This window comes from Thamnophis sirtalis, unplaced genomic scaffold, assembly GCF_051295495.1.
Source record: "Thamnophis sirtalis isolate CommonGarterSnake01/CBP01778 unplaced genomic scaffold, rThaSir2_p1.2 scaffold_11, whole genome shotgun sequence".
In the NCBI taxonomy this organism is placed as follows: Eukaryota; Metazoa; Chordata; class Lepidosauria; order Squamata; family Natricidae; genus Thamnophis; species Thamnophis sirtalis.
The window spans coordinates 59,968,346-60,217,276 of NW_028261391.1; the positions used below are offsets into that span (position 1 = coordinate 59,968,346).

The 248,931-nt window shown below is 39.7% G+C and overlaps 2 protein-coding genes across 3 annotated transcripts in view; one reads left to right on the forward strand and one right to left on the reverse strand.

The window, feature by feature from the left end:
* Nucleotides 1–22,291: 22,291 nt before the first annotated feature.
* GRK5 (G protein-coupled receptor kinase 5) lies at nucleotides 22,292–208,366 on the forward strand. 2 transcript variants are annotated; one of them, XM_087725895.1, is made up of 16 exons: nucleotides 22,292–22,618; nucleotides 88,836–88,931; nucleotides 132,966–133,078; nucleotides 144,635–144,712; nucleotides 175,600–175,700; nucleotides 177,498–177,590; nucleotides 179,915–179,978; nucleotides 181,633–181,773; nucleotides 183,267–183,457; nucleotides 189,474–189,511; nucleotides 192,748–192,837; nucleotides 194,939–195,147; nucleotides 201,355–201,489; nucleotides 203,006–203,143; nucleotides 204,671–204,802; nucleotides 206,265–208,366. In XM_087725895.1, the coding sequence occupies exons 1-16, from the start codon at nucleotides 22,567–22,569 to the stop codon at nucleotides 206,361–206,363; spliced, it is 1,770 nt and encodes a 589-aa protein (XP_087582021.1). In that variant the 5' UTR covers nucleotides 22,292–22,566; the 3' UTR covers nucleotides 206,364–208,366. The 2 variants fall into 2 exon arrangements, with proteins under 2 accessions (XP_087582021.1, XP_087582023.1); XM_087725897.1 differs by lacking the exons at nucleotides 22,292–22,618; nucleotides 88,836–88,931 and having other exon boundaries at nucleotides 133,000–133,078; nucleotides 144,639–144,712.
* A 30,245-nt stretch (nucleotides 208,367–238,611) lies between these two features.
* The window catches only part of RGS10 (regulator of G protein signaling 10), a 20,344-nt gene continuing 10,024 nt past the window's right edge, over nucleotides 238,612–248,931 (reverse strand). The window contains exons 4-5 of the mRNA XM_087725074.1: nucleotides 248,075–248,218; nucleotides 238,612–240,780 (exon numbers count right to left, since the gene is read on the reverse strand). Coding sequence (XP_087581200.1) covers nucleotides 240,634–240,780; nucleotides 248,075–248,218 — 291 coding nt within the window. The 3' untranslated portion in view covers nucleotides 238,612–240,633. The remainder of the gene's footprint in view (nucleotides 240,781–248,074; nucleotides 248,219–248,931) is intronic.

Consider the following 248,931-nt stretch of genomic DNA (forward strand, 5'->3'; position numbering starts at 1 on the left):
ATATAAAAAGTGACAATAAAGGCTAACTTTTCAATCAGAATAGAGCTGGAAGGGACCTTAGAGCACCTTAGAGGTCTTCTAGTCGAACCCCCTGCTCAAGTGGGAGATCCTATACCATTTCAGACAAGTGGCTGTCCACTCTTTTCTTAAAAACCTCCAGTGATGCAGCACTCACAATGTCTGAACACAAGTTACACTTACTTAAATCTTATCTAATCATAATTTAACGTGTAAGTCTTAGTTAAGGATTTTACTTTTTAAAAAGGCATGAATAGCCTTGGGAGGGCTTGCAGAGTGCTCTTCAGGGGTGGCCCCCCCAAAAAACAAGCAAAAACGGCCCATTTTTCACAAAAAATGGGTCTGTTTTTTGTCAAAAAAATTGCATGCATGGCCTTATGGAGGCTTGTAGAGTGCTTCTGGGGGCTGGGGGGGGGGGGAAATGGCCCGTTTTTTTTTCATTTCTGCCCTCCCCAGCCCCCAGCAGCTCTCTGAAAGCCTCCATAAGGGTATGCACAGCTAATTTTGTGAATGGGCGGGGCTTCAGGAGGCAAAAAAATGCTGCATTCGATGTATAAGACGCACCCAGATTTTCAACCTCTTTTTTGAGAAAAAAAGGTGCGTCTTATACTCCAAAAATATGGTAATTGGTCTGCAAGTGAACAACAGCAAACACCCAGACAGCAGCAAGCACAATTCATCCCTGAGATACATGTATTTTCTTCTATTGCAGAAATAAGCTATCTTAGATGTTGATATACACATTGTACAGAATTTCGCTATCTTCCGTGTATCTCTGTTTTATCTTTGAATCAATTACTGTATGTCCATTGGCATTCTTTAGTTTAGAATACCATTGCATAACTGAAAATTCCTTCTGAATTTTAAAATATTTTAAAATATCCATATCTGTTACCATTTTCACCTCTTTATAGATGTACTGATTCAGTTCCTTATACCTTTTAACAGTTGAAAGTCTTTGAGTTTTGTCCTGAGATTTTTGTTTATGCAAAAATTCTTGACTTTGCTTCTCTTTATTTCTTAGCAACTATCACCATCTATTCTGGCATCCAGTTTGCTTTTTTCTGTTTCTTGATCTTTAGTATCCGTGTTTTCCTGAAAATAAGACTCGGACTTATATTATTTTTTTCTGCTACAAAAGACATATTAGGGATTGGTCCCCTGTTTATTTCTTATTTCTAATCCATATAGTTCAACAATATTTTTCTCATTATTTCCAACACCTGCATTCCAGTGCTTCTTGCTTGCATGTTCTGTTGATTTCAGCTTGAACTTAACCATTTAACCATACAAGTAGTCAATATCATCTTTTTCTGCATCAGTAGTTAGGCAAAAACTTGAATAACTGTCATATTAGAGATGTGGGCAAAATGTATATTATTACTATTGTTACATACACAACAATGTGAAATCACAGCTGTCAGTTCTTTAGCTAGTGGTGGCATTTACATGTGAGTTCTCCCCAAGAACCTAAAATATTGTAATGTATCAGCATAGTATATGTGCAGATCCAAGCAGTATGGTCTTTTGTAATTGACAAATGGAAGTTTTGTCAATGCATAGATTTTCTCACTGCTGTCCATGATGTTTTGATATGGCCCCAATTTGCCAATAACTACTGCTACTAGTTTATGCCATAATCTTTTAACTTCAATTTTCAGGTCTTGATACTTTATGATTTCTTCCAGTTCTGCTATTCTATTATCCCCTGATATTGCCACATCAGTTATCCACACTTTTGTCTTTTCAACCATAGTTAAATCTGGCTGTAATGTGCCCAGACTTTATCAGTTTTCTATTTGGAAATCGCACAACATTTTAACCTGCTTATTTTTACTACTTTTTCACCTATATCATCATCTTTTAATGATCCAATAATCTCCTGCGAGGTGCTCCTTCTGGGCAACTGAATGGAACTGACCGGATGCCCTTTCTGTTGCCAATGCGGAGTTATATTCAGCAGAGAAATTATCGTGCTCAGAGAGCAAAATATCTGTGTCTACCTAGGATCAAACTCACAGCCTCCTGATTGTGAGGCAAGAGCTCCACCTCTAGGCCACTGCACCACTCACTTTTTCACCTGTATGTTCCTATCCATTTTCTGTAATTGGCTTTTGATAATTTTACAGATGTTCCAGTGAATAGCTTTAGCATATCTGTGTTAGGAGGCTGTTTATAATATGTTGTGTGATTTTCTGGCACAAGCTGAGTATATGATTTACAGTTTCTTCTGCTTCTTTGGACAATCTGCATGGTTTTTCAATTATGGCCTAGCTTACATTAGTTCAAATAGCTTCCTCTTCAGCAGCCAAATTCAAGTCTTTAGTTTATTTTGTAATGTTTCAATTGTAAACCTTTGCCAGGTTTTATCTTTATCCACTTTCCGCTCAATCTTTTGTAGAAATTGACTATGTAATGCTTTCCTGTGCCAATATTCTATTCATGTTTTATTACATTATTTCAATATTCATGTTTTGTTTCTTGTGCATTCGGTAAATTTCAATTTTTAACTTGCATCAATGATAGTTCTTGGCTGTTTTTTACATAATCAGCCAATGCATGATTTTCTTCTTTAACAATATTTTTATTTGAAGTATACCTCTGCCTCCATTTTTGCAGGACAAATATAATCTATTATAATCTATAATATCATTCTGAGGATGTAATGCAAAGCAAATAGTCATGGTATTGGACCTGGGTACTTGAGAGACCGCCTGCTGCCAATTACCTCCACTAGACCGATTAGATCCCACAGATTAGGCCTCCTCCGAATTCCATCCGCCGGCCAGTGTCGACTGGCAACTACCCGGAGGAGAGCCTTCTCTGTGGCTGCTCCGACCCTCTGGAACGAACTCCCCGTGGAGATTCGAACCCTCACCCCCCTCCAGGCCTTCCGCAAAGCCCTCAAAACCTGGCTGTTCTGACAGGCCTGGGGCTAAAGAGCTGTTGCCCCCGTCTCGAATGGTATGACTGTTGTGTGTTTTAAATTATGTATTGTTTTGTGTCGTTTTAATTTTTTGTTTGTATCCCCCTTCCCTGGTTTGAATTGTGAGCCGCCCTGAGTCCCCTTCGGGGGAAAAGGGCAGCATATAAATAAATTAAACATTCAAACATTCAAATAGTCATCAGTTTTCTTGTTTTTCAATCCAAACAGTTCACCCATCGTCCAGTTAATAATTCCAGCACCATATCATAACACAGGTATGGCCAGGTATTGAAGGCTTTGATATTGTTTCTACCTTTCAATTTTGTTTTTAGCAATTTTCTCACTGTTTCCGTTTATTCTTTACTAATTCCACTTTCAACTTGCCCATGCTTGATGATACTTAACTGTAAAATGCCCTGATCCTTGTAGGTTTTAATCCTGATGAGTACTGATCGTTTAACCATTCAGCATTTCCATTCCATTACTATTCACAATTTTACTTTGATTTATTGCTACTGTGGCTGTAGCAATAAATACATTGCTACTGTAGTAGTAGCTACTCTGGGCCAAATTTAATTGCTATATATGTGCTAAAAATTATTAAACCATTTGTTAATGATTCTCCATAAGACTTCAGATTATCTGTATAAAGCAAATATAAGATTTTATTAGCACTTTTTTCTGTTTGATAGCAAAATTTATTATGGTGTGTTGCACATTTGGCCAGATGTTTAGACTGGATTTGGCACTTTTTTTTTCAACCTATTGAGTCCTTCCAAAAGGACCTGGGATAGACAGATGTTTCTTTAATAATATTAAAGATATTTTCACAGGATGTAAGCTGTACCAAGTAAAGCTATCTTTTGCAATTGACAGTGGTGATTTTTGTCAGGGCCTATTGTGTTCAAGTGGTATTGCAGGTATTTTTTGGGATTGCGCCCAAGGCACCTATTTCTATTGGTACTATCTTTGCTTTCTTTTGCCAAGTTCTCACACCTCTATTTGTGAGTATTTGTATTGTGTGATTTTATTCAGTTCCTTTTCCTTACATTCTGCTATCTCCAAATATTGCAATGTCTTTATTATCAACAGTGGTTAAGTCTAAGGTGCTACGTGTCAGGTACTTCTCTGTTGAATTTTAAAGTGCTAGAATATTTTAGCTTTTTCATTTTTCATTATTTTATTTACTTTATGGTTCCCACCAGTTTTTGTCTGCAGGCAAGTGGTATTCCTTGCAGATATTCCAATACACCATTGCTGTTATTTGTAATCTGTTTGCGTGGCACGACAAAACCGCGCTCGACTAAAGCGCACCCGATTAAACCGCGTCGCTGACGTCATCAACAGGGCGACAACAGCGAGCGCGGAGAAAGAAGGGCGCTTTAAATAGCGCTTTGAAAGCAAGCCGATTCAAGTTAAGGTAAGGTTTAGGGTTAGGGTTAGGTTTAGGGTTAGGTTAAGGGTTAGAGTTAGGTTTAGGGTTAGGTTAAGGGTTAGGATTAGGTTTAGGTTAAGGGTTAGGTTTAGGGTTAGGTTTAGGGTTAGGTTAAGGGTTAGATTTAGGTTTAGGGGGGTTAGGTTTAGGTTTAGGGGTTAATTTTAGGTTTAGCGTTTACAGCGTGCTTCTGTCTCCGTGCTGTTGTCGCGCTGTGATAACGTCAGCTACGCGGTTTCGTCGAGCGCCCTTTAGTCGAACGCAGTTTTGTGGTGGAACCATCTGTTTGTAGTTTGTGTGACCTTGCAGGAGCTAACTGGATGGTCCACTGCTTCTTCCCTTTCTTTGCAGAGATGGCATTTGTTGTCTGTTGCTGTCTTCTCAATTCTGACTTTACATGTAATTTGTTCATAAGACTTGGTCCCGTGCAACCAGAATTAGCCCCTCTGTCTTTCTCAAATTTTCCAGCTGTAAGCCATTGCCAGGTCCTGTTATCTGCTTTGTCTACTATTTTTTTTGTGTGTGCTGGCCATGTAATGTTTCATGACCCGTCAAAACTGCACTCAGCTAAGCCGCGCCCGATTAAACCGTGTCGCTGATGTCATCAACAGGGCGACAACAGCCAGCGTGGAGAAAGAAGGGCGCTTTAAATAGCGCTTTGAAAGCAAGCCGATTCAACTTAAGGTAAGGGTTAGGTTTAGGGTTAGGTTAAGGGTTACGGTTAGGTTTAGGGTTAGGTTAAGGGTTAGGATTAGGTTTAGGGTTAGGTTAAGGGTTAGGTTTAGGGTTAAGTTTAGGGTTAGGTTAAGGGTTAGATTTAGGGGGGTTAGGTTTAGGTTTAGGCGTTAATTTTAGGTTTAGCGTTTACAGCGTGCTTCTGTCTCCGCGCTGTTGTCGCCCTGTTGATGACGTCGACACGGTTTTGTCGAGCGCGGTTTAGTCGAGCGCGGTTTTGTGGTGGAACCGTAATGTTTTGCTTTGCTCAATCTCTGTTGTATTCTTCATCTTCTCTTTCTTATAGATCATTTTAGCCTTCATGGTATACTAGTTTCGATGCACCTTCTTCACTGCTCTTCAAATATTTTTCCAATGCCCCTTTTTCTTCTTTAACTATCTGGTGTATACTTGCAAATTTCCATGACCATTTATGCTCCTTGGTAAATAGAATCTGCCAGTGTCATTGCGTGGAGAGCATGATTCATCGTTATTATTCCGATCTTACCTGTACAGGGCTTCTAAATCAGTTTGAGTCCAGTGCACTATTCTAACTGTATATCTAATGATAGTGTGCTGTTAAACTACTTGGCAATAAGTAAATCAAGACCAGTCAAATGTTTCAACCAAGAACCATGCAGTTCATCTTCACTTTCTACTGCAATCTTTCTTGCCCTTTTTCCACCACCATTTCTGCTGTTCTCAGCTTCTTTCTCTCCTTCTCCACCTCCTTTAGCCAAGCAGCATTATTGAAGTATTTATTTGGGTTGTCTCATATCTGTGCCCAGAACTGCACTGTTTCTTTGTTATCAGGTGTTGGATGGTTCATTGCAGTCTCTCCATTAATGGATTGATAGAAACGTTTCTGCTTCAATTGAAATTGGAGATCCTGCCTATGGAGTGCAATTTGATCTTCCTATCTTGCTGACCTTGGATGTTATTTGCTGCTTTATTATTTCCAGTTTCCTTTATCTTCCCTGTTTCCATGTAATATTTCTTGATCAGGGATTCTTTTATCTTCTTGGTCTTTTCTTTATTCTGTTTTCTTGCTGTTTTCTTTGTTCTGTTCTAGCCTGCTTGTATCTTGATCTTAGCCTGCTGTTCTTATTTTCCAGCCCAATCTTCCATTTTAATTCCATTTCCTTTTAATACTTGTGCTAGCTGCTTCTTTGAATCAAGCCTCAATGCAGTTTGTTTGATCCATGTGGTTTTCTTGATAAAATATAGGAGTTTTATTATACCCTCATCCCTTGAAGTATGAAACGATACCCTTGTCATTCAGAGCCGAGGTGGCGCAGTGGTTAGGGTGCAGTACTGCAGGCCACTTCAGCTGACTGTGATCTGCAGTTTAGCGGTTCTAATCTCACCGGCTCAAGGTCGACTCAGCCTTCCATCCTTCTGAGGTGGGTGAAATGAGGACCCAGACTGTGGGGGCAAGTTGCTGACTCAATTTGCTAAAAAAAATCTCTAAACCGCTTAGAGAGGGCTGAAAGCCCTATGAAGCGGTATATAAGTCTAATAAATAAATAAATTAATAAAGTGATCATCCGTTTCCAACAATTTCTTATATCACAATTGCTTGATACAGTTGCCAGCAGACATTGGACCGCTGGGATGACATTCATACACTTGGTGACTCTGGGTGTATATTCCCAAATTACTTCACTGATACCTTCCAGGCGCATGTGTACAAATACACATATGAACACAAGGAATCACAAGGGAGCAACTTACTAGGACTTGGGAGAGATTCCCAAATATAAAATGTTAAATTTTGAAAGCCTATCAAGCTTTTTAAAACAAGATGCACTGCCCTCTTAATGTGGCTAGGTGGCAGCACACCCTTTCAATAAAAAACAGTGGTTTACAGGCTGTTTGCCAGATGTTGTGCAGGAGGCCAGTACACTCCCAACCCACTGTTACAACACATCATGGAATGCTGAGACAATATGTCAGTTTGTACAACTGTAACCTCAACGTAGCCTTCACAAATAATTGAAGACAGGCAGGTTGTTAAGTTATTCTAAGGGAGGAGGGGCATTAAAAAGGTATAATGAGATACAATTGTGAACTGTATGTTTTTGGGGAGAGGGAGGGGGGGAAAAAAACTTCTCCGTAAAAAACTTTCCTGAATATAATTTGGATCAATTTTGTAGGAACCACAACTGCCAGGCATAATTGCATTTCACTGATGTCATTTGTTTGCAATTTTGGGTACGTTACTAGCAGTAATAAATCCTGGGAGGCAATTATTTGGCTTTGAATGGCATTTATTAAGATTCATTTTGGAAAATAGTTCCTTGCGTCTCTGTAAATGTTGTCCAATCGGTCAGCTAAAAGGGCTTTTGTGTCTTTTTTTTTTTTACATTTTTCCAACCACCTCAAGCTCATGGAAGTTGGGACCCTTAAGGGTGTTTTAATACCCACCGAATTGCTCAAATCCAACAAGCATCTTTTACTGCAGAAACCACCTTCTCGGTAGCCTGAGCCTTATATCAACAATGGAGCCATTGACTCCCATAAAGGATAGGGTGGTATGTAAGAATGCCTCCTGCGTACAACATTTTAAAATTGTATTTCTCGTCTTGAGAAAAACGCAGTTTGAAAATTGGGGTGTTTTTTTTTTACAACCCCCCCCCTTCTCTTGTAGAGACAGGAGACAGTCTGTTGCTGCAATGCTCACAGCTGCAGACCTGCAAGAGCCCACTCAGCCGATGACTCATCGACTGCAACAGCTTATAACGTAGACCTTCGTTTTATCCGTCCTCATTTCTCATTACAGGGAGGCCAAATTTCAGGTTTATATACTGAAAAATGTACTAACGCTTTCCTTGGTAGCCTTCTGAAAAACGACCACTATCATCACCACTGTTATAGCTCTGCGGTAACCAAAAGGCATTTTTTTTAAGTTCTCCCCCAAAAGGAGAAATATAACACCCCTTCTTTCTTGAACGATCCTGCAGCAAAGGTTTACTGGAGATTTCCCCCACCACTACCCGTTCTGTCTTTATGCCTTCAGAATCCGAATGTTCCATTTTTCCTCAAGACCTGCTCCAATGAAATTTACCTTACAATCACTTGGTTTTTCTTTAAATAAATAAATAAATAAATAAATAAATGTATGTATGTATGTATGTATGTATGTATGTATGTATGTATGTATGTATATATTTCTAATTAAACATGCAGAGAGAGGATTTTAACTGCCCTTGCATAGAGTAAATAAAGGTTGATAAACTAAAGCTAAGGTTTAAAAGTTCTACTCTTATTCAAACAGGTTGAACACACGTCATAACAGAAATGATTTGTTTGTGCTTGGAGTATAACTGTACCAGGGTGCATAAGTAATTGTTATAACATTTATTAGTTGACCGGAACCTCTAGTCATTCCCATCTGCTGAGCAACATTTGCCAATAACCTCAGGCCACATGGCTGGCAGCCTTCTTAGATACAGTCCAAACATGAAACATGACCAGATAAGCTAATTCTACTTTATTGTAAGGCTACATTAACATAATCTTACAAAGTACAAAACTCCTGCTCTTTCTCCATCTGATAAATTCGGGAGTTTCTTTCTCTGTCTATTATGCAGCTGTGGGCTGTCCCGCCTCTTATCTGATCCTTTCCTAGGCGGCATCTCTTCCCCCTCCCTTGTCTCCCAAGGTCATTCTCACCTACCATTACAATGGCAAATAATGGAAGATACAATGTTGAGCTTGTACCTCACTGACACCTTTAACGCCACAGATTCCCCTTCCGGCTTAATCCATTTATTATCATTCCCTGCACTTTGCCTCCGTTGTTTTTCCATATATCTGTTAATTCCTTCAGGCAACGAAGGGTATGAATGTTCATATAATATGATAACATTTTTTCCAAAGGAGAGCCTATTTGTATTTTCTCTGCTACAGTTCTTATATTTCCTGACATGGTCCCTAATATACATGTAAGAGTTGTCCAACACATTTGGCCGTGCATCGGGTTTTTTTAAAAATCTGCTTAAGGATAATAATGCTAAGCATGTAATTCAGAAGCCATTCTATAGCTATGCTGAGAATCCAGCTGTTTTAAACCTCCTTTTTAAGAATGCGGTCAGGCTCATGACATAACGTTAGATACTCAATACTCAATAGCTGCAGGACAAGCAAAACAACCATCAGATATGATAGCAGTAGCAATAGCAGTTAGACTTATATACCGCTTTATAGGGCTTTCAGCCCTCTCTAAGCGGTTTACAGAGTCAGCATATCGCCCCCACAGTCTGGGTCCTCATTTCACCCACCTCGGAAGGATGGAAGGCTGAGTCAATCTTGAGCCGGTGAGATTTGAACCTCTGAACTGCAGATAACAGTCAGCTGAAGTGGCCTGCAGTACTGCACCCTAACCACTGCGCCACCTCGGCTCTATTTTACAGATATAATGATTGGGAGAGCTGCACATAATGCTGATTATCTACAAACAAGTCATAGTGTCAGTCATGAAAAGCAGATTGTTTCTGAGTTTAAAAATGAAAATGGCCATTTGATGAATGTTGTAAAAGTATTCTAAAATATCCCATTGATATTTAAAAAAAAACCACACACACAAAGCTTAATGACGTTCTTCCATTTATGGTTTCTTCCTAAATCAGATAAGCCAGTTCCATTTTGTTTTTATGTTTTTTAATGGTTCCAACTTTCTTCCAGAAGATTAAGGCACAATACATAGAACTTTGAAGCCAGCAACAAAAACACTATGAGGTAGTGTTATGTGAGGGACAGTGCATGGCCTCCTGGGTCTCCTGGTGTGTTTCCGTGGCTGGGTCATCATTCCTTGAGCCACTGTGCTACAGAGAGCATGTTATGTGGTATGAGGTACGTAGCTTTTTCCATTCTGTTACCAACTGTAGATTTTGAACTATAGTTTTCAAACATCAGATCTAATCTATGTAGTGATTTGAGGTGCTGCTGAACAGCCCAAAGCATCTTGAAGGCACTGCAGAAGATAAGATTGGAAGGCTAATTCATATGTTGTGTTACACAAATCTTCCCTACCTTGGCATCTCAGAATTTCCTACTAGCATGGAGAATGCTATGGTAAGCCATAAAGTGCGAATGGGATATTATTGATTCAGACAATGTATGAGGCAAAAACGTCAATGCTGACTAATGAATACTGAAACAAGAATACTGACGTTTCATCAAGAAAAAATCCTGATGTGTATGTGTGTGTGTGTGTGTACATACACACCAGTGGTGGGTTGCTTATCCCGTTCCAACCGGTTTGGTTGGAACGGGGCCGGCGGCATCCTCATGCATGCGCGCAGTTCACGCATGCCTCTTAGCGCCTGCGCGATGCTCCAGCTGCTCGCGGAGAATCACGCAGGCGCTGTATGTGCCATCCAGTGCTCATGGAGAATCGCGCAGGCACTGTATGTGCCATGCGCCTGCATGGAATCACAGAAGCCTTCAAAGACCGGTGAGGGCGGGTGGACCCTTCGCCGTTCCCGGAAGTTACTTACTTCCGGGTTCACCGACCAACCGGTTCGCGGGGACTGCTGCGAACCGGTTGAAACCCACCCCTGGTACACACACATACACATACGTCAGGCTGTGTGTGTTTGTGTTTTCCAAATGCCTACTTAATGAACAATATGGCTCCCTACATTGGCACAAGCATATTGAAAATATATATATAAAGATGCAATCATAAAACAAAACTTTAAAAAATGCCTAGATATTATCTGGAGTGTATCTTTATTTCTGTTTTTCTTTTTCCTGAAAGACTTGGATGCATCAAAATAAATGACCGCAACTCTTTAAACAATTCTTTTGTTGGAATTATTTACTCCATTATTTCCAAAGCTGGTCATACAAGCAGCCTAGTAACAAGAATACTCTGGAGAAGTCAGTACTGGCCTGCATCATATCTTATGCCAAGCCCATATAGAGTTTGTTTTCTAAATGCAGTACCATGCCAACCCAGCCATCTTGGTCTGTAAGCCATGTTTAATATTTTATGAAAATTCAATTGTAACAAACATTGGTAACATGAACTCCATATTTGCAATGCTTCCATATTTCCATATAAAATACTGTTAGCAAGGTAGCTTTATCCTACTATAATATATTTTGGTGTATCTTGCTGGATAGTATCTTAAACCTGTTAAATATGTGCTACAAAAATCTGGATGGCCATTAGATGATAGGAAAGAGATTGAGAGATCTCTAAGCCTCTATATATTATGGCCATCTGGATTTTTGCACTCCAGATCTGGTAGTATAGAGTAGCTGAAAAAACTTTACTTTTCATCCCAAATAAGTTGCTTTGGAATTCTAAATTAGGTACCCAAAGGTATTAGTGTGGAGAGAAGTCAACAAGTTGGAATTTCATGTAGTTAAACTGAAATGCAATAAAGTTAGAAATCAACCAATCTCATTAGAGACAAAATATTGACGTTCAGTATGTTCTTTAATGAACTAAACTTGCATCTTGTCTATTCCTGGAGGTGCAACTTTCTGGAAAGGCACCGATACTATTGGTGGCTAAGAATCCATTTTTTTTTTCAACTAAAGCGGGTACACCAGCCAAGATCCTATTAAGGTTATGCTGAATATTTAACTTTTTTCATCAAGTCTCATTAAATTTAATGAAAAATGAAATGCTTTTGATTCTTTTTCTTCAGAACAAAAAAATAATTTTGGTGAATTCTCATGGAGCATGCGGGATTCTCACACTGTTTTATTTTCAAAGTGACCATGAAGAACCTGTCATTTATTATATAATTATCTATCAATAGCTTGAAGCTTCTTATACTTCTATTGAATTCAGTTAAAAATCTAATAAAACTGCTTTTGTGGGTCTTTTTCAAAATATGAATTGCCAGGTGGATTCCAGAGAAAGAAAAGAAAAGAACAAACACAAAATACTTTCAACAGGCTTTCAGCAAAATCAAGTTAAAAATGAACATTAAAAGATATCTTGAAATTCTCTGAGAATGAGACAAAAAAACAGAACCCTATTCTTTAATGAATAATACATTATCTTCTAGCTCTAGTAGCAAAGAAGTCACAGAACACAGTGGGAAACAATAGATCTAAGATTAAATATCAAGAAAACCAAACTAATACAAAAGGTTCAGCAACCAGCCTTCACAATGGCAAGCAGCTACAAATAATGAAGGAGACAGAGGTAAAGAAATATGCCACAGGCTAGCACTTGGTAGATAAGCAGTGAAGATCCTGGAAAATATGCTGAAGCATATTTATGCCCACAAAGATCAGAATCGTGCAGTCATTGGTTTTCCTTATGATATTGTTTCTGTTATGCTTTTTGAAAGACTTTAACCCTTTCTTTAACAGCCTGAAGGAGTTTATATCTAATTCTTGGTTTCTTGATTAGCCAAACAAATTTAGATTTCTTTTTGACATTGCTTAAATAGTATGCCAGTAAAGTAATGTCTGAAATTAACATAAGATTCTAGGTAAGACATTCATCTTGGCCAGGGAAGTTCTTCCCTTCATTAACAGTTGTAATTTTGTCCAGCTCAACATATCTTTTTAAATTTCATTCCATACCTCAACATAGTTATTCTGATATAGTATACAGCTTGTATTAGTTGAAATACTCCAATATTTATTTATTTTTTTCCAATTTAGAATCCAGGGTTATTCAGATCCAGACATCTTGATCGTATGCAGTTATATTTTAATCAACATCTTTATTGTCTGTATATTAATCTCAAAGCTGCTAACGCACTTTCAGATTTCTCATTAGAAATTCAATCCCTTTTAGAGGGTCCTGTAAGATCAAAATCAAATTGTCAGCAAAAACTCTCAATTTTTTTAATTTTTAACTCCATTATCTTCTTGTCTAATATTTCTAATGAAAATTTCAAGAATTAAGGTGAACAACAAAGAAGGCGTGGGACAGTCCTCTCTTGTTCCTTTCTGCATATCATATGGTTTAATCAAATCACCATTAACCTAAATTAGTATTTCCCATCCATTTCATAAAAAGGGTCATCCTATAGACATAAATGCCCATTTGATGCATTTTACCAAACATATGAAAGAAGTTTATTTCTGCTTCCATCAAGGACTTGTATGCTGACCAACTTATATGTTCAAAAATGAGGACCCGGCTACTTTTCTCTTTAAATTCCTAAGCAATCCTTGAAGATGTGCAACTTGAAACCTTCTCTTTTATAGTCCAATTTGCATGTCTGCTGTCTCTTGCCACATTCCACTAGACTGTAACTAAATGCAGCCTCATGACTTGGACAAAAGCCAGTCCTTTTCTTTCTCTCCCACCCCTCTTCTGTTTTATTTACAATTTTGCCAAATGAAGCAAAATTATTTCCTGATTTAGAATGTTTTCTTTTGTTTACACTTCTTCGGGGTAGAACACTCTGGAATGTCAGCCCATACATATAAATCTATAAAATACTTCCTGGAAGTATATATACTAGAAATTCCAATAGATAAATGTGGAAGTCTAAGAAGATTATTGCTTCGCCCACATAACACCTATCCTCCGCGAGCTGCGCTGGCTACCTGTTGATCTCCGGGTGCGCTTCAAGGTGCTACTTACCACCCATAAAGCCCTTCATGGTAGTGGGTCTGCGTACTTGAGAGACCGCCTCCTGCCAATTACCTCCTTGCGGCCTATTAGATCGCATAGATTAGGCCTCCTCCGAGTTCCATCCGCCAGTCAGTGTCGACTGGCAACCACACGGAGGAGAGCCTTTTCAGTAGTAGCTCCGATCCTTTGGAACGATCTCCCCGTGGAGATTCGTACCCTCACCACCGTCCAGACCTTCCGCACAGCCCTCAAGACCTGGCTATCCCGTCAGGCCTGGGGATAAAGATCGTAATCTGTCCCCACCCGAATGATGAATGAATGTTGTGTACTATTTTTACTTATGTATCATTTTATGTTTACTGTTTTGTACCCCCCTCCCTATATTTTGTAAGCCGCCCTGAGTCCCCTCAGGGAAAAGGGCGGCCTATAAATAATAATAAAACGAAACTAAACGTCGGTAGTATACATTCTTCACTAGGATAGTACAGTACTACCTAATGCTTTTTGGCATGTGTGTAAATTGTTTTGGATTATAGCTCTCATAATCCCATAACATTGGTCATGTCGACCAAGTCTAATGAGAATTCCAGCTCAATAAATATGAATGGCATAGGTTTGCCACCTGCATTTCACTTTTTTTTTAGCTCAAATGATTGTGCAGATCACATTGCTGTTTTTTTAAAATTCAATTAGTGACATGATTGCCACAAAGATTAGCCACAGACTTGCTTCAGCATTTGATGTAGGGATGCCACTAGATGGCACTTTGGTACAACTCAAGTTCTAGCATGGCTCTTGTCTTGGTCAATTAAATGGACTTCAAGCACCGCTGTGGTTGAACTGAGACTGTTAATCTTTCCAAGAATTATAAGAGGTTCTTGATATGCTTGCTTCCAAACTGTAAGCATTGGAGTCATGTTTTTCATGAGATTTCATAACTGTAAACAGATTTAACTTCAAGAAAAGAAGGCACCGATTAGCAAGAGGACACAACTAGGGTTGGTTCATATATTGCAGCATCTTCCACTTACATGAAAGGCCACTGAAAATTGCTTCCATGTGATCTTTGCAATAATTTAAAACGGCTTTCCATGTGATTCACCCTAATTGGTTGGCAGACTTCATGTTTGTGCCAGAATTATTAAAAATGTGGAACTAGGCCCTCAGGAAATTCTATTCCAAATGACCACTGATGAACAGTAGGCAATCCAATAGATCTAGAACAACTTGCCACAGCAAAATTGGCCAACTTGCCATAGCCAACTCACTGCATGGCAAGAGTTACTCTACTTGCTGTGGAACAAGAGTTACACTACATGGCACTGGACCTGGATATTTGAGAGACCGTCTCCTGCTACACACCTCCCAGCGTCCGATAAGAACTCACAAGTTAGGCCTCCTCTGGGTGCCGTCTCCCCAGTGTTGGGTTTCAAAAATTATTCGAACCTACTCTGTGGGTGTGGCCTCTTTTGTGGGAGTGGCTTGCTGCCCATGTGACTGGATGGGAGTGGCTTGCTGCCCATGTGGCTGGATATGAAGATGCCGACGACACTTGTCAGAACCACCTTAAATTACCTCACACACAGCACTGGCATGCATAAGAATATGATGTAAACTTGTTTTTTAAAAGGCATCTTTGGTTTGCGTTAAAACAACTTCAACACACGAATGTTCTGATAGCACCACAAACGCAGTAGTCATCCTTACCTTTCACAGAGGCACTGAGTTTTATAAATATGAGCATGATCGTGTAGAATAATCATATCCAACGACCAGTGGTGGGTTTCAAAATTTTTTGGAACCTCTTCTGTAGGTGTGGCCTGCTTTCCGGGTCCACTGGTGGAACCTCTTCTAACCGGTTCGGTAGATTTGACGAACCGGTCCTACCGAATAGGTGCAAACTGGTAGGAACCCACCTCTGTGTCACAGGCTGTAAGCTGTTCCAAGTAAAGCTGCCATTTGCAATTGACTGTTGGTTATTTTGTCATTGCTGATGGTGTTCAAGTGGTATTCCAGTTGTTTTGGGATTTCACCCAAGTACACTATTACTATCTTTGCTATCTTATGTCACAGTTATTCTGTTTCTATTTGCAGGTCTTTGGGTTTTGTTATCTTCTCCAATTCTTGTTCTTCTGTCCTGCTGTCTCCAGGTATGCCAGGTCTACTATCCCCAGACCGTTTTGCCTTTCTTACCAATAGTTATTAAGTCTGGGATGTTATGTGGCAGGTGCTTCTCTGTTCTAATTCTAAATCCCCAGAAAAGTTTAGGTTCCTCGTTTTCTGTTACTTTCTCTATTTAATGGTCCCACCACAACTTGCTTGCAGGCAAATGTTTTTTGGAACCTCTTCTGTAGGTGTGGCCTGCTTTCCGGGTCCACTGGTGGAACCTCTTATAACCGGTTCGGTAGATTTGACGAACCGGTTCTACCAAATAGGTGCGAACTGGTAGGAACCCACCTCTGCGTCTGCCGGACAATGCCGGCTGGCGACCACTCGGGGGAGATCCTTTTCTGTTGCTGCTCCGGCTCTGTGGAACGAGTTACCAACAGAGATCCGGACCCTCCCCACCCTTGCAGCCTTCCAAAAAGCCACCAAAACCTGGCTGTTCCGGCAGGCCTGGGTTTGCTGACTCAAACTAGGTCAATTAATCTGGATGTATGTTGTGTTTTTAATATGTTTGTATTGTTTTTATGTTCTTCCCCTGTATGTTATTTTATTTTATTCATACTTGTAAGCCGCCCTGAGTCCCCCCCCCCGGGATTGGGCGGCATATAAACCCATTAAATTGACAAATTGAATTGACACTAATATAAAGAAATGATGGAATAGAATCATTAAAGAAAGGATGTCAAAGTAAGGACAAATGAAATGTGAATGACAAAAAGTAAAATATTTTAAAACTATTTTAAATAATTAAATTGAATGGTTGAACTGTCCCACAGCGAGTCGGCCATGACGAATTGGCTAAGGTGAATTGGCCACGGGGAGTTGACCATGGTCAGTTGTTCCATTCCAGATCCAATAGTAGGAATAATTGCATAGACCACTGTTCAGTTTCAGTTCATGCTTAAAACACAATATAATCACTTCTATAAACTAGAAAGTGATTTCTAAGTTATTAATGATATTTTTTTTCCTGAAACAACTCAGATGGCAGAACCACTTTATGTCACTGAAATCCGAAGTTGTCTTAAAAATAAGCCATCAGAACCTCTCCATCCTCTAACAATAGAGGTAGCTTCAGATGGTTTAGCAAAAGGCAGGCATGTCTTTTCTTCACCATGGCATTCTATGGCAAGCTTGTTTGCACTCCATATGGGCAGGTAATCTTCAGATATTATAAAAATGTTGTGAAAAAAAACAAAAAAAGAGTTACATATTTAAAAATAGGCCCTGGTCCCAAACTGGCACCAGGCGCATAGTTTGGCCTCATGCCCTATCCAAATTTAGTTATTTTTCCAAAACCCTACATAAGGAATGGTAGAATGTCACAAAACATACTGGTAGCAAACACTCCTAGGTCTAATCTTGATTTTCTAGACTGCCTTGATTCCAACTTATTCCTCCAACATTAAAAAAAATAATAGAAGTGTCTGTGTCTGGTATGCGCTGGTTTTATTCCTCTATCCAGGAAAACAAAACAACAAAAAGAAAAGATGCAATGATAGTATTTGGGATGGGATAGAGAAATCTTACCTTTTAGTAAATAGATATTTACTAAATATCTGTCAGGCATAAATCTTATGTTAAGATTTATTGCTCAAGTTTATACGAATCTTATAAGAATCTTGTCAATTGATGGTCAGCACTAAATTGACACTAGATAAGTCAACTGATTTCAAAGAATGGTTGGACTTGGAACATTTGTCAAACACAAGGATACTAGGCTGAGTCCTCTCTTGACGCTGTTCTCAGGCTCTGCCCCTTCTTCCAGAAATACCTTCTTGAAGCAATATTCCATGCATCTGGTTGTCCTAAATGTTTATGCCATAGATCCAGTGGTGGGTTTCAAAATTTTCTACAACCTCTTCTGTAGGTGTGGCCTGCTTTGTGGGAGTGGCTTGACAGCCATGTGACTGGGTGGGAATGGCTTGACAGCCATGTGACTGGGTAGGAGTGGCCAATTTGTAAAATGTGGTGAAACTCACTTAACAAAGCTCTTGCTTAGCAAACCAAAATGTTGGCTCAGAAACTCTGGCATTTGAAGCACACAAGTCTTAAAGCTGTCAAGTTACAAGATCCTTGCACCCCTAATCCTTTAGGGAAAAAAAACCCAGGGTGTTCAAACTTGACAGCTTTAAGACTTGTGGACTTCAACTCCCAAAATTCCTCCTCCAGTCATGTTGGCTCAGGAACTCTGGCATTGAAGCACACAAATCTTAAAGCTGTCAAGTTACAAGACCCTTGCACCCCTATCCCTTTAGGGAGAAAAAAACCCAGGGGTGTTCAAACTTAACAGCTTCAAGACTTGTGGACTTCAACTCTCAGAATTCTTCCTCTCGCTATTCATCTTGATGATGTGCGGGCGGGCGGGGGGAGGGAGCTGGAACCGATTCTAAACGGCACTGTAGATTTGTGGAACCTCTTCTATAGAAAAGGTTAGAACTGGCAGGAACCCATCCCTGAATAGGTCCCTTAATTTTTTTTAGGTAGTGGGCACATTCCAATTTTTGAAAAACTGTCATTGTTAACTGACTGTTAACAGTTTATTCTGTTAGTCCAATTCTCTGGGATTGCCAGATAACATGAACCATGAGTCAGTTGACTAAAATATTGGTTGAGTAGCTGGTGGCTCATTGTTTTGTGCAAACTCACCCATTAGCTAATTAGGTTACTTAAGGTCAACTATTATTTTTCAACCCAAACTCTCATACCTATCTTTGTTTTATGGAAGCAGGATTACCTTAAATTCCTAGAGATCTGTGACATACATCCAATACATATAATTAAAGATTTTGATGTGTATGATCAGTTGGAAATTATATTAGGCCTCATAATGGTTGTGACGTGAAACCATATATTTTTGTTTCATGCTACATAGTAGAATATTCCTAATAACAGCTCCATGTCTTGCTGTTCTATAATTCGATCCATTATCCAAATACTATTTGCAAGTAATATTTCTAAATATGCATAACTGCTGAACAGTAAGTCATATTTACTTTAAAGCTTTAGTTATTATATTAATTAGGGAAGACTGATTCCTAGCTATCAAACTGAATACGTATCATTAAGAATATCATTTTACCACCAGATAAATCCTTTTGACTCAACAAGTAGCAGTGTCTGGTTAATGTCATCCGGGGGCAGAAAGGAATCAAGGTCAAACCTGGATAATACTTGAATGGGAGACCTCTGAGGACAGTTAGGATGTTAAGTTAAACTGAAGAAAAGAAATGACAAGCCTTCCTCTCACGTTTCAAAGAAACCTGCATGAACTTGTCCATGAAGTTAGAAGGATTTATTTTATATTTATTATTTTATTATATGCTTTTTTTTTTTACATTACAGCTATTCACACAACACACAAGGCAAAACTGATTTTGGTTTAGCATATTTGAGTGAGCCCATCCTACATAGCTAGTTTGCTTCAGTGTATCATAAAAACCTAGGATAAACAAAGCACCCATTTGGAAGATCACCCAAGGCAGGACAGGAGTGAAAGTATAGGTAGTCCTCAAGTTATAACTAATTGTGACCAAAATTTCCGTTCCCTAAACAATGCAGTAATAAAGCATGATGCCATGTGACTGCATTGCTTAACAACAGTAATGCCAGCTGTCATTAACTGAATCTACCCTAATCCAAGCCACTTCTAGCTTGGTTCCTTCCAGCTCTGAGCTCAGTAAAATAAAGGACTGTCTCCTCTTTAATTGCCCCCACAAGCACATCTGTTTTGGATTTCTTGTTTCCGAATTTCTTGTTTTTGCTAGTCTTGCCATCTGCACTGCCAACTTTGCTGCCTGCAATTTGCTCATCCTACCACCTTGTCACCCTGCACACACTGACCTTCATCCATTTTTGAAGAGACCATTACAGGATCTAAGAGTTCTGGATAACTATCATTTGGCCTCCAACCATTTTGGAGAAGGTTGTTAAGACAATTATGCCAGACAAACTTCACAGAACAAGGTGGTTATTTGGATCTTTTTCAGGCAGGCTTCAGACCCAGATGTGGGACAGTGGAACTATAAGTGAGTCCCTTGGTGGCTTGGGTTGGGACCTGGATCAGAGCTTCTTCATCCTTTTGGATCTCTTGGTGACTTTTGATACCATCAACAATGATAATTTACTGAACCACATATGGGAATGAAGACCCTGTTTGTAGTGGTTCTGCTTCTTTCTCCATCCGTGGTTTTAGGCATTTTTTAGGTATTTTATGAATGGCTATGAGAGGTTAGCCCAATAGATATGTGGGGGTGCCACAGGTCCTGATCCTCCTTCCCAGTGCTTTAACATCTATGTGAAACCTCTGGGCAAGATCATCCAGCTGTTTGAGATGCTCATATTAGCTAACTTAACCATAAGGGAGATTTTTCTGATGCCCTGTGAGTGCTTGAAGGCTGTAAAGATCTAGATGGGAGAGGACACATTGAAACTGGATCCAACTAGGACAGAATTCATGTTCCATTACTGTAGGTGTTGTCTGTCAATGCCAGTGTTACTGTTGCATAGGCAAGCATTGTCATAAAGGAAGACCTTTGGAATCGGGGTCCTTCAAGGCTTCTGTGTGATGGATTTTATCTATAAAGGGAGGTGATGTGATGGACTGCAGTGAAGAGCAGTTTCCAGGAAGGAGGAAACACATTCCAAGGAATCAGGCAAGACCAGAGATAACACAGGCTGGAGCTGAATCAGAGAAAGAGATTCAGGGAGATAGCCACTCCTGGAATCTTCCAAAGTATATCTGTTACGGTTGGAGTACTGTAGTATAGCATTCGTAGTAGGCTGCATGGTATAAGTAAATAAAATAGTTTTTTTTAAAATTCTGCATGGTATAAGTAAATAGAAGAAATAAACTTTGGCTGGGTTGTTCGGTGTTATTCTTGGGCTGGGCCTGACAAAAGAGTAGAATATGTGGCTAAAGGATTTTGCCATCTTTCGCTGAAGTGCCAATTGTCATCCTATCTCAGTGATTCCCAAACTTGGCAACTTTAAGACTTGTGGACTTCAACTCTCAGAATTCTCCAGCCAGCTCTGCGGTTCTGGGAGTTGAAGTCCACAAGTCTTAAAGTTGCCAAGTTTGGGAACCACTGTCCTATCTGGTTCAAAAAGACCTAGCTATAGGTACAGTAACTCATGCTCTCATTGCCTCCTAATTGGACTACTGCAATGTGTTTTTATATGGAGCTTACAGAATTCAGGAACTGCAAATAGTCCAGGTTTTTATTGCTTGTCTACTCATTGGCTCCGGAAGTTGGAAGCACGCAAAACTGACCTGTGGGTCCTTCATTGGTGGCCAGGGTGCCTGGATATAAATTAAGGTTCTAGTCTTGACCTATAAACTCTCCATGACTTGGCAACTGGATACTTGCAGGAGTGCCCGCTCCAGCCAGAATCGGCCGAGTCACTGGAAAGAGCAACTTCTTGTAGCTTCCATCTCTCCGGAAGCCAGAGAGGTTGGGCTAAAATGTAGCTCTGGGATGGTCTTATGGAGATCAGGCTGTGGGCTTTAGGGAAATGACTGGAAAATGGAATTTTCCAGAGGACATTATGCCACCTTGTTTTTTTCCTTGTTCGTTGGGGTTTTCTGATGCCATTATTTGTTTAAACCATAACCGGTTATATTTTATGCACCCAATTTTGTCTGAATGCAGCAAAATATAAGTCTAATCAATAAGAAAATTGGGTCCATTAGGGTTCAGTCAACATGGTTAAAGCAAGCCATTACAGACTAAATTTATAGATCAACAAGTCCTATTTTTTTGCTAAAACCATAACGCAGCTCAAGGTGCTAAAACATCCACAGGCGTTGTGCCTAATTTATTTGGCTTCCATGTAATTTATTTTCGTTGTTCACTTAACAGGAGCTTGTGCGCATAGAAACATAACAGCATTTGAGGAGCTGTCAAAATATTTCCCCCAGCATTTATTTCATTAAACCAAAGCAGCAGATTGATGGTCCTGGAACGGATTATGATTCATTATGATCTTTCCTCCGTTCAACCGTGAGAATTATAAATTTAAAAAAAACAGACTATTTCCGCTTCCCTTTATACTCTGGAGTTGCTCCATCATCCTGGAAAGCATCTGCAAAACCTGATCGGGCATCTAAGGGCTCACACCACCACCCCGGACTGCCTGCATGTGCTTTGCAAGGAACGGATGCTGGCGGCAAACCCCATCGTCTCCACCCGCCTCCCACCCACCCTTTGAAAAAAAAAAAAAAAACTACGTCTCCCGACACGCTCAGAGGAACGAGCCAGCTGTTGAGGATGGCGCCTGCGCAATGCTGCGGAACCCGCTTCGTAGTACCACACCCCCGCGGAGGGAGGGAGAGAAGCCCGCCCATCTGAAACCTCCCCAGCAGAGGAGGAGGAGGAGGGGGGGGGCGGTGAGAGGGTGGGCTTTTCCTTTCTTTTTTTTTTTCCTCCTTTCTGCTTTTACATGCAGGCGCCCAGAATGGAGTAAGCGAGATCCGCGGAGCGAAGGGGAGAAAGAGTTTCGGGCTGGAGGAGGAGGGAGAGGGAGGGAAGCAGGCAGGCAAGCCAGCCAGCCGAGCAAGCGGTGGTTCTTTCTCAAAGGCAGGACCTCGTCGGAGGAAGCCAGAGAAAGCGGCGCAAGAATGCCCTAAGGGCAGAGGGGTTGGTGCCGCGCTGCCGCCGCCGCCGCCGTCGGTGAAGACGAAGCGCCAAGTGGCTCTGGAAGCTGCCCGTCGCCCGCTGCCCCGCGTCCCGACCGAGCTTGTCAATGGAGCTGGAGAATATAGTGGCCAACACGGTTTTGCTCAAAGCCAGAGAAGGTAAGCTCGCTCGGCGCCAAGCATCTCTCTCTCTCCCTGCACACACACCCTCCCTTTGCCCTGTCGCATTTCGACCTGTGCGGAGCGATGCCAAGCGGCGGAGGCGGGAAGGGGATGGGTGCATCCTCCGGGCTTCAGCGTGTGCGGTTGATCCCTTCGTTCTGGAGCCCAGCTTTTTTTGAGTGTGTGTTTGTGTGTGTGTGTGTGTGTGTGTGTGAACGCGGTGCTTCCAGACCGGGCTCTTTGCTTGCTGGTTCTGCATAAGCCGGGTTGGGGGAGAAGCGGTTCCCTTCTCCAAGATTCGCCCTGCCTTCCCCCCACAGCCCAACTCCCCATCTCTTTCACTCTCGCCCCGCAAACGTTTTGCGCCCTGGATTCATTGTGTTTGGCGGCTCGCTTTCCACGGGTGGAAGCACGTTCTGGCAATCCGAATAGTTCGGAAGCTCGATCGGGCTCGGCTCAATTGGCACGAGGGGTGTGTGTGTGTGTGTGTGTGTGTGTGTGTGTGTGTGTGTGTGGCCAAAAAAAGAGGGGGGGGACCACGAGCTCTCAGGAACTCGGAGGGGTCTTCTCGTATTTTAAACCAATGTCATTAAACACGTCACTGAAACCGGCGGAGGAGAAAGGGGGCGAGAGCGGTTCAAACGTAGCGAGGGCGGAAGGCAATTACTGGACCTTGCAAACTGCACATGAAAAACCTAACCGCCTCGCCCCCCCCCCCGCGCTCTCCGTGCACGATGAAGCACCGGTTAAAGAAGGGGGGACATATTATGAATATTTTTCTTTGCATCAGATCCTGGAGTTTGGTGCTGTGCACGCGCATTTGCAAAATAGAACATATTTGGAGGGGTGGGGGGGGGTGGGGGTAAGAGGGAGCCACGACCTGGCTGCCAGCCCTGAGCTATTAGCAGAATTACGGCCATTCCGAACTTCATCCGTGTTCACGAGCGATCCGGAATCCGTTTTTACAACACTTGGTCGCCTGGGTGAGGAACAAGGGTGTCTCTGCTTCGGTGACTTGAATGCCTTCTGCATTTCCATTCTTCCTTTCCTTCCTTCCTGCCTCTATCCTGAACCCTCTCCGAGGAGAACGGGGGGGGGGGGGGGCTTTTTCAGAAAGGTGATCAAGCTCTTAGCTCTTGAGCGCGCAGCTTGCAGTCTTTGGAGGGGAGGTTTCATTCACCGCATTTGATGAATGAAAAAAGAACAATCTCCTAGCTGGCCTCGCAGAGGTTCCTATAATCTCTTGGAGCTCTGCTTGGATGTCTTGGATTTAGCAAATGCTAAGGGAGGGTTTCTTATCTGGGAAATTGGGGGGGGGGGGCTGGGGTGAGCAATTGCTTCTGCTTCCAGGAAAAGCCGTCCTTTTGAGGCATTTGTTTCCCCCTTGTGCCATATCCACACGATGTCTTTTAATCAAGGGGTGGGTGGGGTACTTAAAGTCAGCATCTCTCTCTCTTTACCTTTCCTTAGCAAAGTGTTTAAGAAAAACAACACACCAACCTACCTGTTTAAAAATACAGGTGATGGTCACCTAATGATTGAAGATTCTGGTCTAAATTGTGCAAGGTGAATAGGAAAGATTGAATGAAGGGAGCCTTTTAAGAGTTACTGAAGTAGTAGTAGAATTAATACAACTTATATACATTCGAGAAAACCTCTTTTGGTGTTTATGCGGCTGTGTCTCCTAGAGACCCTATCTAATAATCAAAAAATAATTGATCAACCAGTGGACACAGTCCTTATGTATACCCAGAAGATACCTATGAAATTAATTCTTGGGTATAAAAACAAGAAAAGGTTAGGTCATATGCCAAGGGAGAAAGGTAGGAGAATAATTTGCTTTACTTGAGAAGAGAATCTGATAGCTGTTTCCTACCAGATCTTCACCTCTTATGCATGTTGATTAAAGCTTTCGGTCCAATGTTTCTATATACTTGAATTGAGGATTAAAAATAAAGGGGTCTCATCTCAGCCCCAGTGGATCGCTAGAATCAGGCCATAGTATTTCTAAGCGAGGAAGGAAATCTAGTTGCTGACTGAATGCTAAGAGAGAAAAGTGATCACGGAACATCTGTGAGGAGCCACCTTGTGGCAGGAGATAAATTAGGCATTTTATGGCTTGACAAAAACTTCCAAACCTTATTACCAGTATGTAAGATGTGTTTCTCTGTGGAATAAATATATGCCTTTTAGATGGTTGAGGATATAAATATTTCTTTCTTTACATTCATATAAAGGAATATAAAGAAATCAATGAATGCCTTTAATTTGTAAGGGTGCTTTAAGTAACTCATACAGACTTTTTATCTGTTTCTTCATTTGCTGAGTACTAGATCAGGATTTTTCATTATTTTTTTTCAGATTGCAAAATCTGCTATTTTAAAAAAAAATCCCAGATCCACCTCCGCAGATCAGATAGCAGTGTTTTAATGAAATTGGTCCATTCAAGTCATTTCCTTCCTCCTTCCTTCCTTCCTTCCTTCCTTCCTTCCTTCCTTCCTTCCTTCCTTCCTTTCTTCCTTCCGTCCGTCCATCCGTCCCTTAGTCTAGGATTCCCTAGAACACAGTTCGAAAAACCTGTGCTAGACAATGTGTGAAGTGAAGCTTACAAACTATGGGTTGTTAGGTTATCTGTTCTAATAGAACTTCAAGAATGATTCACCCAGTATATTATGGTTTCTTAAAACATGCTGTTTGGACAAACCTTATGCTTGAGACATTATTCACGCGTTCTGTCATGCTTTTCTTCTATGGGGCTGTGTAGTGAAAAAGCAATGTCTGAATTGGGTCTTGTTGCCTGTACTGATGATGTATTTTGACTGTCTCATGACTTGTCAAACCGTCTTCAGAGATTACACATTTCTTTGATTCTCTTTTATATTACTTCATTTACACAAGGTTTCTGGGCTCTGCGGATGCAGTCTTGGATATTACCTTTTTATGGATATAAGTATTAGTGCATTCATTGCAAAGGAAGATTGCCATGAGTGCGTGGAACAGAACTTGATATATGTAGTGATGAGTGGGTACACTTGATCTTGTTCTATTATTTCATTTATACAAAACTATACCTATGACAAACGTTCATAGGGTTTCTGTGCCAAACTGTCTAGAATATAATGAACGGCCATTTTTCCACTTTCAGGAAAGGAGTCATGATTTACTCCTCGCTTGATCTTTTTAAATCTGAATTATCTATTTTTTTTTACCATATTTAATTTCATATTATTATTTTTTTTGGTTTGATTGGTAGTTGTTCCGAGAGCCCTATGTATAGAAATGTAGGATGGAAACATATAAATAAACTTTTCATTCCATAAGGAATAGTTGAAGATAATTGGAAATTCAATCTGAGATGAGCTTCACTGACAGAGACTCTCTTAGTCTTATGGGATTAGAACATTGTAGTGGATTATAATTTAACATATCTGAAAGGTAACGAGAAGAATGCTGGATTTAATGGTTGTAGTACACTTCTATTTTTAAAGGATAGATCTTTCATTTTATAGCTGATTTCCCAATGAATTTCATATCAATTCAAGACATAGGAGATACATGTGTGTGTGTGTGTGTCTCACTCGCCATCTTCAGGCTGGGTTTGAAGTTGAAGATGGCGAGTGAGATCTCGCCGAAATGTTACCAAGACAATATCAATCTTACAAGGGAAAAGACCCCGAATACAACAAGACCAGCGTACCTACACCCGTGAAACTCTACGAATATATATATGTGTTTGTATGTATGTACGTACGGTACATACATACATACATACATACATACACACATATATATACACACAAACACTATACACACATCTGTGCCATCATGTTAGATTGTATGTCAAAATCTGTTGGTGGAGTTTTAAAATGTTTGTTTAATGTAGATCTTCCTTGGATATTTTCTAAAATGTCCAAACTTTTCAAAGGGTGTTTAGGAAATAAATCAGTCGTCCTAGCACTTATTGTGCAATGGTAGTTTAGTACTTTGGTTCTGTTTTTAGAGTTTATGTTTTTGATATAAGCTACTGGGAATGTATTTTTTTTTAGTATGACGGTATCTAAATATAATAAAATAACCACTGGATCTAATAATAAAATAATAACGCAACCTGTGGATCTCCAGATGTCTCTCAGTTGACAGTCACAATATATTTGGAGAGCAACAGATTCAGAAAGGAAATATAGGGAAGTGCATTTTAGTTAGCACTTAAAAAAAATATCAGTTAATGGAATGGTACCATGCAGAACGAACTGCATTCTTATGCAGATTTTTATGGACACAAGAACAGCATTTCCATTTTCAGCTGTTTTAATCGTACTATATTGTTGAATTTTAGCTATAATTTGAAAGTAATTATTTCATAATTATTTATATACACAGTACATATAGGACAGGAAAATATAACAATAGCATTTATATGTTTTTATTTTTTGCATGTATGTATGTACATTTGTGTATACATACACACACACACAGTATAAAAAAGTAAGACAAAAACTAAAATTACTGTAACAAGAACTAACATAAAGAGAAGGGAACAAAAAAAAAAGAAAAAGACGAAGCCAAAAATGCAGAAAAAAGAGAAAGGAAATCTAAATAAGTTATTTCCAATTTTCTTTTACAACAGTTATAAGTACAGATGTAAATTAATCATGGTTATAACGTTACTTACATTTTTCTATATTTATTTCTTTTAGTCATCAGAACCATATATCATACTTTTTTTCCCCTGTTTCATGTAAAAAATCAATAAGGTTTAAACTCAGTTTTAAGCTTAGGCAATATATTTTCTTTAACAAAGCTGTCAATTTGGCTATCTTCATAATCCATTCCTATATTGTATCTAAAATTAAATCGTTCCACCTTTGTGCATATAATAATCTCATTGCAGTTATCACGCATAAAAAGAAAATTCCATGATTTTATTCCAAAAATTATTGGAATAATGTTTATTAGTCTTTAAAATCATCTATATTTTATCTTTTTTTTGTCCCTCCAGACACCATAATAAAATGTACGCTCTTGTTGATTAAATTTTCAGCATAAATTTGTGTCTTATATATCCTACACAATTTTTTCAGTGATAAATACCCAGCAATACATCATTTTATAAAAAATTATCTTTAAAAAATATAACCATGTATATATTTCAGTTATTTTAACCACGTATTTTCCCACTATTACATTTGTACATTCTGAGAAAAATATTAGCCTATTTTCATACTTGTTCTTCTGTTTCAAATTTCAATAAAAATTGATACATTTTATCAACACATTTCATCATCTATACACAATACTGTTTCAAATTCAATTTTATATAGTTCAATATCAACAATTATTTTACCTACTTCAAACGTCTAATAACAGTACATAAGAAAACCATTGACATGTGTCTCCTTCTGTGCCAACTATTCTCTTGATTTTATTTTACATTCTTCTGGCAATATTCTGGTATATGAGAGTTAGTTAATCATTTATGTTTATTTATCATTTGTCTTCTATAAAATGGTTCTTATGCTGAGAGCCACAAAGGTATTTTTGGGCACAACCTAGACTTTTATCTATTCCATATTGTCAATATGGCACTCTAACTCAAGATCCATGGTGGCGCAGTGATTAGATTGCAGTATTGCAATTCGAATCTCACCAGGCTCAAGTTTGACTCAGCCCTCCATCCAAGGTGGCGCAGTGGTTAGGGTGCAGTACTGCAGGCCACTTCAGCTGACTGTTATCTGCAGTTCGGCGGTTCTAATCTCACCGGCTCAAGGTTGACTCAGCCTTCCATGCTTCCGAGGTGGATGAAATGAGGACCCAAACTGTGGGGGCGATATGCTGACTCTGTAAACCTCTTAGAGAGGGCTGAAAGCCCTATAAAGCGGTATATAAGTCTAACTGCTATTGCTATTGCTATTGCTTCCAAGGTCAATAAAATGAGGACCCAGAATGTTGGGGGCAATAAGCTGACTCGTAGAGAGGGCTGTAAAGTGAAGTGAGATGTAAGTCCAAATGCTAAATGCTATTTTTAAAGTTGCATTAACCCTAGTTTTTCATAACATAAATATCTACGTCACCCTTAAGTCAAGTTGTTCTAACTCCAGAAGCTTCCTATTTCTCATCAGTATCTATTCTTCCATCCAAACTAAACCACAGACTCCAAAGTATAGTTTCAAATCAAGCAAATTCAATCCTCTTTCTTTTACACCTTGTAAAACATGTAACTTGTTCCTTTCCCTGCTATACAAATTTAGATATATATATTTCAGCCATTGTTTAGTTGGTACATTACACGTCCAAATAGATATAATAGCATGTTTTATATATATGTATAAGCATATCTATTGTGTGTAGAAAGCCCTAGATTCACTTTGTGATGCTTCTAAGGAGAACTGTGACACGTTCTTGCCTGACATTTTTGAGATTGGCTGCTGGTCAGTGTAGATAATAGCAACATCAACTAATTACATAGACAAATCTGCTGCCCATGTTTTCTATTGTTAACTTTTGAAAAACATGCATGAGTAAGCAAACTAATTTTTCAAATACACTTTAACTCCAAGCTGCATTGCGAACACTACTATAAAGACAAAGTTTGCCTCCTGTCTTAATCGTCTTATTTTTCAGCAACTTGGTCTCATCTAATCAGAATTTAAAGCAAAATGTGTTTATAACAAGCTCCAGCATTTGCAGCTAAATATTATCTGAATTGCTATGTAGCCATATCATACCTAGCCATCAAAAATCTGGATCATCACTGAAAATCAGCAAAGAGACGCAGAAGAAACTTAACTTTTTGCTCCCATCTAGTGGTTGTCTGGGTTTTTGCAGGGCAATTAGGAACTGCCTAATTCTATGAAGATTAGCTTTAAGAAAAGCTATTCAGTATTTGGGATATCAAAGAAAAAAATAATTGATAGAAGAGATCAATTCAGAATTATAATTTGAGGAATATGTTCCCAGGCTCAAATTATTGTAAAGACATTATATCAATAACTCCCAGTCAAGGAAAGTCTATAATGCTGGGAAAGGTGGGGAAAAAGAGGTGAAGAAGACAACTAGGGGCAAGATGGATCCACTTGATTGCAGTAGTGAGTGGGGCACTATTGAAGGACGTAAAGGGCCAAATCATCCTGGATCTACCGGTGTGTCCCAAAGATTCTTTCTTTCAACCATACCTGGATGACAGAAAATCTCCATAGACTTCTACCTGTGCGGTCTCTAAGATTCAAAACTAACTCATAATTCGGGGGGGGGGGGATCACTCAACATATCTATAAAACAATGTACTGCACGCACATATAAAAGTTCAGTTGTAGGTGTTAAGAATAAACCAAGTTATGTAAAAAGATTTTAGAAGTCCCAGTGTTCGAAAATGCACTTGTGTAAGATACTCAAGATAGCTGCTTGTTTCGAGGCCATTGGATCTGAAAAATGAGTGCTGTAGTGCTGACACAGCTTTTAGACTATTTCTGAGAAATAGATTAGAAGATTAATGTAATAGAGGGAAAGATTCATCTTTTCAATTATTGCTTCTGCTTTCCAGCTTAAATTCAGTAGCTTAATGCAGAGTAGAGTAGCTTAAATGCAGCGCTAAATAATTGGATAAAAATAGTTCATAAACTTGAAATAAATAAACCCATTTAACTTAATCCCATTGTGAACAAGATGTTTTATATAACTAATCTTTATTGAACTATCAGAAAATGCATAGTTTATAAAATATTGTTCAAACACAGTTACAGTAAAGAAATAGCAATGTCCTTACTGTCCAAACTTTATTTTGGACATCCTTCTATAACTGTTCTCAGTTTTAGGTTGGACAGGCAATCCATGAACTGCAGAAGACTTATCTGCATGCCATTGGTAAATCCCAAGACATCTCATAATAGATGAGGGTCATCTTTTTGGAGTTGTCGTTTTGGATGAATTATGGGACAAAATTGAGGCATTTTGATCATATTGTGTCTATTTCAGTGACATACCATCGTCCACATCCCTTATTTTTCAGAAGCAGGAAGAAACAAGGAACAAAAATATGGTCTGCAGGTTGAAAAGTGTTGCCTACCCCCTTGCCAGAGGTGGGTTTCTCGCCCCGTTCCAACCGGTTCGGTTGGAACGGGGCCGGCGGCGTCCTCGTGCACGCGCGCAGTGCACGCATGCGTACTAGCGTCTGTGCGATGCTCCAGCTGCTCCTGGAGGATCGCGCAGGTGCTGTATGCGTCCTGCGCATGCGTGGAAGCGCAGAACTCATCAAAACCGGGTAAGGAGCGCGGGCGGGTGGGCCCTTCGCCGTTCCCGGAAGTTATTTACTTCCGGGTTCGCCGACCAACCGGTTCGCGGGGACCGCCGCGAACCGGTTGAAACCCACCCCTGCCCCTTGCTCAACCAAAATGTAAATTTTAGCTTAGCATGACCTATGAATTCGGCCATTGTGATTTGTCCGCCAGAGTTTATGGTTTGATGCATATGAATCTCTAGTCCTTATGCTTTCTTCTCAAGCCATAATTAAATAAAAACATGACCCAATGCAATTTGTAAAGCCTGGTCATTACGTTTAACAATAAACTTTACAAGTGTTTTCTGGAATGTAAGCTGTGAGTAGTCATTATTGGCAGTGTTTACTCTCAATAACTGAAGAAACTGAAAGCAGTTTCCATTACAGCTTTTGAAACTGAATACAGCTTTAGCAGAATGGTTTTAAACTTCATCTAATGGGAAATATATGAGATCATATAATTGTACTTAAACTGTCAAGTTTATTTGTCTTTATTTGTCAAAAGCTGATATCTGTTCACATATTAAGTTCTATTAGCTCAAATATCAAGTGATTGTACAGTATGTACACATATCCTATCCATGATGTAATTTAAGGGGTGAAATGCATGTAATGTATTCAGGTCTATGCAACTATCCAACTGCTAATTTCCCAATAACTGGATCCAAAATCCCAAGGAAATATTGATGTAGAGTCAATAACATAAGGAATAAAAATAAAATAATGGTATGAATGATTTGACACAGACTCGGCAAGCTTGTTTATAATAAACTTTTCTGGTAAAATGTTTTTAAAACTTTGTATTTTGACTATAGTTTTCAGAAGGATAACCTCACAAGTCTTTTGCTATCATCTGAGGAAGAGGACTGTAAGTCCTGGAAGCATATGCTGTACTTAATCATCAGAGGCTCTCAACTGACTTTATTTATCTTCTCCAAAAGAAGTGAAAATGAATTAGAGTGTTGGGTATAATGTTTATCATGTGGCACAAGGCTTGTAGCCATAGGGCCATTTAACACAAAAATCCATCAAGACTGGACTACTGCAATGCGCTCTACATGGGGCAGCCCTTGAAAAGTGTTCGGAGACTTCAGCTTGTCCAGAATGCAGCCGCGCGAGCGATTGTGGGTGTGCCTTGGTACACCCATGTACATCTATCCTCTGTGAGCTGCACTGGCTGCCTATTGGTCTTCGGATACGCTTCAAGGTGCTAGTCGTCACTTATAAAGCCCTACATGGTATTGGACCTGGGTACTTGAGAGACCGCCTTCTGCCAATTACCTCCCATAGACCCATCAGATCCCACAGATTAGGCCTCCTCCGAGTTCCATCTGCAGGCCAATGCCGGTTGTCGACCACCCGGAGGAGGGCCTTTTCTGTGGCTGCTGTGGCCCTCTGGAACGATCTCCCCATGGAGATTCGGACCCTCACCACCCTTCAGGCTTTCCGAAACGCCGTTAAGACCTGGCTGTTCCAGCAGGCCTGAGGCTCCTGAGTTCCACCCCTACTCGAATTGTTGTGCGTGTTGTGACTTTTTAAATCGTTTTGTATTGTTGTTTGTTTTTGTCTTTTTACTTTTTTGTATTGTGACCCTTCCCTTCTGGTTTGTCAGCCGCCCTGAGTCCCTCCGGGAATAGGGCGGCATACAAGTCGAATAAACCAACCAACCAACCATGGATATGGATTCCTCACCTTTCCAGCCAAGAACTTTTAACAAAATATTTGATGTAGCTGAAGAGAAAATAATAGAATACATGATGAAAGAATAACCACAGTAGGGTTTATTATAATTAAATAGAATTGAAATGCATTTAGTTCTTGTCTGGGTTTTATCTGCAACTTTCCTTGCCTGTGGTCTTAAGCTAGAAGGGGAAAAAAAAACATTTGCGATCTACTGCTTCTGTTTTCTGAAGAAAGGTTTCATCACTCCTTCCTGGCCAAGATATTACATCACAGCAGGATGCAGAATTTCTGCAATCTTTTTTTTTTTTTAAAGTCAGTGCCTTTAGCACAGTGTTTCTCAACCTTAGCAACTTGAAGATGTCTGGACTTCAACTCCCAGAATTACCCAGCCAGCGAATGCTGGCTGGGGAATTCTGAGAGTTGAAGTCCGGACATCTTCAAGTTGCCGAGGTTGAGAAACACTGCTTTAGCGTGTTTTTTACAAGATTTAAGTAGAAGAGCTTCAGCCTCCCAAGCTGTGTATCCATTGGACGGTGGTTCTGCAAGACTTTGTGTGGCTAAAAGGGAAAAGCCCTTTTCCTACGCAGGAAAGCAGAATTTGAAATACTCCATTTCAACCTTATATATCTCTGTAGAGCTGCATTCTTGGGCTTGAAGAGGTTATAAAGCAAGTAAAATCCGATGAAAACCTTGAGATTACCACATCCCGACATGGTAGCCTTTATAGATCATCTGTGTTGATTTCAATCCTGTCTAGCATCTATTTGGGCAGACTTCCTGAGTGCTCTGTGTTAATAGCAAGGCTTGGTTTTTAACATAAATAATCATATTATATAGAAACAGATAAACTTATTCTTGGTCCAGATACACTGCTCTCTATATATGGAAACTGGTGGATCCAAGAAATTTACCTGATTGCCTTTTGTGCTCCTTTAGCCAAACACTAAATTTGAGTTCCTGCCATTTGGAGCTGAGGAATAATTTTTTAAAATGCTTATCCATTCGGGGGGGGGGGGGGAAATCAGCTGCATGAAATATTCTATTTTCCCCAATGTGCTTCTCAATTTGTTATGATATAATACTCACCATTTTGCAATATATAATGGGGATTAAGTGATTGAAACCGTTTAGAACAGTGGTTCCCAAAGTGGGCAGTACCGCCTCCTGGGATGGTGGTGGCATGATTTAGGGGGGCGCTAAAGGGCAAGGAGGGCAGCAGGGGGGTGCTAAGAGGCAAGTGAAGTGGCAGGGGGGCGGTAAGGAGACAACCCAAAGGGGACATTCTCCCAGCAGCGTCTTAGGCAACTTTCTCTCTTGCTGCCAAGGAAGCTGGGTTTTGCCTTGAAACTTGCTGTTCCAGCAACCCGAAGGGGACATTCTCCCAGGAGCGTCTCAGGCACCTTTCTCTCTTGCCGCGCGCAAGTTTAAGTTTTATTTTATTTATATGCCGCCCTATTCCCTGAAAGGGACTCAGGGCGGCGAACAACTTAAACAGGAAGGGGAAACATACAAGTACAAAACAAACATATTAAAATGACCAACAACCACACCTGTCGAGAGGGGAGGGGAGCTCATCAACCCCAGGCCTGCCGACACAGCCAGGTTTTAACGGCTTTTCGGAAAGCAGGGAGAGAGGTGAGGGTCCGAATCTCTGCGGGGAGTTCGTTCCAAAGGGCCGGAGCTGCAACGGCCCGGCCCTCCCCCGGGTCGTAGCCAGATGGCATTGGCTGGTGGATGGAACCCGGAGGAGGCCGACTCTGTGCGATCTAATGGGTCTTTGGGAGGTAATGGGCAGCAGGCGGTCTCTCAAGGAAGCGAAGCCAAATTTGTTTATTTAACCTCCCGCTCCAGCCTCCCCCGCTCTACTACATTAAGATCCCTGCGCTTCCCATTTCTGCTGGAAGCACGCAGGCCATGTAAGTGAGCAGGCGCGTGAGGCCCCTCAATGATCTGAGGGGAGTCGGGAGGTGCCAAGAAATTGTCCCCTTCAGGTTGCTGAGACAGCAAATTTCAAGGGAAAACGTAGCTGCTGGAATTGGTGCACCAGCAACTTAATGCTCTCCAAGAAGCCTGCATTACCGGGAGCAACAGAAGAGCAGCAGCGGGCATCACTGCCATCCCTGGTGTCCAGCATCTTCCTCAGGAGCCTCGAGTTGCGGCCATTTGCCTGTCCCTCCCAAGCTTCTTTCGGGAGATGAAATGACAGGCACCCCACTGGGAGATCCTCTGGGTGAAAGGCGAGTGAAGGGTGCAGTGACGGAGAGGCTGGCCGTCCCCGAAGCCAGCTCTCGAGGAAGGAGGCAGAGATGAGGCCTGGGGCTCGCTTCCCTTCCTCCTTCCTCCAAGAGCTGCAGGTGGCAGGGAAAACGAGGCTTCTTTGCCAGCTTCCCAGCTGGCAAAACAGAAATTTCCGCCAACTAGAAGGTATGTGTGTGTGTGTGAGAGAGAGTGGGTGTGAGAGATAGAGAGAAAGAGAGAAAAAAAGAAAGAGTAAGAGAGAATAAAAGCAAGGAAGAGAGAGAGAGAAAAAAGAGAGACAGAGACAAGAAAGAGAGAGAAACAAAGAAAAAAGAGAAAGAAGGAAAGAGAAAGTAAGTGGGGAAGACAGAGACAAGAAAGAAAGAAGGAACGAAGGAAGGAAGAGAAAGGAAGAAAAGAAAGAAAGGGAGACACACACAAGAAAGAAAGAATGGACAGAAGGAAGAAAAAGAAAGGAAAGAAAGAGGGAAAGAGAGGTATAAGAAAGAAGGAAGGAAGGAAGGAAGGAAGGAAGGAAAGAAAGAAAGAGATCACAATTGAGCCCAAAATTTTGGTTGCTAAGCAAGAGCATTGTTAAATGAGTTTCACCAAATTTTACAAATTGGCCGCTCCCACCCGGTCACATGACTGCCAAGCCATGCCCACAAAATAGGCCACACGTACAGAATAGGTTCTAAAAATTTTTGAAACCCACCACTGGTATATGTGTATGTTTGTGAGGGAGAGAAAAAGTAATTAAGGTCATTGATCTAAAGATGAAAAACTTTAGATAAAAGACAAAAGTGTTTATTATCCATTTTGGGTTTCTTACAAGAAGATATTTTTGTGTAAGTTTGTGATATCTTAATGATACCTGTTGCAGTTTTGTGCTTTGTGATAATACCTTACTGAGATTACTTCTTTCAATATCTACACAGGAATTATCATCTACTAACAACAGTGAAGTAGTTACTAAATTTTACTGAGTTTACTAAGTTACTAGTTACTAAGGTTCTTGATAAATGACTATCAGAGACCTGGTATCACTGGATCATGTCCAACAATTTTGTTGAATTAACATTAACTAAAAAGGTTTTTAAATTGGATTTTGAATAAATGTGCAATTAATTGTTACAGTTTTGAATTTTACTGTTACTATCTTCCTTCCGTTGTGCAAATTGCCCAGTCACATGACCCCCAGCCATGCCCACCAGGCCATGCCCACAGAACCGGTAGTAAAAAAAATTGAATTCCACCACTGGGTGGGGGGCACTGAGGATCAGTTTGTGGACTGAGAAAGGAACCACTGATTTAGAAGATGCTATACTTTAATTTCATTTCCAATACATTTATATTTAATGTGTGCAGCAAAACCCTTGCTTTGCCAGTCAGTGTCTTTGAGCTCAACCCACGTCACAGCTCTTTTGTTAAATAGGAGGAGGAAGGAGTATTAGCTCTGCTCACCATCCTGAGCTATTTATAAAACTTAAAAGGTAGGAAGCAAATAAATAAAATATGCATGTCACTTTAATGGTGTTCTTCAATATTGGAAAGTCTGTACAAGAAGAAGTTGTCACGTGCCAATGGCAGGAATGAAAACTTCAAGAATTGAACATTGCCAGCAGTTGTTGTCCTGCTATGAGATTAAAGATACGGTAATTTCTTCACACCACCATTGTGTGACAGCTTGCCATTGTGACAGCTGATGAAACAGGGATTCATGATTTTAATCCAGAAACAAACCACCAGTGCATGGAATGTCATTACAAAGTTTTACCTGCAAGGGGAAAAAAAGACGTTCCATAGATTTTCTGTAGCAGGAATTATGGGGTTTAAAAAATAATAATTCAAATGTTGTTATTCATATAAATTTGCTTGAACTTGGCTCCACTATCGACGCAGAGCACTACACTGTATCATTAAAAACTTTGATTAAACAATATTTGGAAGCACAAGGAGGAGAGTGTGTTTCAGCATGACAACATCAGCATAACAACACTAAACCTTGGACTTCCTGAGCCACCCAAGAGGCAATTGCGAAGTGAGACCAAAACATTTTATTTCAGCTGCATAAAGTCTTTGGTGCCACGTGAGTTCCGGCTTTTCCTAAAATTGGAGAAATACCTTCATGAACATCTGCTTGACTGAAAGGCTTTTGAGGACCTGGTCGAAGAGACAAAATGTGGAGTGAGTTTGTGATGGCTTGAAGAAGCTAGTTCATTGTTGGCAGAAGTGTAGCTAGTGTGGTGATTATGTGAAAAAATAAATACAGTTAACAAAAGAACTCATTGCAAAGCTTTTTTTGTGTGTGTCTGTGTGTTTCATTAATTAAAATATCCCTGTGTAACCTAAATTATGGGGGTGGAGACGTTACTTGTCATGCAACCCTTGTACAATCCATGAATTCTGTGGCTTTACCACTTCATTCCGAAAAGGCTGAGCAGGAACAGCAGCTGATTGAAAATATGTCTGTTCTTATCTGATGTGGTGGCAACTCTTTCTAGATTTGGTTTTATCTGTTTTGCACACAAACAGAACACGAGCAATTAGCCAACAAGCTTTGCAGCTGCAAAACACCCTCTGTCCATGTGGAAAAGTCTACTGATGCATGAACAACTGGAACTAATTAAAGTCATTCTTTTCATTACGGAGTGATCTAAAGAATGTGGTAAAAATGACAACTGCTCGGACCAACAAATATTTTTAAGTCTCGTGGAATTTCTAGAGTTTGTTTTTTCCGAAATAGACAGAAGAATCTTTTTTTTCCTGTGCATGCATGACTTATGAGGCTATATCTCTACGATTCACTGCTCTAGCTTTTTCAGAAGTGTAAAGGAAAGCATTACAGCTTTTTGATCAAAAGCAGCGTGGTGTGATTACTCAGAGCTGGCATCACCACTGCTTGCTGCAGGGGTTATTCAGGTGTCAAACCAGATTTGCAACCTTTGGCCTGCTTCCTCCTTTTTAGAAGGCAAATAATTTCTGCTCATGTCCTGGCTTTACAGGACAGTTGATTCTTGCTATGCAACTGGCAACCTTCCAGAGTCTGGCTGGGAACACTGGAAACTGCCTCAGACTATTTATCTAGTAGCCCAAAATAAATGTTTCTCTCTGATTAGCAGGAGCTCTCTGAGGAAAGTTGCATGATTTTCTCCCTATGTATAGTATGTGGGGCATTAGGTGGTGGTTACACTTAAGAGCTTCTTCATATACAATGGGGGCTTCTTCATAATCTCACAGAATCTCACTTCTAAACATACTTTTTAAATGAGGGGGAAAGGTTATGTTAGATAGTTCTGTGATAAAATATGACTTGTATTGAGACTACCAAGATATTCTTTAGACCATGGTAGTTTTTATAGGTCACCGGTGTTGAATTCCAGTCCTTCTAGCATCTATTGGGGTAGACTCCCTAAGTGTTCTGTGTTAATGCCAAGATTTGGACTTTAACATAAAGAATCATATTATATAGAAATAAACGACCTTATTTTTGATCCAGATGCACTGCTCTATATATGGAAACTGGTGGATCCAAGATATTTACTTAACTCCCTTTCGTGTTACCTCCTTCAGCCAAAGACTTAAGTTTTTGTTTCCTGCGATTTGGAGCTGAGAAATAATTTTTAAAATGCTTATCCATTCTGGAAGAAATTTTCAGCTGGATAAAAGTATTATCCCTCCCTTCCAATGTTGTGCTTCCGAATTTGTTATGGTATAATATCCATCACTTTTGTGTGGATCGATGGATCAATGTAGTGATTGATTGATTAATTGATTGATTGATTGTATGTCATAAATAATGAAAACTTTTGCAATATAGAATAGGGATGACGTGATCAAAATTATTTAGAAGAAGCTATCCTTTAATTTCAGTTTCAGGACATTTATATTTAATGTATGTAGCAAAATTCTGGCTGCTCCAATCTTGCTATTTGCCGTATATAGTATTCACAGTATTGTGAAAAATACTATTTTCCAAGCCAGTATTTTTAGAATTGTACCTCTTAATTTAGCAGCAGGATTTTGTAGTTCAAGGAAATTAAGGAGAAGATACATGATCTCACTTACTTTGGAAAGTAAAACTTTGGAAAAAGTACAAAGAAGAGCAACTAAGACGATTAAGGACCTGGAGACAAAAACATTTGAAGAATGACTGCAGGAATTGAGTATGACTTGAGAAAAGAAGGACTAGGGGTGACATGTAGCAATGTTCCAGTATTTGAGGGGCTGCCACAAAGAAGAGGGGATCAACTTATTTTCCAAAACACCAGAGAAGGTAAGACAAGAAACAAGGAATGGGAACTAATCAACGAGGAAACCAGCCCGGAATTAACTTCCTAACAAGTGAGAACAATTAACCAGTGGAACAGCTTGCCTTCAGAAGTTGTGGGTGCTTCATCACTGTAAGTTTTTAAGAAGAGACAGAACAGCCACTTGTCTGAAATGGTCTCCTGCATGAGCAGGGGGTTGGACTAGAAGACCTCCAAGGTCCCTTCCAGTTCTGTTCTGATTGACTGACTTTGATGTTGGCACCTATTTGAAATAAAAATTCTGTTACTGAGCTTCAAGGGCTGCTTGTTCTTCAAAGTGTACTGGGGATAAAAAATCAACTGGAAAGAAAGGAGTTGGGATCACACATTGCTATAACCACAATTGTTGAGGCAAGGTTGTTAAATAAACTGTAATAGAGTTTTCTCATCACTCTAATCCATAAATTATGGTTTATAGACAAGAAGGACTGAGTTCCCACATCACATAAAGTCAATAGCAACAAGCCCCATTATAATTAATATATGAACTCAACATATTTCTTGGTCCTTCTTTGTCTGGCTCTTTGTTTTTCAAAACAAAAATCATAGCCAGAATGTTTTTGCTTTGGTTCTTCATCAGTCTCATAATTCAGTCTCCAGGTAGCATTAACTGTCTTAAGGGATGTCTATAAGAGGTTGATATATCTTCCATATGAAAATACTGCTTGTAAGACTGACACAATATTAACTCAGAATATAACAATGATTTATTATTGTTATCCAAGCCTCTCACCCCCAAAGGTACAATACTCTATCCTGTGATCACTGAAGCTAATCTCACCTTACCTTTTGTTTGTTTTGAAACCTGCTTATTATATAATTCAGAGGTGTTTTTTGATCTGTCTATTGTGATTTTCATGTATTCTATTTATAGCTTTTATGAGGCGTTGAACAGAGCAACTATCTAAATTAAAGAAAAACAACAAATGGTGTATTTCACAGTTGGTGTTCGGAAGGATACAGGCAATGCCAGTCTCTTAAACAAGAAAATATGCCTTGCCAGTGTTATGTCTCATTTAGTGAAGAGGGCAGATCTGTGGAGCCTTCAGCATTTCTCCTATCTGATGTACTTTGAATGTTGGCTTGGCAAAAAAGTCTCCCATTTGTAACCCTCAAGGCTTTGGAGGAAGTATTATGGAGAAGGTGTCCTTGCTGGAGAAAGCCTGTTCATGATGACTTTCACCAAAAAGAAATTACAGTGAAGGTCTGAGATAAGGGACTCGCTGAGGGCAGCCTTTTTTCCCTCCTATCCAAATGTGTTGGACATTGTCTGATATATTGAAAAAAGCTGTTTTATAGGCCAAAATTCATCAGAGGCCAAATAAAACAAACAACAATAGTGCTGTTCCAGCCTCACATACTTGGTGTTACGCAGTACTATAGAAAATTTCCAAAATGAACTTTTGGAAAGTGTTTTTATTTCAGGTTACTGATCACTCCTCTAAGGCTAACTTGTAAAGGGTGATTTGCACTGGAAAATGTTCTGATGTAAATTTAAAAATTATCCCGTGTAATTAGCCTATGTAGGGTGTTTTTTTTCTTTTCTCTTGAATAAAAATTTTTCTCTGGAGAATTTTCCACTTCAAAAATTTCTGAAAACCCACATCATTGTGCAGTAAAGTGACAGGCTTGGCAGATCATTTCAGCTCTATTTAACTAAAATCCCAACACCAACTGTAGATATTTACTTCAGCAGAATGTCTTAAGTAGTTTGTTTAAAATGCAACCTGTTCTTCTACTTGGCTACTTTCCTTTGGTGGTGCCCAAATATAGTTTAATTGGATCCAAGGTTAAATAATACTTTGAGGGCTAAGAGTCTGTCCCAGAAACAGAATGCTTTTGGACATGTGTAAAATGTCTTTTTATTACCAATTCATGCATCTTTGTTTAAGAGATAGGGATTCAGAATAGCAATAGCAATAGCAGTTAGACTTATATACCGCTTCATAGGGCTTTCAGCCCTATGTTCTAAGCGGTTTACAGAGTCAGCATATTGCCCCCAACAACAATCCGGGTCCTCATTTTACCCACCTCGGAAGGATGGAAGGCTGAGTCAACCCTGAGCCGATGAGATTTGAACAGCCGAACTGCAGAACAGCAGTCAGCTGAAGTAGCCTGCAGTGCTGCATTGAATCACTGCGCCACCTGGGCTCATACAGCTTGGCACAAAGTGGTATATAATGCAAGAGTGGTATAATACTGTGCACAGTAGAAGCAGTGGGGATATTTCAGTTATTATGCTTTAAGCATGTTACCTCAGTTGTTCTCAACCTGTGGTCTGCAGAACCCAGGAGGCTGCTCTGTCATCACATGGGTCCACGAATGCTTAAAGAAATGTTATGATTTAAACCTTGAGTTAAGCCTTGGTGATCCGTAGCTATGGTCTGTGGTCACAGAAGGTATTTAAAAGGAGTCCGTGGTGAAGGAAAAGTTGAGAACCACTGTGTTACCTCTTAGCTATTTTATCACTGCTACCACTTTGATCACTATGTTTGTTTAATAAATGTCAATGTTTAATAAATTTATATGCCGCCCAATCCCAAAGGACTCCGGGCAGCTTACATAAAAAACAATTTAAAAGAACACTAAAAAGTTTAAAAAGTAGAAAACAAGGCAAGTTAAAAACACAACATGCATTCAACCTTAGTAGGGCTGGACCTCATTCAAGAAGTCAACAGCCCCAGGCCTGCCGGAAAAGCCAGGTCTTAATAGACTTTCGGAAGGCTGTGAGAGTGGGGAGGGTCCGGCTCTCTGGGGTTAGATTGTTCCATAGGCTGGAGCAGCTACAGAGAAGGCCCTCCCCCGAGGAGCCGCCAAACGACATTGTCTAGTTGACGGCACCCGGAGAAGGCCCATCCTGTGAGATCTTATCGGACGCTGGGAGGTATGTGGCAGAAGACGGTCCCGAAGATATCCAGGTCCTAAGCCATGTAGGGCTTTAAAGGTGATAACCAGCACCTTGAAGCCCCCACCTATAGTGGAGGAAGATGAATAAGACTTCAGAAATAAATGCCATTGTCTAATCATTGAAGCAGTTTAGTACAAAGAAGGTTTTTAATCCATAAAAAGACATCATATATGCTCAGAGAAAATATCCAGGCAACTAGCAAGCAAAACCAGCAAGTCTCATGAAACCTACAAAGATAAGCAGATATAATCTAATGTAAATTAGGGATACACTTAGAGGATGAATTAGATGGCAGCAATATCTTTCAGAATCCTTCTATGTTTAGGCTCTATAGAAATCCCACGGAAATATTAAATTCAAGTCTTCAGATAATAAGTTGCTCCTGTTAGGAATGTGCAGTTTCCATTCGGTTACGTGGGGTATTTGAGCAACGTATTGAGAGCCTTGTTTGAAGTGGGTGGCCCTAGGAATGCCCGGGGAATTCAGGAGTTTCAAGGAAGGGAATGGGTGCCTTGTGCCATTGCAAGAAGCCTCCTGTCATGCCACAGTTCTTAAGGGTGCAGAACAGATTGCGGAATTTAAGAGCTCCAGAAGATCGGATTAGGAGCTTCTTTCCAAGGAGCATGGCTGAAGTTGATTTCCTTTAAGATAATGTCACCTATGGACTAGAAGCTCATTTGGTATCTTTCAGACATTATACAAAGTCTCGTAACTGTGACTGTAGACACTAATCCACTCCAAGTGATTCTACAAATGAATGCAGCAACTAAATGAACAGCTAATAACTCTTGAGTTGCATAGAGCAGTTCACAGATCTTGCCAAAGACCTCCACTCGATCACCACACACCAGAGGTGGGTTTCAACCGGTTCGCGGCGGTCCCTGCGAACCGGTTGGTCGGCGAACCCGGAAGTAAGTAACTTCCGGGAATGGCGAAGGGCCCGCCTGCCCGCCCGCGGTCCTTACCCGGTTTTGACGATTTTTGCGCTTCCACGCATGCGCAGGACGCATACAGCGCCTGCGTGATCCTCCAGGAGCAGCTGGAGCGTCGCGCAGACGCTAGTACGCATGCGTGCACGAGGATGCCGTTCCGGTTGGAATGGGGCGAGAAACCCACCCCTGCCACACACACACACACACAAATATATAGAACCTTCCCTAAGTATACCTTTCTCAAACATTATAACTAGTTAGTAAAGAACTATGATTCCTGAACTATGATTCCTGAAATCATTGCTGATTACTCTGAAGACCAAGCTGCACAGGTGGCTTCCATACTGCAGTTGGGGTTATAATTTCCTCAAACACTACATCCAGGGCAATCTCCTAATAAAATAGACAGAATATAGATTTGTTACTGAAACATAGATTTGTTACCGAAACAGAAATGGACCAGAATCTTTTTAAAAAAATTATTGATTTTGTTAAGAGCATTGATTTTCATCTGGAACAGATTAGATTTTCACTAAGGTACACCTAAACGTGACTCATGAAGAACCAAAGACCTTTCAGAAAAACACCACACAATCATGTCCCAAGCTATGGGACATGTTCACTGAGGAATTAATGGGTCTCACCAGCCAGCCTTGAATATTCCAGCATGCGAGGTCTCCTCTTTGTAACAGGAGCAGATATGAACTGTAAGAAGAACCATAGGAAATATATCTACCTGCTATATTTTCATTCAGTTTATTAAAAAAAAAAGTCTAAGAGAAGAAATTTCCCCCACCTGGACTTCCTCAAGCCAGGTTTACTGTTTTTACTGCCTCCTCATTTGAAGCATCACACAGACTAAATAGTTTTTTTGGGGGAAAACTGTTGTAACTGGCACTTGGTCTTTAGCAACTACTTAGGGTGCTAGTCGTTACTCAAGGTGCTAGTCGTTACTTATAAAGCCCTGCATGGCATCGGACCTGGGTACCTGAGAGACCGCCTCCTGCCAATTACCTCCCAAAGACCGATTCGATCTCACAGGCTTGGCCTTCTCCGGGTTCCATCGGCCAGCCAATGTTGGCTGGCAACCCCCCGGGGGAGAGCCTTCTCTGTTGCTACTCCAGCCCTCTGGAATGAGCTCCCCGTGGAGATCCGGACCCTTACTACCCTCCCGGCCTTCCGTAAAGCTACCAAGTCCTGGCTGTTCCGATAGGCTTGGGGCTGTTGAAATATCCAGCCTCGCCTCAATTGTGAATGTTGTGCATTTTTAAATTCTTTGTATTGTCTTATTTATTTCCCTTTCCCTGTTTATTGTGAGTCGCCCGGAGTCCTTCGGGAGTGGGCGGCATACGAAACTAATAATAAACAACAATACTGCTAGTCCCCTCCCCCCATATTTCCAGTATAACTTGAGGGGGGGGAGCAGGAAGAAATTTGAATTGGTACTTGGAATGTACCAATTTTGACATGATAATGCTGTCTTGATTATTAAACAGCAAGTCACATTATATATTGCCATTGAACATATTGGCTAATGTTGATTGAAGTTGACATCTAGGATTTTGAAGGGCAAAATGTCACCAGCACAGTTAATCCTATTGTTTCCCATTAGCCACAAACACCAATAAGCAGAAGATGTGCTTATTGTTCTTCCCAACCATCTTTTACTTGCTTGTTTGTTCTGATTGTTCAGCTAGCCAAGGTGGCGCAGTGGTTAAATGCAGCACTGCAGGCTACTTCAGCTGACTGCAGTTCAGCAGTTCGGCTGTTCAAATCTCACCGGCTCAGGGTTGACTCAGCCTTCCATCCTTCCGAGGTGGGTAAAATGAGGACCCGGATTGTTGTTGGGGGCAATATGCTGACTCTGTAAACCGCTTAGAGAGAGCTGAAAGCCCTATGAAGCGGTATATAAGTCTAACTGCTATTGCTATTGCTATCCACAATATGAACATTCTCCAATTATGTGAACTTCAGATTCAGAAATTCTTCAACCAGCAGGGTCATTACGGACCATTCTGGGAGCTGAGACCACTGATTAGAAAAATCTATGATTATTAACACAGATTAGTAATGAGGTGCGTGATGTGGAAGTGATGTGGCTGCCTAGACTAACTGGCATGGTTGAAAGAGGCCAGTTTACTCACATTAAACTCTGCCACAGTGGTGCAGACTACTTCTGCTGACTGCCAGCTGACTGGCAGTCAGCCGAGGTGGCGCAGTGGGTAGAGTGCAGTACTGCAGGCCACTTCAGCTGACTGCTAGTTCAGCAGTTCAGTGGTTCAAATCTCACCGGCTCAAGGTTGACTCAGCCTTCCATTCTTCCAAGGTGGGTAAAATGAGGACCCAGATTGTAGGGGCGATATGCTGACTCTGTAAACCGCTTAGAGAGGGCTGAAAGCCCTATGAAGCGGTAAATAAGTCTAACTGCTATTGCTATTGCTATTTTGCAGTTTGAATCTCACTAGGCTCAAGGTTGACTCATCCTTCCGAGGTCGGTAAAATGAGAACCCAGATTGTTGGGGGCAATATGCTCACTCTGTAAATCGCTTAGAGGGGGCTGTAAAGCACTGTGAAGCAGTATATAAGTCTAAATGCTATTGCTATTGCTACTTTGGGAGGAGCAGGCTGTAGCACAAGTGACCATCATGGAAGGCACCTGTTCTGACCCCCCTCGTTCCACACCAAAGCACACTCCGAGTCAAAGATAAGTTATGGCATTTAATTAACAGACAGACAGGTCCTTGGCAGCAAAACCAGCACAGACAAGCTTGAGCAGCAATAAACACAGATAAGGCTTGGCAGCAATCCAGCCTGCCAAGCTTCTAACAATGTTCTCTGACATTCGATCCTGTGTTGACTTCTGCAAAGAGGGGCGTGTGCACAAGTATTCTTTTTATAGTCTGGAGAGGAGCCTAATGACCACCAGCTGAGTGCAATTACCTCCTGTAATTGTGTAATTGTTCCTGACGCCTATTAGCTCTTCGATGGCGTGCATCCAGGAACAACTCTCTACTGGCGTCCGGCTCACTCTCCCTTGTCTCCTCCCCACTGGTCCAAGGCTCGGGTGCCTCCTGGTGGCCAACCAGCCTCTCTGTGCCCTGCTCAGAGTCGGAACCCTGTCCAGGGTCCTCCACATCCTCCAGAGCCGACTCATAGGGCCCCTCACTGTCGGAGTCTGGTGGCAGCTCCAACGGCTCCTGCGGGGCCACAACAGCACCCAACACGGCATTGAAGTGCAGAAGAGCAGCCGCAGATTATCCTTGTAGTAAGTGCAGCTGTAGCACTGAAAGCATGTTTTGGTCCATAGATTAAAGTCCTATTGTTGCTATGATTGTACCACCCTGGTTCCTGCAGAATCCAAACAATGAGGCCAATCTGTTGCATATATGAAAACGAGATCATATAGCAATAGCAATAGCAGTTAGACTTATATACCGCTTCATAGGGCTTTCAGCCCTCTCTAAGCGGTTTACAGAGTCAGCATATTGCCCCCGACAATCCGGGTCCTCATTTTACCCACCTCGGAAGGATGGAAGGCTGAGTCAACCCTGAGCCGGTGAGATTTGAACAGCCGAACTGCAGAACTAGCAGTCAGCTGAAGTAGCCTGCAGTGCTGCACTCTAACCACTGCGCCACCTCAGCACCTACTACAATCATTTTGAAGGTTAAAAAAAGGAGAAAGCATGACAAGAACTAATTAGCAAACAGTGCTAATCCTAACCCTCCCCCCTAATTACCAAGGGGCTCGTGTGAGTTGCCCCCAAGTCTCTTACCAGCAGGATCAGCAAGCAATAGGAGTTCATTGAGATTCTTCAGTCAATTCACAAAAATTATAGGCAACGTAAACCTACTTCACTGTTGCAAAGCTATGATGAAAAAAAACCAGACTATTTTGGCGGAATCAGTAGCATTTCTGCCTTCACAGACAACCTTCTAAAGCATTTTTAAAAGGTGGAGAGCATAAGACCATTTCAGGATCAAAAGGTCATGCTTCCAAATCTATGGCAGTTGCAACTTGCTTAGAAATGTGAGGTGAGCTAGAGGTAGCAAACTTTCTGTGTAAATGTATTACATCACTCATCATACTCTTCCCCACACTAACATACATTCATTTTCTTCATTGTGGCTTTACTAAGTGCTATGCAGTGTTGTGGAGAGAATAAAAACATCTCTTCATTGTGTTATCAGAGTTTCTGTATGTGTCGCCTACGCTCATCAAAAATCCTGTCTCTAATTTCAAGCTATCTGAAAAATGTATTTCATACAAGGATTATTTTCAAGGAGGAAGAAGAAAACTTATGTCCCAGATTCAGTCTGTTTTTAATGCCATATGTTAGATGAAAAATTAATATTGTGGATGTTTAGCAGGGGCCAAAAATGATGGTATTGTTGTGAGAGGTGATTTCCTTGCAGAATCTACTTAGCATCTGAAGATTTGAGGCTTAAATGTAGGAACAATAACAATTAATATAATATGGCACTTCCAGTCCCCTATTTGATTCTTCTTTTAGATATTCCCATCAGCTTCCTTGCTTACTTCCTGCTTTTATTCTCTGGGCAAAAACTCTACTGTGTCCTGAATGAAAGAAAAATGTGTGGTTTCAAGCTATATTGCAGCTGTTGAATCTATAGATGGTACTTTCTTAGGGTGAGAGAGAAGAGGTTCTACGCTTGGTATAGAAAAGAAATCCATCATGTAACACTGCCAGAAATCTTGGATTTGGCTCCTAAAATCCTTCCAAAAGTGCCACAGAATTGTCCTTGTTTTATAAAACATTTTGCATTCCACGTTTCTAATTTAATATAATGTTATATGATTTAAATATGTTACTTCCATTCACCCCAATTCTAACCCAAATTAAGGGATTACAAGGTTTAAAAAGGGAGTTACTTAATTTATGTTAATATTATTCAGATGGTTGGGCTTTTTAAAAAAACAAACAAACAAACATTACTTCTTTATTGATGATGGCCCTGCTACCTCTTGGTCCATCAATTAAAGCCAAGAGTGATTTTGAGCCCAAATGTTGCCTCCAAACTATAAACAAAAATTACCACATCAAGGTAGTGGAATATGGATTCTAACTATCCAAGCAACACAAAGAGAGCAAATTCCATGGTGTGCTAAAGATATAAGCTGCAGCTGCCATTTGGGGAATTAATTCTTCTGCTATATCTAGGATTCCAGAATATTTTAACACATTGGTGGTCAACCTTTTTTTCACCATAGAAACCCCCCCCCTCCCTGCTAAGTAACTTTTGTGGCCGCAAACCAAATGATTAGTGCTAGGGCATGTCAAATTTTTCAACTTTCAATTTCCAAACATTAGCGGTGCTCAAAAGCTGTGACATGCCTTAGGGATCGCAAAGATACTTTGCTTACTTTAATATAATTTAGGTGTGCTCGGTAAGTAACTACATAAATATCGTAACTTTTTAACATTTTGTTTGTTTCATGGTCCCAAGAGTTAACTAAGGACCCGGATTGTTGGGGGCAATATGCTGACTCTATAAACCGCTTAGAGAGGGCTGAAAGCCCTATGAAGTGGTATATAAGTCTAACTGCTATTGCTATTTAAATAATAACTTTTCTTCAAGCATCCCCCTTTGCAGACCTGTGACAACATCAGGCCCCCTCAGGGATCTGTAGACCACAGGTTGAGGACTAGTATCTTAACACATGCAGCAAAGATAAGAGCTCACCTCTTTTCCTGACTGTTGATTCCACAGCTGAATGGCAATTCCGACTTGATAATATTTACCAATATTCAATGAGAAGTTGCCTGTTGAGAATTGATATCCATTATTCTGTTCATTGCATTGTTGAGAAGAGCTTGCTATTCTTCTGTGTAACATACTATCAGTTGTTTGAAAGCAACTTATTCTATCACCAACCGGCCGTCTCTCTCCTTGGACTAAACATTACTAGCTTCCGCCATTTCGTCTTGCAAAACATCTCCAAGCAGCATCGTCACTGCTTTTCTTTACATTTTACACATGTTTCTGGTTCACTGACTAGCACAGGCCTAAGAAAAAATAAAACTTTATCTTCCTATGCCTCATTTCACTATCACCATTTTTTTGAAAGCAAAGGAAAGCTCATGGAAGTTTCTTGAATCATTCTATTTTCTTTAATTTTTATTTATTTATTTATTTATTTTAAAAAATACTTTTTTATTTTCCGTTTTCATAACATATAATCACATGTATACTATTACATAGCCAATATCCTATTGTATTAAGTAGTAATTACATCAGTTCCTCTTGTCATCAACGCCCAGAAAGATAAAAACCCATTATTAGCTCCTCTGCTCTCCATACACCTCTTTCTTCTACCTCTCTCCTACCTCCTTTCTTCCCTCCATCATCCTTTTCTACCCTATTTCCCCTTCCTTTCTCCTTCTCCTCTCTCTTCATTCCACTCCTCCTTATCCTCCTCATCTTCCCCTCTTACCCTCTCTCCTATCCCTCTCTTCCTATCTTTCTTATCTCCTCTGTTTCCCACTCTTCCTCTTGAATGTTTCTTGAATCATTCTGTATACGGTGGCAATTTCAAAAACAAATCCAACAGATGTCTCTGGAGTCCTCCAGGTCATAGCTGTCTCAAAGGTGCTTTTTCAAAGGCAACTGGTATGTTTTTTTCCCCCTGAAGAAGAAGATAAGGTGATAAGATATCACCTTCTCTTGTCTACAATATAGTTCTTTTGGCCGTTCCAAGAAGATATCACTCCTATTTGCACTCTGATACAGGAGACCCTGAGAATACAGGCAAACCCCAAGGTGGCATCAAGAGCTCTCAGGGAGAGTACTAACAACCAGATGACTGCAAAGAATTATGATTCTTCCAGCCCCCTCCTTGTCAAGACTAATCCTTCCATCGTCCCCACCATCCTGCCAGAACTGATGAAGCTTCTTGGATGAGAAGCAAAACATCTTCCTCAGGGGAAAAAACAAAACACACATGCATCCCAATTGCTTTTTGGAAAAAACAACAACACCTTTGAGACAAAAACAGAAGATCTTTGTTTTAAAAATTCTGGATCTAGTTATTGTGGATTTACAAGGGAGTAAACACAAAAGCATGAGATCTATTGTATATATTATGTATTCTTCGGTTTCTTCGTGAGATGAACCATTTGTAACAATTGCGCCTGTTCTGATTGCTTCCCCACTGTGTATGTCATAATACGTATAAGCCTGGCGTGTGGTGCGTATCTGTAGATGTATTGATAGAATCTCTGTCCCATTTCTTGACCTAGTAAACACTTTTGGTACATATTGGGAATCTGGAGGCCATTCTTAAGCGACATGACGTCTGTTTTGTGGCCAAAATAAAAAGGGTTGTCTAAAACACTTTGAGAAGAACTGGTAAAGGCTGTACATTAGCATTTCATTTATCTGTGGAAGAGGCTTCTGCCAAAACTACCGAGTGACAAATCAGTCAAAGCAAAATGAGCATCTGCAGCAGTTGTTTTAAAAACAGCAACTTGTGAATCAAATGTGTGAAAATACAGCCTTGGCTGTGAAAGAAATAAGTAACATCCAGTGAGTCTTAAATCTTCGTAAATGTGTATATCGAATTATCAGGAGTAAAATGGTGAAAAATCATATGTCAGCCAAAGTTAATTCATTTTTACCTTTTCTGCCACTAGCATTTGGATGTAGTTAAATGTTCTTTTATTGCTTATTTTTTCTGAAATATAAAAGCTATATAAGAAAAATGCTCTGGCATTTATCCTTGACTTTTAAAGGATAACAATGATGTCAGGTGGGGCCGATAGTGCCTGCTTAATAAAATTTACTCTATTATTATTTTGGGAGGGAAAAAAAGGCAGAATTGGAGGTAGGGATAAAAGAATGGAAACAATAAAGCAAAAGAGCAAATTATAACCCAGCATTTGCCTTGCTGCTAATAACTTAAAATAATAATTAGGAGTATACATCTTTAAATTTTATTTTTCATTTAAGGATCCCCCTTCAATGAACAAGTAAAATGAAACTGTTATAAAAGCAATTTCTTCCCCACTTTGCCTGAGTGAGAATTTTTAGTGTTTATGTTGTCCTGGCAGGAAGATACACCCTGAGAAATAAATGCAGCTAGTCCTCGACTTACGACCACAACTGAGCCCAAAATTGTTAAATGAGTTTTGCACATTTCAGGCATTTCTTGCCACACAGTTGTTAAACGAAGCACTGCAGTTCTGCTGGGAAGTGAATCTGGTTTTCCCATTGACTTTGCTTGTCAGAAGGCCACAAAAGATGGTCACATGATCTTGGGACACTGCAACCGTAATAAATATGAGTCAGTAGCCAAGCTTCTGAATTTTGATCAGTGACTATGGGGATGTTGCAAATCGTAAGTCTGAAAAATGATTGTTGTTGTAAGTTGAGGACTATCTGTATGCTGAAGAAGGCAAATGAATATATGGAGTATTTTTTTAGAGTGGATATGCTGGCATATATAAAACAAAAATAATTTGTTACCATTACTAAGAATCCTGTCTATAATTTTACTCTTCTACTTTGGGGTTTGTTTAATTCTGGGTACACAAATTGCCTCCCAAATTTTCCAATTAAACTCTAGTATTTGTGGGCTGGATGGGTAACCACACCTTCATCCCATATCCCACAGTTATAATTAATACTTTCTGGGGATGTACCACTCAAGTTAACATTTTCCTTTTGTGTAAGGCTGTGATGTTTTGCGCTTTATATATAACAATCTGTAATGAAAGTGTTCTGTGCAATTATGTAATGAAATAGAGCAATGGATATAGTCAAACATTTCTGAATATCATAATGTGTATATTAAAGTTGATTTTAGATGTTTTGGAATCCAAGAGCTTTTTTTGATTGTAATATTTGTTTTTTTATAATATTGTTTTCTGAAGAGCTAGGAATTATTTCACTGTCTGCCTCTACGACTGTATGACTGGTTTTACTGCCATTTCAGTCCTCATTTCACCTTTAATTTTGTGCCAGATGAGTAACACCATTAAATAAACTGACCAGTTCATAATGTTCTTGTCCTACTTCAAAATTCAATTCCACTGCCAGGCTCTGCAACTTCTGGTCATATATCTCATTTTTTTAATGTTTCAGTTTCTTACATTTGCAGCTCCATCAAATGTGTATTTACTTAGAACCAAGTTGCACTAACTCCATTTGGATCGTCTTCTAGTAAACATATTCAGGAAGATAGACGTAAGCTGAACTCAAACTTCAGATTTATGTTTATATGGGGGAAACAGTTTTCCTTGATCATTACATCTTTGGCATCCAAAAGAAGAAGAAAACTGGTAAAACAAGAATTATCTTCCACTCTAGGAGTATTGTGATAAAATGAAAGTGGTGGACTTCAGTAGAAATACATTCCAACTATTGCTTTGATTTTTGGGTTTGAAAAGAACTAACTATCAAAAAAACATTCCCTGTGCCAAGTTCCTTGAGTAGTATATAAAGGAATGTTCAGTCAAATTACTTAATCTGTAAAGTATTTCACAACTTTTTCCTTCTAACTTGGAAGTCAAAAAAGAACAAGAAAAGAGTCCATGCACATGGAACTAAATTTTGGCTTCATTAGAATATGGTGATTTATGTAGACAATCACATATTAACACTGGCATTCAGCTGAAGGCTGGTAAGTAGGGCTGAAATATTCTGATTTGTTATATGTTTATAAAGCAGCCTGTTTTCAATTTCCTTCATGGATTGCCTGAAGAAATAGAACAACATGTAACATAAGCCAGGAGCATTCAAGACTTTTCTTGCATGTATCATTCAGAATAATAAAGTCAGGGATTAATCTTAGAACATTAGGCATTGATATTGTTGGAATTCCATGTTGTCCTGATAGGTTCAGCTGAACGTCATTCATATCGAGCTCTTAGATATATATGCTTTGGAAATAGTCATAGGATTGTGCATTCATCTGAAAGGGAGATGGCCTGAAAGTGAGAAAGTCCCACTGCCAGGAAGAATGTTTGTCCAGGAAATAAAATAATCTCTGTCTCTTTTATGGGATTTTTAATAATCTGGGGCTGACTTCCCATTTTAAGAATAAATTGCTTAGGAAAAAAATAGTATTTCCTTTAGGGATAGACTTAGGTTGAAATGGGAATGAACTAAAATGCTATTTTGACTTTATTTATCTCCCCCTCCCCTCAAGTCAACTTGCATGGTGGAAATCTTGTGTTTAGAGGACCAGAAAAGATAGCAATAGCAATAGCAGTTAGACTTATATACTGCTTCATAGGGCTTTCAGCCCTCTCTAAGCGGTTTACAGAGTCAGCATATCTCCCCCAACAATCTGGGTCCTCATTTCACCCACCTTGGAAGGATGGAAGGCTGAGTCAACCTTGAGCCGGTGAGATTAGAACCGCTGAACTGCAGATAACAGTCAGCTGAAGTGGTCTGCAGTACTGCACCCTAACCACTGCGCCACCTCGGTGCAAATCACCCAAGGTAGATTAAATTCCACCTTCAGCAAATGCTCCCCCGTTTCCTGATGTCAAATCTGATATAGTGGCCAATCTGAAGAGCAGTGAACTTGATTTGCTTCAGCTTCCTGATTTTCATTATGTGAATGAAGTAAAAAGTTCCATCTTTTTTCTTAGTTTAGCTGCCTCAGTGACATGGTTTACTAAATGCCTTCAAACTAGGCAATGGATGTTTTGCCAGCAGCGGATGTATTATCTTCTATGCGTGGAGTATATACATATGGTGCCCTATAGATAGCCCCTTACTAGCTCAATTCCCACTTATCCTTGTTTGATGTGTTTATAAATTTGTTCTAACAACAGTAGTAGTTTTCTTGCTACTATCACAATATTTACTCAGAAACAAACCATAGATATTTCTTATAATGGAATCGTTCCCAGAAAACATTAATAGAAGACTTCTTTCATCCACTAACTGCAGATTCTGATGGTGTGTGAGATGAAGTACCAAGTATCTTTGTGGAGAATAATGATAGATGTAGTTTCCCGATGATTTGCTATAGCTTAGCAATAGCAGTTAGACTTATATACTTATATACTGCTTTGCGGTTTTGTGGTGGAACCACTGCCGTGGCACGACAAAACTGCGTTCATCAAAATAGCGGTGATAAAACCGCGTCGCTAAAGCCACGATGTCATCACCGCGCGTCATCACCGCCGCGACAACAGCGCGGCGACAACAGCGCGGCGACAGAAGGGCGCTTTAAAACAGCGCGGCGGCAGAAAACCGATTTAAATTAAGGTAAGGGTTAGGATTAGGTTTAGGGGTTTGCTTTAGGGTTAGGTTTAGGTTTAGGGTTAGGTTAGGGTTAGGTTTAGGGTTAGGTTTAGGGTGCTGAGTGCTTCGGAAGGTGCGGATTTGCCCTCCGCGGTTATGTCATCGCGGTCGGGTTGCGTATTTCCTTAGTGCTTCGGACGGCGTGGATTTGCCCTCCGCACTTATGTCGGCGCGGATAAGGGCTTCGCGGTTTTGTGGTGGAACCATATACTGCTTCATAGGGCTTTCAGCCCTCTCTAAGCGGTTTATCATGAAGCTTCTATGTTTCATGATACTAAGAAGGTCGCAATAGAGCAGGGGTGGGGAATTATGGCCCTTTTATGACTCGTGGACTTCAATTCCCAGAATTCCTGAGCCAGCCAGGTGGGGCTACTCTTAACTAGTGATGAACCCTTCAGAGAATAAGGTGGCAAGGTAGATTTACTCCTTAAAATACCTTACCAAGAACTTCCATTTCATAGCAGGAGGTGCATTAGCAGTTCCTCCAATTGCTTAGAGCCGAGGTGGCGCAGTGCTTAAATGCAGCACTGCAGGCTACTTCAGCTGACTGCAGTTCTGCAGTTCGGCTGTTCAAATCTCACTGGCTCAAGGTTGACTCAGCCTTCCATCCTTCCAAGGTGGGTAAAATGAGGACCCAGATTGTTGTTGGGGGTAATATGCTGACTCTGTAAACCGCTTAGAGAGGGCTGAAAGCCCTATGAAGCGGCATATATTCTATTGCTATTGCTATTATGAATCCTAGCCTTGCCCTTCTTACTCTTAACCTTCCCCTGGTGAACAGAAAGGTTGGAATATGGTTTCTATATCTTTTCTACCTAGCAGGCAGAAGAGTTTAGAAACAGAGCTGGCAGAATGATGGCAGACAGCTGCAGATGTACTGACCTCATCCACAATCTAGGAGGAAAAAAAATACAATCTGTTCCTCTTTTCACAATAGCCTGCAGCTTGTTTTCCTTCACACTTTTGTTCTAGCAGCTATTTACAAAACCAGCCTTCCTCACCTTTTGTTCTCTTCCTCTTTCTTGTCATAGGCAAGCTCGGTATCCTTAACAGCCATCTCTAGCTTAATTCCTGCCAACGTTTGACAAAGCTGAATCTGGGACTCTATTCTAAAAGTTTAAGAAAGAACATGTTGCCTTATTATAAGCTTTATATGGATCCCAAACCATTACTTGAGTCCAGATTAATAGCAGTTAGACTTATATACCGCTTCATAGGGCTTTCAGCCCTCTCTAAGCGGTTTACAGAGTCAGCATATCACCCCCAACAATCCGGGTCCTCATTTTACCCACCTCGGAAGGATGGAAGGCTGAGTCAACCCTGAGCCGGTGAGATTTGAACCGCCGAACTGCAGAACTGCAGTCAGCTGAAGTAGCCTTCAGTGCTGCACTCTAACCACTGCGCCACCTCGGCTCTCACTTCAGAAAATATTTGTGTCTGTTTTAGTCTAATTTATAAAATTGTCTTGTTGCAATAAATATTCATATACTTCCTGAGTTTCTTTAAAGAAGTACAAATAATCCCCCAGTTACGACAGTTCACTTAACGAACATTTGAAGTTATGACAAATACTTATGACACTTACAAATGATGGCAGAGGCGCTGCAACGTTCACCTTGCCTATTACTCTCCCCATCTCCTGCCAGGTCTCCACAGCCATTGGACCTGTGGAGACTCATTTACTTTGCAACGATCTAGCAAGCTGTCAGTTATTATGCCTACTTTGGTGCATTTGCAGAAAACAGAGGCCTAAAGTAGTGCAAGATCACGTGAGTGTAGCGTAATAGTGCACTTGCACTATATGATCTTGCATTATAGTTCTCCTCTGATCTCTGCACACCAGGCGTGTTCCAGATCTGGCAGAAGAATGCTTGCAAGCCTATAAGACTTTTGGACAACGAAATGATGTTGCTTGAAGCTGGCACCATTTTGCACCATCCCAGTCTTGGAACAAAGAGCTCTTGCAAGCCAATGGGAAACCTGAAGCAACACAATTTCACTGCCCCAAAGTCTCATCAGCTTGCAACCACTTTTTGTGCCATTCCAGTCTCAACGTGAAGAGCACTTGCAAGTCAATGGGAGATTGAAGCAACACAACTTCATTGTCCCAAAGTCTTGTCGGTTTGCAAACACTTTTTTGTGCCAAGATTACAGGCAGTCAAAGAAACTATGGCACAAAGGCTGGAGATGAAACATGTGGCAGGATGGGAGCTAGGAGCAATTGTGGGAACCCAAAGGGAGGGCGCATGAGCTGTCTCAATGGGTCAAGGGAGCCTTGGGTGGTCTGAAGCAGGTGCCTTGTTCCATTGCTAAACCACCATGGCCTTCCCTACCCTGAGATTCTTTATGTGCACTTAATGACCTGCACATTCAATTAGCGAATGTATGAGCAAAATAAAGGTGTGATTGTGGTCAAGTGAATAAACCAGAACACAGGCTTGGCTGTTTGCCACTGTTTAATTACTGAGATAACGAATCCTTTGGCTGAGGGCCCAGGCAACTCACGTTCAATAGAGTAGTTCTGCAGCAACCCAGCTAGTTCAAACGAAGCAACGCAGATAGTCCAAACGAACAGACACGGCTAGAATACACAGATAGATTTTCTTAACTACTAATTCGAACGGTTGTTTCCTGCAAATGTCCCCTCCCAACGCCTCACCTATAATCTCTCTTGGAAGGGGCCAATCAACAACCACCTGTGCTTAATCATCTTCTGTGAGTCTGCCTATGGAGTTGCTGCTTCCGTTTCTCAGCTCTTCTCAATCTAGCATCAGGGACAAACTGCCTTTGATACTCCCCACTGCTCCATACCTCAGGCACCTTCTGGTGGCCAACCAGCCTCTCTGGTCCCTGCTTTGAGTCTGAACCCTACCCAGGGTTCTCCGCATCACCCAGGGCAGACTAGCAATAGCAATAGCAGTTAGACTTATATACCGCTTCATAGGGCTTTCAGCCCTCTCTAAGCGGTTTTACAGAGTCAGCATATTGCCCCCAACAACAATCCGGGTCCTCATTTTACCCACCTCGGAAGAATGGAAGGCTGAGTCAACCTTGAGCCGGTGAGATTTGAACTGCAGAACTGCAGTCAGCTGAAGTAGCCTGCAGTGCTGCATTTAACCACTGCGCCACCTCGGCTCTTCAAGACTCATATGGTTCCTCGTTATCCGAGGCCATCAGCAGCTCAACCGGATCCTGCTGGGCCACAACAGTGGCCATATAAATAGATTTTTATCATTTCTCCAGCATTTAAAGGAGACCTTGGATATCATGGAATTTCATCTGCCTTTTCTCTGTAGTAGTAGATAAAACTAGATTCGAACCACAAATAGCAGTTTTCTTCGTCATCTGATGACATTTTTCTTCATTACAGCTTGGGCATAAGGGAGAAAGACTCTTGACTCCAGTTGTAGGAAAAGGTATACTTTTACTGAAGCCAAGTGGTTACAGCGTAAGCAGAGCCAGATCTGAATATTCCACTGTAAACTCAGCGCTTTTCCGTTTTCCTGGACCCTTCTCCTTTGTAAATGTCCAATGATATTCAAACTAGGTGTTTTGGTAAAAGTGCTAAAATTTGGGCAAGATTATAAGGCTGGCTCTCTATTGGATTTTGTTTGTGTATATAAATTTTAAATTCAGGATAATCTTTCAGGTAAATTTGGTATATAATAATTATTTGCATAATTATTCAGATTTTAATTCTTTATTGTTTTCTGCCCTGAGTGCACTCTCAGGAGAAAGATATGATATCAATCAAATAAATCAATATATTCATCAATTCTGCATATAATTAGCATTACACATTAAAGAAAAATAGGGCCACATTTTGTGGTTCTTCATATCAATTTTTATTATTATGGTTCCTTGCATAGCCAGCCAGATGTTCAGACTAGATTTGGCACTTTTATATCAACCTACAGAATCCTTCCAAAGGACCTGGGATAGACAGATGAGATGTTTTATGATGTTGAAAGATATTGTCACAGCAGTGGTGGGTTTCAAAAATTGTTCGAACCTACTCTGTGGGTGTGGCCTCCTTTGTGGGAGTGGCTTGCTGCCCATGTGACTGGATGGGAGTGGCTTGCCGCCCATGTGACCGGATATGAAGATGCCGACGACACTTGTCAGAACCACCTTAAATTACCTCACACACAGCACTGGCATGCATAAGAATGTGATGTATGCTTGTTTTTTAAAAGGCATCTTTGGTTTGCGTTAAAACAACTTCAACACACGCAATGTTCTGATTGCACCACAAACGCAGTAGTCATCCTTACCTTTCACAGAGGCACTGAGTTTTATAAATATGAGCATGATAATGTAGAATAACCATATCCAAGGACCAGTGGTGGGTTTCAAAAATTTTTGGAACCTCTTGTGTAGGTGTGGCCTGCTTTCCAGGTCCACTGGTGGAACCTCTTCTAACCGGTTTGGTAGATTTGATGCACCGGTTCTACCGAATAGGTGCAAACTGGTAGGAACCCACCTCTGTGTCACAGGCTGTAAGCTGTTCCAAGTAAAGCTGCCATTTGCAATTGACTGTTGGTTATTTTGTCATTGCTGATGGTGTTCAAGTGGTATTCCAGTTGTCTTGGGATTTCACCCAAGTACACTATTACTATCTTTGCTATCTTATGTCACAGTTATTCTGTTTCTATTTGGAGGTCTTTGGGTTTTGTTATCTTCTCCAATTCTTGTTCTTCTGTCCTGCTGTCTCCAGGTATGCCAGGTCTACTATCCCCAGACCGTTTTGCCTTTCTTACCAATAGTTATTAAGTCTGGGATGTTATGTGGCAGGTGCTTCTCTGTTCTAATTCTAAATCCCCAGAAAAGTTTAGGTTCCTCGTTTTCTGTTACTTTCTCTATTTAATGGTCCCACCACAACTTGCTTGCAGGCAAATGTTATTGCAGATTTTCCAATACACATTTGTTGGTAGTCAGTCTGTGTAATCTTCTTACAGTAGCTAACCAGATGATTCACCGTTTCTTCGGTTTCTTTGCAGAGGTGGCATTTGCTGTCTGTTGCTGTCTTCTCAATTCTAGCTTTGTATGCATTTATTCTTAAAGCTTGGTCTCGTGCAGCCACAGTTAAGCTCAGTTTCGTTCTTCAACTTTCCTGCTCTTAGTCATTGCCAGGTCTTGTTGTTATCTGCTTTTTAACCTGATTTTTTTTTAAATGTAGTACTGTGTTCCCTTATGTCTTATGTGTCTTTTGAACAGAAGCTATTCTGTTCTTTATTTGGTCTTTCTTGTTAGGCTAGTTTGGTCTTAAGGTTCTTTTATGCTTTGGTATTATTCAAGGTTTGTGCTGCCATTTCCCTTAAAACAGGAATCCCCAACTTCCAATCCATGAACCGTCCCTAGTCCATGACATGCCAGAAACCGGCCCCTGCAAACAATTGAAGTCCCATCCACGGGATGCAGGCAGCAGGTGAAACCACACACCCCGGAATAACATCTAGCCACGGAATCGGTCCAAAAAGTTGGGGGACGCTGCCTTATAAGGCAACTCTGGGCACCTTACAGATTATGAAAAGATAAATAGAAAGTAATTAATATATCAGAACTGTTGTGACTCAGCAGCAGCCTGCTGTGAGTTGCGTCGGGATGCATGAATAATGAGCAGCTGTTGCTCATTAGGGTCGTCTTCTGCAGATAAAAGACGGATGGTGCCACGCCTTAGTTGCAGAAGTCAACGTTCGTTCGTGGTTCATCGTTCGTCGTGTGTGGTTCATCGTTTTGAGATTCAAAGAGGCACTTGGATAAGTGATTTTCTTTATGTAAACCTGGTTTGCTGTAAGAGCTTTTTGTTTTTGCGTTATAACTTTTTGCCAGAGACTTTATCTATGTTTAATTTTGGGCTCGCAGCCAGCTTGAGCCAGGACTGATAAATATATTTCCTTTGAAGTTCTGTCTGACTGTCATTTGTGAACGAGCGAAGAAGGGGGATCAGAACACAAAACTATGCAAATTAAACAATTTTAAAGTATAGAAAAAGACATGAGTAAGAGACAGCTCAGCTAGCATAGGGATGCAGGCAGTGGTGGGATTCAGCCAGTTCGCACCACTTTGGGAGAACTGGTTGTTAACTTTCGGAGCAGTTTGGTGAACTGGTTGTTGGAAGAAATCATTAGGGAAGAGAACCGGTTGTTAAATTATTTGAATCCCATTACTGGATGAAAGCTTCTTACTCCATCAACCACTTCCACTTGCAGTTAGAATTTCAAATGAAAATGCCCCTGATATCCCCTTGCTGTAAAGATTTATAAGGTTTGATTCTAGATTTGATTCAGAAGTCCTGTAAATTAATAATAATATTAAATGATAACTTGTTTATTAAAGATCACTAATTGAATTGATTCTTTCAGTGAGTTTTTGCTGTTGAATGAAAGCTCTGCCAGATGTGGTGCTCATTAAATTATGAACAGGCACTCAATTTTTCAAAGCCTTTTAGCAAAGCCTTCTTTCAAAGCCTTTACGTTATACATGTAGAATCAGTTACTAGCATTTATCATGAGATGCTGTGAGAGTTTGTTTCAAGCTGGGATTGAGTCCAATTGAAGAATAGATTTCGAAATTAGATCTAAATCTATGGAGGGTTATAAATGAATTTTATAGTTTTTCATTGCAAAACTGACTGATTGCAGACAGGAAAATTGCTCTACTTTTAGGGAAGAAGGGCTTCCTTTATTTGAAGTCTTAGAGCAGGGATCCCCAACCCCGGCCCATGGATAGGCACTCGTCTCTGACAGCAACCGGGCCCTGTAAAAAAAAAACCAACCCCATCCACGGCATATAGACAGCAGACAAAACCACGCCCCCTCCAGTACCCCCCCAAAACCCCTTTCTCAACAGAATCAGTCCCTGGTACCTAAAAGGTTGGGGGCTAATTCGTTAGAGGACCTATACCAGAAATAGGAACAATATATAGAATAGAATAGAATTCTTCATTGGTCACGTGTGATTGGACACACGAGGAGTTTATCTTCGGTGCATAAGCTCTCAGTGTACATAAAAGCTATAGATGATGAATCATGATCATAGTCATCATAAAAATACATTCAGCATAAATCGTAAGATACAACACTTAGTGATAGTCGTAGGATACTAAACAAGCAATCAACATAAATCATATTAAGAAACTAAATAAAACAATACAGATTGTAAAGATACAAGCAACAAAGTTATAGTCATAAGTAGAAAAGGAGATAGGTAATAGCAATAGCAGTTAGACTTATATACCGCTTCATAGGGCTTTCAACCCTCTCTAAGCGGTTTACAGAGTCAGCATATTGCCCCCAACAACAATCCGGGTCCTCATTTTACCCACCTCGGAAGGATGGAAGGCTGAGTCAACCCTGAGCCGGTGAGATTTGAACAGCCGAACTGCAGAATTGCAGTCAGCTGAAGTAGCCTGCAGTGCTGCATTTAACCACTGTGCCACCTCGGCTCGGTAATAGGAAGGATGAGAAGAATAATAGTAATACAGCCTTACTAAATACTTTGACAGTGTTGTGAGAATTAGCAGAGTGATGGCATGGGGCGGGAACTGCCCTTGTGTCTAGTTGTTCTGGTGTGCAATGCTGTATAACTTCTTTTTCAGGGTAGAAGTTGAAACAATTTATGAGGGCTCTGTAGATATTTTCACAGCCCCTTTTGACTCGTGCAGTATATAGATCCCCAACGGAAGGCAGGTTGGTAGCAATTTCTGCAGTTCTAATTATTCTGATCCAAATAAGGCAGCTTCCTATTTTCTGTGAAAATAGAGCTTCATCCTTCTCGTTTGTTTGTCTTGTAACTCCAGCTCTCCATATCCCCCCCCCTTCCCCATCAGATTTTTTTCCTCTGACACTCGTCTAGTCCTGCCAGAATTCTTTCACTTTAGGAACGGATTTTGTTTCACTGGTATGGTTGATTCTCTCTTTCATCAGTATAAATAATCTTTGTCTAAATAGATAAGCGTGGTCTTAACAAAGGTCAGATCAGTTTTCTGATTTATTGCAACAATAAATGTAAGGGATAGTCTAAGAGAGTAACAAAGCTTAATCTTACATGCCTAAAAGAACCAGTACCACTGCTAAAGAAAACTTTGTTGTTATTCCATTTTGAGAAAGGTTTCTAGTAACATTGGACACTGTGGCTACACCTAATGGATTTTAGACACCCAAAGACTTTTCTCTCCCTGTCTACAAAACAAAACGGTGACTTTTTCATAGGCAGAATTTCTGCTTTCTCAATGAGCCCAGTGAAAACTCTCAGTGAGAATTTACTAATATGGTGTTCGGAAGAATATCAGGGTTGAGTGAGGAAGGGAGCTCACTCATAACAGTTTAAAGTATCATGGCCAAAATTCTTGTGGTTTTGAGGAACAAGAAGCTGCCAAACAAAAATCTTAAAGCAAAACATCTGTTGTGATTGATAAAGGAAGATGTACAAGCAAACAGAAATGGAACGTCGTTGATGATGATGATGTTGGTTTTTGTTGCCGTTGATGATATGCCACCTTTCCTCTAAGGAGCATATTGTGGTTTAGAAGGTTCTATTTTTCCCCTCTTTTGTGCCCTCAGAACAATTCTGCAATGTAGCTGTAATTGGTAGAACTTCACGTGGTAAACTTTATGCCTGAGTGAGATCTGAACTTGAGTCTCTGCTCCTAGTCTAACTTCTAAGTGAGGACTAGACAGCAAACTGCCTTTCTGAGCATATGGATTTTAACTCTCATGAGGAACAACCAGCAAGGGATTATCAGACGTGCAATCTAAAGCAATACACCGATTCATTACGACGGCACAAAATTACAGATATTCCTTGACATACAATAGCTCATTTAGTGACTGTTCAAAGTTAGAATGGCACTGAAAAAAGTGACGTGGCCATTTTACATACTTATGATTGTTGCACTATCCCCATGATCACATGATTAAAATTAAGACATTTGGCAACTGACTCATATTTAATAATTTAGTAATTAGTAATTTAATAGATTTGTATGCCGCCAAATCCCGTAGGACTCTGGGAGGCTTACAAAACAAGATAAAAAAAATTAAAAGTTAAAAATAGAAAGATACCATTAAAAAATACAATTTTAAAACAACACACCATACAATCCGTCTAGGTGGGCTGCACCTTGTTCAACAGCCCCAGGCCTGCTGGAACAGCCAGGTTTTGGTGGCTTTTCAGAAGGCCGGGAGAGTGGAAAGGGTCTGGATCTCTACGGGTAGATCGTTCCACAGGGCTGGCGCAGCTACAGAGAAGGCCCTCCCCCGAGGGGCCGCCAGCCGGCATTGTCCGGCCGACGGCACCCGGAGGATGCCCAGCCTGTGAGATCTTATTGGTCGTTGGGAGGTATGTGGCAGGAGGCAGTCTCTCAGATAGCCAGGTCCTAAGCCATGTAGGGCTATAAAAGTAATGACTAGCACCTTGAAGTATTTGCAGTATTCCTGGGTCATGTGATCATTTTGCGACCTTCTACAAACAAAGTCAATGAGGAAGCCAGATTCACTTAATGTGTGACTAACTTAACAACTACAGTGCTTCACTTAACAACTGCGGCATCAAAAGTCGTAACATGGTGCAAAACTCACTTAACAACTATCTCACTTAGCAAAAGACATTTTGGGTTCAATTGTGGTTGTAATTTAAGGACTTACCTGTATATGCTAACCTGACAGTAGGCGATTATAAAAATTTCCATTAACAATGGTGTGAAATAATATGCACCAATGTGTATGCAACTGTCCAATTGCAGGTCGGGTGTGTTATTTCTGTTCACTGTTATAGAACTCTATGCAATCATAAACTTGCAGAAAAAAATTGAAGAAATGCACTTATGAAAACTACCCCCCATTGAACTGTAATACTTTCCTTGATTAAACAGTGTTTCAGTTACACCACATTATGGGTGGATTTCTCACACTGTGATAACTTTCATTTACAAACCACAGGCGCACAACATGCTAACCACATGGTATCTTCACATTTTGATTGCTATAATGCTCTTCTGTTATGGAGCTGCCTTGCATTTAGTCTGGAGGCCAAAGCTGGTGAGAATGGCGCACTGACAGTGCTCATATGATACTATTGCTGAAGCATCACCCCCAACAGATAATTAGCTTTGAACTAAATACAAGGTTTCCTTTGGAAATTCATGGCTTAAACTGGACTTCCCAGTGTACATTATTATCTTTCTTGTTATAGGCTGGGAAAGAACCCTTTCCCTGGACCAAGAACCACATTGTACATTTTTGTGGCTTGTCATAGAATTTCTCAATGGTGCGCTCTTTCCTGAAATTCATGATTTTTAGGATTTTTAGGAAATTCATGCAGGTTATTATACCTGCATCTTTAAAGGCAGCTTTCTTCTCAGACTTTCCTTGTGGAAATGCTGTTTTGAATTGTTCAAAGATTTTTTTTTTTTGTTTTATGTTTAATTCCCCCTTTTTAAAATTGAAATTGACAATTATTTTAATCTGTTGATTACACTATTTGCATTTTGCATTTCTTTTTATGTTACATTGTTCTAATTTAGATCCATTATATTGTTTCAATACAATCATGTTTATATAGTGTTAATTAAAGCTATGAACAGTCTATTACTTAGATCATTTGGAAATCAGTTATAGAGAAAAAAGGAAATATATCAATTACAATTTACATTATAACAAGCGTACATTTTATTTTTTAGATATAACTAAAACATATTTTTCAGACATAATATTAGAGGGGGAAACTGCCATATTGTAAACATTAAACATTAGAAGCCATGCTGTAAGTGATTTTATTGTCTTTTTTTCAAAATATCCCTACTTTTCTTCTTGAGATATGAATTTATCCTTCTAGCAGTTTGTAAGTGTTCCAAGCAAGTTATCTTTCAGCCTTCACTGAGTTGTTCTTGTATCTTTAATATGTTTTGTAGTCTGAATGAACCATTACATTTTTCGTGCTGTAATTGCTTCCAACATAAAAAGGATTTGTGGGTAAAGCTAAAGGTGAAATTGTTGGACTTATTATTCCCTTTGGGGAGTTGCATGCTTTTATCAAATGCTGTCTATGGTTGTGTCCTTTTAAATTTGTATCTTTTGTGTCTCCATACCATAAAAATCTATGAAGTCATTAGCTAATCTGGATCCTTCCAAACTTGCTATTTTACTATTTGGGGATTTCATCCATTATCCATGCCAAGGAGCTTGCTTTATGACACAGCTTGCTTTATGATAGTTTTTTTTTTCTTCAAATTTTTGTTTTGATCTTAATTTTTCTCTGAAATTCTGATTGGCGCAATTTGGGATAGTTCATTTTGGTTAGGAAGTCCATTAAATTGATGACTGCAATTTATTCTAAGATTACTTTAAATCCCCCCCCCTCTCAAATTCTCTTATTATTTCATTGTTGATTGTAAGCAATTTGAGAATATAAGTTTATAATTATAATTACTTAAATATGTTAAATCATATGTGTATATTTAAATAACTTAGCATGATGTGTGAAGGGAACCTGCCGTGAGAAACCCCCTTCTGTTTAAATTCCATATGATATGAAAGGTTAGGATGTTTTGCTGTGTTCTTACCATGGCAGATTTAGAAGCTGAATTTCCTGATAAAATGTTCAGTGATGGCAGCTGGCCCATATTCTTACCCTCACGCCTGATATACTTCTATGTGCAAAGCACTCTGGCTACAGCCTATATGAGAAGCCACTGTTTTCTGGAAGGAGTTTTGTAGAAAATAAAGTCAGAAAGGATTCACTGGAACTGTGCAAAAATCAGCCTAGCAATAGTGACTTGGAAAGACTAAAATTTGCTGCCTAACTCCATTCCTCATATATCACACTTTGAGTGCTGTCCAGTGAAATGCAAACTTTTTTTTACACATCAGCTTTGTGTATGTGTGTGCGCATGTCTGTGTTTGTGTATGCAATTATGCTCATAATATTCCAGCAGATTGCATCTGTCCTTGGACTGTTTAAATATGGTAGCTGTCTACCTTTATTTGTTTCAGTGTTCAATATATGGCAAAAGATATTATCACTGTTAATCCCTGTGGGTTCTGGAGGAATTTCTGGTTGGTGAGGATTAGTGGTTCATTTTAACTGGCTGTACACTCGTCTGACTACAGGAGCATTTGAAGGGCAACTCAACCATATAAAAGGCCCCATCATTGACAAAAACCACAGACTCAAACAACAGCCTTAAGGGCGGTTTGGGCAGCTCTCCTGCGCTCTACATGGGGCTGCCCTTGAAAAGTGTTCGGAGACTACAATTGGTTCAGAATGCAACCGCGCGAGTGATACTGGGTGTACCTAGATACACCCATGTTACACCTATCCTCCGTGAGCTGCACTGGCTCCCTTTTGGTCTCCAAACACGCTTCAAGGTGCTGGTTATCGCCTTTAAAGCCCTACATGGCCTAGGACCTGGATATCTCCATGACCGCCTCCTGCTACATACCTCCCAGCGCCCAATAAGATCTCACAGGGTGGGACTTCTCCGGGTGCTGTCGACTACACAATGTCGTCTGGCGGCTCCTGGGGGGAGAGCCTTCTCTGTAGCTGCCCCGGCCCTATGGAACGATCTACCCCCTGAGATCCGGACCCTCCCCACTCTCTCGGCCTTCCGAAAGTTTATTAAGACCTGGCTGTTCCGGCAGGCCTGAGGCTGCTGATCTTTGACTGAGCTTCAGCCCCACTAAGATTGAGTGCATGTTGTGTCTTTTTTAATTCGCTTTGTCTTGTATTTTAAATTCTTTTAATTTTTTAAATTGTTTTTCATGTAAGCCGCCCGGAGTCCTTCGGGATTGGGCGGCATACAAATCCATTAAAACCTTAAACCTTAAACCTCCTTGTGATACACTTTCTTAAGCTCACCTAGCTCAGATGTAATTGCACACAGTTACAAAAACTATACATTATTCCCTTTGTTTAATCTTTATATATTTTATTTTACTCCCAATACTGGGGGTATCCAACCTTGGCAACTTTAAGACTTGCAGACTTCAACTCCCAGAAATCATCAGACCACAGGTTTTAAAGCTGCCAGGGTTGAACATCCCTATTCCAATATTTCTCTCCCACTAATATGCAAATATTCATTTTTTATTTTCCTCTGTGATTTCAGAGCAGAATAGTAAAAACCTTACCAGTTAATAAACAGTCTTTTGGTTTGCCCTGAGAGTTTCTGAATGTGGCTTACAATGATATTGCTTGATTCTTGTCAATTAATGGTTGTTGGACTAGTTCTTGTTTCTTTCTTATAACTCTAATTGGCAACAGCAAAGAACATTTCAACATTATGGAAAAAAGCCATTTTTGTTTTTTTAGTGATACATAGTTGTTACTAGACTCTAAACCCAAAATATTTCGTGAATTATTTGATATATGATATAAAATTGGACTCCAGTTAGACAAGGCAGGAGTCTTAACCGATATTATCTGAAAAACATAAGTTCTCCCCTCCTTAATTAAAGCAAGTTGTTTACGAATTCTAGTAGTGTTATGAGATCTATTGTAATGGGGTATTTTTGAAGTGTGTTTAGTATGAATCTCATGGATAGATTTCACTATGCAGTATATCTTCTTAAAAAGCCAGCATTGGCCATTTTCCATTTTAAAGGAAAAAATAGTCCATAATGTCCATTTGTCATTTTCAGGTGTTCAATCTTTATATTATGGCTTGTCTGAACACAGTTTATTAATACAATACAATACAATAGCAGAGTTGGAAGGAACCTTTGAGGTCTTCTAGTCCAACCCCCTGCCTAGGCAGGAAACCCTATACCATTTTAGACAAATGGCTATCCAATATCTTCTTAAAGACTTGCAGTGTTGGGGCATTCACAACTTCTGGAGGCAAGCTGTTCCACTTATTAATTGTTCTAACTGTCAGGAAATTTCTCCTCAGTTCTAAGTTGCTTCTCTCCTTGATTAGTTTCCACCCATTGCTTCTTGTTCTACCTTCAGGTCCCTTGGAGAACAGTTTGACTCCCTCTTCTTTGTGGCAACCTCTGAGATATTGGAACACTGCTATCATGTCTCCCCTAGTCCTTCTTTTCATTAACCTAGACATACCCAGTTCCTGCAACCGTTCTTCATATGTTTTAGACTCCAGTCCCCTAATCATCTTTGTTCCTCTTCTCTGCATTCTTTCAAGAGTCTCCACATCTTTTCTACATCGGGGTGATGAAAACTGAATGCAGTATTCCAAGTGTGACCTTACCAAGGCATTATAAAGTAGTATTAACACTTCACGTGATTTTGATTCTATCCCTCTGTTTATGTAGCCTAGAACTGTGGTGGCTTTTTTGCAGCTGCTGCACACTGCTGGCTCATATTTAAATGGTTGTTCACTAGGATTCCAAGATCCCTCTTACTACTATTGAGCAAGGTACCACCTATACTGTACCTGTGCATTTCGGGTTTTTTGCCTAAATGTAGAACCTTACTCTTTTCACCATTGAATTTCATTTTATTAGATAGTGCCCAATGTTCAAGTTTGTCAAGATCCTTCTGTATCTTAAGCCTATCTTCTGGAGTGTTGGCTATTCCTGCCAGCTTGGTGTCATCTGCAAATTTGATGAGTTCCCCATTTATTCCCTCATCCAAAAAATTGATAAAGATGTTGAAGAGTACTGGGCCTAAAACAGGCTTTTGTAATCTCATTTTTCAAAATTTTCCAAGCTTGAGTTTTTCCCTCTTGAGGATTGTCATCCATGGAATTCTTCCCAAGCTCTAAGTTTATTGAAATTAGCTCTCTTAAAGTCCAACACTCTAGTTTGACTTTGTTCTATTAGCTGTATTTACATAATATTGAATTCCAATATTGCATGGTCACTTGCCCCAGGATTCCTGTGGCTTTAACACCTGCTATCATTTCCTCTCTGTTAGTGAGAATTAAGTCCAATATGGCTGATCCCCTTGTTCCCTTCTCTACTTTTTGGGAAACAAAGTTGTCTGCTAGATTTATTAGGAACCTGTTGGATCTTTCACTTGGTGCAGAATTTGTTTCCCAGTTGATGTCAGGGTAGTTAAAATCCCCCATTACTATTGTCGTGTGCTTCTTACATACCTTAGTTAGCTGACTAGCAAAAAGTTTATCTACATCCTTTGCTTGATTGGGTGGCCTTTAGTATAGACCTATTAAACCATTCCAAATTATAAGCTGTGAACTATGTAATGCTGAATGTAGCCATAAACATCTCTAATATTATGGAAAAGACTCTCTGTTGACCTCCCTGTTTTGTAAATAATGTTCCAAAGTCTTCCAAGTGAGATCGAATTCAGCATGACAAAGTTCTTCAGATTGTATGTAAAAACTTCACTTTTGACAGTAAATCAAAATAAACTTCCTTAGTAACAATATTTCTTATCATACTACCTTTGGTTCTGTCAGGGGGGAAAAAACCACTTCTGTTCTGTCTCCAGCATGGAAATATAAACCAGATTGATGACACTCAGTAACATTATTCTGATGATCAACCATTGGTGCCATGGTTTATCAGGTACATTAGCAAAGACATCATATGTTTAAAAAGTTGTGGCTTGTCTTACTAAGCAGACTGGAATAAGTGCAGCATTACAATGGTAAGACACAGCGTAGTGATGGAGAGGAGGAGTTGACCCTCATGTTTGCGTATTTTTTTTTCCATCAGTGATTCAGAGATGGCTAATTCATCTAACCTTCCAGAGGCTTGTCAATTCCTAGAGCAAATTCCCTACTTGGATCCACATGGCAGATCTTGTCTTTGATATGCCAACCTCCCTACGTGTGCAGGGCCTCTATTGACGTCAGCAAGATATACTGTCTCTCAAGGATAAGAGAAGTTTGGAGTCTAAATTGATCTTGTCAGCAGAGTTTTATCCAATGTTTTCAAAATGGTAAAGGATTTTTTTTTCTCCCCTTAAAAGTAATTACGTGTTTGATTTTCTTGGTAGAACTCAGAACAATCATATTGGAACGTGCATTGTCTATATTTGGATGCTTTTTTGGAAAGTCAAACATTCACTAAATACTCTGATTAAAATATCCTCCAAGTTTCCCCCCCCCCACTTTTTTTTCCTGTAGATGCAGTTAATTAGTTCTGGTGATCTTGCCACATATTCTAGGGAAGAAAATATTTTGTTTTGTGATTGAAGACTGTGCCGAAACATTCTATTCATTCCAGCCTCCTGTGCGCTTTTGTTTTTTTAAGAATAGCACATCTGTCAGCATTGCAGCTCAATATTTGCTTTAATGTCTTTGTTGACCTTTGGCATTTAAATTGAAGCCCTATGATCGAACTATATTCAGATCAACCATCAGAGCTCTGAAAGCTATTTTTAGACTATGTTACATTCGAAACCCTTAAATGAATAACAGTATCGTCAGTCAATTGTAAAAATTTTGTTGTATTTAGTATGGTTGTGTGATATAGATGTACAACTGCATTGCACATGCCTTAATTGTGATTTTCTTCTTGGAAATGTAATTGAGAGACCGCCTCCTGCCAATTACCTCCTCACGACCCATTAGATCGCATAGATTGGGCCTCCTCCGAGTTCCATCTGCCAGTCAGTGTCGACTGGCAACCACGCGGAGGAGAGCCTTTTCAGTTGCAGCTCCGACCCTTTGGAACGATCTCCCCGTGGAGATTCGTACCCTCACCACCCTCCAGACCTTCCGCACAGCCCTTAAGACCTGGCTATCCCGTCAGGCCTGGGGTTAAAGATTATATTCCATCCCCGCCCGAATGTTGAATGAATGTTGCTTTACTCTTTTAATTATGTATTGTCCTATATGTCTTTGTATGTTTCCCCTTCCTATATAAGTTGTAAGCCGCCCTGAGTCCCCTCAGGGAAAAGGGCGGCCTATAAATAAACTTAACTATAACTACAACTACAACTACTACAGTTGAGCATCATGAAAGTTAACAAATTCTCCACTGGGTTTTTAGCATTCAGAATTTTTTATGATCCAAGTCTTTTTTTTTCTTCTAAAACTCCTTGATTTTTCCCTTTATTGGCAGGGAGTATAGGGGAAAATTGGAACTTCTTTTCATGCTTTGTGGTATGAAGAATGAATTACATATACATTCACCTCTAAATTTCAATCAGAGCCAAGACCTGTCAGGCTTATATGAAGTTTGATGAATGTTCATATTCTAATTTGAACCAAACATACTGCATGCTTAGTGCCTCTAAAGATAAGATGCGTGGTTTAATGCGTGACCCGTCAAAACCGCGTTCCACAAAAGCGTGGTCGACAAAAGCGCGTATGTGACGTCATCACAGCGCGACGAAAAAGATCGAAAAATTGAAATAAAAATTAAATTACAGCAAGCCGATTCACATAAAGGTAAGGGTTAGGGTTAGGGTTAGGTTAAGGGTTAGGGTTAGGTTTAGAGCGTTAGCGTTACGTTTAGCGTTAGGTTAAGGGTTAGCGTTAGGTTTTTCGTTAGGTTAAGGGTTAGGTTTAGGGTTAGGTTTAGGGTTAGGTTAAGGGTTAGGTTTGGGGGGGTTAGGGTAAGGTTTTCGCTTTATTTTTACATTTTTCGATCTTTTTCGTCGCGCTGTGATGACGTCACATACGCGCTTTCGTCGACCGCGCTTTTGTCTACCGCGGTTTTGTGGTGGAACCGTTTAATGCAGGGGTGGGAAATCTTTGAGGGCTTGAGGCTCCAACTCAAGGTCCCAATCTTCTGGATAGTTGTAAGAGAATGTCTAAGGAAGCATGATCAACATTTTTGGAAATGAGAATGAGAGAGCCATTGGAGACAAATTATTATTATTCCTGTAATTAGATATGTTTGAATTCAGTTTGGGCATTTTGCTGCTGAATTTCAGTAGTGTGAACTGGGGGTGCTGGAAGTGAAGGCTTCAAGCTAGGAGTGACCACTCTGAGCCCAGTGTTTTCCAAGTCATTGCTGTTTCAATTCTAAATTCAGCCAAGGCAATCACAAAAAAAGTAAGAATGTTTTCTCAGGCCTAATGAAATAAGGGAAAAAGTGATGTATGAGTCTGTCATCTTCATTTCAGTTTTTTTTTTAATCTCTAGTATTCTTTAAAATTAGTGGTAGATACAAACAAACTGCCTGTCAAACCTGTTTACACTGTCCCCCCTTTTGTTGAATATATCTTTGATAATTGGCAGGGCTTTGGAACTAAAATCCTCCCACTGTTAGGCTGTTGTGACATCAGGGATTTCTATGTCATAAAGACTCATACGTGGTAAGCAAATAGATATGCGGAGAGATAAACTTCTCCCTTCAGATTTAAATGCAAAAATCTATTGTCCTTGAAACTTTATTTTTGTATTATTCAGTCATAAAATAATGAAAACCCAGGATGGTCTTCTAAATAATGAAAACAGATTTTTCATCATGGTACCTACATTTTTTGTGTGATACCTACATCTGAAATATAAGCCCGTATAGACCCTATTTAGAATCTTATAGAGCTATTTCAGTCACAGATATCATTTCCCACCAAATAATTGTGTACACTGAGAAGGCTCTAAACTGGCTCTGCAAAAGCCCATAACCCACATGTTGATGCCATCTCAAACATATTTTTAGTTTCTTTCATTTTCCCTTATTTTTATGAATCTTAAACATTGTTTTTTAAAAAAATGTTGAATGTTGAATGTTTATTTTATTTATATGCTGCCCTTTTCCCCTGAAGGGGACTCAGGGCGGCTCACAACTCAACCAAGGGAGGGGGATACAAACAAAAATTAAAGTGACACGCAACAATACATAATTTAAAACACACAACAGTCATACCATTCGAGACAGGGGCAACTGTTCTTTAGCCCCAGGCCTGTTGGAACAGCCAGGTTTTAAGGGCTTTGCGGAAGGCCTGGAGGGTGGTAAGGGTTCGAATCTCCACGGGGAGTTCGTTCCAGAGGGTCGGAGCAGCCACAGAGAAGGCTCTCCTCCGGGTAGTCGCCAGTCGACACTGGCCGGTGGATGGAATTCGGAGGAGGCCTAATCTGTGGGATCTAATAGGTCTAGAGGAGGTAATTGGCAGCAGGCGGTCTCTCAAAAACCTCTCTTCATGGGTACCTTGCCTTTCCATTGCAGGTGCCAGTATTGCAAAGAGGTCAGATAAGCATCTTTATTGCTTTGGTCAAGGTTAGGCAATAGACTTTGTTTTTCCAGGTATTTCCTAAACATTTTCATCACAATCACTCTTCTTCTTTTCAAGTTGTCCTCTTAGAGCAAGCTTTAAATGTGACAGACTGAATTATTATAACTCCCTGCTTGTCCTTCAGGTTTCCTACTATTCCCAAAAAGTAGCTGGCAGCACATTAATTTTCAGGTCTTTATTACACCATTATCAGCTTGACAAATATCATCTATTAAGGATTCAAAGCTTTCCAAGAAGCCTGCCATGCCTTGCTCAGCTCAAACCAGGTTGAAAAAAGGGCAATTGCCTTGTTAGTTCTGACTGTCGAAGGCTTGAGTTCTTCTTCACAACATTCTCCTACAATTCCACCACATGTAGTTCTACTATTGATAAACTTAGCAATTTGTTCCATCCAATCCTCACTGATTGTTCTTCAAGTACAGATTTTAATATTAGGACAGGTTTTAGACCAATGTCCTTTGAGATCTATTTGTCCAAGCTGTCCTTTATCCATTTCAAGAATCAAAAGAGAGATCCTCTTCTTTAACCATATCAGGATCATTGAGTTCTCACTCAAATTCTGATCTTATTCACTGGCCATTCTTCTAGGATCATGTTCCTTTCAATACCTCAGCCACAAAGGAATGTGATTCCTGTCTCTGGAATGGACATGTTCACATCTATACAATATATTATACTGTACTTCTTTTGTTTTGTGGTCGATGAATCCATTTCCCATTTTCATCTTTTACTACTTGTCTTCTCCATAGCTCAGGATTGATGATATTCCTAAATTGAGGTGTCTCATCATAAGGCCAAGACTTTGATTGCTTGCAGTGTTTTAGGCTGTGGATCAATCATGAGCATCTTTCCCTTTTCTTCTAACACAAATTATACAGTTTATAAGAGTTTATACTACTTTTGCCGTAACATTGTACACTTCAGCTGCCTGAACATAAAATATGCCTAACAGGAATCAAATCCCATGTTGTTATTCTAAGTCTTTAACTTCAGTCATTTGCTTTGTACATCTTAGACATCATTGGCAATTGCCCTTCATACCCACTAATCAGTTCTACTCTCTACTCTCTTCCTCTGTGTGCCAGACTACACTACACCTGCAGTTGTTTCAATCTCATCTTACTGGAGGTGTGCGTTTTCTTACAATTGATACATCTATATCCAGCTAGAGAGTTTACATCTCTCTCTCTCTCTCTCTCTCTCTCTCTCTCTCTCTCTCTCTCTCTCCCTCCCTCCCTCCCTCCCTCCCTCCCTCCCTCCCTCCCTCCCTCTCTCTCTCTCTCTCTCTCTCTCTCTCTCTCTCCATCCAAAGTGCTTGATCCAAACTGGAAGTGCAACAACACATCAACAAATTTCACTATGTCAGTTATTTGAAGGCGAAGCTATTTAATGAGGGTTTGGTACATTAACAAAAAGGATGACACAAAGCCTGTTCCCCTTTTCACCCTAAAGTATAGATTTGCATTGGTCTTTTCATCATTCCATCCTGGCAATCCATATGCCTAGAAGTGACAAATTCTCATTGATCAATTCAACTATACCAGAATGACTTCTCACTAATGTAAACAGAACCCTCACCAAATTCTATTAAGGTTAACCCAGGGACAATTTGTTTGCATCATGGAAAAACAAACAATGTGTTATCTTTTTGCAGAATGATAGGGTAGATTCTTAGTGTCTTACTTACATTTTCTTTTCGTTGGACTGGACCTATGTTTATGCCCTTTTTTCCTGACCAGAATCTTGGCAAAGATCAAAGATTAGAAGGATGTGACTAAATGCTTATGTATTAAAAGTTGATGGCCTTATCAGCCATCTAATTGCTGATCTGACCTCTACTACAGGGACAAATCTTTCATCCAGATTGCTGCTGTTTCCAGATTGGAGGGATTCAATTTCTAGTCCTCGTGGGATGGCTGTAAAGCAGATTATGTTGGTTGCTAAATTAAAATTCTTTGAGGAGTTTACCCACAAAGAGCAATTTAACTCTGCAATATCCGGTCCGCATGTTTTATCCTTACTCCATACTTGAAACATTGAGGGTTGATTCCCTTATCAATGAAGGGTTCAAACTTTCTATGGGAATTGAACCCACATCCAATGAATCCTAACAGGAGGAATCTGGTGACATGGTGCCTCCCAGTGGTCAGTTTAAATGAAAATATCCATTAGAAGCCTTCCTCCAGAGAATTACAGTGGTGGTTAAGAGTTTGGGAACCCTTTTCAAATGTTCAGTATTTCTGCCTAAATATAACCTATCACATGATCTGTTTTCCATACAAGTCCTTGGTAGCTTTGGACCATTTTTTAAAAATGAATAATGAATGTATTTATTTTACTCAGTGAATAAATAAACAAGTCTGTTTTTGATTCATTTGTTTAATTGGATTCTCTTTAGGTAATGTTGGGATTTGCATGATGAACAGATAATATGCTAAGTCATATTTATGTAGAAATTTTAAAAGTTCAAAAAGGTTCACAAGCTTTTAAGCCCCATTATACCTACTAAAATTATGCCAGTTGATTACATGGGTTCAACCCTCTATTTTTATTCAGAACTATGAACTAGATCTATAACTATGAACTATCTATGAACTATGAACTCCAGAGAGATGCAATCACTGAAAGAGTTGTTGTGCCTTCAGTATCTTTTTATGACCAGATCTTCCTCCAAGAAGTTTGCTATTTGGCAATGTAAAAGCAATTGCTTAACTATAACTACAGTCGTTGTTGGAGAGAGACTGGCCAAGCCAGGGAAGGAGTCAAACAGGGAATTAGTCTAAAATCATTACGTAGGCACAAGAAAGCAAGGTCTGATCCTCCATTAATACTGTTGAACCTTATCTAGTCTGGACTAGGTGCAAACTGCCAGTCTCAGAAGATTGTTATGAAATAGCTAATTTGAATTCTTAGGCGTGGGTTTGGGTATGCCCTGCATTCCCGAATAATCATCTATGCATTCATCCAATCACTTGATTTAGACAACTGTTCTTTTGAATCTGGTGTCTCTCAGACTTAAGAACTGAAAGCTGGAGACATAACCAATTGTGTGATACAGTGGGGAAAGACAGGCATGGCTCTAGACCAGGGCTGTCAAACTCACAGCCCACAGGCGAGATGTGTCACGTGCTGGCCAGACCCACGCCTGGTTTAGCGAAGGGGAAAAAGTTGTGATACGTCATGTGACAACACTGTGAAAATGCGGGTTTGCCACCCAGCCTAGACTAACAGGTTTTTTAAGAAGAACAGCACATGACAAGCCATAATATACAATTCCCAAAGATCTGAAGAACAGCAAATACAGAGAAGTATTTAGTAGGGGGGTGGGTGTTTAAATTTATTTTTAATTTTTAAACTAAAATTTGCAATTTAAATGCAAATTTTAAATGTCTGCAGTATGTAAGTTTTCCCAGAGTTGTCTGAGAGGGCCTATTGTTTTGTAATTTGATGGACATAAAACTGTGAAATGGAAACTATCTTTTGAAATATAGTAACGGTAGAATAATAGTGTAATAGTAAATCTCTACAACTTCTACAAAGAGGAGCTATTTATTCCAAAAAACCTCTTATAACACTACTTATAAATAGAAACTGGAGATTGATGCTGTTATACAAACTATTTAAACCTTCACCATATTAAATACTGCATAGTTGTGCCAAAAGCAAAATATTTTTGAATCTTTCACTGGATTAATATCTTTTTAAATGCATGAGAATGTAATGGTCTTGGTGATGAGCTAATGATGCAGCTGTTATTCTTGCTAGCCATGTTTACATTATCTTCTTTCTTCATGAAAAATGTTGAGAGAAGAAAATACTTTTGTCTTTCTGAAAGATTCCGATTTATTCTACCTAAATGAAATTATTTTGAGATCATGGGAAAGCCGTTCCTCAACTCTTAAGAATCACATTAGTGCAGTGTTTCTCAACCTTGGCGACTTTAAGTCCTGTGGACTTCAACTCCCAGAATCCCCCAGCCAACTGGCTGGGGGATTCTGGGAGTTGAAGTCCACAGGACTTAAAGTCGCCAAGGTTGAGAAACACTGCATTAGTGCCTTGTTTCTCATCCTTGACAGCTTTAATCTGTGTGGACTTCAATTCCCAGAATTCCCCAACCAGCATGCTGGCTGGAGAATCCTGGGAATTGAAGTCCATACAGATTAAAACTGCAATAATGGATGTTATTTTTTTTCTTTTCTTCTTCTTTTTATATTGTTTTTTTTAAATAAACATTTTTTTTATTTTTTACTAAACAAACAACACACAAAAATGATCATCTTACATTACATCTTGTAGAAAGTGTGTCAATTGGTTACAATTAGCTTTTGTGCATCTCTTCCAGAATCATTACTTACATTCACATCGAATATCAAAGTTCTTAATGAGTCTCACTTTCAACATATCATAGTTCTCATTTAGCTGAAATTGTTTTAATGTCCTAATGGATGTTATTGATGTTCTGGAATTTGTTGTTTAAATCAAATTGCTGTTTGTAAGTACCTTGCTATTGCAAGTTAGGTAGAATTTAATTATTGCATTAAAAGAAGGTTGAGACAGAATCTAGAAAAAAATATTAATAGATTAAAATTCTTTAGTAATATATTATTTATAGTAGCTGAAAGACAGTTTTGTCTAGTGGTTAAAGTACCATACTAGAAAGCGGGAGACAGAGAGTTCAAGTTCAGCCTTGGCCATGAAACAATCTTTGACTGACTGACTGATAGACTGACTTTGCAACTTTGCAACTTTAATAAGACTTGTATGCCGCCCACTCCCTAGGGACTCTGGGTGGTTCATAACAAAAGCAAAAACATAAAAATATTAAAAATACAATTACTTAAAATAAGATATCATCCACTCAATCAAGTGGGGCTGGATTTTAATCAACAGCCCCAGGCCTGCTGGAACAGCCAGATCTTGGTCGCTTTACGGAAGGCCGGGAGAGTGGTAAGGGTCCGGATCTCTGCGGGAAGCTCGTTCCATAAGGCCGGTGCAGCTACAGAGAAGGCCCTCCCTCGGGGAGCCGCCAGCTGGCATTGTCCAGTCGACGGCACCTGGAGGAGGCCCAACCTGTGTGATCTTATTGGTCGTTGGGAGGTGAATGGCAGGAGGCGGTCTCTCAGGTAGCCAAGTCCAATACCATTTAGGGCTTTAAAAGTAACGACTAGCACCTTGAAGCGGGTCCGGAGACCAATGGGGAGCCAGTGCAGCTCGCGGAGGATAGGTGTAACATGGGTGTATCTAGGTACACCCATTATCGCTCGCGCGGCTGCATTCTGGACCAACTGCAGTCTTCGAACACTCTTCAGGGGCAGCCCCATGTAGAGTGCATTACAATAATCCAGTCTTGAGGTGATGAGGGCATGAGTTAGTTTAGTTTTTTTAGTTTCACTTTATTTGTATGCCGCCCTTTTCCCTGGGGGGACTCAGGGCGGCTCACAGTTCAAAAAAAGGGGGGGGAGGACAAACAATTTACAACATAAAAGCACTACATCATTTAAGAACTCAACAGTCATACAATTCGAGTAGGGGTTAAAGTCTTTAGCCCCAGGCCAGCCGGGATAGCCAGATTTTTAAGTGCGGCGCGGAGTGCCGGAGTGACTATTCGAAGTGCCTCCCGGTTCAGATAGGGCTGCAACTGCCTGACTGACTTAGAAACAGTCATACTCTCTCCCAGTCCAACCCACCTCACAGGGTTGCTGCTGCAGGGAAAATAGGAGGAGGAAGGTATGTTGGATATGTCTGTTACCAAATAATTCAATTGTTGCCTTGAGTTTTTTGTAAAAATAATAAAAATGAGATTGTAAAAAAAAATAAAAGTGAGATATATAAACAAACAAATTGCCTTAAATGAGATTGTAAAAAAAATAAAAAATGAGCTATATAAACAAACAAATTGCCTTAACGGCAGTTCTTCAACTAGATATATTTGAATTCACAGAACCAAACATTCAACTCCATTTGAATCGAAGTGACATTATTAACTTGATTATTTTGGGTCGTTCTTTATTCAGAATTTATTTAAAGCCCTACATGGTATTGGACCTGGGTACTTGAGAGACCGCCTCCTGCCAATCACCTCCGTACGACCAATTAGATCCCACAGATTAGGCCTCCTCCGAATACCATCTGCTAGCCAATGTCGACTGTCGACCCCTCGGGGGAGGGCCTTCTCTGTGGCTGCTCCGGCCCTCTGGAACGATCTCCCCGTGGAGATCCTGACCCTCACCACCCTTCCGGCTTTCCGCAAAGCCACTAAGACCTGGCTGTTCCGGCAGGCCTGGGGCTGATGAGTTTCCGGCCCCACTTAAACTGTTGTGACTGTTGCTCTGTTTTGTCTTTTGTTTGTATTTCCCTTCCCCCCTTGCTTGTTAGCCGCCCTGAGTCTCTCGGGATAGGGCGGCATACAAATGCAATAAACAACAACAACAACAAACATAGTGAATTGTACTGGACCGTGTGGTCTTATTTTTCTTTTTGGACTCTGAAAAGATTCTGCGGGAGGCCTGTTTTCAGAGTCTTGTGAAGACAAGACCCTTAGGTATATATCTCTAACAATACTTCTGTTTACATAGAATTTATATCAGTAGTCTCAAATCTTACCAAGGCAGTACAAATAGTAAATAAATTAGTTCAAATTCACTTTTGATTAGCAGGTTAACTACTGTACATGGTTGTAGATCAAGTTGTCATTTTCTTCACAACTTTGGTACACGGACAGTATAATGTTTTGTGCAGCATCTGTCTTGAGCTTATTAGATCAGTGGTTCCCAAACTTGGCAACTTTAAGACTTGTGGACTTCAACTCTGGTCCACAAGTTTGGGAACCACTGTCCTATCTGGTTCAAAAAGACCTAGCTATAGGTACAGTAACTCTGGCTGGAGAATTCTGGGAGTTGAAGTCCACAAGTCTTAAAGTTGCCAAGTTTGGGAACCACTGCATTAGATAAATCTTAATCTAATAGATTGACAAGATTTCAGGCTTGCACAAAAAAAAGATTGTTGTTCAAAATATTGGCTCCAAAGCCAATATTTTGAAATAGTTTAAGTAAATGAAATTTATGCTAACCTCACCCTCTGTTCCTTTATTGTCTGGTTCAGATTGTAAGTCCTGAATTATTCAGAACTAAAACTCCTGGCTTGGCTTTTCTGGCAAAGTGGCTAAACAAACCATGGAAATGCCTTTCATGATTTCCTTAGCATTATGTCCGAAAATTGGCTCTTTCAAGCCAAGTCCTAAAGCCACATTTGTTCATGACCAGTGCATGCAAACACAGCAGGCCTTACCCTCTAAGAAGGCAGTTCACAAATCGTAATAAGTCGGAGCATAATTTGTTTAGCTTGGCTTAATTATCGTAGGAGCCGAACTATTTCCTTTTATTCCAAGATTTATGGCTTAATCCAATGCATGAAACAAATGAATAGTTGAACACTTGACATATAACACAGTGGTAATATATAACTCATAATGCAATGGTAAACACAGGTTTGGCATGCAGATAGCATTACTGGTTTGAGAAAAAATATTTTTTTCAGGAAAAAAAATGACCTACTGATGGAGTTGGAGAGGCCTCTTCCCTCATGGAGATCCTAGAAAGCTCCTGCCAATCAGAGTCTGCACTCTTGAGCTCAATGCTCTAAAGGTGTAACTTGGCATAAGGTAGTCAAATAAACCCATATGCAGTATATTTCCTTTGGCTTACATTCAGAGCTCTCAGAATTCACTGGTACAATTTGGAGGCACACTTGGGAAATTGCTGCACTAAATCTTTGCATTCCTCCAACTTCTTACAATTAGACCTTGGCCAAGAATAAAGGAGCCACACAATTTCTCTTTATTTAAAATATTTCTTCATCCCCAAAGGTGTGTCTGTGCCAGCTTGCATAATCCATATAGTAGAGTGCAAACATTAAACAAATGTATAAAAGCAGTAATTCAAAGTAAGTCAGGAACTATATAGGGCCAAATATATTTACCGTATTTTTTGGAGTGTAAGACGCACCTTTTTCCCTCAAAAAAGAGGCTGAAAATCTGGGTGCATTTTATACACTGGATACAGCATTTTTTGCCTGATGAAATCCTGTCCCCCTCACCAAAATGGCCATGCAGAGCCTTTAGGAGGCTTTAAGAGTGCTCCTGGAGGCTGGGGAGGGCAGAAATGAGCGAAAAACAGGCTTTTTTTGCTCAATTCCACCCCCCAGGGGTACTCTATAAGCTTCCTAAAGGCTACGCATGCCCTTTAAAAAAAACTGGCCATTTTGAGAGGTGTGCAGAGTGCAAAAACTTTTTTTAAAATTTGCCTCTTCAAAATCTTGGTGCGTTTTATACTCCGAAAAATATGGTAATTCTATTTAAAACTTTTTCAGAAAATCTAGGCAGAGGAAGAAGAGGATAGAAAATCATCCAGGCTCTTCTCCAGGAAGGAGATCTGGAGTCTGAGTGTTCTGCAAAAATAATGTATTTGTTGCGGGTGTAGAATACTGCATTCTGCTCTGAACAACTATATTCCAAAAGCTCTTCCTTTTTAGAAAGCAAAACAGGATTTTAATAGTTACAATAAAATGGCCCAATTTTCTTGATAGGAAAACTTTACTATGTTTAAATGTCTAATGACATTTAAAAATGATGTGTTACCCAAGAGATTAATGACAGGATTAATGTTTAAATTCCAAGGCAATCCTCCAAATATTGTTCAGGTCAACTAGGAAGCAGAACTGTTATTTCAAGAGATTGGGTATGAATTGTATGTTATGGCTATCCAAAGGTGTGTGGTGGTAGTGGGGGAACTACACATCTAAAGGCAGGAGGAAGTTGCTTTAAAGATTTGTTCCAAGCTCTTATAAACGCTTTTGGGAAACTTTGAAGAGCCTCATCTTTTTCGATCGGCATCAACATGACACAGCTACGACAGGGGTGGGATTGAAATTTTTTAGCAACCAGTTCTGGTTGGGTGTGGCATGGGAGAATGGCCTACTCAGCCTCCCCCGGGATCTGGAGGCCCTCTGGAAGCCGGAAATGGGTCCTTGTGCACTTCCAGAACTTACAATAAGCCAGTTCTTTGCCCTCCCAGAGCTTCCGTGCGGGCCCTGTACTTACCTGGCACAATGAATGGGCCACAGGGAGACTCCTGGGAGGGGTGCGCAGAGCCAGCCTGTCCTTTCAACAACTGGTTCAGCAAACCAGATGCAAAATTAGCATCTGGTTTGCCTGAACTGGTCTGAACTGGCTGAATCCCACCCCTGGGCTGCGATCTCCCCATTGCTGCTATGCCCAAGAAGGACTCAATGGGTTAGGAATTAAGATAAATTAAGGGAAATCTGAGCTATTGTCTTTCCAGAGTGGACTGCTCTGGCACCCAAACTTTTATTTGCGATGTGTGCTTAATCACACATCCTTCGCCTTTACATTCCTCATTTACATTAAGTGTTTTCTGTTCATCTCTTTATAAAAGTATATAAGTAGACGTGTAAACTATCTCTGAAAGTCTTTGACAACAGCCAATGACCATTGTGAGGTTGATACAGATAGTCCTCAACTTACAGCTCGAAATTTATGTTGCTAAGTGAGAAATTTGTTAAGTGAGTTTAACAGTGGAAAACTAAATTTGGAGCTTATTTTACAATAGTGCTCAGAACGTCTGGTACTTAAGAATCATTTCTATGTTTATGGGACCCTTGTAATTGGAATTAAAAAACTGACTTAAAAAAATTAATAATCCTTATTTCCAGGATGCAAACCAGAGTAGAAGAGGAAAGTATAATTAATAGTACCAAGGTTTCAAAAGGAATTAGGACAATTAACACTTTCCCAATTCTAAATAAACTTAAGTCCTTGCCCAGAATAATTAAGGCAGCAATTTGCTAAATTCAAAAAAAGAAGAAATCTAGATAACTAGATAACAGCTTGGTCTATGAAAGTTGGAATTACTATTATTTAAAGTAGCTTGTCTAGAAATTCCACTTGGATTATTAACTGGGGGTGAGTGGCGTGAGGATTTCAAATAGTGTTTTAGATGCCACTAAAGAGTTAATCCAGTCTCGACATAGCGTTCAGTTTTGACTAGCATTAGTGGAATGTTTTTGGCCTTTATGGAATCAAGATATCATCCCTCATTTGCCTTAAGGGGTTAGGAATCTATCCACTTTATTTTCCAACATACAGGCATTATTTTGTAAGTACATGGCATCATGGCTTGTGTGAACATTAGAAGAGAGGAAACAGCCATTAATCAATGTTATTCATTGTATAATTAAATCCATGACCTCTGACTTCACATCATTAACTGCTGGGCTCAGGGAAAGATTGCACCAGAACATCTGTTCATTGTCAATCTTCAAGCAGTTTTTATTTACAGAAGATCTTAGCCTTTATCTAGTGCCAGTCATACACTTACCCTTGTAATGAGAACTACTTTATACTACCGAGCTAATGATGTTTTAACCTGAGGATGAGAGTCTACAAACAATGGACATCTCTCTCTCTCTGTCTGTAATGTTGGTGTGGTCAAAATCAAAGTTTATTTACTCTCAGAAGTATCAGTACAGATTGAATGCCTGCTTCCAATTTTTAAAAACTTAGTGCTTTGAGCTCATGTATGTGAAACAGGTACTCAAAAATAAGTTCTTTTGCTATTTGAATACAAGGGAATCAGTGGTGGGTTCCGGACCCAGCGGTGTCCACATGGATGTGCATAGCGCATGGGCACACATGCGCATGCATCTTATCACCTCCACGACGCTCCAACTGCTCAGCGGAGCATCATGCACGTGCTGTATGCGCCGTGTGTGTGTGTGGAAGCACTGAAGCCTTAGAAGACAGGTAAGGAGCTCGGGCTGACGGGTGGGCCCTCCAGAGCACCGTACCGTAACGGTATCCGGTGCTCCGGGAAGGCTCCAGTTCGCTCGTACCGGGGCGTACTGCCTGCAACCCACCACTGAAGGGAATGTGAGTTCTTAACTGAACACAGTTCCTCATCTGTATCACATTGAACAGTATATTCCCATTTTAAACTCTTCCTTGTAAATATAAGGAAGCCTGGGGGGTGGGGGCATGGGTATAATATACATTTCTACTTTTTGTCTGCATTTGGTGCTGATTTTTTTTTCTTGAATGCCCTAAAAATAGGACATGTGACATATAGCATTGCCTAAAAATGGATTTAGCTTTTACCTTAATCTCCAAAAACACCATGCATATGCTGTATATTCTTGTTCTTCAACAATATCTTATCTAAAATATAGTCTCCATAGCTCCTGAATCTACTCCATGTTGATACCTAACACTTTCTATTAATAGCAGTGGCATGTGAAAGGAGTAATTTTAACCCAACATTTATAGAGACACCATAAGAATGAAAAAAAATACAGCATAATGATAATATCTGATGTGTATATGGTTGCTACGAGTCAACAATTAATTGATGACACATAATCAATGCGATATCTTAAAACAGAAGTGGACTTTAGACAGTAGCATATAACAAATGCACTGATGCTGGAAACATTTCTTAATTATTCTTATTTTGTAAGAATGATCTGTGGTTTGATAATTTACATGCAAGTAGATTTTTTAATGATATGAGCTTTGCTGCAGCAATCTTCTGAATGTGTGGCAATTTAAAAGTGGGTCAAGAAATGTCAGAATACATTGAAAATCAGTTTGATCTATTGCCTGCTCCATTCTTCATAATTCACATAAAGCTCTTCAGGAGGACATGTGAGCATGTTCAGATGAACATAGATGCACGCCTACAACAGTTGGAATTCTGTTTAATGAAGATTGTTTTGATTGCTTGAAGGTTTATGAATCTCCTTCAGACTTTCATAGGAAATGAAGTGCCACAGTTGAGGATAGGGCTAATGTGTACCTCCATGTATATTTCTTTATTGCCACTTATATTTTGGCTTTTTGCTCCCATTTCTATGCTTAACTATGATTTGTTCAGCCTAACATTTGAAAATGGGCAAAATCAGGTTCCTTACTGTTGCTGTAAAGCCACAAATCCCACAAACCTTTACACTTAATTAGCTAAGCAACAGTCAGATTTGTTCTGCTATTCAGAGGATTCCCGCATAACCTCAAATATCCATCTCTACTTCCTAGGGTTCAAAATGAAGCAGTAGAAATTGCTTTAATGCTCTAAACTATTGAGTATCGATGACTAAAAACAGGACACAAGAAGCTCTGTCCAAATGCTGAGCCTTTTGTTTAGAAGCTTAGGAATTGAACCTTGTAAGAGCACATACGTTCAAGCAGAGAATTCCCAGACAACTAAATAGCAAACATGGTGCATGTTGGGTGATGATTTTTTCAGTTTTTGTGAACAAGACCACTAGTGGAAATCCAGTGAGCGTCCTAGCATAAAAAAACTCTGAGACCCAGTGAGGTTCAAGGAGAATTCTTCATCTGAACCCTTCCGCAATCAGGAAAATCTAATTTTAGTTTTTGGTTTGGCCATTTTACCTGGCCTTACCTGTTTTGGTGCATAATGTCCTTCATAGCCTCGTGTTCCTACACGCACACACACGTACGTATATACACATATATTCCTGTCATCATGCCTAATTGCGTTTGAAGCCAGTGAGGGTAGCTTCAAGACAGAGGCTGAAAACTGGAAAGGTCAGCCAGATTAAAGCAGTTGATTGGAAACCTCAACATAAAGACGTCACAGGGAAGAGAGTGCTGCTATATTGCACTTGGATACAAGCAAATGAGTCATCAAGAGATGCTCTCCTTCTTGTAGGACATGGAACTGGAAGGGAGAAGCCATTGGCTGAATTGTACACCAATCATCGCTGTAACCAGGGAACACTTTAGCCTTTTTTCTTCCTTAGAGCTTGGCAGAAATGAATTTCTAAAAAAACACCATAGTTTGGGTTTGCTTTTGTGCATCTTTTCTGCGCAGTGTATTTGTGTCTCACGGTAACAATTCTTTGCTTCCGCTTCATTCATTTGCGCAATAATTACTTCAAACTGTTTTTATTTCTCTTCATTTAATGTCTGTTATTGCTATTTCATATTCTCCTTGATGCTGTAAGTAAAGGAATTTACAGATTGCAGGTTTACAAACTTGATAAGTCTTGTTGCTTATTGCTCTAGTGATTATCCAGCTCAGTAAATTCCCTAGGAGTATTACCGTAGGAATTGCAACTACAATCCCAACTATCTCCTGCTAATAAGAGCTAATATATTTTACAAGATCCCAGGTTAGAAAAGAAAGGATACTGAAGCGGAATTTTTAGACTTCTAACTAAGGCATTTCCTAAAATATTTTTTAATGTAATAAATTTGAATAAAATCAAGAATCAAAAGAAAAAGATAGAAGTCAAAATAATGTGATTTATTAAGGAAAACTGAGATTTGTATATATGTGTTTTCTATTAGTTTTGTTCTTTATCATGTTGGAAAAAAATCTGCTATTGTTTGTTAAAATGTTCATGTTTTATTTGTACATTTTAAAGTGTTGCATTATGTTTTAGAATGTTTATGGCATTTTATAACTTAATGTCATCTTTTATAAACCAGCTTGTGAGATTTGGCTACTGGGCTGTAGCAAAATTTAATGAAATAATAAAAGGCACCTGTGTGATGATGTTTAATGGGTCGTGCCATGGTAAACAAATTGGGAAATGTAGGACAAGCCAGAATTATATCCTCTTTTCATTAAAAGGCTACAGACAATGGGCAGAGATTGAGCTGAGAAAGACCAAATGATGTGACATTGAAAAGAAAAATAAGATTAAAGATGTGAACACTCAATAGGCCAAAATTTAAAGAAGAGATTTAGAACAAATCTGTGTATGCCTTTATACATTAAAGTAGAATACAGTGCTAGCACCTTGCTTCATCCTAGATTAGGGTGGGGAAGTATGGCCCTTTTATGATGTATGGAGTTCAACTTCCAGAATTCTTGAGCTGGCATGGCTGGCTCAGGAATTCTGGGAATTGAAGTCCAAAGTTGTAAAGCGCCTCTCTTTCTTTCAGCAGTCTCTCAAGGTTGGCTGGGTTGGACCCTTGACTGCTGTCGCACGCCCCGCTTCTCCTCCTCCACGACTGATACCAAGTTTTGTGAGAATAAAAGTGGGCATGCAGAGAGAAGCAGGTCCCGAGTGGGTGGGCGGGCGCCCTACATACCTGCATTTTCCCCTTCCCTCAAAGCAGTCATCCCCTCTGCTCGCTCATGCATGGCTTCCTATGTTCTAGCCTGCACGCTCCCCCTACAGGAGTGAGAAAGTGGTGTGGGAGGTTTGGCTTGATGGCCTGTTTTGTCTCGGAAGGGGGAGAAAGGAGGTGGAATCACCCAGCAGGAATATGTCTTCCTTGGCTGTCTTCAGCCACCCCTCCCCTTTAGGCTTGCCAGGTCTAGCCACTCGCTTTCCCTACTGGAGAAATCCGGAACCCCAAAAAGAGATGGCTGTGGCGCTTTGAAAGCTACTTGCAGATGCCACTCAAATGTATGTAGCTTTGAGTTCAGCAGTCTACATTCCTAGTAGGAGGTGAGTGGCAACCTGCAAGGTTGTGAAATTCCACCCTGGGGGGAATTTTCTGACATTTTGCAAGGCGGCTCTCAAAGAGAATGAAGCGGGTGCAGTGCACCCTGCGGGATGGAGAGTTGGAGAAGAGGCCAGTGCCTCCTGCCTGCTCACTCGCCGCTTTCTGTGCAAGCCACCCAGTTGACCAGGCAGGGCCCGGGTTGCAGCCGGCGGGGAGGGAGGGCTAGGCTAGCGTGAATGCTGCTTACCTGTGTGTAGGCAGGAGGAGGCAATTCTGTGGATCCACATGGCAAAGGCGAGGCAGGATGAGTGTCAGAGTGGGTGGGGGCGTGGCCAGCCAGTGCAATAAAAATTGCTCTGCGTATGCGCAGAAGCAAAACTCAAGATGGGAGAACCGGTTTGGGGGCATGGCAAGCCTGGGGCGCTGCCAGTTCCAGCAACCCAGGCCTCCAAACCACTAGCGGTTTGGCTAAACCAGTCCGAACTGATGGGAACCCACCTGTGATGCAGCCCAGTCTGCCTTTGGTATCAATGTTGTATAAGGGAATTTATCAGGTAGAAGAGATTACTTGTTGTTCAATAGATGAGGCACAAGACTTTGGATGATACTCCCAGTTTGACTGGCAAATAGGTGTACACACACACACACACACACACACAGCACAGCACAGTTTTTCTGCATATGGCTGCTTCCTGTTATACAGATGGCTGTCTGTGCGGCAATTGGCCATTCTGCTTATTTTTGGAACAAGAGGAGGAAGTGTTTACAGTTGCCCAGTAACTGTTGCACATCTTTATAATCAGAGTTCTAGAAATCCCCATCAGTCAGTTTATGACACTGAAAACAATGGGTATTGTAAAACATGTACATGCATGAATGTCCCAAACAACAGCTGGAGCGTGCGGTTTGGAGAGCGGCAGGGTGTAAGGAAAATGAGAATTGGCTATAATAACAAACTTAATAACAGAATCCTTTCTTCTCCTGCAGGAGGTGGAGGAAAGCGCAAAGGTAAAAGCAAAAAATGGAAGGAAATCCTGAAGTTTCCTCATATTAGCCAGTGTGAAGATCTTCGAAGAACAATAGGTACAAACTTGCTTTTGTTTTTCAAACATTTGGGTTGAGAGCCTTTCTTATAACCAAGTAAAACAGCTTTGCTCTTTAACATGGGAAACTTTACTAAATCGGGTGACATGTGTAGCCTTCAAATATTAAACTTTTGAATATAATTACTGTAAATAATAATCCAAAAATACTAGGTGATGCGTTGTTAGGCATATGCAAATCTCCTGCTTCTCGCTTGGAGGATTAACTTCCAGAAAACTACTGCATTATTCCCAGGTTGAATGGATTATCATGTTCTGGGAGAGTTCCTGAAATACTAATCGATTTTGTACAAACCTACTATTTGTATTGTCGTATTTTTATTTATATGCTACTCTTTCAAAGAAATCTGTGCATTAAAGACAATAGTGCACGGCCTGGACTAATATGGTTTGCCATTTACATAGAAATTGTTGAGTGAGCACATATGTTGGGGTGTGTAAATTGCTACAAGAGAGAGGTGTACACTGCAGAACAGCTTTTTCTGGAATTTTAGATGAAACAGAACAGTCTGTAGCTGAACTGGATGTTTTCTCAGCAGTTGGGTTTCTACTTCCATTTACACATATATCACTGAAATTCTGGGCTGTGGAATAATCTATCCCTCTACATGGCTCTTTGGGAATAGATGTCACAGTGTTTGAGGCGTTTGAACAGCAGGATCTCTGGCAACATCAAACTGCTTTTATCGACTTTTAAAAAGTGGGCTTGTGCTTTTTGGCATATCTTGGAGAAACTCCCTTCCCCAATGAACGGAGGGAAATGGTACTCCGGGTGTCCACTGTTAACCTCTACACCCATTGTGGGAGTCAGATGCCCTGCAATTTTTGTAACCCAGGCTGAAATAGAATTCTGTTGAATATGGAAGAAGAAAAATGTTTCTCAAATATGGCAGACAAGAACCAGATGGACATTCCAGCCTTATCTCCTAAGTGAGTCATTATTCCAACCTTTAGGAATTTTTGAAAAAGAGGATCAAATCATTCCAAGAGACTCTGCTTTAATGTTGTCTTTGATACATGGGAAATAGAGTCCAGTATTCTGTAACTCCTTTTTCCTTACATTAAATCTTTTTACTGAGACTTATGTATGAATCTCATGCATAATAATAGCAATAGCTATAGCACTAAGACTTACATACCGCTTCACAGTGATTTACAGCCCTCTAAGCAGTTTACAGAGTCAGCATATCGCCTCCAACAATCTGGGTTCTCATTTTACCAATCTCGGAAGGATGGAAGGCTGAGTCAATCTTGAGCCAGTGAGAATCGAACCCCTGGCAGCAGGGCCGGATTTTCCTATAGGCTAATTAGAGAAAAACTTAGTGAGAAGAGAAAATATAACATTTGTATAAACCTTTCTTAACATTTTTACTATTAACCTAAAATCAGTGCCAGATTTTCCTATAGGCTAACTAGGCTTCAGCCCAGGGCCTCAAGATCAAGAGGGGCCTACATTCAAATTGTTAGCAAAATTAAAATTACACTATTCTAAAAACAGTGAACACTAAAACACTGAACCGAAAATAGGGAGAAATTCTACGCATATGACTAATAAACAAACATAAAAATGTATTGGTTAAGACCGTTCCAGTGCCGCGGCAGTTGGGGAGCCCGCCCACGTTCCCAGCACCGGCGGTCGGGCGAGAGGCGCGGCCGCTCCCAGTAGCCGCCCCGTCGACGCGGAGCCTACCAGCGGCCAGGCAGGTGAGGGCGAGGGGGCCGAGCCGGGCAGCTGAGCGCAGCAGGGGAGGCAGCTGGCCTCGCTGCCTTTGCCGCAGAGCAGAGCCGCCCTCCGTCGGGAGGCCAGCTATATACATTGATATATATTGATATATCACAGTAATGATGTATTTTATTGTCTCTCATGCAATTTACAAACTTAAAAATGGGAGGTGAAAGGGCCTCATAAGTGGAATAGCCTAGGGCCTCTTTTCATCTAAATCCGGCCCTGCCTGGCAGTCATCAGAATTAGCCTGCAGTACTGCATTATAATCACTGCATTACCATGTATCTCATTTCTTGTCATTTACTGCTGTTTGGGCCTTGACCAGGAAAAAGCTAAGAAGAGCAGAAATGTTCGTCACTTTCATTGGGTTGGCACTCGGCAAGCCTATGGTATCCCAGGTGGAGCCACTGCTTTCTGCTCCAGCTGAAGCCATGTAAAAGTTCTGTTTTGAAATGTAGAGAAGTCATTGCAGATCTGTTCTGACCATAATTCTCTATTTCTTCTGCTATGATTGATTGATTATGGAGAACAATTGGGAACAATATTTTCATCCTTTTTAGGAACCCACCATCAGCATGAGAATACAAGAAAGTCCACCCTCAATCTATGAGCCCTAATTGCGAGGGGACCCATAAGAGTATGAGAAATGCTGGACTGTGGCTATGATGAGAAGAGGTACCAGAAATCCCTGATGGGATGCTCCAAAATGAGAACTTAAAAGATCATCAGGAGAGATCAAGAGAATAAGGAATTAATATCCAGTATTATAGCAGTGAGAGATATAGCAAAATTATATTTCAGTAACAATTCCAGGAAAATGCCGATCAGCAAATGCTCCCTTTTTCCAGCCCAGCAATCTTGTTTGCGGGTCAATGGATCACATATTTCAAAATAAGCAGCATAAACAACATAAGCATTTTTTCTTTGGGGGCATTTTCACATTTGAAACTTTCACCTCGTGGCACGACAAAACCGCGCTCGACTAAAGCGGGCCCGATTAAACCGCGTCGCTGACATCATCAACAGGGCGACAACAGTGAGCACGGAGAAAGAAGGGCGCTTTAAATAGCGCTTTGAAAGGAAGCCGATTCAAGTTAAGGTAAGGGTTAGGTTTAGGGTTAGGTTTAGGGTTAGGGTTAGGGTTAGGGGGGTTAGGTTTAGGGGTTAATTTTAGGTTTAGAGTTTACAGTGTGCTTTTTTCTCCGCACTGTTGTTGCGCTGTGATGACGTCAGCTACGCGGTTTCGTTGAGCGCCCTTTAGTCGAACGCGGTTTTGTGGTGGAACCCTTTCACCCAACCCCTTCCTCATAGCATTTTGAAAAGCAGTCAACATTGCCCTTTTACTTAAGCAATCCAAGTAATTGTTTAGGTGTCCATCTTGGGGGATAAATTTTAACTTTGTATATTGTTTTGCATTGTTTCGGGTTTTTTTTATTCTGCTCTATTTCACCCATATATTTATTTATATTAAATAGGTCTACAGATTGCCACACAACAGCAGTCCTCCCGTGCTTTATTTCTGATCATGAATGAAAGGGTGGAGTTTATAGAAATTTAAATATTGGAACAGTTATCGTGCATGAATGGCTGGCATTACTCCAAATAGTTTATCAAGAAATATAATCATTTATATAATGATACACATAATGAGTTGGACTAAGATTTAGATATGCCACTGAACACTTGAGTTATGAGTTCCACTCAATATATCAAGAGATGTAAAATAAGGTCATAAAGATGACTGAAGCTTTTTACATCTAATTCCTCTTCTGGATGGAATAAATTAGAATTGATTTTAGATTTGATGGGATATAAATCTAACGTGTGCGTGCGTGCGCGCACACACTCACACTCACTCACACACACACACACCCAGAGTTAAGCAGCCAGAAAGTAATAGGCAAAAAATGTTAAAGACATGACACGTGCAGAAACTGTAGCCATATCTAGATTATAGCAATACCATTCAGTCCACGTTTCTGTCCTTGCAAACTGTTTCTACCCTTTCCATAAACCATTTCATACACTGTGGTGTATGTTTAAAATTTCTTGCTGTCATTTTTTCTTTGACGATCTCATCAGTTCCATCAAATCACAATGTTCTTGGTCTTCCCAAAAAGGGAATGTTATCCATTCATTATTCATTTTGCAGTTTGCTTTCCATTAATTGTCTCCACCTGATATATATTACCTCAGAGTTGTTCTTGGTCAGGTCACTACTTGTATGACTGAGAAAATTAAAGAAATTCAATTAGCACTGTCGTGATTAGTGATCACACATAGATATCCTCACTTTTATTAATTGAAGTAAAACAGTAAACAAACCCATGCTTTGAAGTTTATAGTTATTTCCTGTGAAATGTTGAGAAAGACATATGGCCTGTGTATTAAAAGATGTCTTGAATTAGTGGAAATTAAGTTCTTATGGTTGGTTTCCGAGTACGTTAACACCATGAACAGAGAAGGAAATGCAAATTTTATGTCAATGAGATGATCAAAGATCATTCTAATCTCATCTCTAAATATGTCTGATTGTGTTGTTGCCACCGTGGGATGGGAGTGGGGTTATGGGTACATTAAACTGTGGATTTTCAACGGTGGAATTTTTTTATGTTGTACATCACCCAGCTGTATAAATCTGTTTAATAAATAAATAAATCCCATGGCATTAAAAAGAAAAGGAAGCCCTCTCTGGCTTTCATTAAAAAATATATTTTGTTTGGAGTCAGTCACTAGTTATTACCATTGACTAATACTGTAGTGCAGTGTTTCTCAACCATGGCAACTTGAAGATGTTCGGACTTCAACTTCCAGAATTCCCCAGCCAGCATTCGCTGGCTGGGGAATTCTGGGAGTTGAAGTCCAGACATCTTCAAGTTGCCAAGGTTGAGAAACACTGCTGTAGTATAAGGTTGAAGAACGATGGCCCTTTTATGACTTGTGGACTTCAACTCCCAGAATGCTACCTCAGGAAGTTGATGTCCACAAGTCATAAAGGGGACATAATTCCCCAGTTCTGCAGAGGAAGAAACAAGTTTATGTACTTAAGTCTATAGTCTGTTTCCTTCATTGCACCCCCCCCCCTCCAGCCCCATGCAATAAAAGCAGTTGTCTCATCTGGAAGCAGTTTTGATGTATGCAAAGTCTTCTAATCCTTGATGTTTGTGGGAAGCTCTGATTGATACAACCAATTTTGTTGTATTTAAGTACAATGACAATAAAGATTATACTTATACTTATTGCCTTCTAGTTATGGACCTACGTTTTATTCTCCAGACTGGGAGCAGACTTTCTAAACTGTCTTGAGAAAGCTTTGGAAAAGAAGGAATCATTTCAGCCACATTCCAGAATTTTGTATTGTTTTGACTTGGTGATCTCACTCCAAAAGCACCATTGCTGGCTTTGCTCAAATCTTAAGCATTTTAAACTGGGAAATAATGGACAGATTTATAATTCACAACTTTCACCGAGAAAAGTCTGTATGTCACAAGAATTGGCACCTGATTAATAAACTCTAGTCTAGTCAGGGGTGTAAGGCAGCGGAGGGGAATGATGGCAACTTTGACTTGTGGGCTTCAACTCCCAGAATTCCTGAGCCAATTCTAGGAGTTGAAGTCCCCAAGGCATAAAAGGGCCAATGTTCCTCACCCCTTGTGTAAGACGTTTACCTTGAAAGATGTTTCTGGGTGGAAGTGGGCTGAAAGAAATTAAATACACCTTGATTTTATCACAGACAAAAACAAAGCATAAATAATAATATAATCCCTCTCAAGTTATAGCTTTCCATCCAGTCAAAAACAATCATCTTTTTTCTTAGACATCATACTTGGAACAAAAAATAGTTCACCAATTCTCCAGTGTTTGCAATTCAAGCAAAAGTTCAGAGTACCTTCTTAATATTTTGAAATACCTATGTTACTGAATAGCAGTTTCCATTTTAGTTGAAGAAGGGTTTAGTATAACTGAATGTTATTATTATTTAGCTATTCTTGGATCTCTTCCCTTACAATCTTGGAATCTGGAATATATTTTCCTTGAATGCTGTCCTAGAGTTGGATGATATGCGATGTATTTTCTGCCATTGAAGATTTGGATGGACTGCAAGAGAAGCAATCAAGAAGATGGAAATGTACTTTCCCCCCCCACTTCATACCACTACAGAAAATATGCAGAAAACTTAGTTAAGGGAACCTGAAACTGAAAAGAGGAGGATGCCTGAACTCGGCAGCTTCCAGGACTTTACGGGGTCACAGGGGAAATGAGTCCAAATGATTTCAGTTCACATTCTTTTAATATAATTTATTTCACAAAAGCTTAATCCATGGATGACTTCCTTGGCGGCAGCAAAATACAGGCAAAACAAACAAGTTGTTGCTCTTTCAAAAGGATAGGCAAATGTCCCACACCACTAGAATTAGATCATCCGTGTTTGACATATTTGTGCAATCAAAAGCCAGCACTACCACTATTGAGTTACATACTTGGTTTCATTTGTGTTTGAAAGTCATAAACTTTCCGCAGTGAATTCCCAGGCACGTGTTATTTAAATATAATTATGCCTGCTAAATTTGTTCCAAAATATATTACACTCACAACGTAGGAAACTTCCTTTTAAGACAGTTTTACGCATTTGCTTCTTTGCTTCTTTTAAGTCTGGTTACAGACCAGTGCAAAGCAAATAACATAACTGTAGCAACAGCAATAACACTTAGACTTATATACCACTTCACAGTGCCTATAAAACATGTTACAAAGTCTGAATGCCACAAATAGCTAAGCTAAATAATTATAGATAAATATGTAAGAACTATTGAAAACTACAACTCTTTATGACAGTTTATCCTGATTTGTGAACTTCATACTTTTTCTAGTCCTACTAGGATTTGATGTGAGATAAGTGCAATCATAATCCAACCAACTCAAAGAAATATAATAACAAGGTAAAGTATAATGACACCCAAGTGATCTGTGTTTAATTAAGGGGAGCAAAAAGAAAAGAAAGGATTATGAGATATATTGGCTAATCGTAATCTAGACAAAGTTCTGCATACCTCACTGTGCTGAGTTGTAGCCCAGATACAGAACCAGCCTACACAATATTTATTATTGAAAAGGATAGGAAATTGGCAGTTGGGTGCTTCAGGGTTTATCACAATCTTACTGGGTAAGCCGAGGTGGCGCAGTGGGTAGAGTGCAGTACTGCAGGCCACTTCAGCTGACTGCTATCTGCAGTTCAGCGGTTCAAATCTCACCGGCTCAAGGTTGACTCAGCCTTCCATCCTTCCGAGGTGGGTGAAATGAGGACCCAGACTGTGGGGGCGATATGCTGACTCTGTAAACCGCTTAGAGAGGGCTGAAAGCCCTATGAAGCGGTATATAAGTCTAACTGCTATTGCTAATACCATCAGTAACATTAATTCATATTATCTTTCAGCTGAGAAGACTCTGAACTGTATTCAGACAGAGGGCTTTTAGCAAATAATTAATTGAACTGTCATTCAATTAAGTTCGAAAGATACATTTGTATTTCTTATTTTGTTCAGAAAATTATGGAAGGACCTGCTTGTTTTTTCCAGGCCTTGGGGACAGGGTGATTGTTCCAGTTTCTTTTTGTCCTGCTTCCTTTTGTTTTACTTTGATGTGATTTGTATTTCTATTTTGCTGTTCTCGCCTGTTGTATTCTTTTTATACGTTGATGTTAATTGTAAGCCACCCAGAGTCATTTGGGAGTCAGGTGGCCTAATAAATAATTGATTAAATAAATTAATAAAGGTGAACTTAACGAAATAAACAATCACCAACTTACAAATAGCAGAGGCCAAAAAAAGAAAGGTGCAGTGTGGTCTCCATACGTGTCTATCTGCTATTGATAGTAGCTTCTTCAGAAAAGATTTGCAAAGGGAGACTAGGTAAATCAGATGAGAAAAACAACTCCACAGTAAGACTAGAATCATAGTAAGAAAGGTTATACTAACAGAATCTTAATTGTGCTTGACTACCCTCATTCTTATACCTGTGACTTAGGGAGAAATCTACCTAAGCCGCTTTTGAATATTAGCTTACTTCCGAGGATTTCCCAAATTTCAACCGTCTTGGCTAAGCAATGGTTCTTGCATATTTGCTCCATTTATCTCTACCTCTCTACAGCAGCAGGGGTATCAAACTCATGTCATCACAGTGGCATCATGTGACTTTTTTCATCTTCACTAAACCGGGTGTGGGCGTGGCCAGTGCGTGATGCATTTGGCCCGTGGACCGGGAGTTTGATAGCCCTGCTCTACAGAATCTATTTTGCTGTCTCTCCAGACAGCGTATCCCGTATCTCGTTTTCTCTGAGAGGTCCCATGAACTATGTTCGATGGTCCTAATATTTATTTGGGGGATATAAAAATAGTAGCGATTCGAAAAATATGTGTGGAGATTCTCAGTCATCCACGTCATGATTTTTCCAAAAGTTTTCCTAAAACAAAGTCCAGGTGCCTTTTGGGAAAAAAAACAACATTTAGGACAGTGATTAGAAAGTTCCTTTTTGCATTTGGGGCAATTTAGATTTCTTGATGAAAAGATTATCCAATCCTAGAGGGTTTGCTCACTTTAGCCAGTGAAGAGGGAAGGGATACATTCCAGAGAAGTAAGAGGCAACTCAGCCTGGATATTATGTGTGAGAGGGAACAAAGACACTTCCCTAATAAGTTCACAGAGTATATTATATAGATGGGGACAGTAGAGTCCTTAGTCTGGCAAGATTTTGTTAACAGGTATGAAACAATTATAAAAAGTCACCTTGGAAAAATTGCCACTTTTCATTCTTGGATTTGGGTTGTCATTGGCTTAGAGATTATTTTGTGTAATTATACCTCTGCTCAGTTATGTGTTGAATCTTGGCCCCTGGCTTTCATTTCTGGTAGTACCACAAGATCTTGAATCACTTAATAGTCACTGGGCTGCAAAGACTTTCTTCTTTGTGGCCTGTTTATTTCTGTCCACCTCCGGTTCTGCAGATGTTGAATCATAACCTGGTAAGTAATAATGTGTTTTTTTTCTTCCGTTCAATTGTGTCCAATTTTCACAAACTGTCTGAATAAGTCCTTGCAATTTTCTTGGCAAAGTTTTTAGAAGTGGGTAACTATTGCTTCCTTCCTAGGACTGAAAGAAAAGTGGCTTTGTGCCTAAAAGTAAAATTAGAACTCAGGGTCTTGTGTTTTCTAGCTTGATACTATACCAAACTGGCTCTCAATAATGTAATAAAGTGACATAAATACATCATTATACATCTCAAGTGTTCTCTCCGGCGCAGTACATTTTGTGACATGTACCCAAGTGCTTCTGTTAGTTGAAATTGGGGCAGAAACATGTTTTTTATAAATGTGGTTATTTAGTTTTATTTGCTAGGGCTTATCGAGCAAGACTGAGCAATTAATCCTTCCTTCTTATGGTCAACTACAATTTCAACAATTATTTCTTTCCCCACCCGAGCCCCAGTGCAAAAATGTAACAACAAATCATGGATAATCATCAGAAAGAAGCCAAAAATAATATGCACACACATGTCATAAAAATAGTAAACAAAATAAAAGTATCACACTGCTTATGGGGGTTCACCCTGCTGGAAAAAACAGATTTTTCAAGCTTTCCCAAAATACAGAAGAGCCAGGGCTGAGCCAACCTTGGTGGAGACACTATATTCTTGCCACTTAGAGATGCAGGTACAAATCCTTTTACTTTCTATGCTTGTCATTGGAAGCCACAGCTGTATACAGCACACAAACCTTTCCCTTCACACAAATAATAATATAAGCAAAAAAAAACAACCCTCTAGGGATTGGTAAGGTGAGCTGCCTGTTGGCCCTAGGTCAAATGATCTCTTTGACATTTGGCCAAACTAAGAAAACCTCATCTCCTCCACGACTAATGAAACCTCTCTGTACTTTTCCACCACCCACCATCCTACCCCCAGCAGATTTTGATCTAGGTTCCAGTCAACCTTGAACAAGATACAGCTGGATATAAGAAGCTTCACAAATTCCTTGATGGAGCTCTTCCTGTAACAAAATCAGCTTAATAAGTCAATGAAATGTTTAATTGTACATCAGAATTAGAGACCAAAACATACAATGACTTTTATTCCTTTTTTATTTTATATATTTTAGTTCCTGGTATTACAATTTTTCTCTTTCTCTCTCTCGATTATCTCATTTCTGGGGTTTTTTTGCTCTTATGTGTCATTATACCTTGGCTTAGAAAGGACCACACCTAGAGGAGAGTTCCTAATCCCATTCCCATTAAAGCCAACGTGGTATTGAGGTTTTTTCTATTTCATATAATTAAGGGGTTGGTTGCCAATTTAATTTGCCAAATGACTTCACAAATTTCTCTTCAAGGGACCAAACATCCTGTAAGTTAAATTTTAAAAATCTAAAATAATTTATGTTATATGATTCAATAATTACTAGTGAGGATTTTTTTAAAAACTGTGAGAAGAATCTCACATCTTTTAAATATAAATAGTATATTGCAAGAGGCATTACTGAAATCTAAACAATTTCTGGATGCCTACAATAGCTGGAAGTTGTACATTCAAACATTGATTGCAAATACAGTTGGGATTTTGGTAAGTTTCTATTGTGGAACATTGAAAAGAAAGCTTCAAGTCAAGGGCTTTGGGGTAGAGCTTTAATTAAAAAATACATTCCTGAAAGCAACATATTTAGATAGAGATTATCAGCAAGTTTACTGGAAGCAAGGTCTTGAGGTTATTCTTTGTTTTCGCATTTGAACTACTGGATGATTCCAGATGGAGACGTGCATAGTCAAAAAAACATTGCACAACTATTTTATTTCTTTTCATAGTAAGTTAAAAGGAGGGGGGGGAGAAGCCATAGAAAAACATGAGAGAATGGGGCCTACAATATGAATCCTTGTTATTATTATCAGACTGGGACTCCACATTTCCCTCAGGACATAAAGCAGTGTACAAAGCAGTTTACAAAACATTCCTTCCTCTCTCACCACAACAGCTACACGATCCACTTTACGTAGACTAAGAGAAACAATTGGCTAAAATCAGCTTTCCTGGCCAAGGGCAGAAAACTTTCTCCAATGCAAACCCAACATATTAACCACTGTGTCCCAAAGGAAAAAAAGGCCAGGCCATCTATGTTAAAATTGAACATCCTTCTCTCAACAGAGGGAGAGGGATACAATACCATCTATATCCTGTCTACAACACGGTCCTTTCAGCAGTCCCAAGAAGACTCCACACACCCATTTCCACTCTGATTTAGATGGTCCTGAGGCAGAGGGGGGTTCCTACCAGTTCGGTAGAACCGGTTCGTCAAATCTACCGAATCGTTAGAAGAGGTTCCACCAGTGGACCCAGAAAGCAGGCCACACCTGGTGTGGAATTTTTGAAACCCACCACCCACTCACTCACACATACACACACACAGACACAGAGACTCACACAGAGAGAGAAAGAGGAAGAAAGGAAGAAAGAAAAAAAGAAAGAAAAAGTGAGAGAGAGATAAAAGGAAAAAGGGACAGAGAGGCAACAGGAAGGAAAAAGAGAGAGAGAGAGAAAGAAAGAAAGAAAGAAAGAAAGAAAGAAAGAAAGAGAAAGAAAACACATGACCGGCAAGCCACTCCCACCAGGTCACATGGCTGGCAAGCCACTCCCACAAAGGAGGCCACACCCACAGTGTAGGTTCAAAAAAAAATTGAAACCCACCACTGTCCTGAGGATACAGATAAATCCCCAAGTGGGTCTCAATAACTCTCAGAGAGCTAATGACTGACCTTCAGATGACAACCAGATGACTGCAAAGAGAATAGACTCCTCCCCCACCATTCGGTCAGGACAGAAGATGCTTCTTGTATGAAAAGTGAAATATTTTCACAAGGAAAAAAAGAAAGTCCAATTGCCTTTTGAAAAGCACCACTGAGTAAACTGTGATCTGGATGATTGAGAATTTCCATAGACGTTTAACCACTCTGCCAAACTGGGCTCTCGGAGGACTCTGGGAATGAGATGTGTTTGCTCAAGAAACACCTTGGCTGAAAGTATCTCTGGTCGCACATAATGAATTTTGCATCAGTGTATACATCATAAATGCCAAAGGAATTTTTTTCCTCTTGGAAATGGTTCGGGAGTATTTCAACATATTGTGTGCTAAACCTTTACACCTTTTATAAATATATTTTGGTGCATAACTCACTTCCCGGCAATGGTCTCAAACTAGTTTTACAAAACCTGCAAACTGGATATAATGCAACTGAGCCATTATGGAATCTTAGTTGGAAAACAGACTGAAAATTAATTCTAGTGGGAAAACCAAATCTTCCTAGACTTACAGGAAAAAAATCTATACAATTTCATAAACCTTTTAGTGTTACAGGATCATCACTTAGGACTGACAGTGCAGCATATTCAAATAGAGAAATGCAGATATAGCCTTGAAAAAGAATGATAAAGATAACTCACTCGTGAGATAGGAGAGAACACGAGGAACAGACTTCACCACCACCATCCCCTGTCCTGTCCTGTTCTGTTTGGTATAAAAGAGTACAGAGAGAAATGCCAGCAGACTTTTTGGATCCTTTTTATTATATCCTAGAACAATAAAGAATTCCTATAATCCTTGCATTGTTTGTTTCCTGATCGGGCCCAACTCAAAGATCTGACAACATGTAGACTTTCTGTTTCTTCTTAAGATTCTTTTACCAGGATTTTTCTCTCCAGCCTAACTCTAGGAATATAGGAAAAAAGGTGCTTTGTGTCCTCCTAATTAAAGCTCAAAACTTCAAAACTAAGGACTTAACAAATCCTCGGCCAAGTCTAAAAGACAAGATGTAATTGTGTAACTGTTACACCCAGTTTAAAGGGTTTGAATGAATCTTATTCTTGGGAAAAGGGAAGCAATCACACATAAATGTCCTAATAAAATTAAGCCAATTCACCATTAATTGATCTTGTCTATCATCTTCACTGCTTAAAAGGTTACCTCGGCTTCAACTTGTGTTGGTATGCCCTTTTGAGTATCTTTTATACTTGATTGTTTGTATTGTTTCCCTGCTGTTTATCCAACTCTATAAAGGTCATGGGGAGCACAGAGCCTTCTAGCTGGCTAACAAGAATCCTAGTTTTGAATGTTCAGGTTGCACATACATCCTTTAAAATTCCCAACAGCAGTAATCTATGTGCAGATGTTACGATTGAAGCTGTCCTTAATTTTGAAAACAAAAGCACTTTTCAATGTAGACACTCTAAAAAGGCAGACCTGACTGTTTTGGAAACATTAAAGGAACCACTTACTTATGTCTTACTTATCTATTTGCCTCTGGCCATGACTGTAATCCACAAAAGTTTAATTTGTAGGGTGCCACAAATCTCTTCACTGGATTATCAAACAATTTTGTTTGCTATAATTTTTTGAGCATAATTTGAAATAATTTCTCTTAGAATGTTGAGGTTATACTTTATTTGCACTGGTTTTATGAAGGCAATGATAATATATTCAGTTTCATATAAACATTTGAAATTACATTTTGTTGTATTCACAACACGGTGTTTCCCCCATTACGGTTTTACATTAGTAGCAGGTATGTCCTATGCATAGGTTTACGTTTAGGTTTAGGTTTTATTCAACTTGTATGTCGCCCTATTCCCGAGGGACTCAGGGCGGCTAACAAAACCGAAGGGAAGGGGAACAATACAAAAGGAAAGGAAACAAAAACAAACAACAATACAAAACCAATTTAAAAGGTCTCAACAAGCACACCAGTTCGAGTGGGGATGGAACTCAGCAGCCCCAGGCCGGCTTTATGGAAAGCCTGAAGGGTAGTGAGGGTCCGAATCTCCACGGGGAGATCGTTCCAGAGGGCCGGAGCAGCCACAGAAAAGGCCCTCCTCTGGGTAGTTGACAGCCGACATTGGCCGGCAGATGGAATTTGGAGGAGGCCTAGTCTGTGGGATCTAATGGGTCTCTGGGAGGTAATCGGCAGGAGGCGGTCTCTCAAGAATAAAGCATTGCGCTTTTATTGAACTCCATGCTGAGTGCTTGCTGCCTGTTGCTATTTCCCTGAAATATTGGTCTGGAAAAGTGTGAAATCACAAAAATCTCATAAGGTAAAGTACAAAGGGCAGCAGTAGAGGACTGAAAACACCAAAATCTTTCCATAGGCAGAAATGTTTTCACTAAGTGAAAGGCCAAGTTGAATACAACCTAGCGAAATAGTTACTATCTGTTTCAATACCTTTGTTTCCCCACATTCAGAGTATAAATTAAATGGATGTTCTTGTTTATTTGTTTAAAAGATTTAACTGGCCACTCATATTAAGCAACTCTGGTTATCTCATAACAACAGTAAAAGCAGTAGCTATAAAACAACCATGAAATGAGAGATATAAACGAGACTGGAAAAAATGGATTGACTATATACAAAACAAATACGGGACTAAGAAATTCCAGATAGCCTACGCTTAAGATCAGGAATGATTTAAATTGTTTAAAGTTAGCTTAGCAAGAAGAAGCTAAGATCAATGTAGAGATGTTATTAACCCCCCTTTTTTTTCTCAATATATTTTAGACTGTGTTTGTTAAAAATCTATATCATTCACGGGCTCTGGGAAGTCGGGGGGGACGGAGGTTGGGGGGGAGGGGGGAGGGAGGGAGGGATATATACTAGGTTAGATTTCAATGTAATATGACTTCACATGTATACTGTTTTTCTATAACTTCCCTGTAAAAATAGAATAAGTTAAGTACACTGACATATAGTGGAAATACACCAAGGGGAGGAGGAGTGGGATAGAAGAAAGATGGGTAGAGAGGGACGGGAGAGAGGATGGGAGGGAGGGTGAGAAGGGTGAGAAGGAAGGGAGGGGATCGGGAAAGAGGAGTGGTAGAGGGGGAGGGGAAGTAGGGTAGAGGATGATGATGAAGGGAAGATAGAAAGTTGGAGGGGGGTGGAAGAAAGAGGTGTATAGAGAGGGGAAGAGGTATATTGGGTTTGTATTTTGGGGGGTATTGTTGACAAGAGGAATTGTTATGATTATTGTTTAATGTTGTATGGTGCCGGCTATGCACAGTATATATGTGAGTGTATGAAAATGATAAAATGGAAAATAAAAACCTTTAAAAGAAAAAGAAAAAAACAACAACCATGAAACAATAAAACAGGAAAATGATCCAACAGAAACAAAACTCCTGTGTATTACTCATCCTCCCAGGATGCCCGCAGCATCATGATTCTGGATTCATATGTATCCTTTTTCTAAAAGTGTTCTTATTTGGAGACTCTTTTAACTTAAAATAGATATGGTCAGGACAGCTACCCATCCATGCCACAACAGAATAAACTGATTTTTCAGAAATTGTGTTTACCTTTCTGTCAATGTGTCACATCTAAGAGGCTGCTGAAATCACAATCAGCAGTTCACAGTGATAAAAATGCACAAGAAAACATACAATGAAAACGCCCCACAATCTAATTAGATAAAGCATTGAATGAAAACAAAATAAAAACAAGCTATAAACCCAGACGAGATCATAGGCCAAATGTCTTCCAGAAGAACTCCATTTTTTTTAAAGAAAGGTTTTATTTCTTTTAAAAAACACAAATATTTCATCATTCGTCAATCATTAAAACAATAGCAATAGCAATAGCAGTTAGACTTATATACCGCTTCATAGGGCTTTCAGCCCTCTCTAAGCGGTTTACAGAGTCAGCATATCGCCCCCATAGTCTGGGTCCTCATTTTACCCACCTCGGAAGGATGGAAGGCTGAGTCAACCTTTAGCCGGTGAGATTTGAACCGCTGAACTGCAGCTAACAGTCAGCTGAAGTGGCCTGAAGTACTGCACCCTAACCACTGCACCACCTCGGCTCTTCAAAACATTGAAGTACAATTTTTTTTGTATGCCCCTCCCTCCCTCCACCCCCCAACCCCCCTCCTCTTCCCCCCCGACTTCCCAGAACCCATACACGGTATGGATTTTTAACTAACACAGTCTAAAATCTATTGAGAAAAAAGAAATAAAGAAATTAATGACATTCTACATTGACCTTAGCTTCTTCTTACTGAACTAACTTTAAACAGTTTAAATCATTTCTGATCTTAAGCATAGGCTAACTGGAATTTCTTGGTCCCGTATTTATTTTGTATATAGTCAATCCATTTTTTCCAGTCTCGTTTATATCTCTCATTTGAGTGATCTAGAAGAACTCCATTTTGATTGTTTCAGGAAGTAGCCCCAGTGGAAATCAGCGTGAAAGTTCACTTAGAGGCTACTCCAAAGAAGCAGCATTGCCTATGGAAAAAAACATCTCTGAGTTTTAGACCCTCTCTGCTTCCTAAGGAGGGAACCATTAGCATCTTCTCCCAGGTAGATCGATTTGGCTGGACTGATTCCAATGTGAGAATGTGGTCCAAGCCTTGGAGAGCTTTATAGATCAGCAGTAGTCCTTTAAGTTGCCCTCCCCCACCTCAAGAAAAATGGGGCTGGAAAGTATAGTGCAGCATCTTCTTTTTAAAAAGTCTGTGAAGTCTGTGAAGAAGAACAAAAAAGACATATGGGCCAATACGATCCCTTGAAAAGTAGAACAGACTGCAAAACTCAAAATATCTGAAATTGGTACAATGAATATCATTTTGCAGGGTGTTGTTGGGTTTTTTTTGCATTTGACATTTTGAACATGTGATTTAATCGTGGTTTGGCTGATGGTGGAAAATGGAGAAGAAAATGTTCCTGGCTTTTGGCAGAAAAAAAGAGACAACCTTCCCAACACCCTCATTTCCTTTAGTTTAAGAGCTGACTTCCAGAGTCGTCATCAGTGAGTTTAGATGAGAACATAATCGCACCAAGGAGTTGAAAATTCAGGGAGAAGGAAAGGTGAAAACCAACTACTTTGTTTCTTACAGGGCATGTCCCAACTATGTCCAAGGAGAAAATTGTGACATAACTAATTTCACCCCACAAGAAATCTCACTCAATGGTCTGTACCACATCTGTGGATGAATGGGATCAGTTACCCTCTTACAATTGCAAAACAAATCAATTGTGGTCTGTTCAGTTTATACCCTGTGGACCTTCTGGAAAAAGCCAAGACATTGGGGATTTGTCTGGGTGCTTTTCTTTATGTGGTAAAACAACCATTTTGGACAAATTATTTCTTGAGTGTTTGGATGAGACCTGCTTTCATATTTTCTCTTAAAGGATGCTAAATGCAATTATTCTTAGAATAGATGCCTAGTAGATATGAATCTCTGTTACCACTGGTGGCGTAAGTACTTATGTCAGCCTGCCCTAGCCTTGGGCTGTCTAGTTGTTGGAACTACAATTCTCAGAATTCTCCTCAGCTGATGTGGGCATTGACCCTGATGGCTGACAATTATTTAGCTGTAGTTTAAGCTCAGCTGGAGGGCACCAAATTGGAAGAGTTGATGAATATTTGAATTCTGAGGCTGTGTCTTTTTCTGCAGCAAATACCCTGGAAGGCAGGAAGATTTTTTTTTAAAATGAAGCTGAATTGATGGTCTGCCTTGATCTAGTTTTCCAAGAGCTCTTTTACCCAGACCCAGGTGTTATAAAAAATTGATATTCTCATTGACCTACTTCATGTGGTACATTATTAATTGTTCATTTTCCCTCACCAGGCAGTTATCTTTCATTTCAGGACTTGCTGGAGATTTAAAATCTGGATTTTTCATTTCTAAAATTTCTGCCACATAAACCTAGTAAAAATTGTACATGCATTTTTAAAAAAAATCCCTTATGCAACTGAGGAGGAGATAATATACCTAATTTAAGGTATTAAATTAGTGAAATCATTCCCATTTCATTACTCAATACAGATTTGGACTTCAAATGTCAGCATTTTGCAAAAGCGGCCCCTGAAACCTGACACAAGGTTGAAACTAATACTTGAGGAACCCAAAATAGGTACAGGATATTGTTTTATATTTTTAGTTTATTTTTTTTTAGCAAAGACATACTGGTAGTTGACTTGAATTGATTGTACTTGTATTTTAGGCTTATTGAAATAAAGTATTACTCACTTATCTCTGATAAATGGGCTTTTAGTTTGATTTTAAAGGCCTTCTGGAAGACAGTTGAGACTTGACTGCTAAGATCTGCCTTTTATCCAGGCATAGGAGTTAGGATGTTCAGGGAACCTTTTTCCCCACCCTGTTTTTTGAGTGTATTATATGATTCCTCATTTGCTTAGCAATAGCAGTTAGACTTATATACCACTTCATAGGGCTTTCAGCCCTCTCTAAGCGGTTTACAGAGTCAGCATATCGCCCCCACAGTCTGGGTCCTCATTTTACCCACCTCGGAAGGATGGAAGGCTGAGTCAACCCTGAGCCGGTGAGATTTGAACCGCTGAACTGCAGATAGCAGTCAGCTGAAGTGGCCTGCAGTACTGCACTCTACCCACAGCGCCACCTTGGCTGCTTGGGTTCCTCTGATATGTTTTAACTTTATCTTGTTAGCACATTGTTTTTATGTTGCTTTTTTCAAGTGGTCTGTTTGTTACCAAGATGTTAGCCATATACATTTTGTAAATAAAATAATTCCTGATGAAATAACAATAGCTTGTTAGTATGGAGAACCAAGTGGAAAGAAATATTTTGCATACGTTGTTATAAGCAGTTTGAAGATAATTATACGCTTTCATGTATTTAATAATCACATATTGATTTTGGCCAAACAGATAAAAATGAGTCCACTTGTGATGGTTTTTCATAGTAGCATAGTATGAAAGTTTAATGAAACACATTTTAAATCAGACACATTCAAGAGAAATAAGTCCGTGGAAGAAAAATATGAAAGTACATTTCAGTGTTTGAATGCGTGAGTTGTTTTAGCTGCTGGGAACATTGAAAACATCATAAGCCAATCTATGTTCTTCCTTTAGATCAGCCTAATCCCTGGGCTGCAGCTCACTACTGCAATCTGCAATTTTATTTGCAAATTGGGCCATATGATTGGCACATGCACACATGCGCAGCTTAACGTGTGTGAGCAACAGGCCAGTAGAAACTCTTGCACATGCACACCAACATGCTGCTCATGTGTGTTGAGATGTACACACTTGGGTGGCCCAATTCCCTTCTTCTCCCCAGCTGGGTTATGAAACCAGAAAGATTTGGAGAAAGTAGTAAATGAAGTAGTCTCTCTTCCTCCAATTCTTTTTTTCCTCATTTTTAAAAAACACAAATAATACAAACAGTACATATACAACTGAATACAAAAAAAGAAAGACAAAAGGAAAAAGAAAAAAATACATATTACAGTGCACACACACCCCCTGGAGATCTTTCTGGAGTCTCTTTCTCCAATTCATATTTTGACTGCATGGTGAATCTGCTTATCTTTGAAATTATCCAGACATTCAGTCGGTCTTTATTAAAATCATCTTTGATAGCTACATAGATGATACAATTGATGCTTTTAAAGCTCCACGGTGATTATAGGTTCTTTAGGAATTATCTGTGGTTCCTAAAATATAATATATTTTTTAAAATAGAGAGTTGAGGATCCTTTGGAAAGTGTTGAATAAAGTTTGGTTACAATCACTTTGCTGTTGGTGATAAACTGAGGAATTGGAATATTAACCCATATGGTTTTGTCTTGACCAATTTTTGGATTTGCAATAGTTAGCATGTTTCTGGATCACTAATGTTAAGGATGCTTATATCCTTATATTCCCAATATCTGGAATCTATCAAGACATCAAGAATTGTGGCTTTTTGATGGAGGGTTGGCTATTATAATAACTATTCAACATTAAAAAGGAAAACCTCTACCTGGTATGCATTTTATTATTTTTCATTGGTTTCATTACTTTTTATTTCATAAAATGAGAAAAGAAGGTTTTCGAGCAATATGAACATTTTTTATTTATTTTGTATTAACATGATTTCCAAACTTCTTTCCCCATTTTTTTCACCTTTGGTTGCTTTGTTTATTAATTTTTCAATTCAGTTGATCCTCTAATGCCGATGTGTGCATTTGCCCTTTTTTATTAGTTTACATAATAAAAGTAATTTTAAAAATAATTATAGGCTGTGAAGGAAGTGTTATATGTAATCAAGTTTTAAAGTGTTTCCTTCGATTCTCCTAACCCTTGTCATAGGTTGTTGTGGTGACTAACACACAACTGCAGGAGACAATAGGTTTTAACAAAATGCATACCACTAGTTTCTGGAGCATGAACTGGCACTACCTTTTCCATTGCTTTACTGTCCTGTCTACTACAAAATCTCTTCCCTCAAGCAGTTTTTGAGTGCCCATTCAATTTCTGCTGAGGCAGAAAACTCTCTTTAATTTAAGATCTGACAAATGTAGTCAACATGGACCTATTAGACCGGGGGTGGGTTCCTGCCAGTTCTAACCTCTTCTATAGAAGAGGTTCCACAAATCTACAGTGCCGTTTAGAACCGGTTCCAGCTCCCTCCCTCCCCCCGCCCGCCCACCCGCACATGATCAAGATGAAGAGCGAGAGGAGGAATTCTGGGAGTTGAAGTCCACAGGTCTTAAAGCTGAACACCCCTGGGGTTTTTTTTCCCAAAGGGTTAGGGGTGCAAGAGTCTTGTAACTTGACAGCTTTAAGACTTATGTGCTTCAAATGCCAAAGTTTCTGAGCCAACATTTTGGTTGCTAAGCAAGAGCGTTGTTAAGTGAGTTTCACCACATTTTACAAGTTGGCCATGCCAATCCAATCACGTGGCCAGCAAGCCACTCCCACCCGGTCACATGGCCAGCAAGCCACTCCCACCCGGTCACATGGCTGGCAGGACACTCCCACAAAGCAGGCCACGCCTACAGAAGAGGTTCTAAAAAAATTTGAAACCCACCACTGTATTAGACCACATGAGACCAGAAGAAGGGGTGAAGGGAAAGTTTTCCAATGGGGGATAATATCTATGATTTTGGTTATTGAAGAAAGATAGATAACTGTTTTATAATGTGGATTCTACTGCAGCGGAACCAGAAAATGTATTGTTTTAAATTCTAGGAATTTGCTGGGTCATAATGATTGGAGTTGCTCTGAGCTCTGTTGCTCTGAGCCTCATAAAGGTTCTCACAGTATTCTTTATTTTTGTAAACTATAACTTAAAGGAAAAGTTAGACTCCAAGCTAGTTTTCAGCCAGCATGTCCAGTGTGCAGATATGAAAGTTACAGTGAATACAATTTGTTGAAAATTTTGAAAAAAAACTTTTACAAATGTTTACCTCCCTCCCCCTCCCCACCCAAACCCCAGCCTGCCCCCCCCCCCCTCGGCTTCCCAGAACCAATACAGAGTATAAATCTTTAACAAAGATATTCTAAGATAAACTTTAAAAAAAAAGTTAGTATCATCTTTCATTTGAGCTTTAACTCCTCTTTGCGAGGCTAGCTCTAAACAGATTATATCATTCCTTGTTTCTTCAGTCATAAACTATCTGGAATTTCTTAGTCCCATATTTATTTTGAGTATAGTCAATCCATCTTCTCCACTCCAGTTTATATCTCTCTTCTCCAGTTTATATCTCTCATTGGAATGGTCCTTGAGATATGCTGATATTTTAGCCATCTCTGCTAGGTTTGTTACTTTTAATGTCCATTCTTGAATAGTAGGCAAATCTTCCTTTTTCCAGTATTGCGCCACCAGCAGTCTTGCTGCGGTTATTAAATGCAAATTCAGGTTAATCTCTACAACTGTACAATCAGTAATTATACCTAACAAAAATAACTGAGGGGTAAACTTTATCCTTTTTTAAAGAACATTTTGCATAATCCACCATATCTTTATCCAAAATCTTTAACCTTTTTACAAGTCCACCGTATATGATAGTCGCATGAGCACAATCACATCTCCAGCATTTAGGTTGTAAATTGGGATACATAAAGGCCAGTTTTTTTAGGCTCTAAATGCCATCTATAAAACATCTTATAAAAGTTTTCTCTCAAATTTTGGGCTTGTGTAAATTTCTTACCCAAATCTTTTCCTATGTATCCAGCATTATTGGTTCTTCAAAATTTTGTGCCCACTTTATCATACAGTCTTTAACTAATTCTGTTTCCGAATCCATTTCTATTAATACATTATATAGTCTCTTTATATGCATTGGACTTTGATCCCTAATTTGTTTTAGTAAATTATCCTCGTTTTGCGTAAAACCGATTTTTTGATCTTTTCTCCATCTGGCCTGTAACTGCCCATACTGAAGCCATGTTTGAATTGCCTTTTCTTCTTTTAGTACATTTTAGAAAGTTACAGTGATTACAATTTGGAGAACTACAGATTCCTACCATGTTGGGAATGGATTTCATTTAACAAGAAATATTTCAATTGCAAAATATGTAGCTTATATTGAAATGGGTTCTAGTTCTTTCAGTTAAAATGGGGAAAACAAAGCTAAGACAATATTACAGACTATTATTCTGTCAGATTACACTATACTAGATTAGAAAGACCAAATCATATTCTCTATAATTAAGCAACTTCTTATATTTATATATTCAATGCAAGAAAGTTATAGCTTTTGTACATAATTCTCATTTTGCTTACCATTTATCTTTATGGTAAATTTGAGATATTATCTGCTGCCAATTACCTCCCAAAGACCCATTAGATCACACAGGGTTGGCCTCCTCCGGGTTCCGTCTACCAGCCAATGCCACCTGGCTACTACCCGGGGGAGGGCCTTCTCTGTGGCAGCTCCGGCCCTCTGGAACGAACTCCCTGCAGGGATTCGGACCCTCACCTCTCTCCAGGCCTTCCGAAAAGCCGTTAAAACCTGGCTGTGTCGGCAGGCCTGGGGTTGATGAATTCCCTTCCCCTCTCGACTTGTGTGGTTGTGTGATTCTTGGCTATTTTAATTACTTGTATTCTGTTCTATGTTCCCCTTTTCCCCTTTTGAGTTGTTCGCCGCCCTGAGTCCCTCCCGGAGAAGGGCGGCATACAAATAATAAAAGTTCAATTAAATTCAATTCAATTATATTCATTTCATTACATTACATTACATTGCATTGCTAGGCTAATATAATTCCCAACTTGGACAGGTTACAATTAAAAACCAATTCACAAAAAGAAAAATACAGTGGATCAGAACAAAATGCAAAATAAAAATTTATACAAAAGAAAAGAAAAGCAGCCTTAACAATCTACAACAATTTCCATTGACAAGAATAGATACCCTACCTCCTCAGGCCTTCTGTGCCAAGACTATGCCAAGAGTTTCTACTCTTTATTAGGGTCCAATAAAACTGGAGTTGTTTTTGTAATTGGGAAGGATATGGCAAGGACAGTACTTGGTTACAATGCAATCAATGCTCAATAATATTGATTAGCTTTGTGTGCAACCCTTTAATATGACTATCATTCAAGTTAATGTCCCAATCACTGATGCAGAAGAAGAGGAGGTTAATGACTTCTATAATCAGGTTCAATTCAAAATCAGCAGAATATGCAAGCAAGAGATACTATGTGTGATTGATACTGGAATACCAAATTTGGAAAGGAGAAAATATAGTTGGATTTTATGGTTTAGGAGAATGAAATGGCAGAGATAAGCAGGAGACCAGCTTATCCAATTCTGCCATTCTGATGATTTCTTCATAGCTAACACTTGTCTTCAAACAACAAAAATTATGCATTATAATGGACATCACCAGATGGATATACAGTAATCAAATTGACTATATTACTGTTTAAAGGAGGCGAAGGAGCTCCATTATAGCATGAAAGACATGGCTAGGTGCTGACTGTGGAAGAAATCACAAACTGCTCATGTGCAAACTCTAAATTAAGCTAAAGAAGAAGAAGAAGAAATCTAGTCGGTTTCCACACTATGACATTGAACATCTTACTCACCATTTTCAGGAAGAACACCAGGATACACTTTCAAGTGCTAAACTTCATTGGCAGAGAACCAGAGATATTAGGGAATGAACCTTAAAAAGGCCTTAAGGATGAATGTGAAAATAAATTAAGAAAGAGAAGAAAGCAAACTGGATGTCAGAACAAACTGTGAAAATTGCCAAGAAGAGAATTCAATACCTTAGAACTTGATAATGAACATATCAACGTGGTGGGTTGCTTTTGTCTTTTAGGATCAACCATTAACAGCAAAGGAACAAGCAGTTGAGAAATACCCTGCAGATTAGCACTCGGTACAGGAGTCGTGAGACTCTTGGAGAAGATATACAAATATCATAATATGTCTTGACCAATAAAGATAAGAATTTTGCAAGTCATGGTGCTCCCTGTGACACTTTATAGAAGTGAAAGTTGAACTTTGAAGAAGCAGAATAGGAAGAGCGTTGGTGCTTTCAAATTTTTGGGTTGTAGAAGATTCCTGATAATCCGTTTTGAAATTAGGAATAGGTAATGTATAATAAAACCTTTGCTTGTGATTTTAGATTTTAAAACCTTTGTTTTAGAAAATTCTGAGTCGTGTCAAAACCCAATATTCACATTTTCATTTGGGTGTTTCTCATTAATGCAAAAAATTGGCCCATTATTATTTTTCTGAAACTGATTTTTCAGTCTTATTCCCTGATGGATGATGTGTGTGTGTGTGTGTATTGGCTGGAGATATACAATGAACTGTTAGGAAATCGATAGCCTCACAAAATTGTTTACCATTATCTACTTCACAGGTGTCAAACTCGCCACGTCACACACTGCTGTCACGTGACATTCATGACATTTTCCCTTTGCGGGCCTCCATTTGACACCTGTGATTATTTCTACTTTCACTTACCCCACTAGCACTATTTATTTAATTACTTCTTTAAAGAGGTGTTTTTCATAGCTGTTTCAAAACCAGATATGTATTTGTGATGGAAAAAGGACTCCTTTTCCTATCTTGTACCCTTCTATCTAGTCCATCTCTAATGTACATTATCCTCTAAATGTACTCAAATGCTCAGTTCAACCTGACAATTTTGAGAAAGATCAAAGTGGGAATTTTAATAAACAATGTTTTCAATGGTGTTGAAAAGATTGTTGATTAAAATCATGTTGGTTGCTTCTGGCAGCAGCTGTGCAATATAATGAGTGAATAGTTAGACTATTTTACATTATTTTGCATTATTAGTAATGTTCATATCCTTGAATGAGTCCGTGAAACAGGACACAATGAATCATTGTTTGTCTTGAGAAGATTCAGCCATTTCAGCACACTTAATCTTTTTCTTCCTCGAATTTTAGATAAGCAAAGAGAATTAAAAGGCAGATGTCCAAGGTGAAATGACTTAGTCAAACAGAATAGCTTTCACTAAGGTACACATAAAAATGATGGGCAGGCATTGCTTAGCCTACTTCCTCTCCCCTCCCCTGAAATTTCACAAATGGCATTAGACAAAAGCAAAAGAGGAAGGCCATATTAGATGGCAATATTGAAAGAAATGTACTATTTCCATGCACACTTGCTGTTCTGATTGCATATTTCTTTCTTCTGATGACAAACAATATTAGATTTTATTTATTTGTATCCCATCTTTATTATTTCTACAAATAACTCACAGCAGTCAACATATTCAATACAATACCCTCCTCTTATTTTCTCCACAACATCAACCCTATGAGGTGAGTTAGACTGAGAGAGAGTGACTGATCACCCAGCTGATTTTTAAGGCTAAGGTGGCAACTCATGCTCTTCTACTTTCTAGTCTAACGGCTTAACCACTAAACCAAACTGATTTTCATTTTCCAAACTGGGACAGGAATTAGGCAATCCAAAACAAGAGTTTCCATATGCCAGTGAAACTTTCCATTGATTAGGGTTGAAACAATTCTCATTATGTGTTGTATCTGTGCTGATAAATAAATAAAGGGAGACTAGTATAGATCTATTTCAAGCTATTTAGCTCTCATCAGCTAGCCATACCCTTACTGGGATTTGAACCTGTGCTGTATTACATCTTAGGCAAACGTCTTAACCATTAAGTCACAGGTCCTCCTCCTTATCAGCTGAGTCCAGGGAGGTAAGTATATATTTAGTGTCACACCCCTGGTATGCCCCAATTATGGAAGGAAGCTAACTGCTTCCATTCTCTGTCCATCGGCTCGTCACAAGAGACCATCCAGACAGAAAGCCCAATATTTTACTGTTGCCTTTGTTACATTTTTGTGTTATATTTGTGCTGATAAATAAATAAAGGGAGACTAGTATAGATCTATTTCAAGCTATTTAGCTCTCATCAGCTAGCCATACCCTTAATGGGTAATTCTCATTATGTATCCACTTTTTTTATCATGTCATTATGCTTGCTAGAATAGATTTGCAATAAGGTAAATGTTCCCCTGCACATGCTTGCTAGTCGTTTTCTGGCTCTAGAGGCGGTGCTCCATTTCTAAGCTGAAGAGCCAGCACTATCCAAAGACGCCTCCGTGGTCATGTGGCCAGCATGATTCAACACCGAAGGCGCACAGAACGCTGTTACCTTCCCACCAAAGTGGTCCCTATTTTTCTACTTGCATTTTTACATGCTTTCGAACTGCTAGGTTGGTAGAAGCTGGGACAAGTAATGGGAGCTCACCCCTTTAGGGCTAGGGATTTGAACCGCTGAACTGCCAACCTTCTGATCCACAAGCTCAGCGTCTTAGCCACTGAGCCACAATGTAATACAAGCTCCGACTTTCCACCATTCCTGCATCAGTAATTCATGATTAGGAAAAATACATTGAAGTATTTCTTACTTTGATATTGCTGGCATTTTAAGGGCATGGTTCAATTAGTCAGTCCTCAGTCGTTTGAAAAAGACTGCTCTAGAAGTTTTAATCTAAGAGGGTCTTGCCTTTTCAGAAAAATGAACGAATGTAAGAAGATCAAACTATACAAGTGGCTAAAATAGACTCTGCTCATTGACATTTAAGACTCAGTATACCTATGCATCTCTTCTACCAAGAATCTCCAATTTCTCTAACTTTAATTTTTAAATTAAAATATTTAGATATTGCATACGATCGTAAGCATTCTCAGGCCAGAATGCAGTACACTTTACAAAAAATAAAACTAAGAAGGAAAATATAGTAAGCAGCACTTGAAAACAATAGAGCAGCAATAAATGAGGTATAAGAGCATGTTTTTCAAGGCTGTTATAACTTTTAAGTTCTAAATGCAAGGGTAAAATAACCTTCAGTTTGTACTGAAAAGGCTATTATGTTGATGCCAGCCTGGGTTTCCAGGAGAAGAGGATTCTAGAGCCAGAGTGTTGAGACAGAAAAGGCTCCCCCCCCCCAACCATACTCAAAATCTCTAATACAATCTAGAGATTACGAGGCCAACCCTGAAGCTCCATCTCCAACAAGAAGCTATTGTTGACATAATAACCAAAATCTGCTGAGAGATGGACCAAAGGTTTTGAAGGACACTCCCCCCCCCCGCAAGAATTGCACAGGCCTCCCAAATTATATAACGTATTGCTTCCTGACGTTCAATAGATGGAGACTATTGGCCATTTTAAGCCAGTTTTAAACAATGTTTTATGATGAATGCACTTAGTTGGTTTATTGGGTTCTGTATTTTTAATAATTTGTAATTTGTAATTTAATAAATTTATATGCCGCCCAATCCCGTAGGACTCCGGGCGGCTTACAAAAACAGATAAAAGATAAGAGTTAAAAATAGAAAAAAATAAAAAAGGGAAACAAATTTAAAAGCAACGCACCATGCACTCCATCTAGGTGGGGCTGGACCTCGTTCATGCAGTCAACAGCCCCAGGCCTGCCAGAATAGCCAGGTTTTAATGGCTTTTCGGAAGGCCGAGAGAGTGGGAAGGGTCCGGATCTCTATGGGTAGATCGTTCCACAGGGCCAGAACAGCTACAGAGAAGGCCCTCCCCCGAGGGGTCGCCAGCCAGCATTGTTCGGTCGACGGCACCCGGAGAAGGCCCAACCTGTGAGATCTTATCGGCCGTTGGGAGGTATGTGGCAGGAGGCGGTCTCTCAGATATCCAGGTCCTAGGCCATGTAGGGCTTTAAAGGTGATGACCAGCACCTTGAAGTGCGTTCGGAGACCGATAGTGATTTTTTTTAGTGATTTTATTGAGATTTGTAGGCCGCCCTTTTCCCTGAGGGGACTCAGGGCGGCTCACATAAAATCGGGGAAGGGGAGATACAGACAATAACAAAGACACATATAATAAAAACAGTAACCAACATGCATTCATCATTCGGGGGGGGCAACTATCTTCATCCCCAGGCCTGACGGGCTAGCCAGTTCTTCAAGGCTGCGCGGAAGGCCTGGACGGTGGTGAGGGTACGAATCTCCACGGGGAGTTCGTTCCAAAGGGTCGGGGCGACTACTGAGAAGGCCCTCCTCCTTGTAGTTGCCAGCCGACACTGGCTGGCCGATGGAATACGGAGGAGGCCCAATCTGTGTGATCTTATTGGTCGCAGGGAGGTAATTGGCAGAAGGCGGTCTCTCAAGAGGAAGCCAGTGCAGCTCACGGAGGATAGGTGTAACATGGGTGTATCTAGGTACACCCGATATCGCTCGCCCAGCTGCATTCTGGACCAACTGTAGTCTCCAAACACTTTTCAGGGGCAGCCCCATGTAGAGTGCATTTGTTTTTAACTTAATCAGATATCACAGATACTGTACATTTTAGGTATGTGTGTGTTTCCCTTCCACCCAACAAAACATATGGAAAGTTAATAATTGTAGAAATGTTAAATAATGATAAGGTTTTCTTCATAATAATTTTATTAAATGTTATTAAAAGTACACATAAAAAATTAACAAGAGGAAAGATAAAGAGGAAACAAATGGATGTGTAGAAAGGTTTAAAGAAAAAGAAAACAAATATATATCCAAAGAATGATTTACAACTTCCTACAACAATGTAACACATGGAATTTTGGTTTAATACTATGATATAGTTTTCATTTTCCTTCAAAAAGATTTTTGTCAAATTTTAATGATCAGCAAAACAATGTGACCACCCCCATCTTCTGCAAAATGTCTACAAAGAGGACTTCCGGTTGTAGATAAATTTATTCTTTTCTCTGACAAGAGCCATTAATTTAGCCATCATTGCCAGTTATGTCATCTTTACTAACCATTCCTCTATTGTAGGTTTCTCAAAGTCTTTTTTAAATAACTTAAGGCAGCTAACATATCCAGCATGCCTTTCCTCCTTCTATTTTCTCCACAACAACAACTTTGTGAAGTGAGTTGGGTTGAGACAGAGCTACTGGCCCAAAGTCACCCAGTTGGCTTTCATTGGCTAAGGTGAGACTTGAACTCACAGTCTCCCTCTTTCCAGTCTGGTATCTTAACCACTAGACCAAACGTCTTTCCATAGCTGAGCATACTAAAGTTATGATGCTGCTGTCATATCTAAAAATAAAACACCATCTGATATTATTATTATTATTATTATTATTATTATTATTATTATTATTATTATACAATTGTATCACAGCGGCCAGTTGTTTCGCCGGATTTGGCATAGGTTACTAGTCGGGCCCCACCCAGGGGCCTAGGACGTCGTAACGTATTTGCGTAATATGCGTGCAGATCCAAGCAGTGCGGCTTTTTGTATTTGACTGATGGTGATTTTGTCAATTTTTAACTGTTTTAAATGTAATTCCAGTGCTTTTGGAATAGCACCCAATGTGCCAATTACCACTGGAATTACCACTGCTGGTTTGTGCCATAGTCGTTGAATTTCAATTTTTAAGTCCTGGTATTTTGTGATTTTTTCATGTTCCTTCTCGGCGACCCTGCTATCCTCTGGTATTGCGATGTCTATGATTGTGACCTTATTTTTCTCAACCAGTGTGATGTCTGGTGTATTATGCGCCAGTATTTTGTCTGTTTGTATACGGAAATCCCACAAGATCTTGACCATCTGATTTTCGGTGACTTTTTCAGGCTGATGTTCCCACCAGTTTGTTGCTGTTTTAATATTATAATTTTTGCACAGATTCCAGTGGATCATTTGTGCTACTGAATTGTGCCGCAATTTATAATCAGTCTGCGCAATTTTTTTACAGCAGCTGAGTATGTGATCAACAGTTTCATCAGCTTCTTTGCAAAGTCTGCATTTGGCATCATCAGAGGATTTTTCGATTTTGGCCTTAATGGCATTTGTGCGGATAGCTTGTTCTTGCGCAGACAGGATTAGTGACTCTGTTTCTTTCTTTAATGTACCTGTTGTTAACCATAACCAAGTTTGTTCACTGTCCACTTTATCTTTTATTTTTTCCAGAAATTGGCCATGCAGTGCTTTGTTCTGCCAACTCTCCATTCTTGATTTTATCACTTCTTTTCTATATTCTTGTTTCGTCTGTTGGGCCTTCAGGAGATTTTTGTTCTTTACTTCGATTAATAGATGTTCTTGACTTTCTTTTAAATAATCAGCCAGTGCATGTTTTTCTTCTTCAACTGTTTGCTTCACTTGTAATAATCCTCTGCCACCTGATTTTCGGGGCAGGTACAGTCTATCAGTATCACCACGTGGATGTAAACTGTAGTGCATTGTCATTAGTTTCCTGGTTTTTCGGTCCAAAAGATCCAAATCAGCTTGTGTCCAGTTAACTATACCAGCTGTGTATCTTATAACTGGTATTGCCCAGGTATTTATGGCCTTGATTGTATTTCCGCCATTCAATTTAGATTTCAAAATTTTCCTAACTCTGTTGGTGTACTCTCGCCTGACAGTAGTTTTTACTTCTCCATGTTTGATGTTATCCAACTGCAGAATGCCTAAGTATTTGTAGGCTTCATTTTCTTTGCATTTAATTAATTGGCCATTGGGCATTTCAATTCCCTCACATGCAGTGATTTTGCCCTTTTTTATGGATACAGTGGCGCATTTTTCCATGCCAAACTGCATTGAAATATCGGTGCTGAATACTCGGACTGTGTTTGTCAATGATTGGATTTCTATTTCTGACTTTCCATAGAGTTTCAAATCATCCATATATAGTAAATGCGAAATTTTTTCAGCTTCTTTGGCTGTTTGGTAGCCTAATTTCATTTTTTTTAAAATTACTGATAGTGGGATCATTGCGATGATGAAGAGAAGAGGTGAAAGTGAATCACCCTGGAAAATTCCTCGCTTGATATTAACCATTCCGTAGATCTCATTCCCTACTGCCAACTCAGTTCTCCATTGTTTCATCGCCTTTTCAGTAAAGAATGTAATATTTTTGCTAATGCCAGTTGTTTCTAAGCATTTTATGATCCAACTATGTGGCAGTGAGTCAAATGCCTTTTTGTAATCAATCCATACCATATTCAAGTTCGTTTTTCTGTTCTTACAATTTTCTAATATCATTTTATCAATTAGAAGCTGGTCTTTTGTGCCCCTGCTCCTTCTTTTGTTGCCTTTTTGCTCTACTGGCAAGATGTTGTTTGTTTCCAAATAATCCATCATGTTATCTGCAATAATGCCTCTGAGTAATTTGAAGGTTGTTGGCAGGCATGTTATTGGTCTGTAGTTTTCAGGTGTTGTTCCTTTAGTTGCATCTTTCTGAATCAAGTATGTTTTTCCAGTTGTCAACCATTCATCAATTTCGCCCTTTTGTAAAATTTCATTCAGTTGCTTGGCCAATATTGCATGTAAACTGGTCAGATATTTGAGCCAGAAACCATGTAATTGGTCCTTTCCAGGTGATGTCCAATTCTTTACCTTTTTAACTTGATTTTTGACCATCTCAGTTGTTATTTCTAATACTTGCATTTGTTTGTTGCCAATGCTTTTCTCAAAGTCATGGATCCACTTTGCTTCCTTGTTGTAGTCTTTTGCATTTTCCCACAATTCTTTCCAGAATTCAACTGTGGCCTGTTTTTCTGGTTTTTCACTTTTGGTGTCACCATTCACATTAAGACTTTGATAAAAACGCTGTTGGTCTGATCGAAATTGCTGATTTTGTTTATATTGGATGATTCGTGTCTCATATCTTTCAATTTTTCTAGATGTTGCTGTTATCTGCTGTTTTACAATCTCTACAGCTTCATTGATGTTTCTTGTATCCAATCTATATCTTCTGATTAGCCGATCTATGATTTTGTTGTTTTTAAGCCGTTGCTCATGCATGTTCTTTAAGTTACTAGCATCTGCTCTTAATTTTTTGATTTTTTGTTCTAAACGGATTTTCCACTTTGGCTTTGATGCTTTTTCTGTTGTGTGACTAGGTACTTTAATTTTAATGCCTAGTTCATTAGTGACTATTACAGCTGCGCTGTACATTAACTGGTTTGTTTCCAAGATGGATCCCGGTTCAATTGTTGAAAACACTGCATTAACCATTTTCATGATAGGGGCCAAAATTTTCTTAGGCACGGTTTTTAGTGATGGCAAACGTTGCCTTTCCTCATTAAGCAGAAAATGTTCCATGATCTTATCCTTCAATTCTTTTTGTTTTTGAGTTAGTTCATCAGTTGGTTCAGTGATAACTGGTTCTAGTGGTGGTGATGTTATTTCCTCCCCAAGAGCTTCTTCTGGGAGTTCTACTATACTGTCTTTAGTTGTGTCTTGAATATCAGTTATTTCCGCTTGTGATATTGTTTTTTGGGTTTTGCAATTTACCTGAATTTCCTCATGTTCAACTTCACTAAACACTTTATTCCGTATAATAAATCACCTTTGATCTGCTAGTCGTTGTTCACTAACATTTGAATCTGGATATTGTTGTTTCCATAATTCATACATTCGCTTTAAATAGCCTCTTTTTTCTGGCTCTGAGTTGTAGTAACAGGCCATTATGGCACGGTTTTCATCTGCACTATATTTTTGTCGTTTTGATGGCTGGTCCACTTGTATCCCACTTGTCGACGGATGTCCAGGGACCCCAACATCCACCGCGGCCCTTGTTAACCCGCGCGACGACCGATGCGGTATGAAATTCTTATTTGTTTTTTTCACCATATTGTATGGGTTGGCGGGTTTTTTTTACGGGACCAGATGCCAACCTGACCCCAACCTTCCTCCTTTCTCATCCGGGCTTGGGACCGGCAACGGCGGAGTTATTAATTAATAATAATAATAATAATAATAATAATAATAATTATTATTATTTATTTGTCTTGTATGTCGCCCACTCCCGAAGGACTCCGGGCGGCTCACAATAGACAAGGGAAGGGGGAAGACTAGACAAAGACAACACTTTAAAAACAAAACCGCAACATTCACAATTTCCACGGGGCTGGATGTTTCACAGGCCCCCTGGCCTGCTGGAGCAGCCAGGACTTGGTGGCTTTGCGGAAAGCCGGGAGGGTCGTAAGGGTCCGGATCTCGACAGGGAGATCATTTCAGAGGGCTGGAGCTGCAACAGAGAAGGCTTTCCCCCGGGGGGTCGCCAGCCGACATTGGCTGGCGGATGGAATCCGGAGGAGACCTAACCTGTAAGATCTGATCGGTCTATGGGAGGTAATCGGCAGGAGGCGGTCTCTCAGGTACCCAGTACTTTATTCATTAACCCTAACCGGAAGGTTTCTGCTCTGAGTTGTGTATTAATTTCCAATTTTGTTTCAATTTAATTATTAATTTCAATCTGATATTGCTTAGCTACTTGTTTCCCTGAAAATAAGACTCTTGAGTTATTTTTTTGCCCCCCAAAAGGCACCAGGTCTTATTTTTGGGGTGGATTACATCCACTGGCTCACCTCACTTGCGTCACCCAAGGCCTCCTTTTCGCTATCAAAGAGGCCTTCGGAAACATCTTTGGCTGTCAAGACTTTCCTGCAGCCGATAACAGAGCTCCGGGGCATACAATACTTTCTTAGAATGGTTGCATCCTGAGTAAAATTCTGAATTGAATGGGATGATAACAGAAAGGAAAAAAATGTTGGATATGCAAAACAAAGTTTGTCTAAAACTAAACAATGAGGAGAGGTGAGTGGGAGGGAGAAAAAGAAAAGGAGAGGAGGGAGGAAGAGAGAAAAGGAGAAGGTGAGAGGGTAGGAAGAAGAAGACAGAGGGTAAGGGTAGGGGAGAAGTAAGGGAAGGAAGAAGGGGAAGGAGAGGAGGAAGGAAGGAAGTAGAGAAGGAAGGGAGGGAGAAAAGAAAAGAAAGAGAAAATAAGGTGGTGTCATAGCAAGTGCGAAGGATGGTAAATGATTCATTCCAAATTATATCTTATACCCTTTTAAATGGAATAATAATAATATAAAAATGGCAAAGAAAAAGAATAACTATGTGAATGTATACCTATAATTGCATGTTATAGAACAGATGACAGTAAAAATATAAAGCACAATATAGGCAAATAATACCTGATCATAAGTAGCTAAGTATAAATAAATTAAGAAATGTATATAAAAATGGATAATGAGTAACGAGATTACAAATGCAACCAGAACTATATACGATGGAACTTATTGTTCCTATGTTGTTTTTAAGTTATGTGGTTATTTTTGTTAATGTGTTTATGTGTTCTGTTGATGTGCTTATGTGTATAAAAACAAAAAACTAAACAATGATATTTTATACGTAAAGATGGGAAATGATTTTCACTTGCTTCTAAGAGATATAATTGACAAGCAAGAGAAATTAAACTGGCATGACTTAAATAGCAATTGAAAAGAATCTTGTCGTCAGATCTTGATTGCATCTATATTTTAATTAATTAGACCAGAGCGCTATGCATCAAAGCTGGAGTCACTCCAGGGACTTTTTTTGAAGATTTGTCAAAGTTTCCATTCTAAAATCCTGTATTATAAAAGCAAACTAGACAGTTTTGAATCGTGAAAGTGAATGAATGAAATAAAAACCCTTTCTTTTTCTGTGGAACGAACTGGAAGTGTTTGCCATTTAATATACACCTCAGGGAAATGATTAACACTACAAATGGGTAATGGACTTCAGTGTTGTGTTAGAAAATTGAACATTGATGAAATGCATTTAAATGCAAATGTTCATAGAAACTTCTTTTGGAATTTGCTTTCTGCACCAGTATAGTAGTGGTGGTATGTCCCACAATGGCATAATTACTATCTTTTTTGACCCAAACTTATTATATAAGCCTATGTAAAATAATAGACTACTCTTGGTGTGAAAAGCGTGCCTTTGTCTTCATTATGACCACATATTTTATGCACATATACACTTCCATCCCAAAGGCAGTGCTTTGTCCCACATACCTATAGCATAAATTTGCATAGCAATGGGGAAAAAATGGACCCTACAGATCCCTTGCCTGTGTTGTGCAGTCAAGATCTTTCTTTATTTCACAGAGTTCTTTTTTCAATACCCAATTCAGTGAGCTCCCACACCCCAGAGGGCCTATACAGCCTGCCTGGTCTGTTTAAGCCACCCAGACACCTGCAGACTTTTGGGTAATAGTTCCAGTTTGCTCTGTTTTACTATCGGGAGTAAACTTCTCCAATTCTCCTTTTCCCTTGGGTTGCTTCCAGTTTCCTATTTGGATTAGAAAACCTATAACTCTGTTCACTTCCAGAACCTTTCTGCATCCATTCTTCTCCAAACTGGCATACCCACAATAGCAATAGCAATAGCAGTTAGACTTATATACTGCTTCATAGAGCTTTTAGCCCTCTCTAAGAGATTTACAGCGTCAGCATATCGCCCCCACAGTCTGGGTCCTCATTTCACCCACTTCAGAAGGATGGAAGGCTGAGTCAACCTTGAGCCAGTGAGATTAGAACCGCTGAACTGCAGATAACAGTCAGCTGAAGTGGCCTGCAATACTGCACCTTAACCACTGCGCCACCACCACCACCACAACACCACTCAGCTGCTGCTGCTCCTCCTCCTCCTCTTCCTCATTTCCCTTCACTTTAGTGGTGCTGGATCTGAGTTATTTCCAGATACCATTAAACAGGATGTCAGTCTTGTTGCTCCTCAAAAATTCCATAAAATATTCAGTGATTTTTCTCATGACTGGCCACTGACCAAGTTGAAGGAAAAGTACTGAAGGCCCTTTTCTCCTTTGCTACTTGAATCACATTTCTTATTGTATTTTATAAAAGGTATCAAACTGTGTAAGCCTGTTTTCTGGGATTTAGTACCAAAATCAACTATCTGCTTCACTGAATATCTAGGCAGAGTTATTCTCCATGTTTGCTTGGGAGATTGGGAACACATACTTTCCTTATGTAATTGACTGATACAATTGACAGACCAATAAGTTAGTGACAACTTTTAGCTGTCGCATAGATCATTTTGAGGTCTGTGGGCCACATCGGCTGTCCTTGTCTGGCCCATGATGGTGACAGCAGGGGAGTAGCAGCAGCAAGAAGTTGGACAGTGGTGGGGTACAACGATGTTGGGGGAAGTGGTTGTGGGGGCTGAGCCAATGGCAGTGGACCTTCACAACAGTCCCAATTTTTCATGACCCTTCCTTAATCAGCCTTCCTGGTCTGGTTGTCCCCTTTCATTCCACTTCTCCCAACATTACAGACTTTTCAATAAAGCCATGACTTCATATAAAGTGTTCTGTATATGATAATTCGAGGTGTATCATTTCTGCCCTGAGGACTATCTCTCCTGGATCTACCACATTAGATAGATTTCGTCTGAGGACTATTTGGGGTTTTTAAGTTATCCACAGTATTCTCCTCTCATCCAAAGTTCAAAGGCATCAATACTTCTTCAACCTTTTGATTTTCTTAAAAATCCAACTTTTTGTTTCTATAAAGTACACAGGGAAACCCAGGTGCCTCACTACGCAATAATATTATTATCATCATTCTCACTGTATGTAGTAGATATTAAGACATTTTTGTGAAGAATAGAAAGGGAGAAGACAACCATCAGCAAGGTGATAGTCTGTTAGAGTGGCTATAAATGCACTTCTGGAGGAATTGAAAGACCAAGTGAGTGACAGATTGTCATGGAGAAATATGATTATTTATTATTTACTATGATTATTACATAGTTACACCTATCCTCCACGAGCTGCACTGGTTACCGATCAGTCTCCGGATACGCTTCAAGGTGCTAGTCGTAACTTATAAAGCCCTTCATGGTATTGAATCTGGGTACTTGAGAGACCGCCTGCTGCCAGTTACCTCCCACTGACCCATTAGATCTCACAGGGTTGGCCTCCTCCGGGTGCCATCTACCAGCCATCTGGCTATTACCCGGGGGAGGGCCTTCTCTGTGGCAGCTCCAGCCCGCTGCAATGAACTCCCCGCAGGGATTCGGACCCTCACCTCTCTCCAGGCCTTCCGAAAAGCCGTCAAAACCTGGCTTTGCCAGCAGGCCTGGGGGTGATGAGTTCCCTCCCCTCTCGACATGTAGGGTTGTGCGACTGTTACCTATTTTTATTATTTGTATTTCGTTTTTATGTTCCACTTTTCCTACGTTTGAATTGTTCGCCGCTCTGAGTCCTCCCGGAGAAGGACTCAGAGAAAATTATTCCTATTCTATTCTATTAAGAGTCAATATTGATTTTATGTCACATAATTTACCAATTGTGGGGAAATTATTTGTCCCTTTCTTTTTGTAAGTTTTTCTTTAATGAAAGTATATTATGAATAGATTGTCACCCAAAAGATTGTACGACAAGATTTAGTTCATAGGCTGCATTGGCTTCTGGGAGCAAGAGAAACTGGCATTTGTTTGTTAGGTTGAAACCAGATACTAAGACTGGATTATTCTCCTTTGCAAATAAAGATAAATTAACATCAACACTAATCCTTCACTCCATATTGGCGTTGAGACATCTTTCAAAACCATTTTGCATCATGACATAAAGATGTGTATTTCAAAGAAAATCAAAAGTCAAAATCTTGCCAGGTGTGCTTGAGCCTTGAGATTGCTAAAGTAGCTTTTTGGATCCTGGCCATGTTTATAATAAGGTGGGTGTTCTGCAAGGGATAATGAGCATTGAGCTTAAATTTCTTTGAGAAGTGAATACCAAGATGAGCCTTTGCACTTAAACTTTTATCAGTATGAAAAATTAACTCTTTCTATCCTCTCATTAGTGCAGTGTTTCCCAACCTTGGCAACTTGAAGATGTCTGGACTTCAACTCCCAGAATTCCCCAGCCAGCGAATGCTGGCTGGGGAATTCTGGGAGTTGAAGTCCAGACATCTTCAAGTTGCCAAGGTTGGGAAACACTGCATTAGTGACTCCACATGCAATGGTTGAAGTTCTAGCTATAGCAATAGCAATAGCAGTTAGACTTATATACCGCTTCATAGGGCTTTCAGCCCTCTCTAAGCGGTTTACAGAGTCAGCATATCGCCCCCAACAACAATCCGGGTCCTCATTTTACCCACCTCGGAAGGATGGAAGGCCTTGAGCCGGTGAGATTTGAACAGCCGAACTGCAGAACTGCAGTCAGCTGAAGTAGCCGGCAGTGCTGCATTTAACCACTGTGCCACCTTGGCTATGCCTCTTAGTCTAACATTTAATGGCAGCAGATGCACTGTTTATTGATTCAAACCAAACAGTGGATAAGTCCTTTTTAAAGAATCTCCACAATAGTAATTGAAGGGAAACAGCTTTCATCCTTTTAAAAGCTAGGTGGATTAGCTAGTGCATGTCCTTATTGTATTTAAATGGAGGCAGCTACATTTAAATGGAGGTGAGCTACTCACCTCCATAAAAAAGAGCTGTACATTTGCTAGTGAACACGACAAATCAAAGTGTATTGCTGTGGATTGCTGTGGGTGACAAGCCCTTCTTTCTGAGGCAGAACGGCTACTCAGGAGTGGGTGAATTTTGAACAAATGGATCACATGGTGGGTTTCAAAAATTGTTTCAACCTACTCTGTGGGTGTGGCCTCCTTTGTGGGAGTGTCTTGCTGCCCATGTGACTGGATGGGAGTGGCTTGCTGCCCATGTGACCGGATGGGGGTGGCTTGCCACCCATGTGACCAGATATGAAGATTACCTCACACACAGCACTGGCATGCATAAGAATATGATGTAAACTTGTTTTTTAAAAGGCATCTTTGGTTTGCGTTAAAACAACTTCAACACACCCAATGTCCTGATTGCACCACAAACGCAGTAGTCATCCTTACCTTTCACAGAGGCACTGAGTTTTATAAATATGAGCATGATAGTGTAGAATAATCATATCCAAGGACCAGTGGTGGGTTTCAAAAAAATTTGGAAACTCTTCTGTAGGTGTGGCCTGCTTTCTGGGTCCACTGGTGGAACCTCTTCTAACCGATTCGGAAGATTTGACGAACCGGTTCTACCGAATAGGTGCGAACTGGTAGGAACCCACCTCTGAAATGGATACAGCCAGTTGATGGCCTATTGATACCTCAAAGCCTCTCAGTCAGGATACCACCTAGGTTTAAATTGTCATTTTATCATACAGACATTTACCATTTCTTCTTTAGTCTCATATTTCAACACAAGTTTGTACCTTTTAACAATAACATGTTCATTAGCACATAATTCTGTTTATAACACAGTGTTACTTTGTTCGTAACCATAAAGTCTTTATTTATATATCAGATTTCTACATTGCCCGACTGACCTAGGTGACTTTGGATGGTTTACAATAAAAATCCACTTTAAATCTTTCTAAAAACCATGAAAACTTCTTTTCATTTGATTTTAGAATCCTTTAAGAAAATTCTAGTACATCATGGTAAGTTAACAATTTATATTTACTTGTCATTTCTCATCTATAAAATGCTTTCTGGGCTGAAAGCTACAAAGTAGTTTTTAGGCAAAAACCTAAATTTGTATTTATTCCACATTCTTAAATATAGCCTGTCCAATAATGATTTTTAAACTACATTCATCTTAGCTTTATCATTCCATAGGTATCAATGCCATCCAAATCTATGGCCTCCTAGAATCAATAATCTTCTATTCCAGTGGTTCCCAAACTTGGCAACTTTAAGACTTGTGGACTTCAACTCCCAGAATTCTCCAGCCAGCTCTGCTCTGGGAGTTGAAGTCCACAAGTCTTAAAGTTGCCTAGTTTGGGAACCACTATTCTATTCCTTAACATCTTCCTTCCTTCATATTCCTTTGCATCTCGTTGCACCTTATATTTACCGTATTTTTATCTATAAGATGCACTCCCCCCCCCCCCAAATTGGGTGGAAATGTTTGTGTGTCTTATAGCGGGAATATTGCTGAAGCCCCACTCACTTGTCATCCCCACCTTCCAGGATCTGCCTTCCAGCAATTTGTCTTCTTGCAGCAAGCAGTCTGGTCAGATTTAGCACAGTCTATTTAGCACGAGCAGCTGATTGGCGGTTGGATCGGCCTCCCAGAACACTGCTGATCAGCTGTTCCAGACTGCGTGGATTGTCGCCGTCCATTGCTGCCAATGCCTGTCGCCGCCTCTATGTGCCTCATTTTCAGCCTCCGTGCATACTTTTTGGCTTCCATTTTGGGACTCCATGTGACCCATTTTTGGCCTTCGTGCATCCCATTTTTGGCCCCTGTGGGTCACTTTTTCAGCCTCTGTGTGTCCCATTTTTGGCCCCTTTTAGGCAGCAGCAATCAGCTGCGGCGGCGAACTAAATGAGACTGTGCTGAAGCTGACCAGGCTGTTTACTGCAAGGAGGCAAACTGCTGGGAGGCAGAGGCATATTTTTTCTTCTTGTTTCCCTCCCCAAGAGCTAGGCGAGTCTTATGGTTCGGAGCGTCTTATAGTGCGAAAAATATGGTAACTCAAATTCTTCCGCCCTCCATACAAATTTAGATATATATTCTGACATTGTTTAAATGGTACATCAATTTTCAAAACAAATATTGTCTGGAACAAAAATAATGATGTACCGCATTTTTCAGAGTATAAGACACACCTTTTTCCCTCAAAAAAGAGGCTGGAAATCTGGGTATATACTGAATACAGTATTTTTTGCCTCTCCAAACCCCGCCCCTTCACCAAAATGGCCATGCACAGCCTTTAGGAGGCTTATAGAGTGCTCTTGGGAGCTGGGGAGGGCAGAAATGAGCAAAAAACGGCCCATTTTTTGCTCAATTTTGCCCTCCCCAACCTCCAGGAGCACTCTATAAGCTTCCTAAAGGCTATACATGCCCTCTTTTTTTGACAAAAAACGTGAAAAATAGGCTATTTTTGCTCATTTTTTCCCACCCACTCTCCAGGAGCACTCTACAAGGCTATGCCATCCTTTTTTTAAAACAAAAAACGGGCCCATTTTTGAGAAAATAGGCCATTTTTTGCTCATTTTGCCCCCCCCCAGCACTCTAAAGACTATTAATGGTCTTTGGGGGGGGGGAATGGGCACATTTTCATAAAAAATGGGCCATTTTGGGGAGGTCCGCAGGTGCAAAAACTTTTTTTAAAATTTCCCTCTTCAAAATCTTGCTGTGTCTTATACTCCGGTGCATCTTACACTCTGAAAAATACGGTACTTAAAACATTGACTTTAATCAGAGAAATTCTGCCAACATGGTAATTTGTCCCATTTTGGCATATCTTTTTTAAAAAATTTCATTCTACGTCTTCATGTAATTATTTTGAAATAACATGCTATTCTTATTTGTTACAATGATACCAAAGTATTTTCAAGATTAATATTGAAACTTGCTAATGCATCAAATTCAAACCTCATCTCCTGTCTCAAGTACTTCGTACGTGAAGTCCTTTTCAGTTTTTCAAATGGCCCTTCAAAAAAGATGAGGAATAAAAATATACATCTTAGCATCAGGAATATCTCTCATTCCACACTTAAAATGTGAAGTGCCTTTGGAACAATTCTCTGCATGCTTACTTCTTAAGCATGTATTTTTCAGCAGATTAATCATGGGCCTGATATACATCATCCCAGAACTATAGACTTCATTTTACCTTCCTTTTAAAGCACAAGAACTTAGAAATCATTTTATGCTTCTTAAAAGAGAGCAGGAATTATAGATTCGTAAAAAAAAAATTGCCACCAAGTTCATTCTGTTCTAATAAATTAATGTTGCCAAGGATTTGATTATTCAGCATGCCTGTTTTTGCATTTATCTCAAATTATTTTTAATATGCCTAATTTCAGGCTTGCTGTCATTACAGTTAGCAGGAGCTAACCTTAGAGCCGAGGTGGCGCAGTGGTTAGAGTGCAGCACTGCAGGCTACTTCAGCTGACTGCAGTTCTGCAGTTCGGCTGTTCAAATCTCACCGGCTCAAGGTTGACTCAGCCTTCCATCCTTCCGAGGTGGGTAAAATGAGGACCCGGATTGTTGGGGGCAATATGCTGACTCTGTAAACTGCTTAGAGAGGGCTGAAAGCCCTATGAAGCGGTATATAAGTCTAACTGCTACTGCTATTGCTAATATGAAGAAATTCAGGATACTTTTTAAAAAGGCTACAGCACTTCTTTTTTTTAAAAAAAAAAGCCATGGTATAGTATCTGTATGGCATAAATGCCACAGGTGGCACACGCAGCCCTCTCTGTGGGCACATGAGCTATCATCCCAGCTCAGCTCCACTGCGCATGTGCGCACCTCCCGCCAGCCAGCTGATTTTTGGGTCTCTGCTGCACATGCGCAGGACACATATAGGAGATAACGTGTGTATGTGGGGGGGAAATGTGCAGGGGCAGGGGGAGTGTGGAGGAGGTGCAGCGCACGCATTGCATTATGGGTGTTGGCATGCATGCATACGCTTTTGGCACATGGCAACAAAAAGGTTAGTGATCACTGGTATAGTAAAAGTGAAGGGTTGTTGCTATCAAAATAGAACAATGCTGACTGGAGTATTCTGTTATTGCAGTCCAGATGCTTCAGTAGCAAATGTCAAGTTGTACAAGTCTTTCATCGGTGTTTTGATGATACACCGTTTCTTCCCTCCTGCATCCAGTTTTCCCAGGACATCTGGAACTGTGTTCTAAATCCCATAGACCAGTGGTTCTCAACCCTTTCTTCACCACAGATCCTCCTTCCTTTAAATATCTTTTGTGGCCCACAGAAACACACACCAAAGATTTAAATTAAGATTTAAATCATTTCTTCAAACCTTTGTAGATTCCCTGAGATGACATCATGACCCCCATGAGTCCGCAGACCACAGGTTGAGAACCATTGCTATAGACCAGTTTTCAGCAAACTGTAGCTCTGGAGCCGCATGTGGCTCTTTCCTCCCTCTGCTGTGGCTCCGTCACCGGTCGGCACCACAATTTTGAGAGGAGCCTCCAGTGGTGGTGGGGAGAAGCGCAGTGCGCCAGGCGAAGACTCTATGGCAAGGGGAGGGTTTTCCAGTTGTTTCCACAATTGATAGGGCTTTCATTTATGTCAGGTAGAGGAAAAAGTACGCTACGCTAGGAGGAGACTCTATGGTGGGGGAACTGAACTTCTGGTCAGGTCCAGAATTGAACAGGGGGCTTCTGGTTAGGATCTTTGTGGCTCCCAATGTTTTCTGTGGGAAACGGGTCCAAATGGCTCTTTGAGTGTTTAAGTTTGCCGACCCCTGCTATATACCATTGTTGCTGCACTTTCTATACTCCAGTTTCAGCCCACAAAGTACTTAAAGCATGTGTGTGTGTCTGTGTGTGTGTGTGTGTGTCTCTGTGTGTTACATATATATAATATCACAGCAGTTACAATATTGCTTATTTAGTTCTATTCTGTTGCAGCATCTCAGTAGCAATAAAGCACAGTTGGTGGGATATCAGGTACAGGGCGTCCTCGAATTATGATCACAATTGAGCTCCAAATTTTGGTTGTTAAGTGAGACATTTTTAAAGTGAGTTTTGCCCCATTTTATGACATTTCTTGGCACGGTTGTTAAGCGAATCACTGAAGTTGTTAAGTTAGTAATCCCATCTGGTTTCCCCATTGACTTTGCTTGTCAGAAGTTCGCAAATAATGATCACATGATGCCAGGTTCACAGCTACCGTCATAAATATGAGCCAGTTGCCAAGCATCTGAATTTAGATCACGTGACCATGGAGATGCTGCAAAGGGTCGTTGTAACTTTGAATGGTCAGTAAATGAACTGTTATAAGTCAAGGACTACGTACTACGCACATTTGCAGATGGTGGGAAAGCATTTAAAAGGCATAATGCATTGTACTGTTGCAAGTAGCTATAAAGGTCTAAAGTTTTCTAACTATTGGAAACCCTTCTGAGATAGATTTCAACAGTTTTCATCCGCGCACTTTTAACAATGCATTTCTCCTTTTCCTTTAATGGCATCAAATAAAGTAAAATCAAAATTCTTGGAAGGTGTTCCATTAAATCCCATACTCTGGAAAAACTGACTGACTTCTGTACCATAACTTTATGAGTTTTTTTAAATTTGCAGCATTCATAACTGGTTTAATTTTTTTTAAGGTTAAAAAAAAATTAAATCATACACCCAGCCTCCCCAAACTGAACCAGATGTAAAAAAAAGCACACCAATGTTTCACTTTCCTTCCTTCTCTTCTTATTTCCTCCAGAGAGAGATTACTACAGTTTATGTGACAAGCAACCAATAGGAAGATTTCTCTTTCGGCAGTTCTGCGAGACTCGCCTGGAGCTGGAATGCTGTATTAAGTTTCTTGATTCAGTGGTAAGTTAGTTTTTCTTAATGCTTCAAGAGTTTACTGTATCTCCTGGGCCTCTCTGGACAGGTACAAAGATTTCTTTCATTTATTTATTTTTTGTTCTTTCACAGAATGTACCTCCAAAACTTTTGTAGTTTCACTGTTAAACTTTCTTCTTTATCTCTTGGCTTGTGTATATGTGTATTTCTGTTTTCACGTTTACTTGCGTCTGAATATATATGAACAATGTACAGGTAGTCCTCAATTTACAATCATAATTGAGCCCAAAACAGTGACATGCGGTGAGGTTTATGGCTGGTGAGGCAAAAAGAAAGAAAGCGGCTTTTGGCGGCTTTCAAGAAAGAGGCTTTTGGCCGCTCTGGCGCTATGTCCACCATAGGGGCGGGACGCATCCCGCCTCTAATGGCTGACACAGCGCTGGGGCTTTTGGATGTTCAAAAGCTCCGGCGCTGTGTCTGCCATAGAGGAAAAACTTCCTTAGACCAACGGAAAACTTTAAAAGCAGAAAAAGCTTCAAAGAATGGAAAGCTTCAAAGAATCAATGCTGGATGGAACCAAAGCCGCCCCAGCGCTAGAGGCAAAAGTCGCCCTGCCGCTATATCCAAAAGCCCTGCCGCTATATCCAAAAGCCCTGCCGCTATGTCCGACATAAAAAAAGTGTCAGCCTGCACGCCAGCTGAGGCAGGTAAAACACACACACACACAGAGAGAGACACAAATTACTTACAATAATACAATTACTTACAAATTACATTAATTTTGAATTCCTCCCCCTCCCTCCAACCCACATACCTTTTCCAGCTGTTTTACAGAGGATTTCAACTCTGCTCTTGTCTGCCATGATGAATATGTAAAAATGTAAAAGGAAAAAGGCAAGAGCTGCTGAGGTCAGGCTGGATTAGCTGCTGCCAGAGTCCCCAATGGATGACTCTGCTTAACTGTTTAAAAAAGCCTCTTAAAAAACGCCCTCTACAGGAGGAGGCAAGAGAACCACGTGCCTCAACTACATAAGGAACTTTTCGGCTTTTAACCCTTGCTTAACTCTGCTCGAGTGATCATAAAGTCAGGCTAAATGAGGCACGTGGTTCTCCTGCCTCCTCCTGTAGAGGGCACTTTTTAAGAGGCTTTTTAAACAGTTAAGCACTAATCAGAATCATCCACTGTGACTCTGGCAGCAACCACCTCAGCCTTTTTCCTTTTACATTTCTTTTTCTTTTCATGGTGACAGTGATGAGGCTCTGCCTCCCCTGACTGCACATCACTGGCCCAAAATTTATGTTGCTAAGTGTTTGTTTGCTAAGTTGAAATTTGTTAAGTGATTAAGTAATTAAGTAATTTCTTATTTAATCAATTGTAATCATCTTGTGCTACCTATTTTATTTGTCCCTTTTACTACTTTTCTTGCCACATTTGTTAAGTGAATCACTGCAGTTGTTAAACTAGTAACTGGTTGTTAAGTGAATCTGGGTTCTGCATTGTCTTTGCTTTTCAGGAAGTTGCATAATGACTCCTGAGCACTGCAACCATCAAAAATGTGAGTCAGTTGTCAAGCATTGAATGAGCCGAGGTGGCGCAGTGGTTAGAGTGCAGTACTGCAGCCACTTCAGCTGACTGTTATATGCAGTTCAGCGGTTCTAATCTCACCGGCTCAAGGTTGACTCAGCCTTCCATCCTTCCGAGGTGGGTAAAATGAGGACCCAGACTTTGAGGGCAATATGCTGACTCTGTAAACCGCTTAGAGAGGGCTGAAAGCCCTATGAAGCGGTATATAAGTCTAACTGCTAACCGCTATCTGAACGTGAATCACATCACCATTGGGATACTGCAATGGTCCTAAGTGTGAAAAATGGTCAGAAGTCACTATTTTGAGTGCTGTTGTAACTTTGAACAGTCACTAAATGAACTGTTGTAAGTCGAGGATTACCTGTATATATTGCACTTATTCATTTGATTTCCTCCATGCTCAATATACAACTGAGGAGCCAGCTTGTCCAAATGGGACTTGCCTGTCCCTCTTACTCCAGCAGCAGAGGTCTACTTTCGATCCCACCTGGCAAAGAGTTTATAATAATACAATAGCAGAGTTGGAAGGGACCTTGGAGGTCTTCTAGTCCAACCCCCTGCCTAGGCAGGAAACCCTATACCGTTTCAGACAAATGGCTATCCAATATCTTCTTAAAGACTTTCAGTGTTGGGGCATTCACAACTTCTGGAGGCAACTTCTGTTCCACTGATTAATTGTTTCTGCTGAAGGGGTTCAGGAGAAAAGCTTTTTTCTACTATGGCTCCTGCCATCTGGAATATATGACGAGGTGAGGTGGCCTCCATACTCTTGGCCTTCTGGAGGTGTTAAAAATTTGGTTCTTTCAGCTGTCCTGGGGTCCCCAATAGAGGCTTCTAGACTGGGTGTGACTGATGGGGTAAAGAGAAAGTGAAAAGCCCTGTATTGCCCAGTCTTTTGGAGGTTTTTAAAAAGTTTCTTATTTAATCAATTGTAATCATCTTGTGCTACCTTTTTATTATATTATAAGCTACCCAGAATCACTGTAAGAGTCAGATGGGTGGCATAAAAATTAATAAATAAATATGTTACCTTATAAATAGTTATATCAGGAATGGCTTCAGGTATCCTGAAAAAAAAAGCAGAGGGCAGCCTTAACAGTAGAATAACAGTAGAATATAGCAGAATAACAGAGTTGAAAGAGACCTTAGAGGTCTTCTAGTCCAACCCCCTGCTCAGGCAGGAAACCATATACCATTTCAGACTTGATTGCACTGTTGTGACCACCATTTTATTCTTTTGACCATCCCCTGTGGTCAAAAATTTAGTTTCATAAATAAGTATCCATCCTAATGTTGCTAAGATGTTAAACTTACACCTTAGAAATTTACAATTATAGCATGTACAGTCGAAAAAGCAAATCAAAATAATTCAGCAGAATTCAAAAGCAATTGAAAAGCATATATTAAGCATTTGCTTAAAAGCATTTTAAGAAAAAAATACATTTTTTGTAATGTTTCAATGGCTGGTCACTGAGTGATAGATAATGTTGTCGAATAGCACTGGATAATTTGGCTAAAGTGTACCTAGTATATAGCATTACCTGTGGGACAGTGATTAAAGCTTTCGTTCTATGCACACTCAGTCTTGGAGTAAACTACACCACTAAACAGAGTAGAATTTACTCAAGAAAATAAATGGAGGATTCAGAGAGTACAAACCAGAAGTCCTCGATTGATTAGCTGTTCCGTGAATTCTGTTGGTAGCCTTAGGCAAGACTCAGTCTATTTAGCTGAGCCACTGTCTTAAAAGTAAATGCTGTGCAGTTTGTTGGATTACTGAAATAGTGTATGCCAGTGTTTCTCAAACGTGGCAACTTTAAGATGGATAGACTTCAACTCCCAGAATTCCCCAGCCAGCCTTGCTGGCTGGAGAATTCTGGGAGTTGAAGTCCACCCATCTTAAAGTTGCACAGTTCAGAAACACTGGTGCATATGAAACCTGTTGAGAACTTGGATACAGCACAATATAAACATCACTATTCCTTCATTCTATTGTGAGTACTAACATTGCCATTACACAGACAGACAGAAGGCCATTATATCCTCCCATAAATCATTACATAGACAACTCCTTTGGCTGTACTACTGGTATATTACATTTACCTGCCAAGCTGTCTCTTGTTTATTGGAAGTCTCTCCATTTTAGGTCCTGAAAATTTCCTAAATCCTAGACTGTATATATTTGATAAAGATGGTTATAATGGTGAAAATCCTAGACTATATATATTTGATAAAGATGGTTATAATGGTGAAATTGGGTTATCTAAAAATAAAGGGCTACGTTCACTGTTCTTGGTTCCCACTTATATGGAACTCCAGGTACTCCTTGACTTACAACAATTTATTTAGAGACTAAAATGACAACAGCATTGAAAAAAGTGGCTTCAACCGGTCCCAACTTACAACCGTCATAGCATTTCCCCAGTATCACATGACCAAAATTCAGACACTTGGCAACTGGCATGTACATGCAATGTTACCAGCCAGTTTCCAGCAGTCAGTCAATGGTGCAAGCTGGATGAACTTAATGCATACATGATTCACATAACAACTGCAATGATTTGCTTAACAACATGGCAAAAAAAACTTGTAAAATAGCAATAGCAATAGCAGTTAGACTTATATACCGCTTCATAGGGCTTTCAGCACTCTCTAAGCGGTTTACATAGTCAGCATATTGCCCCAACAATCCAGGTCCTCATTTTACCCACCTTGGAAGGATAGAAGGCTGAGTCAACCCTGAGCCGGTGAGATTTGAACAGCCAAACTGCAGAACTGCAGTCAGCTGAAGTAGCCTGCAGTGCTGCATTTAACCACTGCGCCACCTCAAATCAAACCACATTGCTTTAGCAGTGGAATTCTGCTCTTAAATAAAGGACTATTTGTATGTAGATTCATGTCAAAGAAAAAGTTAAAATCCAAAAGAAATCAACAAGCTAGATTATATAAGAAGTGCCCTGCTCAACCACTGATTAATTGTTCTAACTGTCAGGAAAATCTGTGTCACCCAGTAGCCAAGCAGATGTGTCCTCCTCTTCCATTGTTCTTCCTAGCAGCTGCTATTCAGTATATGCTGAGTGTGTCCAGGAGACAGTATGTGACTCCCAGTAGTGATAGCCCAATCTTCTGTCTATTTATCCACCCCTTATTAAAGTCATCTAAAATTGTAAGCATCACGGTATCTGATAGATGAAAATTCCATAGTTTATGTACTGACTATAGAAATACTAACTTATAACTTTGTAAGATATCCCCTGCCATAATTTCCATGTGCCTCGTTAACATCTCCTACTTTACTCCAAACTAAGTATCAGTTATGGCCTTTCTATATAGAGAAGCTCCTCTAATCATTTTGAGTAACCTTTTTTTTTCTTTACTTGTTTTCATTATTGCATTATTCTGTTTTGAGACATGGGAACCATAGCATACGTTGAAGGTTGTCTGGCCCTAGATTTAAATAAGAGCATTGTCATGTTCTCGTGATAGGTGGCAAAGCCTGGTGAATGTGAACCAGCCTCAGGAAAAGGAGGCACAAGTGGACTTGGATAGGAAGGAGATTGTCAGGAAATCCAAGTGTTCTAGAATATCTTTTATGTTTATATCAGTGGTGGGTTTCAAAAATTGTTCGGACCTACTCTGTGGGTGTGGCCTCCTTTGTGGGAGTGGCTTGCCGCCCATGTGACCGGATGGGAGTGGCTTGCCACCCATGTGACCGGATATGAAGTAGCCGATGACACTTGTCAGAACCACCTTAAATTACCTCACACACAGCACTGTCATGCATAAGAATAGGATGTAACAAATGGATCAGTGGTGGGTTTCAAAAATTGTTTCAACCTACTCTGTGGGTGTGGCCTCCTTTGTGGGAGTGTCTTGCTGCCCATGTGACTGGATGGGAGTGGCTTGCTGCCCATGTGACTGGATGGGGGTGGCTTGCCACCCATGTGACCAGATATGAAGATTCCGACGACACTTGTCAGAACCAACTTAAATTACCTCACACACAGCACTGGCATGCATAAGAATAGGATGTAAACTTGTTTTTTAAAAGGCATCTTTGGTTTGCGTTAAAACAACTTCAACACACGGAATGTTCTGATTGCACCACAAACGCAGTAGTCATCCTTACCTTTCACAGAGGCACTGAGTTTTATAAATATGAGCATGATAGTGTAGAATAATCATATCCAAGGACCAGTGGTGGGTTTCAAAAAATTTTGGAACCTCTTCTGTAGGTGTGGCCTGCTTTCCGGGTCCACTGGTGGAACCTCTTCTAACCAGTTCGGTAGATTTGACAAACCGGTTCTACCGAATAGGTGCGAACTGGTAGGAAGCCACCTCTGGTTTATATGCACACTCATATATACACATGAACACTGTATTAGAGCATGAACTCTCTCAAAATAACACTGTGGCACTATGAAACATCATAGTGAAGGGATCAAATGGCATTGGAAAATTAAAACTCTGGTCCCGGTGACTGACTCAGATTGGATCCTACAAAAAGAACAATAATTACTGCAGTTGGGTAAAGAACATTTTAGCAGGTTCTCCCCCACCCGCCCCCAATTTTTTTTTAATGAAATACTTCTGCTTTGGGAGGAATTGGGGAAGAGGACTATTGCAGAATGTTTCTATTTTGGTTGTTCCGGGATAGCTTTTTATTTCTTTATAAAACTTCTGGGTATTGAGTGATAAGCCAATGAAACAACCTTTTGAAGCCAGCTTATATAACATAAACCCTTGTGGATTCTTTTTTTTTTTTAATCATCTGGAAGAAAAGACAATAAAATGAAATTTTGTTGCACGCAGCTCTCAAAGTGTGTCCACGAGAGGTGGTGGTTCTCTCTGGTTCGGGTGAACCGGTATCAGCGGCTATGGGGAGCTCTGCCCACCGCCCCGATGTAATGTGCGACTTTCTGCGCATGCGCAGAAGGGACATGTATGCTCCTTTTGTGAACCAGTATTATTTCTATGATTAATTAGTTCCACACCAGCTGTGTGACTTTCTCAGCCCACTCATCTCATAGGGTTGTTGTTGTGGAGAAAATAGGAAGAGGAGGAAGTTGTGTCTTGTGTGTCTTGTGTATTTTGTTGTGGAGAAAATAGGAGGAGGAAGAATATGTGTCTGCCATCTGGGTTATTTATAAAAATAATAAAGGCGGAATTAAAACTTCCAAAATAAATAATAATAATTAAGCAATTCTTAGATGAAACTAATCATTTTTTTCTAAACAAATATATCTTTTCAAGAGATAAATAAATATAAAATGTGGCAAAAGGAAACATACTGAGCCATAAGAGCTGAGGTGGCGTAGTGGGTAGAGTGCAGTACTGCAGGCTACTTCAGCTGACTGTTATCTGCAGTTCGGCGGTTCAAATCTCACCAGGCTCAAGGTTGACTCAGCCTTCCATCCTTCCGAGGTGGGTAAAATGAGCACCCAGACTGTTGGGGGCAATATATGCTGACTCTGTAAACCGCTTAGAGAGGGCTGAAAGCCCTATGAAGCGGTATATAAGTCTAACTGCTATTGCTATTGCTATAATGGTTAGGACCAGAATTGTGCTGGATTAAGTCATAAAAACATGTCAAGGACTGTCCTTCTGCCTCTGTGTATACAAATGCCTAGAAACTAAAGTAGAAATATGTCCTCTTTAGATTAAAAATATTTTGTATATCAGCAGGACTTCGGCTTCCTTGCCATGTGCTATTCTCTCTTTGCAGCGTTCATGAATTGTGTCAGTTGAAGATAAGACTCCAGATTTTCTAAGCTTTTTTTTTTAAATAGCTCTTTTATGCATATGATTTTTAATCTCTGAAATTGTTTCCAAAGGGTGATAATGGTTGGATGATGGAAAAAGCATCATTAAGATGCTATAAACATTCTTGTCTATTGGTGCTTTGAAGAGGAACCTGACCTGTGGCCTGATAAAATCTAAATGGACAAGAAATTTTATGAAAGAACGCTGCAACTCTCTTTGTACCGACTTTATGGGTATTTAATTGCTTCATCCTCTTGCATTTAAAAGGAATGGAAGGGTTGGAGTTATGTCTTTTTTAATAGTTGTGTGTTTCTTATCTAAAGCATGCTTATCTTGCAGTATGAAAGTTTGTTTCATAGTGGCTATTTAATAAGAAAAATGTAATTGCACTGCTGATTTCTAAAATATTCTGAGATGATATTATGATAAGAATGATTGGTTCATCGTAGGTCTACTTTTGAGGTCATATAATAAAAAAAGAGCACGTCATATGCAATGTACTGAAATGCTCTGGGGAATATAGAAACAGCTTTACTCTGCTACCAAGAACATTTTAATGGTCTGAAATGAAGGGGATATGATATTCTAAGGACATTGTGCAGACCATCAACTGTTCAGGTGGTCATGAGAGTTCTCTTTGGCAAAATCAGGAATCTAATTCTCCTGAATGTTTTCACATGATGCATTTTTTGTAAACCTGAATCAGTCGATGGAGGAGGAATAATTTCATTTCAATTCTTCTTGTGCCATATCTGTCATCAGATGTTGGCGATCATGTTGGCGAACCTATTCTTATCAACAAGATTCAAGATTCAAGATTTAATAAATTTATATGCGGCCCAATCCCGAAGGACTCCGGGCAGCTTACATAAAACAATTCTAAAAGAATACTAAAAAATTTAAAATAGAGAAGAGAACAAATTAAAAATCATGCACTCAACCTTAGTGGGGCTGGACCTCGTTCATGAGGTCAACAGCCCCAGGCCTGCCGGAACAGCCAGGTCTTAGTAGACTTTCGGAAGGCCAAGAGAGTGGGGAGGTCCGGATCTTGGGGGTAGATCGTTCCATAGGGCCGGGGCAGCTACAGAGAAGGCCCTCCCCTGAGGAGCCGCCAGACGACATTGTCTAGTCGACGATACACGGAGAAGGCCCATCCTGTGAGATCTTATCGGACGCTGGGAGGTGTGTGGCAGAAGACAGCCACATGAAAAAGTGCTGCTGAGTTTTGTCTAAGCCAACGCCTTAGATTTTGAAGCCATGATGCTCTCCTTCTGCCTGGACTTCATTTGCCTTCAATCTTTCCTTGTAGCATTAAGTGAAGTATGCCGTTATTTTCCTGGGTGTCGCATCACATGCCCAAAATATTCTAACTTTCACTTTTTTATGGTTTTGATGATTTCCCTTGGCTTTCCCAGCTGGCTTATCACCTCCTCATTTCTGATTTTGTTAATCCAACTTATACGTAACAGTTGCCTGTAAATCCACATTTCAAATGCTTCTAGTCTGTTTAAGTGGCATCTTGTCAGAGACAAACTCTCTACTCCATAGGATAGAGCAGGATAGAAAAAAATGTAGCATCTGACAAGCCTGATTTTCAATCTTTTTCATTTTGAAGGAAATATCTTTTTCATTTTGAAGAATGCAGTTCTCTATCCCTGTTCTGACTTCAGTGGTCTTCATATCAATAGTTACTTATTTTTGGAAGTGCTGCGCATTTTAAAGAACCTAAGTAAAATATTTGAAGGAGTAGTGTATGCATTAGTGCACATGAAATGCCTTTCATCAAATCACTTTGAAGAGGCAGTTTCAGAAGGTTTGCCCCAATTTCTTTGTCCTTCCCATGTGATCTGATGACAGAAATAGCTTCAGATTGGAACACAAAGTGTGTATTTCTTCTTTGAAAAAGCAGTGATGATCTTAGAACGTCATTAATTAATTACATTAATTTCATGAACTGTGGAGTGCCCTAGATGTAATTTATGAAGATGAAAAGCCAAAATCTTTAAAACTCTTCTTGAACATTATAAACCCTGAGATGTTTGTTGATTCTTAGATAGTAAGATCAATAATGCCTGGAAGATGAAATAAATGTGTCTGTTGGGAGGATAGACAAAGAATAGGATGTTCACACAGATATAATCACGCAAATGTCACAATTTCCATACCTGAATCAGACATCCTGATTCTAATACTTAATTGTGGCATTTGTGAGGTTGCATCATTGTCCATCTGGTGTCACAGTGGTTTGATTTGGACACTACTGTGAAGTCCTGAATATTTGGATGGCACCAGTTGAAGGATGGACCTTTAGATCAGTGTTTTTCAACCTTGGCAACTTGAAGATGTCTGGACTTCAACTCCCAGAATTCCCCAGCCAGCGAATGCTGGCTGGGGAATTCTGGGAGTTGAAGTCCAGACATCTTCAAGTTGCCAAGGTTGAAAAACACTGCTTTAGATCAATAATATTTTGGAAGGGATGTAGAAAAGGAATGTGTGGATCCAGAGTGGGGAATGTTTTAAAGCAATTTTCTCCATATTTACAAATCTTCATTTTTCTGAATATTTTCCTCTTAAACATGTCCTAGATTCAAATCAACCATTGGCAAATTTAATAAGAAGTTCTACCATGTTTCCTAAAAGCTAAAATTATTCTCATAAAGATGATTCAGCATGAATTCTGTAGGGCAAAGTTGTCAAATTTGCATTTAGATGTATAGAAATAAATCAATTATTTGAAATATAGTAAGTTAAAGAACAGTTTCAAAACTTCTGCTATTCTTTTTACATATACTTTTTAAATAAAACTTTGGACACCTTTTCAAAAGAAGATGCCTTCAAATAGTGAATTGCCCTTTTTAAATAGGTCTGTAACATCTTTCACAGGTGGGAAAACCTGTACCCACAAAAGCACTAGATTGCTAAAAGTGCTAGTTTGCCATTTAAAACAAATTGTCAAATATGATTTATTATATTATGTCATACCACATTGAATGTATATTTTTGCAGAGCTGAAGTTCATTGTCCGTCATTAATAAGAAGTAATTGGTTTGGCATTTATCTGGGAGATTCTAACCTTTGAGAATCCTTTTCACACATCCATGGAATTATAACCATGTTTAGACTGAAAATATCAAAACTACATTATTTTAACTAATTTAAATATTAACATATTATTAACACATTAACACACATGAATGAACATATGCAGATAGGTTATGGTAAACTGGTTTCCCTTTAATATGGATCCTGCCTAGTTTCAGTGATCCCACTTGGCTGTTCATTTCTAGCTTTTTTCTGTCCATCTAAGTTTGTTCCAAAATTTCAGCAGACAGTTGACCTTTAAGGCTGAAGAGTATTTTGAGTGTGCATGTCTCATCAGGTAGAGATTTTCGTAGTGCAAGCTGCCTGATCCTTCTTGTATAGAGACGCCATGGATTTAAATTCAAAACAGTTGAAAAGTATATTTATTGCTGTTATGCTCCTTCCTCATATACGTATTTATGCATGATGAGGAGGAAAGAAATGCAGGGTTTGTAAAAGGTTTTACATAGCTATGCAGATCTTACTATGCAGAGGTGGGTTCCTACCAGTTCGCACCTATTCGGTAGAACCGGCTCATCAAATCTACCGAACCAGTTAGAAGAGGTTCCACCAGTGGACCCGGAAAGCAGGCCACACCTACAGAAAGGTTCCCAAATTTTTTGAAACCCACCACTGGTCCTTGGATATGATTATTCTACACTATCATGCTCCTATTTATAAAACTCAGTGCCTCTGTGAAAGGTAAGGATGACTACTGTGTTTGTGGTGCAATCAGAACATTGCGTGTGTTGAAGTTGTTTTAACGTAAGGTGCCTTTTAAAAAACAAGTTTACATCATATTCTTATGCATGCCAGTGCTGTGTGTGAGGTAATTTAAGGTGGTTCTGACAAGTGTCATTGGCATCTTCATATCCAGTCACATGGGCGGCAAGCCACTCCCATCCGGTCACATGGGCGGCAAGCCACTCCCACAAAGGAGGCCACACCCACAGAGTAGGTTGGAACAATTTTTGAAACCCACCACTGTTACTATGGGTATATATGTGGGGACCAATGTTTTGTGCTATGCTGTTTTTATTTACAACCACGGAAAAAGTATATTTATATACAATATATGAATACATGAACATTCATATTTATACATGTGCAAAATACGAAGCACAATTCATCTTTTTTTGCATCTTTTTTTCTAGGTAGAATATGAACTACTTCCAGATGAAAAATTGGGAGAGAAAGGCAAAGAGATTGTGATGAAATACCTCATCCCAGGGGTAAGGAACACTTGAAATCTTGTATGTTGCTGTTATGTCTAGTAAACATTTTCTCAATAGTATTGAGCTCTCAATACTCTGCAACAAACGTTTTAAAAATGTATGCATGTGACTATCCTGGAATGATTTTGCCTTGGTTGGACATCTCTATTTCACATGTACCATCAATAGATGTTGTACCAGTAAGTCATTTTAGCCCAGTGTTGTCTTTCAGGTGGTGTGTTTGTATACACAGATGGTAGATTATCTATTTTGGGTAGATAATCAGTGCTCCATCTCTTTGTTTATAATTATTTAATGACTATGTTTTGCCAAAGAGTTCCACTTTTTTTCTATGATCTATCGTAGAGCTATGATGGAACTTTTGTTCCATAAATGTTTGAGTGAAGCATGCATTTAACGTTGCAAGATGTTCTTATTGTCTCTAGAAGTTGCCAGCTCAATGGAAGAATAGAATAGAATAGAATTTTATTATTTGTATGCCGCCCTTCTCCAGGAGGACTCAGGGCGGCGAACAATTAAAAGAGGGGAAAAGGGGAACATAAAACAAACTACAGATAATTAAAATAGGCAAGAGTCACACAACCATACAAGTCGAGAGGGGAGGGAACTTATCACCCCCAGGCCTGCTGGCAAAGCCAGGTTTTGACGGCTTTTCGGAAGGCCTGGAGAGAGGTGAGGGTCTGAATCCCTGCGGGGAGTTCATTCCAGAGGGCCGGAGCTGCCACAGAGAAGGCCCTCCCCCGGGTAGTAGCCAGATGGCATTGGCTAGTAGATGGAACCCGGAGGAGCACAACCCTGTGAGATCTAATGGGTCTGTGGGAGGTAATTGGCAGCAGGCGGTCTCTCAAGTACCCAGATCCAATACCATGAAGGGCTTTATAAGTTACGACTAGCACCTTGAAGCGTATCCGGAGACTGATTGGTAACCAGTGCAGCTCGCGGAGGATAGGTGTAACGTGGGTGTACCGAGGTGCACCCACAATCGCTCGTGCGGCTGCGTTCTGGACGAGTTGAAGTCTCCGAATACTCTTCAAGGGCTGCCCCATGTAGAGCGCATTGCAGTAGTCCAGTCTTGAGGTCATGAGGGCGTGAGTGACTGTTGCGAGCACCTCCCGGTCCAGGTAGGGACACAACTGGCGCACCAGGCGAACCTGGGCAAATGCCCCCCTGGTCACAGCCGACAAATGATGTTCTAAGGTCAGCTGTGGATCCAGGAGGACCCCCAAGTTGCGAGCCCTGTCTGAAGCTTCTGTATATGTGCAGAATCTGAAAAGTACCATATTGTTCGGAGTATAAGATGCTCTGAAGTATAAGACACATCTAGATTTTGGGGAGGAAAACAAGTGAAAAACATCTGCCTCTGCCTCCCAGCAATTTGCGTCCTTGCAACAAACAGCACAGACAATATACACTGTTTGTAGTGTTATATTTCAGACTATACTTGTACAGATGCTGTTAAAATTGATGTGCTGTCTGGAAGTGTAGTTATTCTCTCCTATTTAAAAGAATAGCACTTTTTAAAACAATAGCACTGGGCCTCTTCAGATCAAGCATTTATTTAAAATAAAAACTTCTTCATTTTGTTAAATTGTCTAGAATAATAATAAAGCAGTCTTTTAAAAAAATAAAATAATTTGAACATTCTATAGGCAGTTGTTGACTTACCTCCTTGCAGCAAACAACCTGATTAGTACAAGGGGAAAAAATCTGCCTCTGCCTCCCAGCAATTTGCCTGGTGGAGCAAACAGCAAGTTTCACTTTCAATTTCTCCCGATCATCAGCTGTTTCAGGCTGCAGGGATTGCTATAGCTTATTAAAGCCTCCGCAAGCCCCCATTTGCTGCAAAGAGGTAAATTGTTGGGAGGCAGAGGCCAAAGGATTGGGACCGGTGAGTGGATGGGGCTACATTCAGTGTATAAGAGGCATCCAAATTTTCACCCTCTTTTAGGGGAGGAAGGTGCATCTTATACACTGAAAAATACAGTAGGCTTTTTCTAACTTTTAACACATGACAGAGCTAAAAAAAAATGAGGATGTTTCAAGTAGACAAAGTACTTCTTCAAACCAATTTTCAACAGAATCGCATCACTTCTGCTGTGTAGAGCTCCTTGTTGAAACAAATTGAAGTCAGAACCTACAGACTTAAACAATAATGTATGTTGTTGAAGCCCAGATATTTCACAGTGATAAAATTTATCTGAACATCATAATAAGAAACAAAAGATCTTGGAACATTTATAACAAATTTAATTTAGCTGCAATCCCATTATAGATATATTTTCATGTGCAAAACCAAGCTGGGCTCTCTGTCAGTGGTTTTCTCCACTTTCACAGAATTTTTTTTTAAATAATTCCTATAAAGTAGGTTCCAGTTTATTTCATGCTCTTCTCTGCGAAATTATCTGCTGTCAATAATCTAGTCATTTTATCTAGGAATATATAATCTAATTAATATAGTGGGGTTATTTTTCTGAACAATAATTAAGTTATTAATGAAATGGTGGACTTCCAATGTAGTCTGCAGGATTTAGGATTTTTTTAAATCCCTCTTGGTATTTTGATCTAGTGGCAGAACTGTCCTTTTCCCCTGTACTCACTACTATTCAGCTATGCACAAATCAATGCATTCATCATTCCTAAACAAGACTTTATCCATGTAAACACAGTCTGGGAAACAGTCAGGGCAATGAGAAAGGAGTGGACTATTTAAGTCTGGTAGTGGATCTGAGTACTTGAGAGACCGCCTTCTGCCGATTACCTCCCTTCATCCCATCAGATCGCACAGATTGGGCCTCCTCCGAATTCCATCCGCCAGTCAGTGCCGACTGGCGACTACGCGGAGGAGAGCCTTCTCAGTAGTAGCTCCGACCCTTTGGAACGATCTCCCCGTGGAGATTCGTACCCTCACCACCGTCCAGGCCTTCCGCACAGCCCTTAAGATCTGGCTATCCCGTCAGGCCTGGGGATAAGATCCTAATCCGCCCCACCCGAATGCTGAATGAATGTTGTGTTTTACTGTTTTATTTTATTTTATTCACATATTTTATGTTTTGTCTTGCACTCCTTCCCACGAATTGTAAGCCGCCCTGAGTCCCCTCAGGGAAAAGGGCGGCCTATAAATAACAAATAAAACTAAAAACTAAAACTAAACTAAAAGTCTCCTTCTTAAATAAGATATTTCCTACTTTTTAAATGTTAACTTACAAATGAAGATGATATTTCTCACCACAAAAAGCTTGGTCTGAGACTCCTGGGGAAAGTTTCCTATTAAAATGCACCACTTCTCATTTCATAGCCACGTATGACTTCTAGCAGTTACTTTTCCTCAAGACTGAAGCCATGGCTTTTCCATCATCAGTTCAGATGCTCCCTTTCATCTTGTATGAGGGGGTCATTATACTGGGTTCAAATAATTAAGAAACATTTGAGCACTAGTCAACGTGGCTTAGATTTTGCTACTTGTAAGGAAATGTACAAATGTGAATCTATACCTGTTATGTGGCAATCTCATCAGGACACAGATTCTTATGAATTAATTTGATGTTAGCAAATGGACTGAGACAATGTACTCTGTTATTTTCATTTGCTTGTAGCCCAGTGTCAGAAGCAGTGGACTAAGGAAGTGCTAAGCCTTAAATACCTGAAATCCCTAAGCTTTCTCAACTATGACTTGGGTCTATGAGCATTGCTTAGATTCCTTTTCAGTAAAAACATACCTGGCCCATGGAACAACATTATATCTCTTTTAAGAACATATTATTCAGAGCTGTGGTGGTGGAGTAGTTAGAATACAGTACTCCAGGCTAACTCACTGTTCACGCCAGGAGTTCGATTTTGAATGGCTGAGGGTTAACTCAGCCTTCCATCCTTCCAAGTTTGGTAACATAAAGACCCAAATTGTTGGGGGAAATATGCTGACTCTGTAAACTGCTTAGAGAGGGCTGCAAAGCACTGTGAAGTGATATATAAGCGTGGCACGACAAAACCGCGGTCCACTAAAGCGCGCCCGATTAAAGCACGTACCTGACGTCATCAGCAGCGCGACAAATACGACCGCGGAGAAAAAAGGGTGCTTTAAAAAGGCACTTTTAAAGCAAGCCGATTCACGTAAAGGTAAGGGTTAGGGTTAGGGTTAGGGTTAGGCTTAGGTTAAGGGTTAGGGTTAGGTTTAGGGTTACGTTAAGCGTTAGGGTTAAGTTTAGGGTTAGGTTAAGAGTTAGTGTTAGGTTAAGGGTTAGGTTAAGGGTTAGGTTTAGGGTTAGGTTTAGGGTTAGGTTTGGGGGGGTTAGGTTTAGATTTACGCATTAATTTTAACTTTACCGTTCACAGCGTGCTGCTTTTGTCGCGCTGTGATGACGTCACGTACGCGCTTTCCTCGAGCGCGCTTTAGTCTACCACGGTTTTGTGGTGGAACCATATATAAGTGCCATTGCTGTTCTAAATGTTGCTATTATACATTCATTATGAGAACCAGAAATGAAAACCTATTTCTTTTTTTAAATTAGACTGTATTTTATTTTGAGAACCTGAAAGTGAACACAGGGAACAGACTAATTAGTGCAGAAAGACTATTGTATCTTTTTCTCTGAGAGCTTAAGATAGCATCCATTTAGTATCATTGTACAGTAGGACTGATTTCTTTTAAACTTTGGGAATAAGCGTTTGAAAAAGTTTTGTTTACTAAAAACCCGAATGTGGGTTTAAATATCTAGGGTATTGGCTTCTGTCTATATGTAATGTAATGTAGTCAGCTTGGCCCAATATGTCATGAAAAGAGCAACTTTTCTCATGCTCAATTCTCAGGCTCAAGCCAGGCTTCAGGGATAAATTCCCAGTTGACTAAAGAAAAGTGATGTTCCTTGTATTTTGTAAAAGACGCTAAGAGTATATCTCACTCTTCTCTATAACAGAGAAGCACTATTTTTGAACAACTCTCTTTAAATAAACCAAAGGAATTTCCATTTATACTGTAAAGATTTTTAAAAAAACTGTTGCATTTGAAATTCATTGCAAATATATGGTTCAAATCTTTTATGTCTTGTATTAATAACATCAGTGTAGTCATGTTAAGCAATAAACCAGCTGTCTCATGTAGCAGTAGTATTTTTGGAGACAAAGTTTACTTCTCAACAAAAAAAATCACATAACACTCAGTTGTCTTATGCCTATACAAGCACGTACACAAAACTGACACACTGCATGAAGCATAGCAATGGTTTCTGCAGTAAAATGACTGTATGACCCAAATATCACATATTCTGGAAAATTATATCCAAGAACTTAGAAGTGACAGTTCCCAGATATTTTTGAAAACTCTTGTCTATATTAAACCCAAGTACTATTAAAAAGCTACATAAATAAATTTAATACATTTATAAATAAATACAAGTCTCTTTTATTCCCTGGACTGATTGAATTGTTCTGCTGAAATTTAAAAAAAGCTTCAAATGATCCTGATTCCAGTGACATATTCATGAATGACAAATACTACCTAAACCAGTTTTCTTATTAACACCATTCCCTGTTGCTGTAACTGAAGGCCTTAGTGCATGGGAAAGGAAACAGTGCATAGAATAAAATACACAGAATTGTGGCATTTCATGTAAGTAAGAACCCTGATAACACAACAACTCTATGTGGCTATAATGAAAGCAGGGTATTGGTAAGAAGAGCGTTTCTCAAAGGAAGTATCTTAAATCAGCTAATACAGAAGGGGCACCTGGATGAAAAGCAAACATTGGTAGCCAAGAATTATATTCTTATAGTTGCCATGTTTGGTTCCACCACAAATGCACGAACGACAAAAGCGCGCCTGACTAAACCGCAGTGACAAAACCGCGCCGTCAAAACCGTGCCGACGAATGAGCGCTGAAGCGCGCCGACAACAGCGCGCCGACAGAAGCGCGCTGTAACATAACCCTAAAAATAACCCTAAACCTAACCCTAAATCTAACCCTAACCCTAAACCTAACCCTAAACCTAACCCTAAACCTTACCTTAACTTAAATCGCGCTTCTGTCGGCGTGCTGTTGTCGGCGCGCTGTTGTCGGCGCGCTTTTGACATCGCAGTTTTAGCACCGCGGTTTTGTCGGCGCGCTTTTGACGTTCGCGCTTTTGACGGGTCACGGCCATGTTTATATAATTAAAGGAATCAAGATTTTCCATTAAACCCAATATGTTCTCATATACAAGAAAATACATCCAGTTCAGAAACTGATTTAACTCATAGACAATCAGAAGTTTTTGTACTATGACTGTTCCATTATGGCAAATGTCAAGTTATTCCAGTACATCGTTTGCCCACCACTGCTACTCCAAGACAGGTAATAATGTACTCAGATAAGTCAAGTTCCTATATGATTTCATGTGCAAATAGCAGGTTTTGAGGGATTTGGGAGTGGGAGGTAAGCCTGTACAATTGTTTAGTTCTCTATAGGAATTTTAAAATACTTTTAATTTAAAATATGTTGAAAGAGAACAGAAAATGAAATTCCTATATTAAGCCAGTTAGATAAAAACATTTATGTGGAAGAGAATAGTTTTCAGAATTATCTTTTCCATTTTCATTTCATAAAATCAAGAGAGTACTGCACCCAGATTAATTTACCTGTTGCCACAGTAGATAAAACTATAACTATAACTTGCAATAGGTTTTGGTTGTATAAGGTTTTGTGGATGAGTAAGAGGATAAATTCATATAGAATATGCCAGGAGCATCCTCACTTTTGTCTCTGCTGATCTTTTTACCAAATACTCTTTAGTGTTTGGATTTGACTTCTATTGTTAAATCAAATCTTAACCGCAAAAGAATGTCTCTGTTAGTCACATATTCTGTATGTGAATATGTGGGAAGCCTCTTCCCTCCCAGAAGAATGAAATGTTTTAGGAAATATTAAAAAGGCACAATATTATATTTCCCTGGATGATAAAAGAAGAAACAAGTTTTAAAGGCAGAAAACAGTTCCCTGCACCCAGCATATCTACAAAATAAAAGACTTTCAGCTCCAGGGTGATGGGATTAAGACATGACCCTCTAGGATATTATAGAATTATCTAGCAGCAAGGCTCATTGCATTAGAAAATCACCTGGGGACATTGAATCACCCAGCAAGCTTCAACCAAGCTTGACTCAGAAAACCTACAAGGTTAGCTATGACCCTTGCCCAGGAACAGGAAGCTCAAATTCAAAGCCCAAAAGAAGGGATAAATAACCCTCTCTCTCAACTCCCATGTGTTCAGCTGCACCAGGACCATGTGCTTGATAGTTCTGCTTTATCACTAAACCATCATTCCAATCAGCCGTCATGTTTCCATTGTCTTTCTCCCCACTTGGAACTGAACCAGATGGATATTTCTTCCAACAGTATGTTGCCTTTACTTGTTTCTCAGATCCAAAACCACCATCTCTTTTCCAATCAAATCTCATGATCTTCTCTCCTGCCATCATTATTTGTGTTTCTTTCTAATCTGTTTTACAAAATCGATAAGAAACTTGAGTTAAGATGCTCCCTGTGTACCGCTCCGTACAGAATCAGAAGACTACTAAACATTGCTAAATATAACATTAATCTAGGTGGATTAAACTGCCATCAAAGTTCTTTTCAGTGATTGAAGAACAACAACTGCATCAGTTTTATGATCTGAATTCCTATTTGCTATCTTCTCTTGAGGAAGAAAAAAATACATAACCATGGAAACTTTGGAAGTTGAACAGGACAAGAGTATCACCTTAATCTATCCAGAAGTAGGAAGGGGGAAGAAAAATACATTGTCCCCTTTGCTTTTTAAAACAAGCGATGACAGAGGGAGCTCCCATTCTTACAAAGGAGAACACTGCTAACATTTATATGAACACGTTATTTCTCTTTTGGATTGCTAAAACATGGAAAAAATGAATTTGTTACCTAGCAAATGATCTTTTCTGGATCTTCTAATAAATATGACTGCCCAGAAATGTGAATAGGTATATCAGAAATAATACCCTAATTATGATTGAGCAAAGTGAGGGGAAATACAGCTATGCTATCTATTGAAAAAGGGAGGCGGTGGCTCAGTGGCTAAGACGCTGAACTTGTCGATCAGAAATAGCAATAGCAATAGCAATAGCAATAGCAGTAGACTTATATACCGCTTCATAGGCCTTTCAGGCCTCTCTAAGCGGTTTACAGAGAGTCAGCATATTGCCCCCAACAATCTGGGTCCTCATTTTACCCACCTCGGAAGGATGGAAGGCTGAGTCAACCCTGAGCCGGTGAGATTTGAACCGCTGAACTGCTGATCTAGCAGTAGCCTGCAGTGCTGCATTTAACCACTGCGCCACCTTGGGGCGGCAGCTTGGCAGTTCGAATACCTAGTGCCGTGTAATGGAGTGAGCTCCCATTACTTGTCCCAGCTTCTGCCAACCTAGCAGTTGGAAAGCAGATAAAAAATGCAAGTAGAAAAATAGGAACAACTTTTGGTGGGAAGGTAACCGCGTTCTATGTGCCTTCAAGTAGAAATTGTTCTACTACAATTTCCAATCAATCCCAATGAATTTTAGCTAGATTGAATTAGTCAAATTTATAGTTAAGACCTTAATCCTTGAGCTAAGATTTTATATTTATAAATATATTTTCTAGTTATATTTATATATTAAATATTGTATATTTATATATAGCAACTTAAGTGCTGTTCTTATGATTTAGAGGAACTGTTATGAAAGGGGGAAAGAGAAAACTCTAATCAGCCATAGGGTGGAAGATGTTTCTTTTCTGATTCCTATCCAAACCCTTCAATTGAATATGAATAGAATAGCAGAATTGGAAGAGACCTTGGAGGTCTTCTAGTCCAACCCCTTGCTTAGGCAGGAAACCCTACACCACTTCAGACAAATGGTTATCCAGCATCTTCTTTAAAACTCCCAGTGTTGGAGCATTCACAACTTCTGGAAGCAAGTTGTTCCATTGATTAATTGTTATAACTGTCAAGAAATTTCTTCTCAGTTTTAGGTTGCTTCTCTCCTTGATTAGTTTCTACCCATTGCTTCTTTTCCTACCCTCAGGTGCTTTGGAGAATAGCTTGACTCCCTCTTCTTTGTGGCAACTCCTGAGTTATTGGAACATTGCTATCATGTCTTCCCTAGTCCTTCTTTTCATTAAAGACAGACCCAGTTCCTGCAACCGTTCTCAATTCTCAATACCAGCAGAATCTCCCAAGAATATCCAAAATTACCCAAGATATTTCAAGTTATAAATGGAGCACACATCTTTATTATCTGGATTGCACTTACATTAAACAATAAACATACCGATCTAGAACCAAAAGTTTCCATATACAAGAATAACTTCAAATTCTCTTCACCTCCCGCCCAAAATCCTTAAGAGGCTTTTGTGGACAATGCGCACTCTATATATGTGTCATCCAGACACACATACAAATTCTTTTTTTTTAAACCAAGTGCATTTTAAACAACAAAGTTATTCACACCATTCAACAATCTTACTTGTCTTGCAAAAATGTCAAGGGATAGCATCCTCTTACCTCTCTTGTCTCATTTCCTTTTGCACCTCTTCCTCACTGGCCCTGACCCAGATCCAAATGGACTGCTAAGCAGTTCTCCCAGTCACGATCTGTTCACTTAGCAGTGAGATGCTGATCACACCTTGTTCTTTTGGCCTCAGTCCTTTCTGCAGCTGGTACTTTGGGTCGATTTTCTTTATGAGTGGGACTTGTCCTCTGATCCACCTCCATTGACCCCCAAATTGCAGAGAGGTCTACTTTTTCCCTTTGCCTTTTGCTTATGAGTAATCTCCCCATCCTCAACTGGAGGGCTTTGTCTTTTATCTCTCCTTGATTGTTATAAGCTGCTTGACTCATTAGATAGCTTTCTTTCAAACTTGAAAGTTCTGCTTCTTACTCTTAAGTAACATTCATGTCCCGTAAGAGACCGCCTCCTGCCAATTACCTCCCTACGACCAATTAGATCCCACAGATTAGGCTTCCTCCGGATTCCATCAGCTAGCCAGTGTCGACTGTCGACCCCCCGGGGGAGGGCCTTCTCTATGGCTGCTCTGGCCCTCTGGAACGATCTCCCCATGGAGATTCGGCCCCTCACCACCCTTCAGGCTTTCCGCAAAGCCGTTAAGACCTGGCTGTTCCGGCAGACCTGGGGCTGATGAGTTCCTAGCCCCACTCGAATTGTTGCAGCTGTTGAGGAGTTTTAATCTGTCTTTGTAATTGTTTTGTCTTGTTTGTTTTCGTTGTATTACCCCCCCCCCCTTCCCTATGAGTTTGTTAGCCGCCCTGAGTCCCTCTGGGAATAGGGCGGCATACAAGTTTAATAAACCATAAACCAAACCATAACCATAACCGTGTTCAATCTTAAAAAATCTCCTTTTTATTGATTCAAGTTGCTTTCCTAGAGAAATAACTTCTTTTTCTTTTTCTTTTTCTTCATCCTCTTTTCATAGTCATTGCATCTAGGCTTCTGTTCCTATTCTCTGGGTCATCCCTTGTTTGGGTGAAAAAGAGTCCTTTATCTCATTCTGTGGTGAAATTCAAATGTTTTTACTACCGGTTCGATGGGCGTGGCTTGGTGGGTGCGGTGTGGCTTGGTAGGCGTGGTTTGGTGGGTGTGGCAGGGGAAGGATACTGCAAAATCACCATTCCCACCCCACTCTGGGGCCAGTCAGACGTGGCATTTGCCGGTTCTCTGAACTACTCAAAATTTCTGCTACCGGTTCTCTAAAACCTGGCAGAACCTGCTGGATTTCACCCCTGACCCATTTTCTCTTGTTTATTTACACTTTAACTGTCTTCTGTTCTGCTTTGGGCTAACCTCAATCTCTGGATATCCAGATTCTTAGCTCCCGAATTATTTATTTTATTGTCATGGGGAATGTCTATCAGTTTTCACCAGATTCACTCATTTCCTCATCTTTATGCCATTCTTATGCCATACCTATTAATAACTGTTGTAATATGCATTATACAAACAGCATCCAGAAATATGACAGTCTCATCAGTCTCATTGTTGCTTATTGCACATAAAGCACATAATCTAAAATGTGTGAGATGCTTCTGTTGACCTAGAGAGCTTTCCAGATAAACACTTGATTACAGCTTACACAAAGTACTAAGTTTTAAAAGGGGCTGAGCTGCAAGTTCCATCGCCCTCAGTAAGTAGGGCACTTTCTTCCTTTCAACAATCCTATTTAAGTTTCCAATTGCCCACGATTGTTAGCGGTAGGAGTCCCATCCCCCTTAGCCAGTAGATTAGATTTACGGTATTGATCGAAAGCCACGAATATATTAATGATCAATAACACATGCTCCCTTCTTTAAATACTTTGTTTCAGTCTAAATTTTGTACTAACCTATACAGGGTTTTTTTAAAAAAATCGTACCAAAACCATATTTTTTTTAAAAAAAAATAACCCTGTGAATTATTTTAATAGTCTGGGTGAAATATTACAAAGTCCTTCAGACCTCTTAAAAATAACATTTCGTATGAGTTTCTCTTCTTTAGGAGATTGCCTTTTCTGCTGTGAACATTATTGTGTCTTCTCTAGCCCTATTCTTCCATTGCTCCAACTCTCACTTTTACTTCTAGTTTCTAGCACTAGTTTTTTCTAAAATAAAGTCTAAATTGTATAGGAAACTTCCTGACCTGGAAATTTGCAGATGAAACGCCTACGTTTTACAGCAGTCGCCCCAGGTTAAGGAATGAGATATGAGAGATATATGATATGTGATATATGGCCTTAGAGCAGTAGTCTCCAACCTTGGCAACTTTAAGACTTGTGGACTTCAACTCCCAGAGTTCCTCAGCCAGCAAAGCTGGCTGAGGAACTCTGGGAGTTGAAGTCCACAGGTCTTAAAGTTGCCAAGGTTGGAGACCACTGCCTTAGAGCATTCAGTTTAATAAGTGAGAGGCTTCAGACTGAACAGAAAATGGCAAGAACACTCTGGATCTTTCCTCTTCTTGACATGATCTGGGACTTCAGTAGTTCAGTTAAGTAAAAGTACTGTTTTCCTTCAGAATATCCAGTTCCATGCAGAAGTTGGAGAGAATATGAAGTTAGTATTGTGAGCAGTTTCAATTCTTTTGTATATTTAGCTAAATTCCTGAACAAGGGACAACAGCTGGCAGATGTTCAGGGAGAGAGAGAGAGGGAGGGAGGGAGGGAGAGAGAGAGATATATTATGATTGTGGAGTGTCATACTCTGTGATTTTGTCCCCTATATCACCCCTGATTCCCACTGCTGTTCTATTTTTGGCAAAGATTGCATTAGCAGGGCTAATTCTTTGCATTGGTTTACTATAAGCAAACTGTGTGATTATTAAACATTTTTCCTATCAGTGGGACTTAGCTGCTCCAGAATTTTTTTAAAAATGAAGAGACTGCCTTGATTAAGTTTATATTTCTTTAGAATCAAGTAGCTTTCTCACGGTCTTCTCTATCTCTTGCTTTCAAGCCTTTAATTAGCTGTTTATAAGCCAAGTGCAAGTTTAACTTCTTTTATTCTTGCTTGTGTATTGAAGAGGCAATTTTTAAAAAGACAAAAATAAACAATTTTGACTATTTCTCTTCTCACGTATTATTGGCAAATGATGATAGTATATGCCATTTTTCACACATCATTTTTTTTAAAGAAAAAAACAATATTTCAAAGAAAGGGCAGTATGTACAACTTTTTACAGAATAACAATTGGTGGTATAGTACCACATATATAATCTATTTATATATAGAAGGTGGCGCAGTGGTTAAATGCAGCACTGCAGGCTACTGCTAGATCAGCAGGTCAGCGGTTCAAATCTCACCGGCTCAGGGTTGACTCAGCCTTCCATCCTTCCGAGGTGGGTAAAATGAGGACCCAGATTGTTGGGGGCAATATGCTGACTCTCTGTAAACCGCTTAGAGAGGCCTGATAGGCCTATGAAGCGGTATATAAGTCTACTGCTATTGCTATTGCTATTATTAAATTAGATTTTTGTCAGCGATCCAAAGAATCTGTAAGGCACAGTATTAAGTTATGTGATTGAGCAGGGTGAGCTTGTTTCAATCAGTATTCATATAAGTATATATGCTTCTGAGCTCTTTCAGGGAAAATATGAGACCAACACATAAATGATATGTTTTTTAGTAGCACGCAACTGTATTATTTCTACAAAAAAGTTTTAGCAATAGCAGTTAGACTTATATACCGCTTCATAGGGCTTTCAGCCCTCTCTAAGCGGTTTACAGAGTCAGCATATCGCCCCCACAGTCTGGGTCCTCATTTTACCCACCTCGGAAGGATGGAAGGCTGAGTCAACCCTGAGCCGGTGAGATTTGAACAGCCGAACTTTGATAAAAGCTGATCAGGATTTTCAATTATAGCACAGTAATTCATAATTGTGACCAATTTTCAAACTTGCAGATAGTTCCCCCCTTTTTTCCCCAAGTTCATGGCCAAACTTAATTGTTCTTCTAATGTGTTGCATATTTATCCCTTCAAATTAGAACACAAATTAGCTATGCATTCTCAATATTGTGGAACTTATGTCAGAGGTACTACAAATATCTTGGTTTTGCATGCTTCTGCCCAGAAATTCATAATAAAACAAAAAGATTGACATCATCTCTTAGGCACCACACTTTCAGACAAAGGGGAATTGAAGAGGTTTTCTTCCTTTGTTCCAGGCTTAAATATTCATTGTTTTAGATACCTCAAGGCTGTTGAGCAAATGGTAAACAATGCAATTATTATGGAAATGATAGATGTTCCAGCAGAATGTTCCTTAAAATCAAAATTCAGAAGTAGTTGCTAAGTTATCAGACTAAGTTCTGCCAGACCATTGTGGGAAATTCTGGGTGGCATTGCTTTCGTCAACTCGTAAGGCATTTCTATGTCTGTTACCAAGTTGATGGTTCCACCACAAAACCGCGCTCGACTAAACCATGCCCAACTAAACTGCGTCGCTGACATCATCAACAGGACGACAACAGCGCGGAGACAGAAGCACGCTGTAAACCCTAAACCTAAAATTAACCCCTAAACCTAAACCTAACCGCCCTAAACCTAATCCTAAACCTAACCCTAAACCTAATCCTAAACCTAACCCTAACCCTAACCCTTAACCTAACCCTAAACCTAACCCTGACCCTTAACCTAACCCTAAACCTAACCCTAAACCTAACCCTAAACCTAACCCTAAACCTAACCCTTACCTTAAGTTGAATCGGCTTGCTTTCAAAGCGCTATTTAAAGCGCCCTTCTTTCTCCGCGCTGGCTGTTGTCGCCCTGTTGATGACGTCAGCAACGCGGTTTAATCGTGCGCGGCTTAGTCGAGCGCGGTTTTGACGGGTCACGCAAGTTGACATGGGAGGGCATCTTTTGGAAACCTGACAGCTTTCCACCAATTGGATTTTAGATTATGTATCTTATTGTCATTACAGTGATAATAAACTCTTAGTGACTGTCTAGAATTTTTCCCCATGACAATCTATCCTTTATCTGGTCCTTCAGCAATTCTAATTGTGCCCTCATCACCACTGTAACTGAGTCAATCCTTCTTTATACAGCTGTTCCTTCGTTATTTTGTCCATAGAATCCTGTTTTATATCCATCAAACTATTTAAAGCAAATGAAGCATCGTGACTCTAGCTATTTGAAATTCTGTTTCACTGCAGTGGGGAGATATGAATAAAGGCCATTTTTCATGGAGACTGCATCTGTGAGCCTTTATTTGTATGTAATGCAAATGACCAAGCCATGAATAAAACTAAATGGGAATGGTTCAGTAGTACAGCTATGCCGAGCTTTTGAAAAAGGTGCTTCACAATGCACTGGAGTGTGAACAAAGCACTTAACTTCAATGTATGCAATCATTATTACAACTGTGTTTTTCCACTCAAGCTAGGTGACCATTCGTATATATGCAGGGGGCAGTTTGCAGTAGCCTTATAAAAGATGCTAATACATTAAGCAGGGCTGATGGACAGAGCATCCAAAAGAGGTTTCTATCCTTATCATTCTCTCTCCTATCTCCCTGCACAGATGAAGATTGGGTTTAGAGCTTTTGAAAAGGTTTAAGCCTCACTGTCCTTTTGTATCTGCAAATGTCCAGGGCAAACCCTTTGCATCATGCTATCAGATTAGACAAATGTAACACTCTGGATGGAACTGTCCTTTAGGACAGTGTTTCTCAACCTTGGCAACTTGAAGATGTCTGGACTTCAACTCCCAGAATTCCCCAGCCAGCATTCGCTGGCTGGGGAATTCTGGGAGTTGAAGTCCAGACATCTTCAAGTTGCTAAGGTTGAGAAACACTGCTTTAGGACTTTAATTTATGAAAAAATTACTTCCACCAAACTTCGGCTCTGCTTCGATGTTTTGTTTTGCTTTTGGCACTTTCAAGTCACTGTTGATTCCTGGCAACCGTCTGGGCAAGTCCTTGCAGTTTTCCTGGCAAGATATTTGGAAGTACAGTAGCTTGCCATTGCCCGCTTCCTAGGGTTGAGAGACAGCAACTGGTCAGCTGACTTTGTGTTTAAGGCAAGACTAGGCTCAGAGTCTCATAGTTTCTAGCCTGGTGTTTTAATCACTGTACCAAACTCACTTTCTGTTCATAGCATATTAGACCTATTTTGTTATATGTGGGCTAATTGTTTTCAGTTGATGTAAGATATTGGTCTCGACCTTTAAGGATCTAAATCAGTGCCCACCAAACTTTCGGGCACCAGGGACCAGTTCTGTGGAGACAGGTTTTTCCACAGACCGGAAGGGTAAGGTGACCAGACGTCCCGCTTTTGGCGGGACAGTCACAATTTTTAATAATTTGTCCCGTGTCCCACAGCGTGTTCAAAAAGTCCCGATTTTCCAAAAGAAAGAAAACAATTTTAAAAAGGACGCCGTTAAAAAATGTTTTTATTTGTCTGAAGTGTCGTTCCCAATGTGGCCTTTAGAGGGCAGTGGTTTTCCTCTCTCTGCTCGGCTTACTCGCAGCGCTCAACGAGGGGCGAAGCTCCCTCCCCTCCTGTGCGTACGCCCACCGATGCACGCCATTTTTCTGCAGGGAGAGTGACAGCGCGGCGATGAGGAGACTCGGTCCCAGGCCAAGCGGCTCAGCCGTTGGAAGGTTTGTTTTTTTTTTGCCCGCTTCTCTCGGGCGCCGCTCTCCCTCCAGCCATTTCTCCCTCTTTCTCCTTTTTGTCCTTTCTCCTCCTTGTATTTATGATGGTTTCAGTGTCCTGGAGTCATGTTTGACAAAATATTAAATTTTTAATCCAGCCCCCCCCCCCCTCCGGTCAATAGTGTCCCTCTTTACTAATCTGAAAATCTGGTCACCTTACGGAAGTGGTGTGGTTTCGTGTGCTGCCTGTGTCTCGCGGATGGGCTTCACGGCCTGGTTTCTGGCATGTGATGGACCGGTGCCTGTTCATGGACCAGGGATTGGGGACCCCTGGTCTAAACAACCTGGTACTGGGGGGATACCTTCTCTTTACATTCCTCCCTATTGTTTGTCTGTGGAGATTCTCAGCCATCAAGGCCATATCTTTCCATCCACCCACTATCACAATGAAGCTCCTTGGGTGAAAAGCGAAATGTTTTGTTCTTCTTCCTTAAAGAAAAAAAATACTCCAGTTGCCTTTGAAAAAGCACTTTTGAGACTGCCTGTTCTTTGTTTCCTCTTGCTATTTGCAGCTGAAACTTTTTTGGTGGGTATTGTCAAATGAGACACAGCAGCCAACATCTAAAAATGTGGTCTCTCTCTGCCAGCGATGTTCTCAGAGTTACTCAGACTGCAGAGCTTTATTTTAGTAGACATCTGAGAAGAAACAATTAACAATTGGAAGAGCCATAGTGGCGCAGTGGTTGGAATGCAGTATTGCAATTCAGGCTAATTCTGTCGACTGTCAGCAGTTTGATTCTTACCGTCTCGAGGTTGACTCAATGGTGGGATTCAAATAATTTAACAACTGGTTCTCTGCCCTAATGATTTCTTCCAACAACCAGTTCACTAAACTGCTCAGAAAGTTAACAACCGGTTCTCCCAAAGTGGTGCAAACTGGCTAAACCCACCACTGGGTTGACTCAGCCTTCCATCCTTCCAAGGTCAGTAAAATGAGGACCCAGATTGTTAGGGGCAATATACTGACTCTGTAAACTGCTTAAAAAGGGCTGTAAAGCACTGTGAAGCGGTATATAAGCCTTAAGTGCTCTTGTCCTTGTTATTGTTGTGTCTTGTGTTTCGACAGTGTTGAGTTATGGATCCTTTGTAATTAACCTCATTTATGATTTATATAGTGGTTTATTCAGTCTTTTGCAACTTTGAAGAGAGAGCCAGTTTGTATTATGGCTACAAAGCAGGAGACTGTGAGTTTTACTCCCCACTTAGGCATAACAAACTGGCTGGGTGACTTTGAGACAGTCACTCTCTCTCAGCCCCAACTCACCTCTAAGATAGTTGTTGTGGTAAAAATAGGAAAAGAAAGAAGCAATAGGTACATTTGCCGCCTTGTGTTGTTATAAAATAGAGATGACAATAATAAGTAATCAATAAACTAAAGGTCTCTCTGGAGAACAGGTTTGTAAAGCATTTAAAAAGAAAGCAATGAAACGCCAAAAATTCAATCAATGTTAAGTTGCACGATGTGCTTTAATGTAAGCTACTAAAGTTAAGAGTAAAAAAAAAATCAGGATAGGAAGTTTTAGAACTATTTCTCTAAAGCAGTGTTTCTCAACCTTGGCAACTTGAAGATGTCCGGACTTCAACTCCCAGAATTCCCCAGCCAGCATTCGCTGGCTGGGGAATTCTGGGAGTTGAAGTCCGGACATCTTCAAGTTGCTAAGGTTGAGAAACACTGCTCTAAAGGTCTTGTCCTGGTAACAACTGCATATGGAAAGTACACAAAGTTTTGAGCAGGCTCAGTTTTTCCTCCTTCATGTACACTGAGTGGTGGCTCAGTGGCTGAGCTTGTCAGAAAGGTCGGCAGCTTGGTGGTTCAAATCCCTAGCGCCGCGTAACGGAGTGAGCTCCCATTACTTGTCCCGACTTCTGCCAACCTAGCAGTTCGAAAGCATGCAAAAATGCAAGTAGAAAAATAGGAACCATCTTTGGTTGGAAAGTAACAGCTTTCTATGTGCCTTTGGCACTTAGTCATGCCGGCCACATGACCACGGAGACATCTTCGGATAGCACTGACTTTCGGCTTTCGTTTTTTAAATGAAATGAGATTAGCACCGCCCCCTAGAGGTGGCGCAGTGGTTAAATGCAGCACTGCAGGCTACTTCAGCTGACTGCAGTTCTGCAGTTCGGCTGTTCTAATGTCACCGGCTCAGGGTTGACTCAGCCTTCCATCCTTCCGAGGTGGGTAAAATGAGGACCCGGCAATATGCTGACTCTGTAAACCGCTTAGAGAGGGCTGAAAGCCCTATGAAGCGGTATATAAGTCTAACTGCTATTGCTATTGCTATAGAGTAGGGAACAACTAGCAAATATGTGCGAGGAAAACCTTTACCTTTATACATACCCAAAAGTATCCATCCCATCTCTTTCCTCTCCCTCATACAACCCCATCACACATAACATCAAAAGGGGGAGATAGATTAGTTAAAGAAAAATGGACCTATGACGTTCTTCCCTTCCCCGTGATCCATGCAGTATACAGTGAAATTGGATACTTGCGCAGATCCCATCTGCTTCTAGTTAAGCCTTCAGTTCAGCTCCCTCCGGGGAGACACTTGGGGTCAGTGAATTTGAATTAGAGAAGTAGCAGCTTGGAAGGAAAGTGTTAAGCCCGCACCTTCTGTTATGGCTTCTCCACTCTCATTATGTTTAACTGAAGTGGCTTTTTTTGGTGCAAATCACAGTGTAAGGCATGTTTGTAATGTGTCATTTGGTCAGAAATCTGTGGATGTCCTATGGCCCGAGGGATTCGGTGGTTTTCTTGCTCGAAGACTGTGGGACCCACACTTGTACTTTCTCAGGAAAGTGGTTCCTTCTGTGGTTTCTGACAAGCAAAACATTTTCTTGTGCCATGGAATGTTTGTTTTCTAAATCTTGCATGGCTTAAAAGTAAATGGAATATAATTGCTGTGTTACAAAGCTACTTGCAGAAAAGCTCTCAGCCTGCTAGCCAAGTCTCTGCCTTTAAATTAAACTAGTATCAGTCAATTAGGCTAAAGCTGGACTCCGTCCAAAACATCGCAGAGCATCACGGATTAAATATTCCAGCACAGCTGTTGTTTGTCCCCATATGTAGGGCTGAGGAGAAACAGACTATACCACTGCAAGTATGCAAAGCTTTTCCTGGAAAAACAAAACCCCTTTCCATGGGCTAGAATAGCAGTAATAGCAATAGCAGTTAGACTTATATACCGCTTCATAGGGCTTCCAGCCCTCTCTAAGCGGTTTACAGAGTCAGCATATTGCCCCCACAGTCTGGGTCCTCATTTCACCCACCTCGGAAGGATGGAAGGCTGAGTCAACCCTGAGCCGGTGAGATTTGAACCGCTGAACTGCAGATAACAGTCAGCTGAAGTGGCCTGCAGTGCTGCATTTAACCACTGCGCCACCTGGGCTCCTAGAAGCAGTGAGTGCGAGTGATACCACCTGAACGGATGAAATGATCAATGCTCCTTCCCTAGAGTCTTGCTAGGAAAGCTGGCGTTCGTCTTAAACCTACAAAGCATTCTTTGTTTTCCTCTTCTTCCTCTTCCTCTCTTAGCTTTACTTTTAAGTGAAATACACTTAGAATATTTTTCACAGAATCTTTTTCAGTTCAAGGGACCTGGTGTAAAAATTAAGCTGTCTGCCTAGACTGAAGAGCTGACTAAAACATTGCTGTGTAATAACAGCACCCATTTATGGACATTTATGAGTGGGTGTTATGAGCAATCTGTCACTTTATGAGAACCAATTCCCCCATTCCCTTTTCATGCAAGAACTAGAAGGTGAGCTGTGGTTTGGCACAATATTTTGTGATGCAGCATTGACGTTACTTCCTCTAATAGTAAAACTGGTATAGAGTTTCGTCTAATTATTAACATATAGGGATGCTTATCTATAGTCATTTGAACTTCCTTTGAAGATTTTTATAAGTATAAGGGGAGAGATATAACAATCCAGATTAAAAACAACTTTAACAAAATCTTGTCATATCTTGTCTATAGATAAGTGGGGCCTGAGCAAAAAAAAGTGATTAAGGCTAGTGACCATCATTTTTCTATGCTTTTCTTTTTCTGATATTGCAGTGTTTCTCAACCTTGGCCACTTGAAGATGTCTGGACTTCAACTCCCAGAATTCCCCAGCCAGCGAATTCTGGGAGTTGAAGTCCAGACATCTTCAAGTGGCCAAGGTTGAGAAACACTGTGATATTGACTTCGTCCTTCCTTCCTTCCTTCCTTCCTTCCTTCCTTCCTTCCTTCCTTCCTTCCTTCCTTCCTTCCTTCCTTCCTTCCTTCCTTCCTTCCTTCCTGCCTTGTCACCAAAGATGCAATTGACAGGAAGGGGTTAACTCCACTTTTTGTTAGAAGACAAGGCTTAAAGCTGCTTCTTGTTCTGTGGAGGAAGTCTCTACTTAAGAAATGTTTCACCCAGCTCCAGCCCAAGGGCTAAGAACAGGGGTGGGGGGAGGGGGACATGATATAACGAAACACCCTAAGTTCTCCCTAGCAGCCAGTTTCTGGATAAGCAGGAAATTGCGTCAGGTAAACAATCAGGGAAGAAATAATACCATAACAAAAGAGCCTCAAAGAAGAAACCACACCCGGCCAACACTTTTGTGAGGCAAGCTACTATCTATAAATAACCAGCAACTTCCCTCTCTCATGCACTGATGAGAGATACTTAGCGTGCTCTGATGATGTTACCTAGCATGGTAACGAAATGTCGGCAGAAAAACAACCAACCTCAGAGAACCACACAGTATCAACAATGATTCCCAAACAATAAGAGCCCACTTTTTGCCACCTGCTTCTAATGTTGAACTGAAGTTGCTACTTCTGGTCTTTTCAGAAATAATTTAAGGAATAGGAAGATAAACTGGTTGATAAACTGGTTGATTCACCCTTGCCAGGATGTTGCTTGCTGCTAAAGGTCAGTGTTAGCCCTGATATAACTATTCTTCCAAGAAATGAAAAAAAAGTCTCTTGAAAGCAGCACAGAACATAACACAAAGCACTAGCAATAGCATTAGGGCTGAAGTATTTCAACCATGACCACTAAAATGTTGGTCATCTGGCCTTGTGAACAACTCTTAGAAGTTCTGCTAGAATGCAGATCTCTAAAAATAATCTATTGGCAAACTTACCAGAAATGCTGAATTCATGGATTCACTTAATGATTTGCTTACAATTTGTAGCCATATCTATGATTTGTGGAGTCTAATCGTTAGTGCTTCCCCTACTGATATTTGAATCATAATAGCAATAGCAATAGCAGTTAGACTTATATACCGCTTCATAGGGCTTTCAGCCCTCTCTAAGCGGTTTACAGAGTCAGCATATCGCCCCCACAGTCTGGGTCCTCATTTTATCCACCTCGGAAGGATGGAAGGCTGAGTCAACCTTGAGCTGGTGAGATTTGAACCGCCGAACTGCAACTAACAGTCAGCTGAAGTGGCCTGCAGTACTGCACTCTAACCACTGCGCCACCTCGGCTCTTCAATCCAGAGCTAGCATTGTAGCAAACTTTTTTGGGAGAAGAAGATATTTGGGGAGCAGCAAAAGGGAACTCCTACTCTCAGCCACTAAGGAAGAGCAGATACATGATACCAAAGGAGGGAATTTATTCTTTGGTCTGTGCCTTCTCATGCCAAATTCTGTATCAACGCAATAACTTTAGAAAGCAGGAAATGAGGATTTAATTCTATCTTCCTTACAGACTACGTGTCCTTAGTATTCATCCATTGTGCAAAAATTTGGTAGATGCAACAGCCGGTGCTTCCTCAGTTACCTGGTTCCTCCTACCGTTACAACGGAATACTTGACACTCAAATCAAGATCAAAGTAGCATTAGATGACAGATTCGTGAATGAATAGTTTTTTGGGGGGAAGAAGTATAGAGAGTGCAAAGAGGTTTAAATGGAAATTCTGTATTCATCTGTATTTTTGGATTACTGGATTATTGTAACGCGCTCTACATGGGGCTGCCCTTGAAGAGTGTTCAAAGACTTCAGTTAGTCCAGAATGCAGCCGCACGAGCGATTGTGGGTGCACCCAGGTACACCCACGTCACACCTATCCTCTGCGAGCTGCACTGGCTACCCATTAGTCTCCGGACCCGCTTCAAGGTGCTGGTCGTTACCTATAAAGCCCTACATGGCATCGGACCTGGGTACCTGAGAGACCGCCTCCTGCCGATTACCTCCCATAGACCAATTAGATCTCACAGGCTAGGTCTCCTCCGGATTCCATCTGCCAGCCAATGTCGGCTGGTGACTCCCCGGGGGAGAGCCTTCTCTGTTGCAGCTCCAGCCCTCTGGAATGACCTCCCCGTGGAGATCCAGACCCTTACTATCCTCCCGGCCTTCCGCAAAGCCACCAAGTCCTGGCTGCTCCAGCAGGCCGGGGGGCTTGTGAAATATCCAGCCCCACGGTAACTGTGAATGTTGTGTATTTTAAAGTGTTGTCTTGTTTATTTATCCCTTCCCTTGTTTATTGTAAGCCGCCCGGAGTCCTTCGGGAGTGGGCGGCATACAAGATCAATAAACTCAAACTCATTTAAGATGTACTGTATTTTTAGGACTATAAGACGCACTCCCCCCCCCCAAATGTGGATGAAAATGTCTGTGCGCCTTATACAGTGAATATTGCATCAGCTGGAGGGGTTGCCATACTTCAGGGGAGGGGGAGGGAGAGTTGGTGCAGTGGGGGCAACTGGCAGCAGCGATCCCCGCTGCCTGGAAAAGCTGATTGGTGGTATTCTGGGAGACCGATTCAACTACCGATTGACTACATAAGCTCCAGTATTCCCTGGCTGAGGCAGCAACACAGAGGTGGGATTCAGCCAGTTCGGCCGAACCGGTTGTTCACTTTGTGTGCAGATTGGAGAACCGGCTGATTCCACCACTGGCTGGCCTGGGAAAGCTCTATCTCTGCCTGCCCTGCACGAGTTCATCTAGCAGTTCACCAACTGCCTGCTGGCCCTCCACAAGTGCGCCTTTCCCAGCCTGTGTGGTAGACTGTGGCATCGGGTGAGCCCAGAGACAGAGACAGAGAGAGAGGTATGAATGGCTTCCAGTGCCGGAGAGGGCAGGCAAGGGATGTTGCTGGATTGCCACCGCCTTTCATTGTGGCGTGTGTAGCAAGATGGGGCTCCTCTTGCCCATCGTTGGGCATGGCATGACTTCCTTCCCCTCACTTATCCATCAATGCAATTTGGGGGCGGCAGGTGGGTGGGGTCAGGTGGGGAGGAAGGGTAACCAACTTTCGGAGCTTACTGGCTTCTTCCTGGCAGATCTTCTCTGCCTTTCAGTGTCGGCCATCAAAGATCAGTATCGGCCATCAAAGATGAGCCTTTTGTGGGCAGAAGAGTTGCGCTGCAATGGAGAAATGGACAAGGGAGAAGGCTACTTTCTCCTCTTTCCCTACTCCTCATCTTTCCCTCGTGCTGGCCTCTCTATTGCAGCACAGCATCGAGTCGGCGAGCCCAGCTGACTGGCTAATAGGAGACTTGCAGGAGACTTGCTGGATGCTTTTTCAGTACCTCTGGCAGCAATGGAACCCAGAGACAATGGGGTTCCACCACAAAACCGCGGAGGACAAAATCGCGCTCGACGAAAGCGCACATTTGACGTCATCACAGCGCGATGAAAATATCACGCTGTGATCGAAAAATGTAAAAATAAAGCGAAAACCTTACCCTAACCCCCCCAAACCTAACCCTAAACCTAACCCTAAACCTAACCCTAAATCTAACCCTAAACGTAACCCTTAACCTAACGCTAAACCTAACGCTAACCCTTAACCTAACGCTAAACGTAACCCTAATGCTCTAAACCTAACCCTAACCCTTAACCTAACCCTAACACTAAACCTAACCCTTACCTTTATGTGAATCGGCTTGCTTTAATTTTTATTTTATTTTAATTTTTAATTTTTTTCGTCGCGCTGTGATGACGTCAATTGCGCACTTTCATCAAGCGCGATTTTGTCCTCCGCGGTTTTGACAGGTCACGGACAATGGGAGGGAGGGAGAGAGGCAATCCTAGTTGCTTGGATCATTGGAGCAAGTGTCCATTTAAGCAAGCATCCAGCAAATGTGTATCAGGAAGGTCTCATCCGCTCACTTGGCACCTTTGAAATCTGAAACCTGACTACCATTCCAATCAGCCATTCCTTTGTTTTTACTTTCACACACACACATATACATACATGGGGATGTAAGAGGGCAAGTCGAAAACAAAATATAGTCCTATGAATAGTGCCAAGAAAGTGTCCTCTAATAAGGTGTTCTCTTTATAAACTCTCCCCTATAAAGATAAAATCTTAAACATGTCACCCATAATAGTGTGTTTGCAGCAGATCGCCTATAATAGTATGTCATTCCTTGATGTTCTCAGCTACAGTGTTCCCATAACAAATAAAGGACACATACGGACAGTTCTTTCTTGTAGAAAAAATACTACAAGACCCCCTCACGCTACACACAAGGAGGTCAAACCAGAAAAGACTAGCATATAAAATCTCTTTTAAACTGGAAGTTGTAAAATATGCTGAGGAACATGGAAACAGAGCAAAAGAGACATTTTGGGCCACCTCCAACTGGAAAAAAAAATGATAAGAGAGTGGAGGAAACCAGTGGATCAGCTGCAAAAAGTAAAAAATAAAAATAAGCATAATTTCCGTGGGCTTGCTGCAAAGTGGCCACACAGTTAGAGGTGGACATGAAAGAATGGGTCACACATCACCGGAATAAAGGCTTCGGAGTTTCTGCAAAAATGGTAATATATGAAATCAAACGCATTGCTGTAGAGAAAGGCATTCAGGATTTTACTGGATCACCATTGTGGTGCTACAAATACATGGTCTTGCTATGCGCACCAAAACTAGAATGCCAAAAGAATATGAATCTAAGATTTGGTCTTTTCATACATTTGTAGTAGATGCAAGGAAGAAAAATAATTTTGAAATTGGCCAGATTGGGAATATGAAGTCCCGCTAACCTTTGATGGGCCACCTAATAAGTGTTGATCTGAAAGGTGCCGAAAGCATAACCGTTAAAAGGCTCAGGACATGAGAAAAACACATTACACGGTCGTGTTGTCCTGCTGTGCAGACGGCACCAAATTGCCACCCATGTCAATTTTCAAAAGGAAAACCTTTCCAGAAGAAGTGATTCCACAAGGAGAAGTTATGCATTTCATGAGAAAGGATGGATGGATGGATGAAAATGGAATGAGAGCATGGGTTGAAAAAGACAATATAGTCTGGATGACACTAAACCATAATTTTAGGGGTACAGATGTGGGCTGCAAAATCTGGACATTCACTATATTCAATATATCAAGGACTAGAATTTATAGGACAACTTTGCTGCCATTTTAGTGGTCATCCAGATTTTTGCTGCTCAGATACGGTACCTGTCAGCCTCTGCTTTGCTGTTGCTTCGGCTGCCATGAAACGGGGAGGGAGGGCATGGTATTTGGGAGGGGTTACTCATTGTGCTGAAGGAAGGTTCTGGAGTTCACCGGCTGATCGGACTACGCATGCGTGGGAGTTTCCCGCCAGGACTAACGGCACCGACATTCCATCTTCATGATGCCTTTTGAAGTTATCTCACACCTGACACTTGGGAGAATTATGATTGGACTGTAACTGTGATGCCAAGGGGAGGGGAATGGGCTATTCTATATATCAAACGCTTTTGCGCCTAAATATTCAGATTTCGCTTCACTATGCATTTAATCATTTTTAATTAGTAAAAGTACACTTGATTTCCACACATGGAGTCTCGTGGTCTTTCTTTCCTAATTATTTAATGGAGAGGTGCTGACAGTACCTCCATATATATGTTTTGTGTCTCTGTTTTTTAGCTTGCTGTCTTAACTTAACCACTATGATTTAGTGTATTTTATCAATGCAATCAATTAATGTCAGATAAAATAAAATAAAGCATGATGTAACTTAGGGTTTTTAATGAAGTCAAGAATTGTCTGTGGCCAAGAAAATAAATGACTTGGAATGTGGGCTATTTAATCCCATTTCAGTAAATTGTCATTGTGCAATTAGATGCTGAAGCACTTGTCACCTACTTGGTGGCATTGGCCATCCTGACTGATCATTTTAAAAGCTGTCATCTGACACAGGTGGAGACTGCAAGACTTGGGGAAAAAAAGATAGGCAACACTGTTGTCTTATGTCACATTATCCCCTCTGCTTCCTACAGTAATATGTGGGAAAGACTTGGTTGTGATTTTGCTATTGCAACATAGTGTATTTCCATAACCCTGTGTGCCAACAGAGCCAATAATATAGGACAAGGAGCCGTATCAAGAGTTTGTTTTTCTACATTTGACAGAAAAGAAGCACAATCAGTTTTATTTGTCTCATCCTCAACATCTTTTCTAGCTAGAAATTTAGATTATTTGAGGTACTTGAGAGACCGCCTGCTGCCAATTACCTCCCACAGACCCATTAGATCTCACAGGGTTGGCCTCCTCCGGGTGCCATCTACCAGCCAATACCACCTGGCTATTACCCGGGAGAGGGCCTTCTCTGTGGCAGCTCCGGCCCTCTGGAATGAACTCCCCGCAGGGATTCGGACCCTCACCTCTCTCCAGGCCTTCCGAAAAGCCATCAAAACCTGGCTTTGTCGGCAGGCCTGGGGGTGATGAGTTCCCTCCCCTCTCGACATGTATGGTTGTGCGACTGTTGTCTACTTTTATTATTTGTATTTTGTCTTTTATGTTCCCCCTTTTATTCCCCCTTGAATTGTTCGCCGCCCTGAGTCCTCCCGGAGAAGGGCGGCATACAAATAATAAAATACAAATACAAATACAAATATGCTCATATGCCATATGATATTTCTGTACTATGCATGCATGGTCCTTAACTGCTTCTTCCTATTTCCTCCATAATGAGATAGGTGTGTGCAGGGATAGAATGGTTGCATTGAAAGTAATACTTTTGGAATAGGTCATTTAGGCCAACCTCATGTTCAGTGCAGGGGTCAGTCCAGTGCAGCGAACCATACTGAAGCATTCTAGGCTCCACTTGAGGGCTGGAGGGATATGAAGGAAGGAAGGCTGGTTTCAGAAAACTAGTGGTCTTGTTTTCCATCTGCAATGAGATCTTCTATTAATTCATTAATCCAGTTCAGTTAATCAATTCATATATTCCATGCTAAAAATAAATGTTCAGGAATTTCAATTTTGTTTGTAATTTTTCTCTGATAATTCAGACATTAAGAAATTTGATCTTTGTGTATGTATAACGTGAATGTTAATATTGCAGTTGTGCAGTCTTTGGATTCAAGAGAAAAGGGTGCTTTGGATTCATATAACACTTGTTGGCAACCTCTCAGAACAGCTGCATTTTTTCCTGTGATTGGGTAACTGCCCTCTACAGCTGTAAAGCAATCCTGGGAAAATAAATGTTTGGTTTAAGGGTTGTTGACTCTCTCCCCCTTCAATCTAAAGCATAACATAGTCTAATTAATACCAACATTGTTGATACAATTGCCTCAAATAGCATTGCAATGTGTGCTGTGTTATATTAAATAAAGTAGAAAGCGGCTTATGAAAGGTATGACTTTGCAAGTATTACAATCCGTTACCAGCAGACAATAAAGCTATTAAATCGTGTTCTAAGAGCCTTTGGGGCAGAAATACAAAATCATCTACAACAGCGGCCTCAGGAGGCATGGGGGACTGGAGGGAAAGAGGTTTTTCCGAGGACCAGAGAGGGTGTGGTTTTGCGGGCTGCCTGCATCCCGCGGATGGAGCTCTGCTTGTTTGTGTGGCCCAGTTTCTGGCACGCTGCAGCCCAGTGCTGGTCCACAAACTTGGATTGGGGATCCCTGATCTACAGTATATAGAAATATTCATTAAAATTAAGTATCAAAATTTCTATTTGGCTGAATTGGATGCCTCCTTTCAACATCTATGATGTCACTGCTTCTGGTTTGAATTTAGCAAATATCCCAGGATTTGTTTATCTGAATTGATCTCCTAAAATAATAAATGTTTGATCTGGCTACTTGAATTTCCAGAAAAGGACAGTAATCTAGATTAGGAAATCGAAAGATAATGCAGAAACATTTCCATAAACCAGCTTGGAAAGGGCAGTGTCAAAGTTGTCTATCCTTAAGTCTTCTTGAATGATAAATAAATTCTTGGAACTTCTCAACTTTGGGAAAGGTTTGTTTGTTTGTTTAGTGCTGTCTCAACCAGCCTTCTGTGTTGTTTTTCTCCTAGCCTTTTAGGTTCACAGACTGTACCAATTGGAGTTCAAGCTTAACTTGAACCAAGCTTTTCAAGAATGTTGCTTGTTGTTTTTATTTGAGATGTTCTCAAAATATTTTGTATGCAGAATCGTTAATACTAGAAAGTCAGGAAGATAATTTTGGACAATCCGTCGTCCCCCCCCCCTCTCTATAATTTATAATTGGAACTGTACTACCTGCAGCTCTCTATGAAATTCTGGGAAAGGATTCAGCAATTTTATCTCTCTCCATCAATACTTCAATTTCTGAAATGATGACAAATGACTTGAAATGTTGTGATGTATTGTTGGACTAAATAACATTTCTTCCTGCAGAATCTAATTAAATTTAGCCTGCAACAGAAACACAATTACATATGGAAACCATTTCTCAAAAGCGTCTATTTCTTAAATACTTGGAATAAGAAATGGAATATAGCATTACTTGCCAGTGATATAACTCATCCCCTTGACTGTGTTCTTGTAGAATAAAGCAAACTCTGGTTTACAACCACAAAAAAATTATTAGCTTTAAATGAAGAAAAAATATAAATATTTTGTCAGATTTCTTCATTTTCATTATTTTCAAATACAAATACATAGGCACACATGCACACAATTAGTTCCCTATTTCAGTCATTTCAAATTTCATCAAAATAAAAGTGATAATCTAAATTAATCTTAATTAATAAAAATTATGCAAAATATACAGTTGCATTACTTGTTCTTGTCCAAGCTAAAGTAGGAGTGACTATGCGAGTCCAAATTCAGGAAATATGCATAAGAAGAAGAAAAGAGTAAACGTGGAAAGGTGATTTAAAATAGATTTATTATTATTATTCAGATGGCTGGCAAGGCTTCAGTTTATACACATAACCATGGCTGCAGTTACTGAGATTGTGAATAATGAAATTTTTCCCCTCGTACATTCTATATGGACAACACATTTAGAACGTACCATGTTGTGGAAAGCTGGTAACGTGTCTTTAAATGTAGTTGAATTCTGTATGATTAGGAGTTGAGTTTTATTTTACTTATTTTCCCTTCCGAATTATTCTCTCTGTTTCCTGATAGGTGTGTTTTCTAAACCTTCTATTAAGCCAGGCAAATAAACTTTCTACAAAGATGTAGGAAAGTTTATTTTCATGCGTAAAATCTATATGGTATGAATTTACATGAGGTATCTAAATTGGACTTTTCATCTGTACTAAATGTCTAAATGTGAATGAATGAAACATTGCATAATTTCAGCTGATTTATGTTATACTGATTATAAACTATTTTTAGCTTAAGTTTAATATTTATTTGATTAGTCATGTTATATATCTTATCTTTATAACTATTGCCCATAATTCATAATTGAAAGCTGTAGCTTTCGTGACATTTTAAATTCCTGGTTTATTTATTGTATTACATTCTTTTCTCATTTTTATGTTTTATTTTGTATTTGTTTTTTTTTAAAGTATTCAATAAAGGAATAAAGAAAAGAGTTTATTTCTATTTACACTGCTTAGCAAATGTTCAGCAGTGTATCACATAATGGTATCAATCCAGGGGTTACTTTTCTCTTTTTAGATAGTGTGCTAGGATTATTATTTGTTTAAAAGAAAAAGTTGACTCATGCTTGTAAACAAAAGAAAAATATCCACAGATTGACTTGACTCAGAAAGAAAAAAAATGAGACATTACATAAAAAAAATATTTTTTTAAAAAAAATGCTGTTTGTTTCATGACTTCATAGTGGGAGAAGTTATTTCCTGGATTCTGCCCTTTTTTTACGATAGAAAGTTGAATGGAAGTTTCTGTGAAGTGTGAAACCTTATTTAGGTTTACAAAAACTGTAAATGAAGACATACACCCTTCCCTAAAAATATATTAAAATGGTGTTTTTGATCAACTAGAAAGTAGGTAATTTCAGTACACCATGTACTCAGAAAGCAAAGATGAAATGAAGAACTGTACTCAACTTTTTGTGGAAAGAAATATCATAGCAAAAACAGGGAATCTTGATCGTGCTATTTGTAAAAATGTATATGTCATGGTACATGAATATGGAAGCAGAACTTAATAAAAATCTTTAAAATACTAAGCATTATAATAACTGCTTCATATGAAGAATGCAGAATCATCCACCTTGCTACACTATCCTTGTTGTCTGATTTAGAAAACTGGACATGTCGCATACACAACAGAGAGGTGTTGTGTGTTTTGTGTGTGTATGTTCTCTGACCTAATGATTTCTTCCAACAACCAGTTCACTAAACTGCTCAGAAGGTTAACAAACGGTTGTCACACAGTGGTGCAAACTGGCTGAATCCCACCACTGAGTATAACCTCACTGGAATTGTTAGCTTGAAGCAGCATAGATGTCTCAATAATAAATACGAATATTATTTTTGTATATTTTCTTATATCTTGGTGCCTTGGATGTCAGGGAAATACTTTCTCCTTCTACATAATGAACTGATGATTCTCTCTACTTTTTCATAGTCTCCAGTTTATGTAGCGGAAGCCAGTCAAGATCTTGTACAGCAGATAAAAGAAAAACTTGAAAACAGCCCATGTAAAGATCTGTTCTTACCCTGTGTAAAGTAAGTGCCCTTTGGCATTTAAAGATCATTTGTTGTTGATTTACATAAGACTTTTTTTTGTAAATACGTTCTCAACAATTGTAAGTGTGAGAACTGATCATAAGTCAGGACAGAACAAAATAACAGAATTGGTCAGAATCTTGGAGGTCTTCATTCCAAAAGTCTACTCAAGCAGGAAACTCTATACGATTTCAGACAAAATAGTTGTCCAATCTCTTTTTAAAAACTTCCAGTGATGGAGTACCCATGACTTCTGGAAGCAAGTCCTTCGCTTTTTTCCATGCTGCTATAACTTTGAATGGCCACTAAACAAATGGTTGTAAGTCAAGGACTGCCTTATGTATGTTCTAGTCCTATGGCATGTGTGCCAGAAGTGACACACAGAGCCATCTCTCTGGGCACGCGAGCCATTGCCCATTGCTCTTCCGGGTTCCAGCGTGCTGGCTAGCTGGTCTTCACGCGTGCGGTGGTGCCAGAAGCCTGCGCATGCGCACTGGGAATATGATCTTCCATTTTACGGTATACACATGCACACCGGCCAGCTGGTCTTCATGCATGCATGCGTGCCAGAAACTGGTGAGAGGTGTGCATGCACGGGCTGGAAACCAGAAGATCATCTTCCCAGCGCATGCATGTGCACTGGGCAGCTGCTCTTCCAGCTTCCAGCACATGCACACACACACACTCCCGTTTCAGCACTCAGTGCCGAAAAGTTTCGCCAACACTATTCTAGTCAAAAGATATTCCAGGGTGGAATGTGACAGTAAAACAGGAAGTGCACAGTGAATGAAAGCAGGTAAAAGAAAGGAAGGTGAAGACAGGAAGAGGCTAGACAGGCCAGGCCCTAAGACAGACATAGCAGTTGACCTGAAGGAAGGTGCTGAATTGATTCCCTCCAGATGTTGTCTCAGCTGTAAAACCATAACACCCAAGACAGTTGGGGTTTCTGTTCAACTGAACTGTGACTTAGTCAGAACGTTTTGACTGAGCTTCCAAGTCATAATGCACTTCTTTTATGCACACAACAAAACACATTTTCTATTTTGTAGTAGTCACTCCTTTTTAGTGCTTGCTTAATTTTTTTTTTTTTAAATTAGGTTGTGTAATTCACATAGATAAAGGAAGCACGCAGATGTTTCAAAATGCCCTTTAGATCTAAGAGACCTGAAATAGGAGGTCTGTTTTTGTGGTGTCATCCTTTTGTCCAAAGAAAGGCTTACCGGTTTCGCAAAGTTAGGATTTTCTTTTTATTGTATCCTAGAGCTCCGTGTGTAAATATTTGTATCTACAATGTTTTTGTGGTGCTGAGCTATTTGCCAGGTCTTAAGAAAAGAAAATACCAAAAGAGACAGCTCATTAAAAGCACATTATTTCCAGCAGATGTTTTTGTTGTTCATGGATGCTTTACAGAGGTACTTGTAAAATTTAGAAGCTTTCATACAAGTAATTATACTTCTGCCTTTTAATTTTACTACTCTCATTTTGTTCTTTGATGGAAAAGAACGAAACAATTAGTTTAGCAGCAATCTGATACCGCTTGGATTGTATTTTATATGTTAGGATAATGTATATTAGCTGAATGGGCAACCATAAGAAAAAATAGAACGGGGTTAGATAAAAAAGAAATACATAAAATATTTGATAAAAAAGTAATACATTATTCCTATGATATGCTCGTCTGATACTTTTGATTTAGTAGATTTAAAAATAGGCATCCTGTCTGCAGAGAAACTGGGGTGGCTATCTAGACTCGGGAGCAAGCTTGTCAAATATTTCTTTCTTTTTCATATGAAATAGGTCAGTTCATGAGTACCTAAGTGGAGAACCTTTTCAAGAATACTCAGACAGCATGTATTTTGACAGATTTCTCCAATGGAAATGGCTAGAAAGGTAAGTGGCATTACAGTGGATTCAGCAAAACTTTTTTTAAAAAAAATTAAAAGATATAATTAAAAAGATAATTAAAATTTAAAAAACCAATAAAGATAAAAAGAGAAGAATAAGAAAAATACAAAGTGCAGAAATGTGAAAAAATAAGAATATAATAAAAAAGGAAAAGAAATGTATAAAGAAATAGTTTCTCCCACCATCACAATAAGTATAAACCATTTTAGAAATTCATCATTTCCTAAAATACAACAAATTATCACTTTTTCCCATATTACATCTCTTAACTATAAACAAATCTTTAAAGTTTTGTTGTTCAATACTAATGAACAAAAGTCCAGTAAAAGTTACTAGAGAAAACTGGCAATGAAATAAGCCAACTTTATATTTTCTATTTTTAACCATCTTGATTTTTAGTCCTTTCAAATTATGTCCCAGAACTGGATTTCTTTTTGTTTTTTCTTTGTTCCTTTTCACAAAATTCTACAAGGCTTTCACAAGACTCTTTTGTAAATAGGAAATTTATCCAGGTCACTTTTTTAGTTTGTTATTTGTATATCCCTTTTCATTATTAAGATATTAGGTGGCTCTTTTCTATGTCCAGTTTTTCCATATCGTTCATTTAACCTGTCATTCTTTTAATCTTTCAGATCATTCTCAATCTTGTCAGATAAAACTTGTTGCTCTTTTGTAAGTTATTTTAAATACAGTCTATCTATAGAAGCAGACACTCTTAAAATTAATTCTAGATTAATTGTTCATAAATATCCTTCAATATTTCCAATGTAAAAATATTTGCTTCATTCTGTATTAAGTCAAATTTAAACATTCCTCTCCTTTAATTGTAATTATTAGTTCCTTCCAATTACCTACCTTTCAATATGTCATCATATTTTAAAGAGATTTCTAAGCAAAAGCGTTTTCCCACCTGAAAGAGTCTTATAATTAATTTCAAAAACTTATTTCAAATCCATCTGGGCCCTTAGTAACCTTCCAAAATCAAAGTTCTACTAACTCCTTTGCTGTTTATTCCAAAAGAAAACACAATTAAATCCTTAAAGATGTGTTTAGAACTTCTTTCGCTAAGAACGGAAGAAAATTTATCCAGTGCTGTAAAATATGTTGATTCAAAGGTTTCTAAATAAGAAAAAAGAAATTTCCTAAAATGATTAGAACAGAAAGTATGTGAACCCTGTGTCCTTTTTAAGGCCCTGACTGTTGTTTGAGCAAAAAAGCTGGCTATTCCAGAGCTCTGAACCCTCTCAATGGTCTTATGGTCTCCTCACAAGAACCATCTACCTGGACCACTTGAGGGCAATCTCAAGTCTTGTCCTTTTCTGGAGAGGAATTTAAAAAGCCAGTCTATTTGGTGGCTCTTCATTGTATGGTTCTCACTTTCACTTTAACAGAGTTATTTTCAGTTTGCCATTTCTTCACCAGAACTTTAGTGCAGTACAGCCTTCATTTACTAGGGAACATGAAAAAGAATAGGCAGAAAATATTTTTAGTACTATCTTTCCAAATTTGTTGTCTTCCAGATTACATTTCTTAATCCATATTCAGACAGCTCAGTTGAATGAGATGAATGAAATCAAGCAACCTGATCCAATATAATGAACAAAAGATAACTAAGGAAGATGATAGATAGATAGATAGATAGATAGATAGATAGATAGATGGATGGATGGATGGATGGATGGATGGATGGATGGATGGATGGATGGATGGATGATAGATATAACAAATAATATTTATTTCAATTAATATCAAGTACAGGAAATCAGTAGTCAATGCAGTTCAAATGAATATACGTTTATTGCATGTTAACACTCTCTACAAGAATCTGAACTACTAACAGTTAAAACAAATTGGTAGTCGATGAGGCTCAATGGAATTCAAGGTGGGCTGGTCTTAGATCTCTTGTGGGCATGAAGGAACTTGAGATTAATGATGCACTTGACACCCTCTCTCAGGCTTAGCCTGGTCATCTTCTGGAGAGGAGTTGACCCTCTTCCTTGACATATCCTATGGCCAGATGAGAAAAAAGGAACGTTCGGAGTGGTTGAAAAGCAGTCATTTTCACAGCTAAATGATCCTTAACAAAGAATTTGTGGATTGTGCAAAATGAAGGGTTATGAAATACTCGGCCATATTTCACTTTTAGAAAAACAAGCAGTTAATTTTTTTTTTAAAGAAAAGGGAAATAGCTTGACCTTTTTTTTAAAAAAAAAATCAGCCTTAAGGATACCAACTGCTTTAAAACTGAAGCTTAATAAAACGTATTAAAACATACTCTTTCCCTCTCCCAATTTTCTTTATTATTTCAGACAACCAGTAACAAAAAACACATTTAGGCAATACAGGGTATTAGGAAAAGGTGGCTTTGGAGAGGTGAGTAAATCTTCTTTTACAAACTCTCTACTTGTAAGGGTAGCCAATTATTTTCTGCTGATAAATCTGATCTATTGAAGCATGAAATTGCATGATTTCATTCTTGCTGTATAAGAGTTCTTAAACTTGATTCATTGGATGTGTGAGAAAGGGATATACATGGTTTTTTTCTCCAAGTTTTGTAATGAATTACAGGTAGTCCTCAACTTATGATCCCAATGGAGCTCAAAGCTCACTTTGTTAAGTGAGTTTTGCCCCATTTTTGTGACTTTTATTGCCACGCTTGTTAAGTAAATCCCTGCAGTTGTTAAATTAGGAACATGGTTTTTAAATGAATCTGGTTTCCCCATTGACTTTGCTTGTCAGAAGGTCGTAAAAGATGATCACATGACCCCGGGACACATCAACCTTCATTACTGTGAGTCATTTGTCACACATCCGAATATAAATCAGGTGACCATGAAGATGCCGCAATGGTCATACGTGTGAAAAATGGTCATAAGTCATTTTTTTTCAGGGCCGTTGTAACTTCAAACAGTCAAATTAAGGACTACCTGTGCTGATATAGTTTTTTAGATTCTCGTCTTAACTATTGGAAGTGAAGATGGAATCTCTCTACTTAGTGACTATATATTAGATATAGTCACATTTTATTTATTTATTTATTTATTTATTTATTTATTTATTAGACTTATATACCGCTTCATAGGGCTTTCAGCCCTCTCTAAGCGGTTTACAAATTTTTTAGCAAATTGAGTCAGCAACTTGCCCCCACAGTCCAGGTCCTCATTTCACCCACCTCGGAAGGATGGAAGGCTGAGTCGACCTTGAGCCGGTGAGATTTGAACCGCTGAACTGCAGATCACAGTCAGCTAAAGTGGCCTGCAATACTACACCCTAACCACTGCGCCACCTCGGCTCTTTTTACCCTCCCAAGCTTTTGGTGGGTTCCCCAAAGATTTTCACCAAATTGACCATACAATATTATTAAATGCACTAATCCTGATGATATTAACTGTGCTTCGTTATTATCAATACTATTTTTAGCATACCATCTTCCCGCTTACTTTTTTGCCTTGGCCCTTCTCACTTTTAGAAATGTAGGACCCCAGTACCGTGTTTCCCCAAAAATAAGACAGGGTCTTATTTTCTTTTGACCCTCAAAATAAGCACTTGGCCTTATTTTTGGGGAGTTCTTATTATTTTTGAGGTGCAGGAGGCTGCAAGCGTGGTCACCTCATGGCTGCCACTGTGGTGCAATATTTTTGGGGAGGGCTTATTTTCGGGAGAAGGCTTATTTTAGTGCATGCTCTCAAAATCCCGATTGGGCTTATTATCCAGGGAGGTCTTATTTTCGGGAAAACATGGTATTTAAATCAATGGCAAGTTATCTTCTGTGTAAACATCCCTGATTTATAGGACCCAGCCTGAGATTGTCCTATGTATTATTTTTCTAAATTAAGAATATGGAAAATTAGACCTATTGCATTGGAAGACTTCCTTTCGTCCTCCTACTAAATGTCTATTTAGTCTCCGGTCAAAAGAATTTTGTTAAAATCAAGACAAAGTAGGGAAAAGAGATTGATTTGGCTTTGATAACTGATGATTTGTCCTGTATACTTTTTTTTCCTTATTGTAACTTTCCTCTTTTCAGGTATGCGCCTGCCAAGTACGAGCAACTGGGAAAATGTATGCATGCAAAAGATTAGAGAAAAAAAGAATAAAGAAGAGGAAAGGTGAATCCATGGCCCTAAATGAAAAGCAGATTCTAGAAAAAGTCAATAGTCAATTTGTAGTAAGTATTGCCAAATTTGTAATGGGCATCAGCTCTCAATAACAGGACCATCAGTGATGGGCACTTATAACAAAATGTATGCAGCTGTATTACTTCCAGGCTACATCGTGACTTAAATCAGGTTTCTGGTGCTAGCTCTGTATGAGTTCTTCTGTTATTACTTTTGCAATCGCAGTGGGTTTTTATGTATCCTTCACTGGAATTTGACAGCACTGTGTGGTTCCAAAATAATTGTTTATGGAAAAAACGGTGCTGCAAATTGCTCACTCTACAATGGAATGCATACTCCTATTAGCTCTCTACAAGACCCTACCAAAGTCCAAAACTCTAGAATCTGCAAAGCCTTTTTCATTAGTTGTAGCTGCTGCTTCTGCTGGAAGAATGTGTAGTAATAAATAAGACAATACTTAATCTTGAATCAATAAATTTTCTAACTTTTTCCTGACGAACTAAATCTGCAGTACTATGTGTAGCAGGGGTGAAATTCAGCAGGTTCTGACAGGTTCTGGAGAACCGGTAGCAGAAATTTTGAGTAGTTTGGAGAACCGGCAAATCCACCTCTGGCTGGCCCCAGACTGGGGTGGGAATAGAGATTTTGCAGTGTCCTTTCCCCTGCTACACGCACTAAGCCACACCCACAAAACCGGTAGTAAAAAAAAATTGAATTTCACCACTGGTGTCAGAGGTGAGTTGCTCCTGGTTTGGCCCGGATCGGGCGAACTGGTAGTAGCAGGAACAGAAGGCTCCACCCCCCCACCCCCCCTGGACGCTTCTGCGTATGAGCGAGCATGAGCCAACCAGTAGTAAAAAACTAGAAACTCACCATTGACCGGTGTGTAGTATGATCTTATGAAAATATCTTACTATGAATGAAGGCAACTATTTGTATCCGAGGATAATGTTGCAGGAACTAATCTGGGTCGATCACCGGGATCAGATGTCTAGTCTTCTGAACTTTCGGACTTGTGCTGAAGCCCATTCTAAGAATTTCATTGAGGATGGGCTCCAGCACAAGTCCAAAACCTCCTATGGCTAAACCTCTGGTCCTGGTGGGATTGAATTTTGCAATATCTGCCTGTATTCTTGCCGTGTGGTCTTGTTTTTTTTTTTAGTAGCTAGGATTCTATCCCATCTCTTCTTCCTTTTAACTGAATGATGTCATGTCTTTTCTAACACAAAATGGTAGCTATGAGTGAATTAGCAATAGCAATAACAATAGCAGTTAGACTTATATACCGCTTCATAGGGCTTTCAGCCCTCTCTAAGCGGTTTACAGAGTCAGCATATCGCCCCCACAGTCTGGGTCCTCATTTCACCCACCTCGGAAGGATGGAAGGCTGAGTCAACCTTGAGCCGGTGAGATTAGAACCGCTGAGCTGCAGATAACAGTCAGCTGAAGTGGCCTGCAGTACTGCACCCTAACCACTGCGCCACCTCGGCTCTTATGAATTGTGGGCATGAATAATTTTCTTGAACTAAAACTCTCATTCCAGGTCAATCTAGCCTATGCCTATGAAACAAAGGACGCCCTCTGCCTAGTTCTAACCATAATGAATGGGGGAGACCTGAAATTCCATATCTACAATATGGGAAACCCAGGCTTTGAAGAAGAAAGAGCCTTGTTTTATGCTGCAGAGATTCTTTGTGGTTTAGAAGACCTTCACAGGGAAAACACCGTGTACAGGTAGATTTTCTCCCATGCTTTCGGGAAATCACACGCATTTGCGCTTTAGAGGAATTCTTATTATCCTCATATAATATTTCCTGTTTCTATACCTAGGTATCAATATGTTTCTCATTACCTTTTTTTATGGTACCCTCCAAAGACCCATTAGATCACACAGATTAGGCCTCCTCCGGGTTCCGTCTACTAGCCAATGTCATCTGGCTACTACCCGGGGGAGGGCCTTCTCTGTGGCGGCTCCGGCCCTTTGGAACGAGCTCCCCGCAGAGATTAGGATCCTCACCTCTCTCCAGGCCTTCCGAAAAGCCGTTAAAACCTGGCTATGTCGGCAGGCCTGGGGTCGATGAGTTTCCCTTCCCCTCTCGACGCGTGTGGCTGTTGGTTGTTTTAAATTCTCTGTACTTTTTGTTGTAGTTCTTGTGTTTCCCTTCCCCTCCTTTGGGTTTGTGCGCCGCCCTGAATCCCGCTGGGAATAGGGCAGCATATAAATAAAATGAACCTTGAACCTTGAACCCTTACAACAAAAGAGCAAAAAATGCAACATAGGTACCAAATTAATTGGAATTTATGATTAAGTGGCAAAAAATTCTCTCCCACCAAAAGGTGTGGCCTTGAGCCAACTGTTATTGCACAGTTTATCCTTACAAATCTGTTGTGACTCAGCAGCAGTCTTCTGTGAGTCTTTTCGGGATGCAAGATTAACAATGCAGCTGGGGCTCGTTAGGGTCATCTTCTGGGGATAAAAGGACGGATGGTGCCACGCCTTGGTTGCAGGAGTCAACGTTCCTTCGTTCATTCAACATTCATTGATCATCGGTCATGGTTTATTTGAGAGCACTTGGAGAAGTGATTTGTTTTCTGTAACCCTGATTCAAGGAGACACTTGGAGAAGTGCATTGCTTTGTAAGAGTTTTTGTTTGGTATTCTGTTATGTCGTCAGAGACTGTATTTATGTTTATTTTTGGGCTCGCAGCCAGTCTGAGCTGAGAACTGATAAAGAGAGTTCCTTTTAAGTTTCTTTGCCTGTCGTCTGTTAACGAGCGGAGAAGAGGGGACAGAACACAAATCTAAATTGATTAATGGGTGTTTCTAGATCAATCCTGAATCAATAATGAACAGAAAAAAGTAAGGTCCTGATCAAAGATCACTTTTTTTTTTTGCAAAAATGTTTAATTTCTCTGGAGGAAGAATTTATTTACAATTGAGTACTGGATTACAGGAATTATGATAATATACGGTTATGAAAATCGTCTTACCAAGAAAAAAATTGATAACCCCATGGTGCAGCTTTTGCAAATAATGGTGGGATGAAGATTGAATAACAATGTATGAAAACGATTTTTAACTATTTATATTGCAATTTAAAGTATGGGAAAAACTTTTTTCCCCTAATGGAAGTGAGCTATGAAAGAAAAAAAAGAGGAAAATCAATCCTTTCTCCCAGATATTTTTTTCTGCACCATCATATCTCTAATCATATACTAAGGCAGTGTTTCTCAACCTTGGCCACTTGAAGATGTCCGGACTTCAACTCCCAGAATTCCCCAGCCAGCGAATGCTGGCTGGGGAATTCTGGGAGTTGAAGTCCGGACATCTTCAAGTGACCAAGGTTGAGAAACACTGTACTAAGGTATAAATCTGCACAGGAGTCACTGTGTTTGTGACACATAAGGAACGTCCATATTGTGATTGGAGCCTCTTCAATACCTGGCTGAGAAATTGACTAGGATTCATTACCTCGGCCTTTACACTCCAGAAATTGTGTTTCATTTGGAACCTGAAACAAATATATTTTGGCTGAAAAATTCAGACAAACCATTCCGGAATATTTTACTTGTTCCAGGCCGTAAAAAAAATTCCAGAGGGGCCTTATGAGATGAGTAGAGCAAGGAATATGTACCATCCTTCTCTCCCTTCCTCGGCCCCATGGCCTGGGCACTGGCCCGTTTACCAATTTTCTCAAGAGTTTTATTCCTATATTCCCTTAGCCACCATCTTGAATTCAAGCGGATTTCTGCCTCTCAACCTCTGCGGGTCAAAGAGATGCTTACAGTCCCACTTGGATCACGTAACTTTCCTTTCTCTCCTTTCCACCTGCTCCTCCTTCTAAGCTAGAAGATTTTATGGCCACTTATCTTCTTGTCTTGGACATAAGGAGATGTAGGGAAGGAGGGATGCTAGGAAAATTTGGGGAAAGGTGGGCTGTATTTGAACTTTTTCCTTCCCCGCTTTTCCTTTCCCACAACAGTTTTGCTTGGACCAATCACATGTGGGGCAGGTGTCATGTCTTTGTGTAAATGTGTTTTATTTTCCATTTTCATTTTCGTACAGTCACACATATACTGTATAGAACCGGGGCCATATAACATTAAACAATAAACACAGCCATTCCTCTTGTCAATAATACCCCCCCAAAATAGAAACCCAATATACCTCTTCAATCCTCCATACACCCTTTCTTTCGCCCCCCTCCAACTTTCCATCTTCCCACCATCATTCCCCTCTACCCTACTTCCCTTCCCCCTCTACCACACCTCTCTCCCAATACACTCCCTCCCTTCCTTCTCACTCTCCCTCCAATCCTCTCTCCTACCCTCTCTACCCCTCTTTCTTCTATCCCTCTACTCCTCCCTTCGGTGTATTTCTACTATCTATTAATATATTCAGCTTGTCCTATTTTTACACTGGAGTTAAAGAGCAACAGTATACAAGTGCAATCGTGTTACTTTAAAATCTAGCACATACTATATATCCCCCCTCCCCCCTAAGACCCCACCTCCCTTCCCCCCCCGACTTCCCAGAGCCCGTACACGGTATAGCTTTTTAGCAATAGCAATAGCAATAGACTTATATACCGCTTCATAGGGCTTTCAGCCCTCTCTAAGCGGTTTACAGAGAGTCAGCATATTGCCCCCAACAATCTGGGTCCTCATTTTTACCCACCTCGGAAGGATGGAAGGCTGAGTCAACCCTGAGCCGGTGGGATTTGAACCGCTGAACTGCTGATCTAGCAGTAGCTTGCAGTGCTGCATTTAACCACTGCGCCACCTTGGCTTTAACAAACACAGTCTAAAATATATTAAGACAAAGGAAATTTAAAAAAAAAGAAAGTCAATAACATCTCTGCGTTGAACTCAGCTTCTTCCTGTTGCACAAACTTTGAGCAGTTTAAATTATTCCTAATCTTAAGGATAGGCTATCTGGAATTTCTTAGTCCTGTATTTGTTTTGTGTATAGTCAATCCATTTTTTCCAGTGTCGTTTATATCTCTCATTTGAGTGGTCTTTAAGATATGCCGATATTTTAGCCATCTCGGCTAGGTTTATAACTTTCAATGTCCATTCTTGAGTTGTAGGCAAGTCTTCCTTCTTCCAGTATTGCGCCACCAACAGTCTTGCTGCCGTTATTAGGTGCAGAACCAAGTTGGTCTCTACCGCTGTAAAGTCAGTACATATACCTAGTAAAAATAACTGAGGAGTAAATTTTATCCTTCTTTTAAAGATATTTTGCATGATCCACCACATTTTTATCCAAAATGCCTTAACCTATGTCTTGACACCTATTCTGGATCTATATTCAGACAAAACATGCAGGGCCTTTGGTCTTGACGTGAGCTACCCAAAAGTGACTTTTCCATACATGAAATGCTCATTTCAGATACTATCAAGTGACGAGCAGTTGTTCCTGCTTCTTTCTTTATGTAATGCAGGAGGGGTTGTTATTCAGATCCTGCAAAATACTAGCCCCATAGGGATTGTAAATGTAAACAACCTTAATAGTTTCTGATAAAATCTGCACTTCTGCAAAATTCTCTCTATGCTTTATTCTTCACAATTCTTTCTGCCTCCATGTGAGTTCCAATGCCTGAATATTGAGCCCAAGTGCTAAATACCATTTTGATTAGGAACCTATCTGTTAAAGGTGCTTTTAAAGATAAATACAACAAAGAGGCAAAGATCTGAAGCATCCAAAGATCTAATAAGCCTGCTTGAAATTAAGGGATGAATTACTTTGCCTTTTCATAAGAATAACCAACTATGAGAATAATTATTCATTTACAAGAGAAAGTTTATGGCATTCATTAGCCCACCCAAATGTAAGAATTGCTAAACACCACTGGGCTGGTTTTTGTTTTTTTTAAATGGTAATATTTTGGGCAATATATCTGAACTGAAGAGGACGCTGTGGCCCAGTGGCAAAAGACACTGATCTTGTCGATCAGAAAGTTCAGCAGTTTGAATCCCTAGCTCCGCGTAACGGGGTGAGCTCTCCTTATTTATCCCAGTTTCTGCCAGCCTAGCAATTCGAAAGCACGTAAAAATGCAAGTAGAAAATAGGGGCCACTTTGGTGGGAAGGTAACAGCACTCTGTGCCCCTTCGGCATTTAGTCATGCCAGTCACCTGACCACGGAGATGTCTTCGGAGAGCGCTGGGTCTCCGGCTTTGAAATGCTAATGAGCAATGCCCCCTAGAGTTGGGAACAACTAGCACGTATGTGCGAGGGGAACCTTTACCTTATATCTGAACTGACAAGAGTACTCCTAAGGTGATTTTACTGCCACATTTTTACCCAGGAAACAATTTACTTAAATAAAATAATGCAAGTGAGTGTGTTAAATAAGATAGTACATCTTCACAAATTATATCCCTAACATACGAAACATATGTTATTGTTCTAAAATTATGACACAAGAATTGTTTAGAATACAATTCAAGTTGACCATCAGACCAATTTGTGATAGGAAAGGTCCTGAAACGCTCCTTTTCAGTATTTTATATTGTTCTCAGAAATGATTTAAGCTTTGTCGTTACTTGAAAGTAAACTTAATTATTTTTCCTCTATTAATCACTGGGGAACTTTTATTTGTTCAAAATATATTACATGCACTATTTGTTATTATAAGCAAAGGCACATTGAACTAAGAACATTTTGGTTCTCTTCTTTTTGTTAGTTTAAATTCCTATTGACCTCACAAGATAAACTTCACAAGATAAACCAGTGCTAACAAGCCTCCTTTTTAAACAAATAATACTGAGAAAATATGTGAAGGGAATGAGGATGTAAAATGGATGGCCTTATTTTAAATACCACCAAAGGCTTATTCTTGGTGTTTAACAAAAAGGAACATGTTGGATTAATGTGATAAAAGGCTATTCTCAACCTACTTTTTCATCCTAATTTTAAACACTTCCTTGAAGAGTTAGAGGTCTTAATCCATTGCTTTCTCCCACATTGGCCGTAAATATTTAATATTGGAGTGGTCATTTTAGGCATTGGATTCTGAAGAAAGGAAGAAATATTTGCAACTCCACAAAACATAATAGCTCTGCTTTTTGAATATCTGTCCATTCATAAGACCTGTTAAAACAGATCTACCACATATATCTATATCAGTTTAAAATCTTGCAGAAGACATACCTTATCTGTGCAGTCTTTTTCTTAAACAGACTATAGCTTGTATCTGAATTCATTCATGATGGGCAGAGAAATACTAACCAGAAAATAGCTCCTTTCAAGAGAACTCCACATTCAATCATCCTATATTTTTGAAACAGAAATAGTTAAGAGTATCCATCACAATTTCTCAGTTGCAGAGAAATTAAGACATGGTTTTCATATAGATAAATCTACAGGGGTTCTCAACCTTGGCAACTTCTAACTCCCAGAATTCTTGCAGCCAACTACATAAATTGAAGTCCAGACATCTTAAATTTGCTAAGATTGAGAAATGCTGTTCTGGCGGCTGCCACAATGACTAGCTAGAGAACACATACAAAATACTCTGCATGGTGTCCTCATTGGTCATATCCAGCTAAAGTGAATGGCCCGAGATTGTGGTAGGCTGTGATTTTCATGTTGCTGCAAAACCATGTTTTTTAATTGACTTTCTGAATTCTTTTGATGGGTAAACTGACACCCTACTGCCTAAATGGTTGGAAAGTACTTGCAATTTCCATTTTATCAAAGCAATTTCCACAGAAATAACAGCAGTTTCTTTTTTTTTTTATTCTTCAGGGATTTGAAGCCAGAAAATATCCTGTTAGATGATTATGGTAAGTCTGAGAGCTTTAGGTAAAACATTTTTGTCTACAATAAAATGGCTTATATATAGTTGTCTGTACACAACCAAATCATTCTCTGCAGTGGATAAGAGGCTAAATCATAAACAACATTTAACTTTGGATAGAGAAAAAAAATGGCACTTTTGCCAAAAAAGAGGGAGACCTTGTGAAAAGAAGAGCATTTTAGGCAGGGCCGGATTTAGATGAAAAGAGGCCCTAGGCTATTCCACTTATGAGGCCCTTTCGCCTCCCATTTTTAAGTTTGTAAATTACATGAGAGACAATAAAATACATCATTACTGTGATATATATCAATATATATCAATATATATAGCTGGCCTCCCGACAGAGGGCGGCTCTGCTCAGCGGCCCGGCTCAGCCCCCTCACCCTCACCTGCCTGGCCGCTGGTGGGCTCCGCGTCGACGGAGCGGGTACTGAAAGCGGCCGCGCCTCTCGCCCGACCGCCGGTGCTGGGAATGTGGGCGGGCTCTCCAACTGCCGCGGCGCTGGAACGATCTTAACCAATACATTTTTATGTTTGTTTATTAGTCATATGCGTAGAATTTCTCCTTATTTTCGATTCAGTGTTTTAGTGTTCACTGTTTTTAGAATAGTGTAATTTTAATGTTGCTAACAATTTGAATGTAGGCCCCTCTTGATCTTGAGGCCCTAGGCTGAAGCCTAGTTAGCCTATAGGAAAATCTGGCACTGATTTTAGGCTAATAGTAAAAATGTTAAGAAAGGTTTATACAAATGTTATATTTTCTCTTATCCAACAAGGAGGGTGACTAATTGTGTGTGTCATTTCTCTGAAGATGGGCTTTGTACTTCTTGCCCTTATGCCTACAACAGAACAACATTGCTACCTGGGTAAACAATGGGAATCGTGCCTTTGACCAATCAATATTATTACCAGTCTAAGCAATGAGAAATAATATGGGGGCATTAAACTGACTATGCTAAGCTTCAAGTATGAAATATGGGTTGCCAAACTATTTTTTTTTATTTCAAATGCTCCTCCGAGTTAACATCCACCCCAACTCAATTACATTGAATTATTTGTTCTATTTATATCCATATAGATTAATCCATCAGCTCAGCAACTTTCTGAATTGAATAGAGTCATGGATGGCAAAATATATAGCCTTTATTTGAATTACAGCTAGTTTTAAACTCATAAATAGTATCACTCTGTTAGTCCTTCATGCAAGACAAAGTTCTCCTTGTCGCAGAAGTGATCTGATGTCAGTGGAGAAGTGCAAGACTTCTGGTCTAATCCCCAGTTAAGAGACCTGTAAAACAGGGGTGGATATATAACCAACATATCTGAACTTCCCCTCCCCCCATCATGTTCCTCCACAGCCTCCTCCAACTGCAATTGCTGAAAATTGATGGTATAGTCTCCTCTAATTTTAGCAATAGCAGTTAGACTTATATACCGCTTCATAGGGCTTTCAGCCCTCTCTAAGCGGTTTACAGAGTCAGCATATTGCCCCCAACAATCTGGGTCCTCATTTTACCCACCTCGGAAGGATGGAAGGCTGAGTCAACCCTGAGCCGGTGAGATTAGAACTGCAGATAACAGTCAGCTGAAGTGGCCTGCACTACTGCACCCTAACCATTGCGCCACCTCGGCTCTTTTGAGACAAGTGTACAAGAAGCTAATAATGTTAACTTACTTACATGTTACTAGCCATAATGTACTTTCAAAAAAATAAAAATCTAACTTTTTCAAGTTTACTTGTTTTTAAAGCCAGGTGGAAAAATTGTATAATCCCATCCCTGCCCATATGTGTGACATCTCACTCAGCTTTGGATTTTGTCCCTTCCATAATGGCCAAATTTTCTTAAATACAATCTGTAGCCATCAAAAGTTTGCCCATCTCTGCAGGTAACACACGAGGCCTGCAAAGTCTGTTAGTCCAAGTAAACAAAACAACCAAAGTGGAAAACAGTCTGATGAAATAACACTTGGCCAAAGTATTCAATTGCTTATCATTTTTGCTGTGGAGAATGCAATCTTAGGAGTGGGGAGGATGAAAACCTGTGGCGGGTTTCAAATATTTTTCGAACCTACTTTGTGGGTGTGGCCTCCTTTGTGGGAGTGGCTTGCCGGCCATGTGACCTGGTGGGAGTGGCTTGCCGGCCATGTGTTTTCTTTCTTTCTTTCTTTCTTTCTTTCTTTCTTTCTTTCTTTCTTTCTTTCTTCTCTCTCTCTCTCTCTCTCTCTCTCTCTCTCTCTCTCTCTCTCTCTCTCTCTCTTTCCTTCATTTTGTCTCTGTCCCTTTTTCCTTTTTTCTTTCATCTCTCTCTCACTTTTTCTTTCTTTTTCCTTTTCTTCTTTATTTCTTCCTTTCTCTTTCTCTTTCTCTCACTGTGTGAGTCTGTGTGTGTGTGTGTCAGTGGTGGGTTTCAAAAAAATTTGGAACCTCTTCTGTAGGTGTGGCCTGCTTTCTGGTAGAACCTCTTATATCTGGTTTGGTAGATTTGACGAAGCGGTTCTACCGAACTGGTGCGAACTGGTAGGAACCCACCTTTGATGAAAACATAATGAAAATGCTCATTGTAATTCGAATTGGTTAGTTGGTGTGCTCTATGGGGCAGTAATCTTATATTACAGGAAGGCAAACCTTAATGGCTGATTAGGAAATATTCCCTAAAGGTTTGATAGTCACGCAATGTGAGCAACCATATTTTAAATATGCTTGGATTACTTTCACCAAGCAAGGAATTAAATTAGATGTTATAAATGATTCCTAGCAACTCCACCATTTCCCCACCTTCCAGGGATTTTCCCCCTCTCATTGAAAGGAACAAAATAACATAAAATCTTGATTGCACTTCCAATGCAGTTTTGTTTTTCTGGGATGGAAAGCTTCTGGCATAGCACCCTTTCAAGGGGATTTTGAAGAAATTAAACACATTAAAAAGTGTTTTTTAATATCTAATGTATAGTCAAGATTAACATTCTTTAAATTCTCCCTGCTATTCTAAAACCATCTCGTGTTCAAGCTTGTACTTTTATCTGAAAGCAGAGGGATATTTGGCCTGCCGTAATATCAAGCAGTTTCCTTGATCAATTTTTCAGATGAGTTCCTCCAAACAATTGGTATTATTTTCTTCCCTACAATGGTTAGATTTGTTTTGATAATGTATTTAATAGCAAAATAATTGTTTTCTACAGATTTATGCCTATGCTAAAAAAAAATTTTCACCTCCACTTTAGGCCACATCAGAATATCTGATTTGGGACTAGCTGTTAAAATTCCTGAGGGTGACTCCATCCGTGGACGAGTAGGAACAGTTGGGTATATGGGTGAGTGGTCTGAAATAGTCTGTTGTTTTCAGCTTCGAAGACTATTATTTCAACTCTGTAATGTAAAAGAAAAAACAAACTCTGTTCATGCATGATAAGCAGTCACAATTCAGCATGACTGAACAGATGGCTGAATCTCTGATATGTAGGATCACTTGACCAAGTCACAATTCTCCGTATGTCCTCCCCTAATTGCTTGAGTGCAAAGGCAGCATCCCCCAGATTGGGTTTATGTAACACTCAGCACTGGTAAAAGTTAAAAATATATTTATTTAATAAGAACAGTGCGTTAAATAAGGAATTGCGAGGATTGTCAGTAAACATGATGCCCATGAATGGCCTGGGGAAGGACAAGATAGCAATCACCTAATGAACCATTTGAATATTATCCAGCATTTAGAGCTTATGAGCTATTAGTGTTATGTATTAGATACTTTTATGACTTAATTCCTTCCCCCCTTCACCATCACTCCCAATAGCTGTAGTTGACCATTTATATTTCATACTCTGTATTGCAGTTGACTGCAGAGGTAAACATTTAATATAGGAATTATTCTGAAAAAAATTAAGTAGTTTTTTTTTTCATTCTTGATAGTTTTCATTTCTCTAAGGCAGTGGTTCCCAAACTTGGCAACTTTAAGACTTGGGGACTTCAACTCCCAGAATTCTCCAGCCAGCAGAGCTGGCTGGAGAATTCTGGAAATTGAAGTCCCCAAGTCTTAAAGTTGCCAAGTTTGGGAACCACTGCTCTAAGGTGAATGATATGTTAAATAGAGTCCATAGAACTCCTACCATGTATTATATATTTGTAAATCTTAGTAAAGATTAAACCTCATGCTTCAGAGAATTGAAAATGAAAAAAAATGGAAATGAGATTATTGCAAATAAACGGCACTAAGATTTTAACTTAAATCAGAGATGGGAATGTGAGATTGTTTCCTGGGTCTTGAGCAGAGGTGGGTTGCCAATTTTTTTTATTACTGGTTCGGGCAAGCTCCGGGTGGGAGGGTGGAGCCTCCCACCATCGTAACTACTGCTTTGCCCAATCCGTGCAGAACCAGAAGCAACCCACCTCTGGTCTTGTGTACTCTTAGCACCACTTTTATAGTCCCTTAATCCCCTTCCCAATACACTACCAAACACTGGGGATGCAGTTGCTTGCCATTATGAGGTAGGCAACACAAAATCGTCATGATCACATGAGGACGTGATATGATTTAAGCAAATTAGTAAAATTCACATCATTCACAGCATAATAACATCGTGCCATGTGTGGAATCATTGTGGCTTGTTCCAGACTCCAGTGTGTAAGAAAACTAATTTCATCTCACATATAATAATGTGACTTGTATGACAAAGAAAACTAATTGAATATAGACTGTTGTTGTTAGGGGTAAGCAGGGGTGGGTTTCAGGCGGTTCGCGGCAGTCCCCGCGAACCGGTTGGTTGGCGAACCCGGAAGTAAGTAACTTCCGGGAACGCCGAAGGATCCACCCGCCCGCCCGTGTTTCTTACCGGGTTTTGATGAGTTCTGCGCTTCCACGCATGCGCAGAACGCATACAGCGCCTGCGTTATCCTCCAGGAGCAGCTGGAGCATCGCACAGGTGCTAGTACGCATGCGTGCACTGCGCGCGTGCACGAGGACGCCGCCAGCCCAGTTCCAACCCTGGGGATAAGCTTATGTGATACCCATATCCTTTACAGAGCCTTGAAAAGATCCATTCTGATATTTTCTGACAGGGAAAAGTAAAGTATTTTGAATGATTGCCACCTGACAGATATCCTTGTGTATTGCGTACTATGGAGATTATCACAGGGTAAACAGTGGTCTCCATTCCCATTTAAATCCTGGAAATACGTATTTGCACTATCATGGAGAATAATCGTTTCCAACTATACGGAAGTGAACCTACATAAATGACTTATTTTTATTATTGTAATTACCTGTGAAACAAGTTCCACTGAGCTTCCCTCCTAGTATCAAATTGATCCTTGGCCAGACTAAATGGAATCTCTTATTTCATTCTTGCCTTGGTAGTCATGCTGACGTCAATATAGACACAGGGAACTTTTTTCCATTGTCCCTTTTCTTTTTCCCAGCTCCAGAAGTCTTGAATAACCAGCGGTATACCCTCAGCCCTGATTACTGGGGATTAGGCTGCCTAATCTATGAAATGATTGCAGGGCAGTCACCCTTTCGAGGAAGGAAAGAGAAGGTGAAGCGGGAAGAAGTAGACAGGAGAGTCTTGGAGATGGAAGAGGTGTATTCCCATAAATTCTCTGAAGAGGCAAAGTCTATCTGCAAAATGGTAAGGAGGTCATTTGGTGTGGAAATCAATCGGTAGACTGTAATGATGAGATAATGATGAGATAATGATTAAGACTACTTGTGGAAAGCTTTTTCAAGCCCGGAGGTCGTACAGATGTATTGACCTTTAACCCTCATAGCCCATGAGCAGAAAATATAAAATCTGAAGTCCACTGCATGTGAAGTGACACTATTGAGGTTGTAGGTCCTTTGCTGATCATGGCCCTAGAAAATATTAAATTTTTCTACCTTCTAGAACTAGCCTTAGTTTTCACAAGTTTCTTTCCCAGTGTTTCATTCAATAATATAGTGAAAGCTTTCAATGACTTTTGTTTGCCTTTGTTTGTGTTCCCCCCTTCGGAAAGATGTATATTTTGAAATGTTTCCCACTACAACTACTTCCTTGCCTTCATGACTTCTAAATTATTGAAGCTATAACAAGCCAGACTGCTGATCTAGCTCAGTGCTATCTACAGTGTCTTCTCAAATTCAGACTTGCCGCTAAGCAGCTTTTCCACCACTATTTGGAAATGCCGATCTGTTTCGAACTTCTTGCCTAAAAAAGATTAAACCATTAAACTAGGAGTCATCAGAATGCGAGGTCATGATGGAGGTCATATTTGTTCCCATTCAAAGCAAGCTGCCTTCGTTTCTTGGGATCCGTTTGCTGGGACCCTCCATTGACAGACCTTATTTGTGTAGCCACAGTCCCAGATCACTTCTGAGCACCACTTGGTAGGCTTGTGGCATTCTTGACTAGGATCACCAAGGATAGCTCTCAATAGGTTCCTTTCTTGGGGAATTGTACCATAAAACATTGGTCAGTTGCTATGACAAACTTGAATTAACCTGGGACATCATACTGGATTCTGGAGTAAACCTGCATACTCTGAATGCAACCTATGCTCGGCATCAATTCCTGGAGAGGAAGAAAATCTAATGTTGGAAGACTGGGCTGAATACTAGAATATGGAAGACCAGGCACAGCACGTCATCCATCATGGAGAAGTTGAAAGAAGAATAAGGGGGAAGGTGGGGCTAGGCAAAAGTGTATTGATCGTGGATAGATTATCTTGCAAGATACTCAGGAATAGGTTGAAGATGTAAGAGGAACTACTGCTGAGAGGACAAAAGCCGTTGAAGGCAAATCCTGATCTCGGGATTGAGTTGTTTCCAGTGGTAGGTTCTGGATTCCGTTCCAACCGGTACGTCACCCACATGGACGTGCACGATGTGCGCATGCATTGTAGCTGCAAACGACACTTCCACAAGCCTCCGCGATGCTCCAGCTGTTTGGTAGAGTGCCGCGCAGGCGCTGTACATGCCATGCACGTGCGCGGAAGCGCAGAAAACTTTAAAATATGGTAAGGAGCTCGAGCAGGCTGGGGGGCCCTCCAAAGCACCATACTGGAATGGTACTCGGTGCTCCGGGCAGGCTCCGGTACGCCCGTACCGGGACGTACCGTCTACAACCACCACTGGTTGTGTCAGATATTGAATTTTGAATATACAAAATTGTAAAACAGAAATTACAGTTCCAAACTACAGTTTGTCCAAGGAAAACATAATCCTTGTCCTACTCAAGAGACCCTGTCCAAGGGTTTTCTGACAGAATTTTTCATAGGAAGATATACATTCTGATCTTATGGTTAGCACCATGAAGTTTGAAAAGCCTTACATTGTTATCTCTTTTCCGTAAAGAATACAGTGTGCCTTGCCTTTATTTCAGAAGTTGTGGGAACAACTACAATCTACCATTTTTTCATGCCTTAAGCCAGTTGCGTAGTGTAGTCCAGTAGCCAAATATTTTACATCCACGTTTTTCCAGTTATGAAACCTGTTGTGAATGACTTTACTATGTAATAAGTATAACATGACTCATTACTTGTTCTTAGCAGTTTACTATCACTGTATAATGTTTTCTTCAACAAAAAACTTTTATAAGTTTTCTGAGAGGAAATTTTTATTTTAAAATTAAATTTCATCCCGGTTAACATTTAACTCAATTATCCTGCATAGGGATTCTTGAGTACCAGTGTAGAGTATTGATTACAATTTTGGGCTGGGCCTGTGGAAACCCAGATACAGAGGTGGGATTCAGCAGGTTCTGACCAGTTCTGGAGAACCGGTAGCAGAAATTTTGAGTAGTTTGGAGAACCAGTAAATAACACCTCTGACTGGGCTCTCCCCCGGCTATTCTCTGCCTCCAGAGTCCCAGCTGATCGGGAGGAAATGGGGATTTTGTAGTAACCTTCCCCTGAAGTGGGGAGGGAATGGACATTTTACAGTATCTTTTCCCTGCCACATCCACCAAGCCATGCACACCAAGCCACACTCACAGAACCGGTTGTAAAAAGATGGAACTTCCTGGTGAACTTCATAGGGTTCACAAGGTTGCCACAGAGTTAAAGTGCAAGGAGGCTGTGATCTTGAACGGTAGGGATAAAAATGAAATAAATTAAAAGGGATCTCTCCACAGGGCCCTCTCCACTAATTTCACCAATGAAAGTCTTCATTTTTTAGGGCGGCGATGAGCATGTTGGAAAAATAAAACCTGAATCAAAGGAGTTTCCTAGACTTTTTTTGATTCTTACTAGCATCAGTCCAGAAACATAAATTTCCTGTGCTGCCATATTCAAAATGGTGTTGTGTTCCGGTAAAACACAGTTCAGCAACACCCTCCGAAATGACCATGACTTGAAACTGTGGGTGCCTTGATGCCAACATTGACACATGCAGGAAAATCTTAGAGGTTTGTTCCATTTGCCGTGTGTCATCCACCCAGGCCTGCTTTTAAGCACTGAATGCGTTCACAGTTGCTTCCAAGCGCAACCAGATCCAAGTTGCAGAAACAAGGCTCACTGTTGAAAAATTCCTGTGATGTTTCCTAACGTCAGTAAACGGTGTTTGTAAACTAAATGCTTCAGTAATATGCTGTGCCGGGGATACTGTAATTAGTGTTCCCTTTTCATTTAGATTTGTCCAGCCTTGGGAACATTTTAGCTGGAGAATTTTCCAGGATCATTTGCCAAATCTTGGCTGGAGTCTGCATCTACCTGCTTCTGTTCCCTCAAAATGAAGAATGCTTGTAAAAACAAGCTGGTTAAGCAATTGGAGGCAACAAACTGCAGTTAACTTTCTATTACATATGTTTCTGCGGCCTAATTACATAAATTCATTATTTTAATGATTTCTAAATTGCAAGGTTATACAAATATTTCATGTTAACTTTTCTATTGCTGCCCTCTAATGGACAAAGGCTGAACATCCTTTGGAAAAATCTTTTAATCTGTTTTCCTCCTCATTTTTATGATCAATGAAGTTAACAGTCTAACCACATATGTTTGTTCAGAAGAGAGTCCAGTTGAGTTCAATCATCTTTTCCTTAGCTTATTTTTGTTACTGAATGAAGCTTGACATTACTAGCCCATAATCATTGAGCTACTTTAGTTTCTAATATTCCTCAGTGAAATTCCTTTAGCCGTTTCTTCCCTATCACGTAATAAGAAAGAAGACTGAAATAAAAACAGGTAAAATAGTATATACTTGGCATGATAATATAATGTAATGCAAATAAGGATAATGAAATGAAAGAACCAGAGAAATTCTTTGACAAGAGTTACACAAATTTGGGCAATTTTCCTCAAAATTCGTTTGTGCTTTATCACACTTAGTCGAATAAAATATTCAGTTCAATTCAACTTCTTGATTAAGGAAGTCTAAAGAAAAATCATTCTGCTGGGACATATGAATAGATAATTGGGAATGAAATAAGAGTGCAGAAAAAGTGATTGGACTATTTATAGGCTTGAAAATGTAAAGGTTTAATGAATTATTTGCCTAAAAGGAATCTGTATATTTCAAAGTTTGGTTTTGGTTTAAATCATTAATGGATGAAAACATGAAAAAAGACAAGTGAAGAATTAGGGGCAGGGTGATGAAATTGAAGAGAGAAAGAGTGCTAGAAGAACGATTTCAGAGGCTGGGACAGAAATGAATAAATGAATAATGAAAAAATAAATATGTTAGTGTCCAAGAACGAAATGCTGAAAAAGAAATCATAAAGCTTTAAAAACAAATATAGATGATGTAGTAGCAGAAATATGGGTATGGGTGCCAATGAAGTGCAGTGTGATTTATTTAGCACCTGAGTAAAGATTGCATCTGTGTCTGACAAGTGGAAGAACACATTATGGTTCCCTTGTACAAAATGAAAGGTAACAAAACTAGTTGTTCAGTTACCAGAGGGCTGCTTGTTAGACTTCTGATTAAAATGATGCCACAAGTAGCACAAAATTATCAAACAAAATTTGATAAGTACAGTCGCATAGTATGTACTGCTTTTCCGAAGGCCACTTAGAAATGTAAGAATGTGAGAAAGTAAGTCAAGTATGATAAAATGGAAATGCTTGAATAATGGAACTTTTTGCAAATATAGAAAGTTGCCAACTGCAGTAAAAGCAGTATATGATGGCAGTAATAGATGAAAATTAACAGAAAGCTTTGTGAATTTCAACACTTAGGCAAGGATATTGCCTTGGTTGTTTAATATATTCATAGACACATTGTACAATGAATATTCATCATAACATTATATATAGTTTAGGTTACAGCATAAATTAATATTCAAGGCTAGACAAGATAATAGTGTCAGTTAGCAGTGTCTACTGGGGATTGGGGGTGAAATGGGGGTCAAACTGAAGAAAGCATCATCACAGTATTGTGATGCAAGCACACACATTTTGTGTCTCAACATTGTATACCTGCTCCAAAAGGACAGGGACTGTGATATGACATTGTAACACTGCTTTCAATATTATAATCAAAAGGTTTTTAAGATGTTATTGCAATTTTTAAAAGAGAAGTACTGGGGAGGGGGGGGAATCTAGAAGAAATAAAGTACACTAGAATAATATCAATAATATCAAATTAATTAATTATGAATTGTAATACCATCACAGATCCCTTAACAATCACTCTAATTGGACTTGGAGAATGCAGCTTAGTATAATTATTGTCTGCATAATATCTAATCAGAACCCACCAGGAGTTTCTCAACAGGACTCACTAGCAGTGGCCTCATTATAAGTTGACCCACAAAGTGATTTGCTGCAGCTTTGCCAATTCCAAAAGGAGAACCATTTTCACCTTGTCACAAATTTCAGTTACTTTTTTTACGCTCTATATTGTGTTACTTAATACTTTCATCTCAGGGGTAAAATGCCAAAGATAACAATGCCTACATTTCCAACATGAGATAAAGGTAAAGGTTCCCCTCGCGCATATGTACTAGTCGTTCCTGACTCTAGGAGGCAGTGCTCATCTCCGTTACAAAGCCGAAGAGGCTGCGCTTTGCAAAGACATCTGTCAGCACCTCTCCATTAGATAATTAGGAAAGAAGACCACGAGACTCCATGTGTAGAAATCAAGTGTACTTTTACTAATTATAAATGATTAAAGGCATAGCGAAGCGAAGTCTGATTATTTAGGCGCGAAAAAGATTGATATATAGAATAGCCCATTCCCCACCCCTTGGCATCACAGTTACAGTCCAATCATAATTCTCTCAAGTGTCAGGTGTGAGATAACTTCAAAAGGCATCACGAAGATGGAATGTCGGTGCCGTTAGTCCTGGCAGGAATCTCCTACGCATGCGTAGTCCGACAGGCAGCTGAACTCCAGAACCTTCCTCCAGCACAATGAGTAACCCCTCCCAAATACCATGCCCTCCCTCCCCGTTTCATGGCAGCCGAAGCAAAGCAAAGCAGAGGCTGACAACATCTCTGTAATCATGTGGCTGGCATGACTAAACACCGAAGGCACACGGAACACTATTACCTTCCCACTAAAGGTGGTCCCTATTTCCTATTTGCATTTTTACGTGCTTTCGAACTGTTGGGTTGGCAGAAGCTGGGACAGGTAACGGGAGCTCAATCCATTACGCAATGCTAGGGATTCGAACCGCTGAACTGCCGAATTTTCTGATTGACAAGCTCAGCATCTTAGCCACTGAGCCACCGCACCCCATCTAAACATGTTGGACTGTCACATATTTAGCTTTGTTTTTATTAAGTGGTAACGTATGAATGGCAAATGATTTTTTTATCAGTACTACTCACATTAGGATATAGAGGAGAATGTTTGGTTTTCTCTGCATGCAATAGGATTCAACAAATATTTTCTGATAATTGTCTTGCCATCTTTTCAGCTGCTGAGCAAAGATGTGAAACAAAGGCTGGGATGTCAGGACGGTGCAGCTGAAGTAAAGAGCCACCCATTTTTCAAGAGCATGAATTTCAAGCGTCTCCAAAGAGGAATGCTGGAGCCCCCTTTCGTCCCTGATGTAAGTGATGCTTAAAAAAGAATTAGAGAGCTGAAGTAGAACTTGAGAATATATATGGCCTACCGCTTGAATCTGTATTTTTAATGGTTGAAGTCTATCATCCTTGAGAAGCTGTTGAATCTGTACTTATAATGGTTGAAATCTATCTTCCTTGAGTTAGGGTCGTATCTTGACTTTGGGTGTCCTTGTCTAATAATTTTGACTCCATCACTGGTTGAAATTTCATAACAGTGTTTGAATGAAGCCCCTATAGGCAGCCTTACACATCTTGTTCTCTTCAGATGGTGTCTTCCCTCATCTATGCCATGCTTTCAAAAGTTATGTCAGTTGTTAACTTACTCCTTGTTAGTGGTCCCTAATGTTCAGACACCTCAATTGATACTAGTCAAACTTCATAGCTTCCTTATTTTAAATCAAAAATTAAATATTCTTTTAATTTAAAACAAAATTACTGTGGAAGCTTGCATAGTGCAAAGCATCAGCTTCAAGATTATCTTTATTTTTAAAAAAAGCCCATAGAGTTCATAGATATCCCCAAAGCTATTTTTATTTTTAAGGATGATGCAGCCCAGTGCTGCTGCTGCTGCTGCTTCTCCTTCTCCCTCTCCCTCTCCCTCTCCCTCTCCCTCTTCCTCCTCCTCCTCCTCCTCCTCCTCCTCCTCCTCCTCCTCCTCTTCTTCTTCTTCTTCTTCTTCTTCTTCTTCTTCTTTCTTCTTCTTCTTCTTCTTCTTCTTCTTCTTCTTCCTCCTCCTCCTCCTCCTCCTCCTCCTCTTCTTCTTCTTCTTCCCATCCTACTTCTTCTAACCATCCTACTTGGAACAGCTTAGACCCTCCGACGTTACCTTAACAGTTCCTAGGTCCTTGGTTAGGACGCGAACTGTTGAGCTACCAACCAGCCCCAATGGCTGTGAATCTTATCAAAGATTAACATGATGATGATGATGATGATGATGATGATGATGATGATGATGATGATGATGATGGAGGACCCTGTTATAGAAAAAAAAATCCTCAGGTCTATAACTCTCTTTCCCAAAGAAAACGGTCACATTTTTTTTCTTTTGAAGAAAATGCAGCCTTCAAGAAGGAAGGGTATAGATTTATGAATGCTGTTGAGAGGAGAACCAAACAAACTCAGAAGGATCAAGCTAATGTTGGCAAAAAACTAGCATGAGTAGCTTGGAGAAACTGAATAGGCTTAGAAGGATTGGGTAGACTTGGAAAGATGGAGTATATGAAGGGTAGTGGCAGTAGATGAAAGTCAGTGCAAGGGCAGGGAGGCAGTGGACACAAGTGCTGAGGAAGGTGGGTGGAAGAGCAGCAAGAGATGCAAGAGAGAGCAATCGGTCTGGGGGACATAGATTGTATTGGACAACCCGCTCACCTGACCCATGAGCATGGATTTTCTGTACTTCTGTTTGCCCAAAGCAAGTAATGTTCTGAATGACCTCAAAAATAGTACCATCCACATGTTGGTGCTACATGATTCTTACTCTTTCTTTTTGTGCTGGGGCAGCCAAGAGCAGTGTACTGCAAAGATGTGTTGGACATTGAGCAGTTTTCCACTGTCAAGGGAGTGAACTTGGACCAAACAGATGACGATTTCTATTCCAAGTTTTCTACAGGCTCTGTATCTATCCCATGGCAAAATGAGGTAACTGTATGATTCTTTCGAAATGTGCAATTCTAAAATTTCAAACATCCTCTTTTTCCGCACAGGACTACAATTACCTGATGATAAAAAAGCTTAAGAATAGCTTTCTGTAATGAAAGACGTTATTGCTTTCATGTGCCAGAGATAGTTAATTGGTATTAAGACCAACTAATACTTAGTTTAGTTTTGCTGCGTCCAATATGTGGTGAAAGTCACTTGTAGATTCACCATTTTTGCTACTCTTAATAAAGAAATATTTTGGACATGTAAGGTTTGTATCAGACGGAGCAAGCTGAAGAAAATAGCAATTGGACTGGAATGATAAGACAGTAGAGAAGGATGTCCAAAATTTAGAGAAAGTTTCACGACATTCTAAGTTGCTTTTTAAAAAGGATTTATTAGTTATACTGTATGTTATTGTAATCATTTATGTTAGATTTATATCTTATATGTGGTTCAGGAGCTCAAATTCACATCGTGTCCTGCTTCTGATTTCAGTACTGACTCACACAGTTCATGTAGTAATTCAGTATGCTCAAGGTCAAAAGATAATAGTAGCAAAGCACACAAATACTTGTCCAAATGATTGGCTTTTTAATAGCAGCACACAGAAGAATAGTCCAATTTCAGCCCAAGATTCCAAGAGCCAGGTCAGGATTATCAACCAGTCCAGAAGTGAGAGGTTGATGGTTTCTTATTCAACAAGATTCATTGGAACATTTGCACAAGAACCATAAATCCAATGATTATTTCCAACAAAGGGTGAGGGCTTCCTCTTAAATTAGGCTGTAATCACTAATCAAGTGATCAATTAGGCTGTAATCACTAATCAAGTGATTTTACTCCTTTACTTGGCAAGGAGTCTCATAGAATATTACTCTGCTCTCCTTTCTACATTCCTGGTGCAGAAACTCAGTGGCTTTATATCATCATCACCTGGCTGCTCCAATGTCCATGTGATGCCTGTTTTTGATCAGCCTCATGTGACTTTGGGCTTGGTGTCTAATCAAGCTGACATTCCACATGCTCATGTGGAGCAGCTTTTTTAGATTCAGAATCTGAATCCTGAGCCTTGATCATGGCACATAATGCTCCTTTCTCATATTTCCCCCCCACAATAAGTAAGGTAGGTTGAGAGAGTGACTGACCAAAGGTCACCTGATGTGACCTGAATGTAGTAAGAGTTGGATTCCCAGGAGGTAGGTGACACATTCCAAAGACGTAAGAGGCAATTCAGTCCAGATGTCACATGTGAAAAAAAGAGGGCAAAGACTGTCCATTTCTAATTGTTTATGGAATATTTATAGATGCAGATTGCTCAAACTGGCAAGATCCTATCTACAGGTTGCCTCTGTATTTACAGTAACTTGAAAACTGATTATCTTCCAATGAGCAGGCAACCTTCCTCCTATCTAGGTGTATTCTGTTGAGTCTTTATAAATGATGAATTCTATATAATAAGGCTAGAGTTTCCCCTGGTTTTCATTGTGGGTTCCAATAAATAATTTTTCTCTTTCATCTTGCTAGATGATAGAAACAGAATGTTTTAAAGAACTAAACTTATTTGGACCAAATGGTACTATCTCACCAGACCTTAACAAAAACTATCCTCCAGAACCACCGAAGAAAGGATTGCTGCATCGAATATTTAAACGTCAGGTAAGAGTTTCTAAACCTTTCCTAATGCATATATTTTATTAAATAAATACTCAATAATCTTTATCTATATTCCAAAATGTCTAAATCATGTCATGGCATATGGCATTTATCATTATAGTCTAGTGATGGATGAAAACAAGCTTTTGCCAGGCTGGTGTACTCAAGTCACGTTGGCTTGCCGCTACTCATGATGGATTGGGGCAAATTTGTAGCGAAAGAGAGTTTAGAAACTAAAACATCACCTTTTCTTCAGGCCTTGGGTCCTGATATATAATTACTGTTGACCAAAAAATGAAAGTGATTGCCTGAGCATGGTACAAAAAATCCCACTTGTACTGAAAGACATAGTTGGAACCCAAGGCAGTGTGTTTGTAAAACATTTGGAAGGATAAGCCATTATCTATTCATAATTGACTAGCAAGGTAGACATGGCTCGTCATAAAACCAGGGGTGAAATTCAGCACTTTCTGACAGGTTCTGGAGAACCGATAGCGGAAATTTTGAATAGTTCGGAGAACTGGCAAATACCACCTCTGGCTGGCTGGCCCCAGAGTGGGGCGGGAATGGGAATTTGCAGTATCCTTCCCCTACCACGCCCACCACAGAACCGGTAGTAAAAAAAAAATTGAATTTCACCACTGCATAAAACATACATGTACTAGAAGACACATTAAGAAACTTGTCTAGTGCCATAGTGCTAGGACAAATAGGCAGACTTTGCAAATGGCCACCATCAGGTTTAGTATATAGGAGATTTAGAAGCATTCTTGTATATAAAGAAGATGCTAGAGGCTGGTGCTTTGCATTCTACCAGATAGTAAAACTGTAGTAGCTCAAGAGTCCTGGCCCAAACAAAAGTCTACTCAGAACCCAGTGGCTTAAGGAGAGTTGAGGGTGAGAGAGTAAATGGACATGCAGTTAAAAGAATGTGATATCCCCCCCCCTTTTCCCCCCCTGTAAATGTGTTTTTATTTTTCCATTTCCATTTTCGTACAGTCACATATATACTGTGCATAACCGGGGCCATATAACATTAAACAATAAACACAGCTATTCCTCTTGTCGGCAATACCCCCAAAAATAGAAACCCAATGTACCTCTTCAACCCTCCATACACCCTTTCTTTCGCCCCCCTCCAACTTCCCTTCTTCCCTCCACCATTCCCCTCTACCCTACTTCCCCTCCCCCTCTACCACTCCTCTCTCCCGATACACTCCCTCCCTTCCTTCTCCCCTTCCCTCCAGTCCTCTCTCCCACCCTCTCTCCCCCTCTTTCTTCTATCCCTCTATGATATCCCCTTTTTTATGCCACACTTTATATCAATCAAATGGACAGATGTAATACAGAGCATCACAGGCAAATAGTTATATTTTCTGGAAATTGCAGGCAAGTACATCTGGAATGATTTGGAAAAACTAACTTTTTCACATCTTTCTTCCATTTTTTAAAAAAACTTCTCCAGCATCAGAACAATTCCAAGAGCTCTCCAAACTCAAAGACCAATTTAAACCATCACATCAATTCCAATCACGTCAGTTCAAACTCTACTGGGAGCAGTTAGCTTTTTCTGGCTTATGGATATTACATCCTTCCACTGGTAGAGGATCAAGCATCAAGGATGAGAAGAGCACCCACCATCGAGCTAGAAGATCAACAGTTTCTAACCACGGAAAGTTTACCCCCTCCTGTCTGTTCCATCTAGGGAAGCTTCCCATTTTATGAAGACATTTACTCTCAGGTCTGTTTTTGGGGGTGGAACTTGAGATCTTATGGCTCAACATTGTACAATACCGCAATAGAAAATTGGAAGCTGACAACTTGCACGTATTTAAAATTGCATCCTAACTAGAAACTGAACTTCGTCCTTATTATTTTTAAAGGAAAGGTTTTGTAAATTTCTCTATTGTCTCAGTTTACATTTTGTACATTTGTATTTAAATGAAAGTCAAACTTGGGGTTGTATATTTTCTGAGCAGCAGCTTGTAAAGCCATGTGTTTTAAGACTTTTTAGTGTTTTTTTTTAAAGAAAAAGTGATCAATACTTCCAGTCTCAAAATGAGAGGAGTTGTTTTTTTGTTTTGTAAATATAGAAAATTGTACATATGTTCCTTTTTCCTATTGCTTCAGTTGATACTTTTTTTATAACTAACTTCACTTTTGTGTTTTTTGTTAACGGCAACACTGCAGACTAGTGTCTTCCCTCCCCTCTGTTTTGTTAAAAGCCTTGTATCTAATCAACTTAGACCTACAAAGTTTGCTCTCTCTAGAGAGGCTAACAGGCTATGTCTGAAGTTCAGGACATCATGGGATCATTGTTGCTATTTGCACTTTTTTTGTAGCTCTTATATTTCTTGCTGAAAAATCAAATCCTGTTTAAAATCTCCCATCGCTTTTTCTTCCCTGGGATGAAATTCTATAACTATTGCTAGAAAAAAGAGTGAGCACATGTGAAGTCTAGCCTTGGCAGCTCCCTTCAAGAAGACAATAAGATTGCTCTTCATTACGTTATCTCTTGGTTTCATCTTTAAGTGGGCTTGCACAGTTCATGGAGAAACGGCTCTTGAATGCACATTGGATTTGCAGAAATGCCCATTTGATTCCTGAGTCCTGTTTGAAAGTGTATTCGCTGCATCCCAGAACAAGAATGTAATTGGTGCAATTGGTGTAGTCTGTCTGCCAGCTGGTGCTTCCCAATACTCCTGCTCTCGTGGATGTAGCCTCTTGTGCTCTAGCTTCCATTTATGATATGGCAACAACGAAGGAAGTTGAATATCAGGAAGCTGAGCTCTTAATGGGACCTTCTGTATGTAATACTTTTTAAAAATCTTTCCACTTTCTATTGTTCCAAGAACTTTTGAGATACCAGGAATGTGAAAAAAGATGTAATAGTTAGAGGTTCTCCAAACATCTTAGCCACTTTCTGGTTCTAAGGTATGACTAAATTGCATGGATGATCTTTCCCTGATTGGGGGGGGGGGGGGGGAGAGGTCAAACTTTGGACATTTATTTATGAAGAAGGAAGAGATTATTTCTTGTTTGGACTTAATTCATAAATAATCTCCTTTTTTTTAAAATAGTAGTTTGCAGTATGATAGAAAGAAGTGACAACCTAACCTTTAATCGCATGAATTTAAGGAAAATTTAAGAGTTTTAAGCTGCGGAAAATGGAGGTTACATAAATACCAGTAAAAGCTCACCATCTACATCCAGGATACCACAACCAGTACTATCCTACACCAATTTTAAAAGGTGGGATTTCAGATGGTTTAATGTCTCTTCTTTCTTAGTCGAGGAGGATAGAGTTTCAAATGCTGAGTAATTTTGAGCATTTCGAATACTCAGTCATTTTGAAAGAGATTTATCTCACGTGATATTTGAATCGATTTGAAATGTCTATTTCTCTTTTTAAATCAGAGAGACATGGATCCTTCCCCAGTAAAAAGGCTATGTTTAAACAAATATTATGAAATATTGTGGATTGTGATATGCTTGCGTTCTGCTGGTGATAGTATTTCAAAAATAGGAGCCTATTTCCAAGGTTTTGGTTTCTTAACATATTTTAAGGGGATAAAAAATGTGTGTTTGGTATGAAACATGTTGGGTTCTTCCTCTGAGGTATTTCAACATGTAGCACAGTCTTCTATATCTATATAAAATATTTCCCATCAATGACAACCAAGATCATGTCAATAAAAAGAAAGGGTTGAGCTTTAGACAAAAAAGCCACTTGCATTTGTATCCTGAGACATTAAAAACATTTGATTCTTCTGCCATAATCATTTTTGTGGTCAACCTCAATCAATAATCTAAACCAGGAGTCCCCAGCCCACTGGTCCATAGACCACCAGGAACCAGGCCATGCAAGCAAGTGAAGCCCCATTTGCACATGTGTGAGATCCAGGCAGCATGCAAAATCACATACCTCCAGTCGGTGGAATCCCCCCTCCCCCAGCCAGTCCCTGACACCAAAAAGGTTGAGGACCACAGATATAAACTATAAACTTCATCTAAATCAGATGAAAAGAGAGGAAGATCAAGCACCTATTGCAACCCAAGTCAAGGGCATAAATGCTTCATTTTCGCAACACCAGTTCGTGGAAATTCAGCTGTTCTGTAATTCTGGATTTCCAGCTTTTGAAAGTGTACATAAATGTGTGCTTCTCTTTGTATTTACACATGCACGCATTAATTCTCTGGTATCTCATGCATTCTGAATAAAAAGGATAATGGCTAAGTACAATGCCATACTTAACGTTTTGCATGTGTAACTTTCTGAGTAATTTCTAGTGGAATGGCAGCCCCAGATTTCTCTGTTAGGCTGATACACAAATATAATTAACTGATGCAAGGATGGGTGTCAGTTAAAAATATGGGCTGCATTAATCTGAAGTGAAGATCTAGGCAATCTACCTAACAAAAGAAAGCACTTGTTTTAGAATTGTGGGTTCAATACAGTAAGACAGTGGTTCCCAAACTTGGCAACTTTAAGACTTGTGGACTTCAACTCCCAGAATTCTCCAGCCAGCAGAGCTGGAGAATTCTGGTAGTTGAAGTCCACAAGTCTTAAAGTTGCCAAGTTTGGGAACCACTGCAGTAAGAGATAAAACTTTTCTCCCTACGTTCTTCAGAGCAGCTCATCTTCCTTCCATGCAAGCGGAAGCAATTTTAATTTTTGGTGATCCATGAAAAAGAAAGACGGTGAGCCCTCTCAGTAAAGAGTATTTACGATGTCATCCACTGAAGGCAGGTATTTTATCCATTAACGCTGGTATTTCTGCCTTTCATCTGCTTCTGTCAAAATGCACATCACATCACAGCCTTTTTTTTCCTCCTACAGCTCCACTTTCCTTCTGCATTTCCTTTTCATTATGATAATGGTCTTCTCTTTCCCTAGGCCAATTTAATTGGAATGGAGTTCCAGATAGTAATAGGCAAAAGCTCAACACAATTCTGGCAAATTCAGCAACTGAAGTTAAGTGGTAGAAAGATTGAACTTGAGGTAAAGGGCCTGTTGGAGTCTTTTTTTAAAAAGACATCAAGAAACTGAACTTTCTTTCAGTGTTTTTCTTCACTATTATTTCTTCACTATAATATTAACAATAATAATAGTTACACTACGGCAATAAAACACAACTTAGCTTGTATAGGACATGTGTTGATTTGTGTGTGTATGAGTGTGTGTGTGTGTGTGTGTGTGTGTGTGTGTGTGTGTGTATATATATAGGTCTTTGGTTATTCGGGTTTTCTCCCGCGTAAAATTGGAGGTGTCTTGGCGACGTTTCGACGAAGTCTCATTCGTCATCTTCAGGCTTCGTGCTTCCAGGAGCAATGTGAGATCTTGCTCCTGGAAGCACGAAGCCTGAAGATGACGAATGAGACTTTGTCGAAACATCGCCAAGACACCTCCAATTTTACGCGGGAGAAAACCTGAATAACCAAAGATCTACATACTAACACCCGCGAAAACCTCAGAAAACATATATATATATATTCATTCATTCATTCAAAATAGTTTGTGGGATGCTATAAGACCTTTAAACTGGAACTCGTAAACATTTTTTTTGCTCATTACAAATGTTCATACATCTACATGGAATTCTCACCTAATTTATAAGAATCGTGGAACATGAGCTACTTTTTGAATTACTTATTTGTCTATGAATGAAGTGAATTACTCTGCAATTATTTATTTTTTACCCCCTTGGTAGTCAAGGTATAGAGAGTAACAAAAATATAAAATTCCGTGAGGTCAAGCTGTCATTCGGGCAGTCACTATTTTAGGCAGTGTTTTTTTTTTATTATCTGACTGAGGAACCTCAATAAATTATCTTTAATATTATCTAACAATCTAGATTTTCATTTCACAAATCCTGTGAGGGTACAATAGTATTAAGAGTACAATAGTACCCTTTGTATTGTAATAGAGAGTATAAGAAATAGGAAGTCAGACACCATTAATATTAAGATCAATAAGTACACTGCGTTCTAATTCCATAAACCCTCATCCAGAAATACCAATAGGTGCACCATTCTGAATTATCCATCCTCATCCTCTCTATGTGCAATTGATGCTTGGATTGGTCACTCTCTAGGAGAATTAATCTTTTTGAAGGGAAGGGATTCTACTTTTTATAAAACTAGAACATTTGTTTGATAGTTAAGCTCCATCTGCCTATTTACTACTAGCTGCTACTTGGCTTTTTAAAGTTAGATATTCTGGGGGTGAACTTCGGATATTCTTAATGCAGCCCATGTGCTCTTCTTCCCTATTCAACAGGATTATGAGTAGTTCGCCCTCCCCACTGGGACACTCGGATGAAGCACAATATATTCAAAGAATGTCATACATTCTACAATAAAAAAAAGTCCCAGATTCTTTATTTTTTACCAAATAGGGGTATGTTGGAAGAGCAATATTTTTAGATTCCTGGATGCTTGCTCCTCTTCCTCTTTTGCACATACTAAACCATACTCGGCTTACAACCTGATTTCACATGCAGTTTGACTTTGTCAGAATGGGACATCTTATAAAAATGTCAAAACTGCGTCTATCATTCAGATGTATCTAAAACAGGGTGATACTCCATGTCTGAACATTGCAACAATTATTCTTCATGTTTGTGACACAGGTGCCATACGCTGAGGACCAAAACAAAGCTTATTTATTAAAAGATTTTTATTTCTGTTCGTGCCATAATTTGCAATGCTAAGGCGATTCGTGGTTATTATTTTTTAAACTCTGAAAAAAAAGAGGTAGTTGATATTAGTTCAGAGTTGCATTTCTGAATTTTAAGTATGTTCACAAATTCAGTTATAGACTACCATAGCAGACTCTTGATTAAAATAGTGAGATATGTATTAGTAATATACTTAACACTAAACTTTTTTTAAAAAAATAACATTTGCACACTACTTCATTGGTTCAATTAAAAAACATTCAGAAGTAAATATTTTAAAGCACTTGTCATATTGTAGTCTGCGGAATAAATAAAATAAACTTTGCTTCTCATAACATTTTTTCATAACTTAACGAACTATACATTTAGAATAAGTGGAAACAAATGTTCTCAAATAGAAAAATTAGTGGCTGTTGATATTGTAAAATAATCATGATAATAATTCTAGTATCCAAAGGATTTTGTTTATTTGGTTTTAATATTCAGGGAGGTGTTTTTTTTTAATTGTTGAATGAAAACCATTTTTAATTTGAGGTTGTTACCAACATCTACGGCTTCTGTGTTTTTCTGACTGCTTGAAATCTTGTACATGTCTGATAATATTGCAGTGCTGCTGTATTTAGATCAAACCACTGTTTTGTTTTCCAGTTTTGTTTTGGGATTTTTTTTTTTAGGAAAAAAATAAATTCCTTTATTTAAGTAATGTCAAGTGTCTCTTCTTCATATGCCATAAAGTCACTTTTATTAGTTAGATAATTTAGCTGGATCCTCCTCTTGGTTGGTTATGCTGCTGCTAAAAACAAATTCAGTTACATTAGGTGATGGCTTCCAATGAGATAAATTAGGTTTGTGCCCCCCTTTCTGGAATAAATTTAAAAAATAAAATATACTACAAAAGAATGTAATTGTGAATAAGAGGATGTTTCAATTCCCCCCCCCCCCCATTCATTCATCCTTCATACTGGAAAGCTTTTGAAACTGCTCTGGACAGCCGCCATTTTGTTTTTCCATCATGTTGTGGGAAATTGTTCAGGGCAAGCTGGGGGTTTGGTTTTTGAGAGATTGCATTTTATTCCTGCATGCCTTAGAATGAGATAACTTTCAAAAGTAAAAAAAGAGGGGACTGTTAAGAAAACAGATTGCTTGCTTCTATGGATGGAGAAATTTAAGTCCCCAAATGAGTGCAAATACCAAAACCAATGTACAATTCGCACATCAAATGCGTATGATACAAATGATCAAAACAAATTGTGAAAAATAATGGAATAAAGAAGAAGAACAAAAAAGTTATTTGTGCAAAATGTTTTAAAATTACTGGTGAAATATAATAATGAAAAGTGATATGAACGTGATTGTTCTTTGTATAAAATTAATTTTATATTAACTTGAGTTAGATAGATTCATGTCTTAGATACCCTTCACTGTCTTTTTCAATACATTTTCTTAATTATTTTTCAATTTCAGTGTTGTTACAAAAAAGAGGTTGATTGAATAACAGTCCAATTTTTTTTAAAAAAAACTCGGGGCTTACATGTGAATCCTGAATTTCAAAAATTGTTCATCAACAACTTAAAAATTACAATATTAAAAATGCCTACATCACAAACATTCCAAATTCAAATCAGTTATACATTTTGGTCACTATTCATCTATAGCTTAACAATGAAAGTGTAAATATATATATAAGAGAGAATCCAAACTCAAATTAGTTCCATACATCTTCTGAGGGAAGAAACATAAGATGGATATCTTGATGTAATTCCTGCTGTGATTGAAAATGATTCTAAACTGAGGTATCCGAGCAGATAGTAGCACCTAATTGAGTCTGGGTGATAGATTTGCTTAGTAGTTACTAAGAAAATTTCAGGTTTCAGACTAACCTAGGATTGTTTAAAAACACACCCTGGAAGAAGATAGTGCCAAGAAAGCACCATGGATTGTGTCCATGTAGCCACTGGAACTTCCATGGTTTTCAAGAAGACTTATATTACTTTATAACTGGATCTCAATTATTTCAACAAACTGTTGTCATTTTATGTACTCATACTTGCACTTGCTTTATTATAAATAATTAAAGCTCTGCATGATTATATTTTTCCTGCTATCAGAGCAGCAGGTGCTAAAACACAAAAAGCAAAGTAGATAAATATAATCCTTTTAAGCGTAGAAAATTAAATTCAGATAATTTGTTGATTATAGGTCTTAAAAAGTTCTACCTTATTTTCTCTGTATAATCAGGAGAGCATTCTCAGTCCACACAATTTCTTTAACATTGGTGATTCACATTATGTTCATTGCACTATTTTTTTTTTTTTTGGATTTCATGTAAATGTGTCTTTATTTTACATTTTCATTTTCGTACAGTCACATATATACTGTGCATAACCAATGCACAGTATATATGCATAAACAATAAACACAGCCATTCCTCTTGTCAACAATACCCCCAAGAATACCCTTTCTTTCGCCCCCCTCCAACTTTCCATCTTCCCTCCATCATTCCCCTCTACCCTACTTCCCCTCCCCCTCTACCTCTCCTCTCTCCCGGTACACTCCCTCCCTTCCTTCTCACCCGCCCTCCAATCCTCTCTCCCACCCTCTTTCTTCTATCCCTCTACTCCTCCCTTTGGTGTATTTCTACTATATGTTAATATATTCAGCTTGTCCTATTTTTACAGTGAAATTAAAGAGCAACAGTATACATGTGCAATCGCGTTACCTTGAAAATGTTCATTGCACTATTGTATACAAAATGCAAAAGAGAAATTGGCATATATTTTCAGCATCATTAGACAGGACACAACAGAAAATAATTATATAAAAGATACATGCCAAATGGCTTCAGTTAATACAATTAAAAATACTGAACATGTTGCCTTCTGAAAACCTCACAATGGAGTATCCATAGACTCATTTGCTCCTGCCCCAGTACAATTGCCAGAAATGGCCCACTCAAATAGTAGAAGATGTCCAAAGTGACCTTCCTTCCAATCCCCAAATCTTGCAGATAATCCAGAACAATATCATAGTTAATGTCTTCAAGATGTTGAATAGTGTCATTTCAGCAAATTTCACTACATTGCATTTCCTCTTTTCATTTTCAAATGCTTAAATTTCTCAAATGCATATCATAGGAGCACACTGGGATTCAATAACCATGAGGTGATTTCATGTATCATAGTGCTGTTGTCACCTCTCAAACAACACTATCTGAAGCCATAGTGTGCTTCGTTTCTAAGTTGCCATGCGTATGGGGGGAAGGGAATGTGAAGAATGTAGAATGTTTTCCTCTACAGGGGATGACGTAACAGTGATAATGCTCATGAGAACCAAGGTCAGCTGAACATGCCCTAGCAATGGCAGGAGGGATCACCTGCTTGGTTGTTTAACATGACCTGTGACACAAGGGGTGGACAATATACATTATTTAATTATACCAAAGGCCAAAGTTTGTTTCACATTTGAACGTGCCAATATAATGTACCCAATAAAAAAGGATCTTTGAGAAAAGCTACGGCCTCAAAGTCTTGAATTGATCGGGAGCATTACTCAGAACCATGACGGCTGTTTTATCATTTCTAATATAGTACAGTGGGAGTTTTGAGTACAGTTTGATTACATTTCAAATTACATAATGAGCAGGACCACAAAATGGCTGCCATCAGAACACCATTAGTATTAAACATGTAATGCAGCTCCCTGTTTTTCTATCTATGTCCTTGCACCAGTGTGCATGTGTGCATAGCCATATGAAGGAACAAGGAGTAGATAGCATGTTCAAAGTGTCAAAAATTGTCATTCTGTATCTTCTTCTGAAGTAGTCCCTACTTAATGAGTTTAGGACATGATATGTTGGCCTGGTTTAAATAAAGTTGGAAAGCAACGACCCTTTGCTAGTATTCTCCTGGTATAAAAGTTCAGAGGATATGAGACAGCACTGGAGTAAGTGGGTGTGGATCTCGAATCCCTAAAAAATAGTAAACCTTGATCTGGTCAGCCTGAAAAGTCAGCAAAAGTGACATTTGATGGAGTTAATAACTGATATTTAATGTCTTAACTGTTGTCTATCTTTGCATTTTCAGGGTATCTGAGGTTGGTTGACTTGAGTAATGTGTGAATCTCTGCATGCTATAGTGGATCTTAAACTAATTCTTAAAGAAACCCTCCCTTAATTTATTGGATTTTGCCAAATATTGCCCAGTCGCAAATATCCCTTCTTGGGACAAGATGCTTGAGGAGATGGTTATCAGTGCAGCTGCAGATTGCAGTAAAGGGAAAACACCAACCTGCTTGTAAGCCACAGCACCTGACTCAGTGCTTGCTAAGCATAGAAGCTCCTCTGAAGGAAAGGCAGGATTGATGCCTACAGAGGAAGAACCTTCTGGATGGCCTTTATCAGCCATGTATACTATAAACTATATAGTATAATATATATTATATTATTATGCTATAATATAAACTCTCTCAACCGTCTATGGTCTCTGGCTCTGACTCAACTCTAACAGACAACAACTGGTTCCTCATACAGTGAAGCCTTACTCGGAAGGAAGGAAGGAGCCGGGGGCTACTCAAGCAAGAAGTTGCTCACATGCTCATAGCTAAGGTTGGAAAGCTTATTGAACTGTTGCTACATCCATTTAGTTCTTTGGTTAGAAATTTTATTTTCAGAGTTACTTTGATTTCTTGGTTTGGACTATTGAAGATCCAAAGAATCTGTTTTTATTGTCAACCGCTATCCTCAACACTCATGAATCAGGGGAGAGGTAACTTCATCAGGTCTTTGGAAAGTCCAGGATTTGCACCAGCCTCAGTATTAATTGTACTGACACAACATGGCTGACTGGGGATATAATTTAAGTCCAACCTAACCTTTTGTGGTTGGAGCTAAAACTAAGCTTCTGTTGCTCTTGCATAACTTGGGTTTCTATCTGTGTATACACACATATCATGAATATTGTAATCCAGATAAAAGCACTGTCTGAATCCTGATAGTCTTTTAGGTGAAATTACTTGTCGTCTTCATTCAATCTATATACTCCTCACTACTTGTATATTTATATATCCTTGTTTATCCATTTATATAATTTGTGAGGTTCATTATTCTAAAACAACACAATCTGCTGTTAATCAAACTTTATGAAGTCTATCTAGGCTTCAACATCTGGTTTCTATAGGGTCATAATTTCCTGGGCTCTGCAGGTTTTAAAAGCAAAAAAATGCCATTTTCTGTGCACCTCTAACTCTTCCTATAACCATTTGCTCTTGAATGGTCTTACAATTATTGGACCAGTTTTCCTATCAGGACAAAACAAGCCACATGGATGTAAGCATGTCCTCCTGGCCATTCATGGTGACCCATTACCTCATTTCCTAAATGACAAGTGTTGCACAAAATCTTTTTAGTGTGAGGAGATACTTTACCCCAGTTGAAGAGAAAGAAAGGAAGCCACAGCAGGCATCAGGTGAATTCCACTACATGTGGCAGATGGCATCATTATTCTTTCTTACAAAGCAATCAAGGTATTAATGATACTGCTCAGTTTGTCATCTCACGCAGAAGAATAATTAATTGCTCTACAAAATAGCAGCAGTTGACATGGTGGCTTTTATAAGTGGAAACGTATTATAAACTAAAGGGCTTCGCTCACTACAAGCATAGCACTTACTGTCAGGACAAAAAAAAAACCCTTTTACTGAACCCTGCAGGTCCCAAACCTGTTATTATAACTGTGTTACCTTTATCATTAAAACGTATTTCCAATCCTTCACTTCCATCTTTCTTGAACCTAAGTGTCCCCCTATGAGAACTCCAACATACTTCCATTCAGCTGTTCACTGTGCATAATGAGATAGTGATGGTGCTACTAAAAAGCTGTCATTTACACAGGGATTCAAAAAGTCAGAGAATAATGGGGTTCCGTTTTAATCCGAGGGCTGGGCTTTGTTCTCAGGAGATGGAAATGGGTGTCCACAATGAGTGCTCCATTGTGATCCCACACACTCCACTTATTTTACTATTACTTCAGAGGCAAAAAAAAACCCCACATCTGTAAAACTGCCCTGTTTAACGTGAAAGGTTACTATTAGTGCACCGACTGCAATTCCTTTATGTTCAGATGAAAAGAAATGTAGATTACGTTAAACTGAGGTCCTTTACAGCCCTATGATTCCATGTTCTGAGGTGTAGCCTCTCGTTTAACTTCGAAAGGTAAGAGGAAGAATTGTATGTAGATTTTGCACAGGGAGGGAAAACCTTGATCTTTTATCAGTTATACCACAGTTGGATACAAAGAAAAAGAAGTTATTTGATGGGCATGGCTTACCATCTAGAGGTTGGTTCATTTCACAAATATAGCTTCTATAGTGTTATGACCTGATTTAAATACCTTTAGTGACAAGAAAGTTTGAATTTCATAGAGCTTATTTCCAAGACAGTATAGTATTATAATTCCCATTTGAATGAGAATGCACTCTACATGGGGCTGCCCTTGAAGAGTGTTCGGAGACTACAGTTGGTCCAGAATGAAGCCACGCGAGCGATATCGGGTGTACCTCGGTACACCCATGTTACACTGATCCTTTGCGAGCTGCACTGGCTCCCTATTGATCTCTGGACGCGCTACAAAGTGCTGGTGATTACATTTAAAACCCTACATGGCCTAGGACCTGGATATCTAAGAGGCCACCTCCTGCTACACACCTCCCAACGTCCAATAAGAACTCACAGGCTAGGCCTCCTCCGGGTGCCGTCGACCGGACAATGCTGGCTGGCGACCACTCGGGGGAGAGCCTTTTCTGTAGCTGCTCCGGCTCTGTGGAATGAGTTACCAGCAGAGATCCGGACCCTTCCCACTCTCATGGCCTTCCAAAAAGCCACCAAAACCTGGCTGTTCCGACAGGCCTGGGGTTGCTGATCTCCAAATCAGGTTCAACCCCCAATTAAGCCTAATGTATGTTGTTGTTTTTTAAATTGTTTTTGTTTCTTCCCCCTATCTGTATTTTATTTTTATCTTGTATTTATAAACCACCCGGAGTCCTCCGGGATTGGGCGGCATATAAGGCCATTAAATTACAATTACAATTACAATTAATTATTTCAGTAGAATATTTTAATAGAGCAACTATGCCACCATAATGTTTTATTATATCATTCCCCAAGCAGAGGTAGGTTGCTCCTGGTTCGGCCCAGTTCAACCAAACCGGTAGTGGAATTCAGGCCTGGGTCGCAGAACCGGCAGCAACCCAGGTCTGCCACGCCCCTGAACCAGTTCTCTCGCCGCTGCGGAGCTGCCGCCATTTTGGTTTTTGGTGACTGCACATGCGCAGTTCACTGTAAATTGTTCTGTGAATGCGCAGCCCATGCGCAGATTGTGAACCGGTAGTAAAACCGTGAGCAACCCACCCCCGTCCCCAAGGATAAAATTAAAGTAGAATATTAAGCATGACTGGATGAAAACCATATTCACAGCCTCAGACTGGTGAATGAGAAATTTTCAGTCTTCTTATCACAGAAGGCTGATGAATCCTGGAATGAAGCGATAAAGGAAGACTCTGAAGAGTTTGACCTTAGATATGTTTTAATCTGATTGCTTCCAGGGAATTTACTCGTCTGTGAACTTTCTGCTTCACTTGTCTCTAAAGTTCTGTAAACATATGTATAACTTTTTAAAATTCTGTTATTCTGTTAACATACCTTCATTTCTCACATGCATGCATACCTCCCCAATCTAATAACTAGTCCTAACTCTTTTCATTATTCTGGGTCTAAGAAAAAGGCTGACAAGAGCCGAGGTGGCGCAGTGGTTAGGGTGCAGTACTGCAGGCCACTTCAGCTGACTGTTATCTGCAGTTCAGCGGTTCTAATCTCACCGGCTCAAGGTTGACTCAGTCTTCCATCTTTCCGAGGTGGGTGAAATGAGGACCCAGACTGTGGGGGCGATATGCTGACTCTGTAAACCGCTTAGAGAGGGCTGAAAGCCCTATGAAGCGGTATATAAGTCTAACTGCTATTGCTATCGCTATAATTAACCGGTGTAGTATCATTCATTTTCAACCGAAGAGATGATAGATGATTACCTGATCATTCTCACAGGTAGATGTTGGATTGTTGTTGGGGGCAATATGCTGACTCTGTAAACCGCTTAGAGAGGGCTGAAAGCCCTATGAAGCGGTATATAAGTCTAACTGCTATTGCTGTTGCTATTTTCCACCATGTTCAATATTAGCCAAAGCCTGGAGTTGCCTAGCTATATTTGCCCACAATGCTGTATTCCTTCAGCTCTCTTTGTCTCAGAACATCCCTTCAAATGTTTCAGTAAATCGTATGCCATATTTAACCTGAATCCCATAAACGTAATGAGTTCAGGCTATTTTTAAGTTTAATAGCCAGTGTTATCCTGGATAAAAACCAACCGTTCAATATCCTACCTTCAACAGCCACTAGAGCTGTCACTTAGCCACTGTAGTGCCTTTAGATATAAACCAGCTCCTCCGTTGCCCTTTTTCTTTTCCCAGAATCTTCTCTGATGGCTTTTAAATCCATCTATTATGCCAGCCGGGTGTCTGACATTGATATTACCCATGTTTTCCTGAAAATAAGACAGGGTTTTATTTTCTTTTGACCCCCTGAAATAAGCACTTGGCCTTATTTTGGGGGAGGTCTTATTATTTTTGAGGTGCAGGAGGTGGCAAGCATGGTCACCTCATGGCTGCTGCTGTGTTGCAATATTTTTGAGTAAGAGTTATTTTCGGGGGAGGGCTTATTTTAGCGCATGCACCCAAAAGTCCAATTGGGCTTATTATCTGAGGCAGTCTAATTTTCAGGGAAACAGGGTACCATTTAAAGCAGCTCCTGGGAGAACTTTTCTATAAGAATCTAAACAAAACTTCTTCTTAGTTTAGACTCACTAAAAAAAGCACAAAGGAAAAACAGAAACATTCTCCTAATGCCCACTTTATAGTTTACACAGCTAGGGTAATCCATGACTAGCCAGCATCAAAACATGGTCAACTGATAATCTGATACATATGTTTTAAAAATAGTTAGAATGGTATCTGCCCTATGGTAGCTGTTGTGACTCAGCAGAAGTCTCCTGTGAGTCTTTTCGGGATGCAAGATTAACAATGCAGCTGGGGCTCGTTAGTGGCGTCTTCTGGTGATAAAAGGACGGATGGTGCCACGCCCTGGTTGCAGGAGTCAACGTTCATTCATTCATTCAACGTTCATTGATCCTCGGTCGTGGTTTATTTGTGAGAGACACTTGGAGAAGTGATTTGCTTTCTGTAACCCTGATTCGAAGAGACACTTGGAGAAGTGCTTTGCTTTCTTTTTGTACACTTTGTTTTGCCGTAAGAGAGATTTGTTTGCATTCTGTTATCTTCAGGCAGAGACTTTATTTGGGTTTATTTTGGGTTCGCAGCCAGTTTGAGCCGAGGACTGATAAAGTGAGTTCCTTTTAAGTTTGTCTGCCTGTCGTCTGTTAATAAGCGAAGGAGGGGGGGGACAGAACAGGTAGCCATCTTTCAGAAAGTTCCATATCTAGGCAGAAAATTAGCAACCTGATATTGTTCTCTTTCATTTTGAATTACAAATTTTGTGGTTGAGGATCCAATAGCAGAGGATGAATCAGAAATATCAACACATTAAAAAAGGCAAATTAAAAATTGCCCCTTTTAACATTTTATTAGATTCTTTCTTGGCTAAGGGTTTGTGGATGTTGGCCTTAGTTGAAGTAAGATATAAAATGATCATAATGCCACCATCCCTAGCTATTCCTTCTTGGTGGTGGGAGGTCAGGTACATATTATGTCTCACTTATATCAAACCATAGCATAAGCCTGCCCTGGTGACATATTTTTTTCTTCTTCTCCAAGATATAGCCTTCTTCTGATCCACATCTGGTAGGTGAGGTAGACCTAAGTTGTCCTGGTCTTAAAATATTGTTTTCCTTTAGTTTGAAGTTTTGAAGTTTGAAGTTTTATTTTACTTATATGCCGCCCTATTCCTGATAGGAACTCAGGGCGGCGAACAACTCAAACGGGAAAGGGAACATACAAATATAAAACAGGCATTTAAAATAACCAACAACCACACCTGTCGAGAGGGGAAGGGAGCTCATCAACCCCAGGCCTGCCGACACAGCCAGGTTTTAACGGCTTTTCGGAAGGCCAGAAGAGAGGTGAGGGTCCGAATCTCCACAGGGAGTTCGTTCCAGAGGGCCAGAGCTGCAACAGAGAAGGCCCTCCCCCCGGGTCGTAGCCAGATGGCATTGGCTGGTGGATGGAACCCGGAGGAGGCCGACCCTCTGCGATCTAATGGGTCTTTGGGAGGTAATTGGCAGCAGGCGGTCTCTCAAGTACCCAGGTCCAATACCATGAAGGGCTTTATAAGTAATAACTAGCACCTTGAAGCGTATCCGGAGACCAATTGGAAGCCAGTGCAGCTCGCGGAGGATAGGTGATTTAATTGTAATACTTTAATTGTAATACTACTCAAGAGCAGCCTTGAGATTCATAACATTTGTTAGAATGTGTTACCCTTGAAACATGGAAAGGATTGAGGTGCCTCATACATAACAGAGGCAGCATAAGAATCAGAAATGGGCATCAAAGTTTATGCCAATATAATTTTCTGTTGATCAAAGGATAAGTACTGTAGAGAGCTTTTCAGCTCTGCAATGGGGAAAGCTCCTTGCAACAAAATATGACAAAATATATATGTTAGCACAAATATACCCACATATATTTATATACTGTAGATACAAATATACTGTAAATCTATGCAGACTCTCCACAGAAGCTGCACTGCTTACCTCCCCACTAAGAATAATTTGCGTGAATTGCAGCATTTAATTCAATGTACTGAATTTCCAAAACAAACTTCTTTCTGCCAAGGAACAGGTAAGCATTTTTAAAGCTTTCATTTAAGAGGGTGAAACCAGCAGACCAGAATTATGTTACAATTTATTATTTTGGAAAATAGCCTGAGATGCTCTGAAAAGCGTCAATTCAACTGGGGACAGAATCCCTGATGAGGTTGAAAAAACCCCAAATTTCTGTTCATGCCTATATAAAATAATAAGAGAAATTTTCCCTCCCTTCCTCTTTTCCTCCCTACCTACTTACCTACTACCTCCCTACCTAGCCACTATTGTGGCCCAGCAGGAACCGTTGGAGCTGCCACCAGACTCCGACAGTAAGGGGCCCTATGAGTCGGCTCTGGAAGATTTGGAGGACCCTGGACAGGGTTCCGACTCCGAGCAGGGCGCAGAGAGGCTGGTTGGCCACCAGGAGGCGCCTGAGGCCTGGAGCAGCGGTGAGAGCCAAAGGGAGTGTGCTCCCGAGGTCAAGACTTGGAGCAGTGGGAGGAGACAAGGGAGTGTGATCCTGATGTCATGCATTGGAGCAGTGGGGAGGAGACAAGGGAGTGGGTCCTGGATGCCCGGCAATGGAGGGCTAATAGGCGGAAAGAACAGTTATGCAGTTACCGGAGATAATTGAACTCAGCTGGTGGTAATTAGGCTCCTCTCAAGACTATAAAAGGAATGGCTTTCCACAAGCTCGTCGCAGGAATCAATGTATTTACTAGAGCTGGAGAAGCTATCGTGGCTATCTTGGCAGGCTGGATTACTGCCAAGGTCTAGTCGGTGCTGGATTGCTGCCAAGGTCTAGTCTGTGTGTTAATAAATCCTTGAAGTATCTTTGTCTCGGCGTGCTTTGGTGTATGAAGAAGAGGGTCAGAACAGCCACACATGAAATAATGCTGGACATGAAATATGTACAGGGATTCTTGCTATAGGTGTTGCAGTCCTTTATGTTTTACTTTTGTAAGAAAGGCAAGTTTTTATTACTTTATTGCATAGAGTGCTAGTACCATTGAATAATATGCATAGACCTACTTACTGTAGATGTTCTAGAGAGGTTTTTTTATTCTTCCATTCAGTCATGAACGATTCTTCAAGAGTGGCTGGAAAAGTCTCTGCAATTCCCCTGGCAAGGTTTTTCAGAAGTGGTTTGCCATTGTCTGCTCTTCAGGCCTGAGGCAGGGCCGGATTTTCCTATAGGCTAACTAGGCTTCAGCCTAGGGCCTCAAGATCAAGAGGGGCCTACATTCAAATTGTTAGCAAAATTAAAATTACACTATTCTAAAAACAGTGAACACTAAAACACTGAACCAAAAATAAGGAGAAATTCTACGCACATGACTAATAAACAAACATAAAAATGTATTGGTTAAGATCATTCCAGCGCCGCGGCAGTTGGGTAGCCCGCCCACGTTCCCAGCACTGGCGGTGGGGCGAGAAACGCAGCCACTCCCAGTAGCCGCCCCATTGACGCGGAGCCCACCAGCGGCCAGGCAGGTGAGGGCGAAGGGGCCGAGCCGGGCAGCTGAGCGCAGCAGGGGAGGCGGCTGGCCTCACTGCCTTTGCCGCAGAGCAGAGCTGCCCTCCATCAGGAGGCCAGCTATAAATATTGATATATATTGATATATATCACAGTAGTGATGTATTTTATTGTCTCTCATGTAATTTACAAACTTAAAAATGGGAGGTGAAAGGGCCTTATAAGTGGAATAGCCTAGGGCAGCGTTTCCCAACCTTGGCAACTTGAAGATGTCCGGACTTCAACTCCCAGCATTCGCTGGCTGGGGAATTCTGGGAGTTGAAGTCCGGACATCTTCAAGTTGCCAAGGTTGGGAAACGCTGGCCTAGGGCCTCTTTTCATCTAAATCCGGCCCTGGCCTGAGGGAAAGGGGCCGTCTGGCTTTGTGCCTAAGGCAGAACTAGAACTCAGGGTCTCCCAGTTTCTAGCCTGATACCTTAACCACTGCATCAAAATGGCTCTCTGCTAGGGAGATAAGACCCGCCAATTTCAGACAGAAGTGGAGTTAACCTATTCTGACATATTTTTAATAGAAAAAGTTTCCACTCACCCCTGATTTTACAATCCTTCTATCTTCTACAACCCTCTGCATTAATTCCCAGTGAGATAAGAGACTTCAGTGGATTGGACACCAAGAGAAAAACAAACGGCCTGACTTACAGAGGTGGGTTCCTACCAGTTCGCACCTATTCGGTAGAACCGGTTCGTCAAATCTACCGAACCGGTTTGAAGAGGTTCCACCAGTGGACCCGGAAAGCAGGCCACACCTACAGAAGAGGTTCCGAAAGTTTTTGAAACCCACCACTGACACACACACACACACACACACAGAGAGAGAGACGGACACACAGAGAGAGAGGGAAAGAGAAAGAAAGGAAGAAATAAATAAATAAATAAAAAAGAAAGAAAAAGAGTGAGAGATGAAACAAAAAAAGAAAAAAGGGACAGAGAGACAAAAGGAAGGAAAAAGAGAGAGAGAGAGAAAGAAAGAAAACACATGGCCGGCAAGCCACTCCCACCAGGTCACATGGTCAGCAAGCCGCTCCCACAAAGGAGACCACACCCACAGAGTAGGTTCCAAAAATTTTTGAAACCCACCACTGCTGACTTATATTACTTTCGTGAAATGGTCACTGTGTTTTTCAGATAATGATGAACTTTAGTTCTGAGCAGCTGAGCCAGCAGGGCCAATAATAACATTTGATGGCAGTCATAGTACAGCAATATTTGGAGAACCATAGGTTGCCTACCTGTTGCCAAGAAAAAGCTATCATTGGATATTGCACAACATGGAGATTTTACAACCCACATAAATTTCCTACATTTAAGTCTCCCTACAGCATAGCAAAAGTAACATATTTCAAAAGTGTGATCTTCACTGAATGGAGGTAAAATTATGCCAATAAAAAAACCAGGTAGTTGAGCTGCCAGATATTAACAGATTTCGGGGGGAAATATAGAAACCTACAGCTCCTGTTTCCATTTTGCTGCTAGTGTTTACGTAAAATAGAATAGAAGAGAAGAGAATTTTATTATTTGTATGCCGCCCTTCTCCGGGAGGACTCAGGGCGGCGAACAATTCAAGGGGGAAAAGGGGAACATAAAAAACAAAATACAAATAATAAAAGTAAACAACAGTCGCACAACCATCACAACCATACATGTCGAGAGGGGAGGGAACTCATCACCCCCAGGCCTGCTGGCAAAGCCATGTTTTGACGGCTTTTCGGAAGGCCTGGAGAGAGGTGAGGGTCCAAATCCCTCCGGGGAGTTCATTCCAGAGGGCCGGAGCTACCACAGAGAAGGCCCTCCCCCGGGTAATAGCCAGGTGGCATTGGCTGGTAGATGGCACCCGGAGGAGGTGAGATCTAATGGGTCTGTGGGAGGTAATTGGCAGCAGGCGGTCTCTCAAGTACGTAGAACAGCATGTTGATGTAGCATGGAGATAGCTACCCAAGATACTTCCTAAAACTAAATTAAAATGAACTATAGATTCTACATTGTTAAAAAAATATGAAGTAAGTCTCCAAATAACCTTTTTCCCCTAACTGTGCATTCTTGAAAATATTCAGCAAACTGCAAACTGCCAGATACATTTATCTTTTCTCACCATCAAGCTCTACTTATATATACACCCACCCAACCCATCCTGTACTGATCCTGTAGCAGCTGTATACTAATTTCATGGAAGTAGAGTGCCATCTGCTGGCTATATTTTGCTATAAACTCACATCCTTAATAATCCAGATTTCTTACTCTTAGACATGACTGTGGTTGGTCACACTTTCAATCAGACGTTAAGACAGGGTTTGTCATCTTTATCCATCTATCCAATCCTTTCTAAAGACCCGGGATAGGCAGATGTTGTTATTTGATGGGGTGAAGGATTTCCTTGCAGGATGTAAGCTGTTCCAAGCAAAACTGAAATTGACTAATGCTGATTTTGTCAATACCGATGGTGTTCCAGTTGTTTTGGGAATTTCACCCAAGGCATCTATTACTATTGGTACCATTTCTTCTTTCTTTTGCCGCAGTTGTTCTACGTCTCTTTGCACGTCTTCGTAGTTTGCAATTTTCTCCAGTCCTTTGTCTTCTATCTCACAGGTATTGCAATTTTTCGTCTTTCTTCTCAACATTTGTTAACTCTGGGTTATTATGTGACACAGGCTTGTCTATTTGAATGCTAAAATCCCAGAGCACTTTAGCTTGTTTATTTTCTATTATTTTGTCTGCTCTCTGGTCTTGCTTGCAAGCAAATGGTATTTCTTGCAGATCTTGCAATGCACCAATCATGCCATTGTTTCTAAACAATCTGTGCAATCTTCTGTCCTAATTGGGTAATTGTGGTTTTTTTTCAGCTTCTTTACAGTGATAGCACTTGCTGTCTGTTGCTGTCTTCTCAGCTCTGGCTTGATATGCATTTGTTCTTAAGGCTTGGTCTTATGCAGCCAGAATTAGCCCCTTTGTATTCCTTCAACTTTCCATTATATTTATTTATTTAGTTTGTCAAACATGTTTGAGATAAGAGGTATAAGTATAAACATGGACAAGAACACAGGAAATGGGTACAAATAAAAGGGGACAATAGGACAGAGGCGATAGGCAGGATGGTACACTTATGCACGCTCCCTTACAGACCTCTTAGGAAAGGGGTGAGGTCCACACTAGACACTTTAACGTTAAGTTATGGAGGTTTGAGGATGTAACAAAAAAGTTGGGTAGTGCATTCCAGGCATTGACCACTCTGTTGCTGAAGTCATGTTTTCTGCAATCGAGTTCTGAGTGGCTTAACTTGAGCTTGTATCTATTGTTTGCCCGTGTATTATTACACTTAAAGCTGAAGTAGTCATTGACAGGAAGGACATTGTAGCAGACAATTTTGTGTACTACGCTAAAGTCAGACCTTAGTCAGTGTAGTTCTAGGTTGTCCAAGACCAAAATTTCAAGCCTGGTGGCATAAGGTAGTATATTGTGAGCAGAGGAGCGGAGTACTCTTCTCGTGAAATACCTCTGGACTCGCTCAAATGCATGTCCAAAATACAGTGTGGATTCCAAGCAAACGAGCTATATTCGAGAATTGGTCTGGCAAAAATTCTGAATATCTAGTTTGCGGTACAATGTTACAGGAGAAGAAGCTTCACTAAATTAGGTTAACAACTCTTAATGCCTTTTTGGCAATGCTGTTACAGTGCTCTGGGGCTTAGATAATTTGAGATGAGTACTCCTAGGCCTTTGACTGAGCGAGAGTCATCTATGACGTCGAATCCGCCCAGCTTGTATTTGGTGTTCTGATTTTTGTTGCCAATGTGTAAGATGGAGCATTTGTTGGTTGAGATTTGGAGCTGTGCCTAGAACTACCGGCACTATTTATTGTTTGTCCGATATTGGTTGGTTAATTGTGGTTTCCAGAAATTAAATTTCTGAGTATGCAGCTAATGAGTAGACTGGCTTGGTCACTCAACAGTGAGACACAGTGTGAAGTGGGCAGCAGCGCTTACATTTTCTGCGTTGCATGAGAAAAGCACATCATCCTCTTCCTGTCCTTATCACTTTCTATAGAGGACGATCGAGAGCATATACAGTTTGGTTTGGAAGAATTACTGCTTCAGATAGGAAGGCAGTGCAGAGTGGTGAAGATGACAGGAAAGATCATTGGTAGTTCCTTCCCTTCTATCCAGGGCATAGCATATAAGCGATGCTTGAGCAGGGTCCGCAGGATTGTCTGGATGCTACACATCCTAGTTTCCTTGTTACCTTCTGGAAGAAAGCTTTATAGTATCTGAAGCAGAACATCCAGATTCAGTCACAGTTTTCTTCCATATGCCGTAGTATCAACCTTGTGAACTCTTAAGCTTCCTCTTTGCGCTATGTATTCAAGATGGACAATGATTAATATTTATATGTATTTATATGTTTAGGTATATACTTTTGTAGCGATATAGCATATCAATATGTGTGCTATGTATGTGTACATGTTTGAGAGCTGGCAACAGAATTTCATTTTTAATGTGTGCCAGAGTGCCCACAGAAAAAAGTGACCATAAACGTTATCTTCTTCCACATTTATGGATTAGTAGAAAAAATTCTGATTAAAATGAAATTGAAGATTTTGTTTGTGGTGTGAAATTTGAGCCTTGCTTCTGTTGATTTTCTTGGCTATGGCTTTTATTTGCTGTTTTATTATTTCCAGGGCTACCTTGATTTTCTTTGTATCTACGTGATATTCCTTGAATCAGGGAATTTTTGGGATTTTCACCTTGCTTGCATTTCCTCTGTTCTAGCTTACTTACATCTCATGTTAGCAAGCTGGTTTTGCTTTCCACCCTGATCTTCCATTTTGGTGATGCACTATTTGCTTTCCTCCCCCCTTGTTTGTTGATTTTGCATCAGAGGTGGGTTCCTACCAGTTCGCACCTATTCGGTAGAACCGGTTCATCAAATCTACCAAACCGGTTAGAAGAGGTTCCACCAGTGGACCCGGAAAGTAGGCCACACCTACAGAAGAGGTTCCAAAAAATTTTGAAACCCACCACTGGTGGGTGTGTAATGTCCCACAGTTATCTATGCATTAATAATGATCTAGTAATATTTCCTTATACATTTTAGGGACCTTTCCTTACATAATTGGTGTTTTCTTTCATATTTTTGGATTTCTAATTTTTGTTTCCGTTAGTTGGCGATTGCTAAAACCAATCCCACGTGAAAAAGCATTCAAAGCCTTCTTGATTTTAATTGTCAATTTATTTATTCCTGCACATTGTAATATTTATTCATTTACATATCTCTGTTTTTCCACTGTTGTGCAAACACAATTCCAGCAGTTGCTAACATGTGTAAAATTAAATATATATTATACTTCCTTTCAAATAGCCAACAAAATATTTCTGGTTTTAATTCCATATCTTGCTTTAAGATTGCTTCTAACCACTAACTTCTGAATAGCTACTTGGACCCACCTAATTCATAATTTCATATCCAGTCACATGGGTGGCAAGCCACTCCCATCCGGTCACATGGGCAGCAAACCACTCCCACAAAGGAGGCCACACCCTCAGAGTAGGTTCCAACAATTTTTGAAACCCACCACTGTTTTGCATCCAAGATCTTCAGTTATAATTACAGCTGTGATGTATATCAGTTGATCTGTTTCTTGTAGTGAGCCGGGGCTTATAGGTAGTATTATGGTACTGGCATCTTTTTACAAGTTACACTGTTTTTTCCTAATAAGCTTCCATGCAAGACATCTTACTCTGCTGTTTCTGTTGTTCTAGTTCTGAATGTAGTTTAGTTACAAAGTATGTGTTTTATGTAAAGAGCCGAGGTGGCGCAGTGGTTAAATGCAGCACTGCAGGCCACTTCAGCTGACTGTTATCTGCAGTTCAGCGGTTCTAATCTCACCGGCTCAAGGTTGACTCAGCCTTCCATCCTTCCGAGGTGGGTGAAATGAGGACTCAGACTGTGGGGGCGATATGCTGACTCTGTAAACCACTTAGAGAGGGCTGAAAGCCCTATGAAGCGGTATATAAGTCTAACTGCTATTGCTATGTATTAAAAATCCTATAATCTTTGTCAAAGAATCCATTGTTTTAAACCTGGCATCCATCATATGTATCGAATTCTAATTCCCATTATTTCAATCTAACATAATTTGGGTATCAGAGTATACTGAATTAAATGGCCTGACTGAGCATGAGAGGGGCAGCTTCTTTCCTACCCCTAAATTATCTTAACACAAAAAGGTAGTATAATATGGGAACATAGACTTAAGTTCAATAACTTTTTAATGGGAGCAATTATTTGATTCTCTTCATGTCTCAACCCTCCCAAAGTCTATCCTCTTTAAACCTCAATGTTCCTTAGGCCAGTAAGGAAGTCACTGTTAATATTTTTTCCAATCCTTGTAAATCGGTGTTTTTCAAAAATGGCAACTTAAAAATGTGTGAACTCTAAGTCCCAGAATTCCCTAGTCCACACAACTTAAAGTTGCCAAATTTGAAAAACGCTACTGTAAATCACAGATACCCCAAGTGGGATTAAAGCATTCTAAATCCCTATTGTTTTATTTTTTTCCTAGGACAGGGCTTCTGTGTGGTTTAAAAAAATGCCATAAATAGCATTTTTTAAACCTAGCATGATTTTTTGAGATGTATTCAGATTCAGAGCATGTTAAATGCAATATCTGTCAGCATTTTTTTCCCCGTTCCTCTTTTGCATATAAACAAACTGTAAAATCTTGTTAAAATGCCCATATTATCTCTGCTCAATGTTCCTTATCATATATATATATATTATATATCAGCAAAGCCAGGGTGAAAGGTATCTATTAGATTTTTGACAACCCCTGGTAAGCCCCAATTGTAAAAAATCTAATATATATATATGTGTGTGTGTGTGTTTTATTTGTGCTGATAAGCACAATATCAGCACAAATATAACACAAAATGTGTAACAAGGGCAACAGTAAAAATATTGGATTTCTGTCGTGATGGACTCTTGTGATGAGCCGATTGACAGATGATGGAAGCAGTTAGCTTCCTCCCATAATTGGGGCTTACCAGAGGTTGTATGTATGTATGTATGTATGTGTGTGTGTGTGTGTGTGTGTGTGTATATATATATATATATATATATATATATATATATATATATATATATATATATATATATATATATATATATATATATATATATATATATATATATATATATATATATATATATATATATATATATATATTTATTTATTTATTAGCGGCTCGTCACAAGAGTCCATCATGACAGAAACCCAATATATTTTTTTTTTTTTTTTACTAAGATCTCTGCCTAGTATGCCTAGTATGCCATATAGCCCAGGTTCAAATCCCAGTAAGGGTATGGCTAGCTGATGAGAGCTAAATAGCTTGAAATAGATCTATACTAGTCTCCCTTTATTTATTTATCAGCACAAATAAAAAAACATATATATATATATATATATATATATATATATATATATATATATATATATATATATATATATATATATATATATATATATATATATATATATATATATATATATATATATATATATATATATATATATATTAGACTCTTCTTGCATTGCCACTGCATTAGACTTTCAAAATGTTATGACAGAATACTCTTTGCAGGGTTTTGCTAACATCATAAAATACCTACAAAGTTTACATTAAAAAGATTTTTTTAAAACAAGCTTCAAAGCAACACAATTTGAAGATCAAGGCACAATGTACAAGACAGTAAACTACACTCTTTGCAAGTCTTGGATTGTGCTGTATGCTAGATTCAGACCCAGAAAATGGGAAATAGGGGTTGAAGTTTGCAACCTAAGTGGCACAGTCCAAACCATAATTTCCTTTCTGCTTTTCTTCCTACTCTGGTTGAACAAAAGAAAGTCATTTGATTTCTAGATAAAAAGATCTGAACACCATTTCTGAACCCAGGAATATTTATCTTCCATACAAATCAGCAAAATAACCACAGGAACGATATCTTCCTTGTAGAGTTTGGCTTCACTTCCGTAAAAGAGTTATGTTTAGTTATTATTTACTTGCTGAAGTTGTATAAGCGACCCATTGACATACATTTCCTGGAAATGTCCCAGAGCAATAGTTTCTCTGTGTACATTTTTGTTGATTTAACAATTGCACGTGTCTTGTGTCCAAGATTATTAATTTATTTAGGAAATAAATTAGTGGATGAAGAACCCTCCTTTGAGATAGTAGAATGAACAAAGTGGTGTTTTGCAATTATACAATTTACTTGTACTTTTTAAAATTATTATTTATAGTGTGTATATCCCAGTCCAGTTTAGAAATCTCCGAGAGATTTACATTTTTAAAAAAACTGTTATCTGCAAACCGAAACAGAACATAGAAAGAAAAATGAATAGGGAACGACAAAGAAAATTAGCCGAATTAAAGACAAAACTGCACTCCAGATCCAAAGGCCAGTTTTGCTCACTCGAGAATTTGAAATAGCTGTTTCTTCAGAAACAGTGTTTTTCACCTATAAAATGAATATAAAAATGACCTATCTCCAGAGCTTGCCCTTCCCTTCCTTGGGAATGCTGTTATCCCGATAAAGAGGTGAATATAGACAGTATAATATATATATGGAATACATCAGCATGTAATTCTCTTACGTTGAATTGTTGCAGGCTGTTTGGACATAGGAAACTGATGTGCAGCAATCCTTTCCCAGAAATTGGTACTTCAAAACCTGGTTCATCACTCTTATCTGTTTTCCCTAATAAATATCTTAATTTTTTTTAAAAAAAATTTTTTCAATTTACCTTAGAAGTTAACCATTTTTTGAACTGAGAAAATTACTGATTTACCAGACTTATTTATAACTACTGAAAATAATTCTGGTTCTCTAGAGATGTGATTTGTTATCCCTTTTATAATAATTTCCAATTATTGGTTGCCATCTTTCTATTGAACCTCCTCTGCATTTTTAATAGGAAAGTTGTAATTTTATTATTGATGATATACCATCATATGTTTACATGTAGAAACTATTTACTGTAACTTCTTGAATTTAGCTCCCCTTACTATGTGCCTCTGTGTTAAAAGACAATAGTGATTAAACTTCAATATAAACTGCTCTCAAAGATATGAACAGAAGCAAATTTGAATGTTTTCTTGCATTTAATGTGTCAGTGTAGCTTCTTGCCATGTTACTTTGACCTCAACTTTTTGAGCTTCCCAAAACAGTCTTAAAGTTGTGTTAGTGCAAAGCGAAAAAATCATAAACTCAACATTTCACCTATTAATGTTGAAGTGCTTTTAATTCTTTACATAATCAAGAGAGATTGCTGCTCAATTTGGCAAAGCATCCCTATGTGTATTATTAATTATTATTATTTATTTTTACTAATTACGGTTTAGATTTCAGCTTTCTTAAAATTTATACAAATACAATCACTGAAGTAATTGTAACCTTCAGTCATTCTGATTCATCAATAGTTTAATCAACCAAAATATCTGAAGAATTTGACACAATACATCTTAACTGTCAGCCACGCTACTACACATTTATTAACGTGAATGTGATTCTCCATCATTTTAGACTTGAATAGGGAAGATGAAATGAATCTTGCAATTTGAAAAACAGATTATCACAGTACTTTCCACATAGTAGGAAAGGTAGTCATCGACTTACAACCATTTGTTTAGTGATTGTTTAAAGTTACAACAGCATTGATCATAAGTCAAGGACTACCTGTACAAAGTATACAAATTTAACATGTTCAGTTTATCAAAACATGAATATTTCAATAGGTACTCATGAATATATCATATACATTATTTAACTAGCTAAAAAGAAATTCAATACGTTAGATACAACTAGCATTGAAATATTCAAATCAAAACTGTCAGATTGGATTACACCGTATATCAGGGAGTAGAATTACTTGTCCAAATGTTTCCAAGTACCTTTGCAAAATATTTCAAATTGATATACATAGTACCTCCTATTGTCTGTCACGTACATTTTTTAGAAAGATATTGCCTAGCTATAGAACTTTTATTAACTGGAGACACAAACAGCCGTTAGATCAATTTATTCTAATCTGACATCCTGCAAATGTAGTCGTATTGTAGTTTCCAGAATGTGAAGGCTGAAAATCTGGTAGCCATTAGATTCGAGAAGGCAGAGAAATACCTATTTGCTTCTAAAAAGTCATCTAAGTCATTTGAGTAGTTAAGTTACTCAACCTTCCACTGATGTACTTGCATTTGTCCAAAACTTAAGTGCTTAGAGTCAAATCTCTCAATCTGTAGTATCGAGCTGTTATATGTTCACAGGAATCTGCACCTACTTATTCTGTCTAAATGCCTCTATCCCAACATTTTGCATCCAGGTCTATAATTTTTAGTTTTTTGAACAAGACTAGCTCATCCGGCACAAGACAAAACAGACAATTCAATCAGATTGCTTATAGGCACAAATATCCAATGTGATTATGATGATCATGGAGGCATTATGTTGAATGTAGTATGTAGGCCAGATTAATTATATGTTGCACTAGTATACTTGCTTTCCTTATTTCAATTTCTGACATTTTTTATTTTTTTTTGTTCTCTGATCTTTGTTAAGCTTTTTGAACTATATTGGCTTCTGTGCATTATTAGAATTGTTTCAATTGTGCTTTCCATATTTCCATTTTAAAAACTTCCATCCATCTTCATTTTTTCGGTTAAGCTTCTCCTGACACAGAATTTTAATTTGTGGTTTCTGAGTTTATCAAATGTTCTAGTAAGCAGTTAGCTAGGCTCAGTTCCCTTAGAATCAAAAAACAAACATTGCATAACACGAACATTTCTATTATTTCTACTTCCTCAACTAAGTCCTTTCCATTGATTAGCGCTTGGATAAGATGGTCAATTATCTGGTGCCATATTCAATCTTCTGAAGAAACTTGTCCAGAAGACTTCAAGAATTTTCTAGAGAAAATTCTGCTTTTGTTTCTCCACTTATTTAAAGTTCTCCACCCCTCTGCCAAAAATTTGAATTTCTCACCAAGAGTGGATATTTTAATATACTATGAAAACTCTTTTTGTATTGCTTCTATTCCTTTTGAACAAACTGGAGTATAGAAACTGAAGGATACAATACTTAGCCTCGCAAATCTTTTGTACATTATTTGAGGTCCTTCATTAATTTACATTATATTTCCCCTTTTTGGTTGTCTTCAATAGACAAGAACAATGGTTGAGAATTCTTGAGGTTCTATCTTACTTCGTCAAACACTGTAGTGGTATAAGTGTAGCTGTTATTTTACAGCGTAGCAATTTGTTCATCAGCTAATTGTCAGTGGCTTAATCAATCTTGCAAATTGTCATTTCCTTTATTCTGAAATACAGCTTACTTTACATGGTACAGAGGTGGGTTCCTACCACTTCGCACCTATTTGGTAGAACCGGTTCGTCAAATCTACCAAACCGGTTAGAAGAGGTTCCACCAGTGGACCTGGAAAGCAGGCCACACCTACAGAAGAGGTTCCAAAAAATTTTGAAACCCACCGCTGGTCCTTGGATATGATTATTCTACACTATCATGCTGATATTTATAAAACCCAGTGCCTCTGTGAAAGGTAAGGATGACTACTGCGTTTGTGGTGCAATCAGAACATTGCGTTTGTTGAAGTTGTTTTAATGCAAACCAAAGATGCCTTTTAAAAAATAAGTTTACATCATATTCTTATGCATGCCAGTGCTGTGTGTGAGGTAATTTAAGGTGGTTCTGACAAGTGTCGTTGGCATCTTCATATCCGGTCACATGGGCGGCAAGCCACTCCCATCCGGTCACATGGGCGGCAAGCCACTCCCACAAAGGAGGCCACACCCACAGAGTAGGTTCGAACAATTTTTGAAACCCACTGACATGGTGGTAGATTTAGTCAGCACACATTTGTATGGTTCCTCATTATAAGGTATCATTTCTTAATCTATGACTGCTTGCAAGACACAGTTGCATTATCTGTTCTCTCCTTTAAAGACTATCATAAAATGCAAATATGTGCCAGTTGTTCTGAGGCTGGATGCAGAGACATATCAAAAACTTTGCAATGTAAATTATCTGTTAGAATGTCCTTGAGAGAAAAGAGGAAGAGGTGCCATGAACTACGCAAGAGTCTGATAAAAAGCATCTGAGCCCACAGGTGGGAGGGTGCCAGCTCAAAAACCCTTTCCAGTTTCTTGGATTGTGAAGGCAATCCATATGTAAGTAAGTAAGATCTTTATTACGGTCAAAGACCAGCAATATACATTTGTCTTTACACTATATTAAAAATACTAACATTAAAATATAATTAAAAGTATTGACATTAAAAGTAGATAATAACATAATGGTCCAAAGATTGTTAAAGGTATGTCCAGATAATTGGTACAAGATGGTACTACACTGTATCCAATATTTTTTTTCTTATGGACATTGCAGCAGCACAGAACTTTGCCACTGCATACGTGGTAACCGGGTTAGTGTCCTGGAGGAGAAAACCTAGATAAAAATTGTCTGCCCTCCCTGGCAATCTCTCTAATAAGGGGAGAATATATGCAGACCTACAATCTCTGTATAGCTCGCAGTGTAATAGTACATGTGAATTATCTTCCACTTCTCCTTTACCACATATACAAACGCGTTCGGCTATAGGTGTTCTCTTATACCTGCCCTGGAGGAGTGCTGAGGGAAGAATGTTAAATCTGGCTCTGAAGAAAGCTATTCTTTGTTTTGGAGAGATCAGGTCATTCTGATATCTTGCCGATTGCCACACACCCTGTTTTATTCTGTCCCTACTGTGGAGAGGCAACCTATTTAATTCTTCTTGTATGTATTTTCAGACTCGTGACCTTTTGTGACTCTAAACTTACCATAAAGTAGTTTTAGTAGTTATGGTCTATAATACTTGACTAAACTACCTTAAAAGGCTAACACTTAGAAACAGTAGTATAATACTAGTATAAAGACACAAAATACCCCCTTACGGGTTTTTGTAGTCTCATAGTAGCCATATATTGTTGACTTAAAAAGAAAATTGGTGATGTACCCCTCTTAAAATCTACTAGCAAACTCCCATTAGGTGGTTCCACCACAAAATCGCGGAGGACAAAATCGCGCTCGACGAAAGCGCGCATTTGACGTCATCACAGCGCGACGAAAACATCGCGCTGTGATCGAAAAATGTAAAAATAAAGCTAAAACCTTACCCTAACCCTAACCCTTACCTAACCCTAACCCTTAACCTAACCCTAAACCTAACCGTTAACGTAACGCTAAACCTAACGCTAACCCTTAACCTAACGCTAAACCTAACGCTAACGCTCTAAACCTAAACCTAACCCTAACCCTTAACCTAACCCTAACCCTAACCCTTACCTTTATGTGAATCGGCTTGCTTTAATTTTAATTTTATTTCAATTTTTAATTTTTTTCATCGCGCTGTGATGACGTCACATGCGCGCTTTCGTCGAGCGTGATTTTGTCCTCCGCGCTTTTGACGGGTCACGCCATTAGGTATCTGTCCATGCACGCTTCAAATTAACATACAGTATTTGTCAGTTTCATTCATTATTTCTGCCATCAATATAAATAGCCAACACAAAACTGTCAGATAGGCACCAGTTTGTAGGAATGTTTTTTAGCCATAGTTTTCTCCTTAACTCATAAGTAACTTTTATCTTCCCATAGAGTTGGGACAAGGAATAAGTGATCTTGCTGTCAGAGATTCACCTTGTATATTGAAATGAACCTCTCAATTTTAAGCCACACTTAGGAACTTACAGCTTAGAAAGGGAAGTTGACTTTAAAACAAGTATCAAAGAAGCTGTTTCTGAAGATTATCCACTATTGCATGGTATAACAATCTGGTCATATTTAATAGTTAGGGACTACAAGGTCCGAAGGTGAGCAGAACTTTGAAATGTTTAAAAAATTAAGCTATTCAATTAAAAAAAAAATCCACAGCAGGGAGTTAGAATAAGGTTTAAATCCTAAACCTCTCTCACCCTTACATGGTAACAGATTTCTTACCATTCACTTAGATAGAGCCGATGTGGCACAGTGATTAGGGTGCAGTACTGCAGGGCACTTCGGCTGACTGTTATTTGCAGTTCAGCGGTTCTAATCTCACCGGCTCAAGGTTGACTCAGCCTTCCATCCTTCCGAGGTGGGTGAAATGAGGACCCGGATTGTTGTTGGGGGCAATATGCTGACTCTGTAAACCGCTTAGAGAGGGCTGAAAGCCCTATGAAGAGGTATATAAGTCTAACTGCTATTGCTATTGCTATAAGCTCTGGATGTTAAAGATACCTACCATCTTATAGTGATCTTATCTTATTTCAGGCGCTTACTTCAAACCTTTGTTAGCTTCAGCCTCAATACTTATCCCAGGGTATTTTATCCTTCCTTCTAGGATGGTCCACACATCATTCCATTTGATATTAATATTTGTTTTTGGCATACAGTGAATTCAGCTTTTATGGTTTAGTATAATGTATATATCCTATCATTTAAATATATTAAAGATGATTAAAACAAACAAACAAACAATGGCTTATCATGAACAGTAAAACTAGTCTCAATGTGGTTCATGGAAATAGAAAAAACAATGGCCTTTTCCCTGTTTCCTGAATCATCCTTGAAAACCAGCATCTTCTGCAGACATGATTAACTTTGTAAGATATATATATATATATAATCTACGGAAGATTTCTCCTATCACTTTGCTCCTTAGTATAAGAGTAAGTATAAGAGAAAGACAATTAAATCAATAAGACATTAAGGATATGCCTAAGGCGAAGAAATTGTTGACATTTTTGAACTGAACTTACAGGAGATTACTGTCTACATCTACAAATGCTATTCTTGGTTATACAGTGATTTGAGGGAGAACCGATTAATTGCTGGTTCAACCACAATTCTCTGTGTTAAGATGAAAACAGAATATAGCTGTTATCTGACCCAAGCATCTTATCTCTTCCTAATACGCATTATGACTAATACTTCTAGAGAAGAAAGCTAGAAAGAAAAATTATGTGTGTGTCCTACTTGCCAAAATAAACAAAACTTACAAATATTTAGAGTTAAATTGAACAACAAGGTAGTCCATGCAAAGATTAAAAAGCAAATAGAATTTGTGAGCCAGAATTACATTTCACAAGCAGAACTTGTAAATGTAGCGTACGACCCAATTTGTTTCGTCATGTTTAACAGCACTGCAATTACTTTTTGGGAAATGAATATTAAAACAAAAATAATTAAACTAAAAATAGATTCTTTGCCTGAGCTATTACAGCTGAAAAACAAGAGAGTGAGGCTTTTGGTTTAAGTTTACAATCATATTATCATTATTATTTTTGTACTTCAATTTTCTATAGATGACAAAACATTAACGAACTATGCTTCAGTCCCAAGCATGAAGAAGGAATGCCCCAAGCATAATCAAATATAAAATACTATCACACATACTAACATACACAACTTCATTGGCATTATCAATATTTGAAATGTGATTTAAAAAGCAGGAGAGCGAAATGAAGCACAATTTCTTTCTAAATGTTTGATTTCTTTCTTGCCATAAACTGCTCTTTAACCTCATACATAGCCCACATTTTTCCATTAAGTCCGTACTTCTACCAGTGCATTTCCATATTCATAATTTCTGGAAAAAAATATTTTCAAGACAGCCAAGACAAAAATGGCCTCTGTAGGCATAATCTCAATGTTGAATTGTTATGAGATTTGTCTATACTGTTTCATTACTGAGAATAGGTATTTTAAAGATGAAAGTATTGTAAGGTAAATCTGCTGTAGTAGATTTACCTGTAAATAGATCCCTTAGTTTTAAATAGAAAAACACACTATAAAATGGATCAAGGAAGCACTTTTTGAAGACAAAAGTCCTAGCAAAATAGCTACTATAAACTATCTTTATCTGCTCCATCAATGGATTGGATACCTAAAGTGATATGATTAATTCAATTCACACAGTTGTTTAAAACAAGAAGATATTTTCGGAAAGTCTCTGTTAGACAAAACTTTATGAGTGTTTCAAAGTCTGGGACGCAATGGATCAGAGGTTAAAGAGGTTGAGCATGTCAGCTGGATGGCCTAATTTCAAGACCCAAGCATTGCACAGGGTGAGCTCACATTACTTGCCCCACCCAGCACTTGCAAAGAATGCAAATACAAGTAGATAAATAGGTACCATTTTATTGGGGAGGTAACAGTGTTCCATGAGCCTTGGCATATAGTCATGCTGACCACATGACCATGGAAATGTCTTCAGACACTGGCTCCCATGGCTAAGAAATGGAGATGAATACTGCCCTCTAGAGTCAGAAACAAGTGGACAGGGAAACCTTTGCCTTTTATTATCTCTACTTTCAAATTTGCCTTACTTTTTAATGCTACATTTATCATACCCCACTACCAAATGATTTACAAGTAAATATATTTTTTTTAAAAAAATGAGAGGCAATTTGCAAGAACTTACAAATTGTTCAGTCTTTCAAGGGCTGTCATATCCTTAATCATTGTTTCTAGAAGCAAGCACTGGCAAGAATCAAGTCACTGAAGCAACCAAAATGTAAGTTTTATCTAATAGGATTCTATACTATTCAAGCCTCTAAATGCAACTGTATTAAGCACAAAGATTATTCCTGAGTACTGATTTACTTTGATTGTAGTCTCAATATGATCTATGGATTGTTGTTATTTGGACTGTATCCAAATATGTGGATACAATCATGTATTATAAATTATGGAAGCTCTTTTTGCTGCAGTCTGAGGATCAGGTGAATTTTCTTCTTGTTCTTCAGTTTCCTTCAATTTAAGAAACACATCTGATTTCAAGAAGCGGTTGTAGCTGTCATATTTCATGAGGTTGAAAATCTGTATGAAAAAAAGGAAACAATGCAATCTATTTGAAACTAAGCATCAAACAACAAGAACGAGAAAGGTTTTGCAAATGAGCTGCCCAATTTAGTCAAGAATAAATCTGTTTAAAAAATGCTAAAAAGAAAATATTCTGTTGCCCTAGCAGGCGTTTTCCGATTAGTAGTTCCCTTCAGGTATGTGAAATTGATTTTCCAGAATTCATGTCCACCATTAACTCTACACAAAATCCTGGGAGTTGAAGCCCACATAACTTGTGGAATTTAAAAACCAGCAAGACAGTTATGGATTATGCTTTTCAAACATGGCAAATAAAATGATGGTTGAGGATGTGTCAAAAGACTACATGACACACTACTTTTCTAACCATGGAAACCATTCAGTTTATATGCTGGTTTATTAACAAACATTTGTTCTTCCATTTTCTTAAGACACTTTTTTTTAAGGATTTCATCAATTCTGCCTGTCACCTTTTTGGTCTCCCTTTCCTTCCGAACTCATTCACTCATCAAGTATAAGGACCAGTCATAAGTCTAATTTTTCAACTTCATTGTTAACTTTGAATGATCAATGAAATAGTCATCAGTAAGTGAGGACTATCTGTACACTTTGCCCAGAGGTGGGTTCCTACCAGTTCACACCTATTCGGTAGAACCGGTTCGTCAAATCTACTGAACCGGTTAGAAGAGGTTCCACCAGTGGACCCGGAAAGCAGGCCACACCTACAGAAGGGGTTCCAAAATTTTTTGAAACCCACCACTGACTTTGCCACTATCTTTTTTCTCCATATCATTATATTCTTGGCATCCTTTCTGCAGCAATCACTCTCTTATACGATTTTTTCTTCATACACAGGCCTTTTCTCTTCATTATTGCACCCAGTAAGTTTTTCCGTATTTCACACTACCGCAATTCCATAAAGTTTAATGTGCACTACATAAATTACTCTTGCATTAATCAGAATACTGAGTACAATATATAATGCCATAATCTCACCTGACTATGATATTGCTATTAATTTTCAAAGAAACTTTGGGCATAATAAGGAGCCAACACAAAGATGGTTATCTTATACCATATATTGCTGCTTCAAAAATGCCAAAACAATGTCCTCCTAAATAGAATTATTTTTAGACAAGAAAAGCCAAATGGATATTTTATTTTATTAGCACATAATCAGTGGATTTAATCTCACAGTAAATCCACTAATTTTGTTATGTTTAGCCTCTAATTGTTCTTAGATCTCAATCTTAGCACACTGTTGCATCCTGGAATGTTTAACCTATGAGGAACTGACAACATTAATGCAACCTACTGGGAAGTCAAAATCTGTCAGTGATGAACAAGATGCAACAAAAGTCAAGGCCCACACATAATTTATTATGCAAATTACATTAAATGTTTGAGGTTATAATTTTATTCTAAACATTTCCACACTCATTTGATGCATGATATTTGATCATTCTTGAACAATAATCTTTTAGAAGAAAATATTTGTAGCTCAGAGAAGTACTGTGAGGTTCTGCCACAAATACTGACCGGGCAAACCATTCGTATATACATAGAGATAAATCCCACTCCCTTTTAGCACTGATGAAGTTACCTAGTTCGGAAGTGAAACATTTGCAAGAAAATAAGCATGCTTAGAGAACACTAATTATATTCTTTGAAAAACAATATTAATTAATGGAACATACTGCAATAGGCCTATGGGGCATGACTTTTGGCATACTCTGTACGAGCCTAGATGTCCTGAAAAATACAAAATATAGTCCATTTGTTTGTTATCTGAATTTTTTAAATCAGTTTCAGTTATTTTGAAAGGGTACAACTTTTTGTCAAAGTAGCATTTATTACTTCGAAGCCAGAAGTGCTGTAATTTTTATTAGAGCAACTGAGTTTTGCAGTTCCCATGGCCTCGGTACTTGGATATAATTCTCCAATTTGAAAAACTGATGACCAGCTAAGATAAACAGGTGCTACTTTGGGGGGCAGATGGAGAGAAAGGAAGGGGGGGGGGCTGGTTGAGGTCCTCTTTCAGTACAAGACCCATTCAAAGAAAGAGAACACAACTGTAATCTTAAGCCAGCTGGCAAAGTGTTTTGCATAATATACTCTAAGGACTTTTGCTTATACTTCAGCAATAATAGGCCTCATATAGTTAGCTGCAAAAGGTTTTTTTTCCCAACTGATTGGAGGATTCTTTAAGAGACACAAGGTGCTTTGGTTTTTTTTTCTTTTTTCTTTTTAATGTAAGTCATTAAATGTCATTTTTAAAAGTCATTTTTTTCTTTTTAATGTAAGTCACTATCCCTTTTTTTAGTCCCAGTTATAAAAAACTTAGAATTCAAAACATTTTGTTAACAAATTTTAATTTAGTACACCTTGTGCTTTGTGTGTGTGTAAAAATATGATTACCAGGTTAGAAACCTGATGTTTGTTTTCAAATCAGAAACTTGTGTCTAAGCTTAATTTAGTTTAAAGGAAACCTTACATTTTTTACCTACTACACAGTGACTATCGAATAGAGTTATGCTGAGGAAATTAAACTATTATATTCTTCTATATAACATTGCAGTTCAAATGATGTACTTGAAACATTAACAGAACATAAAATGTATGTAAAACAGACACCTGGTGTTAATACAGGGCTGGCTTTGACATAAACTAGTCTCTATTATAATGTGTTTGTCCTTTTATTTCTGTAGTATATGAATGCACCTATATTAATTAAGAACTGGATACAAAATAAGAAGCCATTTGTTAAAGTATTTGGGAAATTCTGGCAGCAGTAAAAATTTGTTTTTAGAGTCTTCTATTTTAAATTCTACTGTAAAGAATTGCCTGTATAAAGAATATTATACACCAATAATTCAGGAGGATATTCAGGCTATGAGCCCTTCAAAGTGAGCGGCCTGACACAATTAGCAGACTGTTTATTTATTTATTGGTATACCGTATTTTCACGACCAAAAGCCGCACCGGATTATAAGCCGCAGTATCAATTAACGTTAATTTTTCAAACTTTTTCCACATATAAAGCGCACCGGGTTATAAGCCGCACATTTCCCGACGCTTCTGGACATCTGTTGCAGTCGCGAGGAGCGGCACGAGGGTTCTTGGCGCTCCGGGGGGCGCCGAGGGCGGCTGGGAGGGGCGCGCGGCTTGGTTTCTCCTCCCTGGATGTCGCAGCGGCGGCCCCGGGCGCACCGATCTCTGTGTTTTTCGCATCGGGGCATGCTCTTGCAGCGCGCCCCGATGCGAAAGGCACTGGGATCGGTGAGTTTGGGGCTGCTGCTGCGGCGTCCAGGGAGGGGAGGCCGGGCCGCGCGCCTCTCCCAGCTGCTTTCGGTGTTTCCTGGAGCGCCGGGAGCCTTCGTGCCGCTCCTCGCGACTGCAACAGATGTCCAGAAGCGGCTTTTGGGGCTGGTGGGGATTGGATTTCCGGCTCGGTGGCCCCTGTCGCTTCTGGACGTCTGTTGCGGTTGTGGGGAGCCGAGGAGAGTGTGGAGGGGAGCGCGCGACGGTTCTTGGCGCTCCGGGAGGCGGGAGAGGCGCGCGGTTTGATTTCTCCTCCCTGGACGTACCGATCTCTGTGTTTTTCGCATCGGGGCGTGCTGCAAGAGCATGCCCCGATGCGAAGGGCGCGGGGATCGGTGCGCTTGGGGCTGCTGCTGCGGCGTCCAGGGAGGAGAGGCCGGGCCGCGCGCCTCTCCCGCCTCCCGGAGCGCCAAGAACCGTCGCGCGCTCTTCTCGGCTCCTCACAGCTGCGGTGGACGTCCAGAGGCGACAGGGGCTGTCGAGCTGGGGGTCCGGTCCCCATTGGCCCCAGGGGCCGCTTCTGGACATCTATTGCAGTCGCGAGGAGCAAAGCAGCTGGGAGATCTTTTTCCACATATAAAGCGCACCGGGTTATAAGCCGCACTGCCGATTTTGGATCAAATTTTAGGATTTTCAGTGCGGCTTATGGTCGTGAAAATACGGTACATTTAAATTCCACCATTAGGCATGCATCTCTATGATTTATGATTTGGATATAATATAATTGGTCATTTAAAAAACATATTGCACATAAGTTTTTCCTATTACTAAGACTGTGCCAAGACAGGAAGTAGAATTCTTTCACATGCTCATTAGTGGCCTGCCAAGTTTCTTTGTTTGTTTCCCGCTTTTATTATTTTTATAAATAACTGAAGGTGGCAAACATATCTAATATTCCTTCCCTCCAGTGGTGGGTTCTGGATCCCTTTACAACCAGTACGGTTGCAACTGGGCCCAGCGTCCTCCATGTGAACGCGTGCAGCGCACACATGCGTCCTACCCTCCAGCAACTCCTCTGCGAGGCTCCAGCTGCTCGTCGGAGCGTTGCGCAAGCCCTATATGCGCCATGCACGGAAGTGCCAAATAGTTTAAAGACAGGTAAGGATGACAGGCGGGTCCTCCAGAGCATCGTACTGGAATGGTACCTGAAGCTCCGGGCAGGCACCGGTACACCCATACCGGGGCATACCGCCTGCAACCTCCACTGCTTCCTCCTATTTTTTTCTCAGAAGGCAGCTCTGGGTTAGAAACCAGGAAAGCATAAATTCAAGTCCCACCTTAGGCATGAAAAGCGCTGAGTGATTTTGGACCAGTCATTTTCTCTCAGTCCAACTGAGAGATTCACAAAATTACCCAGTCGGCTTTCATGTTAAGGTTGGACTAGAACTTGAGATTTCCTGGTTTCTAGCCTAATGTCTTAACTACTAGGCCAGATAGGCTCTCACAGTTGCCTGAAAATTACTCAGGCTTACTCCTTTTCTCTGCCTACAACAAGATGTTGAATGCATTGGAGAGTTATTGATAAACAGAAGAGGATAAGACATAATGGAGTGTGTGTGTGAAAGAGGGAGGAGATGGGGGAGGGGAGGGAGAGGGGACAGGATAGAATAATACCCAAATCTAAGTATTTGAGGCAGAATAGATCTAGATTTAGATAAAGAAAAGATGGGACAGTGTGGAAGAAGTGAGGTGATATTTTTGAGTCAGTGGAAATATTAATTTGTACAGTGATAATATATTCAATTCAATAAAGTATCATGTGGCCAAAAATAGGACTGCAGTAATATATATATATATATATATATATATATATATATATATATATATATATATATATATATATATATATATATATATATATATATATATATATATATATATATATATATATATACACACACACACACATACACACATATACATATACATATATATTATATATCACAAATAAATAGAAAGCAGTGTCAGCCAGATTCTTCCAAAAGGAAAAGCATCAAAGTTTTAAGAGACAGGACAGCAACTTTTTAATATTCATTGTGTATATGAACTGCCATTGAAAATATTGCTCATATTTTGTTTGTCATGAACATGCCCTTCTTGCATTTAGATATTTAACATTCCTACTACGAAAGAACCACCCACTGGTTTCTGGGCTCTGATGTATACATCATAGCAGAACTGCTAAATTTGTAATTAAGGCAGCCAAGATAAAAATCCATTATATTGAACAGGTTAGTGTATTCTGTAAAGGTGATGTCTTTATCTGAATGTTGATTCTTTGTAGTTATAAAATGTGTATTTTATTGCTGTATTTTCTTTTATCTATTTTATCCTGGAATTAGATCTTGTATCTGATTTTTGTTCTATTTTTTAATATGGTTGTGAGATTAATCAGTTAGTAAACTACCATACTTTTCAGAGTATAAGATGCACCACAGTATAAGACTCACCTTAGTTTTTGGGGTGGAAAATAGGGGGGAGGAAAAATTCTGCCTACCAGGTATTCATCTGGCTAGTCCTTAGCCTGGTCAGCTTCAACACATTAGTTTGCTCGCTGGTTTTGAGGTTGGGATGGTGGGGGCTGTGCTTCAGCCGATTGTTGGAGAGAAAAGCAATTAGAAAAGCAGGCAAAGCACAAAAGATCGCTTAGCTCGTGTTTGGGCTGAAAAACAACTTCAAAAGCACAGCTGATCCTCAGAGGGAGCTCCAGTGACTAAAGCAGGCAAAGCGGGGAAGGGGTAAGAGAAGGCAGCAGCTGATCCGGGTAGCCATTTTGGGCACTGCACGTTGAGCATTTGGAGGCTAAAAATGCAACGCACCAACACAAGCCATTGTTGGTGGCAATCTCTGCAGCCAGGAAGAACACGCGCAGAGGCCGAAGGGTAGGGGCTGGCGGGTGGGCAGGACTGGATTCGAAGTATAAGACGCACCCAAATTTTCAGCCTCTTTTAGGAGGGGAAAAAAATGGTATCTATCTAGAATATACTTTTGCCATGCCTAACCAGCAATTATTTATAAAAAAACCAAAAACAAATTCAAACAAATTATTCATCGTATTGTCATCAAATACAGTGCTTGAAATAAGGTAAAGATGTACTTTACAAAGTAAGCATGCATTAATTTCAAATTATTTCTGAGTTATTTATTGATTTGGCCATTTGCATCCTGCTTTTATTATTATTACAATTAACTCAAGGTGGCAAACATATTCAGCACACCTTCCTCTTCCTACTTTCCACACAATAACCACCCTGTTAGGCGAGGTGGGTTAAAGAGAGAGTGACTGGCTCAAGGTCACCCAGCTGACTTTCATGACTAAGGTGGAACTTGAACTCATGGTCTCTTGCTTTCTAGATTGTTGGCTTAACCACTACACTAAATGTTAAGTCCACTGAAATCAAAAATATACCTGAGAGACTGCCTCCTGCCGATCACCTCCCATAGACCGATTAGATCACACAGGCTAGATCTCCTCCGGATTCCATCTGCCAGCCAATGTCGGCTGGCGACTCCCCGGGGGAGAGCCTTCTCTGTCGCAGCTCCAGCCCTCTGGAACGATCTCCCAGTGGAGATCCAGACCCTTACTCCCGGCCTTCCGCAAAGCCGTTAAGTCCTGGCTGCTCCAGAAGGCCGTGGGGCTCTCGAAATATCCAGCCCCTCGGAAATTGTGACTGTTGTATATTTTAATATGTTGTTTTGTGTATTATCCCCCTCCCTTGTTTTATTGTAAGCCGCCCGGAGTCCTTCGGGAGTGGGCGGCATACAAAATCAATAAAACTAAACTATAAACTAAACTACTCTTTCCTGAGCATTTTTCACATATCAATTTCTTTTCTTAAATATTAGGTAACTTGTTCAGCAAAAAGACCCCGGAGCTTTTTCTAACTCTATTGTAACTATAATCCTGTCCTGCAGCCAGGAGTTAGTTGTTCATCTTTCACAAGATAATTAAGGACATTTAGAATTTTACCTGATCCTGAAGTTTCTGAAACATCAGAGGGTGAGGTTTTTCCAGTATTGATTCATCCAAACGTGATTGTCCTTCTACATTGACTTGATAAGAAGCTTTATTTGACAAGAAATGTTTGTAAATTTCATTTGCCTTTGCTTTCATCTATGAAGAGAAGGACATCTTCACTAAGCACAGATGTCATGTTCCCAATATTGCCGATCTTAACAGTATTCAGTTATTAACTTATTCAGTATTCACTGAATATTATTCCACTTAAGCAAGAGAAGAATGCCTAATTTTCCTCCTGAAATCTCCCTGTCCCACACACATCCTGTTTCAGATAGTCTTTCCAATACTAAAGAGAGGATGAACCTATAGGAAAAGTGAAGAAAAGAGAACTGTATTCTATGATTAGAACACTATTCTGGAAATAAACATAACTATGAACAGCCAACATAATTAATACATTACTGTAATCATTGTTATATTCTACAACACTAATTATAGGCCGTGATGGCAGGGGTTTATGAATCTTGTAAGCCAAGTTCCATATTTATTATGATCTATCTTTGCATTCAGAAAAGTCATTTGAAACAGTCTTAATTGTTGTGTATAGCTGATTCCTTGACTAAAAAGGATTGCAGCTGATTCATCAAATAGCTTTTGTTTCAACAAAGATTATTACATGGTAAGAAAAACATAAGGGCCAAAGTAGCAAGTCAAATTTTGTATCCTATTGAAATCCGCATGACTCATAATTGTCCCTTGTAGAGTTAACAAAAAACAATGGCAACAGAAGTAGTGGTATGGTGTAATTATGGAATCAGATTAACATTCATCTTGCTTCTTGATATGTGCAGTCCTAAAATCAGCAC

What these genes read in the sequence shown, in the direction of transcription:
- GRK5 (XM_087725895.1), top strand. Translation starts at nt 22,567, where the DNA reads ATGGAGCTGGAGAATATAGTGGCCAACACGGTTTTGCTCAAAGCCAGA. An exon ending in CTGTTCTTACCCTGTGTAAA is followed by an intron (nt 175,701 to 177,497) that starts GTAAGTGCCCTT and finishes CATATGAAATAG; the next exon opens with GTCAGTTCATGAGTACCTAA. An exon ending in CAAAGTCTATCTGCAAAATG is followed by an intron (nt 195,148 to 201,354) that starts GTAAGGAGGTCA and finishes CCATCTTTTCAG; the next exon opens with CTGCTGAGCAAAGATGTGAA.